A 217,227-nucleotide genomic window follows, 5' to 3' on the forward strand; every position below is an offset into this window, starting at 1 on the left:
AGTTAAATGGAGTCAAGTGTTGGAGAGCTTGCAGTCCAGTGAGGTTAGAAATACGTGATACAGATAAGAACATTATGAGTGTACAAGAAACCATGTGTTGACTTGGAGCATGGCGTGCAAGCGCATCTCTTTTGATGATTCATACATACACACAGCGCCGCGTGTTTTGCACGACACAAACAAGCTGCTTCTCTTAAAACTGCTCAATGAAACGTTAATGCGCTGCTTATGTTTGCCACAGAGCAGCTCGGCTATCACAAACAGCAGCAAGGGAGGGAGGGGGGAGAGGATCCAAATGCAAGACACTAAGGGGAGGCAGAACTAGGAAATAAATTGACTTTAATAAAAATTCAAACAGCAGAACTTAAGGCACTGCAGGGATGGCAGGGTAACCCAAACACACAAACCCAAAAAACAGTGGTGAAGATCAAAAACCAAGACGAGAACACAAGTATGAGGAACTGAACGGCAAGACAAATGGGGTAACATCACAGACAACTTGAAACTGAACAAAGGCAAAGGCAGGGCTATATATACACATGGGTAGAGGGGCTAACAAGACATAGGTGAAACTAATGAGGGAAAGGACACAAGGAGAAACCAATCCAACAATCAAAGGGGGGGGGGACACAGGAGTAAAACAAGACACCAAGGAAGAACTTTAGAAAATAAAAACAGGAAACACAAGAAAAACCAAACAGGGTCACGGAAAATACCCAAAAGACTATATCATGACATTGATGATCTACACCTGTAGATTCTACAGAACTGGGAAAATGTTTAATGAACTGATTAAATCTCAGGTTGACTTGATTGGATAGAACATGCAGAGCTGTGTATGGAAGTAAAATGCTATAGAGTATCATACTTTGGGCTTGGACAGCTTGTTGCGGATAAAATCAATTCTCAAGGTCATCAACGGCATGGTCGGGGTGACGTGGCAAGACAGTGATTTTGAACATCACAGTAAATTGACTCAAAACAAAGAAAATGTACCTTTTGCCGTGGCCCACGTCAGAGCCAGACACTGGCCCAGTAGATATACCGTGGAGAGGCCTCAGAAGAGCCATTCACACTAGACATCCTAAGAATATGACGGAGCTGAAGGACTTCTGAAAGGAACAATGGAACATAAGGGGTTGGGTCAGTCATTTAATCCAAGGACTCACTTCATTCCTCCACTGAGAATGTCTAATCGGTGCATTCAGTAAAGACAAAAAAAATAAATAAATAAATCTGTTATTGCAGAAAACCAGGAAATTAATTCGTAGTCAGTTCTTTATTAGACACTTAAAGCTGTAGCTGTAGATCCTAGAGCCACCTTTACTTGTGTCCAGTAAATTAACATATTTTAAGTTGCGTATAGACTTGAACCCAAAACTGACCTTCACAATGTTCACACTATTTTTATTCATATTGCAAAAAGAAACAGTCATAATGTACGTATACAGTAGCTTTCTTTACGAAACTTGATTTTGTTAGAGATCCCTTTGCAGTAAGTTCATTCAGCCCATCATTTCAAGCAAAGACGTCAAGAACCCATTAGTACTGAAATAAATATATAGAAAACACTTCAAGTTCAATTTAGTTAATGTGTTAAGTCTATTTTAGCCCGTGTATCTAAAGTCGCATCAAATTCCTGTATTAAGTTTACTGGAAAAAGCCGTCTTTATGTCAGAGACGTAAAGCCTGTCTATGATGTCACTAAATATATTTTATAGGTGCTACTAATAACTTTTAACGATGCCTATATTCTAATCAAGTGTCCCGGAAAGTCATGACAGCGTGACAGTTGGCCAGCAGGCCCAAAAAAAAAACTGAAAATGATGCATCTAAATGTTATCCAGCCATCATTAATGTTATTATATTCACCTGCTTTTCCTACTGTGACATGTCAAAATGTCTTCTGTGAAAAAGGCCCATTAGCAGACCTAAAGTTAGCAACTTGATGGTGCTCGGAAAGAAGTAAACTATTCCCCCGGGCTAGGCTGCAACACACAGATATTGAATAGTAATGGAAGGCAGGTGTGGAAGCATGTGACAGAGCGAGTCATTTAGCAGGGGTGGAATGGTTTTGGCCAGCTTAAGATCGGATGAGTGGTAAGTTTGGAACGAATGCAAAGTAAACCGATTAGAGAGAAGCGCACATGGAACAGCAGCAGCCCCTAAAAGTTCTTTATGTTCATTTTAATTAATGTAATTAATTGCTAATCCACCAATCAACCAAAATGTTGAGACTGAACACACCGACACCTCTGGTATTTAAGCTACTGTCCATACTGTACAGCCATTTGCTGTTGTGATCACCCAAAAGGCACAGTGAGTCGCAGGTGTCCTCCCAAGAATGTCCTATTTAAATCTCCCACAATACACGAGAGCGAAGCCTGCAGCATTTCAGGAAATGATGGTGATGAATATGATGATGGGGAAAGTGGGAGATGGAAGAAATAGTGACACGCAGGCTTGATGGTCAGACACTGGATGTAATGTGAAAGATGGGGTGCCATATTTAATTAGAAGCTGAGTTACTGACGGAAGGAAACAAATAATGTTGTCATTCGGCAGTATCCTGTTGTGACAGCCACTCACTAATTATCTTTCTGTCCTCTGACGCATTTGTCTTCCTTTCCTTAGGTCCAAAGCAATATCTCACGTACACAATGATACTGTTGAAAATATCATCATAAAAATCAGAACTGAGGCAATAACTGAATCTTTGATAAAAAGAACATGACGTGCCAAAAAATGTAAGAGGAAACCAAATGTGACAGGAAAAGAAAAACACATTTTGCCAATATAAGGAAGCAACAGTTGGAAGCCTCAAGGAAGACATTCATTCTGTTCTGTTAACACCCACACTAGTGTTCAAAGTTATTCCGGCTGATTGGACCTCTTCTCAGCCTGAAGTTGGTCAAAGTAACACTAAGAATAAACCGTTTTCACAGCAATTTGCTCCTTTCGCAGAAGTCAAATTACACTTAATGGAACTGCTTTCATGAGCTTTCATGCTTTCATGATTAATGAATCCATATTCCATTAAGCATCCCGGAATCGCAACGTGCACAATACCGGGGCCCTGATATTCATTGTACTTGTGGGCTTTTCTTGCAACGACACGTCGAAATGACTGCCATAAAAACGGTACCTGTGTCCATTTAAAAACTACAGGCGCAGTAGTATGATTTCACTGTGTATGAAAAAAAAAATAATACTTCTTGAATGTGCTACAGATACATCTCACTCTAGAAGACGTCTGATCAAGCAGAATATGTCAACGTTGGCTCTGTGCGTGTACCTTGGGTGTTCTGCGGGATGTTACATTGGTGATGTAGGCTGTGCCGAGACATCTTAACTCAAATAAAAGCATCAAGACAATACGGCAGTGTACAGGTAACTGCCCTGTTAATATTAAAATATGGTATTCATTTATCAGTCTATGGATTACAGAAATTACTAGAAAAAAAAAAAAAACAATCTGAAACAAGGCCAATCGAACTTGCAAGGTTTCTTGAACTGTTTTCGGATATGCCATGACCTGGATGACTGAGACCCTTCACAGACATACAGAAACAAAATATTAATATGCATAATGTACGTCAATCAGTTATTTTAAGTCATTTAGCAAAGATGTAGAAAAAGTTTCTTCCTTTTCTCTCAAGGAAACAACAGATCTACTTCATCTAAGTCTACTTGAGTACTGACTGGCTATCCATCCCACCCGTTCTGAAGTGTGTATTGATCAGTTTTGCATGTGGAGTGGCGTTGGCTCTCTAATAACAGTCCAGTTGCATGCAAACCTGTATTTCTAGGCACTGTATTATCAGAAGTCTGTACAATCACTGTACAATCACTGTACAATCACTGTAATCAGGAGATTACAGTAACAGATAGAAATCACATTACCCAGTTGTGCCAGATTTATAATGAAATATAATGCACGTGATTATCAGATAGCGATGCGTAACGAGTTTATAATGCGCCCTCTGTGCTCACAATAGACTCGGAGTCTCCTCCTCCCAGCGTGTTATCAGTTTTTATCATACTTGGCCGTCTCTGACATCCCCTCGTTCAGACAGTCAGTTTCTCCATTAAGTGAGGTGGAATAAAGGTGGAGTCCATCTGCCATGTCAGCGACAACCCTCTCTTAAGACAAAACTATCACATAATCTGTAATTCTACATGGATTGAGCGATTTGCCTTCGTGTCTAGCCTGACAGACGTGGTGCCAGCTGTGTTTACCAGGACATTGTGCGTTATGAACATAATCACTTTACCAACCCCTGCCTGCCTGTTATGGATGGCACTTGTCATTTACAGAGGAGAGCCCAGGGCCATCAGTCATCTCTATGTGTGAGTGTGTTTCTACGTGAATGTGTGTGTTGAGGGGGTGCGGTTGGTAGGGCTTTTATTCTATCTGTTCCTCTAAGTAGAGCAGTAAAATGCTGCTCAAATAATCACTGAACAATAAAAGTGTGATACTGGGAGCGCTCATATTTACATATACAAGCATGTGTCACATTACATACATAACATACATAAAACGGCTCTCTGCAGTGCATTCAGTCATCAGTTCACCACACAGATCACGTCAGTGGTGTTTAAATATGAACACATCAGCTGGAAATGCAGGAAATCACAACACTGGAACCATCCACCCCAGGGAACTCATTTAATACAAGGGCATACATTATACTACAACTATTTTATTCTAATGTCCTTATTATTCTTTTGAAGGGCAGTTTGACTGACTTTCTGAATTGTTGTACCCATTAGGGGAGCACATTCACATGGTCTATACCGAAAAGGGATTTATTTTCCTGATAGAAAGCACAATTTTGCGGCAGGAATTGCACGAGTTGTTGACATCACATACACAGAAGCATTTCAGCGGATATAAGTCTAACCCACTCTTGGCAATTTTTGCACTTTTGTCAGTGCTACACAAGCTCCTCAAACAAAGATTTTGAATTTCGAATCATATTTCAGGGTTTCCCTTATAATAATCTCCTCACACTGAATTTAAAAGGAAGTTTGAAGATCAGACAGCACTTGGCTGTGCTTGACTCCGCCCCTTTTCTGCTATTCCAAAAATGTGTCTGTGAGTAGAACGTTTGTGGGGCTGGGGCGCCTAGTTGTTGAAACACACCCACGCAACTGAACGCTACTAAGCTACCAAGCTAGCTAAGTCCTCCAAGCTAGGCTAAGTGCTATTCTCTGTTGAGGAATGGGAATCATACGTCCTCTAAATGCTCAGTGCCCACCAGCTAGTCACAAACTCTGTCCTTATTTTATGTAGGTTGTTTCTCATGAGTAGTGGATGAGCTACCAAGGTAGCACTTTACAGGTCTCCTGTACTTACCCAGTGGTTCTGGCTGTTTTGCCTTCAGCAAATCTGCATCTCAGGTTCAGGATCCCTATGTTCCATCAATCAATCATGTGATTTACAGATTATCAGAGATTATTAGTCAATTGTTCCACCTCAGTGCCTTTCACGTTTTCTGTACCTTCCAGAATACGTTATAATTATTATATATATATAATTGTAACCCTTAATTGTCCCACAATGGTGAAATTTCAGTTCCTGCTGTTTGACCCAGTTGGAGCAGTGGGCTGCGGCCTCTAAGGACTGCGCCCGGGGAGCAATTGGGGCTTAGATGCTTGCTCAGGGCACCTACAGTTCTGGGGTGCACATAATGTTGTCTCCACCTTGTAAATACTTCATTTATAATTGTTTTGCAAAATCAATGATATTTACTACAGCCTTAATTTAAGTCAACCAAACCTGAAGCTATACCAACATTACCTCCACCTCGCTCCATTTACAGCATGAGCTGGTATATTATCAATAGCTGCTGAAGCCTTGCTTTCAAGAGAATCACAAATACCTTGATGTGTCAGGATTGATCAATAGCTGACCCCTCATACCACGAAAGCAATAACAACTGTTTCTTGAAGGTAATGGGACCACCAAATTAGGTCAGCGCCCCATGAATAATGTGTTTCATTGACCTAGTCTCCTGTGAAAAGAGACAAAGCGGAGCAAAAAGAAAATAAATGCCAGAGGTCATTTGAAGCCAAGTTCTTATTGTCTGAAATTACTTTTATGCAGGATTCACCTTTGATCCAGTCTACTCTAACAAAATCCAGTCCATGATTGTGCCAATCTGTAATGTGTATTTGGCGGTGATAAGCATTTGGTGGACACCAACTGTAGGGAGATTATACACTGAAGCCTATTTTTTTTTATGTATCTAATGTTGGACATAGTAATCAAATTATTAAATTAAGAGCAGGCGACTCAGAGGATTCATCTCCCACAGGAAATGATGAGGTAATTGCTATAGAAAGAGCTGAGATCAATGGGGCCTATATTATTTCAAGCACTGTCCTGGGAAATTTTCCACATTGTCTCATGGGTACCCATCACATCACATCTGAATAAAACATGGGGCGTTTGTTTGGTGCGTTCATGTGTGCATCCATGCTCTCTCTTTAAATATTCATTTTTGCATCTATGGGTCCACACAAAAGCAGGCGATGAGGAACACTTATGGAGCAGGAAGAGACGAATCACAAAATTCCTAATATCAAATGTTCAAATTGAATCAGGGGAAGAGTAATGCCACCGCGAACTGTTTCATGGTTTCCAATTTCTGTCTCAGTTACTATGTTGCACAGTTTGATCTCATGATTCCATAATGGTCCTTGACACAATTTTATGAGCAGGCAGGACAAAATGAAATAAGCAGCAGATAGAGGTCACATCCAAGCACACTCAGTCAGTTTAATACTTTGGTGCATTATTGCATTATTATGGTTCCCGCGTTCACATCAAGGTAATGAGCTATGAACTACATTTCACATCGCCATCATCCCGCCAGTGAATCCAAAAACAAACACTGCCAACATGGATACAACCCAAAAATATCAATTATGGGTCTGGGCTCTCTGTAATGAAAAGAACACGTGGTTCAAATTAGCTACTGCAATTTGAACCACGTTATCAGAACTCCTGATTGGTTTGTTTGCCAGCTCAGAGGAGTCTGAGAACTTAAAGGGGAACTACTGTTTTTTACAACCTGGACCGTATTTCTAGCATAAAATACCATTGTTTACTCACCAATATCACTTTTGTTTCATGTGCACTTATTCAGGAGATAATTAGATCAGCGTATATCCATACAGCGGGAGTGATCAGGGCACCGAGACACAGACTCTAATTAACACATTATCTGCCGTGAAACTCGTTCATTTTGCCAATATTTTGTTATGGTACGCTAGTGCTAAATACGCTAGTGCTAAATAAATCATCCGGGGTCTGTAGATCAATCTACTGTAGATTGTCTGTAGATTGACCTACAGACCCCAGATGATGTCTTCTGACACATCATCAGATGTACGCTGATCTAATTATCTCCTGAACAAGTGCAAATGAAACAAAAGTGATACTGGTGAGTAAACAATGGTATTTTATGCTAGAAATAAGAAAAAAAAAACAAACAGTAGTTCCCCTTTAACGCTGTAGGTCTGTGAATAAGGAGGTGGTCAATGCGAAAGCCAAAGCAAAATAGACTAAAATTAGATGGGCAAAATAGAGATGTAAATTTGAAAAACAAAAACACTTCAGATTCAGGTTCAGTCAAGTGTAGCTTACAATAATCACCAAAAATTCTTTCACTGCTAAATTGCCTCTTGATTCTGTGTGTTTAAATCAGAAAAGAAAAGACCAACAGTCATTGTTTATTAGTTGAACAGTTGAGAAGTGTTCTTTTTTCTGTCTTTTAGAAACCTTTCAACTAGAAAGTAATCACGGTTCAGCTGACAAGAGGGAAGCTTTGTGAGTAAAAGCGATTCGGTCTACTCAGTTCACTTTGAGGTTTTGGTGTTTGTTTTGGAGATTAGCTTCTGCGTGTATTTAATATCTCAGTGACTCTCCAGTCTGTTTGTGTACTTGTCTGCGAGCAGGCTTCCTTACCTGTCTCTTTGTTTTTACCGCAGTGAATGCCGCTTTGTTCGTGCGCACTTCCTCAATTAGCTGTCTACGGCTTTCCTCTCAAATGACTGACGATATAAAAAAATAAATGCAAAAAAAACCCGAAGGTGAAGGTGAGTGGTGACAATAGTTGCCGTATGCTTAAGAAAACTGGCAGCAGTTATGACCAAACTTAGTAAGATACATATCTAGTGTGAAGCAATCAACAGATGAATGCAGGCAGTTAACACCCTTCTGGATAAATAAATAAATAAATCCTAAAAAAATCCATGACTTTGTTAAAATGTCAAATTAACAAGAAGAGTCTTTCGGCAAGAAATAAGAATTGAGCAACAAACTTAGAAAAGCCCCAAGTCTGATTCACAACATTGCTCCTCTTCAGGATAGAAGAGCACATTTCTGCAACTCAAGCAACTGATTGCTCCCATTTTATCAACTAAAGTGCAAATAAAAGGATGTGGACAGGACACAGAGTGATAGACATTGATTGTGTCTGTGATGAGCAGGATGCTAATGTGACTTCTGGAGCATTCTCTATGTATGATGGGTAGAAAATAGGCTCTTCTGTTTCATGGCCAAAAAATTCACCAATTTGAAAAAGAGAGAAATTCAAGAGCCTGAACTGCACCAATTTTCTCTCTTAGGCCTCAGTCCCAACCATTGTCACAGAGGGAAGATTAAAGGGGACAAAAACCTTTTGACAAGTTGAGAGCAGAAAAAACGTTTTTGCAAAACACAGGGGGAAAAAAAAGAAAAAAAGAAAAGCGAATGTGCTTTAGTTTAGAGACGCCGCCGCTCACAGTTTCACATACCCAATGTGGTCTTATGCAAATAGACTTTCAAAGCAAATCAGCAACCATGCCAGTTTTAAAGAAGCAGCCTTCAAATTAACATTTAGATGGAAGTGACACTTCAGGACCTCACAAGCCAGAGATCAGGGAGGAGTGAGTGCAATAAAAAACTGCATCCATCAAAATCATTTTGCATGGCCCAAGGGAAAGTATAAAGTGGACCCCAAGTTAAATCCCCACCCCAGCCCTTATATCAGAGCCCATTAACTCAATTATTGACAGGTGTGCCTTATGATCCACCGTGGAGTAGCCTGTAATCATCTAGATCTGCTTATTTTAGATTCCACGTCGCCACAAGCAACAGTGATCAGCAGGGATGGCCACTGAGTGTGTCCTCCTGTGATGGTGTTCACACATGCAGAATACCCTTTGGACGTACTAGCCAGACATTCAAAGCTGTCTCCAGCCACAGCCTCAGTAGTTGAATCTGCAACCCCGCAATTTCTCAGACATCTTTGCAGTCTCACTCCGACTTCTCACCCTCTCACATCCTGCTTTTCTGTCTCCCTTCGGTCGCTCATTCTTATATAACATCTCCCCCATATAAGGGCTGAGGCGTCACTGTCCCCTATCAACTCCAGGGTGGACTTCACTTTATCTTTTCGCTCTCGGGCCATGAAAGCCTGCACGAATGCATGACTGGCAGCTCCATTAGAGAGACCGGAGAGGAATAACAGCGTGACTGTACTCCGGGCTCTATCTGCTGCTCTCCCACACAACTACAGTGAGTCTGTGTCCTCCACACAAACAGAACTGCCTAACAGTCTTAGACATGTTGGACAGTTGAAGCAAAGAAACACACAGCATGATGTGTCACCTCACAAACACACACAGCATATCAGCCAATTAGGTTCAACTAGGTGGATGGAGACATTTTTGTATGGATATTGCGCAGTTAATACTTCTGCGTCAATTGCGCCAACAGCTATGGCGACAGCCTACTGTGCACCTCCCCAGAAATGTAACTAGGCGTCACACCTCCCCAGAAATTTAACTACGCGTCTTCTTGGTAGTAGCGAAAGTCAGCCAAAGTTTCAGTCGCCGCTGTTGAAAATGAAGCCGGAAGTAGAAAGTGCAGCAGGAAGTAGGAACAAAAATTAACCCAACTGGCAAAAAAAGGACAAAGCGCCGTCTAGCGTTTGGGTGGCATTTTTACAGAGTAAAGACTGACGATACCTGAAAAGCATTTAAAAAGGCAACTGGACTTGCAGAGTTTTTTGAGAAGATGTTTCATCATTCAACTGAGTAGCTTCTTCAATTCTAGAGGAAGTTTGAGGTTTATATAGAAAACTCTGTGGGTAACCCATCAGATACTTGCTTGACTCACTTCTGTAAACAACCGGAAACACGTGCAGCCAGTGGCTATGCTGTGACCTGGGACCGAGAACCTTCACAGATGTCAAGACTGACGACCACACAAGTAGAAAATGGCTCAGCCTGGCCTAGACTTCGTGCGTAGGTTACACCGATATATAGAAGTATAAACTGCGCTTAAAAATCCTGACATTCAGACAGCTTGCTTTTCATTCACACAGATACATTAACTGCATCTGTACACACCAGTACAGAATGATAGAGCCAGATGTCTGTGAAGGTTGTCTGTAGCTTCCTCACTTCTTAAATACTGGTGGGAAGTAGGGTTATCACTATTTTTTGTGAGATAGAACCAAATATTCACTGAGTTTTACGTATTGAGCATGTAAACGTCAGTATTGAGGCAATACATGTGCAAATTACTATTTGTTAATGGACTTATCTGCTGCTGTGGACCCCACGTACATATCATACTTCCTCACGTATACTTTATTTTGATTACTTCCCGCACATGGAAGGAATGCAGAGAGAGAATTGAATGTTTTACTGTTATTATTACAATAAAAGCTTTTAATCTTGCTACAGTATTAATCACTGCAAAGAAAGGTTTAAAAGTTTTAAAGTGACCAACTGATTAATTGTCACTGTGATGAGCAGCAGACACAAATTTCTAATTGAATGTTTCTCAGCATGGAGCTGATCTATGTCTTTGCTGGTTCACCTCTATTCACCATGGGTAACCTGCTGTTACTGAGCCAACCGTGAACGCCCTGCTGACCTGTCAGGGCGAGAGATGGTCTAAAAACCTCCGCAGCTGTCCACGGCTCTGAGGGGAGCTCGCGTATAATGAGAGAGCAAAAGACTGGATTTGTGAGTCAGGAGGCAGCAACCGGTGACATCCAAATGCCATATAGCAGAGGGTACACGTCATATTATTCTGCAAACTGCAGGACATGCGACTACCTGTGATATATAGCAGGACATCCATCTATCCTTACAGCACGTATTCCCATTCCCCATCTGGTTAGATGAGAAGCTTCTCCAGCCATTACATGTTGTGAATAAACAGCCTCTGGCACTCTTTCCCTGTGTTACTCCATAACCAGGGTCGCTTTGATTACCAGCAGAGATGAGAAAAAACTCTCATCAATAATGTAATAATGCAATTAATGACTTCCCCACTTCTGTCAGAGCTCCCATCCCGAACCCCTGCACTGCTGCAATCCTCTCACCTCAATACCCACACTATCGCATACAGGAACATGACAAATATGGAAATGGGAAGTCATTGATAAAACATACCGATTAACCTTTTGTATAATTCTGGCAGGAGTATTTGTTGTTGGTGTCACGCCCTCTTCCATCTGGCCTCCAGAGGCAACACAAAGTGATGTCTGCAGAAGTTCCCCCTGCCCCGTTTTACAGCTATGATCTCAAACTTTGCTTCACTCAAATATTCATCCTTGTTTGCATACTGAATGTGTGCTCAAACACGAAAACAGGTGTAATTGCTTGTGTAATTGCACGAGAAATGATAGGTTTGGTACGAGCACTAAATTTGAGTAGTTGTCTGCCTCTGACAATGTAGGGAAAAGTTTCCTTCATGATACACACAAATATCTTTTCAGGATTTACATGAATACTTAATGTCATTCCACGGCTTAGGGTTATTTAAGGACATGATGTGAGACCTTTAATGTCGTAACAGGGCGACAAAAGCAGCAGTGCTCAGAGGGAAATTTATATTTTAAAAAAGCGCCACACACACTGGGCTTATACTTTACAAGCTAGACGTTTCATCTCACCCCCTGTCAGAGCCGTTTAGCAGAGAATTTAGCAGACATGAAAATAATTTCAAGAGACCCTCTGAATCACGTGTTGGTCCTCGTGTCAATACTAGTATGAAGATGTGTCCGTCCAAACAACCACTCAGCCTGTCTGTTTATTCACTGGTCACAATGTCTATATTGGCTCCTCGGCCTTTGCTCTTAGTTAAACTGAACTGTTTTAATATGTTTGCAGGTAAAACACATCACATAATATGTCGTGCTTTAGAAGTTTGGCAAAACGTGCAGAAGCATGTCCTGTGTATATGACTGCTCACTAAACTGGTTTATATCTTGATTGTGTGACTAAGCTGTGGAGAAGAAGGCACATTATGAAGATGTCAGCAGCCTAATGGCAATGACGTGGAAAGACTTTGAATAAATAAGTTTAGATTTTTTTTTATTTTAATTTATTTTTAGCCCAAAGCCAACAGAGACAAAGTGTCTCTTCCTTAACAAAATGACCAGATATGTTCACGTCACGCAGCTCGCAGCTTTTTTTTTTTTTTTTTTTTGATGGCGTGTTTGGTGGTGGGGGGGTAAAGGCTCCCAGCAGCATCATGACCATCCGTGAGGAAGATATGTAGCCTTCAGTACAACGTGATATAAGATTTGATACCCCACCTACGCTCCAGCTGCTGATTGGCGTTACGCAGGTATCCAGCTATTATTTATTACCCCAAAGCGTGGACGCCTCATTTATCCTGACTGGATCTCACTGCAGGATCTATCCCTTTCTACTCCACCCTGCAGCAAGGCGCGCGCAGCTGACTCCTTCACCAAATTGTCTGATATCCAAAAAGAACAGGTAAGAACAACATTTAAGTTTAAGTACACGCAACATTTAAAATGTTAACCGTTCTTTCTGTTCTTAGTATATTTCTTCCTTTTAAAAGAAGTGGGTTTAAAGTTTGCCACGACTCTTTGGGAGGGGAACACAAGCAATATGTGAGCAATACACGACAAGACTATTCTCGTGTTTTTCTTTTTCTTTAAATGGTTATATAGATAACCAATATTTACTGATTATGATAACAATAAGACTGATTAACCATACATTTGTGAACCCCAAACCGCGCGCTTTTACGCACCGATTACGCAGTGGGTTGTGCGCAACAGGTAGAATGTGTTCCTTGATGAAAAGACGATTTATTTTTTCACGACGAAAATACAAAATAAAACCGAGTAACTGTGAATACTCTTGCACAGGTGGACCTGAGAAAATGAAAAGGGGTTTGCTCTTGGTGACTTTGTTCCTCGTCATGAAGCTTCGGTGCTGCCAGTCTAGGTGCGAGGAGCCAGGATCGCGCAGATCAGGATCAGACGTAGGTTCCCTGGCGCAAGATAAATAAGTAGTTTATGGAAACATCTTTTATATATATAAAAAAATAAAAGTAAAAAATGAATTTTTAATTTTTCCTTCTCGTGATTGCAGCAGACCGCAGGCTTGGACAGCCTCAAGCGGAACATTCTGAAGAGGTATAACGACCTGGATTATGACAGCTTTGTGGGTCTGATGGGCAGAAGAAATGCCGGTGAGTCTTCTTTTCGACAATCGAACATACTACGCAGAGAAGTTTCATCAGTAATAATAACAGCAGCAGTATTAATGGTGATTAACGAAAGAACAAACATGCTGCAAATTCTGACCTTTTAGCTTTTGGTCAATTAAATGGATTCATTTTTTTTTTTCTCAAATACTCTCGTGACTTTCATATTGGTTTTCCTCTTCTGTTTTTTATTTGACAGAAGAAAATGCTGTGCAGCCACCACAAAAGAGTAAGACCTTTTTTTTTTCCATTTACCAATAAACAGATTGATTTATTTAGATCTGATTTATTCTTTTAAATTGTCAATCTGAAAAACACTAATTTGAAAAATATTATTTTTTTCTTATTCTTAGGGGAAATGCATGATATTTTTGTCGGTCTTATGGGAAGAAGAAACTCAGAACCTGGTGAGTGTGTTCTCTTCACGAGAGATAAGTATCCAAGCCCTGTGTTCAGCACGATTTGATCATATGGACAGTAATTCTATATTAATCGTGCTGGTAATCTCAGCTCTCGCAGATAATGGTGCCTGGAGGAGAGAGTATCCAGAGAGGAGAGGCATTTTTCTCAACAAGTGCAGGCTGAGGTGAGTGTCTGTTCATTTGCACTCAGTAGATGGAACATTACCAGGTCTGCACCACTTAAGAAAAATTAGCACACAACCCATCTAATAAAGGCTCAATCCGTATCAGACAGGAGCTGTTGGAGATTTCTGCTTTTCAGGGTTCAGTGTCTTAAAGACACTGACAATTTTTAGATTTTGTCTGAACCCTTTTTGTTTAAAAAAAAAAAAAAAAAAAGCAAAACCTGCAGTAGCGTTTTCATATGCACATGTAGATAATAAAATGTGATGTGTTTTGCTGCAGGCTACTTCAGGGGCTGTAGACATTCTTTCATTTGGCTACAAAGAAGATCAGTGGACAGAAACAACGAACTCAATGCCTGATGGAATCGACTGAACAGACACACTGTACACCTGCCAGCTGGATTGTGACCATAAACCAAGCAGATTGTATTTGTTTTACCTGAAGACAAATCATAATTACAAGTCAGAAATTCTTTTTCTTTGTTTTCTTTCTTTCTTCCTCCAAAGTTCAAAATAAACATAATTTTTATACATAATTTTATTCATTTAAATGTTGCTGCACTGTCCCGTAGCTGTGATTCTTCTAGCTCGTCTCTTGTGGAGACAGCAATGTTCAGTCAGTCACACTGTTGGGTTACATAAATTGGTTTGACAAGAGGAGCTCACTGGAGTTTTGTATATATTTTGTTTATCAGAAGATACCGCGGCTCAAACAGAAGAACATGGGTGCTCAAGTACACACATTCGAAGTCAGAGCATTTCATGTCAGTCGGTGGTGAAAAGACAAAACATTTTTACAGCAATGCAGTTCTTGCCTTTATTCCTCAAACAAACATTATATTACTCCTGGCTCTGGATTTAAAATCTGCATTAATTATTCCAATGCAAATGTTTCGCAAAATTAAAAGGCAAAATACAAAGACACAGTAATAATATTTAAAATTTAACACAAGGGAACATGCTGTGACGTGTCGCATCTCTCGACTGACACATAATTTGAATTATTGATTAAAAACTAATAAAAAAAATAATCATAATTTCATGATAAAATAATTCCAGTCATCTCTTATTGTGTCAATGTACCAGATCAGGTATGGAAAATATTGTTATTCCAAACACACTCTATGTCTGAGTCACAAAATCTGATGTCAAACATAACTATGCAAAACTAAGTGTTTATGCTGGTTAAATATAGCACAGCCGTACAGCCAGCTGCGGAATATAGTGCCATTAGATCCAGGAAGCCAATACTTTCAACTAACAGCCGTGTGAAAGCAGCCACAAGTCGCTGCAGAAACGCATTTGGCCACATCTAAAATACGTCAGTGATGTCTGTCTTGTAGGACTGCAGTCCTGTTCTCAAAGAGGTGTGAGTAAAGACTGTTTTTCCCCTCCTTCTCCGCCTCTACGTTGGTTTGGTTTCCGCTGACAGAAAAGGAGGCAGTTGTGCGGCTCCTTTCATCTGTCACCTCCTCAACTGCTTTAATTCCAACCGTCATAGCTGTCTGCGAGAGTGGGCTGAGGTTCAGACCCTGGCGTAGGGAGGGCTGGTAGCGTGGCACGTAGCCATATGCTCTCAGGTGGTACGTGTAGTACTCCAGTGTGTACATCAGCTCTGCTTCCACGTAATGAAACGATACCGCCAGGTCTGAGCAGCACTGAGGACCCTGAGGAAGAACAACACACTGATCACACACGAATCCCACACAGTACACGTTAAAAAAAAAAGAAACATATTACAACATTACAGCATTTACAGGACGTTTTGCCACTTATCCAAGTGGCTTCTTCAGTCCTAATTGAGGAAGTGAGGGTTAAATGGGAAAATCTGTGGGTGTCCAGTTGCCCTTGTTTTCAGCTTTTTTGGACGGGGGAGTATTTTACCATGACCTGGATGACTGAGAACCTTCACAGACAATACCTGATTTTGTGCAAACATAGTACCAAATTTATGAAGTACAAAATTTTACCATCATGAGGAACCTTTGATGTGGAGATTCCTAAAGAATCAAATTAAATGCCAAACAAAAAGGTGATCTTTTCTGGTGTTCAAAACGCTACTTCTCAAATCTTTCACTTTTCGTTTCATCCTTTGCTATCAGAATCAGTTAATCGAATAGGTTTGACAACTCCCATAAGACAAATCACAACATGCTAGTTTGCTCCCTCTCATCTGTCCCAATGAAGCCTCTATCTGCAGTTCCCATAACCTCAAACTAAACCTCAAGGAATGTCTAGAGGACTGTTCTAAACTGCAGATTAATATACTACATTTGTATGCTGGCGAGTGTATTTGGCGCCAGAGCAGATTATGTTCGATTAAATGAAGATAAACCACAGCATTTGCATGCTTATCAGGGTAAGGGCTGCTATCAAGTCCAACAATGTGGCTCATTTATGCTACAATAATAGTTTCTGAGCAATAAGTGACGTCTGTGGCTCAGAGGAATAATTCATATCGACAACAGCCTACAAAGAAAACACTAGAAGAAATATATAATATCACTGGTCTTATTCTTTTATATATATATATATATCTCCATGAGGTGAGAGTTTTAGAAATCACAAATATCCATTCACTGAGTCTGATAGAAATATAATTACTCTAATATTAAAAGTAAATTTGTTTTCTTGTTCCCGTGTTCAAAGACCAAGGACAAAACGGCTCCACACGCTGGCAAGGCAGGGTGTGAATCCGTCTCATGTTAATTGCAAACTACAATAGCTTAGTTGCATCATCGTCGACAAATTGACCAATTTTCCTTTTGTCGGCAGAATATTTTCTGTGCTGCAATCATGTACTTCAGAATGGACCCTGTCTAATTTAATTCAATCGCTCTATGCGGGGGTCAGGCATGGAACCTGAATGCGCTAGATACTCACATATTCATTCATTTAGTTATTATTCCTCTGGTGAGTAAATTAAAGCAACACTTATATTTTTCTGAATTCATCATATTACACACTACTCACTTTCAGTTAGGAAATATGCCCATACAGTACATCTACCCCTTGATGGGTAGATGTACACTAATGATATTAAAGGCTTTTTAACTAGAGGTTCAGCCTCTCATTAGCACGTCTTCCTTACCCGTCTTACCCCCTGTCTAATAAGGCTAATCCAGTCACAGGACTTATTTAAGTCAAAGCATATTTAAGAACTATTTATATAACCACACTGACGTTCACAGCTGACGGAAGCAAGACAACTTTTTTAATTTTTCCCTTTTTTCCCAACCAACTGTTATTTCAGTTTCACACAACTGAACTGTGTGACACATGCAAAGGTACTTGCCTCAACAATTGGGTAGTAACAATAGCTCCAGTACCAAAAGCTCTTGGAGAACTTGCCAGTTAGATGGTGCTCTGGCACAAAAGGGTGAAAAGTTTCCCGATGCAAAGTATCCCTGGAGTCCCCAGCCGCAACACCCATCTTCTCCAGACACTGACCCAGCGCTAGGTCTTCTACAGGGGTGGTGTGAGTGCAAACCTTGGTCCGGAAACCTTCCACAAATCTCTTGAGGGCTTCTTTGCTGAGAACGTAGCCCGCCCCCCCGCTCATGTAGCCTTGTTTGGTGTAAGGCTTAAAGCGTTTACCAAAATAAACCGGTTCTTCGGGGGTGTGGTTGGACAGAATCCAGCGCAGGTTGTCCACGACCACGTAGGTGTCATCGTCCGCTTTTAAGAACCAGTCGGCGTCATTTGCATGGTGCTCGTAGACATAATGAAAGGCACGGATGGTCTTCCAGTAGAGCTGATCGCGGCCTTCCTTGGTGCCCAAACCTACAGTGGGAAAGTCAGGGTCCTCCACGGAGCTCATGAACACCACTATGTTGCAGTGGCGACTCCAGGTGGCCCTGACGTGACGGGCCCTGCTCTGCAAGTTATACGGCCCTGTCATGACCCAACAGAGAATACGCACTTTCTGATACAAAACATCTGCCACCCGGCTGTCTTCGTCTAGAAGGGACACAGAATAAAATATACAGTGACAATGTAACCTGGTGTGCAGTGGAGTTACTGTATATGAGCTTGCAGTATGTGTGCTATGGACAGTTTGGAAAGTTAAAACATTTGTGGCATATATCTTTTGTATACACTGTGTATTGTTCTACTCTTTTGTTCCTTAAAAGTGTCTTGTTCTTACACGTCATGCTGATCACGTGTGCCTTGAATTGCCCCCCAGGGACAAAAGTTTGCTGAATCTAAATCTGAATCTTCTACCTGTAAAACCACACTGTCTTTGCACAGTTTACCATAACCTCTGCATATACCACCAGTTCATTTCCACACCCTCCCTGTGCCTTTTATTGCATTTAGCTTTCTACCATTACTCCTCTTGACCATTATCTGCACCTTTTTCCTCTTAATATGCATCAAGAGATTAGAAAGACACTGAAGACAGTTAAGAGAAAGTGTGAGTGACCCACTACAGCATGATCATATGAATGTTAACATTTGAATGCTAACAAATGCAATAAAATGCAGTGGAACACTTTCTGGCCTCAACCAGAGCTAAATTATTATTCTGTTAAAATACTTATAAATTACCATATCATGCGTTGGGGTAATTAGCCAACACGTCCAGAAACAAGCCAGTTTCCAAAATCAGATTAAAGAATGCCATAGTGCTTTTCCACTCTTCTACATCCAAACCACCATGGAGGACCTGAAATGGCTTATTAAAGGGGGCAATAGCTAATCTTGTAGTCTAATTGTTTGACTAAAATTAATATTCCTGCACAAGCCTTCACAGATTATTCAGATAACAGATGTGGCTCTACACTTAGGTGTAGCTGGAGCGGTTACTGCTCTTGGCTGGTGTATGCCGAAATGTCAGTTAAGGTCGTTTAGCATCAAGTACCATGAAATCATGACAGTTTTCTGTACAACAAATATACTGAGGTTAATAATAACTGACACTATTTAAGGACTTCATACACAGAGGGCTGATCTGAGCGAGTTTGAAGCACCTGCACGGTGAGGGTGGAGCAGATTGATGAGCGCAGCTCCCTCCTTCGCCCAGTTGGTCGGTGCCTCGCTTACCACTGTGGCTCTTTCCTGAGCCTCTGACAGCACGGGGTAGCTTTTCTCAAACCACACCTGGTGCAGGAAGACATACATGCTGCAGGCTCCTACCAAGAAACCCAGAGAAAGGGCCCATCTGGAGCCGGGGCCTTTCATGGTGGCAGTGTTTCCTGAGCTGCAACGTCCCAGTTACGGCATATCTACATGGAGGCACAAAAAAAAATACACACAGTTTGGTTTGTGTATATATATATATATATATGTAGCTGCACATGTAGCATAATGTAAGCTGAAAAGGTTTGACGGTTGTTCAAATTTCCAGGCACCTGTGTGTATGTCAAGGCAATAAAAACTTTATTGATACACTTTTCAGGCCCAGACTACAACATACTCTGGTGCTTTACAGTTCTTTGCCTCCCTTCACAAGGACATTTTGCAGAAACATCTACCATAGCTTTGACCTTTCACACCAAGTTGCAAATCAAAGTGTTTTAGACTTGGAGTCAGCATACTTACAGTGAACCTTACTGATGACTGATGATGTGGACACGCTGAACTCAAATGGTTTTAAGTGAACTGTGGGACTGTGGATTAGTCCTGCACTAATCAATCCATGGACTTAGATAGCCTCATCGCTACAAACGTACACATTTTGTTTAAAGAAAGGTTGGTTTCAATTAAAAAAAAACAACAACAAAAAAAAAAAAAAACCGCTGTGATATGAGTGTTCGTTGACAAAGACTTCACACTGAACACAGAGTGGCTATGTCACTGGCAAAAACAAACATGCTTTCACTGGTGTGTGTTGCCGAGGTTAAAGACCTACAAAATCCGAGACAGATGTTAACGATTAATATGAGCTGTGCTGCCTTCCCCCCCCCTTTTTTTCTTTTTTTTGGCAAAACGTTTTGTCTCTTGTGTGCCGCTCTCCTTCATTAACCTGACAATAAATAAAATGAAGCGACAATCTCGTTAACCTACTGGAGGGTTTCCATGCCTTTCCACATGACAGAGACAGCCGAGACAGGCTACGTGAGGAATCCCAAACAGTTAATAAAAAAACCGCAGATGTGTGTCCAGTCAGCATAAATAAACATCGTTCTATCTAAACAAGCACGTTATTGTGTCATTTACCTTTATTGCAGTCATTTGTGGGCACGCTATGTTTGCCACTCCGTTAGCAGCTGTATTTCTGATTTCCTGCAAACCTGCAGCACGTACACGCTCACATGATGGTCACATTTATCCGATTTGTTGCCTCAGACTGAAGTCCTCTCTATTTCCCGTCGCCGGACCAGATGATTAGCATGAGGAAAAGCCAACGGTACAGATTCACATTCTTCAGAACGACGGGATAAGCTTCTGGAAATGCGGCCTCTCATTGGTCGGCTGCCTGTGACGTATGAGGAAGTCGCCTTTCACGTGTTGAAAACATGTAGTAACCATTGACTGTATATACTAGTAACGCCAGTTGACTGGCGGTTTGAGTTCTTATACGCGATTAATTTATTATGGTGTGAAATAAATGAAACGAAATGAAATGATTGGTGCTGCAAAGCGAGAAAGTGAAAAGCAGAGAGCTAAAAGCTTTTGCTGTATAAATCCTGACCACTAGATGTCACTGTAACAACACATCAGCATTAAACGTCTCAACGTTTAACCAGAGCCCGTCTACGGAGAGCCTCGCCAGTCTCTATTAAGTCCCATTGTAACGAACAGTTCAGAAGCCGGAAGTTCACTGAGAGTGGAACTTATCCCCTTATTAGACATTAGGCGCGTTCGACTTCATGCAGATCTGTGCAGATCTGACTTGACGTGATGCATGCTGGGTTGAACAAGTTCATTTTAACCAATCATATTCGAGGTCTATGAGCATGACAACCCAGCATGCATCACGTCAAGTCAGATCTGCACAGATCTGCATGAAGTCGGACGCGCCTATTTTCTGGTTTAACACCTTGCTTCAATCTAGACCACAGGTGTCAAACTGATCCGTGAAAGGGCCACTGTGGCTGCAGGTTTTCATTCCAACCATGCAGCATCACACCTGACTTGGCTCAATCAATCAACTGAACTGCCTTCACGCAGTCATTTCAGGTGTCCTCTTGCTTGATTGGAACAAAAACTTGCCAGCCACACCCACTGCATGGGTGCTGCATGGTTGGAATGAGAACCTGCAGCCACATGGCCCTTTCACGGATCAGTTTGACACCCCTGATCTAAGTGGCTTGTGTGGAAGGGGGGACCACAGAAACGGACGCCAAACTGGGTCAATAACTGAAGACGCTGCATCCTCTCACGGGAGGACATTTGGCCATAAGGGGCCTCTTGAACAGCCGTGGTCATACAGCAAACAGGAAAGTTACTAAAATATAAACAACAACACTACTGCGGCTATTGCAAAGATGATGTCTGGTGCAATAACATAGGCTGAGACCGAACACAACATGCATGTGCGTGCATTTTTCCTGCATGTCAAATAATCACGCATAGATTACAAATCTCTTTTATGTTAATGTGCCGCGAATTTTATCACTTCTGGGTGTGAGAAATATCATGTGTGGGGTTAACTTGCGTGAGAGCCCAGTCCTCAGCAGCGACAAGCGAAATGCTAACCCTGCATGTGGTTTTTTTGTAAGCAAATTTAACTGTGTGCCGTGCGAACACCAGCAGAGGAAACCCACAGGGGAAATAATAGTTATTTCCAAATAAAGGCTTGCAGGGGTAGAACCAGTCGTCACTGGGTTTTATGGACAGGGCCCCAAGGGTCGACGCACAGGATGTAAGCAAACAAGCGCGAGCACAAAATTTCACAAACAGTTAGCATGAGGAATGTGGGAGTTCTGAACAAGTGGAATAGATTGAATAACAACGTAGTACCAAAGGGGTTCTCTCTACCGTACACTACGAAGTGAAGGGAAACTGACAGATATGATCACATTTAAGTCCTAATGACAGGTTATATGATTATTTATTTAAACTGATTTACTGGCCGCTTTATATTGAATTTACCGGCATTTTTTTGTAATTTTTTTCCTTTTTTTTCTTTTAATAAAACAACACCAAACTATTTAGGGGGACTTAGGAATATTTTACCCAGTGGCCTAACGACGCCACTGGGTAGAACACCCAGTGGCGTCTCTTTGCAGAACATCGATCTGCAAAGGCGATCAAACAAGAATATACAATAGGCAGAATGCGTTGGTGAATCTGTGAAGTTTGGACTCATGTTCAGGTCCTTCCCATGGCTGTGACACACCTAAAAAAAAAAAAAAAAAAAAAAAGGAGGTCGCGTCAGGGACTGTTTGCCGTGTCCACATTCATTTGATTAATTTATTAGCAGCGCTTTTCATTTCAATGTATACTGACTATGCAGACTTGTGTCAGAGGGATGTGCGGGAAGCAGCGAAAGGAGTGGCGAGGAGTGGCTTCGACTCGTGTCAACTCACCAGTGCCTGAACCTGTCAGTACACGAGACACTAACCCAAGTATTTCGGTAAATTCCTCAAACTTGTGAATTACAGCGGAAGGGAACCTGAAAGAATACCAAAGCTATTCCTTTCCACTAGAACAGCAACGGTAAGAATCATTTATTCCTCTTTTTGTCTCTTTCGGTTATTTTCAGGTCGCTTCCTCCTTAATACTAAATAATAATAATAATAATAATAATAATAATAATAATAGATAAGTAAATTAACGTTCTTGCACATCCACACTCACAAATACAAATACACATGGACACACGTAACACAGTTTTCAGTATGCATGCCTCTTCTCTATTCGGACTCTGTGGAGTTGACGTCAGTGTAATCTTAATTACCAAAGGAGAAAAAAAATTTTTTTTCAAAGTAGTTTTTGCCAGCCATCACAACTTTAAGTCTTCTTTAGTAAGTGTGTGTGTATATATATATGTGTGTGTGTGTGTGTATATATATATATATATATATATATATCAGTGTAATATATATATTTTTTCTTTTAATAAAACAACACGATATATATATTGAGCTAAAACAAAGATAACAAAACACATCCAAGTGTTTTCTTCAGTCGACTCTGTGGAGTTTGGAAAGTTTAAAAGAGAACGTTTGAAAGTGATTTGACAGAGGAGTTAAAGAAACCCTCCAAGCAAAATTCAAAACACCCTCTCTGAACAAAGAATATGGACACACAGTGTTAATGTCTCTATCTTTATCCAAACAGTTTCACTCTCAGCTTCCCCATGAGGCATTAATAAAGGGACAATTCTTCTTTAACAGCTAACAGATCCTATTCATGAGAGTTTTAGGTCGACACCCTCGTGTTCCTGTTATTCAGAACTGTAGAAACCACTTTGATAAGACGAGACCGATTCAAGGAAACTCAAACAAGTCCCTTTGTTTTTATACAAATACTGAATAGATGGAGTGCTACTGTAAAAGTAGTCAGCATGTGAGGGAATTGCGGAGGAGAAGAAGACCAACTAAGACTAAGGAGCTGTTAACTTCTAACAGCAAAAGATTTTATGCTTTCCCATGCTGATGGCTCTGTGAGTGAGGTGGGTGGGAGTAATTGCAGAGTGGCACCTATGATCTTGCTGGCTGTGTGCCCACCCACACGTTTCAGAACGTACAGAAGGAGTGTAATGTGTTTAAAGTTCAAAGCCATTTTCAACTGGTATGACTTTTAAGATCATGTTACAGTGCAAGACAAGATTGTCATGATAATTAGTAATATAATTTCTGGTAATTTACAATTACTAATACAAAAATATATCTAAAATTTTATCTATCACTGTCTAGAATATGTGAATTGCTGTTGTCAATAGAGTGTCACTTATCTTTTAGATACAGGTGAACTGCTGAATATTTTAGCCTGAGGGACTAACTGCTTTGTGTTGTGCTGTGAGCTTGTTCTCTTTTGTCTTCCCTGTACAGTGTATACTGTAGGTCTGTGTACTCTTTGCTGCATGAGACGGTCTATGTACAGTACATTAAATTGACGTGTTGCTTCATCTATAGTGCACTGTGTTTTGGAGTTTGGAGAAGATCGACTTGAGGCAATCTGGCAGCTTACAGCGTACTTGTTCTTTCCCTTTTTGCTTGATGTTGTAATGCTTCTTTGTGGCAGTTGATGTGGAAGTTGTAAGTCAAATAGTAGAGACTGGTCTTTGTGCATACATTCCGGTAAACTTCAGTCTTGATTCTTTCATTCGTGTGTGCCACGCAGGTCTAAAACTGCACCTAGTTTTGCATAAACCCTCCCCTGTCTTACTGAGTTAATTTGTTATGCAAAGGCCTCATGGATTCTAGTCCATTTGCCTAAAACTCCACAATAGGATTTGAGATTTGCATTATATGTATTTGTATGTCTGTTGTTCTGTTGATCACATATGCTGCGGCACAATAAATCTTATTTTTCAAAGGAGCTGATTCTGTGTACAGAAAAATAGAAACTGCTCATGGAACATGGAGCTAGGGAATGAACAGGACTGCTTAACAGGCTGGAAGGGAGTACAGGTAGAAGGATGGAAAACTGTAGCTACAAGTGTGTCTATAAGGAGAAAGAGAGTCCATAGTTCAGGCTAGAATGAGGAGCAGGAGCAAACAAATATCAATCAAGCAGTCATTAAGCAAGAGTGGCTTAAAGCGTTTTACTGACTGTTTAAACAGATTTTACGATCTGACAAAGCGACTGAAAACAGTTTTCATCGGCAAACCCTGACTAACACTATTAAACAGGAAAAGGAAAAAGATTGTCATCTGTGAGGGTGTGGTTTCAAAAATGTCCTCTGTTGACATTGAAATAAAACCAACTATATAGTTGTTTTTACACAATCAAGAGCTGACAAATAAAGACAGGTTTGTTAAATGGCAGAGTAAACGATTGCCTGTCCAGTCAGTGTGAGAACGACAGTGTTCTCTGTATGAGAGTGTGACTGATAAAGAAAATTACACATCACAGTATAGGTGTTGACTTTGTCCAATGTTTTTATCGTGCAGCAAATAGGCCGAGTCTCTTCTGGTGAACAGATGTTGTCTAGGATGCGGTTCTGTGCTTTGCGAGCTGAAAGCAGAGTGAAGACAAACTGATATTTCATTGTGGGCAAAGGTCTCTACTAAAATTATTATGTGGAATCTTCACTGAGTCAGGGCCCTGTTTTCACAAAAAAGCAGTTTTTTGCAAGTTATACAGTATTGTGTGAACATAGTCACAGCATGAGACGTTGGACTTTGCAAGGGCCATATAAAAGCCTACATTTACAACTGCCAGTACCTCAGTATATCTACAAGGTAATAAAATGAACTAGGGCTACAGAGAACGACTATCATGTTACATACAAACACTGGTATAATAAACTGAAATCAGGAGATAGTAGAGCCCCATTACTGAAGCCTATTTCATGGCAGACATTTTGACTTGTCACAGTAGGCAAAGTGTTGGTGTCTGTATTAGTTTTTCTCAGTTGCTAAGACACATTTCTCGAAAGCAGCTCTCCTTTTCTCTGAACTTTGAACACAAAACCCAGTTTTAAAGCTACAGTCACAAAACCTCAGACTCGTCTTGCAAAACCAAACTTTCACCTCAAAACAGTTACAGTTTTTTCCAATTGCTTAAACACAATTTTGCAAACTACACTGGTTTTATCAAAATACTAACACAATTCACCAAACCACTCACCCAAACTGCAAAATACCTCATATATCCCGCAAAATGAAGCACTTCAACCAAAATCAAACTTTTGCATCAGATGGCACACACTTTTTTTGTCTTGACACATTTTTGTCTAACCAACTACACGCTGTTGGGCATAATGAAAAGCACTCTCATCTTTAGTATGCTTTGCCATAATACTAACATAGTTCAAACTGTAGAGAATTCTTCAGATTGTTCACATCCACAGAAATATTTACAGATACACACACGTGCTATTGAAATATTTATTTTTTTATTTTTCACCAAAGTCAGTGCAACATATGCACAGCAGATATATTTACATTGGAGTGAACTAAAATATGCTCACAACACAGTAAGCTGAAAAATACAATGTGCAGATAAAAATAAATAAAGAGGAAAGCAAAATAATTAGACAGCATCTTGCCGGACAGCTGGGTCTGACCACAACGCCTCGTCCACGTCACATTCTCACCCTCCCTCTTCCTCTTCCTCTCTCAACAATGTCTTCCATTGTTGTTGTAAAATAAAAAAAGAGATGCTCACCTGTGGTCTTTTATTGCTTACTTCCTGATTGAAGTGTTAACAATTACATAATTCCTGTTTTGCCAGGTAGCACATATAGTGGCCAATGAGCTCATGTAGTGTGTCATTTTAAATGGCAGTGTTTTGAAATTGCAAACATGTGACTTTATGTCGGATTGTTGTGTCTTATGCCGAGAACCGCGTTCAGTACACTTAAAAAGTGTCATTTAGAATTGCAAAATGTGTGTAAAGCAGAAAATGTGTTTAAAGTTTTGGAGATTTGAGATGAGGTTTTGCTCCCTGTGTGTCAGTTTAAATATTTGTGCTATCCATGTCATTTTAGTGTGTTAGCAACTGGAAAAAACTGTAAGTTGAACTATGAACTATGTTGTCAAATCGTGCCCCGAGTCAGTCAAAATTAAAAACACTACTGAGCAGTCACTAAACACTACATAGAAAAATAGAAAACACAATGCTCAGGACATGAAGCTGTAGAAATAAATGTTTATTGTTCACTGTAGGCTAAATGCATGTTGTAAAACAAAAAACCTGTGCATTAGCACTTGTACATAGTAAAAAACAAAACAAAAAAAAGTACAATAAACAGAAATCTTGTGCATTTACACGTAGCACTTGTACAGTACAAAAACAAACAGAAATCTTGTGCATTTAGCACTTTTATACAGTAAGCCTACATAAAAATAAAGTACAAAAATATACAAATGAGAAGTGCATTACTCAGCCACAGCATCATTTCTCTGAACTGGCTTATATATGTTCCCTCACATCATTAGCCACAGGTGTGATCAATTTTGAGTTGTTGTGTTCAACCGGTGACACCAGTGTTTTAATTGTGTTTGACTTTTGCCACCTGTGCTCACCATTATGCAACACAGGTTCATCACAATGAAAATGTGTTGGCAAGTTGTGTCTAAACAGGTGAAAAGTGCTTATGGTTTTGCCAAAGGAGTGACTGATTCAATCAGTGGGTTCAGGCAACTGAGCATTTGGTTCAGACAATAGGGTTTAGTGTTTTAGCAATTAAGAAAAACTGTAAAGATACCTCCACTAAGTAGCCAAGTAAGTACTGCTATGCACTGCATTTGAGTGACGAGCCCAGTGGGTCGTTGCAGCGAACCAGCAGCAGTTCATCAAGTGTGTGGAACTACTTGACACGGGATAAATAAAGTGTCTATCTATCTATCTATCTATCTATCTATCTACCATGACATGCAAAATATGTAAGTCAGTCCTGAAATACAACAAATGTACTACTACAGTGCACACTCATCTGAAAAGGCATCTGCTAACGCTAGCAGAGGAACGGTCCAAATCCTCTCAACGACAATCAATTAACGACTTCATCAATCGCCCTGCGGTAACAGAAGGAGGATGCAAATCAACAATTTACTGGTGAATTTCATTGTCATCAAATTATTACACCTTTAGCTGCAGTACATGGAAACGGCTTCGGAGAAATATCCCTTTTTTTTTTTTTTTAATCCCGACCACACTATGCCATCTTAAAACACACTGTGGAGTGCTATTGACAGTGCCAATTTATACAGACAATACCTATCTGCAGTGCACAGTATTGATAAGCTCATTTGTTTATGTTTGGGTTCTGTTGTGTTCCATTAGTCCTGTCGTCCTCTCTATTCTACGGTGGCCCTGAAGTGCAAATCACAACGGCAAAAGCGAAAACACAACGGCAAAAGCGAAAACACAACGGCAAAAGCGAAAACACAACGGCAAAAGCGAAAACACAACGGCAAATCAGAAAACACAACGGCAAAAGCGAAAACACAACGGCAAATCAGAAAACACAACGGCAAAAGCGAAAACACAACGGCAAATCAGAAAACACAACGGCAAAAGCGAAAACACAACGGCAAAAGCGAAAACACAACGGCAAAAGCGAAAACACAACGGCAAATCAGAAAACACAACGGCAAAAGCGAAAACACAACGGTTGGAGAGGATTCAGTGCCAATCGAAGTCGCTCTCCCGATTTCCGTCCTAAACCCAACTTATATAGTCAGGTTGTTTTCGTCTACAACTTAATGCATACCAGCTGAACATGAGCTCATATCACACATACTATACACCATACCATCTTCTCCTACATAGCATATTTTCTTAGGCCTCCCAAACTATCACTCCCAACTTCAAGTCTGCTGGTCCTGACACTAATATAAACACTTAACCATCTGGCCATCCGCCAGAATCCTACAAGAATGTTTTTCTTTTAGAAGTCAATATACCTCACTACCCTTTCCGTTTTGGTTAATGTCGTTGTGTTTTCTCTTTTGCCGTTGTGTTTTCTGATTTGCCGTTGTGTTTTCGCTTTTGCCGTTGTGTTTTCGCTTTTGCCGTTGTGTTTTCTGATTTGCCGTTGTGTTTTCGCTTTTGCCGTTGTGTTTTCTGATTTGCCGTTGTGTTTTCTGATTTGCCGTTGTGTTTTCTGATTTGCCGTTGTGTTTTCTGATTTGCCGTTGTGTTTTCGCTTTTGCCGTTGTGTTTTCGCTTTTGCCGTTGTGTTTTCTGATTTGCCGTTGTGTTTTCTGATTTGCCGTTGTGTTTTCTGATTTGCCGTTGTGTTTTCGCTTTTGCCGTTGTGTTTTCGCTTTTGCCGTTGTGTTTTCGCTTTTGCCGTTGTGTTTTCGCTTTTGCCGTTGTGATTTGCACTTCAGGGCCACCGTACTATTCTCCCCCTCTCTGGAATTAAAATTTACGAAGTTGTTTTGCAAAAGAACTCTTCTAACCATGGGCGTCACACCCGTGGGGGATGGGGGTGTTGCAACACCCCCACTTTTTCAACAAGCTGATTTCATCCCCCCCACTTTTACCTAAGGTATTAAACCATTTGCCCGCCCTGGCTGTGTATCAGCGTACTGAAAAGGAGCGCACCTCAGTCCCCCAAACAGTTAGATTGATTGACAGCCATTCAGCCAATCACAGTCATTTGACCAAACCCACTAGTCCCGGCCGCCCGGCAAAGTAAACGCTAACACGGAGCTGCCAACCCGTCACTCGCAGCAGCAGACAGCAAACAGAGCAGAGGTATGAAACGGTAATTTAACTAGTTAATAATGTCGAATTTTGCCTGTAAATAACGAAACTATTAAGCAAGCCAGGTGGCAAATGCAAAGTTTTGCAAGCATTATTCTTTTTGTTATGAATGCCAAAAAGGAAAAGGCAGCAGAAGATTGACTTATTTTTCCACTCAAGTTGTCATGTAATTAGGTGACAGGAGGGAAACAGAAAGCTGTCAATCCATAAATGAACTAATTCAATTTTGTAGTGGTACATATTCTTGCATTAACGCCATATAGGTGTTCATTTACGTAACTTAAAGGTATGTTGGCGCTTAAGACTTTCTTTTCAATGAAAAAAATCCCCTACATCAACTCATCCCTGTTACTGCTCTCAGAAACTAGAAAAGAATAGAAATGAAGACAATGAAATGCAATAAAACTATTAAAATCTTAAATAATAAGAGGAATAAAATAATAATATAGAGTACGATAAAGGCTCGGATGAAAGATTAGTTAAAACAGATTAGAACAACAAAATATATGTGATATGTATATGTATATATGTAGGATGAGGAAGGGAAGTCCAGGCAATGCAATATTATTTGCATATCCTGATGAAGAAAATCTAGAAAGAGACTGAAACTGGGGCCAAAGGCGGTTGCGGTGCTCATGTGCCACCCCTAGAACCCCCCCACTTTTAAAATTGCTGCTCCACCCCTGCTTCTAACAGATCAACCTTTTACACCTTAGCCATAAATGTACCATGTCCAGATGCTGAACAGACCCATGCTATCGTACCTCCCTAATGCTGAGGACGTCATCTGAGCCAAAAAGGACAGATTTACAGTTCTGTGGAATTTCCCTCTCTTGTTTCCGGACTAAATAGTTCTGAATCGAAAGAACGTCAACACGATATCAGAAAATACAAAAGAGAGGGGCTGCCTCTTCTACTTCATAAGGACAAAGTCTAGAGACCTTAATGTTATGTTCAATTATGTTTTAAACTTCTGATGTACTAATTTTCCTTTTCAGAGACACACATGCAAACATACCACTATAACACATTCTTGTTCCCCCCTCTCCGAGAGTGACCAGGGAGTGAAACGCAGATAAGCAGGTCGTAAATAACTTTCTTTCCCCAGAGCCAGACTCTGATCTGCAAATTATTTAACTGACACTGATAAATTGATTTAAACCGTGTTCTTCCTACGATAACAGGAGGTGGTGCCCTAACGAGACATTTAAAAGTGTAGAATATTTTCCGTCATTGACCGTTTATTTAAAACGGTGATGGAAAAATGCGAAGGCCATCTGTCATTTTGACAGATTTCAATTCACACCCCGGACCACTCGGTGGCGAGTGAGCATAATTATTGTCTCTTGTCTCGCTTGATTAGTAGTGTAAGAGTCGGTTAAATTTCGTTTCTCTGCTGGCCGAGTGAGCGGCTGCTGATTCTCTCGGTTAAGCAGGGATCCACTAGCCTGACGTAGCCATACTCAATTCTAGTCAGAATGTGAGTCTGATACCGCTCCATTGGGCTGTGATTATGGGGCGTGTTTCAACCGAACCAGGAAAAAAAATGCCTCTGCACTCAATTGACCTTTGGCTAAGCCCCGCCCCCCTTGGTTACTGTTGCTACGTCCGACATTCTCTTCTGGGCTGTGGTTTTCTGGTTATCTATAAGGCTCTGGTATCAATATCAAGGAGCAACACTGTTCATGCAAAGCTGGGTACGTCTCTATTCACTTCTATAATCGTTATTACGAAGCAAACGGACTAACGTTACACACGTATGCGTTGTATTTCTTCAGCGTGTGCTAGCGTATCAACAACTATGCAACTTAAGCTGTAACGGTGATGTTTTGGTTAGCTCCACAGGGTTTTGCGCGCACATCATTGGGCTTATCCATACCCTGGATGCTGGATATATACCGACAGTATAGCCTGCCGAGACCGAAAATATGAGACGCCTGCGTTAAAGTCAATGGAGCGCTGTGAAAAAGTGTCGGACCCCTGTGGGAGCTCTCTTGGCTGTGATTGGTCAATCTACATTCTAGGGCGGGGCTTAGCCAAAGGTCAATTGGATAGACCTATAACCAATCAGAGCAACGGAGTGTGTGACGTATGTTAATTGTGTCCCATCTTCTTAGCGACCATCGGAGCCAGATAAATTAAACTTTTGCCGAATCCCGTAGGAAGGACGCCAAAAACATCTTTCCGATTAACAAATGCCTTGATCGCATTTATCTGTTCCTCTTTTAAAATTAATGCGCTGTCGATATCTTCTAGAACAGACTCGATGGCAGAATCTACACATCTCACATCTCAGTTCTCCAGCGGCAGCCATCTTTGTTGTAAACAAATGCAACCCCAAGCGCTCTTTGGTGACGTGATTACGTTACTGTTGATCATCTGTCCATCATCGTATAAAGCCCGCCCTGAGAATCTGATTGGTACGAACAGCTCCTGTTCGAGCCAGTGCCATAGAGAGAGTTGCGACACTCCCATAGACCTCCGTTGTAAAATATGCAAAATGGCGGTGCTTTTAACCGCCTACTTCCGGGATTTGAAAATCGGATTAGTTCCAAACACTGGGCGTTGGACCTCATTCACTTACATTAGGCGCGTTCGACTTCATGCAGATCTGTGCAGATCTGACTTGACGTGATGCATGCTGGGTAGAACAAGTTCATTTTAACCAATCATATTCGAGGTCTATGAGCATGACAACCCAGCATGCATCACGTCAAGTCAGATCGGCACAGATCTGCATGAAGTCGACTGCGCATTGAGTTGTTCCAGAGGTAAGTTGCTGAAATATCGACCTCTTTTGAATTGTCAACTGTCTATATTGTATCAGAGGCCCTTTGCGATGCTTATACTGGTCTTCATTTGTATATGCACAGCGTAATTATTTATATTTTATCTTGGTTGTTTCAACCAATTTTCTAGCATTGCCTGCTAGCTAATTAGCCAGTGCGACTTCCCCTGCTGTGAAGGTAGTTCGGTAATGAATCGCTACCACCTTTATAGCAACTTTTATTTAATTGAATTTTGGGATATACTAACTTTTAATTATGTGACGTGTTGGCTGTACTTAATTTCTTGTACTGTTCCTGTTCCATGTTCACTTGGCTAGTGTACAATTTGCCCAGCGCTACTTGCTGATGCTTGATGAGATGCTGATAGATTGCTATCCCGTATGTCAAGGCATTGTCGTGACTAGTGATTTGAGCGAGGGTTATTTAATTAGGAATGACGGGAATTTTAGGACTGGCGAGTTTGGCGTTGTGGTCCTGGGGGTGGCCACTCATCAGAAGAAGTGAGCTAGCTTCTAAGCGAATTCTGAACGGACCGCCACGGCAGACCTCTTTGCGTTATCACGAAGGTAGGCTAATAGCTGAATCGGAATTTATAAGCAAAATCACGGGAATCAATAGCCTAATACAGCCCAGTTGTGCTCAAATGAATATCACGAGACGTCTACCATCAGATGAATGATATGGAAACGTTAAGTTAGAGCCTCTAAAGCCAGTGCTACTACCCATGCGAACATGAACACTAAGCTTTTCCTTCCAAAAATGTAGCCTAAAACTTATCTAAGTAATGTAAGTTTTTCGTTGTCACCCTGCCTCTCCAAATGCAAAACTGACATTAACAAAAATGCAATAATGTAATAACAGCTGAAAAAGTACTTGGGTGTGTGTTTTATTTTATATTTACCGTTCAATAATGCAATCGCTGCTGTCTGTCCCATAGAAGAACATGACAGCCAGCGTATGTTTAGGAACTAATTGGGTTTACATGAACCACGTGACAGCCATAGCGGCGACATCAAAGAGTGTCGCAACTCTCTCTCTCTCTCTCTATGGTACTGGTTCGAGGCCCAGAGCCCGTCTCTGATTGCGCCTCAACGGAGCAACGCCAGACCGAACTTCCAGACCTCAAATGTTGTGGGCGGGACTAAGTTCGGCTGGTCACCCAGGCTAGGGATCCACGAGCAGCGGTTATGAGTCGGTTAAGGTTTCGTTTCTCTGCGTATTGTGCGTAAGTGAGTGAGTATCTGAGTGCCTAAAGTTTGCACTGCTTGCTAGTGGTCAAGTTAGGTAGTACATTTTGTTTCTCTGCCGAGTGAGATGTAAGATGTTTGAATGGTGCCGTTTATTGATTATATATCAATCAAACGTGGTAGGACTCAACTGAGCCGGTTAAACAGACGTCTACATTCTTGATTCTTGAGTCTCTTTGATGACCGGTTATATGAGCCGAATCTTTTTTTCCACTGCTACTGAATATTAATTAAAAATGAATGAAAATTAAATGCTATTGAATATGTCATTATTATCATTTTAAAACAAATAAAGTGACGGGTAAAAATGGGTCATGATGGGATTATTATGACCCTGTCAGTCAAAATGACAGACAACGAAAAAGTGTATAGTGCAACCTCTGGCTATGACTGATGGGTGTATCAACATTCTTCAGAGGACCCAAGGCTAACACGCATTTGAACATGCGTTATTGTAAAGTAACATTTGGCCTTACAATAATGCATGTTCAAAAACAGAAGATATTTAAATTATATGTGAGTTTAAGAGCATAATTGAGAATGATCTTTTATTAAAGCTGCTATGTTGATGACTGATGTTGATGTATACTGTAAACTGTAGCGCATTATATTGTTTACCTGACATACCACAAATATAAGGTCCAATATTTATACTCTTCTTCACAATACTTCTACAGACAACTTAATCTTTGCTTGCGCCTCTTGACTTTCACCAGTCACTTAAGACTGTAGGTTTCACATCATTCTAGTCAACAATCCAGGCAGACTGAGTAATTCCCATGTGAAACACAGGACCCCTCTTTTACACGGGCTCATTTAACTTGCACGTAATTTTGACATCTCTATGAATTGTCTTTCAAGATGCATGCCTCCTGTAAGAAGCGCCTTCGACTGATTTTAGTCGGTGGGCTGGTGCTGGTAGCCGTCTCTCACTTTTGGAGCCATGGGACCACCTCAAGTGTTGACATACGGTCGAGACTGGACAGTTCAATAAGAAAACGCTTGACTGGGAAAAATGGAGCCGCTGCTAATGAATATCATGACATTCCTTATCATATAAAGGAGGATGTGGCGAGGTATGTTATGAGGCGGGAATATTCTGTCTAAATTCTACTCAAAATTCAAACTTTTGTCCTTATCAATTCACTCCGTGTTATCCCTTACAGTCGTTTACCTTTCAATTCATGTGTTTGCCTGGCTGATGAGGAAACAATTCACCTGCCGTACTCCGACCTGCTCTTCCCACGTGTGTGGGCCCACAACATCGGTCACGCATTCTTGGAGTTCCACCCTGATCCTGAGGGGATAAAGCATCACAGAGCTCAGGAGTACAGCAGCTTTCAGGAGAGGTAAAGTTCAAATCACATACAGTACATTGCAGCAACCCTTGTGTCATCATTGAACCGTTAGCTTGACTTCCTCATTGCCATCACTGAGATCAATTCAGAGACACCTGCGTGAGCTTTTAAGACAGTTTCTGTGAGATAATGACCAACACTGTGACCCACAAGGCTTGTCATGAGTGGCTAAAGGCTAGTTTGTGTCCTGCTCTATTATAAGGTTACACTTGACCTATCACACATAACACATCTCATTGCTCTGACGGTGCAGTCTATTTAAAGGCCTCCCTCGTATTCTGCCAGGACACAGACACGCCATTGCTTTTGTTTTGTCCTTCACCCCTGTCTGCACCTGTTTTAGCATTAGCAAGAATATATTCTGACATGAAAGGCATAGAGAAAACACTGGGTCTTCATGGATGATATTCAATCATCCTATGTAGTATATCAAACTTAAATAATCATGCCTCACAATGTCTCAACAAAAAGAATGCTATGTGAGAATTATTTCTTAATCAGTACAGGTGTTATATGACTGTGTCTGCAGTCAATGGTACTGACAGAGAGCTATTTTGTGCACAACCTGGAAACTATTTAGAACTATTTGGTTTGCATATTCGAAATAAACACTTCAATCAATCAACTATTTAGAGTTATCTGAGTTTTAGTACACTTGGTGGAAGTGGCATTTTTAATACAATTCATCTAAGAGATCACTGATTGATTTGACAGCATTTCTAAATGGCCTTTATCAACATGTTTAGCATTGCAGACCTTTTAATTACACTAAACTGTTATGGCCTAGAAAGTGAACTCTGTCCAGCCAAATTTGGTAAAACAAACTATGGTGACATACACGTCTGGCTATCAAGTCATTTATTCCCTGAATTTCCTCTTATGCAATAGTTAAATTCGCACTGTTTAGCAACTATTGCCCAAATACTGTATGTGACAATGAATCCATCTGATTCATCTCCAGAGATGCAGTTATGTGAAATGCCGGTGTTCTGAATCACATTGTGCGAATTGCATCCTCCACAACTCAAATACTGCTCCCTCCCCATCGACATCTTAGGATCAAATTATGTTATTGTACATTATATTACAGTACTGTAGATAAATCACCCAAGCCAAAGGAAATCTCAGTGGTGACTGGCCTTGTTCAGGGTACAATGCAGTGAAATTACACTAAAATGTCTCTGTAAATGCATTTATTATACACTAAGATAAGATAAGACATGTTTATTAATCCCACGTATGGGAAATTTCCTTGTCACAGCAGCATGGAATTTGGCAAAAAAAAATATATATATATATATACAGAAAAACAGTGACAAAGTAGTTAAGTAATACAGCTGTATTCTCTCTGATTTGTTGCGTATGTAAAGGTCCTTCAATCCTGAAGATGTCCTAATTGTATCTGAGGCCAACAGTCCTCTTCAGTATCCCACACAGGGTGTGGAGGTGCGACCCCTCAAAACAATCATCATTCCTGGTAACAGCAAATTCTTACACAATATCAAAGTAACACTGTGAATGTTTCTTCTTAATTTGTCATCAGTGCATCATCATTCCCCGTTCATGTCTCCACTAACAATTGCTCTCTTTCCAAAGGTTTGAGTCTTAAAGAAGAATCAAGACCAGAACACAAAGTAATTTCTTAAGTTTAAACACCTCGTTTTTGCTCGACATCACTTTTTCTCTGTTTACAAGCTGACGCTTTGTCATTTATTGATAATTAACAGGTATATTTGACAGCAACACTGGGGACTTTTGATGTTGCCGCTACAGTGGACAAGGTCTCCATAAAAGGCACTGGAGAGAAGGAGATGATACTGTCGAGTCCTTCCCTCCCTGCTCTGAACAGGCAACTGCAGTTTGTCACCTATACAAACACTGTGTTCCATCCCAAGACAGCAGATACAAGTAAAGTCATCATTCATTCATTCATTCATTTTCTTTAAGTGCTTGTCCTCTAGGTTGAGCTGGATCACACAGATCAAACACAAGGTAGTAAACACGACATTCTTTGGTTAAGGATTTTAAGGTATTAACGTTCCATGAACTGGTTAATAAGTAGCACAAAGTGGAGGCCGAGTTAAAGCAAGGTTAGGTGCTGTAGAGTGTGGAAAAAAAAATCACCATGTAAAGCATCATCTCGATGAAACAGAAAGGATGCCAAACTTAAGGAATACTCACGCAAAGCCTACAGACGCCTGAGCCAAGACACAAGTTTAACTTCCTTTTTTGTCTGTCTAGGGTAATCAGTATCACAAAGCTGGTTATCAGCTTGTTATCTATAGCTGATCCAGCTATGAGCACATTCATCAGGGTCATTAATTAGTAGCCACGTCGTCAGAACCAGCAATAAAGTACTTACAGTTTTTTTCAGTCGTTAACAAGCGCTTACCCATACTTCAGATACTTTTTCTAAACTCTTAATACAGACTCGCACCTACAAAACACAATTGGCCAAATGGATAATTTTCTTCTCAAAAACACATTTTGTTAAATATATACTAACTTTTCATTTCAAAACCGAACACATCTTTCTCTGCACACACTAACTTTACCAAAACACTGGAAATCTGACTCAAAATTAAATTATTCTGTCAAAGAATAACACTTGTTTTCACTTCACAAGGTACATGCAGTCAATCAAAGTACACCAGGTTTCAAAATACTGGCTATTGTTGACATTACAAAAACTGCATAGACTTTTATGTTTCAGTTTTACAGGTATTGGCATGCAAAACATGCAATCCACCGTTTTTACACTAAATTTCTTGGTTGGGAACTGTATGTCCACATGTAAAGTTCACATTCAAAAGCATTCCAGTAAAAAGCAAATCATTTTTTATTTTCCTTTACTGTTTACTACAGGAGGTACAGTAGAAATACTGTTTACTGTATGATAGAACAGAAAAAAAGTTTTACAGTATTGCTTACAGTGAACAAAATATCCATGAAACACACAGTATCCAATCTCTGTGATCTTCAGGGTTAGGCCACATGTTTTATTGCATCTGATATTGTCCAAGGCGATGCACTTGTGATAAAACCGCTTGGTATGTCGGATCCACCCTTGGCAATCATCAACTGTGATGTCCCTGCAGCCAGTATCCATGGCTTCAAGGAGGGACATCTGGTCATGTGGCTGATGGTCATAAACCTTCCACCTCCATGCAGAAAACAACTCCTCTATGGGGTTGAGGAAAGGTGAATAGGGTGGAAGGAAGAGACGTACCAGTCTTGGGTGGACTTCAAACCATGTTGTTATTGCTTGCGAATGATGGAAAGCCACATTGTCCCAGGTGATTACAAAGGTCCTCATGTTTTCACCGTCCTGATCCTGCTCTGGAACCAGGCACTGGTGGAGATCATTGAGAAAGGCAAGGAGGCACTCGGGCCAACCTGACATCTGTGAAGGAGTAATCCTGCATTTGCAATTGCTGCACACATGGTAATGTTTGCCCCTCTCTGTCCCGGCACATCAACTGTGGCCCTTTTTCCAATTCCATTTCGTCCACGTCGACGGCTTTTGGCCAGATTGAATCCTGCCTCATCTATGTATATGAATTCATGAGGGGCCTGGTTGGCCTCCAATTGGAAAAAAAAAAAAAAAAAAAAAAAACTGTATTATCAGATGAGATATATTGTTTTTGAACTGATATCATGGCAGAAGCAGAGGTTTTTATACTGTATCTAAGGTTTGGAATATTGTTTTTGCTATTGTGGGATGTTGTGTGTTAACATTCGTAAATAATACAAAAACAATCCATAATTTTGTTGGGAGGTATAGCTTGTCTGTTAGGAAAATGTAAGCATTGTGGAAATGTGTTCACTGACTGCATATTGTGTCGAAATGACATGAAATGTGTGAGTGGTATGGCCACAAAAGACCGATGCTGTGCTAATTGTGTTTAGAGTTTTGAAAATGTGACAACTGATTGGACAAACGCTTGTTTGATAGATGATACAACTGTAGAGGAGACTGTCTAGGAGCAAATTAAAAAAAACGTGGGGAAAAAAAAAAGGTGTTGACCTGGCCTCCAAATTCACTAGATCCCAAACTGATCAAGCATCTGTGGGATACACCGGAACAAGCCTGATCCACAGAGGCCCCTCCCCTCAATCCATAAGACCCAAAGGCCCCCACTGCCACTAACAACATCCTGTTGCCAGACACCACAGGACACCCTCAGAAGGACCATGTCCATTCTCTGATGAGTCACAACTGTTTTGGAGGCACAAGAGAGACCTACACAATATTATGAAGGTGGTCATAATGTTATGCCTGACTGGTGTATAAAGTAGCTGTTAGGATGTTTCCTTTCTGTTAATTTATGCAATAAGTAGCTAGAATCATGCATGCTGTCTAAATTTGTGCTATATACACATGTAGCACAACAGTAACCTATTTACTGGGCGGGGTGGGGTTACTAGTTGTTGATATTATCAGCAAATGTGACCTGTAAATGGACAAGAAATAATATAACTCTACATACAATAACTGTTGCTTGCTTTCATAAACAATTGGCAGCAGCAGCTATTTTAAGTTTAGAAGAAAAATCACGATTAGCTACTTTTATTTTAACGCTTGATTTGGAAGCCAGCTCAGTGGACAGTTTAATGCCTCCCCACTGTCAATATGCCATCCCAGTGTGGCAGTAATCATAGCAGTGACGAGGACTGCTGTGCATAGGTTACTACAGCTTGACTTGACCATCGAATCTTCACAGTAACTGAAATGTGCACAGCCTCATCTGCTCTCTTAAGATCTGAAACATGGATTTACTGCTGTTTTTGTTTCATCCTACAGTTCAGTTTGCGACTGAAGCTCACCAGGCATTTTTCACCATCAAAGTTGGACATGGAACTGTTCCGAAACTTTACAACTCTGGCCACCAAGAAGGTTTGTGAGAAGTTAGTGTACAGCATTATAATTTTTACTTGATGCAGAGTGTTTGAAAGTCACATTGGCTTATTGTTTGTTTTTCTCTTAGAGTACAACATTACTGCTCTTGTTACCATCGCCACCAAGACCTTTCTGCGTTATGACAAACTCAAGGATCTCATCGACAGCATACGGCTGTATTATCCCACCGTCACCATAGTGATAGCAGATGATAATGAACACCCTCAGCCAGTGACGGGGCCTCACATTGAGCATTACATTATGCCATTTGGAAAGGTAAAGAAGTTTAGATGAAATGTACTGCACTCTTACTATTAAACATTATAGTTAATGTGTGTTGATTCCTCTTTATTTATAGGGTTGGTTTGCGGGAAGAAACCTGGCAGTGTCTCAAGTAACCACAAAGTATGTGCTCTGGGTGGATGACGATTTCATCTTCACTGCAAACACAAAGTTGGAGAAGATGGTGGACATCCTCGAGAAGACCACTTTGGATCTGGTGAGAAGAATCTCAAACGACATTTAGGTATAATGTTGTGACAGCTATCAGGTTACTTGATGATCACCACGTCTGTTATCTTATCTAATGAAAGTATTCCCATCTGCTTCCCTCATGGCTCACTCAGATGTGTGAGTGTGAGGAGCATGCTCGTGTCAAACTTCATTCTGCACACCTCTGCACAGATTAGCTCTTACAGCCCCATGGAAAGTAGGCCATAAAATGTCACTGTAAACTTTAACTGGGCGGCAGTTTTATTTTAATAGCACATTTCAGTCTTGGGAAAGCCACTAGGCCAGCCCCTGGTGAACTAAGAGTCCTATAAGCTTCATACAAGAGATATATTTGAGCCCAGAGTCATAAAGTGATTTGTTGACAAGCAACAAGTAGCAGAAGTAAGAATTGTGTCAACAGGACACTGGAAGTGCCATAAATTGTGAGTTTTTTGTTATTTTTGAAAGCCCTGCAAACAGATGATTGCAATAATCCAAACTGTTGGAAGGTCATTGCTGACTAACTGAAATTTAACTCTGAGTCTCGGACACATTGAGATTTCTAGCTTGACTTTTATTTACATTGTTTTGGCCATATCCAGTCATTAAGTTGTTCAGAGCAGTAATGCAGACTTTCATTAATTTCTTAATGTCGTCTGCATTATTATGGTGTGACCAGTTTATTCATTTTGTGTTATATTTGGCATTGAGGAAGCATACAGAGACTGACTGAACTAGAGAGGACCTAAAACAGAACTGGTTCATTTCCATTGGAGACAAAAATGCTTTCTATCATGAAGATGAATTACTTAAAGGGGAACTACTGTACGCAGCGCTCAGAGATGACATCATCCAGGTCAGAAGACATCATCTGTAGGTCAATCTACAGACCCCATATAATGATAACAGCTAACTTCAGACTCAACGGGGAATAGCACTAGCGTGCGATAACAAAATATTGGTGAAATGAACGAATTTCACGGCAGGTAATGCGTTATTGAGGCTGCGTTTTGGTGCCCCAGTCACTCCTACTATATGGATATACGCAGATCTAAATATCTCCCAATTGACTGCAAATGACACAAAAGTTATATGGGTGAGTAAACAATTGTATTTTATGCCAAAAATAAGGTCTAGGTTATAAAAAACAGCAGTTCCCCTTTAAGGACAGCATCAGAGACTGACACCCTCTTTACTTTTCTTTCCAACAGCACTAAAGCAGAGACTTTCTGAGTGCAGTCTTCTCTGTAAAAAGTTGGCACTGAAGAACTTATTCAGCAACTGTACGATGCCTTTAGTGGGTAGAACATCAAGGTGACAGGTGGATGAATTGAGACTAGATATTTTATTTTTGTTCAAGGATTTTTTTTTATTTATTTTTTTTACATTGAGGAATTAAATGTGTCCTTGATGCTTTCAGTCTTGACATTAAGAATGGATTCAAACATTTACATTTGCTGGCAGACACTAGTTCAGGGGATATGGAATCCAGAGGGTTGCTGGTAAGATGCAACATTTAGAAGATTTAGAAGATGATTTATGCGCTTTTTTTATGTGGAGCAGTTTGCTTACTGATTATCAGTTACACACGGCAAATGGCACCAATTACATCTGAAATTTTAGAACTTCAGGTAGTAAGTAGGTCATCAACAGAATGTCAGGCTTGTGCAGATTCAGTATTGATGGCTTTTCAAAAAAAAAAAAAAAAAAAAAACTGTTGAAATGGGAACTTAGCACAAAGACACATAGGGACTATGTGTCTTTCTGCTAAGTTCCCATACAAAAGTGTCCAAACTAATCATAAAAACATAATCAAGCTTGTAGGAGATTATAAAATCATCGATAAAAAGTGACTTGTTACACATTGACCTACTACTAACTTGGGCTTGCTTTACATTTGTTGAAGCTGGGCCTTAGATAATTGTTTTACAGGGAATGTGGATATAATCATAGGATTGTAAGGCTTAGCTGGTATATTGTATCTTTTCCAGCGTTGCTTTTGTACTTGGGATGGCTTGTTGGGGCTTGCTGCAAGGAACCTTTTGCTGGCAGAATACATTACAGAAGGTTTTCGCGACTCACACAGTGAAGACAATTGTCTCCCACATGTACAGTTTTGCAGAACAAGTTGTTTGATCCCTGGTTGGATAGCACTTTCCAGTTAAATTACTCACCATGGCACTGGCCCAGACTTTTTGGCTATTTTGAGAGAGCGGTGTTGATGACTAGTACTGGAGCTCATGAGACAAGACGGGGCAGTTACTCAGGGCGGTTGACATAACATGTTCTTTGCCTTCAGGTCGGAGGTGCGGTGAGAGAGGTGACGGGCTACACTGCCACCTTTCGTCACACCATTTCAGTGGAAGAAGGGGACAAAGAGGGCGACTGTTTGCATATCAGAATTGGTCACCACCATACTATTGAGGGATTTCCCAACTGCGTGGTAGCTGACGGAGTCATCAACTTCTTCATGGGACAGACGGACAAAGTGCGGCAGACCGGCTTCGACCCCCGCCTGGCACGATATGGCCATCTGGGTCAGTGGTTAACAGTTACTTTCTATAGCGGCCTGTGATTTCCCTGTTGAGTTGCTTCAGTATGAAAACAAACAGAAAAGTGACAATCGCAGGAGAAAATCTAAATTTTCTTTCGTATTGCAGAGTTCTTCATTGACGGCCTGGGCTCCCTCCACATTGGTTCCTGTAGCGACGTCATTGTAAGTCACGCATCGAAGATCCATCTACCCTGGACTAAAACAGACTCACAAAAGGCATATGACAAATTCCGTTACACGTCCTCCAAGGAGGATACAAACCTTCATAATGAAGTCTTCTACTTCAAGAACAGGTTCAAATGCATGACCAGTCACTGAAACATGACACTATTCTTGTAATGTGAGGGAAAAGTGGAAATAATTATTTTTCTAAGATAAATGCAGGGATGCTCCTCTTTTAGAGAGGATTCATGACTGTGGTTTTTAATATATATGTTTCACCAGATTGCTCAAAGCTTTTGAGTCTCTAGTGGGTAAAACTTTAGGTTGATGAGTTGAGACCAGGCTTTCTATTTTTGTTCGAATGTTTTGTCTTCAGTGGAATGAAATTGTTTGCAAATTACCAATGGACAAGGGCAGGGATTGATTTTTTATTTTTTTTTGTGTGTGTGACATTGACGAGTGGATGCACACTCATTTCATTTGCAGATAGAAACTAAAGGGATAATGGCTCCAGAGGGTTAGTAAGCCTGTCAGTCGTAGTCTGCAAATGGTCTGTAAATTCTTTTGTTTGGTGCCTAAACATTTATAACATCTGTTAAATAGATTGCATTGTTGTTTTTCTTTGAGACAAACGTTTTCTGTGACCAGTTTTTGCAGAAAAAAAAAAAAAGATGAAATTTGACCTTTGATTTGACATTTGAATGTTTTCTCGGTCTAAACATTGTATGGCCGATTGCTATAGCTCTGCTTCACTTAGGTTGTAGTTTGTCTTTCAGACTTTTTTTTCTCACTGAGCTGATGGAAAAAAAGTTATATGGGTGAACTTATTTCCTAATATTCTGTTGAATTTGTGTCTTTAAAGTCTATGGCTAGGTCTCTAAAGCATATCTATCACAGCAGTATTACTGAAAGTGCTTGAGCAAAATGTCTCCGATCCCTGTGACTGTTGACATCGAAAGTCCTTGTACACACTGGAGTTGTTTCAAGTCCATAACAGGGACACACGCACACGCACACAGGTAATCATTTACACTCATTCCATCTCCCCTCCATGACCCTTCACCGCACAAGCGGGAATGGAAGATGGATGAATGAATGAATGAATGACTCACTCCCTCTTAACATTTGTGTCCTCAGACGTTCTTGTGTAACCCGTTGTGCTTTCACATCTAAAATGTTGAATGAGGGGACATCTTTTCAGTTTTTAATACGTCTTCAAATAAATGCAATAATGCTGGTTGTTAAAGCAGACCTGTTGTGGCAGAAGCTGTGCATCCTATCACTGTGATTGCAGTTACAGTACTGCTACTACTACTGTGAAACAAATACGGTCTCTTAAAGTGTTGTAGTAATTTGTAGGAATATGCTAACTGCAGCAGCTTATTGGTTAATTGTTTGCTAACCAGCTGCTGTACATTTTACCGTGTCCTTCTTGCAGTGTATCAGGAACAACAAAACCTCAGGGGAGTGGATTTTTTATAAAGAGAAGTACTATGTTTTCTGATGTGAGCGGGGGATACAGTATTTTAGTATCTGATGACATCCAGTAAATATTTTAAGCTTAGCTTACCTTCGTGATTTCAATAAACTTCAAGGGAGAAGTTCTCTCAAACAAGCTACAGATTGAATGTTTTTGGTAAAGTCATTAATATAATTATTTTAAAATCTGTTCCATTTTGTATTGTCATGTGTGAGTGATTGCTCGGTGTGCTTTTCTAATAAAAATGTTTTGGAATTTTTATTCAAATCGAGTAAGGTTTATTTCTTGAAACAAGCTGAACTGACATTTTACAAATACCACAGCAGCATCAGCACATTATTACATGTCCATGTCTTAAAGAGTAAAGCGCAAATATAGACGAATATACTTCCTGTTCCTAATTTGAGTGTTTCTCATTTCTAAACCATATTTTATCTTGCCTAACCAAGTTTGCAGTACATACTGAGGAACTGGTTAACATCAAATAAAATAAAATAAATATCTCCATAATGGCATCATTTTATTTGCTAGCAAAAAAAAATTCACTTTTTTTTTTTTTTTTTTTACAGTATTTTAGCATTTGATGACATCCAGTAAACATTTTAAGTCATTTCTTAGCTTCATGATTTCAAATCAGCTGCTGATTAGAGGCTCAAACAAGCTACAGTTTGTTTGTTTTTTGACTTCACCCTGAAATCTTTTTTTTTTTTTTAAATCTGTCTCGTTTTGTATTGTCGAGTGTGAGTGATCGCTCGGTGTCCTTGTGGGTTTCGAAAGAAGATAAAATTCTTTCGCTGAGTGTGCTGACGAGTTGTTCCTCGTTCCTTATAAATGTAACCGCCGTCGCCAGGTACTTCCTCACAGCTTTTTTTTTTTTGTTTTTTTATGAATGCAGTCTGCCTGCCATCTGATTTGGTTGTCTGGGTGATCTCTACAGAGTGGTGGGAAGGAATGCTCACAACAAAAGCTCAAGTCCAAAGGTCAAGGAATGTCTGTTTAAAAGCTGAGATGTCAGGTACTGTAAATACAACAATGGTTTGAAATTAGGTGAGATGTTTGTATTTTTATAATAGAGCATAATGCAGGAGTAGTAGAAAGATGTTCTTCTTTAATTCATCTATTTTACGAATTAGGATTTTCATTTAAAAAAATATATAGGGTTCAGTAGATCCAAAGTGAGGGACACTGTTAGAATAATCTTTAGAAATAATAATGCTATTAAAACTCTACAGTGTTTCACAAATACAAGAAAAAAGGGGAGACTGCAATATCAATGTTTCCCCACAAGAGGGAAACAAAAGATCAGACATAAATGCCACACAGATTGAGCAGAGCTTTGTAATTGGTGTTCATAAACATTTAACTATCGGTGTTTCTGTGTAAACTGAATCAGTTAGTAACATTTTATGCTTTGCAAAAGTTATTCCACAATAATTTGGGTTTCAATCTGTCTTTCTTTCACGTCTGTCTTTCTCTCCCGCAGACAAAAAAAGCAATCAGTACTAACAGTATCACAGAGCACAGAAAGTGATTTTATTTATTTTTTTTATTAGAAAACTCAGCCAACAAAACTATATTAGCACAATGCACACACGTTCAGTTTCCCCGTTTTTGCAGCAATATCTCTACGCAAAATAGAATAGCAGTAAATCAAAGCCTCGCCAGCGACCTTCCTGGAGGAGTTTGCCGGTTTACTTTTTGAATATGTGCCTTTATATGTGTGTGCCTGTTTGTAGGTCTGACTGTAGAATCTGGCTTGGTAAACATCTGGCCAGAGCCTTGTGTACCATGTTCTAATTGAAGTGGACTACTTCCTGCCAATTAGTGAAACACTCCTTGAGCTTTAAAGGGAAAACCCAAAGGGTACAGTGTCTGGAGGCCTCTTTGAAATATGCACAGAAAAAAAAAAAAATTAATAACTTGACTATCCAACATCAAGCAAGGAAATAATTAGTTTTTTTTGTGTCCTGGTTTTGAACTCATACTACCTACAGCTTTACCAGGTCAAGGTTAACAGGATTTCGATGAGGATCAGCAGGAGGAAGAGGTTTAAGAGTTGGACAGCAGAGGGCAGCAGGGCTGTGAGGTAAGGCAGACAAGACAGGTTTTCTTACAGCTGTTTCATAATATGCAACTTCTTTCTTTGAAAGTAGGAAAAAGGCAGAGGCATAAGATCAAAAGTAGCAAGGTGGTTCATGTCAGTGAAGCTTGCACGCAGAGTTTCAGTTATTTTCCAAAGACGGTTGCTTGTTTCAGTTCAGGTTCTTGTTCAGCTTTAGATTAAAGTTCATCAAGTTGAGTGTTTAATATAATTTTTTATAATAATGCTAGGGTGTGGCTTATACACACTGAGAAAGTAATTCACACATAGTCAAATAAACAGGCCAATCTCCATAAGCAAACGTAACAGTGGATCCTCGTACCTTAAGACTAAACACCTCCTTTACATTTCTATTTTAGGACACAGTTTATTGTTGTCCAGATTTATTTATTTTTTTATTTATTTTTTTATTCTATTATTTCAGTTAACCTTGTTTTCCTTCAGTCAGCCATGATAACCAAACCAATCATCTGCAGGACTGATTCCCTGTAGTCACAGTTTTACTTTCAGCTGGCAAAAAAAAAAAAAAAATGTTTGCTATCACGTGACACAGATTTTCATTTATTTATTTATTTATTTAATTTATATAATTTCTCAGAGCAGACGTACAGGGCCTGGCCAAATACAAAGGCTGCTCTTCTTCCCTCGTCACAATCTGACAGAGAGGGCATGCTTCACATTCCACACTGTGTGTTTGAAAAAATTAATAGCTAGGGAACCCAAACATTGTCACAGAAACCCACACGCTGCCTTAAAATTAACCGAATGTATCTTTGATTAATTTAAATAAAAATTAAAAATCTAAGTTCTGTTTGTAGAGATATATTTATTGTCACGACAGCCACTGGATGGCAGAGTCGTCGTACAAAGGTCAGTCACAAAGCCTTTCGTGCTCACCACCCGTGAATATTTAAAGGGGGCATGGAATGACATTTCGAGCACAGATTTCAAAAGACAGATTTCAGAGGACACAAATACACATAGATGCATGATTTTTTTAACAAACTGTGCAGTGCACTTAATATTTATTTATATTGCAAACAACAAAAAGAAACTAAATAAATATTACAATGACAAAATACAGCATATATGACAGAAAAAAAAACTGCTACTAAATTAGAATAATTCATGCCTGTCATAAACAGTGTAACAGACAAAACTAATTATACTGGTTTCATTCACACTTGTTTACATTAAATATACTGTATGACAAGATTAGCGGTGTCCCAGGAGTCCAATATCTGCAAAAATAATGTAAAAGTAATGTATTTTATGACATAGTGCTACAACAGGCTACTGCTCCTTTAAAACACTGGTATACAGTACAATGTGGACCAAACGCTACAGACATATACAATATACGCCCTTGGCCGTTTTAGTCCCATACACTTGGTTGAAGGCCGCGCGATTCATCGCTGCAGTCCTGACTCACACCCAAACTGTTGTCGTGTTCTCTGCAGGTTTTTCCTACAACACACAACAGCATCATCATGAGTAATCAAAATATTCTGAATATTTGTGTAAAGATTCTGATCCCTACCTTCTGCTGTTGAATGTACATCACAGCGTCGTGGACAGTGACGAAAATATGTTGAGGGTTCATGTGGTTCATTAGACCGCTTGAAGTTAGGATCTTTAAGACGCTCTCTAAGGAGATAGAAATCAGTCAAAGTAAACGAGTGAAACGTTTGCATGACATATTATGTAACACATTATAACAGTTGGCAATTTTGGGCGCCCAAGTCTTACCATTGCAGTTTGCCAAATACACTTGAACTCCAACTTTCTGGCACTCGGTGCACATCTGCATAAAAAGCCACATTCAATCAGTCACTTTGACGCGATGCAACTGGCATCTGTCGTGTCTTGCTTTTGCAGACTAACCTGTGTGAAGAGTCTAGCTCCAGCCACGTCAACAAATATCACACTGCTGCAGTCAATTAACACATCCTGGACATCGCTCTCGGATGTTTCTGCAGAAAAATAGAGTTGTGGTTTTCTTTGAAGTTATTATGTGCAGCAGCAACAATGGCTACATAAATAGCGTAATATAAAAATGCTTAGCACACAGGACAGCAGGCGTGTTTAGTATGACTCACACAGGCCGCAATAAAAGTATTAATCACCTGATTTAAAGAAGTCAATTTCTGAGGAAAATGATGTGTTTGCAATGCCTCGTTCCTAAAGGACAGTACAACGGGGGAAATGAGAAGATGCTGAAATTAAACAGGCACGGTATGTACTTTATGTTTTTGATCTCAATCAGTGTCTGCAGCAGCCGTACCACGGTGTTGACGGTGGCCTCTCTCTCCCGTTTCTCCAGGGCTTTTCTGGCCTTTTCCCGGCTGCGGATCTTCTCTGGCGTCAGGCCCAACAGCCTGCTCATTTCCTCCCTGAAGAAGCTGCGGTTGCCGTAGTAAATAGGCCCGTTGTAAGTGAGGATCTTCACTCCGGGCACTTCATAGCACTGAAACGAAAAGAGGACGGCCTCAACCTTATAGGATACTCCTGCTGCATTGTCTCTGAGATTATAATTGTTGCTGGGATTTTGAAAAAAATAAAGAAATGTGTCTCATGTTGCGAGGATTAACAGCCAGAAACCTTGCTCACCTTGCTGTGGTTCTCCAGAGGTCTGTAAATTTCTGTGTTGCTTGCTCGGCCCAGCACTGAACAACCAGCCCTGCAGAATCATTGTTCATCAGCTTTGAATTAAAGTGACGCATCACATTATGACTCCAGACTCATTCTTGTCAGTAGAGCTTTATAGTCCCTGCAACACGTGCGCGTCATGTTTATGTGAGTTTAACCCCTCAGATGTGCGTGCTATTTCTTATCATATAAACTGTGTCAAGAGGTGCTCTTGCTGAATTGCTCCAAAGCATTTTGTGCAGAAGGAATGGAAAATGTACCTCTGTGTGCGGCAGATGACTGTCATCATAGAGAAAACCACCCCGATAGCCAGGCCAAGGTCCACGTTGAGTACCACCACAGACAGCCAGGTTACAACCCAGACCATCTACACAAAGACACGGGCACAATAACACATTGTCACGTCAGGATATAACAATCAACAATGGGAGTATGTCAGCGTGAGCGATGGTTTATTCTAGCCAAGCAATCAGTATGAAAGTGTAAGGATCACAGCAATTTATTTGATGTGTCCCCTGTGTTCCACTAGCTCATTATTCCATAACTAGATTAATACTTCTTGGCTGAAAGAGGGCTTGCATCAAATAACCTTGCAACTGTGACGCTGCAGTTATTGTTTGAAGAGACATGCATCACCAGTTTGTCAGCAGGCAACTACGCCATCGCAGAATATTCTAGCCAAACTGAGTGTCCACCTTCTTTCCATTTTCAAACATTCATTCTTGCATAGAGACCGCACTCTTATTGGTCACACCGCTATTAATTGGCCTTACAGAGTCCATCTTGCTGATTCTCCACAGCTCAGGTAAGTCTTGGAACTGCAAGAACATCTGCCTGAGGCTTGTAACGTTGATGCAAGCCAGGACTGCCTGAAGAGAGAGAAAGAGACGAAGGAGGAGGTGAGTGAATTTGTCCTCTCTCTTTCTCTTAAGCTTGTACAGAAACGCCCCTATGGACACACCTTTGGCAGGAAGTAGAACAGCGGACCAATCAGCAGCAGGACAATCAGCACAACCAGACTGGTGAACAAGCCAGAGAGCTGCAGGAATACATACACAAATACGATTGTGTCTTTAATACAAAGAGGTTACCAGTGGCAGGTAAGAGCCACAATAGAAGATGCAAAGAAGCTGCTGTTTATCGTGTACACTACTGTACCTGTGTGTATCCTCCGGCACTCTCAAGTATATTAGTGGTGGCTAGAGTGGCTGAGCTGGGGAAGCAGTTAAAAAAGGAGGACACTGTGTTGGAGATACCATGAGCAAGCAGCTCCTGAAATCACACAAAGGTTCAGTACAAAAACAGATCCTCTTTCACAATTCATGAAGCAGCTCTGTTTTTCCTGGTTTTTACCTGGTTGGGATGTATAGAATATCCATGTTTATCAGCATAAATCATAGCCAGTGAGACAGACACAGCATAACCAACAAATGTTATAGCTATTGTGTCTCCAGCAATAGCAGGGAAAGTGTGAACTGCAGGTATCCGTGGCGCCGGAAATCTAAAGAAAAGATGTAAAAGTTAGTCGAAATCCTGATAGCATGTGATCTCCAGTGTTCAGATTTATTTATTTTTTAATGTTTTTTATTTAAATATATACAAGATTACCCAGCGGGAATATGGCCAACAATCTCAATGTTGTAAGTGGAGTCCAGGGAGGAGGCATAGGCCACACCTGTTGCGATGATCACCTGAAGAGTGGAGCATAAAACCATAATGTGATAACGCTGTAAATTAGATAAACCTCCACCATTTACAAACCAAGCTGACTAACCGTCATAATCTCCACGGGGATAGGCGTTCGCAGGCGGTGCCGGTAGCGCATGTTGATCTCCTTAACTGGGACCAGGACGGCCAGACACACCAAAGAGATGAGCAGCTCAGCCATGTTGGTGTGAGGCAGGTTCTCCATCACCGACGCTAAAGTCTGAGCACACAAATTCGTGAGCAGGCTTAACATTTTGTGATAAAGCATTAAGTCGTCATCATAAAACACTCTGTACCTTGAAGAGGGAGAAGGTCCCAGTGTGGCGAGGGAGTCGCAGGCCCAGCATGCTTTGCAGCTGAGAGATGGTGACGTGGAAAGCAGCAGCGCTGGTGAAAGCCTTAACAATTGGCTCTGACAGATAGGTGGAGAGGAAGCCCAGCTGAAGACCAAACATACAGAGCTGCAGGACAAGACATATCTTCATGAGTGTCCGGTAACTAATCTCCATACTCTTTGATGACTTTCTGCATCAGTCTCACCATAATAATTCCTGAGAGGAGCGCTACAGCCGAGGCCACACCAATTCTCTGGGCCTCAAAGTCAGCCGCTTCAGACGAACTTGAGTTCATCTCGAGAGGGGTTGGAACCAGCTGCTCCACCACTGAGCCGGTCATCAGACTCACTACAGCAAAGGTACCTGAGAAAAGGCCAGTCTTCTCAGCAACAGCAGAAAACACCATCACTGAAAACTGACTGCGGTTTCAAGACTCATGACGAGATAGATGAGATAATATATATATACTGTACATGTGCCAGTGATGACTACTTCATGTTTCTACACTATATTTAATAGATGCTGCGGGGACTCACATCTTACCTGTGGACACGTGGCGACCTGTGCCAAAAAACATATACAGGACCACGGGAAAGAAGGAGGTGTAAAGGCCAAATATTGGAGCCACAGATGTGAGTAAAGCAAAGGCCATGCCTGTTTAAGAAAAAAATGAAAAAGACACCAGAGTAATTATTTTATTTTATTTTATTAGAACCACAGCAAATTGCATTATTCACTATGACAATGTGGGTGATGACTGTTTAAAGTAAGTGTAAAATAAGTAAATAAATGAAATTAATTCAATTTTCATCAGATTTATTTTTCACACATTATTATTGTTATTATTATTATTATTATTATTAATAAATCTTGTCCAGTTTAATTATTTTAATGAAAGTAACGAAACCGCCTATTGCCAGAGGAATCAACCTCTAAACATCTAATGAACCGTGCTCTTATTTCTGATTTCCTCACCTTGCGGAATGTGAAGAATACCCACAGTCAGTCCCGCTATAGTGTCTCCTAAAATCCATTTCTTTAGCTTGTATCTCGGCAGCCAGCTGAAAATGGGCACCCTCTCCCTCAACAGGTGAAGGCAGGCTCGCCTTGAACACCTGCACCTCCCGGCGAGTTTTTCCCGGAGCCGCAAACTTCCACTGGTGTTGTCATCAGAGCCGTAAGACTGTCTGAAGCGGTCCTCCGTGTAGATATTCCTGTACACGGCCACAGAAGCGCTCATACTGTCCCCGTACAGATGACTGATGAGGGTTCACCATGCAAGAGCGACAGTTTAGTCAGTAGAGATGTTGTCTATTGCAATACATATATAGCAGGCTCTGCCCTGACTCCAGGAGCCATTGTAATTTCCTGTCAGACCCTCCTCAGCCAATGACATGGCTCATAGCTCAACCTTTTTTGTTACAGTATTGAACAACTTTTTCCTTCCTCACACAACATAAAGGTGTGCTGGTCCATATTTCCTTCAGAGGTCCTCTGGGTCCTACTGCTAAAAGGATTTTTTTGTTTTTTGGGAGGAAAAAAAAAAGTCAGACACACAATCCTGTCCTTCACTCAGGACCCCTCCTCCCAAACACGCTCACCCCCTTCCACAGTGCACAGCTACGCGGTAGGTACAAACTCAGAGGGGGCACAATTGATTGAGTCATACAATGTATAGCACTGTGAAACGACACAAGAGATCAAAGTGGCATTGTTGGTTGGGCCGAGGTGTAACCTCAAACCATGTCTGTTAGCGAGGGGTTCATTTCCGAGGAGGATGGATGTCTGTAATTGGGCGGGTGGTTAAACCGTGTAGTCATAAGGAAAAGAGTCTGCATGGCACCTACGAGAACCTCTGTGAAACCCAATCCCACGTGGCAGCCTGGTTCACGGATCAAACCACACCTTGACTCCGATCAGAGTTTGTGTGTGATGATGAGTGAAATGTCGTTCTTTGTCACACGGGAGTGGATACAAGGGAGCTTTGGATAAATACAAGATAAAACAGATACAATTCATATTGTTTGCAAAATGCGGCTCGGGAAGTAGGGAGGAAGCAGGCGGAAATCAGTCTCACTAAGGAAATCAGTCTCACTGGTGAGACTGATTTAATATAAAACAACGGAAATGGAGAATTTAGGACTGGTGTACGTCCAGTTTTTTGGGCGCTGTGAATGAATTTCTCTGTTCTCATGAATAACGTGTCCCATCCCATGAGGCTACGTGAGGAAGGGCAGGCAATGCCACGGTTTTCCATTGTTGCGCTGGACAACACCCAAGGATTTTAGCTTGAAAGACCCTAGACCTCGGTTAGAAGGGCAGTGAGTTTAGATGTGAAAACCCAAAATATACTGTCACGCACGTTCAGTCTACAGCGAACACATCCAAGGACGAAGTGCATTTATGAGGTTGTTTCATCTTGTTGAATGAGGTGAAAGTGACAGCCATACCAACACCTTTCTGTGGACACAATATATACATACCCAAGTTAAAGGGGAACTACTGTTTTTTACAACCTGGACCTTATTTCTGTCATAAAATACAATCGTTTACTCACCCATAAAACTTTTGTGTCATTTATAGTCAATCGGGAGATATTTAGATCTGTGTATATCCATATAGTGGGAGTGACTGGGGCACTTAAACGCAGCCTCTAAATAACACATAATCTTCCGCGAAACTCGTTCATTTCACCAATATTTTGTTATGATACGCTAGTGCTATTTCCCGTTGAGTCCGGAGTTACCTGTTATCATCATCCGGGGTCTGTAGATTGACCTACAGACCCCAGATGATGTCTTCCGACCTGGATGATGTCATCTTTGAGCGCCGCGCGCACCCGCGACGGTTGGCTTGTTTGCCTGTAATTTGCTACTGCTATGGTTCGCCCACAACCTCAGAATAGGAAAAATATTCAGCCATGTTGCTAAAAATATTGGTGAAATGAACGAGTTTCGCGGCAGATAATGCGTTATTTAGAAGCTGCATTTCGGTGCCCCAGTCACTCTCACTATATGGATATACACAGATCTAAATATCTCCCGACTGACTGCAAATGACACAAAAGATATACGGGTGAGTAAACGATCGTATTTTATGCCAGAAATAAGGTCCTGGTTGTAAAAAACAGTAGTTCCCCTTTAAGTTTCACATGTCACCAGCATGTGTCTTTTAAGGCCCAGTTCAGACCTTATATTAATATCTGTCCTGAGGAATCCAGTCATGAAAGTGACAGCCAGTTAGCATGAACTCAAACATACCTGAAAGGAATGACAATTTGCATCAGTGTTTTCCAAATTAAGGGTAACCACACACCACAAAAATTAAGGCCACACAGTGACGCTGGTGAATCACAACCTTTTCTAACTCCTAAGGAAAACATCCGGCTGTTTAAGCAATGAGTTCTTCAAATTAAACCATCAGATGTTTTGGTTCGTTTTCCGATCGGGCGCTGCTATCGGCAGGGTGACATCGCTTATCTGTGTCCTTAAGACTCATAGTTAAACTATGAAATATCTTTTATATGACAGCGTGGTGCTGCAGCTTGATCAGACTTCAGAATACATTATTTAGGTTAAAAGAAGCCCTTTGTTAAAGGTAGAGGAGCTTTGTCACTCTAATAAACATATCTTCTCCAACCTTTTCCCTACTAGGGCTTTCCCACTGTATCATACAGTCACCTGACTTCCTCTTGTTCTGCATGATTACCAAAATAGGACTTGCTGCTGCTGCTGCTGTTGTTCTTCTTGGGAGAACTGTCTCTCTTTAACTTGTAAGATGGTTCATTTAGTTTCCTGGCTTTATGAGTTTTCTGTTGTTGTTGTTTTTGTGGTTTCTGTCAAATGGAGGACTTTTGCAACCAAACAGCATGCTGTAGGGCTGCAGAGCTGGAGGATACAAGTGAGTTCATCACTCCAAGAGACCTCTGACACATGTCATGCGGTCATCTGATTCAACGGGAACATGGAGCACTAATGTTATGGACATGAACTCATCGCGTCAACTCAGCCCAGTGGAAGCCATAATTAGCAGGGGGTGTTTGGTAATCCCACATACAGCGACAGCTTTGGAGGCAAATCAGATAATTTAAGACCCATTAATGTTTGTTTGTAATGACGTCGTGTTCATTCTAAATTTTAAATATGAAAACATTAGCTAATTTGGGCTAAACTGCCGCGTGTTGTTGTTATTCCTTGTAAAAGAAACCAGCGCTAACAATGAAAGTGGAGTCAGACAGGGCGTAGGTGAAAGGTCCGAGGATGTTTTACAGACGCAAAGCGCTGCGTGGACAAAGTGTGATGTATCCCTGCGTTTCAAACTAAATGAAATAAACAGACATGCATGTGGAGAGTTGTTATTGTTCCAGTGTCATATTCGTAGAATTCCTGTGTCTGGTGGAGAGGAGACACAGTGATATAAGGGACTTCCTTTAAATGCCAGGAATGTGGGCCATTGTGTTGATCAGCTCCGGAGGATTTATGAACACACCAACGGAGTGATGTGTCTGCAGACTGTTTAAACAAGATATTAATCAGTGGTTAAAGGAACAATGTGTTGAATGGAAAAGGATATGGAGTGTTAACCCCAAACTAGATGAAACCATTCTGCTCCTTCATAACAAGACTTTTCTTCATAAATTTAAACAATGGAAATGTGAATACTTGAGTGGCACTCCGAGCCACAACATTTTACCGTTTTCACAAAACAAGGCCGGCACCGTACTAACCTGAAAGCAATAACAAACCAGGTACCGACACCTTTCTGTGGACACAAAATATACGTACCCAAGCTAAGTCTCACATGTCACCAGAATGTGTATTTTAAGGCCCCGTTCAGACCTTATATTAACATCTGTCCCGAGGAATCCGATCGCATGTGGCCGAGTACAGGTGTGAACACCCCCAGGACACATTGAGAAAGAATTTGAAAGATCCGATGTCACACATTTGGAGGTGGTCTGGGTTGCACTTGTCTTCATTTGCTTCCTTTGGTAGTGTGAACACCAATGATATTAGTGTTTATTTGCATACAGAGGGTGAAACTGAGATAGGATCTGAAGAGCTGGCTGGAGACGCATTTGTTAATGCTAGGTCTGAGCACAGGCATTAAAAGCTGGCCACTTGCGAGCTGATTGCCCAGGTTGCAAGTGGCTGTGTTCAGATTTCCAACTTTACGCCACAAATAATTTTTCTATGAGTCACCTCTTTAATTGACAGTGCTGCCTGAAAATTTTACTAGCACTTCAGAATTTTCTACATTTGTGCATGTCTACTTTCACACAAGTCCTGAAAGTAGACAAACAAATGAAATATATATATGCACTTGTTTATTAACCAAGAAAATGAATTAACTATTTGTACATCAAGCATGTGAATTCGTGTTTTTAGTAGTGACCTTCTTGAGCAGCAGTAACAGTGACTAAACATTTCCAGTAACTGCTGACCAGTCATCTACAGCGGCTTGAAGGTATTTTAGCCCAATGTTGGTGTTGGTTTCCTCACATGAACTGCTTTCTTCAGGTTCTTCCACAATATTTCTTTTGTATTAATGTCAGGACTTTGTCTTGGCTATTTCAAAACATTAATTTTGTTTTTTAACCATGCCTTTGTAGAACAACTTTTCTGCTTGGGCCCGTTGCACGTTCCTGCGCGGCCAAGTCTCTCTTAAGGTTTAGCTCATGAACAGATCCATGGACAGCCCAACGATGATGGACCAATGAATGGATATTATGGGATATAATGGAACATTTTTAACCACTGTTTCACACAAAAATCTTCACTGATGTTCACTCAAAATCTCAGCCATGCCGGCATATATGAGTAACTCCTATTCTAAAGCGCTCTCCTATGCTGAAGTCCAGTTTGTGTGTAACGACGTCACCGTGTATCCTCCTTTGCTCACATCACATAACTACTGCCGCTGAACTGCTTCAGTCACTTTGCTTAAACAACGGATGCTCTCGCACAAAACTACTTAAAAATAAAACCTCACTGCAGGTTGTAATGAACTTCTTGCACAAACAACCCGTGGGGTCAGTTTTTCACAATCTCGCTTTGTTTCCATCTTCAGAGTTGTTGATGTTTCTGAAGTGCAGCATTGTCCTGGAGGACAAACAATTAACTATCTTGTCTGAAAAAACAAACTCTTATGGAGTGTTGCGAGGCTGCTGTAGTTATGTTTGGCAGCACACCTCATGATCCCGCTTTCCTTGTTGCGTTAGCATTAATCACATTATAAAAATACCTCATCCAGCCTGTCTCCTTCATGCTGAGTGTGTGTCCTGATCTTACAGGGTCTTTCAATTATTCTCTTCCAGGGAGAGTCTCCAGTTACTTTGTGGCCTATAGTTCCTGCTATTGTTCTTTATCAGCTTTATGGGATGCTTGTCCCGACCCCCCATGGCATGTTGCTTTGGAAGTGACCTTGTCTATGAGGCTGACTGCTGGAACTTTTCCTTGTGTCTCCTTACCTCTCCCAGCCCTTTCCGTTTGCTGCTCCTCTCCATCCATTAGTGTCTCTCCTTGTGCTGTCGAAGTATTGTTTGACTCCTTGATTCATGTCCCTCTGAGGGGATTTGTCACTTATGCCACACAAAGTTTCTGCAGGGGTTAAGTGCCGAACACGAACCAGGAATTTCTCTAGTAGCCCTTTGATGTGTCATTGAAAAGAGCATATTTTATAGCAGCTTGTGCGGCTCTATTATTCAGCCGATACAATAATCAAATGAATATTGCATTCTTTAGCTGAACACTTTCTTTTCTGCTGTTAGTTCTTGACTACACCTGTAATTACTAACGTTTTGATCCCTAGGCGTCGCTCTGTAATCTAATCACTTTTCTCAAAGACGTGTGCTGATTTTCGCTCCCCTGTCCTAATTCTCTCGCTCTCCGTTGAGCCATGGTTGCTAAGAATCAAGGTGTCCTTTTATTTCAAGCAGTTGTTTTTTGTTTTTTTTTTACTTTGCGTGTCCGCCAAATTTTGGAGTAAGCTGCTCACTTCCTGTTCCTACTTGATGAACGTCTCCTGACCTCCGCCACACCTACGCTAGCCATGTCCACTTGTCAGACATCTGTGTCATGCATCTCCTGGGCGGGTGAGGCAGTACCCGCCTACATCCACAGGCTCCCCAAGGACCTGCATCCCGGCGTGTGCTCACGGAGCGTCTTCCACATTTACTATAAATAAATAAGTTTTGTGTTCTCATTAAGGTAAACACAGGGTGATGACTTAATGATGGAAAGTATTTTAGCCTGTGTTAAGCACATGGTGTTGTTGCAATTTCCATTTGATTAAGTGTGGATTATGTAAAATAATTATCTGCTGCTGATGGTGAAGGAAGTAATCTTTAGAGAGTGCAAACTTCTCTGCTCTTCCATGTTGGAAACCAGACTTGCCAAAACATGAAAGGTCAACGCCTTGCCTAAGCAACTTGTCTGTCATCTGACGAGAACAAAAGGTGAAACCTCGATTCCCTATCTGAACTTCCTTTCTCTGCTGATAGTCACTGTCCTATGTGTCCCCTTCCAGGATATGGTGCCATGCACACATAAACAAAACACTCATGAGTCTTGTGAATCCTCCTCTTGCCAGTTTACTTGAGTCCAGTATAAAGGTGAACTATAAGTTCTTACTCTTCGCGTAAAATCTGCCGCCATGCTTGAGTGGATTTGCTCCAACGTTTTTGCCACTTAGTCACTGCAACAGAGATCAGATTTACTAAACCACTGGCTGTTTTGAACTACAGAGGCCCTGGTTTGACTGGGGAGCGTGGTTTTGGGACGTGTCACTTCCTAGCCCATGCCAAAGCATTGTGCAGCTCAAGTACACAGCGGCGACACAGCCTTGAACCACATTGTAAGAGCCGCCGCTGCATTGTCTGCTTCACCTCAACGCGTCTGTCAACGCTAGATTCACTTTCAGCTGTAGAGCACTTAGAGCGCTCCACACCACGAAGAAACAACATTTCCCTGTGTTGTCATTTTATCCTCTATGTACACTAATAATTACTCCCATATGCATTACAAAAAAAAAAAAAAAAAAAAAAAAAAAAAGTGGGCTAGAAAACGCGGCGTGTTGAGACATGTGAGTAGATTTCAGCATTGTGAATGCTGCACGTTTTCTTTATGTTTTGTTTAAAAAGTGTTTGAACTCAGCCGCTGGGAGTGGGTTAAAGGGAATGTGATTTTGCGTTGTAGTGACTCCAGTATCTCATCTTGTGCGTGAGACTCTGTTGGAGTGGGTCCTTGAGAATCAGCAGTGCAGCGAGGCTCACCTCACAAGGAGTTCAGGGGGCCAAGTTCAGTATCCTGCGCTCACCAGCAGCAATCCTTAAGGCTGGCTTCTGAATTTTAAGACACTTCTCATGCACATAGTTTTACTTTCATTTACCACTTTCCAAAACTGTGTCCTGCTTGCTCGGAACCATTTTTAGATTTCTCCTCGTGCTCTGGTGGTGTGCATGCGTCACAGAGTTAGAAGAGTGATCATTTATATACAAAGCCTCTATTACCGTCTACACAAAAACAAGAGTATACAAGTGTCAAAAAGCAATTCAACCGTGTGTTTGTCTCTCAAGTAAGCGTCATTAGCATGCATGGCCTCACACACGTGGTAGAGATAAGACTAGTGGTAAGACAGCACACTCATTTCTGAGGTTAAAGATTAAATGATAAAATGTCTAGCTATTCATATTCTATTGCTCACACACAGATACAGATTGGGCCACTGGTAATTTTGGGTTAGCACACCAAAATCAAAGCTCAGTTGCTCTTTCTATTTTCCACTACACTGTGTGCAACATTCTCAAGCCTGTGTTTTTTAATGATGGCTAAAGGTTTATTACATGAGGTATGAATGCAGAACCATAAATGCAGAACTCTGACATACGTGTCGCACATTTACTTACAGTTTTATATATATATATATATATATATATATATATATATATATATATATATATATATATATAACCCCTGCCGTCAGTAATGCCATTCGGTAAAGTTCCTGATGTCAGCCTGAGGGTGGTTCACAGCAGCACCAGACACCCTCTACTGCACGTACCAGTCTGAAAGGAGCAGGGTGGAGGGAAGGCCACTGCCAGATCACTTTCCACGACGTGCCATCACTCATGTAACCCCATCTGAAACTAGACATCGAAAATAAAACAGGAAAGAAGGGTTTTGTATCGATGATTGTGTGAGAACTTTACGAGGCAATGGGGGGTTTTAAGAAAGAAATCTGAAAGACAGATGCGGAGTTTAGTATTAGCTCTGTAATGAGGGAGCCAGGTAAGAGTCACATGCATGATACAATGGAAAAAATGGTGCCATCATTGATAAACCTGAGAACCTGGCGCAATCAGATTAAATCTGCATCGGTATTTTAAAACACTTCCTTCCGTCTCCTCTCCTTATTTTTACCTCTCCATCACCTTTACCTTGCTCCCATCCTTGCTTACATGCAGCATCAAAGGGCACCCGTGGCTCCAACTGGGTGGCTACTAGCTTCTCATTTCCTCTCACGCTCTCCAACCATTCAGCGGTGGCGTGCTCCATCAGGGCTGAGCGGACCCCAGGGAGTCCACCAGAAGCCTCCGCTAGGCGCTCACCGCCGCTTCCTGCTCATTTAAGTGAGCCCTCAGAATGGAGCGCCATTGTCCTGGCTGTTATCTGATGGCTCCACTCAACAGACAGACAAAGCCAAGAGCCTGCCCCCCTTCACCTCACTGGCTGTGTTAAGATTCTCTTGAGTTTTTTTTTTTTTTTTTTTTTTCTTTTTAACATATCAATAGTTCAAGAAAGCAGTTGTGCAGACACTTTTAAAAGCATTTTCTGGTTTCTACGGGACGTTATAGCAAGCTAGACCACACAGAACTGTTGTGAATAGTTATGATTGATGTGAAGGAACCTGAGCTATGCTGGTCAAGGTATAATTATGTACAATTAGGTACTGCCAAGGAAACCAGCCAATAACAACATTTCAGCGAGAGTGAGAAGTGCTCTCATTATCTTAGAATCAAAGAACAAATATGGGAAAATATTAATAAACTCATCCTTTTTCTGCCTAGACAACATGAGGCAACCTTTGAGGCACGTGCTAAACCATGAATTTGACTAGATAAAGTGTTTACATGTAAAGATAACATGATTTTGGTGCAAACAAAGGGAAATTTGTGCATGGCTTTAATGGAAAAGCAAAGGCAGAGACACAAAATCCATCTGCATGAGGCTTATGAAACAATCCAGCATGATGCAAGCCTCTCAAGCTGAAAAAAAAGAGAAAATTAAAGACTCTCTACTTTTCTCGACTTTGATATATTCCCAAATTTTTCTCGCCTGTCTGTTTTTCTGTTTTATAAATGTTGTTCTTGTGCTTGTTGCTATACATTCATTATTAATGGATATACTATTTAATTATTCCTGTGGCTTTGGTTCATCATGTGATCTTGAAGGAAGTAGCCACTGATGTGATTGACAGGATTTTGCTCAGCACGGTCAGACTGCCAAGTCCTGTAAACCATATTCTGAAATTTAAGCAGTGAAAACACTAGAAACCACACAAATGTTTGTATTTTGTGTGCTTTATTGTCTGTCTGTCTTATATTTTATTCTTAGTTTTTCCATCTTTGGTTGTTTTACGGTATCGCCTCTCGTTCCTTTATGAAGCTAGTTGTGGCTGTGCTCCGTGAAAGCTGCTATAAATAAGCTTTTCTTAATTAACTGATGCCATTTCAAAAAACTTTCATATAAAGTATTTAGAGTCTACTCATACTCATACACACAGAGACAAAACCAGAGAGACACCAGAAACACTGGCAGCATGGATTAAATGCAACATGGGAGCAGTGCCCTCTTGTGGAGAGATATGATAAAGCAAAAGCAAGTTTATTTCTTATTTACCCATTTTTTTTTTTCCATTAAGACGTTTATTTCTTTTTTTTTTTCTTCCTGTGCCATTTTCTTTCTTTGTTTGAGACTCTTTGCCCCACACAGAGAGAGAGAGAGAGAGAAGCAAGGGGGTTTCCTATAGAGACACCATTGTGTGTGCTGTATCAAAGGGGGACTTGTTAAAGGAGCTTTGGTGTGCTGTGATATCACCCACATCAGTCAGTGCTACCTGTGCAGGTGCCTGCAGCCACGGGGGTGGAGCCGGTGGTGGGCGGGTGGGCGGCGGTGGGGCCTGGATTCCCCTCCCTGCTCCGATTTCATAGACTTCTGACATGACAGGAAAGCCGGTAACGGCAGCGGCAGGAGGGAAGGAATCAAAGCTAGAGAGGAGTCAGGTTTAGGCCAGCGTAAAGGAAATAATAGATCATTCCTCTTATTACTTTAAATGTTTGCACTCTAGAAAGGCTTTTCGTTCAGCTAATTTAGCAGCGTCCTCAGTAGCTCTCACTGGTGGGGTAGAGTCCAGAATCTAAGACAGGTTGGGTGCAGCTCTATTAGTGTGAGCAGCACTTTGATTAAAATAATTATACTTACATGACTATCTGGTGTATAGTTAGTATTATTTAATGCCTCATATCACTTACTCTCCTTGCATGCAGGCCTGTTTATAGTATTTTGTGCAAAATTGATGTCTTATCACGTTCAAAGACTTAAAGACTTAAAAATGAAGAGGTGAAATTAATCAAGACAGAGGTTCTGTTTTGATTTATTTTGCTTTAGAACAGTTTTAGGTTAAAATTTAACAAATGGCTGTTTTACCTGCTAAACGAAGCAGCGCACAACTGAGACGTTAAAGTCACAATGTACAAGTAAACACACACGGACGAGAAAAGGAACGCTCCTAAAACAACTGAAGAGCACCCGAACTAAAACTCATTCATCCGTCTAGATTTCCCCTACTTTTTCCCCTCTTCTTTTTTTTTTTTTGAAGATCAAGCCATGGCAAAAAGTTGAATAATTCTGCCTCTTTGATCTGCACACACAAGTGAGAGTTCATTTCCATTTTTGATTTTTTTTTTCTTTTTTCCTTTTTTTCCCCCTCCCTTTCTGTAAGAGTGCCAGCATCAAGATTTACCTTGGTGTGCAAATGTGCTGGAATAGGTTAAAAGGAAATCTCGCTGCTCTCTCAAAGCACAAGTGCAGATGTTATGAAGTTAATTAAAAATTTAGCAATTCGTTTCTCCCGTCCCAATTTAGGCTGCATCAAATGAAAGAAAACAGACGGAAAAATGACTTGTGAGAGAAAGTCCGCGCAGTCTGTCTTTTCACGCGTATGGCAGCATCAACAAGGAGGAAGACTCCTGTAATGTAAAATTCAGGATGATACACCGATCCTATCCACCTTCTTTATTCTTCATTCAGCAGGAAATATGTTACATCCTGTGTGTAATACAACTATTTTTAGTTTAAATATCCAAATCCTGCCAAAAATGTGAATATACATGCACATCCCATCTCTCTGACTTCTTGCATTTCTTTAGTTTTCTTTCTCTATGTCTATACACGGAAGGTCTGAGATCAGTCCAGTCAGCTATCATCTTTCTTCTCGAAGACGTTTACAGCCTGCCTCGTTCTAAAGACAAACAGATTTTAATCTCCCCCCATCCACCAATCTTCCTATCAACTAACCCAGCTTTATGCATGTTTACTAAAATTGCATCAGTGTGTTGACACAGGCCGTGTATCTCCTACCAACTCTTCCATCTCCTCCCAAATAATAGTGCCATGCACAGAAAGGATGTCAAGTCTCAAGATGCTGCCCACCCCTCTCCACTCCCCCTTGTGTGGATGATGCTCCAGGAGCGTAGCAAGGGGAGGAGGGGGCTTCGTTTTCTGCACAGGTGCTGCAGCTGCATTCGTACATAATTCCTTTCTGTGCGAGCACTGCTCAGCGTTAGCCTCTCTGCGCTGCTTCCCCCCAGTGGTACCCCCTCCTCCACTGAGCGATATTACAAGCGGCAGCCGTGCTCCTCTGATCTACATGCGCTGGGCTCCCTCCTGGTCCTGGGTGAATAGCGCTTGACTTGTTCAATTTGTTTAGAAGCCGCGTTCGACGCTTTGAAGCCACACATTTTAGCATAAATCATAACCTGTCTCCTTGCTCACGACTGCTTTGAAATGCAACATCTGCTTTTGAATCCCCCTGCTTTACAATTAGTTAAGCAACATCAATAGATTGACTCCCTATAATTTTTCTTGATAATGAACTGCTTTGTACACGTGCAAGGGCATTAGTGGTGGGCCCTGGTGATTCTTCCAAGGCCAAGGTCCTGAGACGGATCAATCTTCATCAGCCTCGCCGCGTTGTGACGCCGTGAACTTCCTGAAGTTCTCAGCGAGCTCTGAGTGCAATCAGACACACGTGTTAAATTGGGTTACCCTGCGTGGTAACCTACTTAGGAAGTGTCATGGTTGTGGGGCATGTTACCGGGCCATGTTGTTTACTCTTTCATCACACTCTTCAGGATCCCTGTTTGTTGGTTTGTTTTGCAAAGCACAGCCTTCTGTTCAGCTGTGGGAAAAGTGCGGAATCAAAGTCCCGGAGAGCAGCCTAACGTTGACATTGATAAGCTTGGCCTGTCACTATCCATTTGTCTGAATGACACTGACGATCACGCCGGATCTCTGGAGGAAGTAGTGCGTACACCTAGCCCAGGTGCACATGCCGCTGTGGCGCGAAAAGTCTGCTAAAAAAAAGTCTGCTAAAGTTAATGTAGTTAAAATCTAAAGTTAATAGAGTGAATAAAAGAATTTACAGCATATTGGCAGGAGCTGCAGCAGCTCAGTATACTGTACCAAAGTTCCAACTCTCAAAAAACTGATCCATCAGTTAGAAACCTCTCATCAGATGCATTAAGAATTCTTTTTGCAGGTTGAAGGGGAAAATAACAATCCCAAAGATTTTATTTTCAAAGGCAAGCATTTGATCAGTAGTCATCAATTAAACTTACTGAGGTGCAAATTACACCACAAGGATTAGATGAAAGAGCCTCCGTGTCATTTTCTCCCCTCCTCCTCCTCCTCAAAGCTTGGCTTGATTCGCGGTACACACAAACAGCGGGCTGATCCCTGGCACGGCGGTGACAGGGTGACACTTCCCCTCACATTACGCGGGCTGAGCTGACTGAGGGGCTTAACAGAAAGTGGCATCACAGGCGTACGTTTACAAATAAATCTACTGCTCTGGCTGTGCGGCACTCCTCTGCACATGTAGCCCTTGTATCTCTGCTCCCGCTTTGCATTTCTGATTTCAGCTGGTGCCTTGCCACGAGATCCGGTTACCATACCGACGAGAGTCCTTCTTCCCAGATGGCATGTTGAGGCTTCCTGGGTAATATTTATGAAACAGGATCCATGACATTTTAAGTTTGGTTTCTTCATGCTACTACAGGCTTTTCCACAGACACAACAATAATATTCTACAAACGTTTTCTGGTAAATGAGATCAAGATACAGAAGATCGCTTTCGATACAGTTTCTGCTTTTATTCCTATTTTCTCCTGGCGTCACTCCCGCCGGAGTACAGCAGTTTAAATCCAGTATCACTGTGACAGGTGCACGCATCTCCCACAGCCACTGAACAAAGCTATAAGATCAATTGGCAGAGGTCCCTGCATGCTACAATCCCCACATTAACTTGATGGCTGTAAATGATATTGTCAAGTGTTCCAGCTAATTATTTACCAGTGTTCATCTTTGTCTAAATGTGTTTGTATACGCTTTATGATTGATAATCCCATTGTTTCTTTTTTTTTTCTTCCCCTTTTGTCTCTGTGTTTTATTATTCATTTTATGTGGCATTGTACAGACAGGCAGGCAATTGTAGGGAATTCATCTTTTTAGGGAATATACGCGGCAAACGCTATGAATAAACAATTCACTTTTTTTTTTCCACTGGTAAATTAGTTATCATCAATTTTAAATGCTGTGTGGGGCAAATGAGTTAACATAGACTTATCGTGCTCGGTGTAACAGTGGATACTTTAGCACCAAGAGGAAATTGGCAGAGGATGTCAGACAGCTGACATCTTTTATCAAACAGCCCGGAATCAGAATCAGTTTTACTGGTCATGTACTCTATGTAGAGACTCTGACGTTAAGTCAAAGCAAACTAATATAGACGTGTACAGTGTGAAACAAAGGTAAGCAGACACACGTGTGCATTAAATGGTTGTGGTTGATTTAATAATGTACAATACAGCCATATACAGTGCCATTTAAAGGTAGCAGCCCTCAGAATTTTCTACATTTATGCATAGAATTTTCACTTAAGTCCTGAAATTAGACAAAGAAACCCCAATAAAATAAAATAAAATATATTGTATATTTATTTATTCAAGAAAATTAAGAATTTGTTTGTATCTGCGAGGTGCAAAAGTGTGTGAACCCTTGTTTTCAGTATCTGTAACCCCCTTGCACAGCAGTAACAGTAAATAAAGATTTCCGGTAACTGCTGACCAGTCGTCTACAGCAGCTCGATGGTATTTTAGCCCATTCCTCAGTCTATAGCCCCTTCACTTCTGAGATGCTGATGGGTCTCCTCCAACAAAACAAAACGGGACGCCGAACGACATCCGAGTCTCATCACATTGAACTGAAACACTGAAACACACTGAACAGATGGACTCGTAATCCCAGAGGTTCATATACTTTTGCACCTCACAGATACGTAATGTTAGCTCGTTTTCCTGAATAAACAAATACTCAAGTATTATATTCCTGTTTTATTTGTCCGACCGGTTGCTCTTTGTCCACTCTCAAGACTTATGTGAAAATCTGATCATGTATTGAGTCATTTCCAGCAGATATATAGAGAACTCTGAGGGGCAAACACTTTTGAGCTGCACTGCAAATGTGCATTTAATTGCAGATGCATATAGGTGGGATTTTAGGGTCCAAGTAAAAAAAAAAAAAATCAACTGTCTTGACTGATCAATAGATGCCAAACTACCTCTTCATGCGTAGAACCAAAAAGAGTGAGTTTTACAGGTGCTGATTCTGATACATTTGGGATTAATAAACATGTTTTACCTCTCCTCTTTCTGGTCGTTATGCAAAGCTAACCAGCTGCTGCCTTCTTGTTTTTAGAGTGGTATTGATCTTCTCATTTCACTCAGCAAAAAAAAAGAAAAAAAAAAAAAAGAAAATAAAACATGCAAATGACTCAATTTATATCTCTGGTGAAGTGTGCAGGGAGTAATTATTTCAGTCTTTATTAGCAGCGTCACTTAGTATCTCTTCATTGGCCACGCGTCTTGTCACGCAACTTTGCCACGAGTCTCCTTTTCAGATCAAACGCCATATTTTATGGGCCGAAACCTTCAAAGCATGTCATATCCTGTCGAGATGATGAAATGATTATGAAGCACCATGAAAGTGACATTTGGCAGATGGACCGCATTCATCTCTATCACTGCAGAGTTCCTGTACTACTTTCCTTTGATAAAACATGAAACACCTCCTCTGCTCAGATTTGCAGCCCGTGACAAGTGTTTTAGTTTCAGGACTGATACGTGCAAGTGAGGGGACTGAATTTTAATTTAGACGATGGGAAGTTTTCAGGCTAAAGAAAAAAAAAAGAGAGAGAGAATCACTTTTTTGTTTCTTATTTAATCCGTTGCATGATAAAACTTCTACGATAAAGATTTTAGCACATTAATAGTGTATGGGGCATTTCGGTTCATTATTGCTACAAAGGTGAAGAAGGCAGTGATTTCTTCAATCCATTTCTTTTACTGTATACTTCCCAAACCCCCTCCATCTTCCCTGGATCTCTCTCTCTCCTCTTTCGTCTTTCGTCTCTGGGAGTATGGGTGCATGTCAAGTGATTGTTGAATTGAAATATTGATGTGGAGTATCAAAGCGTGGCGTAGCACTCCTGTGTTTCCAGAACTAACCACGAAGCGCTTTGATCAGATACTCCTGTGATCTGACTTCTGAAGTTGTTAAGAGTGCTGGAAAACAAAATGCAAACAAACTTCAAGTGCTCTTGGTATTGATAAAAGTTTTCTTTGACAAGTGGAGATGCGTGCTGTCTGCCTGTGTCTGCCCAAGACTGGAGATTTTGGGGTTTTCGAACATGCTAATGGACACGAGATGAGGGAATTATTATAGTTTTCTGCTTCTGGCACACCTAGCAATATGAACTCTGTTGTTACGGGGTGGGAATCACCGCAGAATCCTGCTGCGATATTTCAAAAATAAAACACTGTGATTTATAATTTAATATAATTCTATTTACACGTGTAAGAATTAGTTTAATTGGCAAACGGAACAGCTAAATTAAGACACTTCAAAATGATTCCCTGAATGCAATAAAAAAATGATGCTTACACGCGCAAATGAAGGAATTGATTATTTTCTTAGGTTTTTTGGTAATAAAAAAATAAATAATACTCCTCTGCACCAAAACATGATGTGTATTAAATAATTTAATGGTGTGAAACTTCCACCAGAACTGTGATTAGAAACAGATGAACAGAAGGGAAAAAAATCAGTTTTTCGGTCGTGTTCCAGAAACAAAAATGCACTTTGATATGCTGAGAGGGATCATTTAAAGGTTGGACTGGAGAAGTGTTTTAAAGACGGTCAGTTTCAGCTCTCGACCGAGGAGGCTTTCGGGTTTTCGGGTGCAAAAGCGTTCACACGTGAAGTGGTGGATGCATCTGCAGAGAGGGAAGGAGTGAGCAGAAAGCTGCAAGTTGGCGTCACAGTCAACGTTTCAAATCCTCTCGTGAGCCAAAGAGAAGCGCATGTGTTGTCTGATGCGCACAAGTGAACTTTAGAAATATGAATCCCGAACATTAATCTTTCTTCAACGTCCGTGGCTCCTTCTCAGCTGAGTAGGAAACAGACTCCCTGAATGAGGTATCAAGTTGTTGCACTGTAAAGTCCAGCTGTTGCCGTTGCTCTTCGCCCTAAAGAAACCGGGTGTCACGGTAATTACGCACCATCTTGTCCGGTCTTGGCCTGCTGAATGGTTAAAGAGTGAAGCACTCCAGTTAGAAGCAGGCCTTCACATGCTGCCTGTCTCATCCATTAGGCCACATTTGTCACATGAGGGCTATTGAGTCAGCACAGTGCTGTAAAACTGGCTTTCTGACATGGCCACCAGTACAAAGGCTGCTCTCCTCCGTGGCTGCCCTTTTCGAGTGCAGATGGTCAAGACAGCTGGGACAATTTAGTGATCTGAGGCTTTTAAACTGCCCCCCAGGCATGATAAAAACAGCTTGAGTACCCACTTGCATATTCTACGCTCTGAGTTTAAGTCTAAAAGAATATGTCTGCAACAAAAACAACACCATTTGTGCTGGAGAAGGGGCAGAAGACCAAATAAAAACCCGTAAGATTGGGAGATTTCAGACTATTAAACTGACACAAGGAGCCCTGTAGAGTTTTCAAATTTGCTATTTTATTTTCTTTGATGTGTTTTTTTTTTACTTGTTTCCCCCCTCTGTCTAGAAATAGGTGCACGAGAACATCTGCATCATCTTGTTGGGATTTAAAAGCGTGTGTCAGTTTTGAAGTTGCTGGTAGCCACCCAGTCAGAGCGGCGTGCCCGCGTATGACGGAGCGGGGCCTGATTACCGGGTATCTCACCAGCTGTTTAATGAACACAGGGACCTCTTTCTCTGGAAATTAGTTTTCCCTTGAATACTGTGGAAGCCGTATCCAGGTCTATTTAAATGAGGTAACATGGGGAAGGTAAGCACCACCACATGAGCATTGTTTTCACAGTTCAAAGTGAGGAGAGAGTACTTTGCACTTCAAAGACACTCATCTGGGAGGCAGTACAGTGGGGGTGGGGTGGCGTGGGGGAGAGGGGACAGGAAATAAGAATCAGGGTAATTAACAACTTCTGCTCCGTAATAAACCAGAGACACAGTATACCTCTGCCTCCAAGATACACTCCTATTTTCATGTCCTCCTCGCTCGTCTCCTCTGCTTTCTTTCATCCTAAATGTTCACTTTAATTCAGAATTAGACTTTTTACCCTCACTGTTGTTGTAACTACATCATATTTATTACAACCTGCATGGGGGTGGGGTGGGGTATTTTTAATCTAAAACTGCAGTATCGATTTGCAGATCCGTGTTTGCATGCTGAAATGATTTTGTTGAATCTGCAATTCATCTACGAAACATCGGAAAACATTTAGAAACAAAATTGTTCCTCGTTGCTCTTGCTAAAATTTCTCCAACATTTGGCAGCTATTTCAGATTAAAAAAAAAAACTAAACATGGGCACAACAATGTGGCCACCTCCTAAAATAAAGACAGTACGTGTGATCTATCACCAGGCTGCGGCTACGGTCTGCACATGATTGCTGTTAATCGTGTTTCAAGATGAGACGTCTCTCTGTCAAAGTCACAACATAGGCCGCGCTCTCTCCTCAGCCTCATAAAAGGCCTCAACCAAATGGTACGGTTAAAAAGCTGTGAGTTCACTTACAGGCTAAATGGAACAAAGGGAACTTCTGTTTAGATTCCTTTATAGAGTAAAAAAAGAAAATACAGCATGAAGTTATTTCTTTTGTTAGGTTCATCCTGATTTTTAATGGCTTTTCCTCGGCATGTGTTTATTTAAGGATCACAGCCTTGTGAAACAGTGAGCAGCAGATAAGTGAGGGACCGGGAATTTACATGAGAAGTGGGTTCCCAGCCTGGATTTAAACTCTTAACATTGTAATGGTGAACAGACTTACAGAATGAGATTAAGCCTCAATCTGCATTTAATGGAGCAGATCTGAAGCGGCCTCTACTTGAACTCTGAAATGTGAGAATGTCACACAGGGCAGCCTATTTGACATGTCACCTACTGGTGAGAACCCAGAGCCTTTGATTGAGTTTTATCAATTAGCTTTGTGAAGGGGGGGAAAAAATACTTTCTTCAGAGTGTGTGACGCCTGCCAAGCCGGGCCGCTGCCTGCTGTTGTATTAAGACACAACAAGTTTGTATTATCTGGAAAAGCTAATGATCAAACGGTGATTTAAAATGTCTGGATTCATTCATCCATTTTCTGCGCAGGTAAAATTAAATCCTAAATTTGTTTCATTAAGCACTGTAAGGATAAATACAAGGAAGGCTGTGCATTTATGCCGCCCCGCGTCCGTTAGTGTTCACATCTATGTGTCTCATGCAGATCACAGTTTGCTTGCCCACCTTTTCATTTAAAACTGCATCAGAGATGTTTGCCAAAAATAAAACTCAAACATTTGCTTTCTTTCCCTTCGCGAATTCCCACAATGGAGCTGAAACAAAGAACGCAAACACTCCCAGATGGATAAAAAACTATTTCGACTGTAAATCTCAGATCTTTTAACAGACTAAGCATTTTGTTCCTGGTCCTAAATGTAGTCGTTGAAAGTTGCTGAGACACATAATGTTGACTCTTTGATATAACACTTTTGTGAGTTTAGTCCCACTTGTCAAAGAAAAAAAAAAAAGATGTCCAGGGAAGTTTATATAGATTTTGTGTGATATTATTACAGTGAGGTTTTTTTTCCATGCCTCAGGTCTTTTTCAAGAACAATTGGAGGAGGAGTCAATTCTTGGGGTCAGCATTTGGTTGAAATTGAGGGAAATTATGAGTAGCCCACCCCTTCACCTAACAAGCCCCCCTCCTTCCTCCCTCCCTCACATCTCCTCTCTATTGACGGGCTCGCCTGCATCATACTGGAGACCCCGTTGAGAGGATCTTTTCTCTCTATAAAGAGAAGATGCAGCTCAGGCGCCTTTGAGATGATCGCAAGGATTTACCGCGCGCCTCTCTGCCACTAACTTCAGACGGGCTTCTTCTTCTTCTTCTTCTTTTGCTGCTCCAACACCAAGACGGTCAGGACTGCGAGCGCGTTGAAAACATTTACGCACCGGGCTGAGGACGTTTAATAACGCGGGATTTCACTGTCTGCATTTCCAAAGACCTTTTCCGAGACCCGTGAATGTGAGCATCCTTTCCCCCCTCGTTGTGCTGCCAGCTGTAGTTGAGACTTCGCGCGTCGTCTTCTCTCGGCGCAGTTTGTGTCGCAGGTGCGTGGAGAAGGAGCCCGAGGACAGATGGCTGCGCTGACGATACAAAGGACTGACAACTTTTTGCACACCTTCTTACAGGTTTGTTCTATTTTCAGCTTTTTTAATTAAGAGCAGGTGGAGTTATTTCCTGCTTGGGTGGCGGTGAAGCAGAGCACGATCAGCGTGTCTAATTTGTTTTTATTTTTAAATCTATTTTTAAAAACTAGTAATTAAGCAAAGAAAATGAAGACACTATTAAGACAATAAATATTGGGAAACTAAAAATAAATTTGAAAAAAATTACATTTCTGAATCATTTTAACCATGTTAAATACGCTTTAAAATCTTTAGTTGTCCTCGCTGTGGCAACATGTAACCAGATGTGTTTTTGTGTATCACCACACAGGACCGGACGCCCAGCTCCTCTCCAGAGGGACCACCCAACGCCCTCTCCTTCCTGGCCACCACCTGTAGCCAGGCCTGGCAGGTGGGAGGCTCTATGGGCTCAGAAGGTTCCCAGTTCCCCTACGAGGGCACCGTCAGCTCCACATCTGGAATGTTTCAGCTCTGGAGCAACGAGATGCCGCCCAGCTCAGCCCTCAGCACGCACCAGATGACCTTCACCGTGCCCAAGGTCCAGTTCCCCGGACACATGCAGTCTGGCCTGAGCCACCATCATCATCATCACCCCCATCACCACCACCATGAGCTGCCTCTTACCCCTCCGGCTGAACCTCCGTCCTCCTACTCCTTTGAACTGTCCCCTGTTAAGGTGCTGTCCTCACAGCCACAGGCCAGCGGCCCCTATTATCCTCAACATAATAGTGTTGGACAAAACTTCCCCAGCTTCCTCCAGAATTCATCAGCCAGACATCACCTATCTGGTAACCATATGGAGGAAGGGCAGCAATGGTGGAGTCTACCGCAAACCAACGCCACCCCTTCCAACCACCCCTTCTCCCTGGGCAGGCAGCTGGTTTTGGGTCACCAGCCCCAGATAGCTGCTCTTCTCCAGGGCACGTCAAAGGGTCTCTTGAGCTCCACGCGCCGCTGCCGCCGCTGCAAGTGCCCGAACTGCCAGGCAAACGGTGGGGGTTTGGAGTTCGGAAAGAAGAGACTGCACATCTGCCACATCCCAGAGTGTGGCAAAGTGTACAAGAAGACCTCTCACCTGAAGGCACATCTGCGCTGGCACGCCGGGGAGAGGCCGTTCATCTGTAACTGGCTGTTCTGTGGCAAAAGCTTCACCCGTTCAGATGAGCTACAGCGGCACCTTCGCACGCACACCGGGGAGAAGCGGTTTGGGTGCCAGCAGTGCGGCAAGCGGTTCATGAGGAGCGACCACCTCTCCAAACATGTGAAGACCCACCAGACCCGGAAGAGCCGGTCTGGGCAGAGCACGGACCCTCTGCTCACCAATATTAAAAGAGAGTAATATCTGTCATTCAGAAATCATGTTCAAGTATGACCAAACTGTGTGACTCACACTTACTGCCATAGGTTTGCACTAGAGGGTAAGCATCGAGCTCCCCAAATATTTTCTCTTGTCAAAGCTCTACTTCTGACTTCAAGTAGTACCATAAACGAATATTTAGTGACCATTTTGAGTAAAATATCTGCGTGCTGTTTGAGGCAACGCACCTTTAAAGAAAACTTGAAGCCTTTTTCAGCGACATTGTGAGAATTTGCTGCATCGTTCAGTGTACTTTTTCAACATGCCACTATAAACAGATTTCACCTGGCGAGAAACATTTTATGCCTTTCAGTACTGGAACATTTATTTAAATCTGAACTGATGTGAAAGTCTGCATTTTTTATTTCAAACTTCACGATGTAAATATTTCATCCATGTGAAGGACGTGCCGGACATGAGAAAATTTTCGAAAAAGGTTCACTTTGAAGTGTTTGTCCGTATTAACATGTTCAAAATAAATGTTCGCCCTAGAACACCTCGAGGTTGCTGTTGGAAAAAAAAAAACGTCTCCTCTCTCTCAAATGTTTCTGAATGGATAAATGCCTGTGTTGCTGTTGAGAATTAGATTTTTATTCTAAAACATGTCCTAATTTGTCTGCTTCAAGGTAGGGATCTTTTTTGAGATGTGAACACGAGAGTCTTTGATCCACAGATTTATCTGCTCTTAAGCAGCGATGTGAAGCCCCTCCGCTGCAGATTAGCAACATTTTTAATTTTTAAGTTCTTTGTAAATTATGTATAAATATCATGAACAGTTTTATTGGGGTTATGACAGCATGTACATTTTAATAAACATTGTCCTTGAAACAATTCCCCCCGCTTCTAATAATGTTATTTTCTTTTAACTTTCACCTTTGTTCCAAGTAAATATCCGTGATTGACAGCGAGAGTCAATGGTTTTAACCTTCTTATCAGCTCATCCAATAAATGTGTGAATTTCTGAGAGTGCCCCGGAGCACCTGAAGATCTAACGTTTTATTTAAATGATAATTTAAATTGCCGTCGGAATACGAATGCTGCTCATTGTGCTGCTGGTGCGAGGGGAGAAGCTCCTAAAGAAGCCCCAACATGGTGGGCTGTTCAAAGATTTTCACACCTCAAAGTAAATACTCATCCCATTGATGGGGCTGTTTGTCTCACCTGCTGCAATCAAGTTCACAGTCATGTGGCTTTCAATGAGTGTTTTCTTTCGCTCAATGGGGAAGATTGAGTCAACAGATGCAACAGAGGGCAGCGGAGAGGAATTCCCTGTGAATGGGACCCCTGTTGCTGAGACCCCCTCAGTGGTGACAGGAACTCCCTTTGATTTTGCACCCTTGTGAAAGTTAATACCCCCTCCCCCCTGTTGCAAGCCACCATATATCACAGCCGTGTTACGATCGGCCTTGCTTTACAGCCCAGAAAGGGGCTTTTATTCAAAGGCCAGCCAACCAGATGTCTGCTCATCCAGGGGTTTCTTCTCTTTGTTTTTAATCCTGTTTGAACTTTCTCCAAAAGGGATGCGAAAGCAAGCAAGCAATGCTCCGTCTTTGTCAGAGATCCCAGAGTGCCGTCGGAGGTCTTCTGCAGCAAAATTAATACTCTGAATGTCTCTATTAGTTCAACTAAACATTAAACTTAAAGAACGCTGCACCGACTGTAAAGCCCGCTGAGGCTAATTTGTGATTTGTCATATTCGGCTATAAATAAAACTGACTTGACAAAGTGATCAAAGTACTCGCAGCATAATAACCTACAGGAGAAATGAGACGATAATAGTACGCAGGGTTATTTTTGATCAAGCCAATAAGGAGAGGCCGGTGGAAAGAAACACAAACGCTGCACTCGTTTTCAAAATGACACTTTTATTTGATATGATACAACTGTTTCTACTCGATCAAACATGGCATTAACCAACCCTCCCTTGGTTTTATGTCCTTGTTGTGGGTTCTTTATAGTGGTATTCCTTTTGTGTTTCATGCAAAACTGCCTGATCAGTAACTCCCCGTGTTACAGTTCACATTAACTGCAGGTGGATACCGTGAGATGGTTCACCTCATCCATCTTTTCGGTTTCACGTTAAGTAATTTACTGGTGTTGTTTTCCTGGACTGAATTAAGTGAAATATGAGGCCTATTGATCTTTGGTGCAGCTGTATGAGCCAACTAATCTGGAAGTGGAAGCCTTGTGGGGACCTCTACTGGCCACGAACATAAAAAGACCATAGAGGACGGTCCCCTTCGTCTCCTCCGCTCTCCGCTTTCTGTCACTGTCTGGCTTTGCGATGCAGATAGAAACACAAATATCTATGATTGACTTGTAAGAGCGATGGCAAGCAGAACTATAGAGTAAGAGCATGAAACATTTGACTGGCAAGCTGCGGTTGGTTTTGGCACTGTTGAGGAAAAGGGAGCATGCGGATTCTGTCAGCATCACTCTGTTCATCCAGCAACATATGATCCCCTGCATTTTAAGCATCCGGAACATTTCTTGGCATACCTGGGTCATTCTTCATCTTACAAGTGGAAATGATTGTCTTTATGGTACGCGCTGTACAGCATTTAGTCCATGAGGGCAAAAGCTAACAGAGATTATAGAAATGGTGCAGCCTTGACATGACAACGGTGGACTAGTAAAACAATTCATATCAGTTTAAATCAATGCTTTTTAAGGACTTCTCTCCCTAAAATGACGAGCAAATCACTTCGGCCTGGAAAGAAAGATCAACGTAAAGAGACATTATGCCAGTCGGTCACAAAAGAGATGTTGCATGCAGCACTTTGGGTCAGCACAGCAGGCCCTTTGGATGCATCTAACTTGCAACTCCTCTGGAGTTGCCCAAAGAGTAAAAAGTATTCTGAAGTGACGTCATACCCACGGAGAGCCTCCAGAGGGCTCCCTCATGCCTTTTTGTCCAGATCAAAAGGAGGCCTGTCAAACAGAATAGCAGAGCACACAGGGGGCTCTCAACACCAAGGCAAAACAGAAAGTTCTTCACTTTCAGATGAAATGTGAGTCAGTAAAGTCCTCGTGGCGTATTCACATCAAGCGTTTTGCCTTTCCCGTTCTTGTCGACATAAACAGCGAACTCAGCTGGCAGCAGGGAAATGAGGAAAAAAAAAAAACATACTAACGTAGCTGTATTTGTCTTCACAAAGGGGCACCAGATAAAAAAGAAAAATCTAATTATCAATTTACCAGAGTGTACGAGAAGTGCTACCACCACTCCTTGCACACTCTCACGCACGCAGACACATCCTCGCATCATTTCATAAACATACATCCAGGCACACACGTAACTCCAGTGACTGCCCCAATTAGGAATGGAATCATCAAACAAATTCCTCTTGCCCTTTGAAAGAGAGAATAGTATGGAATACAAACTCTCGAAAAAGGTAAAAAGCAGAAATTGTCATAACAGTGAGTGTTTTGTAACTCTGAGCCCAGCATCATCCCGCCGGGTGCCGTCCGTGTACACTGAAGGTGATCAAGGCAAAGTCACCTCCCTTTAAATGGCTCTCTAAAAAGGAGCAAAGAAGTATTTATAGTATTCGCAGCCCATAATTTCTTCATATATTCCTTTAGGTTCCTTCATGACTGAACCAGGTGAGGGTCCAGCCTGGCATAAACAAACAGCAGACAAGTCTTGACAGCTGTGGCACGAGCTGCTGTCTTCCTGACCCAGGAGACGCACAGTGTCGAGGTTCAAAGCTCGTCCTCTGCTAGCTGGGCCAGGTTACTGGGACGTCGTCCAGCTAAGGGACCTGACAGCGGAGCCTGGCTGCCAGCCTCAGCGACCTGACCCCTGCGGCAGCCCTCTCCTGCTCTCTGCTGGGGAGAGAAGGAACATTCATCACACAGCTATACGGCGCTTCTGTTTAATTCACCTACAAATCAAACATGCGACATTTTTATTTCTACGCCAGTAACCACACCCCACACCTTATTTCCTCTGTCCCTGCTCGTGACCTCGCTGCTGAGCGTTTCATAGAAAATGCGACAACAGATAAGAATTTTTTCTTTCACAGCCAAAGTCTTAAAAAATATGCACCGGCCCATCTATGTACCCCAGCACAAGTACGGGAAACCATTATCTGCACTTGATAGGCATCTCCCTCCGACTTCCTCGTCTGGCTCGGCCTACTTCCTGTTTGGGATGTGCCAAGTCTATCCAGCCAGAGCAAACAGAGCAAGAGGTGGAGAACAACAACTGCCGGCCTGTCAGCACGGCCTCTTGAGGGTAAGGGCCCGGCGATGACAGAGGGAGACGTTGCTAATGGTAATGGGAAGTCCAACAACAGGATGTTCCTATTGTTGACTGAACAAATGGTTTAAATTTTAAATTAAGGACGGACAGGGTTAAGTTTACAGAGAATGTCATATTTTGTGTAAAGCACTTAAATCTGGGAATTTCCACTCTAAGTTGACGTTATTGTGAAACCATCACAGTCAATTTCCTTCATAAAAATGCTGGTTTTTATTAATTCCTTTTCTGTCCAACAGGGGGAGAAATGACTCTTCTCAACAACAAACCCCCTCACTGCATGTGTGCCTAAATAAATGGTTACCATTTACTAAAGTCTTTCATCTTTTAATTAACATTAATTAGCCCAATGGAACTATTGTACAATGGCCTATTATTTCCCCGGTGGTTAGCTTCCTGTTGCTTGTTTTGTCATTAATTTTCCCAATGCCGGTGTTAAATAATGACTGCCTGGCAAGTCAGTAGCAGGATGTGCAGCTATGTTCGAAACAATTACATTTTTAACTGCAGCACCGGGATGGATGCCCACGCGGACAGCTTTGACTCTAAATGCATGCATATACACTACCTGTGCGCTTTGCGTGGCTGGGGTGTACAGCCCGTTTGACACAGCTTGACAGTTTGGCTGACTGGTGAAGCCTAGCTGGACATGTGATGGAGAAACAGCGTGGGAGTCAGCAGGGCACGGATGGACCACAGTGGGCTGCAGGTGCAGGTAAGAAAGTTGTAAGTCACTCAGTATTGGAGGGCATGCACACAGTCGCAGTTTTTAGTATCTAGTTTTTGGGGGGTTTTTTTGCAACAGCCAAAACCGCTCAAAAGGGGGTTAGCAGCGTCTGAGGTAATTTTGTGTTGGAGTGAGCAGATACTGCACAACAGTGGCTCTTCTATGTAGGGAAGAGAGTAACACGGGTAAAGAAACTTACATCCCTCAGCGAGGAGTAGGTCTCGGTGGGTCCTTGGGTCAGGCCTTGGCTCGGCAGGTAGAGCGTGGGCAGGGAGGTGTTGTGGGAGTGAAGGGAGGGCAGCTTATGACGGTCAATAGAGGCGGAGGAGTGGGGCCGCAGGGCACTGGCAGCGGACAGAGGGGGCCTCATGCTGCGGCCCAGGCTATTAGACTTGCTCTCTCTCCGCTGGTACTCAATAGGTGACTGTAAGGCTGAAAGACACAGAGAATAGAGACATGTTAGTAAATACAGTTTGATTTTCCACTCCTTTTTCCAGCCTAGGCATCCTTATAAAGACTACATAATGAAACATAAATCATCTTGAAGCATAGTGATTCCCCTGCTCACTGTGCATGTAATCTCACTTCATAGTCAATAAATGGAAATGATGCCAGACTGATTTATGGATTGTTTTTCGATGCGTCATCTCAGCCGGGGACTCACCATTGAGGAAGTTGCGCTGGCTCTCCAAGATCTGGAGCACGTCATTGACCCAGGCCCTGCAGATCTCGGGGGAGGACGCCTGCAGCTGGAAGCGCACCACGCTCCCGTCGGGGTTGCGTGAGGTCAGCACAAAGCGCGCATCATCGCCCTCCACGCTGGGCTCCAACCCCAGGCAGCTCACCTGGAACACATCACACCAGCCTAGCATCTGTGAGGAGTTCCTCCTGCTGAGTTCCTTATTAAATACTTCACTAACACGTGTGAGTCTCAAGGAAAGAAAAAAAAAAAAATTCCTCACCTTGGAATTATGTAACGTGCTGATTTAGGCGAGAATTAGTGTGGTGTGAATCTGTTGTGTAACTCATAACTTGGGAGTACGTTCTCTTCTTTGTTCTTTCCTGTGTGGCTGATCTGAGTTTGCAGGTACCCACCTTGATGCTGTTTTTAAAGGTGTATCCAGGGAGGGAGAAGCCTTTCTTCTTGTCGATTGGCTCGCTAAAGATGACCAGCTGCTCAAACAGGAAAATCCGTCTTTCCTTGGCCCGAGACAGGAAACCACTGTCCTGCTCTGTAACAGTGAAGGTGTCTTGCTGGAGAAGTTTGCCCTGGGCTGTGATTTTCCCCTGGTGCCAGATAAAGATGAAGATAAAAAAAAAAACAAAAAAAAAAACAGAGGAAGTAGTTACGGCGCGGTTTTAACGGGCTGGAATAGTTGGCACACGGGATGTTGTGAAGGCGATTGTCTAGCATAAAGATGACGTACCTCGAAGCCTTGTAGCCTGCCCACATTCATCATGTCATCGCAGCGTTTTGGCACAAAGCACATCACTTCTACTGCTTTCTGTATAAAAGGCAAAAGGGGAGGTTGGTAACAAGAATACTAAAAACAACACTGTTTTGCACATACAAATCTCCATCAGAACACCCACCTCCAACTCCTCCGTATCCATCCCAGCTTTGGTGTAATACTTTAGGAAGTCCTGTTGAAATAAACACAGCATGGTCACCAGAGCATTCCATGTTTACTGCCTGGAGTGTGGCGAGGACATCTGGAAGGGCATTTATGGGTGTTGAACTCGTCTTTCATTTGAGCACCAAAGGGCAAAGATTTATATTTAGGCAAAGTTTTATACCCCGGATTTAATTTTATCATCATCTTCAAAGAGTTTTTTTTTAATGTGATTGTTTAAATCCTTTTTGTAAGAAGGATTCGATTTCCTCTCTGACTGGAAAGTAGCCCCGAACAGACAATACACTAGTGTATTCATGCACCGAGGGGCATGTGTGCGTGTGTGCGACTGTTTTGTTTGTTTACAACTCCACGCCAGACCCCCGCCGTGTGTCTGACAGTCGCTCAGTGTGGGAGTATTGGTGCTGGTGTGTGATCAATAGCGCAGCGGGTGCCCCGCGTTTCACCTTGAGCAAGAGCTGGTACTTCATGATCCTCTGGACAGGTTTGATGAGCAGGTCATTGAGCTGCAGCCTGTGGCCCAGCTGCTGCCGGAGCTCCTGACAGCGGAGACGGATACAACACCAGTCAAAATGACAGCCAGCGCACAAGACACAGCAGCTGATGGCCAATTCAATCCCTCTAAGACAATAAACCCCAGACAATTATACTGTATGTCTATTTTTCTCGTGCTTACTGTCAGTGGAAATGAACAGATTATGATGTGAATTATAAATGGGAGCTAAAAAGAGGTCCACATGGTCATGTATAATATATAGCGAGACATTCATGCGTGCTAAATGTCTGAACTACGGGCTTGAGTGGCAGATTGTTGGTCAGACACATGTTAAAGATGTTCGAAGGGTAAAAAAAAAAAAAAAAAAAGAGTAGATGTTAATAGTTACTAACCTCAAAGTAAGTCTCAATGTATTCTGAGACAATGTGCTCCGACTTCGGCTTGTTCTGACAGTACACGACATACATATGCAGACGCCTCTCCTGCAATGCAAGCCAAAAAAAAAACCATCTCATTGCAACGTAATCCAGTTAAGCTTTTATTATGAATTAGCTAAACAGGAAAAGACTCTAATCTTAATCTTAGAAGCACTGCAAATAAATGAAAAGGGAGCAAAAACAAATCGATGTGTGGTGTCGCCGGCCGCTGTTTGGGATGAAAGGGTGCAGAGCAGTGATGATTTGCCTCAGAGTGTGGCGTCTTCGGCGCTTTCTGCTAGCGCCCACTCTTCTGTGACTAATTGGCGTTGGAGGGGGGCGCAGATGTGGCGGCCCTGAGAGGCTTAATGCAGTTACATGTAGATGAGCATCAGGTTATATATAATTTACACAGGTTACCCTCGGCGTAACCAGACACTGTCAGAGCTCGTCGATATAAGGCTGTACCTAGCAACAGGCTGCGTGGCTCCGTAACCTAGAGAACAGCGAGCTGCTCCACCTGAATGTGGACATCAAGTTAACACTGCAAACAACCTCTGCACACCGAAACACGATGGAGGGCACTGCGCCCCTACGTAGCGCCCCGTTCACGTGTTTACATGTTGCATGTGTGCTCGCTCGCACACATGTTGCACATTGGTGACACAGCTCTCGTTAAAAGCGGATTGGGGCGCTCTGCTTTTCATTAGAGCCATGTTCCCAGTCTGCTTGTTTTCACAGTTTGACACCATGCTTAGATTTAGTTACAAGTTTCTTTATTCCCCCACAAGCTTTTTAAGTTGATTATACAGTGGGCTGAGCCTTATTGAATTGTTTAAAGAGCCTGCAGTCGGAGAGAGTGAATATAGCAAAAAGAGAGACAGAGACATTTAACTTAATCATCTTCAAACAAGAGGCAAAGCTGACTCGGGCAAATTACCCATCTCGTCTTGCTAGTTTGCATGTGCCACCACTTAACCAATATACATAAATCTAATTTTGCTCCCTGTGTAAGTCTATTGACCCTTTACTGACTCTGGCTCTATTCTATTCCAAGAACAATATACTTAACTTTTTTCTTCATTCTGCTTCGTTCGTGATCCAAGAAGAATGTAGAAAGAAGTTTTGTACCTTTGTGTTTTGGGTGGAAAAAAAAGGCTTTCATATCAAAGAGCCCGAGCTGAGGAATTGTTATTCCTCTTATTCTTTTCTGACAGTTTTTTTTCCCCTGGTGTTTCCTTTCTAGCACACTAGACTGTGTGAGACCAGCCAGTGTGTCATTTATGTGTGTGTGTGTGTGTGTGTGTGTGTGTGTACCCGTTAGCCGTGTGTGGCATTGCAAAAACACGGTCAGGACCGAGACGAATCAGTAAGAAGGAAGTGGAAGGAGAGACGCCGGCAGTTAAGAGAGAAGGAAAGAGGTATAGGATAAACAGGAGCTCTGTGTGTTTGCTTTGCTCTTTTTACCTTCACTTTAAACAGAGGAAGGAAGCAGACACTCCCACTGACAATGTGTGTGTGTGTGTGTGTGTGTGTGTGTGTCTCTCTCCCTTTGTATTTGTGCGAGCATGCGTGTGCGCCTATATGTTGATCACACTCACATGTTTAATGAAGAGCTGAGCCAACCTCTCTGGCTCGGCCAAACACTTCTCCAGCTCTCCCAGGAAGTAGCTGCAGAGAGGAAACACACATGCACAGACACGCACACACACACACACACACACACACACACACACACGTATACAAACACAACCATCCCCAAAAAGGAAGGTCAGATTTGTCTCCTGACCTTTTGTTCCTTCGTCCGCCACTCAGCTAAAAACACAAGACTCTGCAAATCACTGTTTGTCTTTCACTTTGAATGCAGTTGGCGTAAACTTACAACTTAACGTGTTGTTAAAAAAAGGAACTCACTCTTTGTGCCAGTCAAATATTTGGTGAATGTTCCCAAAAACAATCTTGTCTTTTCCCTTCATGTCCTCCGGTACACCTTTGGAGCTCATTGTAGCCATGTAGCCCTGCAAGGGAAGGACAAAGCTTCTGAAGTCTACTCTCAGCTACAAAAAGAAAAGGAAAAACACTCACATCTGGCTCAGAAAAACACCAGTTAATATATCTAGGTTGTTATAACAAAGAGCAGCACTCACACACCAGCTATTACTGAGCTTTTATTAACTTTCAGATGGCTAGAATTCTTCTCTGAGCCAAAATATCTCCTGCTATTTAAAGCACCGGGAGACGGATAGCCCTGCAACATAATACTCTTCAAGATAATAATTCACAAAATCTGCTTAAGGCTGGAGACGGTGAGATGGAGGCAGACCAAAGTGTGCAGTAAAGTGGAGGAATTGTGATGATTAGGATTTGGAGCTCTGTCTGACAGACCGTGGGATGATTAAGTTTCCTATTCTGTGTCAGTGCAGACTGTGTGTTCTGAGCCGGCAGGTTTACCTCCACTATGAGCCCCATGTCTGTCACATAATGCTTCTCTGTCTCAATAAGCTCCTTCAGTACGTACCTGTAAAGGTAGAAATGAGGAAAAATTAGCGCCGTGCATTTATGTTTTGCACTAAAACACACTTTATATTACAGGCCCCGGTTCCCTAATAATTTTCCAGAGTGGAACAGACACCTGATTGTAATTTCCCCTGGAGCTTCCAGGAAACAACACCGTGCTTTGGTACAAGTATGCAAGCTGTGCACTTTCCTTAAAAAATAAATAAAAAATCCAATTAATTAACATAACCTCACAAAAAACCATGAGTGCATAGACCATGTATTTCATGGTTTTGAGCTTCCTTTCACAGTCCTCATTAGACGGTGGCGTTTGGTCTGGTGTAGTGAAGATGGCTCAGGTGGCATCACATGACCTGAGTGAGGACCCTCGGTCATGTGGCTAACAGCTAATGAAGACCGTGACATGTGGTTAGGAGCTACAGGGATCCAGATGTACAGTAAGTGTGCCTTGAGTTAAAATCATTTTATAATAACGTCTGGAAATAAATACGGGGTGTTAAAAAAATTCCAACAAATAAATGACTGTTTTAGATCCCCTCACCTACACTACATAACAGCATATATAATACTTTGACAGCTTCAGTTTTTGGCTAGTTTCTCCATCTGCGGCGTCAGAACATTGTGTTTAGTTTCAGTAGCTAACACAAAATCTTATACAGTTCCTTCTGGGCAACGGTACAAGAAAGTTTTCAAAATTTATGAGACAAATAAAACTGTTACTTTTCTCTGTTTTAGTGCAGCGGCCTGCCTCACTAGCCGGTCTGACAGCAGACACTTGTCTTGTCACGGCAGGAGTAGCACCGGTGGCTCAGTAAGTGTCTCCGGTGACACTGAGCCGAAACACACAATAACCGACCCCGACGCTGAGGCTGCAAAATGGAATTCAGCCACAGTTCATTTTGGTATTTATACCAGTGTTTTTCCAAATGTGTCTCAATGTCGTCTGTTAAAAAAAAGGCAGATCCCTCATACAAACGGGATAATTTGACGGTATTGGGTTAAAATATTCTTAAATCACTGCTGCATTTTTAAAAATATTTTTCTGATAGCTAGCAAGAGGATTAAAAAAAAAATATCTGGGATTATCTAGAAAATAATATGGAGCTATGCAGCGATGCAACAAACAAACTAATAAATGATTTAGACATCTAGACTGAAGTATTGATGGTTTAGTGGACTGACATTTGACACACATAATGAATCCTAATGCCTTTGACGATCCCATAACTTTTCATTTGGAGCCAACATCAAGTCTAAACACTTTGTTTTACAGCCTTACAGCTGCCTGATTCCCAGCAGCCTCGGCTCTACTTTGCGGTGGACGCAGTTAAATCTTTCCTCACTGACAGTCTGCAGCAAAGCTCCAACTTAATTCTGTTTGTGCAGTGACACGTTGATTTAGGGGGATGCATGAAGACGTTACTGCCATGAGAATTATCACTGGAGATTGTGAACAATTGTGAACGATGTCTGGGTCTTCGCTCTGATAAAAACACGTACATGCTTTTCTCTAAGGCACTCCTCCTCTCCTCCTCGGTGTCGGCCGCGGAGGACCATTGGCTGGAGGTGTCGTCCATCAAGACGGACTCACTGTCATCTTGCTGAACACCGGTGGACGGAGCGTCCTGAGGAGGCAGAGACAGACAGAGAAACTGTTTATCAAAGGTCCGCTGCCAGTAATGCGGATCATGCCAGGAATAAAGTAAACAAAGGGAGATAAAGAGCAGGAGAGAAATGGTAATGATGCGGGTTGCCAAGGTGACCAGGGAGAGAGGAGAGACACGAGGAACAGAGATTGAATGATAAAAAGATCTGATTCAGATTGTTGCTGTTAATGATCCGTGCAGTGCCTCACACAGATGTGGGAGCATCGGGCTCCATAGATGTAGGCGATGACAAATAAAGCTGTGAAGGTTCCTGATGGAGTTTTGGTTCACAGAAAAGAGGGACCCACACCTGCGGCAGTGCAATTACATTTGCGATGTGTGAAATTAAAAACAGTTTTCCCTCCTGGGGATTCGAACACTTATCTAAATGCACCACGCATCTCTTTCTGCCTTTGGTTTTGTCCAACTACTGCTGCGTCTCATTCAGCATTTCCTTTTACTGCCTTACTGGCCGCGATGCACGCATGATAAACCCAGGGTTATGGTGATCTAATCGATTGTGTTCATGTGTTCTCCATGACCTCCTTTTCATGCTTTTTCCTGGAATTGATATCATTTCCTGTGGGGGTCCTGGCGCAAATATAGAGTCACTGTGCAAACTGCAACAAAGCCTGCAAAATCCTGACTAACTCAATGGATGGATGTTTCACATCTGCACGACCTTGATGTTTGTGTAACCCAGTATTTCCACTCACAATGCGATAGTTATCCCCTTTATTTGGTCATAAAATAAAATAGGTCTCTACAGTCGTATCTGCATCTGAAGTTTCTATTTTTAGTCACGCTCTTCAAATAATTTCTTTTCAGCCCTTTCCACTCTCTCCCGACTTTGTAAACTTGGAGGGACAGCCGTTTGTCTTCACCTAAATCCCTGTGTCCTCTTGCCCAAGTCAAGCAGAACCTCCCCACCTTAAACACATACACAAACCTGCACACACACACCACACACACACACCTAATCCCTCAGACTCTTCCAGCAGACAGCTGCCCAATGGAGAAATAAATAGATGGGTGGATAGACACACACATAAGCAAATGGAAACAGGGAGAGGACTTTCCCCCTTTTCTTCTCGGGTCCAGTTCAACTCGTTCACCTGCTGCCGTCTCCTTGACAGAAACCTGTTGGCGTCTACTAGCGTTGGGCTTTCTATATATTCTGTCACGGTGATGGGTGAGACGGAGCGAGAGAAAAAAAAAAAAAGTGAAGGAGACAAAGTAAAGCGGTGCGACAGGCATGTAGTAGGGAGAGACAGAGAGGCTCCATAAAGACCCTCGCTCCGCCGGCTCGTCTTGCCCCGCTAGGAGAGCTCGAGCCTGGCTGACAGGTCTCCCCGGCTCCCTGATCATTTCCAGATGTGTTGTGGCAAAGCCCACGGGAAGAATTCCCAGCTCCTTCTGCTGTAACTTTTGTTTTTCTACCCAGAAGCCCATGCAAAAAATATTGACAACAGTTTACCTACTTGCCTACCTACCTACCTACCTACCTACCTACCTACCTACATACCTACCTACCTTCAAGTATGATGAAAACCAATCTTCAGGCATCCTACTGAAGAATATTTGACATTTCCATTTCCAGAAATGGCAATTTCTTGTTTTTAACGGAGATGGAGCACATTGTTGTGCTATCATAGGCGCTAAGGACAAACAGATCTGCATGGTTTATTATGTCTGAAGTGCAGTACTGCTGGCTTTGAAGACATCTCACAATCACTACACTCCTCAAGTATTTTGCTGTGCAACCGAAAAAAGCGTTCCTTAGGTTTTTGCTGCTGTTTTTTTCAATCTGGAGGTTGAGATGACAGACCGTACATAGTGTTCCTCAGGAAAAGCAGTTCAAAAAATATTATGATCTGTAGTACTGGCTGCTTTTTGACACTTGAATTTGCTAAATTGCTAACATCCTGTGAGCGTTCCAAAAGTGTCCGTGCTGCACTTCGGTGTGAAGAGAACGGGGACAAACAACAATGTGTAACACGCACGCCAGCGAAGGCGGGGTAGACGACTGAAATCGCCGCTCATGGATGACTGACCTACATCGTTTAATCTCTCCAAGCCTACCTCTCTCTTCCTCTGTCTCGCTCTCCCTCTTCCTCTGAAGATTGGCAGTAAAAACACCAAAGCGCTGACCTCATCCCTCTGATGTAATCGTATTAATGTCTTTTGATGTGTTGTGGAGACTGAAATTAGGGTTTAAGTGCTCAGGTGTTGGTTCACCAACAGGAGACACGGCACAAAGCCCAACCGCTCGGATATCATTATCGTTTCATATTGACAGGCCTCAGGCTCGGCTGATTAATGCAATATTACTGCGGTTCAAGCAAACCCCAGTTGCCACGCTTCCATCTCGCAGCGAAAAAGGCTCCCTGTGAAAACCTGAGACGCTCCTTTGCCTCAAGGCAACTCACTGCAAGGGTTTGATGGAGAAATGAAAACGTATGTGTTCACATAGAGCTCTTTGTTGAACGCTCCTTTGTTTCTAGAGTCGTTTTTCATCACGCCTGCCATTTCATGCTATTTCCTATTTATCTCCAGGCATGTCCTTTTGTAACATGCGGAATATGAGTCATGCATCACACAGGTCGCAGCCAGACTCTGCCCTCTGCTCTGCTGGGTGCATCTATCTGCTCTGAGAGAAGCGTGCATTCATTTAAACTCTCTTAAGTGTGTGCATGTGTGTACAATCATGTCGTGTGTGTGTGTATTGTGTTTGCTGTTGCACAGAGCAGCCCTCCTCGTGCATCTGCGTGGTAGTTTCCCTTAATCGTTGAGACCGGCCAGCAGCAGCAGCAGCAGAGTTAGTCATTTCCAGATCTGGCTGGGGGCTCATGGAGACAAAGAGCACTGATGTCACCTCCCCACCAGGCTGGGTCCCTACTGACAGTATTACTGCTACTCCTCTCAGAAACTGTATAATAATTTGTCAGCAAAAATCAATCAGTAGTGGATTTATTGCTCATAGTGTGAAACTCATTGCCTGACAGTAGATCATATAAAGAAGACGGATGTTACTTGTGTGTGACAAATGGAACAGGTTAGATTCAAGTGTTTCATAGTATTATCACACTAGCAGACCTGGATGTTTGGCAGCGACGTGCAGCCAATCAGAGAGTCAGTTATGTAGCTGGGTGACTGTAGCGTAGCTGGTGACAGGTCCTCGGGGCTTGCAAGGCCATCTTTCCACTCCTAGGACACACAAGTCCATAGTGTCAAGTTCACACAATATCAACATGAGGCAAAATGTCTGCAGCACGCTCACACATTCAGGAAGTCAGAAAAACATGCACAGAAACACAGCAAAACAGGGAGCGCACGGGTTACATAAGACGGTGGCGTGAGTTACTGCGGCGAGCTTGTGCTGCTGTCATGAAGCAACATCGCCACCTGACACGATACTCAGTGGATCAACTCTACATCAAACCTGTATGCCGTTTCTCAGCTAGCCAAATTAAACAAGCCACTGGCTGAGAAGTTGGATGTAGTTTGCATTTATTTAAGACTGTTTACTTCAGAACCGGTTCAGTCAAAGACCTTGTGATAAGGTTGTGCACGGATAATTTCCGTTAATGAGTTTACTTAAGAGGTGGCTCAAACATATAAAAGGGAACCTGAACCGGCACGTGAAACCTTGTGTGATTAGCTCATGTGACCACAAAAGAAGAAGAAAAATAACATCCTCCTCACCAGTTCTCTGTGGGTGACAGGCAAGATGGTAAAAGTCTCGTCCGGCCTCGGGGGGCTCCCCAGGTCTTGGCTCTGGCTGTGGGACGGAAGAGGCGGAGGCTTTCCCTCAAGTTTGCGGACCTGGCGCTCTCCTTTGGCAGCGGACCCGGCGCTGAGCTTGCGGACAGGGTTCGTGAGCCACTTCTTCAGGGTGCTCACGGAGCGTCTGGACCCGGGGGAGCTTGGGGCCGAGCTTCCTGATGCCTGCGGGGGCAGCGACGCCACAGAGGTGGAGATGCTGCCCTCACTGCCTGCTGCTGAGTACGAGTCTGGAGGGAAGACACGGAGAGAAAAGAGGGCAGAAGGTTATTAGTAATAAACATACTGATAAATTAGGTTTAAGTGGGTCATGGGGCAGAGTACACTCTCCATATTCAGACATCAGTTAATCAATGGAGAAATGCCAAAACAGCATTTTGTTTTAGGGAAAGAAAATACTCGACTATTGGATGAGGGTACAAGTCTGTGAGAGGTGAACTGAAGTCATGCGTCAACACACCAGGAGAGAAGTAAAGAGAGAAATCAACACAAAGAGGAGGATATATAAATAGTCTTCCTCTCCAAACACAGATGTGCAGCTGTGCGGTCGCACCATAAAAGACACACTGTACTATTTATGTCAACCAGATCATATGTTGTTGGGTTTTTTTTTTTTAAATATATTGAGCCGTGTGTCTGTGCATATCGTCATCACATGACCAATCCGTGATGCAAAACAAACAGGTCGACATTTGATTTGATAAAACACTCGGTTGCAGATCAGCTGCCCGAGACAGTGATGTCAGGAGGACATGGGAAGTGAACTGGGGGTCGAGTCGGGACCGGACATCCACTTTAATCCCTTTTCAGAGGGGGAGATCCTCGCCTGGGACTGTTTGTTTTTTCTGCATTGTCCTCCATTCCCATCCTGCCTCATCAGGCCAAACTCCTGCCCTTCCTCCTGCCTTCCTCGCTCTCGAGCTCTTCTTCTAAGCTGTGTCTGGAGTGCTTTATCTGTTCAGTCATGCTTCCCATCCATCTTCACGCTTTAGACTTCTGACCTTTGATCACCTCTGTCCTACAGAGCAGGAGACACTCTCTCTCATGCAAAGACTCACTGCCATGACTTATTATTGCCCAAGCAGCTTTTTCACCCCAATTCTCAGCGGTATGTGACAACACTGATGGAAGACCTAGTCAACATTTAGTTTCCAAGAAAAAAAAAAAAAACCCTTTTCATAAAGTTTCTTTTAAGTTTGTGCTTAACTCTTTATGCTATATGCTGCTATATAAGGGGTTCAGATGTCTCAAGGACGCCTCCCTTTGGAGGTTTACTGGGCACGGCCAGCCAGAAGGAGGCCCCTGGGGTAGACCCAGAACTCGCTGGAGAGATTATATATCCCGTCTGGCTTGGGAACGACTTGGGATCCCCCAGGAAGTACTGGAATGTGTTTCTGGGGAGAGGAACGTCTAGGGTTCCTTGCTTAGCCTGTTGCCACCGCGACCCGGTCTCGGCCAAGTGGATAGAAAATGAGATGAGACGTCATGGTTCCTTTTGTGAGGCAAAGAAAGAATAACAATCCTCAACAATGTTCCTACTTAAAGCAACTGAGCATCTCCACACTTTATTTATTCAGTCTCTTTCTCTCAGAAATACAATAGTAGGCACTGTACTTTTCAATGATCAACGTTTCTCAGTCTGTGAGAAACGTTAATTTCAGAGAAACACTTCTCACTTTCAGGACATCACACTTCTGCCAGTTCACAAACATTGACATTAAATACAAAAGAAATTGAGAATCTCAGCTGCTAAAAAATAAAAAAGTGTTGTTGTATAACACAGAGGAGCCATTTTCTCTATAATCTTTTAAGCATTTTCCCCAACCTCCGCCCTCCTCCACTCCCACATCCATATAAAAGGAGATCAAAGCCTGGCAGAAAGGGGAGACGAACAGAAGGAAGAGACATGGAACACAGACGGGTACAAAGAAGAAAGATGGCTAAAGCCTTCAGGGAATAGACAGAAACTACGGAGATATCAAAATGCATCTGAAAGGCATTGTATTCATGGGGAAAGCTGGAAAAAGCAAAGCGTGCGTGTTTTTTTGGTTTTTTTTTTAGGGTCCCCACTAAGGGAGAAGAAGAAAGGAAGTGAAAATGATGGGGAGCACATGTGATACCGTGCAACCTCCAAAAGCCCAGCTCCCCTGACCTCTACCAGGGGCCAGACCCTGAGGTCTGTGTCTCCCAGTGTTTCACGCATAGGTTCAGTTATGTCAGTGCTCTGGTGTCAAAGTGCAAAGACACAGCCAGTAACACCATAACCTAACAATGTCCAGATATCAGCTGGGGAAAAAACACAGGCCAAAGACAGATTTACACCTTCAGAGTGCCTGGAAGCAATTTAAGTGAGTGGAGACCGTGCAGCTTCAAGATGATACAGTTGCTCTGTCAAATGCACGGATTTACAAAGCATAGCTCATTGTTTACTACTTTTATAATGATGATCCTTACATCTGTCACCATGGCAACTCAGCAGTTCTGCAGATTGTCGTGTAAATGGTTTGGTTTCCTTCAGGACCCTGGAAAGTTTAATCGCTGCATTTTCTTACACAAGCGATTACAGACACATTTATGACATTTTTTTTGCAAGAAAATAAAACACACACACACACACACACTGCAAGATAATTGGAGTTGATACGGTTACACAACTACGAAGGGGAAGCTGGGAAAACGTTCCTTCCCACTCTGTCCCTGTCTTGCTGCATGCTGATAGTGCCCAGCGATATTCATCTCCATAATGGCAGTGCTGAGAAAAGATTACCTGGGGCTGATTTTGTTAATGTAACCTGACTATTGTTTATGTGCTCACGATAATTAACAGTTGAAGGCACGGGGCAAGGGGACTGCATTAAGCCAGCCTGATCTGTGGCGATCAGTTAATGCCGGCACCGGTCGCCCACTCACTGTCTGAAAAGGCTGAGCGGCTGCAGGGGCGGGAGGCTCATCTAAAATTGCTCTGCTGTGTAACTTTGGAGCCAAGTGCGTATCTGCTGCAAGGTAGGTCCAGAATTTCTCCTGATGCTGTTCATTCACAATACCGAAATGTGACACTGCTCATCAGCAACTTAAAGAAACTGTTGAATCATCTTCAAATGAATCTCCATTTTGCATAAAACGTCTGAAAATTGTGAAAACTGACAACCGGGATTTCCCAGAGCGCAATGTGACCTTATTGGATGTCTGCGAGAAAAACGGATCAGCTCATTTAAGAAGCAGGGATCGTCGAAAGTTTGGTAATTGCTGCTTCAAAAATGAATCACATCAAGCGGTGTCACAATAGTTTTAAAGTGATTTCCTTGGTCGAGTTAACAGGAAACCATGCATCATCAGCAAATTTAAATTTAATTGCAGCTGAATTGAATTACCCCGTGTCTACGTATGTGGCACGGCTCGCCCAGTCATGTGTTTTATTCCGGGGAAACATATGATGCAATTTTCTCATGGCAGTTGAGAGAGTTTGGATATGATTGAATCAAACGTAAATTTATTTTTGAAGCACAACTAGACGGAAAAAAACTTAGGACAAATTACGCAGTAAAGCATTCGCCAGTTTTCTGAGTGTACGGTGTGGATGCGCTGAAGAGCTGGTATGCCAGAAGAAGTCCGGTCCAACTCCTCTGTATTGATTAGTTGATGAGTGAGTGCTGCTGAGCCGACAAATCAGGCTAAAAGCGTTGGCAGTAATGGAGCAAACTTGTTCACAGCCCCTCCACTGTGGAGCTCCTCCGTCAATCCTGCAGCCTCTCGGGACCTTATAGGCAATTTAGGCATTACTGGACTCCACCAGTACACACAGTCACAGACATGCAGGTGCCCGTACATTTGCATGTACGCAGAAAATGCACAAGCACATTTCCCCCCAGAGCAGTTGTCCAGATGGGCACAAGGCTGCAGACCGTTCGCCTGTGATCCAAGTTTCCAGTGTCATATGTCTGTCAGAGTAAACAACAGCACATCAGAGGCAGTCATCCTGCCGGCTGGTCGCCACAGGGGCAAACATGTCAAATGCCCAGCTGAGTCTAAGAGACTCTTAGAGCTGCCAATCAAAGCCAGCACCTCGCAGATCACAACCCTGAGCGAGTGCGGCGGTCAACGCCCGTCTGCATCTTTGCTTACTCTCAGCGCAGCCCCGTGCTTATCGTCTCTGTTCTCTCTCTCCCATTCATTGCCCTCTCCAGCTTATGCTCAGACTCTGCTGGCATATTACGTTTCACCCACTCAGAGGAAATGGACACTCTTCCCATCAACCAGCAGGACCTGGGCTGCACTCAGGCACTCAGATGTGCAACCTGAAAGACCTGGGAGACCAGGAGGCACTTAGAACCTGAAGCATATGACTGGAAACCTTTTGACATGTATTACCACTTGTTTTATAACATAACATTTAAAATCTCACATCGTACTAGCCAGCAATGAGCCTCAACAAAAATACTTCATATAAACCCTCTGAAACTCCTGACTTTTTGTCTCTTATCTCTTTCACTTTTCTCTCAGTATATTTCATCTTCTTGGCCCCAGGCGGGTTTGTACGTCTTTTATTTGTGTTGCTGCTGATTTATAATTCCTGGCATTACGCTTTTCTGTTTTAAACCTGTCCTCCCTCTTCCCTTCCTTTTCTCCTTCCCTTCTACAACATGCGTCTCTGTCTGCCTGCCACCTTCCTTTGCTCTCTAACCCTCTCTTACCCTCTCTTTGCTCTGCAGCATTTTTTTTTTTCTTTTTCAGGCGACGGCTGCAAGGGTCGTGCTCTGGGATCAGGACACGCAGCTCCCTCCCCCTGATGCAGTGTCCTCCTCTGCTCTGCCCCAGAGCTGCTGAGACCAGCACAAGCTCGACATGCAAAACCAGCTGGCACAGAACAACGGGGACAAAGGAGGGAAAGGGAAAATAATATTTATGCTTTTTGTCTCTTCCAATTTGGCAGTAAGGCTTAAAGATACAGAATCCACAAACTTAGAAATCGTCTGAAACTATCAAGCCGGCACGTCTTAAACTGTGCATGAAGGTGAATTTTATCAGCCGGTAGAAAGAGGGAGAGGCTGCAAGATGGGCTAATGGGAAGAGGAAAGAAATACAAACAGGTTTTGCAAGAAAGAGGCAAACAAAAACTCAAAGGGAGCACACAGGGCATACACCAAATATGAAAATCTACTTAATCCTATGCATGGGGACATGGACATACCGTATGTGAATGCTTTCTGTCTCAAACTTTTGGAGTGACACGCTGCAGTCAAACCAGTGAACAGTGGTTTCCTATCCCTCTACTGACCTAGTTTGTGCAGACACACACATACACAGACTGCTGTGCTTCCAGGAGCACAGAAGGAAATACGTGGTAGACGCATCAAGTGACACACAAACAAGCCATCCGAGTCGTCCTCCTGCCATCAGCGCGCGCAGCCAGATTCCGTGGCATATTTTTCACCAGTTAAAGCATCAAAGCGCTAGAAAAAAAAAAAAAAAAAAAAACAGGCCTGAAGAGATGAAGCTGTTATTAATCCACTAAGTCTACGGAACAATGTGATTCAGAGAGTGATTCAGACACTTCTCCAGATGAGAGCTTATGAAACATCTCCAATTGATAAATAGATCCCAACCACGGTGCCATTGACTGTCAAAATCAGGTCAACAACAGCACTGCAATGCATTGCGACCGGTGAGCGCTGTGCATTTACGTCACAGCTGCTGCTCCCCGCTGAGATAATAATCCTGACATCTCAGCCGGGGTTTCAGTCGCTCCTCCAGCACCCTACTTTGCATCTGCGCCGGGTCTCGCATTCGACGGAAAACAGGGTGCATCGACGCGAGTAGGCGGTTACTGTCTCACCACAGACACCGGTTTTCTTCGACCACTGCTGCGGGCTCTTTGCAGTTAGAGACTGGAACCATGTTTGCGGTTAGTGGGTCTGAAGACTGCAGACATTCCTCCAGAACCATTAGGAGACCAGCCAAGTTCCTGGTCCCATCTGCCTCTATTTATTTGTACGCTCTATCTGGGGAACCGAACCCACACAAATACTACGCCAGATTCTGAGGATTATGGTCCCTGTGTGCTCCATTTCACACTCCCGCTGATTTATTAACAGTGAGAACCAAGGGACTAACAAGTATACAGAGACAGAAAGCACAATATTTACTAATAATAATTCACTTAAACCGACAAATCCCAGCAATTTTGCACGGACCATTCACTGAACTTTTAAAAATGGCCAAAATTCAAAGTAGCAGAGGTTAGTCCGTACGTGTAGTAAGTCCTAAAGTGAGTCTCTCATTAGACCCTTCCTGCCATGCAAACACAATGTGCTACTCAAGATTTCCGTCTGAAGCACAAGATGAGATCTTTTTCCTAACTTCATAAGGAAGCAAACAATATCTTTCATGATTTAATTTTGAAATCTAATCACTACTTAATATGTAATACTTGAATACTGGGCACTTCATTGTATGCGTCCAGCATGTCAAAATACTTGTCTGGCTTTAATTCACATAAATGGTGTCGAGATACATATTTCAAATCAATAGGTTCATATATAGTATTCAAAATTAGCCAGTATAATTCAGTAGTGTTTACTTTTGAAGTATTCAGTTGCTTGGCCTTTGGTTTTCAGTTATCTAGGACATAATGCAGTTTTCAAGAAATGAGTAAAGTCCTCATGATGCTTAACTTTTTTAAAATCATTTTTAAGTTCAACTTTAGATTAGAGCTCATTCACACATACTCAGAACACCTCTCCTCAGGTGTTTTTGTCTGAGTGAATATAATCAGAGACTGTTGAGCAGCGCGAGGGACCAAATGAATCTTTGTCAGCATGACAATAATTAAGAGCCTCTGATTCCATTGTTTGTACCTCGAGCAATTTAGATTCATGTTTGTGTTGTTTTTGTCTGCAGCTCAAACATAAGAAAGGTTTGACCAGATGCGCATTTTTTTTTTTAACTGAGTAAAGCTTTTCATACTCAGAATGGGGGTCATTAAAACATCAATATACACCGACCAGCCACAACATTAAAACCACTGACAGGAGAAGTAAATAACATTGACCGTCTTGACACAATTCAATGTTCTGCTGGGAAACGTTTGGACCTGGCATTCATTCATTCATGTGGATGCTACTTAGACATGTACCACCCATCTAGACCAGACCAGGCACCCCCACACCATAGCAAAGACACTCCCCCAGCAGGATGCACACTGACACAGACACACGCACAAAAACGATTTAGAAACAACTCGAAAACAGCACGAGGTGTTGACCTGGCCTCCAAATTCCCTAGATCCCAAACTGATGAAGTATCTGTGGGATGTACTGGAACAAGCCTGATCCACAGAGGGCCCTCCCCTCAACCCATAGGACCCAAAGACCCCCCACTAACAACATTGTGTTGCCAGACACCACAGGACACCCTCAGAAGGCCCATGTCTGTTCTCTGATGAGTCAAAACTGTTTTGGAGGCACAAAGGAGACATAAATAATATTAGGAAGGTGGTCATAATGTTATGCCTGATCGGTGTAATTCTGGACACGTTGCACTACACGGAGACAAGAAAACCAAACTCATGTATTCATTCATTTTATACTAATCAAATACTCTTCTAAAGAGTAACTCTAAGACAAAGATCTGCCTTTTCAGCTTGAGTTCTGACAAGCGATATTCACTTTGCTTGAGATCTGAGGGAGACATGGATAAATGAAAAGTCTGTATAGCTACAATGCCTGGTTTTACAAAGTAGATCCAAATCAATTAAACACTCCCTGATTCTACAGTAGCGGAAGAAGTATAGGATCCTTTTGTTTGAGTAAAAGAAGCAATACCACTGTGTGGTGGGGAATGATTTCAATTGATTTTAACACATCATAATTTACTTGCGGCCTATAAACGTAGACGAATAAAAATTCCGACTCTGAAATGTGGAGCAGAAGTAAAAAGCAGCACAGAGGGGAAAATTTGTAGTGAAGTAAAATTCAGGTTCACTTTAATTCAATGTGTGCGATGAATGTTTTCCTGTACGAGGAAATTTATGAACTGAGCGCTGGGCCAGAGGAAGCTAAAACACGAATGTTCTTTCAGTTTTCCAATATGAGGTCCACTGAAAAATGCCTGAGAGTATTTTGCGAAAATATGGGCTGGCAAAACACTTGCATGACCTTGCGGTGTCTACATAGCACTCTCTTTCAGTGTGTTGCCCAGATAATCACGGTGATGATCAACACTGTCCTTTTTGCCGTTTTAGCAGCAGGCACCGCACACACTGGGTACTGCTGATCATCACTATGATTATCTGGGCACACACGCGCGCGCACACACACTCGAAGAGAGAAAGTGAGAGAACGAATTGCTCACACTTGTGTTTAGGGGTAAACAGGGCCGCCATTAGGCCCGAGGTGGCTGGGCACAAACAGCAAATTAAAAGCGATTGTGATTTCATATGGCAGCTGTGGCAGTGGCAGTCAGGAGGCCCGCAAGCAGAGCTGGAGACAGAGCCGTGGTGCCTGCTGGGCCGAGAGGATGTGGAGCCTCTCCGCCTGGCTCCAGTCTGCCTGACAGCTCTGGTGCTCTCAGCTCCGGGCTCTTGCTGTTTTTCACGCTGGCTATGTACAAGGTCACTGCTCTGAACTGCGAGTAGCCGTGACTGCTGTACACACCTAAATGAGTCAGATGTGAATGGTGGGTAGGAGTTGTTTTACCTGTCTGGCAAATTCCTCAGACATGGCACCGCAACTTTAGAACCTCAGCCTTCGCAGCACATTTATTTATTTCCTTTTTTTACTAAAGAGAATTAAAGCAAAAAGGGAAGTACACCGCTCATTCAGATCTGATGCCCTGTTCTGACCTGCAGGGGTAAAGATGTGCTGGTATAATGATTCTCAGTCAGACTTGATGGGCTTTCCAGACACATATTCTCATTCCTTTCCATGGCTCTCCATGTCTCCCCACTCTCATTGCCATAGCAACTAAACCCAGAAGGAGAGAGAGTGAGGGACAGGCGCACAAAACATTAGCCATCGGCAAGACATGAAATCAACCTACACATGTGGGCACACACTCACACACTCACTCACTCACTCACTGTCGTATGTAGTAGAACACACGTCCGGTGTCTGTTTGTGGTGCACACACATACAAAGTGCGAGAAATTAGCATAGATTTGCATCCACGTTCATACGGCCACACGGCATAAAATCTTACGGTTATTTGTAAAACAAAGCCGCGCGCACAAAGGATGCCTTTGAAAATCCAATTCCAAATTCAAGAAAAACCATCTGCACCTGTCAGCTTTTGTCTGTTTTGGATCAGATCCCCGCATTCGCAGCAAGAGCTCTCCATATGGCCGTCAAGAGGGCGTCTTATAAATACGCAAAATCCATTCAAGTGTTGCAGGGCGGCCCGGGGCTCAGATCCACCTGTAATCCCCGGTCTATATCCATGCATTGAACGGTGTTTACTATCGTGACGCCTTCTGCATAAGTCAATCAAATTTAATGATTAAAGTGAGGCCAAGCCATAAAAAAAAAAAAAAAAAAGCATATTCTGATGGTTATTGCCGTCTCATACTTTGTGCTTTATTAGCAAACTATAAACTGAACAAACAAACACGCACTTTAAATCCTGAGATAGCCTAGAGTCGATTTTGCCCAGTTCCTTGTTTTAACATGATTATAGCTAAGGTACCTTTGCGGCTAAATTGAGTTAGGAAGTTAAAATAAAGATTTTGGGAGGCATTTAGCCTTTATTGGATAGTTCACAGTTGAGATGCCAGGAAGCAACGGTAGAGGCAGAGCGGAATAAAACACAGGTGCCCAGACTGAATCAAATCAGGGACACTTGCACATTTCTTTTGCCTTAACAACCGAGACACCGAAGCATTAGCTGCAACAGACCAGCTGCAGGCTATCTCTGAAGCGCTGTGTGTCCGTGGTAACAATCAATGCTACATGCTGACATCTGACAACCAGTGTGTCATTTGCTGACAGACAGGAGGAAAAACAGGTCAATTTGCGGTTAGCTAACGATATAGCAAACTAACAACGTACACAGAGGAGACGAAGGGAGAGGGAAAGGGTTTATTAAAGACTAGTAAAGGTTTTCCCAGCAAAAACATAGTGTGCTTTTCCCCTTTTTCCCCAAGTTTTCTTCTGGAGTGAACGGAGCCAAAAAACCAGGTCAAACGAGTTTATTCGTTCGAAAAAGAGTCCTATTTTACCCAGAATACGCTGTGATTTACTAATACTTGAGATACTCGAGACGCTCTTTTGCAACACATAAACCATGAACTTGCATCACGTAGCGATGAGCACGAGGGAGAATTCAAGTCAGAAGTCAACACATACTCAACAGTATATGCTCATTGTGTAATTAAAGCATTTAAAGCCACTCAGGCCTTTACAGGACTTGTAGCCGCTGCCTTAACTGCAAATCTGATCAAGACGATGGTAGCGGCTCATAAGTTGTTGCTCTCGGGGTCGGCTATCATGGATGCAGCTCAGCTTCTGTGCTTTGCAGGCAAGGCTCGAGCACAGCACCACATCACTCTCAATATTGTCACTTCCCACTGTTTGCTTTGCGCACTGTTTTGGAAAGTTTCTCAGCAAAGGCCTCTACCGAGCATTCTCCTGGGAGAGCTGCAGAGGAGAGCAGCCAGAATTAAAAAAAAAAATAAAAATCTCTCCGCTCTGACTGCCGGAGGGGCCATTGAAGTAATCGTCGCAGCCAACCTGTTGCTCAGACTTACATTAAGCGTGTCCCAGTCTCGCTGAGATGTTCTGATTAGAAAGTGAACTTCTCTCAATCACACTTCATTACAAGCACAGATTCCGATCAGGAGGAGCGAGCAAAACATCCTGAGAGCAATAACCGGGTTATTCGTATGGGAAGAACAAATGTCACAGAAGCCCCTGAAGACTGCAGACATAAAAAGAGCCATATGGGCTGAAAGTGGGGGTAGAATCGCAGGGGGAAGCGGCTCCTCTCCCCCTCTGCGCCGTTGGAGAATTCTTTCTAAACAAGGTATGGAATGCACTCCTGTGTTTCATAGTTTGTTCCCTCATTCTTCTCCTCGGCGCATTTACAAACAGAGTTCGGAGGAGGAGAAAAAAACTGAGAGAGAGGGGAAGAGGTGTATGGGAGCCCCTGGAAATATGTCAGGGCAAGGCCGCTTAGTAGAGCTAAAAAGAAGGGGCGAATGAGCTGCGAAAAGAAAAAAGGGGGAGACAGTGAAAAGGGGAGAAGACATAATTAATAACCGTCTGACCGGTTGTATGCTGACCAGTCAGAAATAGAGAGAAAGAGAGAGCTGGGAGAGAGGAATGAAGAGAAGGAAGAGAAAACGAGAATGCCCCAGGAATGATCTTAATGCTCCACTCGGTGATCACATTCCAAGCCAGCAGATCATGAAACATAGCAGCCCAAAATTCAGACCGGCTGATTTCTTCATCCAGTTGGGAGGCTGGGAACACTAGTCTCCCAACTATTAGTCTAATCTTCCTTTCTTCCACTTCCATTTCTCTCTCTCTCTCTCTCTCTCCTTTTCTCTTTTGCATGTGCGAGAGAGAAACAATATGGAGGAGATCGGCTGCACAGCAGAGAGGAGGCAGGGGGCTGGATGGGAGGGCAAGAGGAGATGACGATGTGGAGGGTGGGCTGGGGTGCAAAGTGTAAAAATATCTCAGACTGCTGAACACACGGCTGGGCCGCAGCAGTCCAGCAGCATACCTTCAATTTCAGCTATTTTAGCTGCTTTTTTCCTGCCTTATAAGCCCATGACAAAGAAGGTTCCCTAGCCGAGACATAAAAAGACGCACTGGGTCTGTCACAGCAATTTTCCCCCCGCATCTGCCAGCGGTGCTGCTTTCCGTCAAAAGCACACACCGCCTGTTATCAACATCTATTCATGCATCTTCGGGTCGCAGGTTAGCTGACGGAAAACCCCGGGGATCAAGTTCCCATGTCTGAAAACAGCCACCCTGTTGAAATGCCCTTGAGCAAGACAATGAACCCTCCCGAGTCTGTAACACATCACGGACTCATAATAATTTCCGAAGCGCCGGAGGAGGAAAATTTCAGTTTAAATTGGCTGGAAAATGCAGCAAATGGGCCATGAGTTGAATCTGAACGTTGCGTAAGAGATAAAAAAAAAATTGAAGACATAAACAAAATAATAACTCCTCACAAAGCCATACTCTCACCACAAGTTAAATCAACTGTCAGCAGACTTCGGTCTAATATTACCGTCCACCGCTCGGGAGATACATTGATTGTACAGTTTAACGTGGTATGTTTCTAATAATATAGGTGATGCAACTTTGCCTCGAAGGCCTTCGAGGAAAAAATGCCATTTGCAAATTTAAAACAGACCATAACGTGTACTATACGCTCATTTGCCAGTGCATTAGGTACACTCATGGAAATGAATGCATTCTTATGTAACGGGCCAGCACTAAATCTGCTTTCAAGACTGTCCTGATGTTCAGCTTATGTTGAAACAGCATCAAAAGGGTGGTAATATAACTGTATGATCATTGTAGAGGGTGTTTCTGTTTTTTAGGCTAGTCCACGTACTAAAATGGGGTTGTCAAAATAATAGAAACTGCACAGACACACCACAGTCCAGTAGTTTCCCTACAAATGCTGAATACCATAACCTTCATGAAGCTAAGGTTTAATGCAGGGCTGTTACATTAGAATGCATTCCTTTTCACTAGTGTACCTAATGAAGTGGCAAGTGGGTTTACTCCATATGTGTATATGTTCTTCCATGTGTGTCCATGGGCACACAAGCAATGAAGTGTGAGACGGTTATAGTTCCCTTTAATGTTGTTTGTTCTCTCTGCCACCCAAGCATGTAAATGTGTGTGTGTGCGTGTCATTGCTGTGGGGGATCCTTGTCCCAACTCACTGCTTGCATGAGTCAACAGCAGCCCCCAACAGTCACAAATAAACACACGCTCAGATGCAAAGGGAACATATATAGATGCAGAATGCATATACAAGATGTGTCCCTATTTAGAGGGGCATAAAGAAAGAAAGGAAGTGATGGGAATAGAAAGAAGTGGCTATGTGTGCAGAAAGAGAGATGGATATTTTGGATCCACAGATGGAAACACTGATTTCGTTGCTACGCTACTGCCATGGCTGCTGCCAAGTTATCTTTACCCTGAACTCCCAGACACAGGTGAAGCTGCTCTTACCGCCTCAGCTGGGGAACAGAGCAGGTCGCGGATATGTCGAGGAAAAAGGGGCAATATCTGTATGAGCGTGTGTAAGAAAAGCGAAACAGATAAAGTGGAAAGAGGCTCAGACAAAGCTTTCTTGTAAAGTTAAATCCTAAATCTCCCTTTGTCTCTTACAGGAAACACTCTCATAAGAAAAAAATCAGTCTGTTTAGCTGTAGAGTATAGTTTGTGCTTAAAAATACATAGGAAATGTGTGCAGCTTGAGATATATTTAAATGAATGTACTTGCAATACTAGCTCAAATGCATTTGTTTGTGTATTTCCTAGTCAAACCCCTTCATGTTTTTGCAAATGCATTTTTGAAAATGCCAAACCAATTTGAAAAGCCTTTCAGAAGTGCATTGTCAGTCTAATTCAATTATATATTTTGTCTTTGAATGGCCTTTTTTTTTCAAACAAAAAGACATTTTGAAGATGTTTTCTTCCACCACATATAACAAGAAATGCTGTGTGCATTTCAGCATGACCTAAAAGTCACTCCGAGAGAGTCAATTAAATAAAAATGTGATATTCAGAATATGTTTATTTCCACTCCAGCCGACTAGCTGCCTTTAATGTTACATAAACTCCATCCTTATCCTGGTTTTGTTTGCTCTTTTCTCCTGCATACAGCCTGGCCTGCACATATGTACGTTAGACTCTCCTCAGGGTGCATCCTAAATACCATTAGGTGTGTGGGAAGCTGTGACACAGGAAAGATGTGGTGCAGAAATGACTGTGTTGGCTCCGAATGCACGCGTATAATGCTCAACATTACCATATAAGAAAAGCACTGCCATCATCAAAATCCTGTACAGCAGTGAATCCCTCCCTTTGTTTGAAAGCCTGCCTTTGATTCCCAAAAAGAAGTGAACTGATTATTTTTTTTTTTTTGGTTTATTGTCTTGCAGCATGTTCTGGTTTTTTAAGAGCTCGCTTTGTTCCACCTTTCCCTAGACACAACCCCCCGATCCGATTTTGGTGAACGAGCAGGTTGCGTTTCCTCCCTCCGGGCTATGGATTTAACTGACTGGGGACAATGTGAGACAAAAAGCGCACCGTCCATTTTTAAATGGTTTGTCAACAGTCTTCGCTAATGGCCCTCGGGCAGCCAATCTGCTAATGTGCTGTGCAGAGCAGCACTAATACCAGAGCTAAAATGATACGTGCTTTTCTCTTTCATTATACCCATCCCTCCACCTGTCCATCCTTCAACCCTCCTCTATCATGATGAGTCCCACTCAGATCAATAAACCCCACCCCACCCACACTCCTGCACCCATATCCCTATATCTACTGTATTTCCTCTAGCTCTAGCCCTTTACTTCATACCCTGTCAGTTGTGCAATAAATACAACAGCACCCACAGTGCAACAGCAAACAACACATTCACACGTTAGCTAAGACCTCCGCTGCTTGTGCTCCTGTTTCATTACATATTGATTAAGACGTGGAGAAAACAAAGTGTCTGCAGGATGGGTCTGTGTGGAGCCACAGATAGCCATTGATTTGCCCGCAGTACGTCGTTTTGATGAGAGCGAGTGGGCTGCAGGCCGAGCCAATGGCCGTTCTTTTTAAGCCATTCATTCAGAACGACAGCGGATGAAGTTACTACAGTTTAGCCATTTATTAGCTTGGAGCTGCGCGCGTTGATCCGTGTGGGCGCGGCGAAAGGCAAAACGCCGAGGTAAACATATGGTGTGACATAATGGCGGCGCGCGTGTCATCATCATCGCCCGGCGTACAAGTGCGTGTTATTATGCCTAAGTAGGGGATGAATCATGCGCCAGACGACGAGATCCGATTGAGCTGGTTGAGTGGCTTCTCTAGAATCAATGAATGATGAATGTAAATGCAGCGTAAAACGGTTTGGTCCAATTCAAAATGTCACTAGAATAAAAAAAAAATAATAACCACAGGGAGGAAAAATCATGCTTGGCTGATATAAGAGTGCCATTAGAAATCCGGGCAGTCCACACATTTGATCCTGGATTATCTCAGCTAAGGAAATCCAGGTACCGCTTCCAATAGCTCAGATGTTATTTAATACAGTGACCTGATTGACCCGACAGAGCCGTGTCCCGGGACTAACAGAAGCGTAGCGAACCTAGTGAGGAGAGGCCTGCATCGTTCAGTATTTTTCCTGCAAACACCACAACAAAAACAATGAGCCCCGAGCATTTAAGTCCATGCAGAAGGAAGAAAGCTACAGTAAATACCTTTTAAAACGTCCACCATATCTTTGCATTAGATGAACAGATACGTGACCTCCTCGACACACTGGTGGGTTCAAACCAGCGGTGCCAAAACAGAAATGTACTTACAATGCTTTACGAGGAGGTTTTATAGAGCACACAGCTTCACATTAATAGTTTAGTTCCTCTAAGAGGCTAATGTACTTTTATAATGTTGCTTCTGCAGAAGAGATAGAGCACCCATATTCCTCCTGCTCAGGCCGTAAAGTGAGATCTAGAGGTTTTGTGCCTCGAACTGCAAAATGAGAGCGGTTTAAATAATTCTGCTGGAATAATTATCTTACCGTGTGTTTATTGAGCTTACTTTTAATAGCCTGAAATGTTTCATTCCTCCAGTGCACCCCCCATATGTTTATATATCATGATCTTACTGTGTGTGTGTGTGTGTGCGGGTGTGTGCGGGTGTGTGTGTGTGTGTTTGCTATGATAATATGGTAGAGGTGCATTGTGGGGTTTGCCGGTGATGGAAAGGGAGAATATCCATTACATAAGAGATTAAACTGAAGGAATTTGAGGTATGCATCCAACAACGCCGGCCAATCATATGTAAGGCTACTCCATGAGCCCCCCCTGTGTAAGTGCAGAGCCTCGGTGGGTATGGTGCGCCGTTTGCGCCTTTGATGTAGGCTTGTAAAAGGGAGCAAACACACAGCGTGGCACCGCGGCGTAAACTCATATACTGCTATTAGACACCGCTGTTGTTTTAACTTTGCCTCCAAGCCACAGGGACAGAGGTCATGAGCGTGTGTGTGTGTGTGTGTGTGTGTGTGTGTGTGTATAAGACAGCGGCGGGGACGGGGGAAGCGGCCCAGACAGACGAGCCGCTGACAGACATTTGATTTCTGGTCTTTGCCTCGACATTACGGCGAGCCTTGAGTTTTGTGTAAACTCTAAACAAACGGCACTTGCCAGGCGGACGGCCGCGTGCTCTCGCCGTGGTCGTTGCTGTTACATATCGTGCCACCCGCTGCTTTTACTCAAACACACTATTCTAATGGGCCGCTGCTATTTATGCTTGTCTTCGTTACAACAAACAGTTGTTGGAGGGGAGAGACAGTTTGAGGTGCGTGCGTGGGGCGGCGTGTGGGGGGGGATTACTGCTGTTTTGTTCGGCTCCCACTGTTTGTGGCAGAGGAATGTTTCAGAGTAGCTCAGTCGCCCCCCCCCACCACCTCCATCCACGTGCTACACATAACCAAATGACACACACTCATCAGAATGAGGACACTTTCCAAATCAAACACACACAGTCTGTCTCCTTTTTCCTTCCCTGTCTTTAATGGAAGAATGTGTGATGTGATGTCCTCTTTCCTGTTCCTCACCGACTAGTAGTCATCTGTAGAAAGGAGGTTTTTTTCTTTTTTTTCCCCTTTCGCCTCCTCTGATGTGTATGTGACACACATCTGTTGCTTTAGCCAGAGGCGCACAGAGCAAGGGGAGAGGACCGAGGCTCACATTTAAACCATTAGCATCTGCTCACGGAAAAAAGGCAACGAGAGATAAGAGGAGACACAAGGGTGGACGTCTAAGAAAATGCAGGAGAGGAGAGGAGAGGAGGAGTTGCTTGAGTTATTGCTTCAAAACCGCTCGCACACAAAAACAACATACTGACTCACAAAAAGCGTTTTTCTAAGAACAACATCGACCTCTGGGCTTTAAGAACCGGTGACCAGCTCGGTGAACATTTTGCCGTGTGGGTTGTTGTGTGTGTGACACTGACCTCTGACTCTGGCATAGCAGCAGCCACACTTGGCCAGGACTTTACGGAACAAGTGTTGGCAGCCACAGCCTCGGTGGTGGCGATGGTGATGGTGGCCCCCTTTCATGCTGCTGAACCATGAGCAGAGGTGGGCATGGCCCGGCGCTCTTTCTCTCTCTATCTCTCTCTCTCTCTCCCTCTGTCACCCCACCTCTCGTTCTCAGCCTCCCTCTCTCTCTCTCGCCCTGACACAAGTAGAGGTTTTACTCCTCCAGGTGTTAATCTCCCCCCAAAAAGAACGTGTCAGTTGATCCTCCTTCCTCGGTTGACTGCACACAGAGTTAAAGCCCACATCCAAGAGACCAGGAGTGAGAGTCCAACGAAAGCAGCAGCAGCCAAGAAGAAATCCACACTCGCAGCGTTTTGCATCTGGTGGTAAACAGCCAAAGAAAAATTCCAGCAAGCTTATCGTTATATTGAATCCTTTCCCTGCGTGTGTCTCTCTCACTCTCTCTATTTTTTTTTCTCCTCCGCTATCTTTTGGTGCTGAGCTCTCGCCTCTGTGAACTGCCTGGTCAAATGACAGACTGGGAGACTGCTTTGGAGGGAGAGAGAGAGAGAGAGAGAGAGAGAGAGAGAGAGAGAGAGAGAGAGAGAGAGAGAGAGAGAGAGCAAGGGAGAGAGAGAGTAAGAGAGTAAGGGGAGGGTGAGAAGGGTGGAGTCTGCAGCTCTAGTTGCTGGCTATTCCAGGATAAGGTTCCCACTCCCCTAGTTTTCTCTCTCTCTCTCTTTCTCTTCCTGTCCTCTGTTCCTCTCTTCCCTCCTCTCAGCTGGTTTCTGTGCTCCCCTCTGTTTCCTCTCTCGCCTGCTAACCCCCCCCCCCCCCCCGCCCCCCCACTCTCATCTTGCCTGTTATCCTCTTTTCTACATGGTTGAGTCTCAGTTTGGCATAGGTAATGCTTACAGGGGCTCTTAGATATCCAACTCAGAGACCAGATGAAATGACACGCTCTCTTGTGTCCGCTCAGAGCTTACCCTGGAAATAGCAACACCCAGGTCCGTAGTGATACACACTGCTATTTACAGAAGATAGACCATGTTAGGCCGAAGGCTGATGTCGCGTATTTTCCAGTACGCGGGTTGCAGTGCGTGACTTTTTGTGACAGTTTAAGAATGTATCCTCGTGGGCTCGTAGATCTCAGTGGGCTTTCCTGGCCCAGGACAGTTCCCGTATTGAACTGCCGGGTTCATTTATGATCATGGAGCCAGCAAAGTGTTTTTTTTTTTTTTTTTTCTTTGTGTTCGCATGGAGCCAACAGGCGGGCTCATATTTCACAATGTTGGCATTCTTGGTGTGTATGTGCGCATGAGTGTACGTGTTTGCGTGAGTTTGGCACAAGTCTTTCAGCCTGATATTTCATTGTAGCACATAGTGGGGCAGTCGAAGCAAAGGAACCGATGGACTAAAGGGACAGCTCTGTAAATGAGTCTCAGCTCTACTGTATCCTGATGAAACTGAAACTTGATCTGAATGAATCCCCTGGGTCAAACCACGCTATCAACCCATGTACAGTATGGAATTGTATACTGCGATACACTTGATGAATGTGTGTGTTTTTGGCTAACAAAATGCATACCGGAAGTAGAGCAGTCTGCTCTTGCAGCAATGCCCACATTGGTCAATTTATCATGGCCAGCGGTTTACCAGCGTATCACCGTAATACCCAGCTGTTCACTCATTAGTCTAGTGCTTTTTCTGTTTCACACATCAGTGCCTTTAACTGTTATTCTACAGTAGCTCCTGCCATCTTTTCATTTTCCAATTGTTTGTGCCGAAAAATGATCGGCGGGCGTGATGCGACGCAAGCATATCTGAGCTGAATGTGTGTCTGCGACTGAGTGAGTGTGCAGATGATCACACAGTGCATACACGAGCATGTGTGCCTGCCACTAGACATGAGCGTGCATATCTTACAGAGGAGTCTCGAGGTGAAAACTAAGCACGGAGTCAATCTGATGAAGATGCGGAGATTGTGTAACTGTAGCCAATGTAGCTGTACACACACTAAGCACACCGCATTTAGATATGTAAATTTACATTCAATGCAAACTGGCAGCACAGTGGCGTTGTGGTTAGCACTGATGCCTTTCAGCATGTTTGCATGATTGCATCTCCCTTTGTCTGCATGGGTTCTCTCCAGGTACTCCGGCTTCTTCCCACTGTCTAAAGACATGCTCGTTAGGTTAACTGGTGATTCTCTCTGTGTTAGAACTGCGACAGACTAGCGACCTGTCCAGGGTGTACCCCGCCTCTCGCTCGATGACAGCTGGGATAGGATCCAGCCCCCCCCGCGACCCTTCACAGGACAGGCGGTTACAGAAGATGAATCAATGAATGAACATTCGATGCAAAGATCACACAAGATCCAGATTAGGACTCATTAGCTTTAGTTACAGATGAATTCAGAGTATGTTGATGTCAATCCAGGCCTAACCAGCTCAAGACACATGTGGCACATGTTCTGAGACCCAACCAATTATTTTCTGACCAACAGACAGAGTTTCTTATTGGCCTGAAGCTGCTATGACTCAGTGTGTGATCTCATCGCACCTTTTTACTGGGCGCATCACACCGTGCTCTGACCGTGTGGAAATCACCACCTGGTTACGGCAACAAAGACGGGCAGCGTCAGGGCACGCACTCAGGTTTCCTCTTCATGGGCATCAATGGAAACAAGAGAGGGCTGAGTATCGGCTGGCACTGAACCAACATGTACGCGCGCACGCAAGAACACTCGTCCCTGAGGTGCACTGTCAAGAGATTCAATGGCTGGCAGGGCTGTCTCTCCAGCATCCATCTCTCCACTGTGACGGGGTGGTGGCGGACTGCTGTCAGGATGTTTCTGTCATCTACAGGAACGATTCTGAGCAAACAGAGAAGCCTGGCTGCCTCACCCATTAACCACACAAAGTTGTGTATGAGTGCACACACAGTTGCATTGCACCACGCATCTCTGTGTCTTCGTTCTCACCCACAAACATACAGAGCAAACAACAGCAGCTACAACACGTATGGTAAGAAAGTTCAGCTCCACAGTGACAGATGTATTATCCATCCTCAAGCTCAGGCAGCACACTGGCTCACCACATACAACACGTAGCACCATGTACACATACGGATAGATCACGGCTCTTCTCCTCGCTCTCGCTCTCCCTCCCGGCCTCCCTTCATCTCTCAGTTTCTTCGCTTATAATGGATGCTTTAAGCGACTGTGATTGAAGGAGCAATTCACCAGAGGAGTTCTGAACAGCTCGGCTGAACGTCTCCAGTTGTCTGACGCTGATATGGCTGCCAAACACCGTCTAAGCACAGAAGCACGGCTCAAAGAGGGCTGAGAAACAATGGATTTGACAGCAGAACAGAGGGCTTGAAAGAGACGAGATAAAACAAAAGACACCAAGGCGAGAACGCGAGGGCACAGAGTTACAAATTGAGCAAAATGCCGCCTGAACTGCCATTCAGCGCAAACAACAGCTACACAGAGGAGAAATAATAAAAGATGAAATATTCATGATGTGAATGCAGAGGATTCTCTTATAAGCTGAAAGCTGCCAGAGAGCGGCTCTACAGCAGGGGGGGTGTTTGTACTTGTTGCATAAGGTTGACTGCAATTGTTCCTTTAGTCAATGGTGCTGCTTTAAAGCAAACATGAAAAATGTCTAGTCTTATAATAACAGTATATCATAAACGTTCGGAATACAACACTTCATATACATTTAATCTCATTTAACCTTATTATAAGGCTCTGAATGATCTTTTCTTTTTACCTGAGAACCCCATATTTTTTGCGCATCTGACATATAAGTCTCCATTCCTCTATATGGACTGAGACCTTCCAATAAATTACGCAAAAACCAGGCCCAGCGGACATGTACGAAGCCGAAATATGGAAGAAAATCTCCTTCCTCGGACTGAAGGGAGGAGCAGGGGAAGTGAGGTGAGGCATGCGTTAACACACATTCATCTTTCTCCTTTTATCTCTCCTCAGCTGCCTCACTCCTTCCCTCTCTCTCTCTCTCTATCTCTCTTTCTCCCCCACATGTATGCGCACTACAGCTAAAGATGATTAATCTACACACGTACAGTATGTTTGCACAGATGAATAAAATCTATTCATGTACCTGAAAGGCTTCTCGGTAGAAGGGGTATTCTTGTTTGCGTGAGCCAAGTAGCCGAACGGGGAAGAAAAATGTATTGTGTTTCAGATAGTCGCTCACATTTAGAGAGGAATCTCAAGGAGGATTTATGAACATGAATCAGTTCCTTGATGTTCCTTAGATGTTGCGTCCCTGGAAAACGCACATCGCAAATGCGATAACAAAAGTTGTTCTTAATAACACGGCCAGTAAGGTAAAGTAGGAAACACAGAGAACTCGTATGACATAAGCGTGCATGCTAATAGCAGCAGCCAAGTCTCAGTTCAACAGATCTGCAGTTGCTTATCCACAGTGTGTTCCCCAACCCCCCACCGACATTAGCCTCTCCTCACCCCATCAGCCTGCTGACATCCTGCCAAAATATGCTCACTTACATTTCACTTTCCAACCTCCTTCTCCCTCGCTTGTTCTTCCTTAGTCCCCCCCTCTCCCTCTCTATTTTTTGCCTGCCTTTATTTCTAAGCTGAGCGCCAATTAAGGCAAACTGGCATTCTGGACGGTGAGGGGGAGTTTTTCGGGTCTTTTGGCTGAGGTCCCATCATGGAGCAGAAGTCATGGAGTAACTGTCCTGTTCTTTTCTTTTCTGCCCTGCAGAGAGCTGCTGTTTTTGTCCAATTAAACCGCGCTGCTAGCAGACAGGTGTGTCGCATTGTGTGTGTGTGTGTGTGTGTTTGTGTGTGTGTGTGTGTGTGTGTGTGCGTGCCTCCCACCGTTGTACCTCACCAAGCAGCGCTGCTCTCAGGCAGCAGGAGCTCTGTACACACAGAAGGGAGGCGCACCAGCCGCGTGGACTGGTTTCTCATAACATTCACCGCTACTCACACACTGACCGCAATTGCGAGCGCACACACAAGGTCTGAATTCGCAAGAACACGTACTCCCTTTCCCATCAGCTCCTTTTACCCCGGCAAATAACGGCTATCACTTAAACTGGAACGTATCTGCGTTTCCCTCCTTCCAGCTGACATGCAGTATCCCTCCTTCTGTTTATCTCCCTCGAGCTGAACCTTGCTCTAGAAGCAGCCTGCTACCGCTGGGACTGTGCTGCTGACTGCGTTCGGGGCTGATCTAAAACGCCACCCAAAGGATAAAATGTTAATTAAACAAATGCAAACCCAGGGACTACCCATGAGGTTATCTGTTGGGGAAAAGATTTATAGTGGGTGTTTCTGCAACATTGCAAAACGGGCCTGAGTCATGCTGCAAACACTTCTACATAAACGAACAAGTACAAATGAGTATTCATGGCTGTGAGTGAACGTGTCTAGACACACGGAGCACATTAGTGCACGTGCACACACTGTATGCACCGTGTGTGTGTGCCAACATGTGATTCTAACTTTGCATTTCTGCGTTTCCATCTGTCTCCTTTTTTTCTGCTCCTCTCGGGTCAGTTTGGTTTAAATGCCAGCTGTGCTGTGGTGCAATGACCTGTGAGGTGACTCAATGACCTGACTGATGAGGGCCTTCCAGCTAACCCTGTCTCACCCTCATCTTGGGAACGCAGCATGAACTCTGCAAATACACTCACACTGAATAAACGCGAGCCGAGATATTTAAGAAGGAGGAGCTGGTCCTCGTGGTTTCTAGGAGAGACACAGGTGGAACTCTTTCATCGGAGTCATACCAACCGGAAGCCCACATAATTATTTGTTTCTTATATGTCCAAAAAAGAAAAGCAACTGGACTTGCAGAGTTTCTGAGAAGCCAGGATATACCTTGACCTGGATGACTGAGAACCTGACATTTGCTTCTGACAGGCCTCTACATTAATTTATGGCAGCAAGTATATTGCAATGTCTAATGACAATTGAGAGACATAGTGATGAAACTACAGAGAAGCAGCAGCTGACCGTGCCTTTAGAGAGCTCCACAGCAAGCTCCAGCTCATCATTCAGCTGCCTGCCTCCAACTTTACTGTTTTTGGTCCTCTCTCCCCGATCACATACCCTTTTCACTGAAACCAGCTGCCTGCTGCAGCTGAAAGTAATGTTCTTATAACTCACTGTACACTGCCTCCTCAGCAACAAACAGGCAACAGTTGCCGAGGAGCTGGTGCACACAGGAGAGTGTTTGGCAGCTAAAAAGCCACATGTTTCTTTTTTTTTAAAGAAGAGTCTGAAGCGATAAAAAACAGCTCAGAGACAGGGAATATTGGACTGAGAGTGCGTTCTCCACGTGTAAGACGGACTGTTGCTTCACAACTGCTGTATGTGTAAATAAGCAAGAGGCTGTTACATAAACTCGGAAGGTGATATGTCAGTGACGTGTTCACATGTTCCTTTCACTGCCCTCAGGTGGCCAAAAGTTTAGTTATTGCGGTTTGGATGGCAAGCTTTGGCCCAGTGATGAAAAGCACATTAAATCTACTTATACCTGATGTTAATGGCCACTTCGGCCACAGGTGCAGATAACAGAGGCACTGCAGGTCGTTTCAAGCCTCTGGGGACACTGTAAATGAGGGTTTGTAATAAGCTGAAACACTATATGGCAACATGTAGCTATTTATAGGGTTGTTCATACACATGAGACACATATTCTTGTTGGTGCAGCTGCACTAGTTACATCTACCTGATTAATTTGTTTATTATAATAATTATAATTACACTGCAGTTATTTGCCATGATGTTTGCACGGCGCACCTCTTATTCGCTTCAGCAAAAACTGGGTGAAACATTAGAGCTGTGTAAATAAACACATATAATTATGCTAATCAGCTGCGTGGACTAACGCCACCTAATCTCCAGCCCTTAGAGCGCAATATCAAGATGGAGCTTCAGGTTGATCTCTGCCCATTTAAGGTCACACACACACAGTTCGGTCCCAGGGTCCCTGGGGATCAGCACTTGTCCTCGGATGGCACACTCTCCCAGTCTCTCGCAAAACCCGATATGGACAAAGCCTTGGAGTTTCTGCGCATTTTACCTGCAGATTGCTTCTGAGGATTGTAAATGATTTAATTTATACTCCAATAAGGAGCTGAGTGACAAAGTTATATATTTTTTTCTACAGCAACTCATTTGTTTTGATATGTAGCATTTCCAAAAAGAATTTAGTTAAATATGTGGAAGAAGAGACTTTAATATGAAAAGTATGAAACAATAAATACTACTCAGGTTTGCTGACAATTTATGGTACAGAGAATATTAGGTGTGTTCTTCATACCATGCTCAGATATGACTGCATGAATATCACCCTTCCCGTAGATCACAATTTAGTTGAATAACGTGTTATTTTCAGTCACATAGGAGCACATTTAAGGTTCGGTGGAGGCATGCAATGTGCGTCTGTGCAAATGGCCATTTTCCTTTTTATGGGTCACATACAACACTGTTATTGTTACAGGTTCCGCGCTGTTTCCTGTTGATGTGGCTTCATGCATCTCTCCATGACACACGTGACGCTTCATCACGGTCATGAGATCAGTGTGACAGAAAAAAAAAACAGAAATATACTGTCTGAGGAGGGTGGCAACAAGAACTGTGGATATGAGTGAGGAACGCTGATGAGATTTAAGTGAAAAATGATTTGTGTACCCGAAAGAGAGGCGGGTTGAAGATAAAAGTGCTCCGGAGATCGTCTCAAGATAATATAAAAGACATGAAAAGGAGGGAGTGGTGACTGACTTTGAGTGCAGGAATTCAAAAAAGGGGAAGAGGGGCAACGTAAGCAAGGGAAGAACTGGGGAAAAAAAAAAAAAAAAAACTAAAATCTGACTTCGTGGAGGCTGGCACTGTGATTCCTGGGAAGCTACTGACAGGCATCTTGTTTCTAACATGTTACAGATGGCCCAACGAACCCTGTCTTTGAAGAGAGTCAGGGGCCAACCTTCTGTCCGCGCACACGTCTTCTGTTCGACACGTCTGAAAGCTGTTAAGTGTAATATATATCACAGGCAAAAAGTATTTCTGATAAAAGTAGGACAAATGGAATACGCGCACGCTCATTTAAGTGATCGATAAGCAAAGCTGGTTTACTGTAACTTACACGTTAAAAGCCTGTAAATGGCACAATAAAACAATGATTGTAAACAGTGTATTCTGTTTAAATATATATATATATATATATATATATATATATGTGTGTGTGTGTTTTTATGTCTTCTGCAGCCCCCATTCAAATTGAAATTAATTTATTTACGGATTGAAACCACCAACCATGAGATTCTTTGCACGCTAACTTTGTCATGGTCTTCTAACAAGTAAGTACGAAAATACTCATTGCTGAACGTACTCTGGGCCACAAAGACAAAATCTGTATCTTGTTGTTGCGGTTCAGATGTTTTTTCCGCCTTGTGTTTCATTGATTTTCCATTCAATTTCCCATCCCAGGGAAATTAGGCTATGCAAAAACAATTGAGCAGAGGAGCTCGCCCGGTTCTGAAATAAACAAGCTCCCCTTCAGTCATCATAGTTCCTGCGTGACCCTGAATAACACATAATACTTTACCTTTTCACTTTGCTTTTCTGAGCTTCTGACCTGAAATAACATCTGGCTGCATTAAATGCTTACGCCGTCTGAGCGAGACCACTGCCGATAAGAATCGCTGACAGCTTCCTCTGGCCTCACTCACACCCCTTCTGTAAGCCATACACTGTTCTGCACAACAGTTAGCGGTCCAGCCACATGGTACACACCAGCAAACCTCCAATATATATATACACACACACTCGCTCTAACCCAAACCCAGATCCAGCTACAAAGCTCCTTTTGTTCCATTCCACTCAAGGAAAATGGCAACGCACGCAACCCTTTCACAGCAAAATCAGAATAAGAAGTTCAAGCAACAGCGATGAGGCAGAAGGGGAACAGAGGCAGCTGAGCGTGTTTTCTTGCCCCATCTGGAAAGTATTGCTTGCGAATACACACAAGCACTCTTTCTCTTCCCTCTCACGTACTTGTATGGTACATTACAGCAAAGCAATTTACTGCTATCAGTGCTAATAGAGGATACAGAGGGTGGAGTTTAATAAGAGTGAAACACTAACGCTCAGGTGACTCCAATCTGATATTTTCCCTGAAGTTATTAGAGCCTAATGACCACCATCAGATATGGCAGATGGGACTCAGGCCCGTCTTGATTCACATATGGCTAACATGCCAGAACAGGCTGAACCGTGGCCGCTTTAAATGTTAGCGCAGAGAAATCTGAGATGTCTCAGATGCCTGACGTTTGTGTTTCGGTGAGTCTTCAACTGGTTTGGTGAGGGCCAATGTTTGGACAGCGTTGCAAGCTGGATGTCGCAAAGCGGTTCGTCACACTCACTGCCGCTCCTTCAGGTCTTACCTGTTCTTTCTCCCCGCTCTGGGTTCTCTGTAGCAGTGGCCTGCTGCTCCCAGTCCAGCCCCTCTGGCTCCCACTGGCCCTGGACAGGCCCCTTTTCCTCCTCGCTTGATGGGAGGTCTGCCTCGCCCCCCTCCGAGAGCTACACACAGAGATGCCTTTGTCAGCGGTGGAGCCCTGCTCTCAATGAGGAAGTGATTGTGAGATTGTAGAGAGTACTTATGGTCACATAACCACATAACATTATACCAGTGGCTGATTTTTTTCCACAATCCCCTGCATCTTTTTCATCTGTTTCTCCATTACACACAGGACAAGAATGCAATGGAAACGAGGTCCCACTTCTGCCACAGACCCGGGATAAGGACTGCTTCTCAAACAGCGGTTCCAGTCTGGATTTAGTGCACCAAAGTAGGGGTTAACAGGGGGCAAACACAGTTATCACTCCTCTGCAGGGGTGGAGGGAGATTAGATTCACTGTTATGGTTTTTACCACTATCTGTCAGGGAGGAAATGATTGATCAAGATTAGTGCTTCAAAGGGAAATCCACTGGACAACACTCTGACAGTGCACTCTGACCTCTGTATGTTTTGAATGAATTTCCAGATGTAGTGTCAAAATCTTAGTAACTTGTATAATTTGTTCAGTGATTTAATAGAACTTTAGGAAAATTAGCAGAAGCTGAACACAAAACCATATGATCTGTAATGATTTCTCTTTTTTTGATTGAGAGTAAAGGTAGAGAGAGGGAAGGGAAGGGTGGAGGAGAGCAGATCTGCAGGATTGCAGTCAGGCATTAGACCTGCATGACTTTGTTTATGGTCAGATGTTTTAATCACCACTGCGCTGCTTCCTGTTCCTCGGAAACATCCAAGATTCCTCCCAAGCACTGAAGAGAGACTAGCAACCCTTCCATCCCTCTCTCCCTCTCTCTCTCTTTTCCCTCTCTTTTTGTCTGCCTTGACCATTTTAGGTTCATGGCCAAGTTATAGCGGTGACACAAAATAAACTTGGTGTGCAATGATGCGGGCCAGATATGAGTTAAGACATCAGCCTCTGGAAAATACCTTCACATGCCCGCTGTTTTCTTTTATGAATCTTGAGATTTTCATATAAACAGACATATTTAAATACACAAACAGAGCAGAGCCGAGCCAGCAGTACAACAACAACTCACCCACTGCTGATTGGGCATAGCCACGGAGGTAAGAACGTCAGCCATGGCTCCCAACATCTGGTCGGTGCGTCCTTGATTCTTCTGCAGAGCCTTCATTCTCCCCAACACCAAGCAAACCCCCCCTTCAAACTGTTCACCTCTGCTGTTACAACCTTTGATCTCCGACTCCGATGCAATCGTTTTGCCTCTGTTTTTGCCTTCCTGATTCCCGCTCCTTCACAGCGCACTGTGCCGGTCGCACAGGAAACCTCATGGATGGAAATAATTGATCCAGGAAGAGGAGGGCTAGTGTCTGTCTGGAAGCCGACAGCGTGCACTTAGGCAAGAGCCTCAGAGCTCGCCGGTCTCCCAGTACGCACAGGTGAGCCGGCTGCAAGTGCTTTCTCGGCTATTTAGTCCAGTGACTGTCCACTTTCTGTCAGCAGAAGCTTCACCTGGAAGCACACGTAGAGCATTTTCTCGGGCCTCGCTCTGAGTTTTTGGCAGAGTCCGCCGTCCTCTTCTAATATCACTCTCCTAAATGAGGAGACTTGTCAGTGTGGAGGAACGTCTCTGTGAAGTTCTTCTGTCCTCTCTGAATGCTGAAATGCAGAGTGGTGGTGACTGAGCATACCACCCTCCCTGAAATCCTCCTTTCTTGTTCTTCATTGGCTATAGGAGATCACCACCCCCTCCCCAAAACCTCACCTCCTTCCATCACTCTTCTTTCTTTTCTTCCTCTCAGTCTTTTCCACCTGGATTTCTTTTTTTCCTTCCCCCCAATCTTAAACTATCGTAATCTTTTCTATTTGTCTCTTCTCATCTTCAAGTCTTTGAACTGTTGTGGCTCTCTTCATCTTTGCTCAAGTCTCAGGCAGTGACACACAGATTGTGTGAACTCTTGTGCAGCAGGGCAGCCCCAAATAAGGTATGAACACACGGCCCGCGAAGCTTAACTATTTAAGAGGATGTCAACTGTTGCACACGCGTCTTACTCAACTTCTTCAACTTTAAACAGTCATTGATAAAACCAGTGTTGTAGCTTGTTTGTGGCAACTGGAACGATAACTCATCATTAATTTGCCATTTACTGGCAGACCGACGCTGCAGGACATGTGAAAAAAAAACAAAGTTGCTGCAACTCATCCTGACACAATCGTGTAAGTTACATGTCAGTGCATCCGGACATTTTTGTCTGGACCAGCAAGGTGAAAGCACTGTCAGCACTGTAAAATTAAAGCTGAGCTGAGCGATTAAAAGGACAGCGATAACCACAACCAGTCGTTCTGAGACAACAGGTGATTCTGGGCTGCCTGTAAACCAAATAAAACGAAAGCAGCTGGATGGATTAAATATGTCATGTGAAGTCAAGTGTTTATTTTACCCTACTTAACTTTCATTTAGCCTAATCCTGTTAGAGCCTAAATCCAAAAAATCCCAACCCGTTACAGATGCATCTTAAAACTGAAGGCAGCCTGCCCAGACATCAAGCATTCACTATTTATTCCCCTAAATACCTTACTTTCACCCGCATTCTTACCCTTTAAAACATTTTGAAGTCTCTCGTGCTGCCACCCTGAGTCATGTTTGTGCACTTATTCAAAAATTTGTAATTGGACGATCATCTATGTGAGCTGTGATAGGCAGAAACTTTTTCATTTTTGATCCCCTGAGGAATTATTCTCGGGTTTGGCATCAACCTTAAACTGATGAAACATGGAAATCTCTTCAAAACTGCAATGTTTGCAGTAAATCAGCCGCTCCTCATAGGGTATTTGTCCTTTAATCACTTGGAAACTCTGAGCCATGTCCCTTGTTTACTGCTAAATTCCATAAATACCTGTAGAACTGTTGAAGCCAGAAACTTAGTACATGTTGGCGCTGTCGTTTTTGTCTAACGCTGGGTGAATTTTCAGTCTCAGTCTCAGTGTGGCCTGAGATCCTCACACTGTCCAATTTTGGTCAGTTTACATTCTGAAGTCCTTCCCAGGCACGGTGCCTTCATTTTTCAGTGCCTTTCTCCAATTATCTGAGCTTTTACTATACGATAATGTAGAGCTTACTCCTACAAAAAGAAGCACAACAAAACACAGAGGTATAATCTCATCAGGTTCCAGAGCAATGAAAAACTAAAACAAACTAAAATAAAAATGCGTTAAGATCATGCCACAGCTAATGGTCCAATGGTGGCTTCAACTCTGTTTCGATGGTTTCGTTTTCCTGGCATTTTATATGTTGGCTCACTGTCACGGCGTGCTGGGAGACTTAATTAGAACCCGGCGGTAATTAACGCTGGACGTAAGATCTGTGCTTTCCATACTGTGATTGGTTAAACTCTCTGCAGGAAAAAAACAAAAAACAAAACAATAAACATGTACGAATCAAGAAAAAACACATTTGAAGTTTCAACCAAATGAATCGGCAGTTTCTGTCTGGGGCCTCTGTTGTTTTAACTTCTGGAAACATATTACATAAGCGTGTTAGATGCTAATTACATTTAACACATAAAAAAAAAAAATGCCACGCAGCCACCAGATATTTTTATCATATTTTAGTTTAAGTGTAGGAGTCAGGAGGAAACAGTGTGAAATCTGGCTCCTCTTCCTCTTACACTCTTTTGCCTTAGTTAACAAAAATAAAAATCTAAGCAAGATACTTGCTCATAAATTAATAAAAAAAATAATAATAAATGTCATGGCAATATGGATGTAGTGCCCTTTGGGAGGACCGAATGTTTGACAACAATATCGATATATATTAAAAATCCAGAGACCATGAGGAAAGACACTTTGTATCTTTCAGTCACAACGTTTCAGTCAGGAGACAGAACTGATCGATCGCTGGATTTATTTTGTATATATAAGTATTAAGTTAGACCAAATTTACACCCGTAACCTGCAACAAAATACTACTTAGCATTTCTAAATTGCTATGAAGGATTTGCACGTATTTGAACAAATCTAAAATTACATTCAGCAACCACTATACATTCATGCAAAGTTTCCACATGACTCACTGAAAACATTAGCTGTGAGACTGTGGATCAGAAGCTAGGAGGGCTAAAACTGAAGCCTATATACATGTGATGACTTTTGATTTAATAACTAACTATAACACTGACAACCGACACTATAACCGCTTTTAAACTATATGTAAATATGAGTCTTTGGAAATTCCAAGAAGAACATGTTTTGTATAGTTCCGTATGCCTCCTTTGCGAACCCAAACCAGCCGACCAAAATCAAGTTTCATTTTCTGGTTTAACTGCTCCTGACCATATCATTTGCTTTAATTACAGTATTTGTTATTCACCCAGCTTGAGTCAAAGCACATATATCCACAAACGTCCACTTCCCAATGTAATAACTTTCCCCAAATCACCCAAAATCCCTCTCCTTGCCTCGCATGAACACGCTCAGCTGTTTCCTCCCTGCTTCCTTCTATTCACCTGATTCCCGGAGGCTTTTAGGTACTTTGGGACAAGTAGCATGAGGTTGTTTTTTTTTTTTTTTGTCTTTAGCTACATAGATGGAAAAAATATAGCAGATGCTCAAAGGGTTTGAGCAAAGTGCTGGTCTTGGAGATACTGCCAGCAATCTAATATTAGCTGAGCACATGGCCGTCTTTAGAATCAGTCAGTAAGCTGGCTAAACTTAGTTCACCGTGTTCCAAGCCAATTTCCAACTTCTTTCTCTCTACCACTGACTTCTGCTGGGTACTGTGGCGTCTGGGGAGCATTTGGACCGCCTTTTTGCAGCGATGAGTGAATGACTCTAGCAGGAATTTGCAGAATAGGAGGAAAATAACTCTGACCCTAAAAGGAAAGTCTGAGCACTATCAGGAGGTGGGAATCAGAACAAAATGTTCCTCAGCTCTTACACCAGATTCATAATTGTTCGTAATATCTGTTCTGAGGTTGTTGGGTTTTTATTTTTTTTTACTTTTTGAAGCCAGAGCGGTTACTTTCAGTTCGGAAACACAAACACACAGTTATCTGTATGTGCTATGCTGCCCTCATCTGGTAAAGCAGCCTGACCATTCTTGCATCTCTAAAAGGATAAAGGGAAACGCACACTCACTCGCTACCCCGCCCCGCTGTGCCAAACTGGCTTCCCTTTCCTCCGTATTATTTCCTGTCAATTTCATTTCTGTTTTGGTCTCACGAGTTACAGTCTCTGCCCCCAGGCAACTCTTCCTGTGGTTCATATCAGTGAGGAGTCAAGACCCGCCTCGGGCCTGTGGCTAAACATAGAAATAGGTCGGGGTTAGTGCGGTGCTATAGGTCGGATCTGATGCTTCACAGCCGAAAGAGGCGGCTTCTGATAAGGGATTGCCTGGGGCGTTTGATGGGATTTGGCGGGATTGTGATGTTGGAGGTGGGTCAGCTTCTCCAGACTGCTATCAACAGCATTTTATCTGTTTGTTTACTCTCCAAAGCAGACCGGCAAGTACAATTCTCCAGATCAAAAAAGGTTTTGAATGGGTGTCCACTTTATTATGAAGGCTTTTCTCATCCAAGATGGATGGTGGTGGCACATCTGAAACTGAAATAAGACTGCTCATTAATAACACTGCAACAGAGAGTTTGTTGTTAGAAGTATGACCATGTAAGTTGCAAGCGGGAGCCCTGTTTTTAAGTTTGTAGAGGTGACAACAGCTGTGACCTACAGCGAGGATTAATGTTATAGCTATATTTCATAAGCCGTCCGAACATCTTGCTTAACAAACACCGAACAAACTACTGAGCTCGCCTCAGAGCCCTGCACTTCCCGGTTTGATCCAAAGGGGGCAGTCTGCATCCCTATAAGAGAGAGGAGTTCTTGCATAAGACCTTCTACAATCATACACACAAACTCAAGGCTCATTCCAATTCCACATGAGGGCTAATCTGTTTACATACACCTTGAGTGCCACAGTTGAGTCACTGTTGCTATGAATAAACCTGTTACCACATTATTCTTGTTCACATCTGAGACTCGGGCCTCGAGACTCAAAGGTCGTGGTCACAGTGTCGTTACTTGTTAGAGTGGTGACATTTGTAACTTTGAGCAGCAAAGCTAAAAGATATTCGAATGTCTACAGATGGAAGCTGTAGACCTGAATCACAAAATGTGCACACTGAATACATACACTGATCTGCCACAACATTATGACAGGAGAAGTAAATAACATCGACCATCTTGTGACAGTGCAATGTTCTGCTGGGAAACTTTTGGACCTGGCATGAGTGTGGATGTTACTTAGACATGTACCACCCACCTAGACCAGACCAGACACCCCCACCCCATAGCAATGATGGCAGCCTGACACAAGCTCACACACAAAAACAGTTTTAGGAACAACTCAAAAAAACATGAAAAACAGCACACGGTGTTGACCTTGCCTCCAAATTCACTAGATCCCAAACTGATCAAGTATCAGTGGGATGATCCACTGAGGCCCCTCCCCCCAAAGGCCCCCACTAACAGTATTCTGTTACCAGACACCACAGGACACCCTCAGAAGGCCCATGTCCATTCTCTGATGAGTCACAACTGTTTTGGAAGGTGGTCATAATGTTATGCCTGATCAGTGTAATGTATAGCAACAGAAAAACTTTGTAAATGCAATTTGTTTTCTTAAAACATCTATCATTGCCTATCACAGCATCTGTGTGTGCTCAGTGTGTCCTTGTGTTTCCAAGGATATCTGCATGTGTCATCCCTGCCATGGGAATAATTACTGCAGAGGCCCTCTGACTGAGGGTAGCAGCAGGGTTAGTTTGTTGTCCCAGCAAATGGATTTCCAATGGAAAACAGACCCACAACTCTCCCATCACCAAAGACACACTGGAACTCTTCAAGCAGAGGGTCCTCAGCTGCAGATCTGGGAACCGTAGCCTCCATGATTCAGTCACGGCACTTTTTTTGTACAGCTAGAGAGGTTTGCTCTGACACAACAGACGGACAGCAGAGAGCTGTGGATGGGCAGATTCTGAGAGAGCTGCGATGACAAGTGAGAGAGCACGAGGAGAAGGAGAGAGCAGACTAACTCAGCAGACTGTAAGGGGAGCAAGGTTGACTGCAGTCTGTTTCTTTGTCTTAATCCTTAAATCTGCTGTAATCAGGATGAAAGGGACAGAGCCTGACTTAGGACAGCAAAGTCTATGTTGGGACCTGGATGATGAGGCAACCTAACTGGCCAGTAGGAGAAATGGAGGGAGGGGGAAGGCTAGAGCTGGAGTCAGGTAGGGAAACTTGACCAGTACCAACTCAGCACCACAAGGAAGAGTGGAAGTCCAGTGTAAGACAATGATTTAAAGAGCAAACTCAAAACCAGAGAAACAAGAAGAGGACTAACCCATGGCTGGATTGTTTTAGGGTGAGATTTTGTCTATTTTGACATGCGCCAAGATTGTTTTTTACTCTACTTTGGGACAAATGGTTGCATTTTGTTGTGCATCTTGACAGCTAAAAGGCAACTGAGACAGCTTATATTTAGCATTCAGAGGAAGAGGCCTTGCCACATTGCAAAGTGTCGCTCAGCAGGAAGTGTAGCCACAATATCAGCGTTAGAAGCAGGAGTCTTCTATGTTTGTGCAGCAGTAGGAAGAGAGTGAAAAGATTTCTGTGGTAATGATCTGCATTCTTCTGCAAGCCACAAGACTGAAATACAGGCATATGCTTTTAGGATTCAATGAGCTGACCAGCGAAATCTAGCGTCTAACAGGAGATTATTCACAACATACAGAACTATTACTGTAATAACTTTTTATTAATGTGACTGTCAACAGGTGCAAAGCTAATTCTGTGTGAGAATATGTGTCTATATATTCAAAAGCATCTATCGCAAACCACTGGATACCCTGGTGTACTTGTAATTGTACTGCAGAGCCTCGTGACACTGTTCAGACACCATGACAGATGCTGTCACTAGACTGGCCTCCCATCGCTTCTGGCACCGTATGTCCTCTCTCAACCCTGAACGCTTGTCCTTCTACTCTGCCTTCATTCACATTACTTTGGCAGGCAGAGCTTCCTCAGATCTGCAGCGTTTCATGATATTTTTGTTATCTTCTTGTAGATTTTCACACTCTAAACTCCGCGTTAAATATCGCGAAATTATGTGTTTACTTTTTGCGTGGCAATAACGTCACACTTTCCCTCTGTTTTTTTGTTTTTTTTTGAGGCAAATGAGCAGACAAACAGCAAAAAGTACATGATGCAGGAAGGTCTCCCGTCTTGTAAAGCAGAGACTTAGGGATCAGCCTCTCTGACAGGAGGGCTGAGGTGAGGTAAAGCTCCTCATCCTCTTTAGGCATCATGCCTTCAAGGCCCTCTCAGGTGGCAAGATCTATTTAGCATACTACCTTCAATAGCTGCCAGATTTAGTTGTTAGTCTTGCAGTCTGATGCGAACTAGTGTAAGATGACTATTTTGAGGAGAAGAGAATATATGCGTTTGTCACGTACACAATGCACGTGATGGGCCTTATACACAAATCTTTTCCTAGTCGCCAGCACATATCACATTAGAATAGGGACATATTTTTGTCAGGACTTGAAATGTCACATGGGATGTGTCAGTTTACATCAAATGCATATAGCCACAAATGTCCTCATTTTGTTTCCACGATTAGAACAGATTTTTTTCTTTGTTGAAGATATGGCTGCCGTGCAGCAGTCCTGACACCCAGACGTGATCCCAGGCACAAGGGGTTACAATGGCTACTGCAAGCGATGATCCTCACCTGGGCAGTGGCCCAGCCGAGGACTCAGAGATCCTCCTGGATGACTCCGACTCGGGAAGCGTGCTCTCTGATGACTCAGTGCTTCCCGACTACGAAAGGGATGACAAAAACACGGAGCCGGCTAAAACGCTGTACGAGGCCTGCACTAAGAATGACCCCGACTCCCTGCGCAGAATCATGGAGAGAGGAATCACGAAAGATGAGGCCATGGAGCTGGACATCAATGGCAGGGTGAGGTCTTTTTAAATCACACCAAGACTTTGATGCAGTATAGGAAATACATATTTATGCAACAAAACATAAAAGTTTCTACAAGAAAAAGTCAATTTATTTCTTCTCGATCAGACTGGACTGATGGTGGCTGTGGGCAAGGGTTTCGTAGACATTGTCACCCTGCTGCACACATGTCCATTAATAGACATCAACCACCAAGACAATGACGGAAACACCGCCCTCATGATTGCTGCCCAGGCAGGTAAGTCTGAAGACATACAAACACCTTAACCTCAGCGTCGATCAATATTCAATCAGTCCTACAATACTAATATACATTTTGTTAATCCAGGTTTCATCACCATCCTAAACTATATCCTTAACTACTACTCTGGCGTGGACACTGAGGTCAGGGACCCCCGTGGCTTCACAGCCCTCATCAAGGCAGGCCTACAGGGCCGGGAAGAGTGCGTTAGCGCCTTGATAATGCACGGTAAGTTTCTAGTCTTACTAGATAAAGTCTCTTCTTCTTGTCTGAAAGGATGACACTTGAAATAAACTTCAAATGGTTTGAGGCAAAAGAAAAATGTGGAGTAATTATGGTATACACTTCAGGGATGGGTTAAGGTATACCCAAATCTTTAAATACTGTATGCATGTGAGGGTAAACAGGGTAACCCAGGAGATCTGATCTGTAAACTAATCTGGTTTTTCTCCAGGCTGCAGGGATTAGTCCAGTACAGGGAGGCGTTCAGGTGGCACTATAAAAATTCCAACCACGCTCTATATTTACGTCAGAAAGAGACTGACATTAATCCATAATCTAATCATATTTATGTGAGGGACATAAATATACGTGATGCACTGTTGGATGACTGTCTTCCCTCAATAATGGGTTATACTATTAACCAGTTGGCGATAAAGCAAATCTGCAGGACTTCAGCCTAATGTAATATACTGTCTTCCTCTAACTGCAATCTACAGTATATCAAATTCTGCCACGCTGTGAAATGGCCTGATTTGTTCTGGAAGATTTATGCTGCAGTAGATATCTACTCAATGATTTGTGCTACAAAAGAGTATTGAATTTCCTCGCAAGCAACAGCATCCACGACAATTCAGGAAATCGACTTGTTTCCTTTTTCTCACAGCTTTCTGCTATTTTCTTCCCCTTTTTGTGTGCAGGTGCAGACATGAACGCAATGGACCTTGTCCAAGGGAGGGGTCTAAAGGACTGGGTCCTCAGAACAGGAAGGTGGGAGACAATGAACAGACTACGTCGCCTGCAAGCTCACCCTGTTGCTGAGCAGTTCTGTGAAAGCTACATTACTGAGTGGCCTGACCTGAAGCAACTGGTAGCAAAGGCTACTGCTGCCAAAACTGCTAGTCAGAAGCTGAGGCAACGCTTAAAAGACAGCCTTTCTTTCAGCTTCCCTCAAGACCCGCAAGACAATGGGGTCATGGACCATATGGTGAGGATGACTACAAGCATCCACAGCCCCCTGATAGCTACTGGTTGCCGTCCACTTTGTCCCACCAGCCCCCCAGCGATTGGCAAGCGGCGGTTTGCCGTACCTGAACTGCTTGAAAAGCACAGCAGCAAGGAGTTGGAGGAGAGCACGGTGTCTCACAGTAACGGCTCCGTCACCTCATCTTCTCCCACACCTGTGTCGGCCACCTCCGTGTCTCTGACCTCCTGCTGCCAGGACTCAGCGCGCAGGGAGAGCGTGCCATCAGGCGGCGCAAGAAGCTTCATTCCCCGCAGCATGGCACACAGAAACAGCATCTTCCCCTCAGGCTGCATTCCTAAGATTGAAGTGACAAAATCTGGGGAGCCCACTCCGAAAAAGGAGAAAAAGAAGAAGAGGCAAAAAGGCTACCTGGAGCCTCCTATCTGGAAGTACAAAGAGGCCAAGGAGGAGAGGAAGAGAGAAAAGAAACTTAAAGAAGAAAAGGAAAAGGAAGAAAAAAAAAAGTCCAAGCGTTCATCAAGCCAAAAATGAGTCTCTTCTCCGCAGATTATTTCACTGTGATAATGTCACGAATAAAGGATAGCCATGTGATTACACTTTTATTAGGAGACAACAAAACTGTGAAACTACTTGAATTGCTTGGGATGAACAAGAGAAAACTGCAGTGACTTGAATATGGTATTTTTTTTAGTATTTATGGAAATCTGAAAACGATGTGAACCAAATGTTACTTGGTTTTAACGGCATACAGAGATATGTCTTAGCACTGCTGTTCATCTCTACGTGAAGTGGTAGATCTTATGAGCCTATGAAGCTGTGCCGTTTGCAGATGCCTGCAATGACGTTATTTTATTTCAGTCTATATCACTTCTGTGAGGATTTCACCATCGAGTTCAAAGTAGCATTCCATCAAGATACTGGACTGCTGTTGACATAGTGTGTGTGTGATCAAATGCCTTCAGGAAATTATTTTTTGTCAGTGAGTTCATGAAAGTCTCAAACTATGTGTGTTCTTTGTCTGTACTACATGTTTAAATCGACAAGCTATTGAGGCTGTTTTGTACGTGGCCCTGGACTGAAAGTGGTTTTCTGTTACCATTTTGACTTTTGTCAAGCCCTTGCTCTCCGTTTTGTTTTGTTTTTGTTCCTAAAAGCCACTTAAATTCCACTATGCAACACGTATAGCATCTACCAGATGCCTTTCTGTCTTTTGACATAACTAGAATTCTCCAAATCATTTAGCTTTGTCATGCAATTCATGTGTGCTAGATACAGAAACAGGAACTGAGAGACATCTCTGCAACATTTTGTCCTGTACCGTTGGTGGGAAAAAAAAATTGCTCACTAGTATACACATACCAGCCCTCGGTCTGCTGCTGCTGTTTGTTTGGGGGGGCTATTACTTGGAGGCCAGAACTGTTGTTTCCTGTTTTATTTTCATAGAAACCGACAGAGGACCTCACATCTCCAGAGCTACTACTACTACTAATACTACTACAAGAAATTATTTTGCATATAATGATACTCAGGGAGACAGCATGATTACTATCAGGGAACATTTTTGGAGTACAGCTGGTATTGGAACATTTTAAAATATTCTGTTTATAGATCAAGTAACTCCAGCTTACGTCTGCATCCATATTCTAATTAAAGCTAAATATATTTAATGATGTTATCTAAATATGTATCTATACAGTATACATTTAGATACTATTCTAATCAACAATTAGAGGATCATTTCTGCGAGACACCGTTTCCAGCAAGAGCCTCACAAAGCACAGGTCGTCTGCAAGGGTGACACAAATGAAAATGTGTGTTTGTATGTGAGCTTGGAGTAAATTTACTGACCTTTGGAAAAAAAAAAAAGAGGCTGGGTTTGTTTTCATTCCTTTACAGCAGACCGAAACTACATGAAACAAGAGCGTATTCTGATTTTGAAGTAACCTCGTCTCCACGGCATGAGCCTCTGTTGAGCCTCTCACCTGGCATGTGACCTCTTTCACAATATAGTTACTCAGGGCTAATTAAGGACACCTATAATGCGCTCTCTGCAGTGGCATCAAATGACTTTTGCACCCTGACTTGTAATCTGTTAATCCACTAAACCAGATCCTTACATAACAATTAGTTTCTATTAGCAGTAACCAAAATGGCTACTTTGTTAGACGTTACATTTAAGAAGATTTCTCAGATTACTTTCTATGAAATTAGCTCAGTTGTGAGTTTCACACTGGCATTTAAAGTTCCTCAGACCAGTATAAACTACAAACAGAAAGAGAAAGACCTTGCTGGTCATGACTTATATTTTTAGTATTGTGGCTGACTTCCTCTCCACAAAGGAGAACTTGTTGACTTGAGGTCAGCTCTAAACTAAACACCTCTCGAGAGTTCAATGAAGGAACACATTAGACTTTAACCATGTGTTCTCACGCAGTAAACACATCTCTTCATACACATAAACTGAACCAGACCCTATAGACACTGATCTCTGACAATAAAGCACAAGTTTGACTGAAGCGAGCGTGACATTCTTGCTAAATGCGACTGTTTGCCAGCAGTATGAAAGTCTGAGTATCTTAAAAAAGTCTTCTCTTTATCAACACTTTGCTTTAGAAAAACTGACATTATAATATGCATATCTAGCTTCCTCTACTGTAGATTGGGGAAAAGCCTTGAGGGAATAGAGATTAGTGGGAAAGAAAAATAAGTGACGATGTAAAAATGAACAATTTGCTCTCTTTTCTACATGACAGCTGATGTGAGAGCTTCCAGCTGTGTCTGCAGCCGTAAGCCAAAACAGAGCGATTACAGAGCCTGAGAACAAGGAGGGGAATTTATATTACAGACATGAAGACATCTCTCTCAGGCTCTGCTGAATGAAGTGCTGTCACACACTGCAGTCTCTCCGGCTGGAAGACAACTTTGTATTTGCCAGAGGGACACTCAGGGACTTGTGCGTGTGCAGAGACATGTAACCTATACGATAATAAAGGATATGTTTAGAACAGTTGAGGTCTAACATGCAACTTACATAAATGCGGTAACAGATAATGCACTTATGAGAGCTATAATCAATACTTTTATGATAAAAACGTGATAAAGAACGCCATTAATGATGAGCCTGCGGGGAATGATTGCCTTCCCTCTGCTTCATGTAGCTTCGCAGCGAGTCTCACCTGTTTGTTTAGCCGTCCACAGGCAACTTTACTATTATAATTCACTTTCATTGCTCTCATCACTTCAAATTGCACAGCAGGCACCTTGTTTCAAAGCACCGAAAAATCCAATGTATCCAACTCATACAGAGCTGAATAGTTAGCAGGTGGTCATATATTTCTGTCGTTAAACTGAGCAGAATCTTGGAAGTCATCTTAGGAAACTGTTTGGCATGAGTTGGCAAAAGTCACTTTCAAAAAATCCTTGTCAGGTGATGTGGTTAGCATGTGGGTAAACCAATTGTTGCAAAACAAAACTGCACATAAAATGTGACAGTCATCCCACCTTAAACACGGCAATGGTCACCAGTAGTTCCTTACACCATGATGATTAGTCCAGACCTCTCCCCTGGATCAAATATAAGCACATACGTACCCACAGCCTGTATAAAAGAGACTGTACCTTGAAGCCAGGTAAGACGGATTGTCGTTGTGTTTTCGTGGTCTCGCGAATCTCGCGAGAATAAGGTGGCGACCAAAACAGAGTACATTCAGTAAGCGACACAAACGCTAGATGAATAAAAGTGTGGCTCCGTAATGAAAGTTAGCAACTGTCTGATATTGGCTGACAACATATTAACTTAAAAAAAAATAAAAAATAAAAAAAAAATTGCAAGGAAAAAGTAGGAAAAAACACATTTCCCAATATATTCAAAAATGCCTGTAAATTATGAGGTTTAAAATAAAATCTTCACTGGCTTCTGAACTCTTAACCCAATATAAATACAAGCAAGTTGTTTTTTTCCTCGGATAAATGTTATTGTATGGTAGTGGGGTCTTTGAAGCACATTCCTGTCAGTGCAGTGCAGACAAGAGTCCACAGGGGAAAAGGAAAATGAGAGGTTTAGCAAGCAACAGGAAAACCGCTATGAGAACACATTCCAGGCCGAGCAGACCCTGGACGGGACAATAAGGGGTGGGACAAATCTGTATACTATTTAAAAAATCTCCAATCTTGTCTTTATATCAGGAACACAGACGACAACCAAAACTGCGCTCACTTAGAAGAAGCGAGGGGACTCGCGTGGAGTCGTCGCTCGTGAAGCTGTCTAAGCGGAAGGAGTCCGCGTCCGAAACGACGTCGATGGTTTGTGTTGTCGGTTTATCAGAGCAGATTTGGACCGAGATGAGATAGGCGGGAGCCCGCTGTTTTATATTCTCCTGCCAGGGGCCCTGCCAGCTGCTCCACGTTTTCAGTTTTCATATATATTTTTGAGAAGTTACTCCTTGTTCTTGTTTTATTTACCGGAGGGAGGAAAAGAAATGTGGGCGAACTTTTTTTCTTTCTTTCTCTCGAGTTCTTCATCGAAGCTGGAAAGGATGTGAGGTTTGCCTGAATGAAACATCTGCAACTGAGTCGCTCAGACGAGAAGAAGTAAACCGATTCGCTCCACTTTTAAAATGAATGTTTTTTAGACGCATCTGTTGTATTTGAAATCACTTTGGCCACGGATCAACTCTTCAAGAAGTATTTGATATGGGAGACGTGTGGCGTTCACTTCTGTCACGTTAAAAGGCGAGCAGAACACAGGTAATGACTAAAACCGTTTTATTTTTGCCTCTCTTTCTGTATAAGGGCTTTGCACATAGTTATTTTTTAATTCCTAGATGTCCTAAAATGTAATCTGTAACATATTCAAGTTACCCTTGACATCCCACCCCACGTGTTTCCAGATGTGAACAGGTGTCAAGTGGCCAACCTGACCCAAAGATAACCAGCTTTACACAGGGTTTAAACTGTTCACACATTTCATTTCACCATGTTTCGCCTCTTGTTGATGATGTTCTTGCAGATCACCTCCTCTGTTGTGATATAGATATGCTGTTTTCTAATTCGTATCATCAGGGAGCCGGCGTAAGCTACAAACTAAGTGAACTAGTTGACTTCCACATTTGCTTCTAGTTGGCGTGAAGTACTTTAAAGTACAACTTTTATTTTAGTATTTTATCCTACTGACTTGTGACCCACTACATTTCATCTGAAATTATTGAAGTAGCATACCTTTACTTACCGTCAGTCAACTCTGCTATGTGTCAACAAATATATTTTTCAAAAATCCTGTGTAGATCAGTTACCCTACTAGTTACCCTAAACATTAGGATTTTACTTGAGAAGGTATCACCATCCCCATCCCAAAAGTTTATAAGCTCCCCTTGACCATCTACATGAGGTTTCTCACATGTTAATATACACCGATCAGCCACAACATTAAAACCACCAACAGGAGAATATACATATAAATACAAATAACATTGACCATCTTGTGACAATTCAGTGTTCTGCTGGGAAACGTTTGGACCTGGCATGAGTGTGGATGTTACTTAGACATGTAGCACCCACCTAGACCAGACCAGGCACCCCCACCCCATAGCAATGACACTCCGTGATGGCAGCAACCATCCCCAGCAGGATGCAGCCTGACACGGGCACACACACAAAAACAGTTTAGGAACAACTCAAAAAAACATGAAAAACAGCACAAGGCGTTGACCTGGCCTCCAAATTCACTAGATCCCAAACTGATCAAGTGTCTGTGGGATGATCCACAGAGGGCCCCTAAACTCAAAGGCCCACACTAACAACAATCTGTTGCCAGACACCACAGGACACCCTCAGAAGGTCCGTGTCCATTCTCTGATGAATCACAACTGTTTTGGAGGCACAAGGGAGACCTACACAGTCTTGGTGGTCATAATGTTATGCATGATCAAAAGTATACTGATAAAAGTATATAATATTAAGACACATGTAGGGGTTATTGTGCAATATAACGACTAATTTGCTGATTATCAGGCTGGACGTTCACCTATATAAGTTTTTTGTTTCATTAATGAGTTGTTGTTGTTTTTTTTTTTTGTTTTTTGCTTTACTGAAACTGAATCTAACCTCCGTACTTCCTCAACCACTTTGTGGCTTGTGCTTTTACACGAGGCCCCTCTGTGAAAACGTGACAGGGTGAAAAGTTCGCTCGTCTTCAAATGTGCAGAACTGGCACGGCATATTGGGGGCATAGGTTTGACTAGATCTTGTAAATGTAAATAATCCTGGCTGTGTTTCTCCGCCTACCTTCACAGTTTTTAGTCGTACATCTGTCTCCCAACAGACTTGTGGGGTTGACTTGTGCCCCTTCTGACTGCAGATAGAACATAGATAGAAGTCACATGGGCTACTATTGGTTCATCAAGTTTGTGTTGCTCATGCGTCATGTGTTTGTTGCTCTCATGTTTTTCGTTTTCATCTGATTTTGGAAGCAAATACCAGTTTGTCTGCACAGCCTGTCTTAAGTACAGTATTTTGTCCTTTCCTTTGCCAGGCAAGCTTTCTTTGTAGGTATGCATGTGAGAGCATGCAGACAACAACTGAGCCATAAACCCTGCCAAGCTTGTTATTGTGTGAAATGAAGATACAGTCTGTCCCTATAACTAGCAGACGGTTACAATCACTGAATTACAGATTTAAGATTTTTTACCAGCTAGAAGTCATTAAAGTGCGATGCTGGCATTAAAACCACATTATACGCGCTTTTATAGTAACAGAAACAAAGTTAAAGGGCTTCTTGGCGCGATGGGGCCCAGTTGAGGGGCTGTTGGAGACTGCTGTGCTGTGCCGTGCCCCCACAATCCACCACTGTAACCGCACAGTCATCCAGATGGAATGAGAGATGTGCCTTCCCTAGCCAAGGCTGTGTAGATGAGAGGAAGAGATGACGATGGATCTTTTCCCCTCTGGTCATGCGGGTGTAGCTTTGGACAAAATGGAGTCAGGAGGGAGCTTGGAGAGGAAGTCTGCTGGAGTATGAGTGCCTCACGATGGAGGTCGTCATTACGACTCTCTTATATGTCAGGGCGCTGCGGATGATAAAACGATAGCGAGAGAAACGAGACGCGGCCGTGCTCCTCCGCTGAGAATAACTTAATTCTGTGGGTGGAGTTGTGTTTATGTGAGTCTTCCACTGGACCCACAGATTTACCACCTTTGACATGCACTCTGCATGATACAGGAAGTGCTTCTTGCTGTTTGGTAAAAAGTGGCTCGTGGTTTCAGTGTGTCAGAGATGAGTGTGATTTTCATGAGTTGAGTGCCAACCCCACATAGGAGGAACATGTAAAGATAGTTTTGTCATTGATTTTTATCAGATTGCTCACAGGAAACAGAAATAACCTAGTATAGCACAATTTTTACATTTGATTTCTGGGGAACTGCATCAGGTGCATGTTTAAAGATAGCTCGATATACTATTTGTATTCTGAAATGTAAGTTAGTAAAATTTTATTTATATATTACCCGTTAGTCCTACAGTTCTGTATAGACACAGAAAAACATGAATGCAGAAATAAAACAAATAAGAAATTGTAGCCGTGCAGACCAGTTCTATGCTTTACAGCGAGCCAATGAACTGGTGCAAGGATTGATGAGATGGTGAAGAATTGATTTACTTTTTGCAATGTTCTTTAAGTTTGCACAGTCTTGGTCATGTGATGGTTAAAGTTCAGATTTTTGGTCAAAGATTACGCCCTAGTTTCTTGCGGAGTTATTAACAATGACCAGAAGGCCACGACATGGTTTTACTTTGTGGCTAAACTTGTTGACACTGATTTCTTAATACCAGCCTGGCAGTGATGGAGGCTACCAGTATTTCCTGTATTGTTTGGCTTAACTGAAAAACACAGCTGCATACGAGATTGATTGAGTATTGATAATGGAGAGCAGACAAGACCCCTGAGTAAATAGGAACAGTTTAAGGAATTTGGGGGGATTACATGTAAAGGGTTAAAGGTCAGCCGGCTGTGGAACATGGTCAATAAGACTGTGCGGATAAGGCAGACAGAATCAGAAGAAAACTGTGACTTTACTAATATAGGATCCAATATTAGACTTCGACTCAGACTTAGACTTAGACAGACTAAAGTAAAAGCAAAAATACGGCAAGAAATAGAGACATTATCGATTTTGTCAACAAAATGAGACACAAAAGCGTTCAACGGAGGACGGTAGGTCTTACAAGTCAGTCTGTGTTTTTTTTAGCAGAAGCCTAGGATCATGTTTGTTGTCATTTATTAGGCCAACAAAGCTTGCGACCCTCCCCACTTGGATGTTTTGTATGAGCGTGGGAAGCGCGTACGGAGGAACGGAAAGATGCACTGTGAGTTTGGATTTCTTCCAAACACGCTCCACTCGTCCAACTTCCCTTTTCAGATGACAAATGTCATCATTGATCCAGGGGCAGGATTTAACTGGGGAAAACGGCCTGGCACGTGCACATGGATCGTGCAGTTGAGTTTTAAGATTATTAACATTGTAGGAATCAGGAAGGGGATCAAGAAAATAAAAGCAGTGGCAAATCTTCATTAGAAATAAGAGTTTTCTTTTAAATAGACGCCAAAAGTGTAAAATCAGTACAAATATTCATATAAAACGGCATCTTGAAATGTCTAAGGTTATGTGACCGCTTCCTGTAGTTTGTACTTATAAATATATGTAGATGCTAGATGCACCAAGAAGCAAAGGAGGATATCCGTGGTTTTGTGCAAACATGTTCACTGCCAGCTGTGTGCCATTTAGGGGCTATATGTGAGAGATGCGGCTAAGATAACTATTTTTATGTCAACGTTACGCCATCCTTGACGCAGGTGATGCCTCTCTACAGTGATTTTTAGAAAGCGTACTTAATTTAAGTCGCACCACGTGCCTCAGATTAACCAACGCAGAATTCTATTCATATATTTTTTTTAGTAAGCGTACTGGCCAAGCGTTTCAAAACAATTCAGTGTGCATTGTAACATTAATCATGTATTGTAGTAATGAAGAAGAATGCATGTAGCGCCAAAAAAAATAAGTTCTCTTATTAGAGTTTCCTCCTGTGAGTAAGAGCTGGCAAGTTGGTTCGTTACAGAGTCAGAAATTTCCAGATTGAAACTCCTTTAGTATTTAGTTTGAACTTTCTCACTTGAAGTTGTGAGAACAGAACTGTGAAGTGCACCAGAGGTGTGACTGATTGCTTAACTTTTTGACTCGAATGTGATTCATTTCAGTTCGGTTCAATTTCGGGTCATTCCACCTCTACGTTTCTTGATTAGATTTTTTTTTGGCTCAGTATCTTGCACCAACGTACCATGAGGTCAAAATGTACACCGTTCCTTAAGGTCCTCTTTAGGTTACAATGAACAACAAACTGTATATAGTAACTGTATTAAAAAGTAAACGTTATCTGTAAACTGTTTCAGAAAAGGAGACTTTGTTACGTTTGTCTACTTGACCAGGGTGATGTACAGGAAGTCGGTTGTTTAACAGATGAAGATTACAGCACATCACTCATGTATAGCTTTTTTTTCTCCAAACGTTTACTGCCACGAGTCCTCATTTGATTTTTGTTTTTTATTATTGATATTTGATATTCAGTCGTCAAAATACGACAGGGTCTAATTGATTTACGGGCGACAGACTCGTCAGCTAATCCGCTAATCTCTTTGGCTCTAATTGCCGCCTTATCAGGTTGTTTTTGTTCGCTTCAGTGTAGTCTGAAATTTTCTGTTAAACGCAATCTGCATGAGTGGTCTCATAAGAAATCAGGAAAAACATGATTAGACGTCCACATTAAAGTTTATTGGCCTGAAAACTTAACTCCCATCGCCTCCTTACAGCATGCCGATAAATCTATTAGTCAAGACCGTGGCCTTTGAAACTGAAGTTGATTTTTAAAGAATGTAACGTATGGTAATGTATGGTCCTCTTGTTTATATATTATCTGGTGATTAACAAGTTCTTTACTTAACGTTTAAGCTGCATTTTGTTGCTTTTTAACTCCTGAATTTTGATAAACTCACCTAAAGTGGGCTGTCATGCTGGCCCCTACTTTGCGTGACTCTCAGCAGCGCAGCCCTAAACAATGTGCAGACCTGAGTCTCGCCGGCTAGCCGGGTGGGGCCACTCAATGGCAGGAAGCATAGCCATCAATATTTACTCTGCAAGCAGGGTAGTGGAGGAGTCGACAGGCCTGGAGCCTGGGCAGCACAGCGCCACACACAGTCTCGGCACACATACACAAACACTCTGGAGTGCCGTTGCATCCCGTTTCCCCTAAGCCCCCTTTTCCCACCCAACGCAATTACAACACAGGCAGACAGGCTGGGCCCTCTGGCTGTTGTTTCTGACCTCATAGCTTCCTCTGCCTCCTCAGAGTCCAGCCTTTAGCCACTGTTCGTCTCCTCGTAGACACCGCTATTAAATTACCATTCTGTAAATTTCATTCAAGGAGCAGTTGAGATGTCAGGGAAACCACTTTTCCGTAACACCTGAAATCAGATTTCAGGTTTTTAATTATGACCGTTACCAATAAAGAAATGACGTTAATTCCATCATCATCGTTTGATTGTGTTTAGTCTTATTAATTATTTTGTTCCTGTTTCACAGAGATGGGAAGCTCTGCTCTGCTCACAGTGGTGCTAGCTGGAGTTTTTCTGTGGATTTCTGCAATCCATGCAGGTGAGTTTATGGTTAGCTGGAGACTGATGAAAGGAACATTCACTTAGTTTCACTCGGTCACGGTGCCTTTAGAGCGTATGTTTGATTCTTGAGTGCTCAGTTGTGAAAGGTTGTGAAGGGTTTACCACAGAAGCCACTGAGGATGCAGCTTTTAGTCACGTGTGTAGACTAATGAGCAACAGTTTGTTAAATATAGATCTCTATTTTTATTAAAATTAAACAGAAACTATTTCCTTTTTCTACAGTTTTGTAAATATAATATAAAAATTTTCTAAGATAACGTCTTTACTTCAGGTTTTTGTGCCCCTACATGCACCCTAAATGTGTTAGATCAAAGAGGGACGACCCGAACGCAGGACACTCAAGGAAGGTGGCGAGACAACTAAAGCAGATGCAAGATTTAAAAGTAAAAGTCCAGGCAAACAAAAATCACAGGGTGCAAGCAATCACAAAGGCAGGAAGTGAAACAAACATAAACACGAGAGGAAAGTGTTGCGTTACATTCAAAACAACACAGGAAACGGCACAGAAATAAACTGAATGAATAAGTAAACGAGTACCCAACATCAGCCTTTTAAGATCTGTGCATGTGTGGTGGGATATTAACTAGAATGTTTACAGACTGTATGCCTGACTCTGACAAACAACAGTTTTGTTGTTTTCTTTTAAATAGATCATATATATATATATTTCTGTCTGTTTGCAAATTCGCCCTGAACTGAAGTTAAGGCCAGGAAGGAATGGCACATTACAAGAATACATTGGGCATTAGATCACTTTGATAACATCCTCTTTAACCTTGTACCATTGTGTCCGTTGATTGTGTCATAATGGAGAGGCTACAGGAAAATTCCCAAAGTCACCATGAACATAAAATCCTATCATTTACTTAGAAGCTAAGCTAAAACAAAGGCAACTGGCCTTGTTTGAGTTTTTCAGGTAAAATCAGACACGTCCAGTTGCCTGATGACTGAGAATCTTTATTTAGTTCTTCCCACATTTAATTTTCCATTGTCGAATGTTTCTGTTGCTCTCGTTCAGACGGAGTTTTTAATTTCACACCAAACTTTCCCCTCAAGGAGGCCAAGTGTAGTCTGTACTCATCTCAGATATTTCTTCCTGTGTGCATTAACTTGTACCCTTGCCTGTCTGCCAACGCTGTTTCCGTGTGCTCTCCTGTGCTCCAGACACAGAAGACGCTGCTGGGAAGCTGCTGTGCTCATGCGAAAACGAGAAGGGCACATGTCAGAATGGAACTTGCCGAGGACTCCGCTGTTTCTATAGCTGGGTCCACGGCACGGAGGAGAAGGGCTGTTTCTCGACCAACCTCCTGGAGCATTGCTCGTCCTCCTTTCAAGGCCTCTACATGCACTGCTGCAAAGAGGACATGTGCAACCGCTTCACCACGCCACCTCCCAACATCGGTCAGTACCGACAGCCACGGCTTTCCTAAATTTCATGAAACGCATTCATGAACTTGAAGAACCCATGTGGTATTGAGACGCGTTTTTTTTTTGGTGCAATTGAGTTTGCACCAAGCTCATCCCACCCCTTATTGCATTATTTTTTTACTTACCTGCCTACTGCTTTCGTTCTACGTAGTAACTGGCTCCCCCTTGTGGTCAGTTAGCAGAATAGCTTTTTTTAGATTGATGATGCTCTGTTACCTTCAATCACAGATAATCCCTAAACGTCCTAAAACGTACCATGCCTTCTGAAATGTTTGAAACAGTTTTCCCAAGCTCAAATATTGATGTCTTATCTTATTTTTATCCAGATGGGGAGCCGAAGACAACGACCCCATTACCCTCTCCCCCGGATCTCCGGATCACTGTGTCTTTGCTGCTCTTGTTCGTGACTGTTAGCGTGTGCAGCCTTGTGCTCTTCCTGTACTTCCGATGTTCACGCTGCAAACTGAAAAACACTGAAAACCTTGATTCCGCTAAGGTCAAACTCCCCACCGGTGATGACCCTACATACGACGTGAGAAACATTTGGTGACGCTGCCAACAGATCTTTGTGTGTTTTTTTTTTTTTTTTTTTTTTTTTTTTTAAGGTTGTGATGGCATGTCTCTGTCTCTTTCTCCAGGATATATTTGATGAATTTTGTACATCAGGGAGTGGGACCGGGCTTCCATATCTGGTCCAAAGGACTATGGCCAGACAAATCTCACTAGCTGAGTGTGTTGGTCAGTGTCTTATCTCACCGCTGCTTCTCTGTATTGAATTGTTCTTTATTGTTTAGTTATGGTTGTGTAATAGTGTCACTCTGTTTCCAGGTAAAGGCAGGTATGGGGAGGTGTGGAGGGGCACATGGATGGGGGAGAGTGTAGCCGTCAAGATTTTCTCCTCCAGGGACGAGCAGTCCTGGTTTAGAGAGACGGAGATCTACAATACTGTACAGCTCCGTCACGACAACATACTGGGTACGGCAGCAGATTATAATCCACAGAAATTATCCCTGTTATGTGATGCCTTTCCTGCGTAAAGAAAGAAACTATGTCATTATAGAAAACGTCAAAAAGGAGACAGACATTGAAATAGCTTCTCCTGTTCTGGCTTTCAGGTTTCATCGCCTCTGACATGACGTCCAAGAATTCCAGCACCCAGCTGTGGCTCGTCACCCACTTTCATGAGCTGGGTTCGCTCTATGATTTCCTGCAGTACAGCAGCCTGGAGCCAGAGAGCTGCCTCAGGATGTGCCTGTCCGTGGCCTGTGGCCTGGTCCACCTCCACACTGAGATCGTCAGCTCGCAGGGGAAGCCCGCTATTGCCCACCGGGACCTTAAAAGTCGAAACATCCTGGTAAAGCGGAACGGACAGTGCTGCATCGCTGATCTAGGTAACGGCTGTGTCGAGAATTCACTCGACCTCTAGTTGCGTCTGTTTCCAATCTCTGCTGACCTTTACCGCTTTCCTCTTGGTCAGTTTTGCTGTCGGTAATGCACCGTAAACTAAACGCACCTGTGCTCTGGGCCCACTCTCTCCTCAGGTTTGGCAGTCATACACTTCCAGTCCCACGACTACCTTGATGTGGGCAACAACCCTCGTGTGGGGACCAAGCGCTACATGGCCCCTGAGGTGCTGGATGAGACTATTCGTGTGGACGTCTTTGAGTCTTATAAGCAAACGGACATCTGGGCTCTGGCCCTGGTCTTCTGGGAAATTGCCCGCAGAACCATTGTTAATGGTAAACTGAGAATAATCCCTCTAATCTATTTCATGCCTCTGCAGAGATCTTATTTGTCACCTACTACGGCATACATCATGTTGAAAATGTGTTTCCCCTGCCATGTCTGTCTGACTCCGGTAAAGTACACATAAGAGGCAGTTAGTCTCATGTCTCTCAGCAGTCCAGTGTTTTTCTAGTCTGTGTCTGTCTCGACTATCCACTCTCACGATTAGCGCTGCAGTAATTATAAACAGTCTTATCTGGTGTCAGCACTCACTCGTACATAATCCAGATGCCCGTACTCACAATTTGTAGATGCAAGCATACACACACTTGCATAAACACTGTGTGCAGATGGCTACACATCCATAATTTTGTGTGTTCTTCTTTATGGGCGCACTCAGCGGGACTTCCACATTACCATCCGCGTGTAATCACCAGGGAATTGATATCTTTCCCTGCTCTCTTGTTTAGTCAAACATGCTTTACAAGACTCCCACTGCAGTCTGTCTCAATCTCCAAGTGTCCTATTTCAGGACTCGTATGAAGAAAAGAAAATATGTTCTGGGAATGTATGAGGAGATAAACCCGCTAGAAGTAATCTGTTGACGAGGTTTATAATTTAACAATGCGTATTTTTCCCAGAATTAAGAGAGAGATATAGAAATAAGATGCAATGAGTGGATTTTTTGTGCTTTCTGTTTTTTTTCAGGGATCGTTGAAGAGTACCGGCCTCCCTTCTTTGACCTGGTGCCCTCAGACCCCAGCTTTGAGGAGATGAAGAAGGTGGTGTGTGTGGACCAGCAGAGGCCGAGCCTGCACAACAGACTTCACTCCCACCCAGTAGGCCATCTAATAATATACACACATAAACGCAGTGCAATTACATTTTCGCATCTTATAGCGTGCACATATTAAAAAGAGAACGTCTCTGCTGTGACGTCCAGTTACATTACATTTTTTTTCCTGTTTGTACCCAGATCCTGTCGGCCATTGTAAAGATCATGAAGGAGTGCTGGTTCCAGAACCCGACGGCCCGTCTGACAGCCCTGCGGGTGAGGAAGACTCTCTCCAAGCTGGACCACGACAGCGACTTCAGCATCGAGAAACTCAAGCAGGACGTCTAGACCGAAGCAGCAGGATGAAACGGGGACACGCACAAGATTGAAAACACCGGGAGGGATTTCGCACCACATTCCATCAAAATGAGGTGCATGTCATTAGCATATTTTGAGCTAATGACTCACTCAGTAACTACATTATATTAAAACCATATGACTTTGAGCAATACCGTCTAGACTGCCTTTTCCCCCCTGGGCTGTGTTTCTTGTTGGCGTAGGCTCATTTTCATTTTGGTGCCTCGAAGCAAGGATCCCCAAAAAGATCTGTTTCTTCTTTTCTTTTTTTTATGTTCCGCTAATGGAAGATCAGACATTTCTACAGCGGCGTCGGTATCAAGGAACAATAAGAGTGTCTGACACAACACAGGGCCTCCATTGTCGTGACTGAATGGAAAATCTAGCGTAGCGCAACTACTCATCCTCTTATCAAGCGGGAGGATTTTATGATGCACAGTGTAATGTATGTGTTTTCCCAAAATGACCAAAGCCATTTAAAACCACAAAGAGCTGTATTATTATAAATTACAGGAAATGTGTGTGAGTAATAGCATGCCCTTGATAAAGCGCATAACCCAGTCTGTAAGCGTATTTAACTTAAAATAAACACTTATTATCTGCACATAGACAGATGGAGCTATTAAGTTGTACATATTTCAACAGCACTGAAGCTGTTGTCTTGTATCACTATTGTAAATGTATCGCAGAAGGGATATAATTTTCTATTATTCAACAACGAGACAGATTTTATACACATTTTATACGCAGCTTTACCAAATAATTATTTTTACAAGCCCCGTCGGCCTAAAATGAGCCATCACAATCACTATGGTCAGTAAAGGAGTTCACAAACAGACATGTAACACTGTATATCTTGAATAAAGGATTGTATTTTTCAAACATACACGCTGTTTATAATGTGTTGCAGTTCTCGCATTGACCAGTAGGGGTCGTCAGATGATCGACCAACAAGAATCCTGGTTGCTTGCAGCAGCAATGCAACTCTGGGAGATGTATGGTGTATTTGTGCTGCTGTGTTTTCATTTGCATTGCCTCACTTTAAAATGATTGATAAACTAGAAAGTTGTGGCCAATATTTTATCAAATAATTCTACAAAGTAGAATAAAAATAGATGAATCTATAAAAAGCTTGACTGAATGGAGGCTTCACCGAACAGACAGTGAAGCCTCCATTCTGTATAAATGTTTATATAATAAAGGTGGCTTCCATTCTCTTCTGTAGTTACTGATCAAATATTGACAACTGGTAATGTATATAATATATAATAATATAATATAAAAAGGTCTATTCAACCTGAAAAATATCACATCACACTAACTTATAGGTCGAGTTCATAGAGGAAAGAAAGAACACATATTACAAAAAACAGAAATAACTGTCTTCTTAAAATCCCAACAATATTTTTTGTCCGTTCTTAAGATGAGCACAACCATTTGGTTTTGAACACAGCAACGCAGACCTTGACTGGGTGTCAGACTAATCTCCATCTCTGTTTTGTTCCGAAAAATAAAACATGTTTTGCTTTTCCAATGACCCGGCGAGGAACCGTGTCCAAACTGAGGCAGCAACGAGTTTTAAAGTGCAAAATGTCAAGACTGTCGCAGAGAACGCAACATGTCGAACGAGAACCGAGACTGGCTCAAAACTCTGCGCCGCTTTAAGGCTGTTCCCCATTAAATAATGTTATCAGCTCTGTCCCCTTCATGTAATATCTGCATGCCAGATGTTTTCTTTCTGTATCAGTCATGCTTGCTCCTCCTTTATCTGTTCATGTGCATGTGTGCGTGAATGTGTGTGTGTGTGTGTTGTCTGTCTGCCTGGTTGTTGAACAAACTCCAGAGAGATAATACTCCCTCAAAGTCTGTCCCGTCTGTCTGGTCAGTCGGATGAAGAGCTGGGGTATTTTTAACGCTGCAGGGGTTAAAAATACCCTAAAAGTATCAGAGAGGCCAAACTCCCTGTCTATAAGTGCAGCACCAGCAGCCCATCTCACGTCTCCCTCTGTTTTCCTCCTCTGTGTATTGTTTTTCACAGTAGGTTCATTCCCAGTGGCTCGCCAGAGACAGCCGGATTAGTCCGGCAGACGACATGCACTGAAGAAATGTGGAGATAAATTGGACAGGCCCGATAATGGACAGATATAAAGCCACTGAGGAGACTATGCAGACACAATTAGGCCTGGGGATAGATCAGTGAGAGTGCTAGCAGGAGGACAGGTGATAAAAGCAGGCACAGATAAAGTCCCAAATGCACCTGGCTACAGCCTGACTCACCTCCTCCTGAGCTACAGTCTCAGTCGGAGGCAGATGAATGTGTTAGTGGGGCGCAGACAGGCTGGGTCCCCAAGCTGGGAGAAAAAGCCTGAATGGAGCTGAACCAAAACACCTTTTGCTATCTTTAGGTCCCTGATTGTTTTACACCTCCGCACTAAAAACTGCAAGCAGATGTAACTTCTATGAAAATCTGGTAAAACAGCGGCTGATACATGATCTGAGGTAAACGGGGCAAATAAAAAATATAATGCTCTCACTGCAGATAGGTATAGATTAGACTGCTGCTGTGCCCCGCAGCTATAATATCAATGAGGGATGAGCTGGACACTGAATATGGATGTGTGTCCATCATCGTATGACTAATACTAATGTTGCTTGGACACACGCAGGCCGGGCCGGAGACGCCCGCATCCATAAGGACGAGGATTTCAAGCTCTTCCCCCTGCTGCCGTCCAACCTTCAGCCATGATAAGAAAAAGGATTTAATGTTCTGTCACAGTCATATTGTATTCCTCTTTTATTTGCATTAGAGGACTGAGTCATGCCTGACCTCGGTGTGTCTACTTTGAATATGTGGGAGTTTGATGGCGGTTTTCAGATAATTAAATCCCTGTGCACGCATTGTGTTAACAGCCATCAGATTGTGTTCACAACTCATACCCTTTATTTTTAAGTTACCCTCAAGAAAAACATGTTATTTTCCACATTGTGCTATGATGCTACCGAGGGCTGCTTAGACCCATTCTGTGCCCTGGATATATTTCTGCTCACTAAAGGTAAAGCTGTGAGTAATAAGCGCAATAAGGACTGCATAAATTCATCAAAACCCAGTGAACCCTGGAGACCAGCGCTGATGTAACATACAACTTTATACTGCGGCTGTTTGCTTCATGCTCTGAAACCTGTTTAGTCTGACATAACCGTCCGGAAAACCAAAAGACATTGTGTTGTCATAGAAACTAAATCAGCAATGTAGAGATGAATTCATAATTTGTTGATTTCCTTCAGTAGCAATGATGTCTTTATAATATTTTCCTCTTCATCATCAGCTTTAAAAGTGAATCTCCAAACATAATGTCACAAAAGGTAGACAGTGTTTTAGTTTAATGAGCATTGATAACAATGGAAGATGGTTACTTAGATTCTAAATGTTATTTTTTTTCCTTCAATTAAACCTTTCACAAATCCAATATTAAACAATAACCTGGAAATACTTGCAAAAACTGAAATTACTTTAGAGGTTTAGAATGAATTCATCTTTTGGACACTAAAAACACAGTCAGCTATAGAGAAAAGTAAACTAAAAACTATAAAAAAGTAAAGAAATCATGTTTTCTGCAGTGTTGTTTTAGTAATAAAAATGACTTAAGATGATGAAATCTTACATATATATTCCAAAGGAACAAAAACAATGATGCATCACATTTTTCCACCTTAACATCGTCTTCATTTCACATTTTTCTGCTCATGATCTGAAGGATACAACATTTAACATTAAGGTGGAGGCAGTGTAATGGCAATAGTGTTTATTGATGACGTCTCGGACGACAAAAGCAGACAGATAAATTTCAAAATTTGTAGGGAGGAACTGTCTGCGCAGATTTAACTAACTTAAAAAAAACTAAATGGTGCTTTGAGGAACTAAGGAGTTTTTTGGAGTTAAAGGAGTGGAATATTCTGCAGTAGGTGAGTCAGTCACCTGGCCACAACCTGATCGAGCATGCATTTAACTTGCTGAGGACGAAAATAATGGCAGAAAGGCCCATGAACAAACTGCAATCAGCTGCAGTAAAGACTTGGGAAATGGTCACAAAAGAAGGAGTGAATCCTTTGACGAGGCCCGTGGGAGCCACACTTCAGACAAATTACAAAAAAGTATTAAAAATAAACATTTATGGTCAAGTTAACTTGTCCAGTCACTTATAAGAGTTGAGAGTTTGCACTTTAAGTCCATATTTAATATATATAACTTCAATATATTTCGGTAAACAGTTAAAATGACAAAAGCTCTTTCTGCATCAAAACATTTATGGATTTAACTCCATAATGACTTTAAAAAATCAAGATCATAATTTAGTCATTTATAAAATTATGCAAAATACACCTCAGCCAATCAGTGTTTATCAATGCTGATTAAAGGCTATAAAACATCTCCATGACAACATGAAATAAATCTTTTCAGGAACAAATTGGGTACGCACTTGCTCGCCACTTAATTAGGTACACTTGTGAAAACAAATGCATTCTGACATAACGGTCGTGCACTAAATCTTAGCTTCGAGTTGTGGTGTTCAGCATATGAAAGGCAGTAATTCAACTGTGTGATCATTCTGGAGCATGTGGAGTTTGTGGTGCTGTTAAACTGGATTGAATTAAACAGTAAATGGTTTCTGTTATTTTAATAAACCTATTTTAGTCAGAGGGCTTTGCCAAATAACAGAAACTAATCCTCCAAAATGATCATCCATGTGAATTACCAGCTTTTTGACGCTATTTCAACAAAAACAACATTAGAAACTGCCGTGAAGCTATGATTTAGTGCAGCTGTGTGGTTTCTGTCCATTGACATGAAGGTCGTTACATTAGACAACAGCAGCATCAGATGTATTGGGTGCTACAGCTTCAGACAACTTGGAAACTGTGGAAAGTGTTAATTGCCAGTTCATTAGGTACACTAGTGAAACCTTCTAATATAACAGTCTTGCACTAAAAGTTAGCTTCATGGAGGTCATGGTATTAGCATAGAATAATTGAGATAGCTGTTAATTCAAATGTGTTTTGAATTTGGAGGCTGAGGTTCTTTTTTAATACTATTGAATTGTATTGTGTTGTATTAACACGTTTCTGTTATTTTGGCAAAACCATTTTGGTTGCTGGACTGGGCCAAATAACAGAAACACTTCAGTCCAGTTTAACAGCACCACAAACTACAGCCTCCAAAATGATCACACACATGAATTAAGCTGTTTCGACATAAACTGAGAATTATAACAGTCAGGATTTAGTGCAGGACTGTTATATTAGAATGCACTAGTTTTCATTAGTGTGCCTAATGTTTTGGCATGTTTGATTTGTGTTAAGAATTTTTTTTTTTTCCTTCCAGTAGACATTTCAGAAATCCATTGTTAAACAATAACCTCAATCAGAATGCAAAAACACCTGCCAAATATGAATTTACGTCCTCTGCAGTGTTGTTTTTGTAATAAAATCAGATAAGATAATGAGTCTGTGAAGGTTCTCAGTCATCCAGGTCATGGTATATCCAACAAAGGTTCAAAAAAGGCAACTGGCCAGTTTTTTGAGAAGACGTTTCACCACTCATCCGAGTAGCTTCTTCAGAACTGAAGAAGTCCTGCACTAAATCAGTCTTAGCGTCATGGCTGAAGTAGTGCATGTTGCAATGCTCAGTTTATGTTGAAACATCTTAATTCATCTGTACCGTGATTCATTTTTTGGAGGATCTAGTTTGTGCTGCAGGTAAACTGGATTTACTCAATCACTCAAGTGTTTTTTTTGTTTTTTTTTTGTTAGTTTTTTTATGCCTCCACCTTAATGTTAAACGTTGTATGCTTCAGATCATGAGCAGAAAATGTGAAATAAAGACGATGTTAACGTAGAAAAAGGTTTTTTTTAGGATGAGTGGAGAAACTTCTTGCAAATACGTTTTGACGGAACAGCAACAATGATGCCATCACATAGTTTTTCTACCTTAACATCGTCTTTATTTCACATTTTCTGCTCATGATCTGAAGCATACAACATTTAACATTAAGGTGGAGGCAGGAGTTTACCGGCAGCACAAACTAGATCCTCCAAATGGACATGGTACAGATGAATTAAGATGTTTCAGCATAAACTGAGCATTGCTACATGCATTACTTCAGCCATGACGCCAAGACGGATTTAGTGCAGGACTGTTATGTTTTTATTAGTGTACCTAATGTTTTGGCAAGTGAATGTGATAAGAAAGATTTTTATTTTCCTTCAACTAAACATTTCACAAAGCTAAACAGTAAACTCAATCAGAATGCAGAAACACCTGCCAAATAGGAATTTAAGTCCTCTGCAGTGTTGTTTTTGTAATAAAATGACTTAAGATAATGAGATATTGCAAATACATTTTGACGGAACAGCAACAACGATGCCATCACATTATATTTTTTACCTTAACATTGTCTTTATTTCACATTTTCTGCTCATGGTCTGAAGCATAAAACATTTAACATTAAAGTGGAGGCATAAAAACAAAACAAAAAAAAATAAATCCAAAAAAAAACAAAAAAAAAAAAAACACTTGAGTGATTGAGTAAATCCAGTTTACCGGCAGCACAAACTAGATCCTCCAAAAAAATGAATCATGGTACGAATGAATTAAGATGTTTCAACATAAACTGAGCATTGCGACATGCACTACTTCAGCCATGACGCTAAGACTGATTTAGCGCAGGACTGTTATGTTTTTATTAGTGTACCTAATGTTTTGGCAAGTTACTTTTATTTTATTTTATTATTTTTTTTTTTTTACTCCAAGATCAATCTTGTGGTCATGAAATCATTATCCGGACAAGGTTCAAGGTTCAAGGTTCTTTATTTTGGCCATTTGTGCATAAACCAACAGTCCAGGCACATTGGAAATCTTGTGCAGGGCTCTCAGAGTCAACAGTTTAGTTTAAAAGAAGTATCAGATATAGAAATCACTATACAACAAAAAATATAAATACAAAATATAGAAACAATATACAACTGTAATATTACAATATAAGACATGTTTGTAAGGCAAACTTGTGATTTAAAGATTTATAGTGTAAAAAAATTTTTTTTTATACTGTGAGACGAGGAGGTGGTGGGGTGAGGGGAGGTTGTATTTTATTTACCACGCACGGCCCTGACCTCGGTGGCAGAGAGGAGGGGGACGTGCGGCCCGACGCAGCCCTCCCCTTTAAAACACACACACACACACCCCTTTAAACACGTCACTCCCCGGGCTGGCTGGCTGGCTCGCTCGTATCTGCTGGCGGTGTGGTGTATATGTATGTGTGTGTGTGTGCGGTCGGTCGGTCTGTGGTTGTGTTTCAGGTCTGGTCGTGTTGATAACGACACACTTCGGACGCATTTCAACGCGGAGAGATGGGAATTTTGAAGAAATGGCTCTAAAACAAATTGCCCCAGCGCTGCTCGCCCTGCTCGGGCTGGTGGCCGTCGGTAGCGGTGAGTTTCATCAGCGCACCTCTCCTGCTTTTGTCTCGATGTGTTTTTCCTGGACTGGGCATCGCCTGTTGTCGCTAATCGTCATGGCGCTCTGTATCTGGGATTTGGCTAGCCGTGTGTTGCTAAGCGTTGACCTCAAAACCGCGGCTGCCATATATCCAGGAGCCAAAAGCCAGACGCTGTTTGTTAGTTTATTGCGAATTATTATTATTAGTAGTAGCAGCAGTGCTCCCAAAAATAATATCCGACGAGTCGCTGTTGAACACGGAACAAGTAGCTAAACCACAACAACAACATGGTGGTGCTGTCGGTGTCGAGGCGGCAGCTAACGTTTGCTAGCTAACTGTCTAAAGTTGAATAATTACGCTTTGTTTGACTCCTACAAGGCGATTATAAAATAATTTGCGACCTATCGCGAACACACAAAGCGACTGGCGCTAATCTACAGCGTGTTACTGATGCTGAAGTTAACCTCGGCGGCTGTTATGCTAACATATTTACAAAACAACCTCTCTTGTGACTGCTTATCTATCGTGTTGCTTTGGGAAAAGACACCATGTAATGAAAGCTGGCTGGTTTAAAAAATAAAAATATGCGCAGTGTGGTCAATTACAGTTCCGTCACATGTTTGGGAGGACTGGTATCCACGCTGGAGGGAGAAGAAAGGAGCCTCTGAATGAAGGCCTAACCTACTTTATGCATGAAATGTGTTTTTGAGGGTAAACACTGGCAGCTCTGCCATTGGTGTCCATTTGTAAGGAGTGAAAAGGCTGCTTAGTGGCCTCCAGCAGAAAGTGAATGCTGGCATAGGGTGACAACAGCCGTACATTCAGCCATCCCAGACAAGAAGTCAGAGTTGAAGTCTGGGTTCATTGTGATGGAAATGTGGCAAGTGGGGTCTATTGAGGCGCCAGTTATGGGACTGACTCAGTCTGCGTTCTCCCCATCTGCTGCCCAGCTCCCCACCGCTGCCTTCCGAATCGACACGAAACCTCTGCAGCACGTCCGCTCACATCTGCTCCAAATATTCCACTTTTACGTTAGGATTTAATAGGTGAGACTCGAGCGTGCCGTTGCTTAAGCAGAAACTCAATTTTCTGCTCTTGCTCAGGTCTGTGCGTTTGCAGACTCTTATTCCTTCTTGCCAGCCGCCACATAAACTTGGTAATAAAAAAAACTAAATTCACCTCTCCGTGCCAGAATAAATATCCTGACTATATTGTCATCTATTGAAGCGTATGTTTAGTTTTTTAAACAGTTGAGTCACCGTTCCAAGAACTATAAAATTATTCCTCCCCCGCGTGGATGAGATAAGGAGAATGAGTTCACATGAAACATGCCAGGGAAAAAAAAAAAAAAACTGTCGCACCTGAGTGACCAGTTTGTTTGACTGGGTTACTCCAACGTTGACAGTGATGTGTGAGGTCATGGTGGAGCGTCTGCGGCCGGACCAGACATGGGGCGGCGGTGGGTTTGTCCAGCTGGCAGGGTCTCTTGTTGTGTAAAGGGGCCCCCACAAGTCTGTCCCGACTGAGCCACGGTTTCACACCATATAATGGATTCCGGCAGGCAAGGGCTGGAACCAGACAAACCTGAAAGTTGCCGCGCCAGAGCAGATTCCAAGCCTGTGCGGGTGAGTGTGTTTTTTGTGAGTAAACGCTTTAACTCACGGCAGGTTTGATGAACGAGTCACGTGTTGTTGCCTTCGTACGGATTAGGAGATACTGGTGTTATGGGCATTACATGCTTTGCGTGACGCAGCCGGCCTGGGTGAATTGAACGCGGTAGCAATGTGATACGGGCAATGTCAACCACACTGCCGTGAGGTAGGGCGCGTCCCTCCCCTTCCCTCGCCATTTTCTCTATCTCCTATAAAGGCCTGCTGCTTTGTCAGGATTTAATCTTCACTTTGTTATCCGTGGTCCCACTTCTGCTTTCATTTACTCGATGCCACCAGGGTGCCAAATAAAGCTTCGGGCCGAAGTGTTTTTCATCTCTAGGTTGACGCAGGGCCTCCAGTTAGATGAGCTCCTGCTATCTCTTGAACTCTGAACTCACTTTTAGTGGCCCTTCCACATGCTATCAGCAGTCCCTTCAACAGTCTTATCCCTCTCTGATGTGCCTTTGCGTAAATAAAACACAAAGGTGATTGGAAACTTCTTTTCGGTTTGTACAGGCAAGTGTCTGCGCAGAGCTAAACTCAGATATGGGGTGCTGTGCTGTTTATTTTCAGATTGGATGTGAGAGAGTTCAGGTGGTGGAAGCATGAGCTAGTCAGATCGGGACATGTATGCACCTGCTTGTTAGATCAGAGCCAGGGGAATGTACGGAGAAAGGTTGAAACTTATTGGGTTCAAAGGTGTGTGTGTGTTGTAAAGAGAGTTTGGACAGGGAAGGGGAGAATGACATTTGTATTCCTAGCTGCCTTAATCTTGAAAAGGGGAAAGTTGTCGTCCTGTGTAGCAGTTGTCGAGGCCTGTTCTTGATCGGGGGGATGTTTTGTCAGCCGTATCCCTGCAGCTAAGTAATGAAGTTGTAGCACGTCTTCTGTATGAAATTTCAGGTTTACTTCCCGGCCCGCAGACCTCCCTCCTCCTCAGCAACCTGTGTTTACCAACAATTTCTGTAATGTGGCACGGAGCCAGTCAGGGTCAGGTCGGGTCCGGGGTGGTCTAGTTTTTCCTCGATAATGGCCACTGTTGTTAATGACCTCCGTTGGCCCGGAGGCACAGCGTCCTAATTGCTACAGCAGACAGCATAGCCTCTGACTGACCCAGCTCCACCATTACTGATGTTAGACCATAAGGGATTGCTACCACCCCAGAGCCTGCCCACTTGTCTGTGCATTTAATTTACTCTGAACACATTTGTTTTAAAAGGTCTATGCATTAAATGCACTGGTGGGAAAACAAACCTTTGTTTCGGTGCCATATCTTAAAGGTACACAGAGATAATTGCTATTGTCATAGCACACCCAGACAAACTCGGTAGCTATGCGAGTTCCTGTCTAAAGGGCTGAACCTGACACCCGGCCTTCATTACATGTCTCTTTTGTAGAGGTGTTTGATTTGTTTTTTTTGGCCGCTGTTGGAATTTAGATCAGACCTGCTTAGAAGGTGTCTAAAACTTCCTTGACAATGATTGGCTACGATTAGTGTGATCCAGGGAAGAGAAGAGATGTTGGTAATAAAGCTTTTGCTTGGGGAATACAGTTTCTTGGTGTGTTTGTTATTGAAACGCAGCTTAAAATTGTACCTGGGTGTGTTTCACGTTGCCAGAGAATATGCAGAGTTGGGAGTAATTTAATTAAGAGCGTATAATTTCAGTAGTAATGTGGCTGAACCCTGTGGCAAATCCCTGTTTATTTCCTACATCAACACCGCATTACGGCCGGACTATTTGTTTTGGAGTCATAATCTGCTTTGGCATTGTATGCAAAATAACATTGGACAACCATCTTTTTGTTTGTTTTTCCACGTTCAACGGCACGGCACAATGGATGTCCTCATTTCTAACGTGGTGTTGTGAAATATATTGTTTCAAATTTTCTTGTGGTAATTCAGGCGGTGCACGTAAGCATCACCACAAGTATTTTAAGCAAGTCAGTTAAACGTGTTTCGTAATGTATTATATATTTTTGTTTCTATAAAAATCCCCTTTTATGTAACAGAAAGCCAAAGTTGTCAACTCTGAAATGCCGTCACAGCACAGGCGAATGTTCAAGAACTTACCAAAATAACATACGTACTCTTTTAAATCCTAAACTTTTTGATCTTAAGGTAAAAACACTGCAGATGTGTCTCTGGTCTCTATCAGAGCGGTCTTTTCTGCTACACTACACGCGTTTTATGCTCAAGTCAAATGGCAGATGCATGGATGAGGAGTACTACTACTACTACTACTACAATGAACATTATGGAGGCACCTTTGATCAGTTGTCTGGCTCTGGACTCGTCCAGGACAGCAGACAGACACACACACACACACACACACACACACACAGGATGGGATGTAGCCTAGAGGGTGGTGGTTGGTAGAGATAGTAGAAGCAGCCTCAGCCCCTGAGACTTCACTTTAGAATCAGATCAGTAATCTGACCCTGAGATGCAGACAAAGGTAATGACTTTCCTCCTTCCCCTAGCATTGATTAGGACACAGTTGTGGTGTGTGTGTGTGCGCGCGCGTTGGCCCGTGTGTGTGTGTGTGTGTGTGTGTGCGTCGCGCTCACACTGTCTGGTGGCGTCTGCTTGTCTTGATCAGCTCTCAGTCTGGCATCTGTATGGATCTAATTTCAGCCAGTGCATTTTGGTAATGGTGCTCTCCTTCGCATGCACGCACGCACCGACTGTTTCCGTCTCAGCCCCCAGAAGCCCACTGCGTTTGTGTAGCCCGCCGCCGCCGCCGTACGCCGTACGCCGAGGCACGCTTAGCTGTTGTTTTCCGCCGACTTTACATCGTCCCCCTCCACGTTCGCCTCTTGTTTTGACAGAGCTGTTTCACGCGAGTAGTTCTGAACAACAAGTGTATATACACAGGAGACTGTCATCAAGGTTAATGGGTAAATCTGTTTGGAGTGGGACTACGCTGTGGTTTTAGTTGGGTCCGCGTTAAGGCGGCGCTGTTTATGGCAACAATGTTTTATTAATCCCTTCCTTGCCGTGTCTGCCGTTTCCTGTCTCGACACGAACGGAATGATAGGAACTCCACACAGTCGCAGCTCAAAGGAATCGCTTCTGCGCTCTGCTCCCCCTGTTTTTCCTCCACTGCTCCCGTTCCCTGCTCCCTCCTGTAAGTCAAAGTCTAGACTGGGTTTTAATGACAGTCGCAGCTGGTCACTTGGGCAGACCTCATTCGCAGCTGGGGGGCCCCTGTGTGTCCTGCCTGTTACCCCCCCCTCCCCCTCAGTATTGTCCGGCCCAAATGGGAACCAGCCCCCCATCCTGTCTGGCCCCGAGCAGCCCCCCAAAACATCGGGGTTGTTGCTGGTAACCCCAGTCTGTCCCCCGCTCTCTCTCTCTCTCTCTCTCCACCCATCCCCCCACGCTGCTCCACGCAGAAGTGCTCTCCCCCCACACTGCTCTTTGTTCGTGTAAGGGGCAGCCCAATCCCTCCTCATGTCGCCTTAATCTCCACACAAAGGACCAGTGTAAAGACCACCAATTATGTGGATACAAGAGCACGGTTCACGCAAAAACCGCACACACTCTGATCCATGTGTATTCAGGCTTGATATTATCCCTTCAACTTCAGCTTTGTAACACTTTTGCTCCGAATCCAGTGAGATATGCAAAGCACTGTACAAACAACACGGCATGTGGGGTAAATTCTAGTGGCCCACGGGTTCTGGCTTGATTTAGTTACGTATCCACCCACCCCGGTCTTGCACGACATTCATTTTGAGTTTACATTTTGTTTGTGAGGTCTCAGTTTTCACATCGTGCCATCCTTTGTGAGGGATTTGTTTGGGGGCCGGGCGATATGTTGATATACACTCTCGTGTCACGGCCATTTGTCAGCCAGTAGATAGTTTTCCGTGGAGGGATCCCTTAATATCTCGGCGTGTATTAAATTGTAAGGGGCAACGTTGCAAATCAATGGTTTACAGGATTCTTGCTCGAATGTGATGAATGAGTTTAATTTCTCAGGCTTTTAGGTAACGAGATTAGTCCGAAACAAAACATTCCCATCAGATCGTTTTACCTATAAGCAGCTGCAATGACTATCCGTTTTAAAAAATGATGTACTCCGTCATGGGTTTTCTCCGTCTTGGCCCACCCGCAGTGTTTTTGCTTGTTTGTGTGGAAGCGGGCTACACATGGTATAGTCGCAAACTAGCCCTAAATGAAAGGGGAGATTTGCCACAAACCAAACACTTGGTAGACCACAAACCATCCACGGCAGACTGGAGAAGCGAATGTGTGTGTGTTTTTTTTTTTTTTTCATCCATGTTTGGTTTCCTTCCTGAGCTTCTGTCTGTATGTCTGCGTACCATCTGTCTTACCACACACACACACACACACACACACACACACACGGTCTCCATGATGGATGCGCTTGTTCGTTTCAGATCATGGTGTTCTTATCAGATCGCTGCTGTTAATTTGTTGTGCAATTGTTGGTCATGGGAGCGCTTTCATCAGGTTTAGTGAAGAAAAATAAAGCACATAAAAGTCTAGTGGTTGGAATGGATGGAGAACGAAGTTTAATGCTGCTTTTGCTTTGGGGATGAAAGGGCTGGTTTGAGATTGTGTTTCACTTAAAACGCACCGCCGCCCGACTACAAAAGAGGAGGAGAGGTTCAAGTAGGTGGAAAATGGAGCGTTGTCCAGTTTTTAAAGCTCTCACCCCTGTCGTGAGTTTTATTTAGCTCGACCATTTCCTCCGTTAATGTTGCGTATTAGTGTGATGTGGCACACAGCTTGTTTTTCTCTCTCTCTATCGGGCCCAGGCGTCTTCACCTCTGTGTAATCTGCAGGAAATTCCATCTGCATGCGAACTTTAGTGAATTTGGACACAGTCAGGCCACAGAGTTCCTGCCACTTTCCCGCTCACCTCCCGGAGAACAAGACGCTCACACACACACACACGAACACACCAAAACGCACGGGGATATTACTGAAACCCTGCTTCAAGTGTTTCCACACTTCCAGTTACCGCTGAACAAGCATAGACACATCAGAGAACACGCTACATGCAAAATATGCTCCCACACATAAACCTTAAGGAGTTCAGTTGAGTGGAAGCCGCTCCTATGACACCACGTTTTGTGGTTTTTGTCCAGTTGGATGTTACGTGCTGATGGTGCAATCGCTGTTATCAGTCATTTTGAAATGTGTTTTACTCCAAACAACGCCGAAACAACGCCTCGCGGGTCTAAACTCATTCTTTAAACTGCTGACACCCTTCTTTGACCGACACCCGGGGTGCTTCAAACGGGGGGGAGATCAGTGAGCTCATCTGGTCAAAGAAGCCCTCAGTACAAGACAGAGGATTAGTGGAGTCTTGCCACTCTTAAAACCTTTTCTTTTCTTAGGGCCAGGCTTTGTCTGTAGTCCAACCAAGGCTGAGCCAATTTTATTTTTTTTTGTAGGAAAATGAATAAGGCTTGAAATCCTCCTCCTCTTTGTGTTACCTCCCGTGTTGCTTTTGGTACAGTGGTCCTCACTAATTCCACAGTGATTAGACTTGAGTGGTCCGGCCTTTACTTCAACCAAGGAACAGCTCTTAGTCTCTTTATGGCGCTGTAGTCGGTCAGTTTTTCATTTGTGTTTTTTACCCATTTTAAAAAATAAAAAAATAGCCCCACACAACCTCCTAACTATGCCCGGTCCTGCTGTGCACTGTGGTAGTAGAAAACCTTTAGAAGAAGCCTTTTGTGCTGACCTTACTCTAAATGAGAAGCATGTGTGCCATGACTCAAAATCACATTTCACTCCAAATCTAATCAGTTTGCAGTTTCTTGCTCTCCGGGTTGCCCAACCAGCTCTGGTTCTGTTTTAGATGTGGCAGATTTGTGTGGACTCTCTGCCGCTGACCTCGTTTGAGTGTGTAGATGAGCCGTCATACTTTTATTACGGAGGCAGCAGGAGTTCCGTTGTGTCACCTTTTAATAGGTCCCTGTGCAGGAGTGTGCTGTGTTTTAATAAAACTCCTGTCTCATTAGCTTAAACAGCAGCAGCTCACTGTGTTAAGTGTGAGAAAGACAGAGGAGAGGAATGGAGCAGAATGCTGCATTGGGGATTTGGCAGGAGCCCTCTCCCCTTGTTGGGTTTCACTTTGTCTGTCCCACCGGGCAGGTCTGTCTCCACCCTGCGTGTTTGGGTTCATCTGCAGTGAAGTATCTGATTTCAGGGCTGTCTGGCTGCTTATGCCTGAACTCCAAGACCCGTGTCCTCGCGTTATAAAATGCCTACAGTTGAATGGGACACGCTTTACATTTTGTGTTGGCTCTGTGGTGTAAGCTTGCCCCCTGCTGGGCAAAACGGAGAAGTTACCCAGATGACTTTTTTTTTTTTGTTTGTTTTTAACCTCATGGCCTTATCTGATAAATTGTTATTTACTCAGCTCTCTCTTTTCCCGCAGCTTTACGTTGTAACTGCACACTCTGCGACACGTCAGGTTTCGAGTGCGAGACAGATGGCGCCTGCATGGCCTCCACTTACTACAACCAGGGGAAGTTGCAACACGTACGCATCTGTATACCCCAGGAGAAACTGCAACCCCCTGGGCAGCCCTTCTTCTGTCTGAGTGCTGAAGGCTACCTCAACACTCACTGCTGCTACGTAGACTATTGCAACAGTATCGACCTGAAGGTCCCAGGTGAGGCGCCATTTCCACACAACAAGGGCTCTGTCAGTTTAACGGTCTGATTTGGAAACTAATCACCTCTGCTCCTGTGTTTCTTTGCTTTGCCCTCCTAGTCCCAACAAAAGGGGGAAACTGGTCAGGCACTGGAAACAGCTGGGGCCCTGTGGAGCTGGTGGCGGTGATTGCGGGGCCCGTGTTCCTGCTGTGTGTGTTGCTGATGGTGGGCGTGTTCCTGTTCCAGTATCACCAGAGGGCTTACAGCCACAGACAAAGGCTGGAGGTGGAGGACCCCTCCTGTGAGCATCTATACTTGGCCAAGGACAAGACCCTGCAGGACCTCATCTATGACATGTCCACCTCAGGATCAGGCTCCGGTTAGTACCAGGAAAAAACAACACCACCTAAATAAATGATTACTTAGCTGAAAAGATCCTGACCTGCATCATTTTATACGTTTAAAATACAGTAGCTCCATAGGGAACGCTGGCTAATTAGGGCCCGAGCACGAAGTGCAAGGACCCTATTGTTTTCGTACTGTTTATTATTATTATTATTATTATTATTATTAGGGCCCGAGCACGAAGTGCAAGGACCCTATTGTTTTCGTACTGTTTCTTCTTATTATTATTATTTTTCAGGAACTTTAGAAAATCCTACGCATGCCTAAACATGCACGAAAAGTCCTGAAAATTGGCAGAAAGATTCGTTTGCCTGAAAATTGTAATGTATCAGGGCCTCGAGCACGGGCGTGGCAAAATGGCTCAGTAGCGCCACCTACAAACTTTCTACGGACCAGCCCCTGAAGCCCGTTGCGTCTAAAAATCTGGAAATATGTCACATATATGTAACATCCCGGGACGCACAAAAAAGTCTCTTGGAGCCATATTCTAAACCCAACAGGAAGTGTGCTATTTTGATTAAAAGTGTGAAAATTGGTGAAAATTGGACAAAAACAGCGTTTCTTAGAGATTGTAAATGAGGTATTAAATTTTATCAGATTGACTTCAAAACTATGGAATTAGGTAGTTGGAATCTCGATGAACAAAAACTAAAATAGGCGCATATACTTTTCGTCGAAGTGGCGTGGGTCTAATGGCCCCTGACAGTTTTTTTGACCCGCCATGAAACAGGAAGTTGCATAAAACGTGCTTTAAACGTGCTTTAATTCAGTCCAAAGTGCATGAAACTTTACAGCATTGTTACTGGTCCCTAACTGAACACATCCATATGTCAATATTCATGCAATTATTGTAGCGCCACCTATTGTGGGCAGGAAATGTCTGATTTAAATAGGGTCTGTTGTATGAGCTGCCATTCCTGTCGGGAGAATTTTTATTGTCTTCAGATGTTATCAGGACATACTTATGATTTTCATGATCACTCCCTGCGAAGATTGTGAGTTTTCGTTAAACTTTAGGGCCTTTTATGGTAGTGAAAGTGAAAAGTTGCTCTTTCTCCCTCATTTCATCATCAGTGCACACGTAGTTCGCTGCTTTGTCCAGCAGATGGAGCCAAAGTATTTCTCTCTGCTGGCTGAATGTCAGTGTGTGTGTGTGTGTGTGTTGGTTAAACTTCTAATGATTGGTGAGGCTGTTTTAACATACTTTGATGACACAGAGAGAATCATTATACAACTGTTTGTTGATGCCACGGAGAGAATACATTCAAAAGAGTTTGGTGTTGCCGCCGCTATGGCGATGCTAGTTCCGTTAGCCTGTCTATGGTGTTTCGCATTGTACGTTAGCATTAAGCTAGCGGAGTTTATTCATCGTTGTTATAGATAGAGATAGATAGATAGATGGATGGATAGATGGATATGTAGGTAGATAGATAGATAGATAGATAGATATGTAGATAGATAGATAGATAGGTAGATAGGTAGGTTTTATTTGTCCCATGCACAGTTATACATAGTACAATGCACAGTGTAATGTATTGTTGTACCTGCAGCCAGTAGTAAAAAATATATAGTACTACAGTAAACAGTAGTTTGCACACAAGGTAAGCAATAGCCTATAAGTGTAATGTACACCGATAGAGAAATACAATAAAATAAAAATAAAAATATAGACTAAATCAGAGCCGAGACTCTCTGTGCTGCCGCTTCTGGCATGCACGTCTCCACCTGAGGGTGGCAGTGTGGCGATTGCGATTGTAGTAGTTTCAAGAGAAGAAGTCGTTTTGCAGCTAAACTTCAGCCTTAATGATCGTTCAGGAGTTAAGAGAACATATATCTGTGAGTATTATAAATGCGTAGTCATGTGTGTTGCTGTAACCTCTTAGTATAAGGTCGCGGTCGTTTGATGTTGCCGCCGCTATGGCGATGCTAGTTCCGTTAGCCTGTCTATGGTGTTTCGCATTGTACATTAGCATTAAGCTAGCGGAGTTTATTTTGGGCCATGCAACGGAGTTGCAAGGACCCTATTGTATTATACAACTGTTTATCCAAAAAGGGTTTAAAAAGGCAACTGCACTTCACAGATATACAACTGTTTGTTGATGCCACGGAGAGAATACATTCAAAAGAGTTTGGTGTAGCCGCCGCTATGGCGATGCTAGTTCCGTTAGCCTGTCTATGGTGTTTCTCATTGTACGTTAGCATTAAGCTAGCGGAGTTTATTCTTCGTTGTTATAGATAGAGATAGATAGATAGATGGATGGATAGATGGATATGTAGGTAGATAGATAGATAGATAGATAGATAGATAGATAGATAGATAGATAGATAGATAGATAGATAGATAGATATGTAGATAGATAGGTAGATAGGTAGATAGATAGGTAGATAGATAGGTAGATAGATAGATAGATAGATAGATAGATGTATAGGTAGGTAGATAGATAGATAGATAGATAGATAGATAAGTAGATAGATAGGTAGATAGATAGATAGGTTTTATTTATCACATGCACAGTTATACATAGTACAATGCACAGTGAAATGTATTGTTGTACCTGCAGCCAGTAGTAAAAAAAAATATATATATAAGTACTACAGTAAACAGTAGTTTGCACACAAGGTAAGCAATATAAGTGTAATGTACACCGTTACAGAAATAAAATGAAATAAAAATAAAAATATAGACTGGTAAACTTAAAAGGGGGTTAGTTGTATATGTACATAAATTTCCAGTATTTGTCAGTCTTTACTAGATGTAAAGACAAGAGATACTTTGATATATTTAAGATATATTCTTAATTTTATATTTAATCATCTTTTGTTGTATGTATTTCAGTTTCACAGTAAACTTAAATTAGGAGTGACAAAATAAATCCTTGAAGCAAGAAGACTTTGCCTGTCATTGGAGAACTGTTAGCTATCGTGCCATGGTGCATTGTTACTCCACTGTATCCCCTGAGAAATGCAGTGACCCCGTCCTTGCCGGACGCCGACAAGCGTGGATTGCGAGGGCCCGTTCAACGCTGCTTGCAGCTTTAATTAGGGCCCGAGCACGAAGTGCAAGGACCCTATTGTTTCCGTACTGTTTATTATTAGGGCCCGAGCACGAAGTGCAAGGACCCTATTGTTTTCGTACTGTTTCTTATTATTATTATTATTTTTCAGGAACTTTAGAAAATCCTACGCATGCCTAAACATGCACGAAAAGTCCTGAAAATTGGCAGAAAGATTCGTTCGCCCGAAAATTGTAATGTATCAGGGCCTCGAGCACGGGCGTGGCAAAATGGCTCAGTAGCGCCACCTACAAAATTTCTACGGACCAGCCCCTGAAGCCCGTTGCGTCTAAAAATCTGGAAATATGTCACATATATGTAACATCCCGGGACGCACAAAAAAGTCTCTTGGAGCCATATTCTAAACCCAACAGGAAGTCTGCTATTTTGATTAAAAGTGTGAAAATTTGTGAAAATTGGACAAAAACAGCGTTTCTTAGAGATTGTAAATGAGGTATTAAATTTTATCAGATTGACTTCAAAACTATGGAATTAGGTAGTTGGAATCTCGATGAACAAAAACTAAAATAGGCGCATATACTTTTCGTCGAAGTGGCGTGGGTCTAATGGCTCCTGACAGTTTTTTTGACCCGCCATGAAACAGGAAGTTGCATTAAACGTGCTTTAAACGTGCTTTAATTCAGTCCAAAGTGCATGAAACTTTACAGCATTGTTACTGGTCCCTAACTGAACACATCCATATGTCAATATTCATGCAATTATTGTAGCGCCACCTATTGTGGGCAGGAAATGTCTGATTTAAATAGGGTCTGTTGTATGAGCTGCCATTCCTGTCGGGATGATTTTTATTGTCTTCAGATGTTATCACGACATACTTATGATTTTCATGATCACTCCCTGCGAAGATTGTGAGTTTTCGTTAAACTTTAGGGCCTTTTATGGTAGTGAAAGTGAAAAGTTGCTCTTTCTCCCTCATTTCATCATCAGTGCACACGTAGTTCGCTACTTTGTCCAGCAGATGGAGCCAAAGTATTTATCTCTGCTGGCTGAATGTCAGTGTGTGTGTGTGTTGGTTAAACTTCTAATGATTGGTGGGGCTGTTTTAACATACTTTGATGACACAGAGAGAATAATTATACAACTGTTTGTTGATGCCACGGAGAGAATACATTCAAAAGAGTTTGGTGTTGCCGCCGCTATGGCGATGCTAGTTCCGTTAGCCTGTCTATGGTGTTTCGCATTGTACGTTAGCATTAAGCTAGCGGAGTTTATTCATCGTTGTTATAGATAGAGATAGATAGATAGATGGATGGATAGATGGATATGTAGGTAGATAGATAGATATATAGATATGTAGGTAGATAGATAGATAGGTAGATAGATAGGTAGGTAGATAGGTAGGTTTTATTTGTCCCATGCACAGTTATACATAGTACAATGCACAGTGTAATGTATTGTTGTACCTGCAGCCAGTAGTAAAAAATATATAGTACTACAGTAAACAGTAGTTTGCACACAAGGTAAGCAATAGCCTATAAGTGTAATGTACACCGATAGAGAAATACAATAAAATAAAAATAAAAATATAGACTAAATCAGAGCCGAGACTCTCTGTGCTGCCGCTTCTGGCATGCACGTCTCCACCTGAGGGTGGCAGTGTGGCGATTGCGATTGTAGTAGTTTCAAGAGAAGAAGTCGTTTTGCAGCTAAACTTCAGCCTTAATGATCGTTCAGGAGTTAAGAGAACATTTCTCTGTGAGTATTATAAATGCGTAGTCATGTGTGTTGCTGTAACCTGCTTATATAAGGTCGCGGTCGTTTGATGTTGCCGCCGCTACGGCGATGCTAGTTCCGTTAGCCTGTCTATGGTGTTTCGCATTGTACATTAGCATTAAGCTAGCGGAGATTATCCGTCGTTGTTATAGATCGATAGAGAGATAGAGAGAGAGATAGATAGATGTATGTGTAGGTAGATAGATAAATAGATAGATGTATAGGTAGGTAGATAGATAGATAGATAGATAGATAGGTTTTATTTATCACATGCACAGTTATACATAGTACAATGCACAGTGAAATGTATTGTTGTACCTGCAGCCAGTAGTAAAAAATATATAAAATGTATAAGTACTACAGTAAACAGTAGTTTGCACACAATGTAAGCAATACTTATAAGCATACTTATAAGAAGGTCGCCGTTGTTCGATGTTGCCGCCGCTATGGCGATGCTAGTTCCGTTAGCCTGTCTATGGTGTTTCGCATTGTACATTAGCATTAAGCTAGCGGAGTTTATTCTTCGTTGTTATAGATAGAGATAGATAGGTAGGTTTTATTTGTCCCATGCACAGTTATACATAGTACAATGCACAGTGAAATGTATTGTTGTACCTGCAGCCAGTAGTAAAAAACATATATCAGTACTACAGTAATCAGTAGTTTGCACAAAAGGTAAGCAATATAAGTGTAATGTACACCGTTACAGAAATAAAATGAAATAAAAATAAAAATATAGACTGGTAAACTTAAAAGGGGGTTAGTTGTACATAAATTTACAGTATTTGTCAGTCTTTACTAGATGGAAAGAGAAGAGATACTTTGATATATTTAAGATATACTCTTAATTTTATATTTAATCATCTTTTGTTGTATGTATTTCAGTTTCACAGTAAACTTAAATTAGGAGTGACAAAATAAATCCTTGAAGCAAGAAGACTTTGCCTCTCATTGGAGAACTGTTAGCTATCGTGCCACGGTGCATTGTTACTCCTCTGTTTCCCCTGAGAAATGCAGTGACCCCGTCCTTGCCGGACGCCGACTGGCGTGGATTGCGAGGGCCCGTTCAACGCTGCTTGCAGCTTTAATTAGGGCCCGAGCACGAAGTGCAAGGACCCTATTGTTTTCGTACTGTTTATTATTATTATTATTATTAGGGCCCGAGCACGAAGTGCAAGGACCCTATTGTTTTCGTACTGTTTATTATTATTATTATTATTATTATTATTATTATTATTATTCTTTGGATTTTTAAAAAATCCTTTCGGTGTCTAAACATGCACGAAAAGTCCTGAAAATTTGCAGAAAGATTCGTTCGCCCGAAAACTTTAATGTATCAGGGACTCGAGCATGGGCGTGGCAAAATGGCTCTCTAGCGCCACCTACGGATTTTCTACGGACCAGCCCCTGAAGCCCGTTGCGTCTAAAAATCTGGAAATATGTCACGTATATGTAACATCCCAGGACGCACAAAAAAGTCTTTTGGAGCCATATTCTAAACCCAACAGGAAGTCTGCTATTTTGATTAAAAGTGTGAAAATTGGACAAAAACGTGGTGTTTTTAGAGTTTGTAAAAGCAGGTATTAAACCTTATCAGATTGACTTCAAAACTATGGAATTAGGTAGTTGGAGGCTAGATGAACAAAAACTAAACAGGCGCATATACTTTTCGTCGAAGTGGCGTGGGTCTGCTGGCCCCTCAAAGTTTTCTTGACGCGCCATGAAACAGGAAGTTGCATTAAACGTGCTTTAAACGTGCTTTAATTCAGTCCAAAGTGCATAAAACTTTACAGTATTGTTACTGGTCCCTAACTGAACACATCTGTATGTCAATATTTATGCAATTATTGTAGCGCCACCTATTGTGTACAGAAAATGTCTGATTTTTTCAGGTGTCTGTTGTATGAGCTGCTGTTCCTGTCAGGATGTTTGGATTGTGTCATGTCATACTTGTGTCTTTCGTGATCACTCCCTGCGAAAACTGGGACTTTTCGTTAAACTTTAGGGCCTTTTATTTTACTCAAAGTGAAGGGTGTCACCATCTCCCTCATTCCATAATGATTGCACGTAGTTCGCTACTTTGTCCAGCAGATGGAGCCAAAGTATTTCATTCTGGTGGCTGGCTTTCAGTGTGTGTGTGTGTGTTGTTTAAACGTGTAATAATGATTTTAGCTGTTTTAACATACTTTGATGACACAGAGACAATAATTATACAACTGTTTGTTGATGCCACAGAGAGAATACAGTCAAAAGAGCCGAGACTATCTGTGCTGCCGCTTCTGGCATGCACGTCTCCACCTGAGGGTGGCAGTGTGGCGATTCCGATTGTAGTAGTTTCAAGAGAAGAAGTCGTTTTGCAGCTAAACTTCAGTCTTACCTCTCGTTCAGGAGTTAAGAGAACATTTGTCTGTGAGTATTATAAATGTGTAGTCATGTGTGTTGCTGTAACCTCTTAGTATAAGGTCGCCGTCGTTCGATGTTACCGCCGCTATGGCGATGCTAGTTCCGTTAGCCTGTCTATGGTGTTTCGCATTGTACGTTAGCATTAAGCTAGCGGAGTTTATTCTTCGTTGTCATAGATAGAGAGATAGATAGATAGATAGATAGATAGATAGATAGATAGATAGATGTATGTGTAGGTAGATAGATAAATAGATAGATGTATAGGGAGATAGATAGATAGATAGATAGATAGATAGATAGATAGATAGATAGATAGGTTTTATTTATCACATGCACAGTTATACATAGTACAATGCACAGTGAAATGTATTGTTGTACCTGCAGCCAGTAGTAAAAAAAAAAATATATAAGTACTACATTAAACAGTAGTTTGCACACAAGGTAAGCAATATAAGTGTAATGTACACCGATAGAGAAATAAAATGAAATAAAAATAAAAATATAGACTGGTAAAATTAAAGGGGGATAGTTGTATATGTACATAAATTTATAGTATTTGTCAGTCTTTACTAGATGTAAAGGGAAGTAAGAGATACTTAGAGATACTTAAGATGTATTCTTAATTTTATATTTCATCATCTTTTGTTGTATGTATTTCAGTTTTACGGTAAACTTCAATTGGGAGTGACAAAATAAATCCTTGAAGCAAGAAGACTTAGCCTCTCATTGGACAACTGTTAGCTATCGTGCCACGGTGCATTGTTACTCCTCTGTTTCCCCTGAGATCTGCAGTGACCCCGTCCTTGCCGGACGCCGACTGGCGTGGATTGCGAGGGCCCGTCCAACGCTGCTTGCAGCTTTAATTATTATTAGGGCCCGAGCACGAAGTGCAAGGACCCTATTGTTTTCGTACTGTTTATTATTATTATTATTATTATTATTATTCTTATTTGGATTTTTAAAAAATCCTTTCGGTGTCTAAACATCCACGAAAAGTCCTGAAAATTTGCAGAAAGATTCGTTCGCCCGAAAACTTTAATGTATCAGGGACTCGAGCATGGGCGTGGCAAAATGGCTCTATAGCGCCACCTACGGATTTTCTACGGACCAGCCCCTGAAGCCCGTTGCGTCTAAAAATCTGGAAATATGTCACGTATATGTAACATCCCAGGACGCACAAAAAAGTCTTTTGGAGCCATATTCTAAACCCAACAGGAAGTCTGCTATTTTGATTAAAAGTGTGAAAATTGGACAAAAACGTGGTGTTTTTAGAGTTTGTAAAAGCAGGTATTAAACCTTATCAGATTGACTTCAAAACTATGGAATTAGGTAGTTGGAGGCTAGATGAACAAAAACTAAAAAGGCGCATATACTTTTCGTCGAAGTGGCGTGGGTGTAATGGCCCCTCAAAGTTTTCTTGACGCGCCATGAAACAGGAAGTTGCATTAAACGTGCTTTAAACGTGCTTTAATTCAGTCCAAAGTGCATAAAACTTTACAGTATTGTTACTGGTCCCTAACTGAACACATGTGTATGTCAATATTTATGCAATTATTGTAGCGCCACCTATTGTGTACAGAAAATGTCTGATTTTTTCAGGTGTCTGTTGTATGAGCTGCTGTTCCTGTCAGGATGTTTGGATTGTGTCAGGTCATACTTGTGTCTTTCGTGATCACTCCCTGCGAAAATTGGGACTTTTCGTTAAACTTTAGTGCCTTTTATTTCACTCAAAGTGAAAGGTGTCACCATCTCCCTCATTCCATAACGATTGCACGTAGTTCGCTACTTTGTCCAGCAGATGGAGCCAAAGTATTTCTCTCTGTTGGCTGAATGTCAGTGTGTGTGTGTGTGTTGTTTAAACGTGTAATGATGATTTTAGCTGTTTTAACATACTTTGATGACACAGAGAGAATAATTATACAACTGTTTGTTGATGCCACAGAGAGAATACAGTCAAAAGAGCCGAGACTATCTGTGCTGCCTCTTCTGGCATGCACGTCTCCACCTGAGGGTGGCAGTGTGGCGATTGTGATTGTAGTAGTTTCAAGAGAAGAAGTCGTTTTGCAGCTAAACTTCAGCCTTAATGATCGTTCAGGAGTTAAGAGAACATATGTCTGTGAGTATTATAAATGTGTAGTCATGTGTGTTGCTGTAACCTCTTAGTATAAGGTCGCCGTCGTTCGATGTTACCGCCGCTATGGCGATGCTAGTTCCGTTAGCCTGTCTATGGTGTTTCGCATTGTACGTTAGCATTAAGCTAGCGGAGTTTATTCTTCGTTGTCATAGATAGAGAGATAGATAGATAGATAGCTGTATAGGTAGATAGATAAATAGATAGATGTATAGGTAGGTAGATAGATAGATAGATAGATGTATGTGTAGGTAGATAAATAAATAGATAGATGTATAGGTAGATAGATAGATAGATAGATAGATGTATGTGTAGGTAGATAGATAAATAGATAGATGTATAGGTAGATAGATAAATAGATAGATGTATAGGTAGATAGATAGATAGATAGATGTATAGGTAGATAGATAGATAGATAGATAGATAGGTTTTATTTATCACATGCACAGTTATACATAGTACAATGCACAGTGAAATGTATTGTTGTACCTGCAGCCAGTAGTAAAAAAAAAAATATATAAGTACGACAGTATACAGTAGTTTGCACACAAGGTAAGCAATATAAGTGTAATGTACACCGATAGAGAAATAAAATGAAATAAAAATAAAAATATAGACTGGTAAAATTAAAGGGGGGATAGTTGTATATGTACATAAATTTATAGTATTTGTCAGTCTTTACTAGATGTAAAGGGAAGTAAGAGATACTTAGAGATACTTAAGATGTATTCTTAATTTTATATTTCATCATCTTTTGTTGTATGTATTTCAGTTTTACGGTAAACTTCAATTGGGAGTGACAAAATAAATCCTTGAAGCAAGAAGACTTAGCCTCTCATTGGACAACTGTTAGCTATCGTGCCACGGTGCGTTGTTACTCCTCTGTTTCCCCTGAGATCTGCGGTGACCCCGTCCTTGCCGGACGCCGACTGGCGTGGATTGCGAGGGCCCGTCCAACGCTGCTTGCAGCTTTAATTATTATTATTATTATTCTTTGGATTTTTAAAAAATCCTTTCGGTGTCTAAACATGCACGAAAAGTCCTGAAAATTTGCGGAAAGATTCGTTCGCCCGAAAACTTAAATGTATCAGGGCCTCGAGCATGGGCGTGGCAAAATGGCTCTATAGCGCCACCTACGGATTTTCTACGGACCAGCCCCCGAAGCCCGTTGCGTGTAAAAATCTGGAAATATGTCACGTATATGTAACATCCCAGCACGCACAAAAAAGTCTCTTGGAGCCATATTCTAAACCCAACAGGAAGTCTGCTATTTTGATTAAAAGTGTGAAAATTGGAGAAAATTGGAGAAAATTGGAATTAATCATCCATTTTTTTTAAGGCATTAAACCTATCAGATTGACTTTAAAAACTATGGAATTAGGTAGTTGAACCCTTGATGAACATGAGCATATTTTCTTTTTGACTTTTCGTCGATGTGGCGTGGGTCTGCTGGCCCCTCAAAGTTTTTTTGACGCGCCATGAAACAGGAAGTTGCATTAAACGTGCTTAAACGTGCTGTAAACATGCTTCAATTCAGTCCAAAGTGCATGAAACTTTACAGTATTGTTACTGGTCCCTAACTGAACACATCCATATGTCAATATTCATGCAATTGTTGTAGCGCCACCTATTGTGGGCTGATTTAAATAGAGTCTGTTGTATGAGCTGCCATTCCTGTCGGGATGATTTTTATTGTCTTCAGATGTTATCACGACATACTTATGATCTTCATGGTCACTCCCTGCGAAGATTGTGAGTTTTCGTTAAACTTTAGGGCCTTTTATGGTAGTGAAAGTGAAAAGTTGCTCTTTCTCCCTCATTTCATCATCAGTGCACACGTAGTTCGCTACTTTGTCCAGCAGATGGAGCCAAATCATTTCTCTCTGCTGGCTGAATGTCAGAGTGTGTGTGTGTGTTGGTTTAACTTCTAATGATTGGTGAGGCTGTTTTAACATACTTTGATGACACAGAGAGAATAATTATACATCTGTTTGTTGATGCCACAGAGAGAATACATTCAAAAGAGTTTGGTGTTGCCGCCGCTATGGCGATGCTAGTTCCGTTAGCCTGTCTATGGTGTTTCCCATTGTAGATTAGCATTAAGCTAGCGGAGATTATTATCCTTCGTTGTTATAGATAGATAGATAGATAGATAGATGTACAGGTAGATAGGTAGATAGATGTACAGGTAGATAGATAGATAGATAGATAGATAGATAGATAGATAGATATGTAGGTAGATAGATAGATAGATAGATAGATAGATAGATGTATAGGTAGGTAGATAGATAGATAGATGTGTAGGTAGGTAGATAGATAGATGGATAGATGGGTTTTATTTATATTAAACTTAAATTAGGAGTGACAAAATAAATCCTTGAAGCAAGAAGACTTTGCCTGTCATTGGAGAACTGTTAGCTATCGTGCCACGGTGCACTGTTACTCCACTGTATCCCCTGAGAAATGCAGTGACCCCGTCCTTGCCGGACGCCGACAAGCGTGGATTGCGAGGGCCCGTTCAACGCTGCTTGCAGCTTTAATTATTATTATTATTATTTTCCAGGAACTTTGGAACATTCTACGCATGCCTAAACATGCACGAAAAGTCCTGGAAATTGGCAGAAAGATTCGTTTGCCCGAAAATTGTAATGTATCAGCGCCTCGAGCACGGGCGTGGCAAAATGGCTCTGTAGCGCCACCTACGGACCCTACGGACCTTCTACGGACCAGCCCCTGAAGCCCGTTGCGTCTAAAAATCTGGAAATATGTCACGTATATGTAACATCCCAGGACGCACAAAAAAGTCTCTTGGAGCCATATTCTAAACCCAACAGGAAGTCTGCTATTTTGATTAAACATGTGAAAATTGGAGAAAATTGGAATTAATCATCAATTTTTTTTCAGGCATTAAACCTATCAGATTGACTTTAAAAACTACGGAATTAGGTAGTTGAACACTTGATGAACATAAGCATATTTTTTGTTGACTTTTCGTCGATGTGGCGTGGGTCTGCTGGCCCCTGAAAGTTTTTTTGACGCGCCATGAAACAGGAAGTTGCATTAAACGTGCTTTAAACGTGCTTTAATTCAGTCCAAAGTGCATGAAACTTTACAGTATTGTTACTGGTCCCTAACTGAACACATCCATATGTCAATATTCATGCAATTATTGTAGCGCCACCTATTGTGGGCAGGAAATGTCTGATTTTAAATAGAGTCTGTTGTATGACCTGCCATTCCTGTCGGGCTGATTTTTATTGTTTTCAGATGTTATCACGACATACTTATGATCTTCATGGTCACTCCCTGCGAAGATTGTGAGTTTTCGTTAAACTTTAGGGCCTTTTATGGTAGTGAAAGTGAAAAGTTGCTCTTTCTCCCTCATTTCATCATCAGTGCACACGTAGTTCGCTACTTTGTCCAGCAGATGGAGCCAAATCATTTCTCTCTGCTGGCTGAATGTCAGTGTGTGTGTGTGTTGGTTAAACTTCTAATGATTGGTGAGGCTGTTTTAACATACTTTGATGACACAGAGAGAATAAGTATACAACTGTTTGTTGATGCCACAGAGAGAATACATTCAAAAGAGTTTGGTGTTGCCGCCGCTGTGGCGATGCTAGTTCCGTTAGCCTGTCTATGGTGTTTCCCATTGTACGTTAGCATTAAGCTAGCGGAGATTATTATCCGTCGTTGTTATAGATAGAGATAGATAGATGGATGGATAGATGGGTAGGTAGATAGATAGATAGATAGATGTGTAGGTAGGTAGATAGATAGATAGATAGATAGATAGATGTGTAGATAGATAGATAGATGGATGGATAGATGGGTTTTATTTATATTAAACTTAAATTAGGAGTGACAAAATAAATCCTTGCAGCAGGAAGACTTTGCCTGTCATTGGAGAACTGTTAGCTATCGTGCCACGGTGCACTGTTACTCCACTGTATCCCCTGAGAAATGCAGTGACCCCGTCCTTGCCGGACGCCGACAAGCGTGGATTGCGAGGGCCCGTTCAACGCTGCTTGCAGCTTTAATCCTTTGTGTGTCTGCTGCCCCCTGCAGGTTTGCCCCTGTTTGTGCAGAGGACAGTGGCCAGGACCATCGTGCTGCAGGAAATAATAGGAAAGGGTCGCTTCGGTGAGGTGTGGCGAGGGAAGTGGAGGGGAGGAGACGTGGCAGTGAAGATCTTCTCGTCCAGAGAGGAGCGCTCCTGGTTCAGAGAGGCTGAAATCTATCAGACAATCATGCTACGGCACGAAAACATCCTCGGGTTCATTGCAGCAGACAATAAAGGTGAGGAAAATATGAAAGCGGTGTTGTGTTGGTGGATTCCTAGACCAGAGTGGTGAAAATACAAAGGAACTATCGTGTCAGTGTTCAGAAATTTAATTTAACTCTGCTAGATGTTGGTTAAATATTTCATTAATCATGAAATTCTCATTTTAATTCTCTTTCAGATAACGGCACGTGGACTCAGCTCTGGCTGGTGTCAGACTATCATGAGCACGGCTCTCTTTTCGACTACCTGAACCGCTACTCCGTCACCATCGAGGGCATGATCAAACTGGCTCTGTCAGCTGCCAGCGGCCTGGCTCACCTACACATGGAGATCCTCGGCACTCAGGGTGAGACGAACCGCCACGCTAAATAACGACAGGAACGCGGACCTCGATGTCAAATATACTGACGTGTCATTTGTTCTCCTGCAGGTAAGCCTGGCATCGCTCACCGTGACCTCAAGTCTAAAAATATCCTGGTGAAGAAGAATGGCATGTGTGCTATAGCTGACCTCGGCCTGGCAGTCCGCCACGAGTCCATCACAGACACAATCGATATAGCACCGAACCAGCGCGTGGGCACTAAGAGGTAAATGTTTCCATACTCATCAGAGCATAAATGGATACAGCACACTGGGGATTGTTTCTTTAAAGGTCTGGGAACGTTATTTATTTTTCTTGTTGTCATCAAATACTGTGGAAAGTCTGAACAGGAGTGAATCATACTGTCCTATAGCAGGAGGCTCTTTATGACTAGAGGAACTTTTTCATAGTTAGGTCTGGGTATGGCTACTGATTGCTTGAATCGCTTTAAGTCTGATTAACAAGATCCCAAAAGGATTTGATTTATTTAGAGATTTTTAATTAAGTTGTGAAAGAGATTTGGTCGTTGCTTCCAGACATTTTTGCCTCTAGTTGGCACATCTTTCATATTGCCCTTGCTTTTGTGCAGCTCATCTCTGTTGTCAGACTTTTTTTTTTTTTCTTTAAACCCAGTCAGCTTTCAGGTTTGACGTTGCTCTTACAGTCGTAGCTTCTATTGTGTTTTGGCTCTTGTTGTGCAGTCTGATGTGAGATTTGATGTGTGAAGAGGAGATTTCTATTCAGAGGATGCACTAAATTGCATATATTTAAAAACAATTGATATTGGATCTTTCAAGTTAAGATAGACTTAATCGCCGTTTTGTGTGTCCACACTTCAGAAACCAAATTCTTAGATGTTTGTTTTTAGTTTAGTTCAGTGTCTACTTGTGAGTTTCATGTGAATATCACCAACTAGACAACAAGTCCAGTTCCCTTTGTTTCAGCTGTGTTTTTCTTGGATGACTAAGACGCACATGGTGACAGATGTGAACACGTGGAAGCAGCAGCAGCAGCTGGTGTGTGTGGAAAAAAACAACTAAATTTTACATTTTAAGCTTTTAAATGGAACCAACCTTGAATTCCAGTCGTTATCAAGCTTGTGCACGAGCGACATTGTTGTGTTTCACGGAGAACCAGGCTGCTGAACAAACCACCAGCTGGCTATTATGTAACCTCAGTCTATTGGTGGTGTGAATGCACACAGGAAGAAAAAAAGCTGTTCAATGTATGTAGTTCTCCAGGGGGGCCTCTCATGCGGGTAGTTGGCCTCAAGGAGTTCCAAGCGCTGTAATGAACCTGGTCACCGGAGTAAAAGGTCCGTCTTTCATTACCACTGTCCTGCTGCTCTAAATTCTCACCAGCAGCTGCTTGTCTTAATCTGAATACAGCCCCCCAGCAGCGGCACTATTTCCTTCTGTTTCCAGATAAACTGGTCCTTAAAAGTAAGGCCAGGTTTCCTCCTTCAAGGTTTACTCGGTCAAAAAATGAATCATTTGCCCCTTGTGTCCTTCAGGTATATGGCTCCAGAAGTCCTGGACGAAACCATCAACATGAAACACTTTGACTCCTTCAAATGTGCTGATATTTACGCACTGGGTCTGGTGTACTGGGAGATCGCTCGGCGCTGCAACGCAGGAGGTAAAAATCAGAAACGGCAGCCGATCGGTGCCCTCGACGGAAAGAACAAACGCAGAGACATGAAGATGCTTCTCCTTTTATGTGCAGGTATCCATGAGGAGTACCAGCTGCCCTACTACGACCTCGTGCCCTCTGACCCCTCCATAGAGGAGATGAGGAAGGTGGTGTGTGACCAGAAGCTGAGGCCCAATGTGCCCAACTGGTGGCAGAGCTACGAGGTATTTTCACGCTTGCATACAGTTTATCAGCGGCCGATGGGCCCGTAGACGGTCTAACTTTTAGTAGAAATACCTTGTCATGCTTTGTAAATCTTACCGTCGTTTCCTTGGCCGCGCAGTCTCTTCGCGTGATGGGGAAGATCATGAGGGAGTGCTGGTACGCCAACGGAGCGGCCAGACTGACGGCTCTGCGCATCAAGAAGACGCTGTCTCAGCTCAGCGTGGAGGAGGACGTCAAGATGTGAGCGACCAGGCGGCGTTTATAAAAAAAAAAAATAAAAAAAAAATAAAGATAAATGACGCGCTGGAGACGCACAACCAGACCACACTCCCATAGGAAACAAACACTAAAGACAGACTGCAAAAGAAAACCCTGCCAGTTTTAAAGCCACACTCCAAGTTGTGACAAGGCCTACCTCACCTTTTTAGCCAAAACTACTGAAAATCACCCCTGTCCCTTCCTCCCCGCACCCAACCCGGCCTCCCTTTGTCCCTCGTGTCTCCTCCTCCTCCTCTTCCTTTGACCCCCTTCTCCACGGGCCACAACACTACAGCACTATCACTGTTAATACCATCAACACTCCACTCTTTTTGTTTTCATTTCCCATGGCAGGAATTCTAACTATTGTACAGTGACAGGAATTTTTGTTTGATGATTTTTTATTTTTTTTTCCTTTCTCTCTGAAATTGTCCCACGACGGACTAAACTCATCCAAGCATGTCGTTGATTTTAGATTGAAGACTTTCACATTCTGTCGCTGTAAGTGTGTGTGGGGTGGGGGGGGGGGAGAGGCTGAAGCACTGTTTGTAGTCGCGTGTGTGTGTGTGTAAAAGGTGTCTGGACTACTAGCATGTTTGTAAGACACTAAGATGTCTCCTGGTAGAGGCTGTAGTTCATTAGACTCAATCAGTAACTGGACGTTTGATAATTAAGCATGAACAGCCGGATTGTGCTTCTTTTATTTTCTTATTTTTATTTTTTTTAAATCCCTCACTTGAAACTCCTCCAAACAGAAATTAGTTGCACTCAACTGTAGCTTCCTCATCGCGGGTGAGACCTGCAGGTATCACGCTGACGGATGTGGTCCAGTCCTGGTGTTAAAAGTTTGAAACGTGGCAGGGATAATGTTTGGGATGTGTTTTTTTTTTTTTTTTATTTATTTGTTCATAGTTTTTATTTGATGTTGATGAACACTGTGAGATGACAGGTGACAAACCGGGGGGAGGGAGGGAGGGAGGGAGGGGGGTCTTCACCGTCCTCGGAGATTTAAGGGTTATTGCATTCATTCATTTAATGAGATATGAAGTCTGAATGTAGCCATAACCCCGATGGTGACAGGCGATGACATCGTGTGCGCTAAGCAAATAAAACACTTTCTTTTTTTTCTTTTTTTTTTTTTTTTTGTGTGTGTGTGTATAAAGACATCATGATGGATGTTTTTGTTTTCTGACATTAGACACTACTGATGGTGGGTACATATGATTTGTATATAAAGCCTGCATCTTTTGTTGTTTTATTCTCTTATTTTTTTTTTTTTTTTTTTTCCTTTTATGCCACAAATATGACATTTTACAGTGATTTTTAAATTGGAAGGTACTCGCAGAAGTCTGCACGGTTCCCCACTGTGCCAGGAAATGGACTGTGCTATCTGCTGGAATCTGTTTTCACTTGCTCCTCTCATGGTAATTTGTTGGTACTACTGATCCCAGATCATTTTGCTGCAACTCCTGTGTTTTTTTTTTTTTTTGTTTTTTTTTTTTTAAATCTATATATAAATATATACATATATGTAATTGTTGGACTTGCTTGTTGCGCTCTTTTAAGAGCTCAGTAATGCAGATCTGTCCTCTGGGGTGACATCTCTTTCTCATTGACACTGGAATACTTTAGGAGCATCGTGTAAACCTTAAACCCTGATACTGCCACTGGCTATTTATTCAGAATTACAGACGGCTGCTGACGGTTCACACACACACACACACACACACACACAAACACAACACACACACAGGGAACGTGTGGTTCGATGTAAAATGTAGTTTTTACCTTCAAAGACTGACATGCTGTAAAGTGAAACTGCATGTTTTTCATCCTGCGTCTGCAGCTCTTGAGTCTGCCTGCAGACGATACTATGAAAGTATTACACTGACGTTCGTCACCATCGGGCTCTGCACTGTTATGTCCACAAGGGCGTTATAGTTCATGTTAGTTACGCCAGAATCCATGTGTCATGTTAGTATCCATTTCTGCATGCTGTCTCAAACACTGGGTCCTCTGCACTGAGGTAGATGAACTGAAGACATGTATTTCCCGCTTCCTACGTGTCGTTATCATCCATTTTTTTTGTTTTGTTTTTGTTCAGGTCGTCGGCTGTGTACCCCAGAAATGTTGCTGCTACTGTTAACATGGGTAGAGGTTCAGCGGGCAGAGCGTAGCAGACCAGGGAGGGAGGGGGGAGGTTGGCAGGCGTTCGGGAGGGAGGGAGGCTTCTGCCGGTTGAACCAAAATTGTCAAAAACACTCCTGTCCATGTTTGGTTTGTTGCCATGGGTATATGACCATCAGACATCCTGTTCATAGGTAATACTTCAAGATTACAAAAATAATATTGTGCAGATCTTTTCAGAATTAGTTCAGAAGTGTATATAGATGATATACAATAAAATCCTCCTTTTCTTACCTGTGACTTCAACTTGTGTTCATTCATGTCATGCTGCGTTTTCACTGTAATCAGCTGATGGGTTCACATTCTTCTGTCGCCGTTTCTCTCCTGTTTGTCTTCCTTCTCCGCACATTCTACAGTTCGGTCTGTTTGTTCCTTTTGCTCTCTGTCACGAAGCCAGTTCTGGAGGATGAAAGAATATAGTTTGCTTTGCTGAGCTGATCGATATACAGTCTGCAAACCAATGATGCTTGACCTTTTCTTCCACGTCTCGTTTTTCTCCAAATGCACGAAGACGACAGTAGGAAGTCAGTTAAAGTTCAGACAGATGACTTTATCAGAGTAACTAGAAGCATAATTCAGTAGGTCGACGATGGACGTGTTGCCACATAATGCCACGGCTGCTGCCATTTATGTTGGCGTGGTTCACGTGACAAACTGGTTTCTCCTTGTTTAGAGTTGCGTAACTTTTTGTGAAACGCAAAGTGACAGTTAACCGATGCATTTCAGCTCACGGCCTTCATCTGGATCCTCCGTGTCGGTCTAATAGTTGCTGGAGTTTTGACGTCCTTATATCTCTTCTCCTCCACCACCGTGCTCGTCTGGAGCAGGTGAACTTGCGCCTAAAAATAACCAGTGCACCTCATGGAAGTTTGATGGTGGTTTTACTGTCTAAATGCTTTTGGGGCCCGTTGTATCGCAGTAGTTTGAAAGTCTTTCAAACTTTTAGATCAAAATTCCCTCATTGTGTTAGAACTGTCCTGTGCAGCTCTGTAAGAAAACAGACAAAAAAATAGAAAAGGCCTGAGTCTGATATTAATTAAACGTAAACTGTGGAACGTATTTATTCACAGATTGAGAGGTTTGTGGATCAGTATGAGCAAAAAAGAAAGACCACATCAGGTAGAAACTGTTTTAATATCCAAAACTACCTCCCTGATATTGTGCTGGTCTCCCTTGTGCCTCCAAAATCATCCTGACTTATCAGAGAATGGCCTTCTGAGGGTGTCCTGTGGTGTCTGGGAACAAGACATTAGTAGTAGGAGTCTTCTCTGGGTCTTATGGGTTGAGTGGAGGGGTCTCTGTGGATCGGGCTTGTTCCAGCGCATCCTAAAGATAACTAGTTTGGGATCTGGAGGCTGATTCTACACCTTGAGATAGTTTTTTTTTTATTATTATTATACAGTAGATGCTCCTGCAGTCTTTGTCTAGCAGCAGGCCGCATCACATCGGAAAGTGTCGTTGCCGTGTGGGTGGTAGTGTCTAAGTAACACCCACATGAATGCCAAGACCAAAAGTTTCCCAGCAGAAAGTTTCATTATAAGAAAAAGTACGACGTTTTTTAAGTCCTGTGACAGCGGTTTTAATTTTGAGGCTGACTGGTGTACACAGATCAGGCATAACATTATGACCACCTTCCTAATATTGTCTCCCTTGTGCCTCCAGAACAGTTGTGACTCATCAGAGAATGGACATGGGCCTTCTGAGGGTGTCCTGTGGGGTCTGGCATCACAATGTTGTTAGTGGGGGCCTCTGTGGATCATCCCACAGATACTTGATCAGTTTGGGATCTAGTGAATTTGGAGGCCAGGTCAACACCTTGTGCCGTTTTTCATGTTTTATTTTTTAGTTGTTCCTAAACTGTTTTTGTGTGTGTGCCTGTCAGGCTGCATCCTGCTGGGGATGGCTGCTGCCATCAAGGAGTTTCTCAGCAGTCACAAGATGGTCAATGTTATTCACTTCTCCTGTCAGTGGTTTTAATGTTGTGGCTGATTGGTGTGTATATATATATATATATAGTGTGTTCCAACATTATTAACCCCTCCAGGGTTTCCATCTGCTGTATGTATGACCACCTGCTTTAATCGTTCGTCGACGAGAGAAACCCGGGCACATATTTAAAATGCATTTTATTTTCCTTTACAAGAAACAAAAGCAGACAAAGAAATAAGATGAAGAGGAGGGGAAAGGGGAGTGGGGGGGGGGGGGAAACCAGTATATAAAGAGATGCAACCTCTGGCGTCCTGAAAAAAATATGTACAATTCAAAATAATATCCATACAAAACATGCCACATACAATAAAAATGATCATTATATTTATTCATATTCCCTAAAAGTATCTCTGCTGTACAGATGCGACATCTTTTTAAAAAGTAGGTGAGGTTAAAAAAAACCTTCGATTTGAGCGAAACTTTATTAAATTATAAGATATGCAGAGAACTTAAATTAAGATTCAGAGAAGTTAAAAATCATTTAGGCTAAAATCCAGTGAGCGGCTTAATGTCTCGTCATCCCTTGAAATAGAAACATACCAAAAAATATATATATATATATATATATATTTAGATATATATATCACTGCTTCGGATACTTGATCAATATCTACCACTTTAGAGAAGTTCTCTGTTATACTATGAGAGTGCAATTCATTACCAGGTTAAGTATGGGATTAACTTTGAGTATTACATCATAACATACATTAGGCCAAGGAACCATTTCACAAGGTTTACCAACACATTCACTTCTATAGGGAAGATAGAAAAAAGCAAAAAACACTAACAAGATTCTAGGGGATTCAAGATTTTCCATTCAAGACTATATTTAATCCAATTGTGACCGATTAAGGGACAGGTTTTGGTAATCAACAAGCAGTAGCATAAATAAAAAAGGAAAAAAGGAAAATGAACACAAACAAATATTACATAAATACAAATGCTATGCACCATTGTACTGCTGTATGCAAGAAGTGATTTTTTTTAATGTCTAATAAACGACTCTCTCCGCGTGAACCCAAACCTCGGTTCCTCAGTCTCGGTCGGAGAAGGCTTTTCCTCACACCTATTTTAACAAACTCTGAGCGCTTATAGCAAAAAACACTAATAGAAAAAACAGGTAAATGCAAAAAACACTCTGGTTCATATACATAAAGATATTAGTTTGCCATTTTACATATATTTATATTTATGTACAGCTTTATCTTTGTTAAAATGATATCCAGTGGTTGAATTTTTGTTTTTTCTCAATTTTATTTTTCTACACTTTTTGACTTTATTGATTACAAAGGGGGCTGGATAAAGAGTTACTGTCCCCCTAATGCATATACTATATTTACAGTTTGTACAACTTTGCATTTTTAAATCACGTGAGGTCTCAGGTTAAGGGGGAGGAGGAAACAAAAGTAGTATGGGAAGGTGGAGTTTTTAGCAAAGCTCCCTTTTAAAGACGTTTTTCACTCATCTTGCACAGAAATGAAAACAAAATGCCCTTTTTTTTTTCTCCAAATAAGTCATTCCCTGCCATCAGTTCAGCCTCGAGAAGACAGTACCAGCACTAGAAAAAGCACACTACAGGTGGAGGTGGGGGGGTGGGGGGGGGAGTAATAGAAACACTGCAGGCTGTACTCAGGCGGAGGAAGACTTACTACAGTAAAGTTTAACAACAGTCCTTTAAATAATACAGAGAGGAAGAGGCATGATTCAGAGTTTAAGGTTGTGAGATTTCGCCGGTGAATCCAAAAGCGTCAAATGGGGACAGCAGTAGTCATGCATCCACTGGCTCCTCGTCGACAAGCTGAACTTTCGGTTAATTCTTTATGCGAACCTTTCGAGCCGCTTCGCTCCGTCTCGAGCAACTCAAAATGTGGATGTTATTGTGCTTGCACACAGCTCCGAGCATGATTCTGAGATGCATAAATAAAAACGAAAACAAAAAAAAGAAAGCAAAGCTACATCAATAATCAATATCCAGGATGATTTGGTGGCATACAGGACACCCACTAAGCTTGATTGTGACTTTAATGCAATATCTTATCAAAACTGTCATATATTTCCTCTGTATAAATAATTCATGAATAATAATTATGTTGGCTCATTATTGTAAATCATCATCAGCATAGAGTAGATAGAGCAAACCTGCTGCTTAAGATTCCCTGCTTGTCCGAGAAGGCTAAGCCCATAAAAACAACCCCACCACCACTCCCGCCCCCCTTTACCCCCCAACAGAGTAAATTCCACAGTAGCAGTTAACAGTTTTTATACAAAGCAGTCGCTTCCCGCTAAAATCAGTGAGGTAGACTGGGTCCAACTAACCCACCCTGGGACTCCACACAGTCAAAACATCTGGTGCCAGTGGAGCCACAGATCAATAAGCATCTCAAATTGTACATGTTTTTCGTTTTGTTTTCCCATCCATCACGTGTAGTCCTTATACACACGGAGCCACATCAAGATTGTCTAGCTAGCCAATATCTGTGTTGTCGTCGAGAGACTTGATGGAAAAGTGCCTTTTTTTTTTTTTTTCTTTCTGGGAGGTGAGGGGGAGGTGTGGTCAGGCGGGACAGGAAATAGGTCCGGCTTAAAATGCATCCTTAGTTCGTTCTTAGTATCTTAAAATGGCTTTTTGTCGTAGCTCCAGGCGAGCTCTGCACTACGAGTACTGATATCAGAGGGTCAGAATCATTTGGTAGATGTTGAGGATTGTTTTCCAGCCACTGTAAGCTTATTGAGAATAGAATAGTTCGAAGGGGGGGGGAGAGGGAGGGGTTTTAGCTGAGGGAAGGGTGATTCACTAGTCCGAACGTGAAAGTTAGTCCCGCCATCAAGCTGCTGCTGATGCATGGTGGTCGGTTGCTTCTATTGATTAATGCTCTTCAGACCTTTGGCTACAGGCGTCGACAGTTCAGTCTTTCAACAGCGGAGGCCAGCCTTCCTCCATTTCTTTCGGAAACAGCTTATGCACTGGCTATGTAGGATTCAAAGGCTTTGGCGCAGGAGTGTTTCTGGTACCAGCGAGAGGGCAGTTCTCCACTTCCTTCTTCCTTCTGGTTAGTTCATCCACTTTCTGCAGTTCCAAGCACCACAATGGCAAGGGATCTTGTGCTGATCGTCCTCAAAATCGAACTGGTAGTCGTACGTCAGCTGGAATTGGAAACGGAGAGCGTTAGAAGCTGCTTTTTAAAAACTGGCAGAGGTAAGTACATTGTAAGGGTAAAGAGTGGTCAGTTTTCTAATGCACCGCACCTCCTCTCCTTTAGGGATCCTGCGGCTGGAAATGATGATAATCTTGTCTTCCTTGTCAAATGTTACCACCTCAGCAACGCAGTTGGGAGCACAGGAATGGTTGACATAGCTGGGAAAGAGAATAAAAGCGTCAATCAGAAACATAACAGACTCTAGGGTTAACGATGACGTAAACATTTACAAACCAACACTTACCGAGCTGGGCCACCGGTCAGAGTGGCATCAATCACCTGCTCGTTGTTGATGCGGAACATGTAGATGCCCCGGTTCTAAGGAAAGGGAAAACAGACCTTAATATACACTTTTAAGTTGTGTACATACATTTTACAGATTTCATTGGTTAATTGGTTCTTATTGGTTCCTCTAACTGTGCAGCACCTGCGACTCGTAGATCTTCTCCCGGCGGTTGGCCACCTCGTTGCGTATGACGGTTCCAATGTACTCAATGACCATGGTGTGCTTCTCCAGGTCCTTCGCAGCATACAACCCCAGGCCCTGGATGCGCGACCGGGCCAGATACACGTTGTTCTTCCACTCGGTCTTCAGGCGCCGATACTGGGAGGACTTGGAGTGGACGAACTGCTTGCTGTACGGTGTGTTGAGCTCCCCAGTGAAGGTACTCTGGTAGGCCTTTGACACGCTGGTGCTGTTTAGAGTGTGAGGCCTTGAGACAAAGTAAAGAAGATGTGAAGAGTGTGTCAGCAACATATATGCATAAAAAGATTTATTTTAGCCTCTTTAACAATGCTTCTCGAGGCTTATTTCTAAAATGACACCTTACCTTTTGCACTGTGTGGGGACCTTGGGCTCAGAGCGAGCAGAGCCAGTGGGGTTTATCATGAGAGGAAGCTCCATCAGAGGGTGTCGGCCATATCGGAACTGGTAGTTCTGGCAGTTCTCCACTCCCGGCAACTACACACAACACAACAAACACGAATCAAGTTAATCGTGTGCTTCTGTGTAGAGTAAACCAGACAAAATAAATGGGAATCAATGAGCTAGCTCTTTTTCCAAGTCTTACCGATTCAGTGATTCGCATGACAGCATGGATTGTGAGGCCGTACATCTCCTCTCCCTTCAGATGTTCGGTGAATAGCTTCAACATGGATGATTCATCTCTGAGTTTAGCCACCTGCTGAACCACCCGGTCCCAGATCCCTAGAGACAAAGACAGGGAATTAAAATTAGCCACGAGATTTATTTGAATAGTGGAAAATACAATACAAAGACGGCACATGACATGAGGAGAGATCAGTGTTCCTACCTTCCGGAGTAGAGTCGCGATACTGTAAATCCTCCATGCCGTACTCCAGAACACGCACCTCAAAGAGAGGGCGGCCTTCGTCTTCACTGATGCGGCAGCGGTAGCGACAGCGTTTGTTGGGCACGCGCGTGCTCCAGTAGATGCGCGTGGCTTCATAACCAACGGGGAAGATGGCAGTGGCAGAGTGGAAGTTGGCCATTTGCGAAGGCAACAACTGGCCGATAGCGTGAAAGATGAGACCACCGACACGGAAAAGATGGATACGGTCACCTCGCTGTAAGATGCTGGCAATCTGCTTCACCTCATCGCGCTCAATGTAGACGCGGCGTAACACAGCAAACGTACTGAGCTCATTGTCACTGGGGCCCTTCAGCTTATGCTGGGTGCACAACATGGTCTTATCCTTGAAGAACATGCAGCGTGCCCGAATAGCACAGGCAAAGTGGTAGACATTCGGGCAGCGCAGTCTGCTGCAGCTGTTGGTGGCACCGGTTTTCTGGCAGAACGCACAAAGAGTCCGCAGTCCACGGCGCAGGGCCACCTCCACGTTGATCAGGGCACCTCCTTGTGTCTCATACACCTCCGTGGACCACAGAGCACAATTAAGATGCACCCACAGGTCCACGTCGATGTTAAGCAAACGAGCAGGTCCGTCCGTGGCGCCGTCGCCTTCCTCGTGGCAGAAGCAGCACTTGCGTTTATCTCGCGGCAGCCTTTCTGGCCGAAGAGTAATGCGCAGGCGTTCCATCAGCTCGGACACTTCGCGGCTGCTTTCTTTCTTAGAGCCGCCCTTCCGTATCGAGATGACGATCTGAAGACGCTTCCAGCGAATCCCCTTCCATTTTTTCACTTTGGGGTGCACCACCTCCTCATCAGGTGAGAGAGGCCTGCGTTGCTTCACAGCCTTCGGGGAAGACTCCATGGTGCTGGGAGAATCTTTAGGAGGCTGAGCTGGATCAGGGACCAAGTCTTCCTCCTCCTTTATAACAGGACTCAGGCGATCTTCAGCAGGAACCGTAGGCTCAGGCTCTGCAGAGACTGCTGCTGGATCAGCGACCGACTCTGGAGCAGCAACTTCAGACTCGGGTGCATCGGTGACATCAGCTGGTTGAGCGGCATCAGCAGGAGGACAAACATCTGGTTCCGGCTCCGTCTTGGTTTGGACATTGGTGGGACTGGAGGGAGCGGGGGACGGTGAAGCTGATTTTTTAGGAGGTTCAGCTTCGCTAGTTGTAACTGGGAGAGATGGTGGAGGTTGAGGAGGAGACGGTGATGGGGGTGGAGATTCTTCGACTGGTATAACAGGAAGGTGGCGCACATCCAAATCGTTTACATTGGTTGTGTAACAGTGCTGGACTGGTTTGTCTTCTTTCTCGGGGAATTCCTGAGAGAAAAACGCACATATGAGCACTACAGCTTTCGAGGCTCAAAAATGAAAAATAATTCACACAGTTCTAAATAGATCTGTAGTTACCAACCTGTTTAATGAGTGCCAGAATGTCCACTTGTTTCTTCAATGTACAGCCAGGTAGAGACACATCAAACTGCCTCAACCACTCATCCTGACCAGGTGATGGACTGTCCTTTGAACAGAGTGCCCCTGAGAAACATGACCCCCCTCATTAGTCTTATGGATTAACAATTGTCTGAGAGCAATTTTAGTGAAGTCACTCCATTACAATAACTTTATTCTATTCAACAAATACGCTCAAACTATGTTAAGGGAAGACAAATACGCACGGAAGCTGATTAGATGAGGCAGGCGATTTAAGAAAATCTCTCGACACAGATTTGTTTACAATACTATCCCAAAAACACATCTGGACAATCCAAATGCAACAAACAGCTTTGTGCCTACCTGACTGGCCGGGTCCTTTCCCAGGCCCGTCTCCTCCAGGCATGTCAGGGTTTTGGGGAGGGAAAGTGACCTCATAAGAACCTGGCATCCTGATGTTAAGCAGCTGGGCCATGGCCATCATCACGTGATTCAGTCTCTGGAAATAAAGTCAGTTTAATATTCTGTTAATATTTAGCGTTAAAATAAATAAAATAAAAATAAATACAATCTCATCGTAGCGTAAATACCTTTGCTGCAGCAGACGTCATTGAAAAGGTAACAGACACCTCATTGCTTTTGTCCTTGTCCCAGTGGTTGGATGTTGAAACCACCTTGCTGTCAGCTGCTTCAGTTGGTTTATTTTCTGGGAATGCTACAAGAAAATGTGCAATCGTTTGACCTTTGTTTGTTAGCATTTTAGCAAGCGTTAAAAAGAACACACAAATGGATTTAAAGGTATGTTCTGTTGTGTGTAATACCTGGGATGGCAGTGCGAGGTATTAAGGGTATGATGGGGGATATTGCCCTCTCCGTCTCCTCCTCTTTAGGTTCCCGAAGGTGAGGGAAACGTGGCGTTTCATCTCCTACATTACTCTCAGGGGATGACGCAGGGATGATGCTTTCTGGAGCATCCTCATCATCACTCTCCATCCTGATTAAAAAAATTAAAAAAAAGGCATTTTTCCACATTTATAGACACTTAACAAGAGTTTTCTTGTATTTTGACAAAACACTCAAAAATTGCTCTCTTGTACCTGATGTCTTCATTTTGGTTATGTGGTGGGGTGGGAAGAGCAGCCAGAATGTCAACACTCTTTACCTCCTCTGTAACAGAATCTGCAGAAAATAAATATATAGTTATAGTACCATGCATTTAGAACCTGATGACTGTATTACTGCAACTACTGATTAAATATATGTTATCCGTTTACCCATTGGCTCCTCTGCCGTCTCTGTGTCTTTCTGACGCCCAGAAATGTCTTCCCCAGGAGTCACTCCATTCAGCAGCTTGTGTTGCACGGATGGTGGAGGAGTAGGTGGCAGGGAAGATGGAGGTGTTGGGGGATTGCTGAGGTTGCTCTTTAAAAAGACAAACAATATGCTCTTGAGTTTTGGGAAAATTCTAAGTAACATTAAACCACAACCAAACTCTGACAGTACACATGCAGCTTAGTTATACCTTAGTAAGTAACTGGGAGTAGTAGTCTGGGATATTGTCCAGCACTGCATTTCCAAATGATCCTTTGAGCTGTGCTTTGCCATTGGCTGGGCTGCTTCCAAAAGGGGCAAAGAGATCCAGACTGGCAGTGATTGAGGGCTCCATCAGGGGCAGCAGAGAGAGACCCTGGAAGGCAAATGTCCATTAATGAATATAATGAAGAATCACTCAAAACATCACTGGCAAAAGTTATTTAGAACATTAATTTTTTTGCCATCCTTTTACCTGTTTGAGTTGTTTTATCAGGGCTTCGGCACTTTTTCCAACTTCTTCCTTTTTATTCTTCTTCCGTGAGTTAGGCCCTCTGTCTCCAGTTGCCTTATTAGTGCGCTTTGGTTTTTGTACAGGAGCCCTTTTTGTAATAGACTGCAAATCCTGTAAAGGTTGAGAAAGTGAAAAAAAACGTTTTCCAAACAAATCAACACAAAGGCAAAAATAATTAATGCGCTTAAGAAAAACATACCTCCATATTTCGTGGAGTCCCTTGAAGTTTTTGCTCAAGCATTGCCAGTTTGCTGTTGATGTGACCATTGATCTCGTTGTGGATGCCTTCTGAAGGCCTCTGAGCACCCATCTGAAGGTTCTTGGTTCTTAGGAGTTTCTGTAGAAGTTGTTGTCCAGTCTCAGATCTAGGACCTTGAGTCCCAGGGTCTCTAGCCATGTTTGCAGCATTAACACCACCAGTGTTGTTCCCAGAGGTAATCATCTCACCAGTTGCTTCTCGCTTTATAGCCCCAGGATGAGCTTGTGGTGCACTGTCGCACTGAAACTCTCTTGGTTCCTGTTTTATGTTCTGTATTGTCATTTTGCATATCTCCCCCTGTTGTGCATGTGAAACATGCCCTTCTGTAACCTGCTGCAACGGCTGCTGAACATTCATGCCTTTCTGTGGGCCATTAGGTATAACTGATGCTGTCAGAGATGTTTCATTGCCTGACATCTGAGTTTCTATTTTGAGTCCTGGACAACCAAGAGGACTCTTGGCTCCAGGTGACCTGAGAGGAGACGCCTTAACTTGGCTGTATGGACTCCCCCTTCCTGCCCTACTGTCAGCTATAGAAGGTGAGGAGATATGGGATGAATGAGGAGAGGCTGGGTGGGCTGGGCTCATGCCAAAGGGACCTCTCGGAGAATATGCATGGGATGGAGAGCCCGGCACACGCCCTGCTGCAGCTGCCATTAGTGCTTGTTGTTGGTTCTGGTTGGGAGTAGGTGGACGCATCCCCATACCTTGATTAAATGCATGCCTTTGTGGATCTCCAGGAGAGTGGGGTACCGGCTGACGTGGAGATGCTGGCCTCACCATACGACCTTGGTCCATAGGGGAACGTGGCACTGGTACCTGGCCTCTCATAATATGTTGCTGCATCATCTCCCCTACTTGTGGCTGTTGTTGTCCAGGAACCATCAGCCCTTGCTGTATTTGAGGGGCAACACCGGGTTGTTGGCCCAACATGCCTGGCTGCTGCTGACTGCCCACTGGTCCCTGATTCCCCATCGCTCCATATGGCATCTGATGGCCTTCCATCCCAGGCATCTGTTGCCCAACCTGTGGCCTCAACTGACCTTGTTGGCCTGGACCAATGGACATTCGCAGCATCTGTCCCTGCTGGAGCTGCCTCTGTGCAATCATGGCCTGAATGTGCTGTATCTGCTGGTTAGGAGGAAGATTGCGGAGCTGAGGATTCTGAGCAATAATAGCCTGGATGTTTATAGGCGCGCGGATCTGGCCTGGTGGAACCCCGGGTCTTTGTACCATCATCCCTTGTTGCTGGGCTCTTATCATGCCAAGCATGGCCTGTTGTTTCTGCTGCTGAGCCATCAGGGCTTGCTGTTGTGGACTGGGGCCCATCACAACAGATTGTTGCAGGCCAGGATGGTTCTGGCCCATAATCTGCTGCTGTGTGGTGGGATCCTGAGATTGTTGATTTTGTTGTTGTTGTTGTTGTTGTTGACCTAAGAAATCAATTGGTTTCGCTTCCTCTTTAATAGTCATTAAACTGGGCTTGTCAGCACTGAGGGAACCTTGCCTCTGGAGAGTGAGTGGATGTTGTTGTTGTTGCTGAAGCTGGTTTCCAACCAAACCTGTTTGCTGATCATGTACAGGCTGAGGATTTGACTGTTGCTGCTGGGTTATATAAACCTGGTTTTGGTGCTGCTGCTGCTGCTGCTGCTGCTGTTGTTGTTGTAACTGTTGTTGTCCCAGGTCAGATTGATGATCATTTGCAGAACCTAAATGGGACATCTGATTGGGAGTAGAGGGTCCACTGTGCTGTGGTGGCGTTCTTGAATCAGGGCTGAGGAGACCTCCTTCTTTGGGTCCTGAGTTTTGGCTGTCTGCAGATCCCTGTGGTTGGGGTGTGTTACTTCCTGCTGAAGGCGAGGTGCCCATCTGTGGGGTAGAAGGTTGGGAGAGTCCTCCTTGTTCTTGGCTAGACTGACTTATCAACTGTGTTTGCTGTCTTTGCTGTGTCATTTGTTGCTGCTGAAGGTGAGCTAAATTTTTGGCAACATTTTGCTGCTGCTGCTGAGATGCAAGCATGCGTTGGGCCAGAATGTTCTGTTGTTGTGGCGTCAATTGGGGCTGGGGTCCCCTAAGGCCAGGGTGACCTGGAGATCCAACCACACCCTGCTGAGCCATCATCAGTTGAGGCCTTTGTTGTTGTGATGGTGCAACTGGCTGATTCCCCATAATCCCTGGTTGAGCTGCCATCATAGCTTGAGCATGGTTAATGGGCTGTCCTCCAACAAGGTTCTGTGATGGTGGAACCACAGACTGTCCCCCAACCATTCCATGGGGGACCATGTTCTGCTGATTAGCCTGATTGGCTATCATTCCCTGTTGAGTGTTTGCTTGTTGTTGGGCCATAACTTGGTTCCCCATCATACCAGACTGTGGTTGAGTGATTAAACCAGGCTGTTGACCTGGGTGTGGCATTGGTTGCTGGCCCATCATCGCCTGTTGTTGTTGTTGTTGTTGGAGCTTTGCCATCTGCATCCTATGCTGAAGCTGTCTTTCTTGAAGAAGCCTGGGGTCTGCACCTTGTATTCCAGGCCCCTGTGGGAAGAATCCTGCTGGAGCACCAGGAGGAGCTGGGGCCCTGGCACCAAGAGCTGCAGGATGCTGTGGTTGGGCTCCAGGTATAAAAGGCTGCCCTTGGGGCATCCTGACCGGCATTCCACCCTGGGGCATCATGCCAGGGTGCTGGCCCATTACTGGTGTTCCCTGCTGGCCCATCATCATCTGGTTGGGAACCTTGGGAAACATGTGAGAGGGCCCACCCTGTGCTGAATGGCCTGGGGTAAGAAGACCGGAGCCTTGCTGATGCTGCTGATGCTGCTGCTGCTTGCTTCTGTACTCCGCAATAAGATTGGTGTGCTCCTTCTGTTGCTTGCGCACCTAGCAAAGAATATTTATAAACATATATCAATTAAAATGACAGAAACCCTTACTGTGAAATACAAGATTTTCAAGATCAGTAGTATTCCGTTTCTATAAAATCTACACACCTGGTCAAGCTGTTTCTGAATTTTGCTTTGCTCTTCTGTAACCAACTTCAGTTTCTCTGCATCTGCCTCAGCAAACTCTCTGCCAGCTTTCTTAGCAGTACGTTGCTTAGCGCACAGTGCCTTGCGTGATTTACGGTGAACTCCAATCTGTTCCTCCAAAAATTTCAACTGCATTTGTAGTAATTGCTGGGTATGAAGAAGCCATTCTTCATACTGGTGCTGTTCTGCATCATCTGTAACAGAAAAGGAAAACTTAAGCCATCCACAGAAGAAGATGGGGATAGCAACATAACATCTTTCCATATATTCACTGCTAACAACAGGGAATAAAGGTAAAACATACTGATGATTCCTTGCACAAACTGGGGAGGATTAGGCCTTGGGTGGGTAGGATCACTTGTTTCTCCCTCCTAAACACAAGAAGAAAGTATTTAGATAACTCATGAAAGAAATCACAATTAAATTAAATTGACCATTTCTAACATGTGAGAGAGCTTACCTTTTGAGGTCCCGTTGTATGTTGACCTGGATCTGTGGGAGGGGCAGAGGCCAGCCTCTGAGCAAGCAAAGACACCTGTTGCCTAAAGAGAAAGCAAAACATAAAACTGTAAGAACAGTTTATTTACAACAGTGGTATGTGGTTCCCCTACTATTGTTGTGCCACATGCCCAAAGTAAAACACAGATAACTCTCGAAAAGGAATGCTGAAGTATTAATCTTGTTAACAGTGTTTATAAAGAGCCAGGGTTTGTACTGAATACTGTGCAAGAGCTGGTGTCAGAAATAAACTAAATGTACTACTAAAGAATCTCAGAATGAACTGCCAACATATGAGTAGTTATGAGTTGACTAAATGTTGTTTGTACATTTTAACAGTGCTGTCATTCAATGTACAATCTAAAAGTGTTGATGCAATGACTGTCTGAGACTACAAGACTTTAAACTGAATGAAACCAAATTAAGTTACATGTCACTTCTAATACACTATCCACACCTGGAAAAACTATTTTAAAAGAATCCTAAAATAATGACCTACTGGTCAAACTCACAGCTATTTTTGGTTGCCTTCCTCTTACTTTATTTTCTTGCAGGGGTATGAGCATGCTCCGCAGTGAGACAGCATGATGTTTTGTGTATATATTAAAAAAAAGCTAAACATTTACCCAAAATCTTATTTTTTAAATACGAAAACAGTTAAAGGATCATACGGGCAAAAAATTCTAAAATAAAACACAAAGTGTCCAAACCATATTTAACCAATGTACCTGTTAATGCCAGGAGAAACCACCATTGGATCTTGTGCCAACACTCTCTTTATACCCTTTAGTGCCACCATCTTTGCCTTGGCGATGGGATCCATGATGTCATCAGTAGCAAATTTGTCCAAATCTGCAATAATAGAACAAGTTTGATGAGAGTATATGAAAAAAACAAAACATTGGATACTGTTGTGACCGTGACCAGCCACGGTGCTTACCTTTATCTGGGAAGAAACTGTTGGCAAGGGGTGCTTGTTTTACCACTGGTTGCTGCTGTGTTTGATGACTGACACCGGCATGGATTCCTGGCTGTCCTGTCCTCATCATGGCTTGCTGTTGGGCCATGGTCATGTGAGGTTGAGGTACCATTCCAGGTCCCATAAGCCTTTGTTGTTGTTGCAACATGTGTGGAGCACGAGGACCCATTCCTGGCTGAGCCATCATTCCTTGAGGTGGTGGACGATGATGGTGTGGCAGCATTATTTGCTGTTGTGTCTGTGGGTTTGGATGTTGATTTGGGAGGCCAGGAAAATTGACCTGGTGAAGCGAACTGAGCTGTTGCTGTTTCTGTAGTTCTTTCTTCTCATGTTCCAGCAGATCTTGTATTAAAAGAGGGAGTTCGCCATCTAAGGAGCTCTCTACCTTTGCCAAATCTACAGCAGGGGAGTGTTGCCCCCCTACATCAGGTAGCCCTAGCGTATCATCACCAATGTCTCCATGTGAAGCAGCTGGAGGAAAAGGTAATGCATCAGCTTGGCCTGGCAATGGGTATGGAAGTCCTCCTAATCGAACAGAACTGAGTGACGCTGACGGATTTTCTGTTTGTGCAGTTTTGGCTGTTGGTGTGGTCCCACCAAGAAGCATCGACACTGCCTCTCCCATTTCATCTTTCACCACCGTTTGTCCTGGCTGCAGACTTTTGTCTTCTATTTTGACTTTGGAGATATCAGCAGTTTCTGCAGAGACTGGCAGTTTGGTAGCAGAACCTTGAGCAGTAGCAGGGACTGCTGTGAGAGACTTCTCTCCCGTCTCCACCTTGGCTTTTGCTTCCACTTTAACATGTGCAGATCCAGAAGAAGATGAGGGTGCTTCACTTTCTGCTTCCACAAGCCGAAGCTGGTCTGAGAAGACATCTTTAGGGTCTCCTTGGTCCAGTTCAGGGTCAGTGTAAGCCAGCAGGTCAAACTCATCACTGTTAAGCAGGTCATCTAGATGTGGATCATTGGTTTCAAGGTTGTCCAGGTTGCCCAAGTCATCATCGCCTTTATCAGGGTCCAAGTCAAGAGCTAAATCATCCTCATCCTCTACACCTCCATCTCCTGGAGCTTCCCCCAGTCCCTCAAGGTCGGGCTCTGGCAGTTCCTCACTGCTCTCTACGGTTGCAGGCTGGGGCTCTGAGACAAGGCCTGGTTGTGAAAGTCGATGCTGCTGAGTACTAGGAGTGTTTGGTGTGGAGGAAGCTGGCTGATGTTGCAAGTGGGGCTGCTGTATTACTGAACCTGCAGACTGCTGAGGCAATAAAACTGATAGTCCGCCCTGTGGTAACCCCATTTGTGAGTCACTGCCTCTCTCTGTTTGAATACCACCTGGATGTTGCTGAACATAAGATGCTGCCATCTCTTGCTGCGTGACAAAGAGACGTGGTCTAGGCTGGAGTCCACGGGGCATGAACTGTGGCCGTAGGGGTACCCTTTGTGAGTTGTGTCTTAATTCAATGAACTGTTGAGGGGGTCCTTGAGCCAGTGGCTGCATGGTCTCTCCTCCATGTCCTGGCATCATGTTGTGAGGGTTACCCATGCCTTCCATACCCTGCATATTGATAGCAGGGTTAAGATTGTGCCTTATGCCCACAGTCTCCATGCCAGGCTGGGGGAACCTCCTTGGACCTGGAGCCTGGCCCTGCCATTGAGGAGGGAATGGTGGACGGGCAAACATGCCTTGAGGTCTTGTCGGCCCTGGTAGCCTAAATAACAGATACAAAAATACAAAATATATAAATTTATACACTTCAATTAAGAGTGAATGATAATAATAGGATAGAATAATAATGTTGTATATTAGTTTTAAACACAAAGGTACTTTTTGGTGCCAATTCTTTAGGGTCATGGGATTGTTTCTGACAAAGGTGTGATCATGGGCTCATTACATTGTAGAACATTACTAGGAAGTGTTCTTCAATTAACTGCTTGCCTTAGTGCGCTAGGATCCACAACAGCAGGGGTTCCCGTAGGTGGTGGGCGAATGAGCTTATCATCCATGCCTCCTGCAGCCATTGGCATCTTCCCTGCCATAGAAGCCTGAGCTCCAGAAGTAGTAGCAGCAACTCGATCCTAAAGGGAGAAATAACAGAAAAAATAAGTCAATGTACAAGGATGCAAATTTTAAGCAAGTTCTTTGAGCAGTAGTCGGCCATGTTAGCAATTAATCAGTCAATCGTTAAAATAAATCAAATACAGTGGCAATTACTGTGTGAAATTTAAAATTTCAATGAACGTAACTGGTATTTTTCAAAATTTCTATTTGGAACTTAATTCATCTCTTCACAGAGACATCATATTGGCTTCACATAAAACAGACTGCACATCTGATCTTCACGAGGGATTTACTTGTTCACTGTAGTAAGCCCAGCTGCTTGAAACAGCTGCTCAACTTTAACAAATAAAGTCACTCCAATTTATCAATCCAGGAAAACTGCCACCACTAACAGCTGTTATTAGTCTGACAGGGAGCATAACTGAGCCACTTGATCAGTTTTAGTTTAAATTTCTTTTTCATAAATCATGTTGCAAAACATATACGTATTACAAAGACCCAAACTGGAATTGTCACAATGTTGGCAAGATGTTAAATTTGTAATTTTGATGCCACACAGCTCAATGTGTACCTGTGGATAAGGTGGTGGCGCTCTGTGGGCTTTATCTTGTTGAAATGCTCCCATCTCTCCTCCAGACCAACCAGGAGATGCACTACCAACAGCAGCGGCGGCAGCAGCCTCCTTCTCTTGTCTCATGGAGTTTCTCTGCATTTGTTGTCTAATTAAGAATTCCCTCAGTCTCTGACGCTGAAAACCAAAACAGAGTGATCAGCAAAACATTTTAGAGGCGCATAGAATTACTATTTAGTGGCTAATATTTGAATACCTGTCTGTGCTTCTCCAGCTCAGATGGGCTAAGCCCTACTAATGAAGGGTCCTGCACTGCTGAAATGTCAGACATTTCCTGAGTGCCTGGCAAAGGTGGCTGATGAGGTATATCTGGAGGGTGAACAGCTGGTAAATCTTGAGATCCAGAAGGAGGTGGCACCCGGGAGCTGAGGTTGTCTCCTCCCAAAGTCAACTGAGTTTGTGGCTGTGGTTGCTGAAGCTGACATTGTACCATCTGAGTCTGCTGTTGGTTTATTTGTAAGCCTCCCGTGTTGGAGTTGCGGCTGAAAGTAGGGGGTGCCGATGGTTTACCAGAGAGAGGATCCCCTATAGAACTGTTGGTGGGATGGCCTGGAGATGGGTGGTTGGGATGAGGTGAAGTTTTGTAACTTGTTGTTCCATCGGGAGCAAGCGGAGTGCGAGGGGGTTTGTGGATAGTAGCAAAAGGGTCTCTAGATTGTGGCCTTGAAGGTGGTTGCGAACAAGGGTCTGGAGATTGAAAACGAGGAGTTGCAGGAGACTGGACAGAGTAAGCATCATTGGACAGGCCACCAGGAGTATGGGGAGACTGACAGCTGCCCTGGGACTGTGGGCTAGAGGGCACTCTAGGACATTGTTCTTGTTGAGTTACAGAGTGCCTCTGGGGTCCAAGAGAACAACTGTCACCGGACTGCGGTCTGGGAGTTAGTGATGGGTGAGTGTGGGGATCCGAGAAGGTGTGGGAGGGAGACTGCCTGTAGCCTTCAGAATGATGACTAGGGGAAGCTCCAGGATGAAGTGCTCCTCCCTCCCCTTGGTGCATTCGTGGCGTCATAGGTGCTTTGAATAAACCATCCCCACAGTCCATCATCCCGGCAGGGGAGCCGGTGGACATCTCAGGTCTTCCAACTGCAGAGCGTGGAGAAGGGGCACTCATATCAGCCCTGTACTGCCCCGAGCTCACAGGTGAGGAAGCCACAGCAGAGTGTGATGGGGATGAACCATATTCTGATCTTCCCATCCCCTGCTGGGTTCTGAAAGGGTCTCCATAGTGAGTATTATGGGATGGAGAGAAGATGGGTGACTCCCCAAGCCCTCTCGAATGAGGACTTTCTGGAGGTCCTAGGGACTCCTGAGAGCCTTGCTGGGATGGTGGTAGATGACCTTGTTGTTGTTGCAGCTGTGATCTAAAGTAGGGGTCAACCTGCTGAGCCCGTCTGGGAGTTCCAGGAGTTCCTGGTTGCATGTCAAATGGGCCAAGACTGGCTGGCCTTCCCTGAGGAGGACCCTGCGGGCCGGAAGCAGAATAACCTGAGGAAGAGGCGTGTAAAGGACTGGCCCCAGCATGAGAAAAAGGTGTGGCTGGGTGTGAGTGAGAATGAGGTGACTGAGGAGGAAGCTTGGCCAAAGGATCTGTCCGGATATCAGCAGACAATGGGGTCTTAACAGGTCCATCAGAGAAAAACACAGAAGATGATCCTGAATCAGGAGGGAATGGAAATGGGCTTTCTGCAGAGCTGGGTTGGGAAGAGATTGATGTGGAGCCTGAAGGTGGAGGGATCTGGAGGTGTAAACTCGGTCGTTCTCCCTTTGCACGTCCTGGCTCTGTCTTGACTGGCCTGCACACCTGACTCTCTGCCTGCTGTGAGAGGGAACGAGGAGAATACAGGTGAAACATTAATAATCTGGGCCAGACCTCCAACAGGTACCATCTTACTAAATACAATATAATACAAAATGAAGCTCATGTTTAACTCACCTTCTGTGCCTTGTTGATCCTCTGAGCTGCTCGGTTATCTTTGGCTTTTTGCTACAAAAAAGAAAAGACATCAATATAAATTCTGACTTGATGTGATGCGCAGTAAAACTATTACTATTTTTATTCAACTGCAGACCATACATGCAAATAAATGAAATGACTGAAAAGACTTTACATAACAGTTTGCTTTATTTTCACATTTGGCATTTCTCCAAACACGTGAAAATATGACCTAATACACAGCCTCCATATCTAGAGTTTTAGATACGTGTTATTATATGAATCAATCTTTAAAAAAAACAAAACTGATAACCTACCAAATATGGAACCTTGTCAGCAGCCGACACTTTCCTCCAGATCTTCATGATCTGCTTACAGCGACTAGCCCAGTCTGTAATAAGAGAAATAATTAGCATTTATTCTAAAACAGTGATACAAACCTCACCCATTAACCTTCCTCCTAACTAACCTGGGTAGTCCTGTTTGAGAGTGGGGAAGTTGGTGTTGGCATAAAGAACAGGGGAAATGGTTGAGAGCTCCCCCAGCTCCTCATCTTTTTCCCACCGCTGGAGACTGCGCTGGTTGTAGGACAGCCCATCACCCTCTGCTTCTGTAGGGGTTGGAGGTGAGGAAGGGGTTGCTGGGGTAGAGGGAGTGGCCCAGGGGCTCTCTTCACCCCCATCCGGACTGAACAGGCCCCCTCGGTCTCTGTACAACATATGAGAGAGTACTTCATTTTTTGCAAAAAATAAAGGGCATACATGTGTAAACATCAAAACAGCCTACTGGGGAATTTAAGGAAAACTAGCAGCATTTGTTGGTTGCCATCAATATTCAAACTTGGCCTCTCCTCCCCAGCTCAATAAGCAAGAGAGCAGGGGTGGACGAGAAAGCAGAAGCAGCATTTAGAAAGAAACGAAGAACAAAAAAAGAACAAAACTGTGGACTCGAAATATAAAACACCTTTTCTGACTGTTTTACGGCAGTTACGTTCCAAAGCACAAATAAACACATCCACACCTCCGCACAGCGCTGCTAGAAGGTGCCAGATTTTGTATGAGTGCAGCCGAATGGCACACTTCTCTTTTCTGTGGGTACGTGTGGCTTAGCACCAGCCACGGTTAAATAAACACAATTATATTACATGAAGATAATGACATAACCTCACTGCTACTTTTGCTACCTACACATGCAGTGCCTAAAGGTTATGGTCCAGAAGCGTCCAGAACAAAGCCAAGTAAAAATAAAATACAAGCAGACGGTCTCTGGAGATAAACCACTGCCATATGAAGTTAGGTTGTAAGTAATGACTCGGAATGTCTATGAGTATAATCAATCCTACTTATTATGCCTTTAAAACATCTGTCTTTCTTCTACAGGTTGTAGCAGAACATCATAATAAAGTGTTAAACGGAGAACACAAGGACATTTTGTATTGTTCCTACCGCATCTCAAAGAATGGTGACTGAGACAGGCCAGGAAAGGCATCCATCATTCCAGCTGGGGGCAGCGACCCTGCAAGAGACGAGAAGAGAGAAGTTTAAATCCAAGGCAAATTTTACTTGAACCTTACTTGGTCCAGAATCATACATTTGACAGTTTTAATGACACGACCGGCTCCAGTCATCCCTTGTACACACCTGAGGGGAGAGCTCTTTGTGGCAGAGCACTACGATTGAGTTCTCCCTTACTGCCCTCCATGATGGGCTTCATACCCCCCAACGAGGAGCTCTCCGACACTCCCAGAACCTTCCTGAAGAACTGCTCAGAGTCCTGACTCTCCACTCCTTGCGGAAGACCTATTATGCAAGGAGAACGACATAAAAGGTTGGATGACAAATTCAAATGGTAAAGTTTTGTCTGCTGTTAATACCAAAGCATCCGCTCAAGAAAATACCTTCACTTTTTTCTGCATCAGAATCATGAGGATCAGTTGAAATCTGGTCCTTCAGCGATGAGGTTGGCGTAGAAATCCCTAAAAATGTAAAAATTTTTAATCAACCTGGAATTTCCTTCAGCTCATAACAATAGACTAGTTCTTTCTGTGTCCACATAGACACTTACCTGCATCATCTCCCTGAGCGTGGGGGGTCTCACCCCTCTCTTGCTTGAGAGGAAAATTACCTTCCGCCACCCAGTCCTTGGCCTCAGCTATTGAGAGAAGCAGAGACGTCACACCTTATACACTTTTTCCACATCCACCATCACAAAATGTTGCCGTGCTAAAGTTAGTATTCTTACTCTCTTGGGTGGTACTTTTAACCCCCGTCGATGCTGGTATTGAAGGTCGGACAAGGGATGCGCCTTGCCTCTGCCCAGGAGCTATCATCACAGCTTTCTTACTCAAGTCTATTAGTGTCTTTCCAAAGAAAGCCTCCTGCAGTGAATAAAATGTTTAAACATTATACGACTGGGCAATGTAAGTTTCAAATTGGTTAAAAGCACGTAGCATAAAAAAAACCACAAACCTGAAGATAAGCTGGAAACATGTCCTCAAGCTTGCTCTTCTTCCGACCCCGGCGTTTCTTGGCCTGTTCCTCGCCCTCCACTGGTTTGGGATCCATTATGTTATCTGTATCAGGGTGGGGTCCTACACATATAACCATAAAAGACAGTTTCCGAATATTAAAATTTTGCATTGCATTGTTACTATTTATGCAAGAATCATGAGAACTATTCAACTGAAAACAGCTGGATGTGTTAAAAGGATTACTTTGATGAGGAAATGCAGTTTGAGCACCATGGCCAACGACATGACACTTAATGTCAAGCTGAACGCAGACTCCCAGATCGAAAACCATGTAGATGACGGTCTATATCCCATAACCATAATACAACCTTTTTGATGTAATAACATTTAGCTTGGCGAAGCACTGAATCCCTATCCCATGTAGTCCATATTTGGAGAATTATTTAAAATAAACGCATTAAATATAGAATATAAATAAAGAATAATTCAACAGTCTACTGTTGTGTCTAACCTTCTTCAATGGTTCGCTCTATTGGCTGTCCATCTAACGTAGTCTCGCCAGCCAGTTGGGCAAAGAATTCTTTCTTCATCCGTGTGTGACACTTCCTTTGTCGCACCATGAAGCCTCCAATTCCTGGTACATTTTACAAATAGCACATTTGTTAATTACTGTGTGAATGCTAGGACATTTCTAAGTTGTTACTGAACATTTGGGGTAATTTACCAGGCCTGTAAGGTTTTCGCTTTCGTTTTTTGCTGTCTTCTGTCTCCTCTGCTCCACCTTTAAGACCGTCACAGTCAGCCATGCCGTCCATGCCTCCATCAGCACCACCTTCTCTGTCAGGGCTCCCTGGTTGCTCCATCTTGGATTCACATTCCATGGGATCCCCACAGCCTACTTATGCAGAATAACATTAAAAGTGGCAAAAACACCTTTAAAAATTGTTCACCAATAAATGAGGGACATGTGTGCCAACCTTTGCCCTCCTCCCCTTCTCCTTCAACCTCCCTCAGATCCATTCCATCAGGACCTCCTTCACAGCATAGAGTGCCGAGACGGGAGCGACGTTGCCGTCTCTTGTGCAGAGGAGACATGGAGATGCTGCGCAGCAGCGACATACCAGACTCTGTCAGCCAAACACCCTCCAACCGGTAGAACTGGGGTTCTGTAAGGTGACATGTAAATCTGAGTGAATTACAATAAAACAAACTGAACATAGTCATGTAGAATGTGCTCACAACAATAAATATGAATAAATAAAATCCACTAACCTGGCTCTTTGATCTTTATTGAAGCCATAATGGCTGACTCTACTACTGTGCAAAAAGGCAAAGGGCAGGGAGAGAAAGCAAAAGCAAATTGTGTCATTACTGCATAAAAGACATTTCACTGCATACTTTAAAAACCACAGTTTTTGGTTTTGGTCTTTAATATGGGGTCGTTCTGAGACTTACCCACGGGTTTTGGAACATATGGAGTGCAGGAGGTGCATGCAAAGCCCTCATCTGAAGCTTGTTCCACCTCATCTTCTGTGTACAGACTCTCACAGACAGCATGGACCCATCTGCACAGGCAGGCATAAATACACAGCCATGCTTACTTTTCAACAAATCTAAGATGTTATGGAATAATTTATGACATGAAAAATGCATAAATAATCCATTCCCTGCTCTCATGAATTCCTCAGTTTCTGTGTCTAGTTTCTGCATGTGTAGTTCTAACAACCAGGACGTACCGATCACAGTACTGACACTGCAGTAGCAGCTCCTCCTCCATGAAGTTCTCTCGGCATACAGGACAGGCGACGAGGCTGGCACAAGGGCCACAGTGTGTGTAGTTGTTCTGCCACTCACAATGGAAACCCGGTGAGTTGGAACCACACTGTACACAGCACACACACCTAGACAGAGGTAGTGAAGAACATTTTTAGCAAATATTAAAAACATAATAATAATAATACTGAAACTATCAATGCAAATGTGAGTGGTGTGACTAGTTTTCTGTTGCTACAGAAGCAAGAGGGGGAAGGATGGGCCTCTGAATACCTAATGCAGGGACACTGGTGTTTTACATAATATGCAAATGTTCATGTATTAATTTCCATTTGACCCAATTCAAAGCTACAAGGCTGAACAAAGCATTGTGCACTTATAGTTTCTGTTGGGTTTTCTTTACCATTTGCACTTCCAACCACCCTTCGGTACAGTGTGCAGGGGTGGGTCCAAGCAATACGTGTGATAGCTGACATCACAGTCGTCACACAGCAGCAGACGGGAGGGGTCTGAGGCCTTTCCGCACACCTCGCACACAATACATTCCAAACAGCGCCAGCCCTTGCGGAGCATCGTCTTGGTGATCTGTAGAAGATATCAGGTTCAGTTTATCTGGAGTCACGAAACAGAGTCATGAAAAACTAATCAAAAGGACAACGCTGCCGTTACCTTGCTGTTCACACAGTAAGGATGGTAACACTGTGCACACTGAGCACAAGCCAGCAACTGTCCCTCCGCGCCCTTTCCAAAACTACCACACACGACACACATATCCTGAAACAGAGAGAAAATGGGAGGAAGATAATGAGTGGGTTTGTTTTGTATTTAAAAGGGACAACTTCACTCTTTGCTACAACAAATGGGACAGTGTAACTGAAAGACCTGTACCTGAAGCAGGACAAATTTATCAGTGTTTGAGAAAAGAACCACTGTGTTCTGCATGGTGTCATCTTCCTCCTCCTCCTCCTCCTTATTTATTCCAGTGTCTGAGGTCATGCTTAGCTGTGAGGGAAACAACAGTTATACCAAAGTTATTGAATATTACCACATTACAGAATTCAAAGGACAAAAAAAAAAACCCCTGAAGAACAGCTCACCAAGAACGCATCAATGCAGGAGGCCATGGCTTTGAGGCGTGACCTCCCGCCACGTCCTCTCCCTCCACCACCGCCTCGAGGTCTGCGCTTTCCAGGGAAACCGCTGCTTCGCCCCTATGAGTCAAAAAACAAAACAAAAAAACATGTCAATATAAAGTTTTCTTATGACATCTTTAACAAAAAAGAGGAATCGAAGCACTGGCAGCATAATAACTCCATAAACACAGACCAACTGGTGTATAATGACTTCACCTGTTTGACACGCGAGCGGCCCGGGGACCCTCTACGTTTTGCCTTGTCTCTGTCGCTTCTGAGGGGTTCGAAGGGAAGGGAATCATCAGTCTCGCTGAGCAGGTTATCCGTGTGTGAACGGTCCACAGATTCAAGACCAAGATCCATGGAAAGGTGACTATCAGGTTCCCCTGGAGAGCCCAGAAAGCCACTGCTGCTCTCATCTCCGTGGCTCATGTTAGACATTTCATCCAGGAGCAATTCTGGCTTAACCTCATGCAGTTCCTGCTTTATATCCTCGATATGTCCTTCTTCTTTCATTTGCTCATCATCTTCTTCCTCATCCTCCTCGTCCTCCTCATCCTCATCAGAGTGAGGTAGTAACCTCCTCTCCATGTCCACAGCAGAGAGGGCTTCTTGTGTGTCCACTGATAAAGAAAGAGTAGGAGACTGGGGATCCTGGCATGGGCTTCCTTCCTGTTTATTATCCATGGACAAATCATCTAATTTGTCCTCAGAGACTGTAGAAGCTGGTAACTTTTGAGAATCATTGCCAAATGGTTCTGCAATAGGCATGCCATCGGATCCCTTCTGCAACAACTCTTGTGAGGGTTCTTGTGCCACTGAGGGAGTGGCCTCTTTCTCCTCCTCCTCCTCCTCCTCCTCCTCCTCCTCCGCCTCCATATTTTCAGGACCTTGCTGTGACACTGGTTCTACTTCAGGGTTGTCGCTAGATTGTGTCTCTGCTGTGGGGTCCTGGGAAGGGGTGGTTTGGGTCATCTGGCTGAGTGCCTCTTCTGCTCTCCCTTCATCAGCAGGTAGACAAGAGGGTCCCTGTTCCGTTGCTGCACATTCTAAATTTGAGATTAAGGAATGCGTGATTATCTGTATTATCATTTATAGATCTATCATTAGTTACGGCACACATCAAACAAAAAAGGTACTGCTTTGTGTTCATTTAGGTCTACAGTGTGTTCTGAGTTTACCTTTAGACTCATGTGGAACAGCTGGTGCCTCAGAACTGAATCCTTCTGTTGCTACCTGTGGCTCTCCCTTTATTGTTTGCTCCCCAACATCTGCTGTCTGAACAACTGCAGACTCCACCCCTAAAACCAAAAGCAATTACCTCACACACAGAAATCTCAGACATTTTTTTGAACGAATCCAATAAACTTAAAGTGGCGAGCGTGTCTTATAAACTTGATCTCATGTCGTGTCCAGTTCAGACTTACCCAATTCCATGGGTGTCTCTTTTTCTGTCCGATCCATCTCTGATGTGTCTTTCGGTCCTGGCGTCTCTTCTGATAAGCCTGTCTGCTCTTCTGTCACCATGGGGGCATCCTTTTGGATTGTCTTCTCCACCAAATTCATGTGTCCTTCAGTCTCCTCAGACACATCTCCGGTTTGTGTATCGGCTGTGTTTGGTTGAGCAACAGGCAGCGGTTGAGCCTCCTTGCAAAGCAGGCAAATGACCTTGCCTTCTGGAAGCTCCCCTGGTAAAGCACACTCACCATGTGCCCATCTAAAAACATTTGGAAATCATTAAAAAAATATTCGAAAAATAGGCATAGCCATACATCATAACAACCTCAGTGTTTAACTAACCTGCGGCACATGCTGCAGCACTGTAGAGCAACAGAAGGGTTGGCAGCTTTGCTGCACACGCAGCACATTGAGCTGCGGTGATGCTGGCATCCCTCACAAACGGTGTAGTTATCAAACCACTGGGCCGAACCTGGCAGCACCAGTCCACGGACACCACACTCCATACACACACGACACCTCTGACATAGTACAAATTGTGGGGATAAAAAGTAAACCAAATGAAAAAGGAAGCACGTGAAAAAAAGCTTGCTTACTAATGTTGTGGTAACTAGGTAGGTGGACTTGTTTAACAGCATATTGCCACGGTATGGGAATATCAATGTGCAAATATGACTTACTCTGCATTTCCATGGATCAGAGGGAAGAGAATCCATGGCTGGCTGGAGACAGAAGGTGTGATACCCCTTGTCACAAGCATCGCACACCAACATTTTGGAGTCTTCCCCTGGTTGCCTAAGAAATTGAAGAACCACAAGGATGGAACAAATGCCTTAAAAACTATGTAGCTCTTGTGCAAAACTTTTAGAAAAATGTGTGAACTTCTAGCACGGGCTGACACCCTAGGATGGACTCACCTGCAGGTCTGGCACACTTTACACTCTGGGCATTGCCATCCTGCCCGCTGGATGGGCGTGGCACCAATCTCCAGACAAGCTGCATGATAATGGAGGCCACAACCCGTACAGAACAGCAAATCAGTGAGCTCCCCTGCCGAGTCACACACTGCACACCAAGACTCCTCACCAGCTAAAAAAAAAAAAAAAAAAAGATAACACAAAATAAAATCATGTTAGCATGAGTTATTTTTTAGTTCTTCTTTGTTCATTATGATAGTTTATGTGCTCATGGCATCATAGCATAATAAAAAAATCTGTACAGAATAACAATGATTGCGTTTTGTCAACTCTGAAGCCACCTGTCATTTTTAAAACAAAGCTAAAGCCTTCTACTGAGATAATCATGTCACAATTTTGACAGAGATGTCTGGTCGCCTTACCCAACTCCTCTGCCTTGTCTATGTGCTCCGGACAAAGGAGGACCAACTGCTTCATGGACTGGAAGGACCCACTCGCTGCTGAGCAGGGGAAGTGGTAGAACCGTGAGCAGCCCTCGGCATGGCATCGAATGGTTGCACCCAGCCTTTTGCAGTATTCGCAAAGCTGCAACCAGCAAATAGTAAAATTTGTTAAAGCAAGGGTATATTATTCTCTATCATCCGACATCATGCAATCAAGGGCAATGACCAGCACACTTACCCGCTGTGTCCCTGAGATAACGGCCTTATCCACATTCTCCAGTTCCTCATCCTCTGTTTGCTTTACTCCGTCGGACCACACCGCACACCAGTGGTGAACCCAACACCCCCCTGTTCAATATGGACACCAGCATCAGTAAAATATCAAACCAAGCTTTAACTCTACATAAAAGCACTATATCTATTTAACAGGTAAAATCTATGATTTATTTCTACTCATTACACTAAATAAGATATAATACTACAATGTTTTGAGTTCAACCTGAGTCATCGAGGAGTGCCGTCGGACAGGAGGAGTCAGGAAATCCAATGGAAGACAGGTCATCATTTCCGGGCTGTGGCAGTGGGGAAGCTGATGGCTTGAGGGTCGGCCGCTCAGAAGATGGCCCAAAGTGTCTCAGTTCCCGCTGTCCATGGAGGCTTCTGTCCACACAGTTACAAAGCGCACAGGCACGAACGCTCTCTCTGTTGAGTTACAAGCAAATTGTTCAAAATATTGACAGAAAAATCAGTACGTGGTGCAGCCAACAATGAACATCTTCGGGAAATAAAGCAATGAGAACAACATCCGTTGAACTTACACTGGTATGCTGGAAGAGGCCGCATTAGCACCAGACTCATCAGCAGCAGCAGCAGCAGGAAGAGCCTTGGACTCCTCATCAGAGCAGACAAGCTGCTTCCCAGTGGCATTGTCATCAGCTAGAATAAAAGGGGAAAAAAGTCAGCAATTATTGCATGAAACAAACGCCGACTTCTCTTTCACCAGGAAAATAAAAACACTATCATGTTCCATGCTATTGCCATCAAAAACTATTCTGAATTTCTGCTTCAGAGAAAAGGTATGTTGTTGTGTCATTTATCTTCCTGCAGAACAGTGTACAGAAGACAAAGACCGCGTTACCTGTTGGTTCCGAGTCATTCTCTTCGCAGTTTGATTTCTGCTCGTCCATCCCCCGTACAGATTTTGACCTCCTTGACAGAGATCTGCAATTTATAAACGTAAATGCCGATTATGTGGATAATCTTGTAGATAAAATTATTCACTATATGCAAAAAAAAAAAATTTGTAAATGTTTTATTGCAAAACTAGCAAAGGGCCATGTCTTTAGCATCAGGTCTGACAATATGAGAAGAAAAAAAAATACTAACTGCACAACATTTAAGTTTTTCCAGTCATGACCCAACATATAATTATCATGATGAAAAATAATTCCCCAAAATGCATTTTCCTTTCCCACAACATACAACACAATAGCTTAGCAATCTATACAAAGACACTTTTAACATCAAAACCTTCGACCAACAATACAAAGCATTAAATGGGAGTACTGTGTCCATTTCCTTGTGTTAATCTGACAAACGTTGGTACTAATGCAATCGAGCTTTTTCGCAAACTCGCGAAAACAGCGCGAACGACACATGAGTTCCATCGGAAATCACTTCAACAATTCAAGTTATTTACCCAGCACTGCATAATCCAAATCGGCGAAGCTGCTGTTTGGAAAAAGCGCGAAATGTTACAACCAAAACGGTGTTTTGCTAAATAAAACAACCATAAATCGGGATACACAAAGAAAACACAACTTCCGTATGTTGAACTTCCTGTTGCAGCGGGGATCCTTTCGTGCAGAACCTCGTCGCTCGCATTATAGTTCCGCTATGAGATTCACGCCATTAACAAAAATAATGTAAAACAAACAATGACGGGGGGGGGCTCACCATTTTTTAATTAAAGCGGATAATTATAGTATTATAGTCGTGTGATGTTTCCTAACAATTAATGGCGGATTATCGTAAAGGTTCCCGGTCGGCTCCGATTCGCGCGATGTATTTTATGAGTACATTACAGCCTCCTCGACAATATTTGCCAACATGGTCGTGGATCCCCAGATGTTGGAAAACAAGACGACCGGGGGAAATCTTTACTGAGGCGATGCTGTGCACATCCAGCTGACAAAAACTGACTAACGAAAGACCACACAAACATGACGGTGGCTTTGCAATGCAGATCCCGATGAATGCGTCTGGGTTTTCACGAGTTACAAAACAAATAACATTACACTTGATTACATACCAAAAAAAAAAATCCCTTCCTGTGAGCAAACGTTATCGCACATTTCGTAATATTTCTTTTTTTTTTTTTTATTCTAACTGTGAGGCAGCTCGAAGCAGATCCCAGTCCGAGGACGGGTGCGCCTTTCTAATGTTTCATGAATGAGCAGAATGAATCACAAATTAAGAGCAGGAGGATAAAGCATTTAATGCAATACTGGTTAGTGCTAAAGGATATCCATCTTTGTCAGAGATTAATCAGGATTGTTTGTGAACGTGTTGTCCCAATCAGTAGCCGATAACGTTACGGTTAAAACTCCCAAAAATAAAATTCAACACAACTGCTCGACGCTGCATCATTAACAAATTGCACCAAAAGCTGGTAACGACAGAATTCAATTGAGCTAATGGACCGAATTAATTTGTCTAGATTTCAAATGTCAACGTTACATCTCCGTAATGAACGCACTCGGTGGCAGCAACACTGGAAACGCACTCTCTCTCTCCTCGACAACAAACTAACGTCAAAACCAATTCCCACCAAAACCTAACTCGTGTTATATATCACAGTTCACGGCGATATCAAATATGCATTGTCTCTAAAAAAACAAAAATGAAGTTAGCAACATCCAAATCAAAAGTAACGACACGATGGCTGAGTTAACGTCTTTAACGTCCTGGCTAGTTAAGTTAACGTTTTAACTGTTAACGTTACAAATCAACTTTCACGGTGAACATGGTTGTTTTTAATTCGAAATGTCGGTCAGCTGCACCCGCGATCTGTTGCAGTGTCACTGTAAAAGCTATCGAGGTGTTGTAGTTGAATAATTGCATCGCTAAGCACTATTCCTCAATGTAAACATCGACTTCAAAGGGTTGGTTCTGCCCAGCAAATAGCCATGCCCGTGTCACTGGCGACAAGCTGATACGGAAAAGCTAACAACTGCCAACGGTGACGTAGCTGCAAAGTGTCCCGAAGAGACAAAACTACGAGAAATACGCACATTTTCATTCACAGGAACGTGTACTTTTAAAATTGTCAACCGGCAACTATGTGGATCACATCGCGGATAAGGGCAACGTATAGCATATTTCAATCTAAAGTTAGCACCCAGGTAAGATAGCTACTTCTCCAGCAACTAGACGCCCCCATCTGGTCGAAGCTAACAGCTAAATGCTACCAATAGCAGAGCTAACACCCGGTCTAAGGTCAGGGTTGGTGTGTCTTTAGGTATGTCTGTTGCAAGAAGTTCAAAGAGGCCATGAATAAAAGCAGCTCACCTCACAAAAACAGAATCGTCTCCTCATGCATCAGCAAAATCCAAAGAGCCACACAGCGTCCCAAAATGCTGATGGTCGCTTCATTTTATGTACCGGACTAACGCTGCGGCTAGCCGGCTGGAGGGAGAGTGGGGGAAGTGCACGTCGGCGGAAGGCAGGCTGTGCGATGGTGCTAGCTAGCTGCTCAACTAAATGGATAATGCTATGATTACCGAGCTAACCAGCAACTTGAGCTGTGTGTCGAGTGGTCCTACTCTACCGGGGAACTAGTAACTACGAAGACAAGTCTTCGGCCAGTCCCGAAAAAGCTCCCCCGGCTTCATGCAGTGAATCCAGAAACTATGTGGCTGGCTTTTTTTTTTTTGGTTGTGTATTTAGCTTGAAGGCTAACAACTAACACTAGCTAGCTTCTGCTCTGTTCTGGAATCTCGCTCGCGAGGTCGTTAAAGCTGTTGCAAGTTTGCACAAAATAGCGTATCCGGAAAATTACGGCCCCAAACTTTGTTGTCACGCCGGCAATATATATTTTTGTTTAAGTTTCAGTCGACTGCGGACTTTAATCTACCTATGTTTGCAGCTCAACTTTGCATGGGTACCCTTGTATGGGTCACTAGCATCTCTTCACTTCGCTGAACTGCGTTGCGTCTGCACACGGCTGTTCCGCCAAGTGGCTAGCCGCTGCTAGCAGTGCTAGCTAATAACAACTACGTCAAAAAATAATTCATGCAAAACAACGACCAGAAATGATGGTTCATTACTAAATACAAGTAAATGCTTCAAAGCTTGATGCCACTGTTGGATAGCATTGCGCGGGGCTGAGCATTTAGCACACACAACACAGGGTTTTAATTGTGGGAAGCGCGCACTACAGAAATATGGTGGATATCAGATATTAGGTCATTAGATTTTCGGATCCAGGGAAGCCATTTTTCATTAGATTGTTATGATTGTAAGAGCAGACCTGCCGTGACATGCCCCGCTGATGGATGCTTTGAGTGGGTTTTAATGAGCGATCTAATTGGGTTCAACTGGGTTCAGATTTCTTGATGCCTTCGTCGTTTTGCAATTAATATAGCGAAATGTGCGTTGTGTGCGGTTCATCGTGGTTGATAAGCGAATGTTATTGAGGACGACTGGGAGAGCGATCGATGACTTGAATTTGCATCGATCTGATCTGCAAGGCTTCAGCAGGTTCACTGACGCAAAATAACTCGGCGCGCGTACTGCTGATTATTTTTTTGCCATTATTTCATGCTTTTCACATTACCTGTTTGTTCCGAGTATGATTTGTGGTCATATTTTTGAGCCACATGCGCGTGTAATTGTTATAAATTTCCATCAAGCGACAAAACTAATTAAAACACTCGTACAGCCCTTTAATCGTGATATATTGTGTTAAAACATGTTTCTTTCTTTCTTTTTCCATTTATTAATAATAATAATAATAATAATAATAATTTGCTTGTATTATCCTAATTTGGTTCAAGAGCAATAATAATGTCACAAAAGGTTAACACAGCACAGATCTGGTGGGGGGTGGTCTGCGGGCTTGTTGGCCTTCTTTATCTGTTGGTTGCCTTATCACTGTGAGAAAATTACTCTGGTATGGATGACCCAGGAGGGATGGGTTCAAGAAAGCAGTTCTGAGAACTCCTCAAATCTGGTAAACATCAATTAGTTGTTGTGCAGACAAAGGAAGAGAGACCTCGCTGAAATTCACCATTTTAAAGCTTTATTCATCTATCTTTCCTGAAGCGCGACAAGTTTTCCTCTCAGTTCTCGCATAGTTCCACTTAAATCAATACACTGACCTCCCCGTGCCATCTTTTAATGGGCCGGGAGTGAAGGGCCCGATGCAGCGCACGCAGTAAATCGTGGATGTCACCGGGATGATCCCAAAGAAAATTATTCTGGGTAACAGTCTGTCCCACCGTGAGAAGGTCACAGGTTTAATCCACATCAGCTACTGTATATCTCCTGTCACGTCTTAGAGCATAACACTCGACTGTTTAAGTAGCTTACTTAAGCTATAACTCAACACTCACAAGTAGAGAAGAGCATCTGTTAATGTTAATGTAAGTGATTTCACATGAACTCTTCGCGCTCATTGCATGTATATGATGTGTGTAGAATACAATGTGTGATTTTCTTCAGGTTTCTGCTGCAGGGCCATGACCTAGAGTTGACGCTGCATGTGTTGAGGCGTTTAAAATACGCACCACAAGGCTTAAAGCGGAGAAAAATGTCACAATTATGGTTTTCAACTAAGTTAAGAGTTGTCTTCAGAAAGTGACCTGCCATTTTGATTTTAATAAAGCTTGTAAATGATCAGTGTTGCCACCAATATGCTCCCAAAGAACCGGATTGAGCCTTCATCAAGATAAAAATCACATACAAAATTAGAACAGCCAGCAGCAGTTTGTAATAAAATCCACTAGAGGCCTATGATTCATAAGCACTGTCTGCAAAAACAGTTAATTCATCTTCACATGTGGCGTGTTAGGATAAGTTAACTGTACTGTGACACATTTGTTCACAGTCAGTACCGTTGTATCTCATCCCTACAGACAGTCGTACTAAATATCACCGCAAAAAAAAAGCTTTCGTCTTTAATGGTGTTTCAGATGTTTTACTCAGTGCCCAAATGTGCCGTGTGCATGTTTCCATTTTGAAAATAGGTTATTACTGGTCCCCCTGACTGGATTAGTTAACTCCCCATTCAGCTTTAGTAAAATTGGATTAGATTTTGGGGAGGGGGGGCTGAGACTGGATGGAAGACGGTGTCCGATTGGCCGATGGATGTAAATAGAGGGTGGTATTAGGACAGAAGGCCTCTCCTATTGGCCACTGAGTGAAGCCGGTGCTTTCCCATCTGCCTCCTGTATCTCAAGGATAATCCCCTGGAATACCTTCACAGATGTTTACAACAGAACATAGACTGGTGGTAGAGAACATATTTGGGGTCCTAAATGTGCAGATTTTTACAGTCGTATACCGTAAAATGCACTGGGGAAAATATATATAATTCGGTCTCTTGATGTTGCATAGCTTTTGAGTTCATAGTTCGGAAAACAGTGTAAATATCTCACATAACATTTGCTGTGTAGTCACAGCTGCAAAAATGCATCCTCTGACCAAATGACATACTAATATTGTACATAAATGGCTACCAATACACAGCTACTACCACAGAGGGTAAATTAAATCTTGAATCTTGGAAAATTCCATAGTATAAAATGTACAGGTATAGGATAATTTCCTCCACAAGGGGGTGTATAACTTCACACTAGTTGTTCTGAACGCAGCCTTAAAATTTATTGTGAACCTTTGCAAAGTTTTTACTTGAACCATGTTTAAAGTAGATGTTTAATAGTGACAGGTAACATGCCTTTGGAGAACGTCAGAATATAGTTTAAAGTTAAGTTAGGTGGGATTTAACAAAGCAAAAAATGGTGCAAACAGTGTACAACACGGCGGAAAGATTTGCTATTTGTGACAGTGATTACGGGTAAAAGCATTTAAGATTCTTAGAAACCTCATAAGTGAAGTATACGTTTGCAATTATACCTTAGCCCTTGAAGTGATAAAGTCAACATGGTGGCACAGTCTGAGGAATATTAAGTGCGTCTGGGCTTTTCATTAACCCGTCAGCCTGTTGGACTACATTTCCACAGAGGGCTGCAACACATTCATAAAACACAACTGTGCGACCTGGAAGCGCATGTCAAATGTCAGTTTTTCACACAAAGCAACTCACATTCGCTGAGCAGGCAAAAGATAAATCAGCTCAAAATGCAAAACGCACTCATAAGAATAATAATAATAAGAAACCGAGTTTAGCTTTTCATTGAATTACATTTTAATTTGTTTTATGACATGGCAACAAGTGAGGGCATACGATACAGGCAGTGGAATTATTATGATAAAATGAAACATTTATATATTATTATGATTCATAAAGTACAAAAATAAAGATTTTATTGCTCAGGGATTTCATTCATATCCCATTAGAATAATAGATACATTTTTACATATATATCTGAAATAATTAAAGCAATAACAGATGTACAAATAGACTATGATACAGTCATTTTAATATTACCATTTTTACATGAACCACTTCTAACGTACTGTCTCATTATGTTCAGTTTCTTATATAAGTATCACCACAGTGTTAGCGCGTATTTTATTAAGACGGATTATATGGCAAAGAATAGTGAAAACAGCAAGCAAACCTTTCCAGTGTTTTAATTAATTTAAGTCAAGAACAGGTTAGCGTAAATGTTTCAAAGTGGCAGTTTGACTTTCAGCTTTTAAGAATGTAAAGAGTTGAAAAAAACGCATCCGATATTGTACAGTAGTCTAGCATACCAGTGAACCCCTGATATCCGTCTCTGCAAGGAGTGCTTCTCTTTCATTCCTATCCTCAGAGGCTCACTCAGATTGTCTCGTTTGTGCAGAATGCCTGTACTTGCATATACGCCTGCTCCGTCCTTTGTGGCCAAAGTGCTGAAAGGTACTGGAGCCTCAGCGCGAGCTTTTTGACTCTCAGTGGGCCGCTGCTCTTTTCGTGTCTCCCCCCAAAGCAGCTGGCTGAGTGAGGAGAGGAGTCGCACAGGTCCAAATGCCCAGTGTGCAAGTCTGTGGTCCTCCACCAGTGCGTAGCTGGATGCCAGCACCCCGTCGACAAACAAAGTCCCAGCTTCTGTCAGGGGCGCGTAGACTCCAACGCTCTCCACTACTGAAACTGAGATGATTTGGGATGGACGTGTTTGACGTCCTGCTGTATGGATGAGGACACAGTCTCCTGTTTTGGCTCTGCTAGCAAACTGAGCCTGGTACTCGCTGCTGTCGTGACTGCAGCGAGGGGCTAAAAAGACCAGGTGATGAGGAGTGAGGACCAGTCTCTGGCCGTCTTCTGTCTCCAGAGACAGAAAAGTGGACCAGCTTTCTTGGTCCCGGTGCAGAAACAGGAGGACTTGGCTATACACGACTTGGCCCGTCCCAGACAGGGCCATGACTCTGTCCCCAGGGGCCAGTGATGACAGGTTCTTCTGCCTCCCTCCAGCAACAGTCACCCGGGCCCAGCCAGGGAAACAGCCACCTTTTTCCACAGCAACAGAATGATCTGCAGGAAAATCAACAGAAACAGGAGTGAAGTACATACAGTGAGGTGATGTCATTTGTGAGCATGATCTTGTATGAAACCTCCCTCCTTAAACTTACCAGCTTTTACTGAGCAGTGGATGTGATATTTAGACTCGTAGTGGACCCAGTCAAAACCTGCCTCCACAGCCAACTGGGCCAGGAGACCATACTTCTCAGTCTCTCTGTCATCAGTGGTTATATCCACAGCTCGGCCTTCGTAGTGCAGAGAGCCGGGAGGGTGGTGACCGTCCTCATCCCAGGCCTCTGTCACGCGCAAGTGGACCCCTGGCCACTGGTTCATCACTGCGATGGCTAACCTGTTCAAACAGTCCTTACATCGCTAAGGAAGAGAAGAAGACAGAGGGGACGGGGTTCAGTTCGGAGCAGGGCTGACTCATAAATTGGATGATACGTTGGACGATGCTGGCTTTTCGTAGACATATCAGTATGAGCACGCATACAGGACATCTGCACAGACCTAACAAGAAACATTTGCAGGACAGAAACACCTGCTCCACACTGTTTTTCTGCCTAAAAGTCGGTTGCATGAAATATCCAGAGACGGCAATCACATCTTTTAACCAAATCTAAGGGATCTTTATCAAGAAAATCTATCTCTTGGCCAAAAATCTTATTTCAAATTTTTATGAAATATACACTACTATTCATATCAGCTTTAAAAGTTGATTTCATTTTGGTTCAGATTTGGACAAATACCAATCTCTTTTTCATTATCAGCATTGAAAGGGAAGAACAAAACATTCAAATGGCCAATAGGCGAATCCATGGTATACCTGGAAAATGACGTTTTATTTATTTGTTTCTTGACTATGATCTGTGAGAACATTGTGTGAATATTATATATGGATACGTTTGAGTAATTTCTGTTTTTAATATTTTAATTCCTATAACAGGAAGTGTTGGGTGTCCAAGTTTAAGAGGTAAATGGAGTTTTAGGTTTTATTTGAGACGGAGACAGAGAACCGTTTTTTAAAGAGTTGTTTAAAACAATAACTCCATTTTTAGTTACTCAGTCTGCAGTGTTTGCCGTGTACAGTGTCTGCACCAAACTCCGGTGCTAGTGTCAGACACTTGTAATCATTTATTAACAGCACCAATGACACGGCCAAAGAATACAAGAGGTATGTACAGTACGTGAGCCTGCACCTAAGTACACAAGCCGACCTCAGCGCTACCCAGCAGAAGATCATCTGAATATTCCGGCACCGTCTCTGGCGCCCAGGTTATGATTGTTTGTCCGCTGGCATCATCGCACAATTCCTCCTCTACTCCACTAAAGGCCATCTCAACCTTGCTCAAACAATCAGAGTACAAGAACAAACCTACTGTAGCCAGTTTGGCACATTCCTTGGCCTTTTCAACAGGGTGACAGAATAATCAAGGCCATTCTCTGCCTTTCCAGATTGTTCCAGGCTTGAGTTTCTCGGTTTCACCCCTGAGACATTTGATCAAATATGTGCACAGTGACTCTTAACACCCCCGTGGGCCATAATGTTACAGACTGTGTCAGCATTGTCGCAAAATAGCCGGCTGGAAACTGATGACGCCAGCATCCGAGGTGATACACTCATTATTATCTCCTGAGTCCGCTTGTGACTTGTGACTGTGGCGGGTCTCGTGCCCTATAATTAATTGAGCAAAGCTTATCTTGCAGATGAATGAAACGGAGAGAGCACAGCTGACAGAGAGAGAGAGAGAGAGCGACGGGGAGGGATGGGAGTGTGAGCCCGGGCAGGGTGAGAAGAAAGCGGAGTAGCGGGGAGCCGAGGTTGGGACTAAAGAGAGAGGGCAGAGGGGAAGAATGTATGGGCACGGACATGGGAATGTGACAGCAAGAGTGAGAAAGCGAGAGGGACAGAAAACAAACTGGGTGCATTTCTCTCGCAATGCCATTGAAGAGAGGCGTTTCATTGTCACAACTACAATAGTCGCTTTTCCAACGGTGCCATTACTTCAGCAGGCGGGAATTTTGTATAGGCGACCCCTCCGAGTCTCCAGATGACGCACAAAGAGCGTCTTTCACGTCCGGGCAAAAAAAAAAAGAGGCACATGCACACTCACACTCATACTGGGTATCAGAAGGGCACACATATGCGACCACAAATTTCCATCACATACAAACACTCTGCGAGGGGAAAGGAACACAGATTCATATCCTAAACAATCACACAAGGCCGCAGCATCCAAAACAAGATGCCTCGGAAGTTTGCGTTCGGGAAGGGTGGCATGCAGAACGTTTTGGCTCAGATGTTGTTCATCTAGCTGCCCGGATCTTTCATATAAATCTGGCTACCTGTGTACCCTGTAAACAATCAGGAATTCAAGTTTAAGTGTCTTGAGATTTGTTCCGGTAGGCACACAGTGAACCTGTCTTAGAAATGGTTTTATTTCCAACAACAAAGGCCTAGGTTAAAGATTAAAAGGAAGTGTTCCTGTAGAGGGAACTCAAACTCTTAAAGAGTAGTGTTGAATTACATCCTGATCTTCTTATCTTAAACAAAAAAAAAAAAAAAAAAAGGGGAGGGAATGTTTGGTTAAAACTTACACAGACTGTGTTGAACATTTGTTTGTCTGTTGAGGGCCTGGCAAGGGCAGGTAGGGTAGAGTACAGCAAACAGTGAATGAGATTGCAGGATTTGATTTGAAGGTGCCATTCTGCAGTGGCAGAGTATACGCCGCAAACTGCCAATTCATGTAAATGCCGCTGATGACTCATCTGGCTGACGGATTGTCCAGAAGAAGATTGAGAGAAACCAGTCAGAGCATCCTTCAGTCATTCTGCAGCTAATTGTGCGTTTTCCCCATTTATTGGACTTAAAACAGTCACCGGGAATCACTGCAGCTCATGGGAATTAGTGGTTCGTTCAAGCAAACCCCTAAAATCTAAGATAGCCACATCACACCAGTCTCACCTTAGTCATGAAGCGGTCTGCGTTGGTGTTCTCCTCATCCTTGAAGACAATGTCAGGGTTGTAGTTGCACACCAGTTCATTGAAGCGCTCGGAGTTGCGTGTGATCTTGCCCTCTGCTCTCCCGCTGGCCCCGAGGTTGTTTTCTGAGAAGTTGGGGAAAAACTGCTTGTAGTGCATCGGCGTGAGCTTCCTGGGCCTGGAACGGATGCCGTACCCGGGGCCCGGCCCGCATCCCTGCACCAGCCATATGCAGGTCCACGCAGCAAGCAGGCTGAGCTGTGCCAGGCGGGCCCACCTGGGCTGCTTCATTGGGGAGGGTTGGGGCTCCCGGGGGTCAGCGGCTCACAGTGCCTACAGTGGTATCCCAGGTCCAGGTGTGTGACAGCAAGTGAATGAGGGTCGAATCCTGGTCCATTCCAAATCATGGATTATTAGTGCTGATGTATTGATCACAAAAACATCAAGAGGTGGATCATGTACTTTTTTTTGTTATTTTATTCTCTTTTGATTAGAAGAAAAAAAGGTGTTCAGACACAGATGTTCTGATTCATTGTTTTGATGACTGCATTGACTAAGAGCAGCCCAGCGACTGATCTGATTGGCTGAAATCTGTTGCTTCTCAAGTTTGGCGTCAGTTATGAAAAAAATTAAATAAAAAGAAAAAAATATGTAAAAAAAAAACTCTTTAGAGGTTTCTGACAAAGGGTTTCACCGTGCATCAGCCGGATCTAAGTCTCTTGTGCATGTGAAGTCCTCTTCGTGCGTCCTCCAGAGGTACCTGTCTTGACGCAGGTGTTTTTGTGCGTTTCTCTCACTTACCCCTTCTCTCTCCACGCACTTCCCCTTGACGAGGCACACAATCAGGACGCACACCTAAAGCCCGATCTCTTCCCGGCTCTCCTCGGTCGCTACGGACGCCCCGGTGCCGCTCTCATCCTGCTGTTTTCCATCCAGAAATGCCTCTGCGGAGATTTTGGCTTTTTCCTCCTCTCCTTCGTCCACCGTCTTCTGTCGCGTTTCAGCGCTCCTGGCCACCTTGCGCCAGCCATTGGGTCTTATTAGCGTCCGGACAAGATTGCCCTCCCTTCCTCTGCGCGCTCCCACCGCGACAGCACACGCCTCCAATTCAGGCATACAAAGAACATATGATTAGCCTGCTTATGTTAACACAATGACCCCCCAGCCCTTTCCACCTCATTAAATATTCTAGAGTAACTAAAGTACCTGCTCTTAAAGGCAACTTTTTTTGTGGCAGTGTTTAAAAGAAAATCTTTTTTTGGGGACAAATAATAAATTGTAAATCATCTGCACAATTCACAGAGCACATAAATTCAAAGATAGTCTCAAACTCTCTTATGTTAAGTGATTTATTTTGAACCAACATGCCCATCAGAGACACACTCAGCGGTGTGTTATAAATAGACCAGAGTTGAAGGTGAGGACCTGAGAGGGAGCACAAGTGTCCAGCCTTGACACCCTGACTATGACTTACAGCGCTGCCTTCCTGTGTTTGGGGAGCCAGCCTGACCCGCCTGAACCCCCGCTGCACCCTAGACCTCTCCTCTGGAAACACCCGCTGGGCCACATCATCAACTTATTATTATTTTTATCTCAGAACAATAGGTGGTGGGGGAATCACAAAATGTGTCAGATAATGCTGAAGAGGGAGCAGAGAGAAAAAAAGAGAAAGCAATCACTGCATCTCAAGGGTGCGACATCTGCAATCGTGTTCGGAAGCTTAAATTAATGGAGGGGGTTGAAGGTCAGAGTGTGTTACCGTCCTAAATTCTGGCTTCCTGGAACGCGGTGAGGCCTCGGTGCGTCAAGAAATGTCACAGAAATGTCACAGAGATGTTTAGCCCACTCACATCGGAGCTGCTCTGTACTTTCCGAACATTTATATAATGAATATATATGGTGTTTTAAAGATAATTCAATAACTATTAAGTTGTTCTCTTAATGTCTAGTGAGCACAGACAGAAGGAATCTATTTTCTTCAGCGCAGTGATGGAGCATGGGTCACTAAGCTCTGCACTGACCGTGGAAAGGCATCCTTGTTAGGGAAGTTTCCAGATGATCCCAGGATGTTGTAGGGAGGGGTGGCAAGGCGAAGCTGCATCTTCCTGTCCTTGCCATAAACACGGAGGAAGGCCCGAAGTCTGGCCCGAGCAATGCAGATGAGAGATATCGGCCCTCATAACAAATGCAGGGAATGACTCAATCAAACAAAAAAAAGGAAACACTTTCATATCTGCAGTTACCGACACTGATGTTTCTCTTCACAAAGAGAGAGGGAGAAAAAAATAAAAAGATTTCCATCTGACATGAAAGGGAAAGGAAGGAAGCAAACATCTGTGGGTTGGAGTTAGAAATAAAGTCATTATTATTAGTTTTTATTTTGGTGC

At 42.9% G+C, this 217,227-nt stretch overlaps 11 protein-coding genes across 15 annotated transcripts; 6 read left to right on the forward strand and 5 right to left on the reverse strand.

Annotated features, from left to right (window-relative positions):
- Positions 1-12,994: 12,994 nt before the first annotated feature.
- Positions 12,995-14,200, forward strand: tac3a (tachykinin precursor 3a). The gene is made up of 5 exons (XM_084553193.1): positions 12,995-13,309; positions 13,420-13,519; positions 13,734-13,763; positions 13,888-13,941; positions 14,054-14,200. Exons 1-5 carry the CDS (start codon positions 13,013-13,015, stop codon positions 14,122-14,124), a joined length of 552 nt encoding a protein of 183 aa, XP_084409319.1. The 5' UTR covers positions 12,995-13,012; the 3' UTR covers positions 14,125-14,200.
- A 168-nt stretch (positions 14,201-14,368) lies between these two features.
- c1galt1la (core 1 synthase, glycoprotein-N-acetylgalactosamine 3-beta-galactosyltransferase 1, like a) lies at positions 14,369-20,423 on the reverse strand. The gene is made up of 4 exons (XM_084553979.1): positions 20,283-20,423; positions 19,094-19,348; positions 17,416-18,080; positions 14,369-15,787 (listed from the first exon to the last, which is right to left on the reverse strand). The coding sequence occupies exons 2-4, from the start codon at positions 19,302-19,304 to the stop codon at positions 15,443-15,445; spliced, it is 1,221 nt and encodes a 406-aa protein (XP_084410105.1). The 5' UTR covers positions 19,305-19,348; positions 20,283-20,423; the 3' UTR covers positions 14,369-15,442.
- Positions 20,424-22,570: 2,147 nt separating this feature from the next.
- On the forward strand, positions 22,571-44,856 carry b4galnt1a (beta-1,4-N-acetyl-galactosaminyl transferase 1a). The gene is made up of 11 exons (XM_084553546.1): positions 22,571-22,727; positions 34,297-34,511; positions 34,602-34,784; positions 36,164-36,270; positions 36,390-36,427; positions 36,521-36,701; positions 39,598-39,690; positions 39,782-39,969; positions 40,052-40,192; positions 42,485-42,722; positions 42,846-44,856. The coding sequence occupies exons 2-11, from the start codon at positions 34,297-34,299 to the stop codon at positions 43,055-43,057; spliced, it is 1,596 nt and encodes a 531-aa protein (XP_084409672.1). The 5' UTR covers positions 22,571-22,727; the 3' UTR covers positions 43,058-44,856.
- A 2,694-nt stretch (positions 44,857-47,550) lies between these two features.
- On the reverse strand, positions 47,551-52,413 carry slc26a10 (solute carrier family 26 member 10; the record flags this gene model as incomplete). 2 transcript variants are annotated; one of them, XM_084552892.1, is made up of 18 exons in its annotated part: positions 47,551-47,949; positions 48,023-48,129; positions 48,232-48,286; positions 48,367-48,455; positions 48,609-48,663; positions 48,767-48,949; positions 49,093-49,162; positions 49,392-49,498; positions 49,905-50,000; positions 50,093-50,170; positions 50,290-50,403; positions 50,485-50,632; positions 50,740-50,822; positions 50,906-51,058; positions 51,135-51,299; positions 51,379-51,536; positions 51,717-51,827; positions 52,149-52,413. In XM_084552892.1, the coding sequence occupies 18 exons, from the start codon at positions 52,411-52,413 to the stop codon at positions 47,911-47,913; spliced, it is 2,076 nt and encodes a 691-aa protein (XP_084409018.1). In that variant the 3' UTR covers positions 47,551-47,910. The 2 variants fall into 2 exon arrangements, with proteins under 2 accessions (XP_084409018.1, XP_084409017.1); XM_084552891.1 differs by having other exon boundaries at positions 47,551-48,129.
- A 19,747-nt stretch (positions 52,414-72,160) lies between these two features.
- On the forward strand, positions 72,161-73,958 carry sp5l (Sp5 transcription factor-like). Its single transcript, XM_084552634.1, has 2 exons — positions 72,161-72,229; positions 72,537-73,958. The coding sequence occupies exons 1-2, from the start codon at positions 72,176-72,178 to the stop codon at positions 73,563-73,565; spliced, it is 1,083 nt and encodes a 360-aa protein (XP_084408760.1). The 5' UTR covers positions 72,161-72,175; the 3' UTR covers positions 73,566-73,958.
- Positions 73,959-75,131: 1,173 nt separating this feature from the next.
- arhgef25a (Rho guanine nucleotide exchange factor (GEF) 25a) lies at positions 75,132-106,803 on the reverse strand. The gene is made up of 16 exons (XM_084553602.1): positions 106,259-106,803; positions 88,989-89,296; positions 88,380-88,490; positions 85,138-85,262; positions 83,572-83,638; positions 83,035-83,138; positions 82,722-82,791; positions 81,097-81,186; positions 80,655-80,747; positions 80,168-80,218; positions 80,002-80,079; positions 79,670-79,861; positions 79,239-79,419; positions 78,774-79,006; positions 78,416-78,550; positions 75,132-77,414 (listed from the first exon to the last, which is right to left on the reverse strand). The coding sequence occupies exons 1-16, from the start codon at positions 106,362-106,364 to the stop codon at positions 77,289-77,291; spliced, it is 2,070 nt and encodes a 689-aa protein (XP_084409728.1). The 5' UTR covers positions 106,365-106,803; the 3' UTR covers positions 75,132-77,288.
- Positions 106,804-124,597: 17,794 nt separating this feature from the next.
- Positions 124,598-127,521, forward strand: ankrd33aa (ankyrin repeat domain 33Aa; the record flags this gene model as incomplete). The annotated part of the gene is made up of 4 exons (XM_084552730.1): positions 124,598-124,855; positions 124,970-125,099; positions 125,190-125,330; positions 126,023-127,521. The coding sequence occupies 4 exons, from the start codon at positions 124,598-124,600 to the stop codon at positions 126,838-126,840; spliced, it is 1,347 nt and encodes a 448-aa protein (XP_084408856.1). The 3' UTR covers positions 126,841-127,521.
- Positions 127,522-130,361: 2,840 nt separating this feature from the next.
- acvrl1 (activin A receptor like type 1) lies at positions 130,362-142,201 on the forward strand. The gene is made up of 10 exons (XM_084554233.1): positions 130,362-131,055; positions 136,936-137,007; positions 138,195-138,431; positions 138,785-138,990; positions 139,097-139,196; positions 139,287-139,433; positions 139,574-139,849; positions 140,000-140,197; positions 140,892-141,022; positions 141,160-142,201. Exons 2-10 carry the CDS (start codon positions 136,938-136,940, stop codon positions 141,304-141,306), a joined length of 1,512 nt encoding a protein of 503 aa, XP_084410359.1. The 5' UTR covers positions 130,362-131,055; positions 136,936-136,937; the 3' UTR covers positions 141,307-142,201.
- Positions 142,202-148,179: 5,978 nt separating this feature from the next.
- Positions 148,180-174,543, forward strand: acvr1ba (activin A receptor type 1Ba). The gene is made up of 9 exons (XM_084553547.1): positions 148,180-148,800; positions 156,883-157,119; positions 157,221-157,481; positions 170,894-171,124; positions 171,289-171,456; positions 171,541-171,697; positions 172,985-173,109; positions 173,197-173,327; positions 173,447-174,543. Exons 1-9 carry the CDS (start codon positions 148,737-148,739, stop codon positions 173,570-173,572), a joined length of 1,500 nt encoding a protein of 499 aa, XP_084409673.1. The 5' UTR covers positions 148,180-148,736; the 3' UTR covers positions 173,573-174,543.
- Positions 174,544-177,886: 3,343 nt separating this feature from the next.
- Positions 177,887-207,407, reverse strand: kmt2d (lysine (K)-specific methyltransferase 2D). 4 transcript variants are annotated; one of them, XM_084554084.1, is made up of 55 exons: positions 206,742-207,407; positions 204,310-204,392; positions 203,990-204,107; positions 203,671-203,873; positions 203,410-203,519; positions 203,151-203,313; positions 202,729-202,900; positions 202,492-202,606; positions 202,154-202,332; positions 201,781-202,070; positions 201,535-201,654; positions 200,570-201,402; positions 200,318-200,431; positions 200,109-200,222; positions 199,890-199,994; positions 199,624-199,805; positions 199,184-199,348; positions 198,903-199,012; positions 198,720-198,764; positions 198,425-198,613; positions 198,172-198,342; positions 197,959-198,081; positions 197,446-197,567; positions 197,219-197,354; positions 197,042-197,128; positions 196,875-196,952; positions 196,618-196,776; positions 196,423-196,492; positions 195,447-195,685; positions 195,295-195,368; positions 194,978-195,028; positions 193,238-194,860; positions 192,982-193,158; positions 192,288-192,427; positions 190,316-192,060; positions 190,104-190,227; positions 189,338-189,419; positions 189,182-189,248; positions 188,839-189,071; positions 185,792-188,728; positions 185,554-185,703; positions 185,290-185,454; positions 185,042-185,189; positions 184,865-184,934; positions 184,589-184,761; positions 184,358-184,482; positions 184,131-184,266; positions 183,751-183,872; positions 182,273-183,656; positions 182,030-182,166; positions 181,790-181,920; positions 181,387-181,672; positions 181,204-181,277; positions 181,009-181,117; positions 177,887-180,906 (listed from the first exon to the last, which is right to left on the reverse strand). In XM_084554084.1, exons 2-55 carry the CDS (start codon positions 204,356-204,358, stop codon positions 180,814-180,816), a joined length of 15,117 nt encoding a protein of 5,038 aa, XP_084410210.1. In that variant the 5' UTR covers positions 204,359-204,392; positions 206,742-207,407; the 3' UTR covers positions 177,887-180,813. The 4 variants fall into 4 exon arrangements, with proteins under 4 accessions (XP_084410210.1, XP_084410208.1, XP_084410207.1 ...); XM_084554082.1 differs by having other exon boundaries at positions 184,865-184,946; XM_084554081.1 differs by having other exon boundaries at positions 184,865-184,946; positions 198,172-198,345.
- A 3,206-nt stretch (positions 207,408-210,613) lies between these two features.
- Positions 210,614-215,131, reverse strand: dhh (desert hedgehog signaling molecule; the record flags this gene model as incomplete). The annotated part of the gene is made up of 3 exons (XM_084552615.1): positions 210,614-211,869; positions 211,968-212,229; positions 214,823-215,131. The coding sequence occupies 3 exons, from the start codon at positions 215,129-215,131 to the stop codon at positions 211,055-211,057; spliced, it is 1,386 nt and encodes a 461-aa protein (XP_084408741.1). The 3' UTR covers positions 210,614-211,054.
- Positions 215,132-217,227: the final 2,096 nt, after the last annotated feature.

The sequence above is a fragment of the Chelon labrosus genome, assembly GCF_963514085.1.
Source record: "Chelon labrosus genome assembly, chromosome: 10".
In the NCBI taxonomy this organism is placed as follows: domain Eukaryota; kingdom Metazoa; phylum Chordata; class Actinopteri; order Mugiliformes; family Mugilidae; genus Chelon; species Chelon labrosus.

Bases quoted from the DNA above. Each gene is read 5' to 3' on its own strand.
- kmt2d (XM_084554081.1), bottom strand. From the start codon at position 204,358: ATGGACGAGCAGAAATCAAACTGCGAAGAGAATGACTCGGAACCAACA. The intron at 198,614-198,719 runs GTTAGTGGATTT...GTCACCTTACAG, and splicing joins AATAAAGATCAAAGAGCCAG to AACCCCAGTTCTACCGGTTG. The intron at 181,921-182,029 runs GTAAGACTTGGA...TGTTGTGTGTAG, and splicing joins TCATGCGAATCACTGAATCG to TTGCCGGGAGTGGAGAACTG.
- acvr1ba (XM_084553547.1), top strand. From the start codon at position 148,737: ATGGCTCTAAAACAAATTGCCCCAGCGCTGCTCGCCCTGCTCGGGCTG. The intron at 171,457-171,540 runs GTGAGACGAACC...GTTCTCCTGCAG, and splicing joins GGAGATCCTCGGCACTCAGG to GTAAGCCTGGCATCGCTCAC. The intron at 171,698-172,984 runs GTAAATGTTTCC...TGTGTCCTTCAG, and splicing joins CAGCGCGTGGGCACTAAGAG to GTATATGGCTCCAGAAGTCC.
- c1galt1la (XM_084553979.1), bottom strand. From the start codon at position 19,304: ATGAAAGGCCCCGGCTCCAGATGGGCCCTTTCTCTGGGTTTCTTGGTA. The intron at 18,081-19,093 runs GTGCTTCAAACT...TGTCCCTTCTAG, and splicing joins GCTCCACCCTCACCGTGCAG to ACGAAGACAGCCGGGTGGCA. The intron at 15,788-17,415 runs GCAAGTACCTTT...GTTCTTCCTCAG, and splicing joins GTTACTACCCAATTGTTGAG to GGTCCTCAGTGCTGCTCAGA.
- arhgef25a (XM_084553602.1), bottom strand. From the start codon at position 106,364: ATGAAAGGGGGCCACCATCACCATCGCCACCACCGAGGCTGTGGCTGC. The intron at 89,297-106,258 runs GTCAGTGTCACA...TCTTCCCTCCAG, and splicing joins CTGCTATGCCAGAGTCAGAG to ACTCGTACTCAGCAGCAGGC. The intron at 78,551-78,773 runs GTAAGTTTCTTT...CTGCACCTGCAG, and splicing joins CCTACTCCTCGCTGAGGGAT to CCCACTGTGGTCCATCCGTG.
- sp5l (XM_084552634.1), top strand. From the start codon at position 72,176: ATGGCTGCGCTGACGATACAAAGGACTGACAACTTTTTGCACACCTTC. The intron at 72,230-72,536 runs GTTTGTTCTATT...ATCACCACACAG, and splicing joins TTTTGCACACCTTCTTACAG to GACCGGACGCCCAGCTCCTC.
- tac3a (XM_084553193.1), top strand. From the start codon at position 13,013: ATGATAACAATAAGACTGATTAACCATACATTTGTGAACCCCAAACCG. The intron at 13,520-13,733 runs GTGAGTCTTCTT...TTTATTTGACAG, and splicing joins GATGGGCAGAAGAAATGCCG to AAGAAAATGCTGTGCAGCCA. The intron at 13,942-14,053 runs GTGAGTGTGTTC...CAGCTCTCGCAG, and splicing joins AAGAAGAAACTCAGAACCTG to ATAATGGTGCCTGGAGGAGA.
- b4galnt1a (XM_084553546.1), top strand. From the start codon at position 34,297: ATGCATGCCTCCTGTAAGAAGCGCCTTCGACTGATTTTAGTCGGTGGG. The intron at 36,271-36,389 runs GTAACAGCAAAT...CTCTTTCCAAAG, and splicing joins CAAAACAATCATCATTCCTG to GTTTGAGTCTTAAAGAAGAA. The intron at 36,702-39,597 runs GTAAAGTCATCA...TTCATCCTACAG, and splicing joins TCCCAAGACAGCAGATACAA to TTCAGTTTGCGACTGAAGCT.
- acvrl1 (XM_084554233.1), top strand. From the start codon at position 136,938: ATGGGAAGCTCTGCTCTGCTCACAGTGGTGCTAGCTGGAGTTTTTCTG. The intron at 138,991-139,096 runs GTGAGAAACATT...CTCTTTCTCCAG, and splicing joins GTGATGACCCTACATACGAC to GATATATTTGATGAATTTTG. The intron at 139,434-139,573 runs GTACGGCAGCAG...TCTGGCTTTCAG, and splicing joins CCGTCACGACAACATACTGG to GTTTCATCGCCTCTGACATG.